Source organism: Argopecten irradians, chromosome 3 (assembly GCF_041381155.1).
Source record: "Argopecten irradians isolate NY chromosome 3, Ai_NY, whole genome shotgun sequence".
NCBI lineage: Eukaryota > Metazoa > Mollusca > Bivalvia > Pectinida > Pectinidae > Argopecten > Argopecten irradians.
Window position 1 is genome coordinate 21,194,855 of NC_091136.1, and position 288,358 is coordinate 21,483,212.

The following is a 288,358-nucleotide window of genomic DNA, read 5'->3' on the forward strand; positions in this document are numbered from 1 at the left end:
ATGTATCTCTATTTTGTAGTTATGTTCATTTGTTTTGTTTCAGCACCACAGAGGCCGACTCAACTTTTCCTGTCCAAAGACTAAGTTTCCTCATCCCCACCATTACTGTCGACAACCAATCCTAATCCCAGCGTTATTGTTGTCTAAATCACTGAACTTCTCCAACATATTTTTAAGAGTTATACCGGTTTTATACACAACATAACTGATGCCGTATTGTGACCTCCTTTAATCATTTTCTTTTGACATTACAATAATTGTTTACAACAATGCACAAATGTCCACATGCGTATAGTAGCGTATGGATGAAATATAATTCAATTAAAGAATAAAATCATAAAGAATATTGAATATTTGTGATGATTGTAAGAAACAAGCAAAGACGTGGAATCAACTAATTATATAATGTATATAGGGTTTTGACTCATTAAAATAATCGGAATCTGTAATAATAATAAAGTCAATAGACCGCACTATTCACAGGCCTCTAAATGAAACAATAGGAAGATCATTGGAGTCCTTGTACTTTTGCAGAATTAATTTGCGTAATTAATACTCGTGCTGATATGACAAAGGAAACATATCACTTTTATAATATAATTGAGGAGTTGAGTTGTATACAAAAAGATAATCATATTACCGACCGATAAGGATAAAATAAATGTATTTCCAGTAATGTATAAATTTTGCGGGTGTAACTATATGGCGATTTGGTGTTATGAAAATTCATTCGTTTTATAGAACTATGGGTAGGTAAGCACTGACGTGTTCAGATGACTAAATATAATGCACTTTTTCTATTTGAAGTTTTATCTCCTGATCTCAAATATCACTGATATATCACGTAATCCGGCTTATCAATGATTTTCCATGCGATATTTTAAAACACTAAACTGGTTCGTTCACAACATTACCGGCTAAAGTAGAAAACGGTTTATTTTTATTTAATTTCGCACATACATGTAGCGTTGTTAAGTGCTTACGCATTAGCACTCGGAACCAGGGGTCTCTATTTGATATATATATCACTGAGTTAATCCAAACGAAACTGCGTGTTGTTTCAGGCCTTTGTTTAATAATGAGAAGCTTGGGTAATTTGAGACATTAGCTTAGCAGACTGTTGACACTTTTAATACATTGTCGGATTATCAGATGCTTTTGTAGATCCAGCAGGTATAGCGACCCGACCAATGACCCATGACAAGGAGAATAATTAACATGATACACAATAACGTTCGTACAAGACTATTGTTTCTATTGGTGATGGAATGAAGTTAAAGATGATATCCTTCGCTAATGTTGATTCAACAGGAAGACTGCAAAGAGTCACGTTCCATCACCATTTGACTAGTCCCGCACAAACGTTATCGGGTATCTTTTGGTATATGGATTATTCTTAGTTCTATTGCTATGATAGCAAACACTGACTAAACTTAAGATCTTTTCACTTCTTCCTTTAAATGATTTCATGTTTTTGTTTTCCTCTCCTGACGACGATTGGTTTTTCTTACGCTGGGGAACGCCCTGGGCTTGTCCCTTGGTTAAAGCACACATCACATTTTCAAAAAGTACTGTAAACTTGTGTGCGATTTACTTTCGCGAATTTCGCGATTCAAGTAAAGTATTCCGCTAATTAATATTAATATCAGTTATGTTGATAGAAATTTCCGTTAAATGTTTAATTCCGAAAACGTTAATCTTTGCGAAATTGTATTGAAATGAAAATCGCGAAAATCTGTAGCCGCGTGTTGGTTTCCATTACTTTATGCTTCATTGAATTTGGGATCAAAAGGTCAATTACAAACGCCACTTTTAGTAAAAATAGATTGTTTCAAAAATTTTAATTTCCGGATGATAACTTGAGTAAAAATCAACGGAATTTCCTCAAACTTCATACAATGGTAACATAGGGGATAACATAGCTGGGGACTGAATTTGGGGTCAAAAGGTTTACTACGAAGGTAACTGTTATTAAAAGTAGATTGTTTCACAAATCCCTTTAGTTTCCAGATGATAAGTTGAGAATACATTAACGGAATTTGTTCAAACTTCATACAATGGTAACATAGGACAAACATACCTTGGGATTAAATTTGGGGTCAAAAAGTCACTGTTGCTAAAAAAAAATTGTTTCACAAATATTCGTTTCCGGGCGATAACATGGGACAGAATTTGTTCACACTCATACAGTGATAGCATAGCTAAGCAATAATAACTGGCCATAGATTAGAAAAATGTAATTGATGACAGAGAACGTATGTTGCATGCAACACTTACTGTAAGCCTGGTAATATTAAATCGATTTTCATTCTTACATAAGCATTAATCAGAACACGATTGTCTTAAAATACATCGGAAAACGTTGTTGGGATATAAGTAAAACTTCATTTGAGGGATTTATTAGAAACGAAGCAAAAACAATATGCATCCTAACTTTGTTTGTGGACTTAATAGAATTTGTTTGTCACTGTCTTTGTATCATCATAAAGTCATCGTTGTACCGTTGTCGTCAAATCATTTAATTAACTTTTATAAATAACATTTAAAAGTTAATATTCTGCAAACAGTTTTATAAAAGAGAAGAAATATTAACACATACCAAAATTTCTAGTTTGAGTTTCAACACCAAAGCCAATTAAACAGCCTGTTGGTCTAAACTACTACAAGGAGTTAATGATCAAACGAATATTTAACGTTGCTTCGAACATCTTGTCAATTCTAGACATGCCGTCCTAAAGTTGTGACAAAATAGCAGACATACAAATAAGTTACATAATGCTGATAGCGAGGTCACATTGTTGAGAACCATAGCTACTAGATCGTTGATCACGTCTTGACCCAAATCCAAATTATCTCCAAAGCAATAGTATACAAGAAATATTGTATTTGGTAGTTCAGCTATAATAAAGATGCAGGTATTAGCGAGCGATGTTTGTACAACTTGCATGAGGCTTCCGGAAGAAGGTGAGGATCGCCGTATGTTTTTTGTGTTGCGGATGTATCTAAGATATTTGCTTATAGAAGACAACTCAATCAGAGATAAAGCGAAAAGTGGCAAAAACTGAATGATGACTGTTCTGGTTTGGTATCCAAATTTATAAATAAGTTGTACCCATTGACTGCTTTCTGGTGCCGGGAATGGAAACATGGTTGTTATGAAGATCATGTCATCATACTTTGACTGTAGTTCTACCGCTGCCATATTACATACCAATAGAAACCCAGGAAAGTGTACCAACGTGATAACGCTACAACATAAAACCATATATAAGCGTGCATATTTCAATTTCAGATATGTGTTAAGTTTAAGCGGGTATGAAATAATCACAAATTTTTGACACGCTATACCAAGCATAGTAAACATCGACATAGTGTGAAAAAGTGACGGCAAGATATAAGTTGACAGATTCATCAAGACACAGATAGAATATGGAATAAAGTCGCCGTCACCTTGGTAAAAGCTGGCGTACAATGCAACGGGCAGCTGAACTAAAATCGCCATTGCATCAAATAGAGATTTCATTCGTAAAAAGAAAATGTTAAAGTTTGTTGACATATTTGCAGCAAGAACGAACAGTACGAATCCATTCAAGAGTACAGACATGCAACCAGTGATAGGTAGGAGGTACCTGTAGTTGATAAGTTTCCATGGATTATTCAAATACTGGGTTTCAGCGCTGAAAACATATTTCAATGTGAAAAAATACTCATCACAAAAGTCAGATATATATTCATCACGGCAAAGCAGTTTCATAAAAGTCCATTTCGTCAGGACGACACCAGGATTTTCAACTGCAGACTCTTTGACCATGCCAAAGCAGCTCCAAAAGCCGGAGGCGTTTTCTCCTTTAAAAACCATGTTACAATACCCAAACGCTTCTCCATGGATGTGGTTACACTCATCATATTTAGGTAGTGTATTGTTCAATATTTTAACTGAAGTTTCGTTCAATACATTGTTCAATGAGTTACTCGATGAATCGTTAAATGCCTCATTTAGTGACATCATGTCGCAAAACTCCACAAATCTTGACATCGATATCAAAATATCGCGCATGCTTTCCATTTGAACAGCCCCGAGAATAAGAAATACTTCAGTTATAAACTTAATACACCAGTCGTATCGTTCCTGTCCGGGATGTTGTTCAGCCCAGGTACTACACAGTGAAACAGTTGCGTTTTCCATTGTCAGTCTGAATGGATCAAGGTACACGTTCACAATATCCTAAGCAAACAGAAATTCACTTCTATATACTTCTCCTAACCGGAGGTGTATGAAATATCACATATAATTTGATATATATCAATGTATATATCCGTATCAGTTCCAATCATTGTATTATCTGGACTAGTTTTTTCATCGGCTTAGGGCCACGTCGTTAAAATAGATTAACCACGTTGGTATTAAGTATAGCACGCGTTTACTTTGACAACAATCGGTACACAAACGAGTCGCGTTTCATTCTAAAAACCATGGCAACAATAGCAACATTATACACGGTAATGTGTGGGAGTGATATAAGTCTTAATGTACGTATAGAAAGTCCTTCTCATCATGTAATATTTACATTGCCACTGCACAGTACCTATATATTGCTACTACGCTCATTGTATATTTGTCAGTATTAACATTGGCAGTTAGACTCCGGTGTACTAATACCACAATCAGAGTTCAAAAGGCCAAAAAATAACCGGGTTTTACGTCAAAACTAACAATTTACTGAAGAATATAGCATATTCTGAAATTAATCAATATGAAAATACATTCTTATGAAATATTTGAAATGGATTGAAATGTTGTACGTATCGTTGTATATCCCGTTTTATCGAGGGGACTATTTCATCTACTGTTATTGTTTATTCAGTTGTCCATGGAAACATACCGGAAGTTGCTAGAACTCATCTCTTTCCCGCCAAATTAATGGCTGTTATATCAAATGATTATTTTTTCATACTTTATTCGTCATCATTTTTTGTCATATTTTCAACATGCATTGGTGTTTAACATACGTTGGCTGTTCTAGCATACTTATCATAGTGCGCTAACGCACACCATTGGCTGTGCTAGAACATCTAATGTATTTTAAATACCAATGCATGTCAAAAATATGACAAACAATGCTTAAATAAAACTAGCTGACAATACATTTGTATTATTTTTTTATATAAGAGTTAAACAATATGGAGGTCAAAGCGTTATGTGCTGTGATAAAATGAACGTGACAATGAAAGTAAAGGAAAGGGGATGACACAATTTACTCCAAAATAAAAATCATTTCCTATCATTCTAATGCAATCAACATACTTGTGATGACTTCGATAGATAACTGAATATAGTATTGATCTATGATAAATGCGTGTTTAAAAACCAATACAGTGTATATATGTTCCGAATACTGTTTAATCCTTTATAGCGTTCTGTATTTTATCTAAAAAGCATATGTCCATCAATTGTATCAATAAAGTCAGCTTTCATTTTTCAACCCTTAAATGTATATAGTATACATGCATCAGATAACAACAGATATTGTCAATATCATTTGTTAATCAAGATGAAACGTGTCTTATATAAAATGTATAATTATAATGTTACTGAAAAAAAATTGAGGCGTCCATCTTTCTAATTTTGATCTTTCTCTTGAACATGACATTTGTAAGACCTTTTCCATGCGCTGACTGTTGATTAGTGTTTTCTGTAGGAACTCTAGATGTATAGCTATCGTACATCTGAATTCGAAACACATAATTATCTTCTTGTAAATCCTTGGATTACAGCTGTAGGATATGAAAGTCAATTAACTAAATTCCTGGTTCAATAGAAACACAAATGAACTTGATACTTTGATACCGGTTCTTTTTTTTGAGGGAGGGGGGCCTGGGGGTATTTAGCCTTTACATGTACATTTTTGTATGAATAGCAGCAAACATATAAATTTAATATTAATGAAAATAAATACATATAGTATTCAAAATAACTAGTGTATCCAAGTGTTATTTATTACAGATGAAAATTAGTGTAAAACGCAACCAATATTTAATGGTACAATACCTTAACCCGAAATGACTTCAATTTTTAAAATGTAACTGTATAATGAGAGACATATGTGATTTTTTTAGTTTTTTCAATTCCCAAAAGTTATTAGTTTTGTAAAATATTGTTTGTTCCGGAATTGACCGAGTGACCGAGAAATTTGGCTACTCAAACAATACTTTTAGACAAATTAGAGAACATTTTTTAGAATAATTTTTTTTACATAAAAAATCTATAAAATGTTTAGTTGGTCTCTGAAATGCTCAAAGCTGAAGAGGCTGTGAGTGTTTAACATTCCGTACATTCAAATTTTTAAAAAACTGTTGTAACTATGCCCCTCTCTCCCTAACTTAGGCCCTAAACTTACATTTATCAAGTTATCGTACCTTACGTCTCTTCATTTCATATGAAAACAACAATATACACGTAATGTTGCGTCAAAATTTAAGCAAAGCCATGTGTTTCTTTTTTTTAAAAGTAGCCCCTTTACGTTACATAGAACATTTTCATACGCAAGTTCAAAGTTCAATGATACCATGCAGTTATGGTAAACAAAATCGGTTAGTACTTGCGTATAGTAAACAAGCCTAGCAAGTGTAAATATAACTTTTATGAGTTCAAATATGAGCGCGTCGTAGCGCATATTCAATTTCACATAAAATGATTTCTACCAGAATATGTCGTGTTATTCCACTACCATGCTATCTTTTAAATATTTTGGGTGTTGGATAAATATATTGATATTTCAATAGAAGAATAACACCTTCCGATCTTTTGATTGGTTGAGAATTTCAACTTTGAACCAAACTACTTTTTTGTTACGTCACAAATTGTTAACGCTATCATTCATCGAATGGCGTTATGTTGCTGTACTCCGATCGCTGCCTACAGAACAAACCGCTGATGACACGGATGTGTGACGACGTCGGATTCTTCCATGTTCAAACGTTCATAGCATAAACTATCATATCGAAATTCATAATTGTCTTTTGTTTAGTGCTGTATCTTGCTTTACGAGGACGCTGGAGGTGATATCGGTAGAATTAACGCACTTAAGCCGGACTTTAATTTGGTAGCAATGGATTGATGATTACTTAGCGGGAAGTGGATGTCGCTTTGCTGTAAACATGTCCGAATATAGTTCGAATAGATCGATTAGTGCATTGTTTAAGTACCTATAGAAATCTAGATCAAAAAGACGCTCGGTGAGTAGAAAGGCATGGAACAATTGTTCATAATTAAAATGATTTGTTATTGATACGTTCTATAAGCAATCTCTTTTAATATTGATATATTTGCTTATGTTGTAATCACTACATCTTATTGGCATTTGTCGGCAAATGGCGTTATTTTATTTTGGCCTTCTTGATTTCATTATGGCAGAAACAGGTCACTCGGGACATCAAAATTCAATCGGTATATTGGGCAATCATTTGCATATTTGGAATAATTAAGTACTTGATAAAAGTGCAACCACTTGTAAATTTTAGTAGATACGTTTTCTATCACCAGTCAGTTAGAAATGTATGGGAAGCGGACATTTCATGCATTCGATTAATTAAGCATGAATTAAGATGAGATTTTTCATCTTTATAATTATAAAAGATCATATATATCTTTCTCAGTTAACATATTTTTAAGACGTTAAATTAAAGCTAGAATTATCATATGATAAAAAATGAATTCTAACGCAACAAATAGACTGTAGTCTGCTGTCTTTTGATTTCCACCATCGCCATAGTTTATTGTTGTAAATATAGTATACTTGTCCTGTAAGAACATAAACTTAATGTTATGAAATCACCAAGTAAATCCGATTGTGTCCCAATGTTTAGGTAAAGTACACATCTTTTACGCGCATGTTCATAATTCTGGAAATCATATTTTCCTAAAGATTTGCCTTGCATTAGCTTTATGTGGATACATTATTAATGTTGAATGGATCTAAACAGAGCACACAAGAAGATCATCTCATTGTCCTCAATGTGTACCCCTACCTCTGATAGATGTCGCCGTTATTTTGTGTATATAGATGCCTTGTAACTCAACTCCATCATATTGTGACATGAAAACAAGGTCACGATAAGAGATTTTTTTTGGTTTTAGGGAGGTGAAATAGAGGATGAAATTCAAAGGTTAATTTTTAAAGTCCTAATGATATACATGAATAATGAATATGCTTATCTCTATTCCTATACGACACAGCAGTGATTTCTAAAATAAACCGGAGTGGTTCACATCATAATGAATAGAACTGCACAAAACATCATCCAGAACGCCATCCATTCGGCACAATGAGACATGGCTGCTGACACTCCCCTGGGATACGATGTAGGTGCCACGCCTTGTGGACCTGGTACAGACAGTCTGTCTCCGTACATGGACAGTAGATCTAGTATGGCTCCATTGGTCCATCCAAACCCCTCCTAAAATTATAGCATTAATAGCTGACAGCTTTATTCTACACAAACGACATTTCAGCAACTTGAAGCATGCCAAGATACACATATAACTAAATAAAGATTAAAAAATTAATAAAACTGTGTGTTAATGAGGTTCAGAATAGTAATCGAATCTCGCTCGGATCTCCTCTGGGCAATAAGTGCATTCGGAACTGCACATGAAAACACAATTGTGACTAGGATTATGAAGAATAGCGATCTGTATGTTATCCACCAAACGATATCTTACCTTTTAACATTAAAATCAGTTCAGTTTGCCGAAAGTTTGATACCGGGTGAAAATCAAAGTTTACGGTAGGTGTAGCTTCAACAAACTTGACAAAATGTTGCTAGATCTTTGAATTTTGTCAGATTAATATAACATCAAGATACATATATCTTTTGCGAAGCAAATTACATAACTCATACAACGGACCAAATTGGAAGGCTACCCAAAATGGAAAATTTTCATATATGCGATACAGAAATTTTCGGTTTATAATCTAAACCAATAATAACTGTCATGAACAAAATTTAAGGTGCTGGATAGTAACTGATAATTTATAAATATTATTTTCTTTCCAGTTACTTCATATCTCTTTTTAAACATGGAAATAATGAAATTATGAAAAAATCCGGGAAATGACAACCCAAAAAGCATACATATTTTAAAACAAGAAAAACAATTGTTTCTGGGATATTTTTGACATGTGACCTAAACAATTGGAAATGTTTAAACTTTCCTTAAATGAATTCAAACATTTTTTAATGATGACTAGACATTTTTTATCAAACCATATTTAGGAGGTGCGAACCTGCTGATACACAGGGCTGGACTGGGCATGCTTCAAAACTCTCTGTTTATAAACATATGCACTGCTGACAAATCAACAAATCATGAAATTAAAACTGAAGGCATCTATTTGTGGAAAGTTAAGAGAAAATCCGGATTCAAGCACACATTAGAAAACATTTACATTTATTTTCACGAAGTGTTCCAATTTGGGTAGCGTCACGTTACATAATTTAATCGAGATAATCAATTTTGCTGAACAATCTTCTAGTATAAAACCAGCTACAGAAACAGAAATATTTTCTTCTCTCCATCGCCCCACCCCTACTTTTCGTTCCGTTTGTACAAGATTATTCCATGAATATTGCGTAAGTAGAATTCTACATGTATCATGTTAAGCAAATATGATCTTTAATAAGCACCAACACGTTCGGGAAACGTCCTATTTATAGACCTACATGTAAGATAACGTGACTTGCTAACGGTTAACGACCTACTGAATTTAGAATATATTTCCATCCAAATTTTTGCTTGAATATTTTCCCATAACGACTATTGAAACTAAGATATCTTGACGACGGAAAGACAGATTTTGATCCAGGATATCGATCCGATCATTCTATGCCATACACAACTTTAAGTTATAATGAATTTAGAAAAGGCAAAGGACTATGGAAGTTTAATAATTCCCTATTACATGATTTAGAATATCTTAATTTAATAATAAACACATAATAGATATTAAAACTCAGTATGCTTTACCTATTTATAATCTGGAAAATTTAACTCAAATTTCAGATGATAATAATCAATTATCAATAGATGATCAACTTTTTTAGAAACCCTTTTATTTGAGATCAGGGGGGAAACTATTTCACACGCATCTTTTAAGAAAAAGCAAAGAACAAACCGAGAATTGTCATTAAGGAAACCCATAAAGAATTGGAAGATCAGGAAAATGTTAATTTAGAAGAATTAGCAAAGCACAGAAAGAAAAAAACATAATTTTAAAGGAAGTATACTAAGGTCAAAAGTGAAATGGGTCGGAGAGGGGGAGAAACCATCTAAGTATTTTTTAAATTTGGAAAACAGGAACTTTGTCACTAAAATTATACCAGTAATTGAAAAAGATGATGGAGAGATTATAACAGATCAAGATGAAATTTTAACTGAAGTTAAGCAGTTCTATGAAAATCTATATTCAGAAGAATTAGAATTACATGATACTAACCTTAATGAATATCTTGATTATGATAGTATACCAAAACTGAATTTATCTGAATCCAACAGTTTAGAGGGCAATATAAGTTATGAAGAGGCAGGTGTTACTTTAAAAAATATGAAAAATAATTAAAGTCCCGGATCAGATGGCTTCACTGTAGAATTTTTAAAATGTTTTTGGAAACAACTTGGTCATTTTGTAGTCAGGTCGATTCAACATGGGTTTAATACTAACAAACTTTCAGTAACACAAAGGCAGGTAATTATAACTTGTTTACCTAAGGGAGATAAGCCAAAACAGTATATTAAAAATTGGAGACCAATTTCACTCTTGAATACCATATATAAAATTGCATAAGGCACTATTACTAATAGAATTAGAAAAGTTTAAGACACTATTATAAACACAGATCAGTCTGGATTTATTTCAGGAAGATATATTGGGGAGAACACAAGAATTATATATGATATTATGCATTATGCGGATGAAAATGATATTCCTGGTATGTTGTTAAATGTGGCTTTTGAAAAAAAGATTTGATTCGGTCAGTTGGAATTTTATTGATAAAGTACTTAACTTTTTTAACTTCGGAAATGACATACGAAAATGGGTGAATGTTTTTCAAAATGGTTCTAATTCAACTGTTAACCAGGGGGAAACTTGTCTCCATTTTTTCTTATCAATCGAGGATGTCGAAAACGTGATCCTGTCTCCCCATATTTGTTTATTCTTTGTGCTGAAGTTTTAGGAATTAGAATTAGAAATAATGTAAACATTAAGGGTATTAACATTGATGACACTCCTATATTACTATCCCAATATGCTGATGATACATCAGTTATATTAGATGGGTCAAGACAAGCATTAAGGGAATCATTGAAAGAATTGAAAAAATATGCAGAAATATCTGGCTTAAAAGTAAACAAGGGTAAGACTGAAGTAATTTGGATAGGGAATAAGAAATATAGTGATGAACAATTTTGTCCAGAATGGAACTTGCATTGGGGAAAAAGGAATTTTACAGTTATGGGTTTTTATTTTAACGTAGAATTACATAGAATGGTAAAAATGAATTATGACAAGAAACTTGTTACACTTAAATCAATTCTGAATACTTGGAATAAAAAAATTCTTACACCTATCGACAAAGTGCAAGTTATTAAATCACTACTAATTTCACAGCTTAATGACCTGTTCATAGCACTGTCAAATCCTGATATATATTTCATAAAAGCTCTTAACTCAGAAATATATAAATTCCTTTGGAACAGTAAAGTAGATAAGGTTAAGAGAGATATTATTATAAAGGAATACAGTGAAGGCGGTCTTAGAATGATAGACATATACTCTTTTATCAGGCGTCTTAAGTTAACATGGATCAAAAGATTATACAAAAGGTCAAGTAAATGGCAAGTGATTCTAGAAACCAATATAAACACAAACAGTATGGCTAATTGTGGGGTAGGATATATTGAAGAATGTGAATCTAAATGTAATAATCAATTTTGGAAAGATGTTTTTAATTCTTGGAATTGTCTTATTAAGAAACAAACACAGTTAAATGGTCATGATATATCGGGCATTTTGAAAACACCAATTTGGTACAATAGGGATATAATAATAAATAGAAAAATGGTATTTTATAAAAACTGGTACAAGAACAATGTTATTTTTTCTTAATGACCTTTTGAAATGTCCATACTCGTTAAGTTTTTACAATTTTCATGAATTTACAGAAAAATTTAATGTTAATACTAACTTTGTAACTTACCAGGGAATTATAAATTCATGTAGAGAGTACTTATCTCACAAAAAGTTTGATAATTTCGATCTGTCTTATCATTTATACCCAATAATTTAGAAATTTTTATTAAACATAAAAAGGGATCAAAAGAATCCAACCATATACTTTGTCAAAATAACACTAGGTCTTCTGGTAAAGGAAAATGGAACAATTTATTTGAAATTAATGAGGAAACTTGGAAGCAAATATACTTGACTCCTTTCCGAGTTACTTCAAGCTCAAAAGTTCAATGGCTACAATACAGAATAAATCAACATATCCTCACAACAAACTCATATGTATTTAAAATTGGCTTATCTGAAAATCCACATTGCTTTTTCTGTAAGACAGAAATAGAAACAATAACACATATATTTTGGGAATGCAGAGAAGTACAATTATTTTTTGAAAATTTTGAATTTTTGCTAGACTTATTATTTATTCCTTTTTCTTTCAATAAAAACACTATCATTTTTGGTATACCAAACAATAGAAACATATATTACAAAACTGATAACCTCATTTTACTCATTTTGAAACAATACATTTATAGATCTAGACGTCTACAACAAAACCTATCAATAGCATCATTAAAAACTATTATAAAGGAAAACTATGATATTCAGAAATACATTAGTATTGGCAAAGGAAAGAAATGTAAAGAAGAATTCAATCAAGATTGGAAAAAATGATTAAGCTTATAGAAATCACACCCAATCTCTGACAGCACGACTTGAAATACAATGAAATAATATATCTGATAATTTTAAAATAGTAACCAATAATTTTGCGGATCTGCAAACCTCCAGCGAATATATCCCTTACTATACTCTCTCTCTCTCTCTCCTTCTCTCTCTCCCCTGTCTTTCTTCCCCTATTGTACATGTATGTATATTTGTATAATTTGTAAGTGTGTGTGAATGTTTTGGCATGTGTTTATAGGATAAAAAAAGAATTGACCAAATTGAGTATGTATAAGTTTGTATATCCTGTAAGTGTGTGAGTGTGTGTGTAAGGGAAGGGTGTGATAGTGTGTGTGTTTGTGTGTGTAAGATAAAAAAGGAGAATAAGATTGAGTAGAATGCATGAGAAGGATGGTGTTGATGAGGAATAAGCTAAGAATAAGGATAATTGATAACTGTAATAATGCAAATAATTATTTATAGCTATGATAATTCAGATTGAAATAAGTATGGATGAGGAAATGTATTACTGTTGTATAAGAATATGTCTGGAAAAAATAAAAATAAAAAGTTGCAAAAAAAAAGACAGATTTTGATATTTTTCCGTTAAAACAATATCAATTATAGATTGTCAAAAGGGTAAATAAAATGGAATCCCTACGCAGAATTTTCCATAATCATCTTTCAAATATTATATCCTGGCAAAATGCTTATTGTGCCAATCGTTGGCTTTGTAGAGAGTCAAATCGGTGGCATCGTGATATAAAATAAACAATATATAACAATATATATTATAAGACCATTATACTTTAGAATGTTGAATATAAAAAATATCCTATTCACAAATATTTCCGCAGGAAATTGGTCTAATAATATAATTGTGAAAAAGTCAATTTTAGGGGGTAGGGGTATAGAAAGGCTAATTTATCAAAAATTCCGCAGTCAATTATTTTCATATTTATCATAACCCGCACAACTGTCTAATTATGTGGACAAAAAATCAAGAAAAATTAAACATCATTTTTTTTAGATTATGTATTTAAGTTGAAATTCAAACGGAAAATTTATTGTATTTCTAACAGTGGAAACGACAATAAGGTCACTGATAGCGATATACACTTACATATTAAAGATAAAAAATGTTGTTCTTTTTAATATTTTAGTCAATTGCCAAGCTTTGAACATATGTGGGTAAAATTGCATTTTGAGAAAAACAGACTGTAAAGTGGGGTTATTGAGAGTACAATATTTCCAAAACCGCATGGTCGAATTTCAAATCAAAGTCTTAATAAACAGTTTATCACCAATCTTTCAGTGGGCAAATTTAGAAAAAAATAAACAAAAGGAAATTTTTAGGCCTAACTGTATCGAACCACCCTAATATTATTCACTTATATAAATATGTACATTTGAATAAAGACATCATTTATAACAATGGTGTTAGTATGAATTCGATTCGGACGCATTGAACACTTATGATTCAAAGGACGATGTATAGTTTGGCAGATTTTTGGCCCTCAAATCCATCAAATTTTCAAACCTGTTATTTAGTAATTAAATAGTTGAATATCAAGGTATGATAGTTATTCATATTGTAGCTGTAGTTGCTATGGTTACCATCCGAAATATGCAAAATTTATGAAAATGTGGTAATTTTGTCAGTTTTGGCCATTTTTTGCTAGGTTTTTCATATGGGAACTATCGAGCGCATACTTGAACAAATTTTATATTTCTCCTAAAATGTGTCTGTGGTACCTACATATTCTGAATAAATGTTAAGTGTTCAAGATTGCGATCTATTGTTTAAAACAAGTCAAAAATGACAATATCCGTTAATTTATGCATATTTCGTATAGTTACCATGACAACTTAAAGCTGCAAAATTAGAAAACTTTTATTACAAATAAATCAAGGATGTTCATAATATTTTAAACGCAATGATTTTTATTTCTTAAAACTCGATGAAAAATCGATGGATTTGGGGACCAAAACCGTAATGAGCATTCCCATAAAGTCATTGTAACGTCATTTCTGATTGGATGACATTTAAAATTTTCTCTATCATCCCATAAAGTCATTGTAACGTCATTTCTGATTGGATGACATAACGGTGTGATGATTTAAAAGAAATAGTCCCAAAATGAATTTGGAATTATGAAGTAATTATCTACAGTAGACTGAATTTTAAGGATTTATTTAAATATGTTTTTATGTCATGAAGATATAACACAAAATTCTGAGTGTACTCACATCATATGCCAATTCGCAATTTGTTTAGTATACGCTTAGATGTTTGTGTTATATCTCCATAGAATATTATCTATTGAAGTTTATCCAATAATAAATTCACTTTGTGTTGTTAACTATTTTGGCGATGTCCATTTCTATCCGAGACAAGATTTTGTTTAACCATAATACAGAAGGTGTCGATATTATTCTATCGGAATGGAATCTGAGTAACTACTCACCTGAACGTCATACTCCCCTCCGGCGCCTCGACTTCCGGGATCCGTAGCACTGTACTACAAGAACAATCACACAACGGATGAATCTTTAAAATGAAATGATCTATACATCTTCCTCTTTTAGTATCAATGTTTTTTATGATTTTGCATTTATTCTATGAGGAAAATGTTGTTTAATAATAAGATTTATTTAATTCCGAATACGTTTCATTTTGCTATAAAATGTTGGCATTGTAAAGAAATTAACCTTTAAACCCATGATCTAGATGTCTCCAAATTTGCAAAACTACAAAGCAAACGAAACGGAAAGGCTGACAGGGAGGTTGATTTGGGACGCCTACTCCGACGGATAGTTACATTGTAATGAGTAGAACCGGTGCTCAGGAAGGATAATTCGTATCCTGTGTGTGCTCTTTTTGGGTTTTTTTCATTTTATTATCATTATTAGTTCTTTTAATTTTGCATGTTTTCGATACCACTTTCATTTATGTATACACTTTCATCATGACTCGCGTACAACCATTCACATGTTTGCACTAGTGAGTAATATCATACATTTATCATCCTGTTCATCACCGCCATCCTCACCACCCCGAATCAACTATCTACATCACATATGTTATCCAACTACCTGGTACTGCGTAGACAAGCATAATATGACATCCATGCAATGTCACTCGTTTTATTTCATTATACACATGCATCGTAACCACTTTGGAAATGAACAATCATGTACATGAAGGTCATTTCAGAAAATGTACAATGTATCTGGCTGATGAACTTGCATCACCTAAACTTGTTATATAGCAAGAGAGTAAATTTACCTTTTCAAAAATGACCCTAGTCCTATTCCAGCCAGAGTAGACACTGTGAACCCATGCCTGGACACTGGTCAAGGCGATATCCCTAAGGGACGGATGGTCAGTATTGGTCAGACCAACTATCCATGCGTGTTGTAGGGGAGGCCACACGTTAGGAAGGTCCCACTGTTGTCCGGTTGGGTAGAGGGAGGTTGGCAGTCCGCCGGACAATTCTATGTTGTTGTTCTGTACGACAAAGAATAACAGAAACATACAGAAGTAAGCAGCGTGGGTTAGAATCTTTCCTCTTCAAGTCAATTCTTGCTTTTACTAATAAAAGTATAATAGCTATTTGTTATCGATTTTAGAACAAATAAATGGAAGTTACAATAAATAACTGTCTAAATTGTGAAGAGTGAAAGAGACCTTGGCTTCATTCAATCTTGTACTTCAACATAAGGTAGTTCCTTCCAAGACTAGTCTCTTTGGTGTACACGGATCAGAGATTTCCTAAAATCTCGATGAAACGCCTAGTAAGCCTTGAACTATACACCGGGTGTGATAATATACCATATTTGAAATAACCCTTAGATTCCCTGCCGATCTAAATTAAATGCACAACAGCATATTAATTACATAAAATCACTCATTTTTCTACATAAACGTCTTTTTACTTGATAAATTACAGATTCCTAGGCTTGTATGAAAATTTCACATCGTGCATTACTCCCATAACATGAGAGTCGACTGGTCAGCCGTTTTTTTATCGGACGTTATTGTGCTGACTGTCGACTCTCATTTCCAAAGGCCTATTTCTTTGATGCAGCTTCCGACGTCAGATGAAGGCGGAAGGAAAAGTGCAATAATATCAATATTTCTTGCTCTAACAGTGATAACATTGATGTGTACTTACAGTCTAGGTATTAATTATTCCATTTATCTAGGAAACCCATAATTTCTGGCCTCATAAAATAGTATTTTAGCGGATTAGATATGATGAATCCCTTCCGTAACATTTTGACCTAGTTTTAAATATGGCGGCTGGTTACTACAAAAAACGGAACGTGAATTCAAGCGGACAGAATGCAGGTAAAAGTAAAGGCAGATCAAGCGTTTTGGGGACTTTGCAATTCGTTTTTTCTATTTACCGGGCGGATCGCTTTCATCATGAAGTTTTGTCTGGGTCATGAAAGTTTACGTTAGGAGATGTAAATTTTTGTTTTAGATGGATTTTACGGCTGATTTTGTCAAAAAAATTGTTGATTTATGAAAAAGAGGTAGGGTATTTGACATTGATGACGATTTAAATATGATTTTAAACGTTTTATATTGTCACAATCCAAACTTTGAAAATGTTACCCTCAGCATCGGGTAAATGGCCTATCGGAAGTTAGAGGTTAGACACGACGTAATGTTCCAAAAGCGTCTCGTCGTGCTATACCTCTAACATTGTTGGAGTAATCGTGCATATAAACTACCTTTATGTATGAATACACAGACGCCAACTGACGTTTGTACACAGCGGCGTCCTCGTGGCCACAGCCCGTAAATAGGGGGAACATGTTGGAGGCATAAAAGTTCTGTCTGGACTTATTTTGACTGATTGAGAAGTCGAACCAAATCCCAGCATCCTCGTCCCATAAAACATCATTGATAGCCGAGCGCCGCCTCCTGAACTGCTCAGTGTAGAAATCTGCCTTAGGTGTATCACCTAGAAGTATACATGGTAAAATATAAAAAGAATCATGTTTGTGGGTTTTTGGTGTACTTGTGTGTTTAAAATATCAGTCAGAAAAACAAGATGGCCCGATTGTTTTATTGGTCTTGAGTCATAGTTGATTGTATGAACCAACAAATACAAATATAAAAAATCAAAGCTTCCAAAGAACAAAAAAGAAAGGGGACTTTCAAAAGCCCTTTTAAGACGTAGCTTTTTGTTAAATGACAAGTGTACTGGTAGAATACCAGACCCGCACATACCATTCAGCGCGAAAAAGTCGGCAAGTATTCGTTCATTCCAGCAGAGGATAGAGTTCAGATCGACAGGAATGACGTCCTTAGTCTTAGTCCTCTTCAGTCCGTGGTCAGTCCGACACGTGTCTGAGGTCCCAGATGGGTCGGAATACCAGCGCGAGGAGAAGTCCCAGCCAGACTCGCAGGCCGACACAAGGTTCGAGTACAGCTCCAGTCGATCTTCTGTAAAATGTTAAAATAGTCATAAAATAAGTAACAAGAACAACCTTACAGTGAAACTTTAACTAAGGTCCATGACGGTATGTATTGCATATATATAACTATACAAATTAAAATATAAGGTTACTCTACACAAAACCTTACCGAGTGACAGGCCATCAGCAGTAGACATGTCCTCTCTGTAAGCCTCTGGTCTGTAGAAGTAAATATTGGGTCAATTTAAAGTCGCCTCAATATCACTCTCTTGAAAATGTCAATGGAACGGAAATCAAACTAAAATGAAATACTTAATGAATCTGGTCCAAATCCATCAATGTTGGTAATTTGTGATATTCTGCCCAATAAGACAGATATATATATATATATATTTACATGTGATCTTAAATCAACTCAAATAGTTCCCGCTCACAGTCTATGAATTTTAATTTCTTCAAGAATACTAGCCCTGGTTGGGACGAGTACCACACACCTGGGTGCTGCCATATCCACGGCATATCGTGACAGGATCCTCGTTGTGTTTCCTTTCCTTATACTAACTGACCTGTTCTCCACCCAGAAGCGGTATTCCTTCTCCATGCTGGCTAAATTGTTTTTGACAAAGTCTTTGTCTCCAGTTCTGTTATAGTACTCGAAAGCCATAGGGATGAATAACGGAGGCTGAGAGCGTCTTAGATAGTACACCCTGCCTCCGTTAGGGATGTGGCCGACTCTGAACAAAGACAACAATCACTCAAAATCAACGAGATATTAAATACGGATAGAGTGGAGGAGTACTGATCGTGGAGGACATTTCCCGTAGAAAACACAAAATTACGACCAGTACCTGGCAACTCTTTTCGATTGCACGAACCCCAACTCGAACCTAGGATGTGTGAAAAAAACAATAGAGAGCTGCACTACATTACGTTTCCTTGATTTTGAATTTGACTTTACCAATACAAAATATTTTTTTTTTAAATAAGATATTTGCACATAGGCTTCTGCACAAATGCAGAGTCATAACAAGACGGTCTCCCATGTATGTTGTGTTTTGCGTGTGCAAAGTGCGTGCTTTGGGAGACTGCGGTATAATCGGGTTGTGTCCTCTTGTCCTATTTATAATGCTATATCACTGAAGCATAACGCCCAAAACATCACCCCTTTACATTATACTAACAATTGACAAACCAGTCGTCCCACTCTTTTAATGCTGAGCGGAAACAACCACTTTTATATTAACTTTGGTGTGTCCTACCTCACAGGGACGTGCGCGCAACAGCTAGATATATATAATAGAAATATTCTAAATTTTGTCGCCTTTTACGCAATAGAGGCAGCCGATACAAGGCGAACTTTGATCAAGCTGGTATCGATTTCCTTCAACAATTTATTACAGACAATTCTTAACGTACATAAAACTTCAAATAAATAAATAAAAATACCATCGAAATGAAAACTTTAGAAAATTCTGATATTTTTGTTGTTGTCCATTGATGTGTAAATTCCATATCAGTGCTACTGAAAATAAACTTATAACACTGGTGAGAGCAATATTCAAATAATTAAAAAGGATGCCTTCTGTATTCCATGTCTACATTAATCATCGATCAATACTCACGTCTCAATCATATAAGAGAAATTCTCCAGCATTCCCCTGGCTGTCTGGTTCATCTGACAGACGAGCAGACCTTTTATTACCCAGTATGTATCCCTACACATATAAATACCATACTCATAACATGACCAGGAAAAATATTGCTTACAATTAATGCTACCATGTTAACAATGATGATCTTCAAAAATATCAACTCATCCCAAGTTTGAGTAATATCAATACATTGTACCTAGTGTTCGAACGTCTGTTGTTAAGAACTTGCACGTTTGAATTTGAACTTACAATTTGCCACTTTGAAAGTAATTGATAACCATTGTACGTTCCCGAAATGCTTTTGAATGCTTGAAGTTTAACACCTAAATGTTTACTATGAATAATTCCAAAGACAAGATCATCAGAACCTTAAGGTCAAGGTTATACTAATGACGTAATTGCGAGGTTTCGTTAAATTGTATACAGTGACCTGAGTAAGCAAGTTGGAAATCCAGTGCTAATATAATGCAGACACTATGAAATATTTACCAGTAGTATGTCTCTCTGAATCTGCCTCCAGGGACTATAAAAGGGTTGGGGAGATACAGTAGAGAGTATCTATCTGTCTGGTTCAGCAGATCAGACTTGATCTGGAACAAAAGGGTTTCATTATAACCCCGAGAAGTAAGAATATTTTATATCAAAATATAAGGGATTTCCCACCTGGTGTAACGTCTCATTTGTATATCACTTTTGCATGCATGGTTTTAATATGTATTACCTTTTTAATGAGATAAGATGTTTGATAAGTATTTTTTAAAAGCATGATATTTTGGTATGTAATGTAAATACTATAATTAGGCAAGATTTCAGTTGCAAAAGGACAAAGGTATTATGTCGCCGATAATCACATTTTCTGCACATTCAGTTGAACACAAACATTATATACTGCCGCAAGGATTTTGATATTTTAATGTGTATTTTTATTAGATATCCTGATCAATTATAAACGTCATTCAAACAGATAAAACATTTTGATTAGTAATATAATCTTTTAGAATCTGATGATTCATTTCCCACTCACCTTTCTCCCGAGATCCTTCCATATATTACACAGGTCCCAGCCAAAGTCGTACAGCCGTGGATCTTTCACTCCTTCCAGAAACGACGGTCTACAACATTAAACAATATTAACGACGGTCTACAACTTAAAAAAAAAAGATGTAAACCACGGTCTGCAACATCAAACAATATAAACCACGGTCTACAACATTAAACAATATAAACCACGGTCTACAACATCAAACAATATAAACGACGGTCTACAACATCAAACAATGTATACGACGGTCTACAACATCAAACAATGTATACGACGGTCTACAACATCAAACAATGTATACGACGGTCTACAACATCAAACAATGTAAACGACGGTCTACAACATTAAACAATATAAACCGTCTACAACATTAAACAATTAAACCACGTCTAAACTTAAACATAAACCACGGTCTACAACATTAAACAATATAAACCACGGTCTACAACATTAAACAATATAAACCACGGTCTACAACATTAAACAATATAAACCACGGTCTACAAATAAACAATATAAACCACGGTCTACAACATTAAACAATTATAAACCACGGTCTACAACATTAAACAATATAAACGACGGTCTACAACATTAAACAATATAAACCACGGTCTACAACATTAAACAATATAAACCACGGTCTACAACATTAAACAATATAAACCACGGTCTACAACATTCAAACAATATAAACCACGGTCTACAACATTAAACAATATAAACCACGGTCTACAACATTAAACAATATAAACCACGGTCTACAACATTAAACAATATAAACCACGGTCTACAACATTAAACAATATAAACCACGGTCTACAACATTAAACAATATAAACCACGGTCTACAACATTAAACAATGTAAACGACGGTCTACAACATTAAACAATATAAACCATGGTCTACAACATTAAACAATATAAACCACGGTCTACAACATTAAACAATATAAACCACGGTCTACAACATTAAACAATATAAACCACGGTCTACAACATTAAACAATATAAACCACGGTCTACAACATTAAACAATATAAACCACGGTCTACAACATTAAACAATATAAACCACGGCTACAACTAAACAACTCTAAATTAAACAATAAACCACGGTCTACAACATAAACATATAAACCGTTAACACAAAAAACAATATAAACCACGGTCTACAACATTAAACAATATAAACCACGGTCTACAACATCAAACAATATAAACCACGGTCTACAACATTAAACAATATAAACCAGGTCTACAACATTAAACAATATAAACCACGGTCTACAACATTAAACAATATAAACCACGGTCTACAACATTAAACAATATAAACCACGGTCTACAACATAAACAATATAAACCACGGTCTACAACATTAAACAATATAAACCACGGTCTACAACATTAAACAATATAAACACACGGTCTACAACATTAAACAATATAAACACGGTCTACAACATAAACAATTAAACCACGGTCTACAACATTAAACAATATAAACCACGGTCTACAACATTAAACAATATAAACCACGGTCTACAACATTAAACAATATAAACCACGGTCTACAACATTAAACAATATAAACCACGGTCTACAACATTAAACAATATAAACCACGGTCTACAACATTAAACAATATAAACCACGGTCTACAACATTAAACAAATATAAACCACGGTCTACAACACATTAAACAATATAAACCACGGTCTACAACATTAAACAATATAAACCACGGTCTACAACATTAAACAATATAAACCACGGTCTACAACATTAAACAATATAAACCACGGTCTACAACATTAAACAATATAAACCACGGTCTACAACATTAAACAATATAAACCACGGTCTACAACATTAAACAATATAAACACACGGTCTACAACATTAAACAATATAAACCACGGTCTACAACATTAAACAATATAAACCACGGTCTACAACATTAAACAATATAAACCACGGTCTACAACATTAAACAATATAAACCACGGTCTACAACATCAAACAATATAAACCACATGGTCTACAACATCAACAATATAAACCACAGTCTACAACATCAAACAATATAAACCACGGTCTACAACATCAAACAATATAAACAAGTTACAACATAACAATATAAATATGGCCTACAACATCAAACAATATAAACCACGGTCTACAACATCAAACAATATAAACCACGGTCTACAACATCAAACAATATAAACCACGGTCTACAACATCAAACAATATAAATCATGGCCTACAACATCAAACAATATAAACCACGATCTACAATATCAAACAATATAAACCATGGTCTACAACATTAAACAATGTAAACCATGGTCTACAACATTAAACAATATAAACCACGATCTATAACATCAAACAATTTAAACCATGGTCTACAACATCAAACAATATAAACCACGATCTACAACATCAAACAATATAAACCATGGCCTACAACATCAAACAATGTAAACCACGGTCTACAACATTAAACATGTCAACCACAGTCTACAACATCAAACAATATAAACCATGGTCTACAACATTAAACAATGTAAACCATGGTCTACAACATTAAACAATATAAACTACGATCTACAACATCAAACAATATAAACCACGATCTACAACATCAAACAATATAAGCCATGGCCTACAACATTAAACAATATAAACCACGATCTACAACATCAAAAAATATAAACCATGGCCTACAACATCAACAATATAAACCACAGTCTACAACATTAAACAATATAAACCACAGTCTACAACATTAAACAATATAAACCACAGTCTACAACATTAAACAATATAAAACCACAGTCTACAACATCAAACAATATAAAACCATGGTCTACAACATCAAACAATATAAACCACGGTCTACAACATCAAAATCAAAGTACTGAAAGTACTAAATGGCTCGGTCTCGATATTAGGAGGAATATATTTCTAAGGTCAATACAACTGTAGTTTTGTACAATAAGAAATAAATTTGGCTGGTGTTCCTTCCAGTTTGGACAGGTGTAAAATAAGAGACACATACTAAAATCTTGGAAGCCCATTCTAATATTTCCTATGATGTTATATGTCAAATGATTTTATGACACCTTTAGCGTTTTCCTTGTTAATTTGATGTTAATGAAAATATTCATTCTTAATGACTATTGTCATCAAGTTCCTGGGACCACAGTATCAGTTAACAAGTATTGTTTTGCAGCAGAGAAAGACAAGGGGCATACTTTTCTATGCCAAAATGTCTTAAATATATAATATATCTGTCCTCTAGAGGACTTATCAATATCACCATGTGATTTTTGAATAAATTGGTCAATTGGTATACTTTTAACAAGTTTTGTAATTATTCTTTTGTAAAACAGCAAGTTGATTGATATACATTGTATCCGAACTTCAATTCAAACCGGATAACTTGTTAGCTCACCATAGACCATGAAATTGTTTGTACACTTTCTTAACTTCATGATCGTTTCCCATACCTCTGATGAGTATAATAAAACTGTCATTACAAGTGAATCAAATATTTTCAGTTTAAGATGAACAGGAAGAGATACATTCCTTAATTTCTTATAAACAGCAAACACCGATTTAATTGTTTGTTCAGCAGGTTTTTTCCCTTTCTTTAAAAACGCTACCATTAACATTATTTTCTGTACCTAGATATGTAAACAATTCTTATAAATCTAAATTCTGTATTCCATAACATCAACTGGTGTTGTTGTACCGATTTACGTCTTGAGAAGATCACAATTTTTATCTTTCTGATATTAAGTTCTAATTTCCATGTTATGCAATATTGTTAAAATTCATGTAACACTTGTTGTAGACCATCAGATATTTCTGATATCATAACAGTGTTATTGGCAAATAATATGATAAAAAGTTTGGGATACATTCCAATATCATATACCGTAAAAACTGGTATAATTTTGCGCAGGTAATTTTTAGGGCTGAAAATGCTTAAAAAATCTACTATCAGTATATTTTGCGCATCAACAAAATGGGGAAAACAATGTCCAGGGAGTCCCAAAACCGATGTATGAAGGTGACAATTTCAATGCAAAATATTCCCCATAAATGCTTGACAACTTGAACAAAAAGTGTTGTATTTAGAAGAAATAACATATGAAAACCGCATTGCGTTTGTTTTCTTTTATTGGCCACCGTACTCCGTGCACATGTCAATGTTTTGAGATATTACACATGAATAGTAATCAGGAATATTTGAAAAGAGTAGAATATATTTACTTAACTTGGCACAATAAGTAATTAGTGTGTTTGAGATCATTAGCAATCAACAGCAATCAGCTAGCGGATACGTAGTTTAGCTTGCAACAATCACAGTGTGCATAATTTGTCAAGATTTGTAAGACAAAATATTCTTTTCCATCAGGTAAGATTCTAAGTCATAAAGGTAGATTGGAAATAGGAAGGGAGATAAAATAACCAGATAAATATTTGTAGCGGGATCAGACTGGATTGATTGTCGGCGATCAGGTAGCTCAGTCGGAAGAGCTACATTTTCTTCTCTCCTGTTACAGAATTGGCACCCACTAAATAACCAACGGTTGTGGTGTTTGAAAGGGTCTCGTATTTATTCAAAAAAGGAGGGAGGAGTGTAGCGGGACTGGACTGGGTCGATTATCGATGACCAGGTAGTTCAGTCGGTAGAGCACTCAGCTAGTGTTCGGAGAGTCCCGGGATCGAATCCGGTCTTGCCGCTACATTTTCTCCTCTCCTGTTACATATGGTACCATACTGTGCATGTAGATATTCAAGGTAAATCAACAATGTTCGCTGATCTTGCAGAATTGCCTTACAGTGTTGTAATGAATGCAGTAAATGTATGTCTCATTGGTGTGATTGATTTAAAGGCAGTTCATGTGGTGACCGAAAAAAAAAAGGTAAAATAAATACTTTCAGAGTGATCAGGGAACATTGATAGTCAAGGCGGGGAAAACATAAGACGACCTGTGTTATACAAATAATGTTTAATTGATTTTCATTAAATTGTCTCGAAGGTGATGATTAGTGAGTTTCGGAACGATATAGCCATACATTGGAACAAAATAATATAAACTGACTAATGTCATAGTGTTGAGTTTTAAATTTTAAAATAATATTTTATGTATTTCAATTTCAAATTTAATAGCATGTAGCCTAGGTCATTAGAATATAAACAATATATAAGTATATGAGTTGTTAAATTATTTACAGGTTATTTGCTACAATAATTTTAATGATAAATTATTTTCGGTAGGTATATGATTCATTACGGGAACTGATTTGATTGTTACATATAGGTATGATTCATAAGTTGAAATGTTACTTATTTGGTCATCAAAAAGTTTATTATCCTAGACTGTTTAGGGGGAATGTGGTTTACTTGTATGTATTCGACAGGTATGTAAAAACATAAGGAAAACAATTTGGTTTATATACAGAGTTTTTACTGTTTAAGGCTAATATCATATAATTAAACATTTTTCATAAATAGCAATACCAGCATAGAGGAAATATTATTGAATTTTAATTTCCGCTGTTCTTCAGTCCCTCCTGTTCTTACATGTAAGAGTTTTGTCCTTCATAAATTGATTGTAATATACAGTCTATAGCAGTTATGTTATATAATGTGCACAAAGAAGTAATAAATACACACGTATGCAATGGGTACAGATGGTAAATTAATAAGTTATACAGAAAATGATGGTACTTATCATGAAAAGCGTAAAGTCTATTTTGTTGAGTAAAAAAGTTAAAAAACTAACATTGTTCACACCAATAAGAGATGTAATCGCACTCAAAACAGTGATCATTGTGGGCTTTTTGTGCGATTGCATTTGTAAGACTGTGTGCCAGGTGGTAGAGATTAGTTTCCGCTCGAGGTGTTCAAACAATGCAAGTGAGAGTCGGGAATATGTTTATGTAAGTTTAAAATATGCTAATCTCTGATGCTTGTTGGTAAAAATATAACTCAGGATAATTGCTAAACAATTTAAAACAGTTTGTTCTCTACATTTGTTACAGATTGAAACAGCTTTTTTAAGTGTGCCGTTTTAACGCAAAGAGATTATGATGAAGAAATCGGCATTTTCGTCGATTTGTAGTAGTCCAAAAAAATATCACTTCGAGTTCTTATATGAACATTCCATATATGAATTTATCGTACATTCGTTCGGGTCCAAAGAATGTTATACTTCGTATTTACCTAGTTTAATGCATATGATCTGTTATGTATCATGTCAGAAACGTCAAGCTCGCTGTTGGTGAAAATAACTATTTATTTGTTTAAAAGTACATGTATGGTTTAGTGGTACATCTACTGAACCGTGCCTTTAGTATTAGATATAATCTGATTTTATACTTGTGCTTTATACAATTATCGATAATAATGGATGTGAGTAAATATCCATACCTTATTAACTGCCGTTTAGTTTTAAAGATTACGCCACCTTGGACATTTACAAAATGTTCACCGTCTGTCACGTGCTATTTTATCAGTAGTCCAAATTTGTCACAAAAATTTTGTTAGAGTTGTCTTTCTTCCATTGTGGATTTACACGTACAGTGGCATAAACGCAGCCGTGATAAACAAATCTCCATAAATTCGTGCCTGAAATATATTTGCTCCCAGAACTAATATGATTTCAACTAGTGCATAAAAATCAATTTTGTAACAATTTTTAATGTTTTGAGGGGTGAAATATAGATTTCATTTTTTCCGTTCGCGGGATAAATTGTCCACTAGTAGGGACTAAACGCGTGGGGCGAAGCGAAGCATTTTCGGACGAAAAACGTCTTCATGTATTGAAAACAACATTTTCGGGACGAAAAAAAGACCTAGATACATTGTACACAATTCAAGTGAAAATTTTCCAACCTAAGATCATTTGGATGATGTATATGGTAAGGATATGAAAGTAGTAATCTACTATTCCTATTTCAACATTACAGATACGCTTATTTCAGTAACTTTCATATTCAAAATTTGCTATTTAAAATTCCCGGTAAAATCAAAGTTGTTGAATACACTGCCGCTAGGAGCGCTAGTATCTGCGAGCAAGTTCTTAGCCAATCATATTGAGGATATTGACTGAAAGAGAATTTTGCAACCACGATCACAATGGCGAGGTAACCCTCGCCAAAAATGTAAACCACGGTCTACAACATTAAACAAAATAAACCACGGTCTACAACATTAAACAAAATAAACCACGGTCTACAACATTAATCAATGTAAACCACGGTCTACAACATTAAACAATATAAACCACGGTCTACAACATTAAACAATATAAACCACGGTCTACAACATTAAACAATATAAACCACGGTCTACAACATCAAACAATGTAAACCACGGTCTACAACATTAAACAATGTAAACCACGGTCTACAACATCAAACAATATAAACCACGGTCTACAACATTAAACAATATAAACCACGGTCTACAACATTAAACAATATAAACCACGGTCTACAACATTAAACAATATAAACCACGGTCTACAACATTAAACAATATAAACCACGGTCTACAACATCAAACAATATAAACCACAGTCTACAACATCAAACAATATAAACCACGGTCTACAACATTAAACAATATAAACCACGGTCTACAACATTAAACAATATAAACCACGGTCTACAACATTAAACAATATAAACCACGGTCTACAACATTAAACAATATAAACCACGGTCTACAACATCAAAAAAATATAAACCACGGTCTACAACATTAAACAATATAAACCACGGTCTACAACATTAAACAATATAAACCACGGTCTACAACATTAAACAATATAAACCACGGTCTACAACATTAAACAATATAAACCACGGTCTACAACATTAAACAATATAAACCACGGTCTACAACATTAAACAATATAAACCACGGTCTACAACATCAAACAATATAAACCACGGTCTACAACATCAAACAATATAAACCACGGTCTACAACATTAAACAATATAAACACGGTCTACAACATCAAACAATATAAACCACGGTCTACAACATCAAACAATATAAACCACGGTCTACAACATTAAACAATATAAACCACGGTCTACAACATTAAACAATATAAACCACGGTCTACAACATTAAACAATATAAACCACGGTCTACAACATTAAACAATATAAACACACGGTCAAACAATATAAACATCTAAACATAAATATATAAACCACGGTCTACAACATTAAACAATATAAACCACGGTCTACAACATTAAACAATATAAACCACGGTCTACAACATTAAACAATATAAACCACGGTCTACAACATTAAACAATATAAACCACGGTCTACAACATTAAACAATATAAACCACGGTCTACAACATTAAACAATATAAACCACGGTCTACAACATTAAACAATATAAACCACGGTCTACAACATCAAACAATATAAACCACGGTCTACAACATTAAACAATATAAACCACGGTCTACAACTAAACAGCTACAAATAAACAATATAAACCACGGTCTACAACATCAAACAATATAAACCACGGTCTACAACATTAAACAATATAAACCACGGTCTACAACATTAAACAATATAAACCACGGTCTACAACATTAAACAATATAAACCACGGTCTACAACATTAAACAATATAAACCACGGTCTACAACATCAAACAATATAAACCACGGTCTACAACATCAAACAATATAAACCACGGTCTACAACATTAAACAATATAAACCACGGTCTACAACATTAAACAATATAAACCACGGTCTACAACATTAAACAATATAAACCACGGTCTACAACATTAAACAATATAAACCACGGTCTACAACATTAAACAATATAAACCACGGTCTACAACATTAAACAATATAAACCAAAGTCTACAACATTAAACTGCTGTTGTTTTTTTATGGAGAAAATACCATTCGTTAGCAGTATATAACCATCAACAAAGATGTGACATTTTCGCTTTTTACATTGATCTTCGACCTCAGAGTTAATATCATTATTACTCTAGCTATAAGCATCTTGGTATTCTTTAAATGTCGTTCAGATATTGTTTTCTTTTTTCCTTTGTGATATACAAATATAAGTATTTTTATCGAGTTTTAATCTATGGACTAAAACTAATTTTCAGGGCCCTGCGTTGGGGACTTACATACGAGGTAGATCTGACGGAGTCCACGGTAAAAACTCATCGCCCGGCCCTGAGAAATACGTGTTCACAAACTCCGCGAGTGTGTCCTTGGGGATGACATCTGTGTACTGCTGCTGTAGTTTGCTGAATTCCGACAAAATTTTGTCTGGAACAAAATACATGGATAGGTATACTTCCCTTGAGTTGACAATGTATTCGGAATAATTACAAAAAATGGTGTTGAGTCAGTCCGTGAGAGTGAATGCGTGTTTTATAGGCTTCAACTTTCAAGTAAACTTCGTGTACCTGTGATTTTTAAGTTACCTGTTGCTGTCTCAGATATTACTGTCTGATTCTATGAAAGATAAGAGCCTTTTCAAAAGTCCATTTTAGAAGACATTTACGACCAGGATACATTTTATTGTCACCACAAAAACATATATACACAATACATTGAATATTAGGTATCTAGGTAAGGTTATTGTTGTCCTTCGATTGTCCATCTAACAGTCTCTATATATGGTTTACTTATACTGTCCAGTATTGTGATGGCGTACCTTGTGATGCCTTCAGACTCATGTCGACAAACGTCTTGGAATCTTTAAACAATCCTGACGTTTGTACAGCGTGTAGTAATGGCCCGGCACAGTAAATATTACTGAAAATTAAATATACCATGTGAATATGATATAGCAAACCGTTTAAACCAATAAGACATGTTTTAATAAACTATTGCATGTTTTTGTTTAATTTTAGGTTACGAACACTGTACTGAATTGTAAAGATATCAAGGAGACACAAACACCCGGGTACAATTAAGATGACAAATAAGGTCATAACAAAGTTAGAAGTTTACAAGGAAACATGATATGGTGTCACTGTGACTCCACAGGGAAAAGGTGATAAGAAGACACCAACAGTCAAGGGTCATATAAGGACGGTTTTCAAGGAGACACCAACAGCCAAAGATCATATAAGGACTGTTGTAAAGGAGACACCAACAGTCAAGGGTCATATAAGGACGGTTGTCAAGGGTCATATAAGGACGGTTGTCAGGGAGACACCAACAGTCAAGGGTCAAATACGGACGGTTGTCAAGGAGACACCAACAGTCAAGGGTCCTATAGGACGGTTGTCAATGAGATGCCAACAGTCGAGAGTCATATAAGGACGGTTTTCAAGGAGACACCAACAATCAAAGGTCATGTAAAGACGGCTGTCAAGGAGACACCAACAGTCAAGGGTCATATAGGACGGTTGTCAAGGTGACATCAACAGTCAAAGGTCATATAGGACGGTTGTCATGGAGACACCAACAATCAATAGTCCTATAGGAAAGTTGTCAAGGAGGCGCCAATAGTCAAGGGTCCTATCGGACGGTTGTCAATGAGACGCCAACAGTCAAGGGTTATATAGGACGGTTGTTAAGAAGACACCAACAGTCAAGGGTCATATAAGAACGGTTGTGGGAGACACCAACAGTCAAGGGTCATATAAGGACGGTTGTCAAGGTGACACCAACAGTCAAGGGTCATATAAGGACGGTTGTCAAGGTGACACCAACATTCAAAGGTCATATAAGGACGGTTGTCAGACAGACACCAACAGTCAAGGGTCATATAAGGACTGTTGTCAGGGAGACACCAACAGTCAAGGGTCAAATAAGGACGGTTGTCAAGGAGACGCAAACAGCCAATGGTCATATAAGGACGGTTGTTTACGTCCCTATTTTTGAACGAATTTTAAGCGCCTGTTCACTACTTAAAATGAATTCGGTATTCTATACATATGTATTTAGAATGAGGAAGTTAAAATACTTACCTATCACATGCCGGGACCGCGGTGTCATAGCCATATATATACTGTATACAGCAGCAAATGACCACAACAAACCACCCAGCGTCCATCCTCCTCACGTACAATAGTAGATCCTGGTCGGTTTGATCACAACTGTCGGATTAGGGTACATCTTATAATAAACTGTAGGAAATACCTGTAGTGTCATGGAATACCATACAAACATAAAATGACGGTTAGTACCTCTATAATATGTATCTATGTGTGTGTATATATATATAGTTCGCCTCAATGATTCAGGAAGCTTGTGCTGTATGTAATAAGTTATTACCTTAGATAGTCGAGTCGATACAGACGGCACTGTATGTATTTTAGGGTGGTTGAGTTTGTTTCCAAGCTTTTATCATTCTAAGTTTACTAACTGACTGGTACACTATTACCCTTTGTAAAGGAAAAATCAGACATATTTTGATTGTTATGATAATATAATTGACTTAACTGACTTTTGAACTTTGTTACTCTAGGCAAAGAAAAAAAAATCAGACATCTTTGATTTTTTGGGGAATTTTATTTATCGATCTCTTTGTATTTATTTATTTTAGGATTTTAGGGATAGTAATTTATTCCATATATCTACCATCCCATAATTCTTTTTTAATTAGGAGATGAACGAATGCGTACGGGTGTGAGGTCACTTGCGCGATTTTTTAAATTTTTCAATAATAATGATTTATAACACACTTTGTACGGCGACGTATTAGGGCCACTATATAATTTAATTTATCTTGTGCGTACAAGTTAGTATCTTGTACGTGCAAGTTATTATCTTGTACGTACAAGTTAGTATCTTGTACGTACAACTTAGTATCTTGTACGTACAAGTTAGTATCTTGTACGTAAAACATAGTATCTTGTACAACTTAGTATCTTGTACGTACAAGTTACTATCTTGTACGTACAAGTTATTATCTTGTACGTACAACTTAGTATCTTGTACGTACAACTTAGTATCTTGTACGAACAAGTTAGTATCTTGTACGAACAAGTTACTATCTTGTACGTACAACTTATAGTATCTTGTACATGCAAGATAGTATCTTGTACGTACAACTTAGTATCTTGTACATACAAGTTGAGTTGAACTGCTGTTCATTACCGCAGAATTGAGTCACCCGCCTGATTTTTTTTTTCGTTATTAAAGATAGTCTGTCTACTTTGCTTTGCTTCAAGCACGATCACAGGTTTATTAACTTATTTGACAATATTAAAAATATAAATATATATTAATGAGGACAATATCTTTTTCACAATTGCCGGATTATAAGTTGAAACTGTATAGTCACTTGCATTATTTTGAAACTGACACCGTATAGTTCCTTTCGAGGAAACTGTATAGTCGCTTGTTTTATAGATAAGATACATTTAGTGATAAAATGGATATGATACATCTCCGATGAATGATAAGTTTTATCTATTAAAAAGAGGAGAAAACAAATTCGTAATTTTCTTCAGTAATTAAAGTTAAATACTTCACACTGGTGCCATTATTGGAAATGTTGGAGCATTTATTTTACTTCAGAATAGTAGTATTGAAAATAATTAACTGCCTCCGAAAAAGATCCTAGGCATTATGCCCTAATTCGAACGAGTTACTGATTGCACTGACAACAAAAGCAAACAAATTATTTCATATGTGTTTTTGTGTTTATTAGACATATATACACACATCAATTATTGTCCAAATGATGATCATCAATAATACTCCGTTATAAACATTTACATGTATATGTTCGGAAACTTATCACAGCATCACAACTCCACAAAATGTCGCAAGGTATTCTTTTTTCCCCCATTTGGCTTAAACAAAGGGTACGTAATATACGTATAGCTTCACGCGATGCCATTGTGACAGTAAAGCAGTCACAGCCTTAAATACCGAGAGTTTCAACATTATACTATCTTGTACGTACAAGATAGTAACTTGTACGTACAGGATAGTAACTTGTACGTACAAGATACTAAGTTGTACGTACAAGATACTAACTTGTACGTACAAGATACTAAGTTGTACGTACAAGATATTAACTTGTACGTACAAGATACTATCTTGTTCGTACAAGATACTAAGTTGTACGTACAAGATACAATCTTGTACGTACAAGATACTAACTTGTACGTACAAGATATTAAGTTGTACGTACAAGATAGTAACTTGTAAGATACTATCTTGTACGTACAAGATACTAAGTTATACGTACAAGATACTAAGTTGTACGTACAAGATAGTAACTTGTACGTACAAGATACTAACTTGTACGTACAAGATACTAACTTGTACGTACAAGATAAATAACATTTTGTAGTGGCCCTAATACGCCGCTGCACTTTAGATGTATGTAATACATTTTACCTAATTATATAGTAATTAGGGTTTTTTATAATGACCTCTCGGTACAGGAACATGACGACAATAGATTAGGTAAGATGATGATGATGATGATATGATGATAATGATGTTGATCATGATGATGATGATATGAAGATGATTTTTATTTATTTTTTTTATTTTTGTCTGTTTGGTTTTCTTTTTCAAGATATCATAACTCGATAGATATTTCTGGTTTCCATTTATAATAAAACCAATCCAATAAAGTTTATCCTTCTATACCTAACATTAAAAATGGATTTAAAAAATTTCTATGTTTTAATAAATATTCAAACCACAAATTTCATTTTGATAATGTTGTTGGTATGATAATTGCTGACTGGACGAACCTGTCCATGCGAGTCGGACGTGTTCTCTGGTTAAACGTGTTATTGTCGCTCGAAATGCACGTGTTCTGCCTATGTCTCAGCCAATGAAATGAATGACGGTGTGTATAAAGTCAGGTCCACGTGTTCAATCAGTCACTAGTCCGATTTGTGGAAGGAGAGTTGAGTCCGGAAGTCTGTCCAGAAGAGGGGACCAGCACTATGAAGTATTTTACAAGCCTACTTGTTCTGTTAGGAGTGGCGGCACTCGGTGAGTTGATATTTATTAATGTGTATGTTTTATTTTATAGTAATTGACTGTTATAAAATATGTATAATCACGTGCACGTGCATTTTGTTTTGAGTTAAGAGTTTGTGATCACGGGGACCCGGCACGAACTTCAAACCAACATTATTTATATTTATATATATGAATGATAGTATCTATAAATAGTTCTGCTGGTTAGAAATTCGGGCCAGGTCCCCGTGGTCGTGCTACTTACCAACAGGTGTCCGATAATCTATTTATAATATATGTACTCGTGTGTAGAACGACGGAGTATAGAAGAGTTATGTCAGACCTACAATACTGTAAAGGAAGATTTTTTAATATAATGTAAATTCTGTATCGCAGGGGTCTGATAAAAATTGAGCTTTCCACTCTTCTAAGGTAGAATACTATGGAGAATATGATTTTCAACGATTTTTATATAACTATGCCCCTTAATGTTTTCCGCCAGTTTCAATCAATCGCACAGACAATATACTTAAATAATGGTGTACATGTATATATTTTCAACGAACAGAAAACGGAGAAGGTAAATTATACGGTAATTTGCGAAGGAATTTTCAGAAAATTTTGGTCGACCTGTCGTCAACATCAATGCGCCATAGAAAACTATTTTTTGTTTGTAAATTATCGTTAACAAAATCAAATTATTAAGATTGAAGGCAATAATATTAATTTACGTGGTTTAATCAAGAGTGCAATTTTTCCGGTCTATACATAGATAGACCGTTTATTATCGTGTTCAATATAGCAACATGTCGCGTGCCATAATCCAATAATAATTGTCTTTATTTCCTCCAAACATGTTTTTCATTAAGATTACATTTCTCAGCACTCTTGTGGGACATTCTTTTCGTTTGTATGACGGGAATGAGTCTCGTCTCGAATCCATTGAGAAGGTCCTCAGTATTTTCTAATACCCTTCACCCCCCCAGGAGGAGATTAATTCAACACGGCCATATATACTTTATTTACGTTTTTCATATTATAAAGTATAAACCTTATACACATAGACAGTGGCTTCGCTTACAGGAAATTAATGAATACTCAAAAACTATGTTTGCTTAAAGATGCCCCACCGCTGACAAACGGCATTTTTTTCTCTATGAAATACAGGAGCAGGCGATTAAGTATTTTTCTTCGGTTACAAAAGTTACTTACTTTACACCATTACCACCATTGAAAAGTTTGAGCTTCTCATTTCACTTCAAGATAAAAATATCAAATAATTTTTTGCATCCCTAAAAAAATCATTGGCAATATATTCTATATGGAATGATATACTGATTGCGCATGCACCAAAAGCAAAATAAATCATTTCATATTATTTTTGGTGTTAATTAGACATGTTTATACACGATTAAACACCAATTATAGTTCCCATGATGAGTATCGTTTATGGTCCGTCGGCAGTGAAGCATCTTTAACTAGACCCGGGTTCATGGTCCTAAAGACGTCTTAAGAAATCTGAGTTTTAAGTTTATACGTTGGTATAAGAAGCAGGTCGGAGCTTCTCTGGATCACGGGGACCTAGCACGAATTTTTTTAACCAACAGTATACATACATATATATTATAGTATCTTTAGTATATTATAGATACTATGATATGTATATGTATACTGTTGGTTAAAAAAATTTCGTGCCAGGTCCCTGTGCTCTGGATCATTCGGTGAGCCGTAGTTTTTTCACATTTGTTCAATTCCTGGGCGTGGCACTCATCAGAATTATGCATTTCCCCAATTTTATTTACACATTTTAGACAATTGTATGTATTTCCTTTTATTTTTCCCTTTGTTTCGACTTTTAAAGGTTCTACATTTTTGACAACTGTATTTTTATTGACATTATCCTGACATGTCCCGACCAAGTGGAATTATTTTTTCATGTCAATCGGATATCCATGATGGCTTTATTTCATTTAGACCCTCACAAATACATGCACATTACCTTGTTTGTCCAAAATCAGACATGGGCACCATCTTGGAAAACATGCATGTATTTAATTAGTATATTGTCATATGATCAAGGCCCTCTGGGCATCTTGTTAAAAGCCCTTGGTACTTTGTAGCCTTTAAATTCCAGTATTCCCGTATGAGTTCATGTATACGGAGTATAACTCGGTATACTGATGTTCCTAACGGCACTCGCAACCACAGGGATATGAGAATTAATTAATATTATAAAGTAAACTAACTACTTTTCATATCCCTGTGCTCCCAGCAAGCCACGAATTTATCGGCAAAAGAGTTTTAAAACTTGTGAATATTTTGCTGTTGGTAAAAGTTGGTGTTTTTCTATCCCCTAGCCTCTGGAACCAGAAGTAAGCGACAGGCCCTGTTTTCCAGGCTGTTTGGTACTTCACACAACCCAGCACGTCGGGTCGAACTGCAGTTTGGTTACAACGGCAAATTCCCACGCCCAGGCGGAATGCCTTCACCCACTGGTCAACCTTTTACTGGACAGCCCTCTATTACCGGTCAGCCCTTTACTGGCTGGCCATCTACCGGCCAACCATTTACTGGTCGGCCCTTTACCGGTCAACCCTTTACTGGTCAGCCCTTTACTGGTCAGCCGTACACCAACAGGCCTTTTACTGGAGCCAACTACCAAACAGGTAACCTTTATGACAGACAGCTCAAACAAATTTTACACGAGTTCCGATCCCTTACAACAGATCAGGTACAGCCAGCCACTACATCGCCCACAATCAACGACGACGTCGACATTGATAAAATGAAAACCCTGGTTGAGTGCTGGTTTAACGAGATCATGGGAGGAGTCTTCAATGGATTTCCCACAGGCCATATGAACGGTGAGTAAACGACAATTACTGTATAAGTTCTATTAAAATACCTCTGCTTTACAATTACTAAAGCAGTCTTGCTCTTATTTTGCTTTCCAAAATCATTTAACAGTAAAAATTGATGTGTTAATTCTAAGAAAAGGGGAATTTATCAATTTGATGAAGACCAGAGAGTATAGAGTAAGTATCTTTGGTCATAAGTTATTACCATTGTTGTGAACAGCTAACCTGACCATACACGGTAGTAAGGTTCACTACATCCTGTCCAGGGCGATCAGGCAGTACCAGCTGTCCAACGGCGATGTGGACGATGTGTTGAGGAATATGGTGAGAGGCCTGATTTGGACTGCCGTAGTACCACACCGAAGTTGTCCAGCTACAAAGTTCCACCAGGTCTCCATTTGTAAGTTTTGGAAATTTAAACAATTTGGTTCATGACTTCTTCGGTAGAAGCCTTGTGATATCGATTTCCCCGCTATCTGTTTAAGATGTTCCTTTTTCTCCGGGAACTACGGCTTTCATCTACCAACAATTCTGGCACATCATTTAATGACCCTGGCTGTTAGTAGGACATTAAACTTGTATAATGCAGTACAACCTCGCTATACATTGTACTAATATGTAAATTGAATTATTGATGGTAATGCTTTTTTGACTAAATTACATTTTGGAAGTTTTTGGCACGAATAGTCTTATTCGATTCATCAATCGCGTACCATGTGGCAAAATTATCGGGACTAAAATTGATTTAAAATGTTTTGTTTTAGGGGCTCTAAGATCATTGATGCAATATCACCTCTCCAACGACGCCGGAAGTTTAAGGGAGCAGTTCAAGGCCATTCTAACGTCCTTCAACTTTCACTCCAACAGTATCGATACATTAGCAGCTAACATGGTTTCCGAGATTCACGGTCATCTCATCGGTGGGCTCATCCAAAACATGAAATTTGAGGTGTTTAACGGTACGTTATCTATAAACTGTAGTATATTCAACAGCACTTAGTAGGCATACACTAGGTCAAGTAAAGGGGTTGTATCCAATCCTCGTTGCCGATTTATTGTTATCAATCTTATCATTACTTATAAAAATGTTTCTCTCGTTTTCAGATTTCTTTGAGCCTCTAGAGTACATTGTAGAAGAGATGGTGGCCATGTTTGGAGCCCCACGAAGTAGTTCCAAAATAGACGAACTGTTACGTGTTGTCGTGCAGACACATCCCTGGTTACTCCAGTGTATAACGCCTCAGAGACTAGTAGAAATGCACCTCGATATCGTCAACAATATTCTCGGGTATTTATATCGCATCACAGTGTGTGTTATCCTTTATTTATTAGATACACAGCAGACACTGGAAGCTAAAAGCTCTATTAACATTGAAAATATTTAGCACATTTGTATGTCGGATTTTAAACTTTTGGGGGGTATTGTATTAATTGTGTAATTGCTGGTTTCTTTAATGATATAAAACACAAGAACCATATCTTTTAAAGCAATGAATAATGATCTAGACTAATTGAGCTGCATATTTTTGATCACCGTTTATAGGTTTTTGAATGCTAAAGAACTAGGAGAATTCCTGGATAGGGTGCAAGGCACCCTCAAGGAAGAGTTCCTGTTGGCGACAGGGAATGAACAGATACCGTTGGTGCATACGCTTGCGGCTACCTTGGAGACCCACATCCAGGAGTTTGTAAATGGCTCTAGCGAGTACGCCACTATCCTCCTCACTGGGAACACCAACCAACTCATCAAAGTACTGTCACCACTCATGAGTAAGTTAAATACTGCTTAATCAACCAAATACTTCATGCAAAGATCGGTTCTTCTGAATAAAAGAGAAATCTTATAATTTATATATAATTGTTTTGAAAAAATATCCCAAAGCCATGTTGTACTTTGCACGTACTTGATGACAAATGGTAATTTAGCTGAAACGCTTGCATCATTAGAGACCCAGTTATCGATAACCATGGGTCAAGTGATGCGTACAGCGTAGTGACATCGACCATTGGTTGCTTGGCAAGTTTGTGGCCTTTATATCCCTTTTCAAGTCTCTTGTTTCTAACGGGGAAAATGTACCTGGTTGTTAAGGAACATAATCCATAAATATATGTGGTTCACATAATACACCGGTGATTTGTGTTAATGTTAACAGGTCAAACACAGCTGGAGTACTTCCAGAGGATCCTAACAAGTCTAGGATCATTAAACTACAGTACAACTCCTGGTATGTACCCCTATAAGTCATGTTCTACCCATGGCTTGGTGTCATCTCCATCCTCTAACAAGTTACATAACATCTATATAAACATCTAAATACCAATTCGCTTTTCTGGCGTTTTATTAGGACATTGTATAGCGTCTTTTCTAAAAGTGCCCTGGTCTTACAAATGACTTGCCCAAGCAATGTATTAAAGGAGAAAGAGGATACTGTGACATAACGGCCGACTTGATTCGTGTCACTCTGGTGTCCTCACAAATGTTGACCAGGACAAGTGTATAGAGGTTCATTTATTTCTCATAACTCTGTTTGATCACATTGTTTTCTTTTGACATTGGTTTTATGATGGCCTGTATTAAACCAATCATTCCTTCTATCTTTTCTCCTCAGCACCCGTGACAAACCCGTCCAATCCTAACGGCACACCATCGGGGCCAGCACGTAGAAAACTGGGTAAGCAAGTTTCTAATTTAGACATTTATAACTTATTTCCACTTATTTATTAAGCGTATTCTTTTACAAAATCAATGCAATAAGAACGAGATGTTTGGTTATTTCTTCTTAAACATTAGTTTAGCGTTTGGCATTTCTAAAGAATTATGTTCCACATTCTTCATTCACATTACTCTATGAAAATGGTTTCACATGTTGTCTTTCTGGATAGTAATATTTGAAATCTTGATCTTTACCATGTTCGTTTTCCAATGAAAATACGGAAGTCCCATTTCCATCAGTTCTATATAATCTAAGGACTTCTTGTCCATGTCATTATTTTTATCATGTATGCCCCAAACTGGTGTATTGTGATTTTTGACTGTAAAGATTTGTAAAACATATTTGTTTATTTTCAGAATGAGCCAGGTTAGAAAAGGTGCCAGCAACGCTGTTGATTGTTATCAAATTGTTGTGTTTAATTCATTATTGAATAAATTGTTATATTTTTTAAATCATGAATTTGGTTATATTTAATGAATTTGAGGACATCAACACCACGTTAGTTTTATGACAACTAATGTGGACACTGGAGGATCAACATTCCATTAGTGGTGGCGTTCTGATGACCAAACTAAGCAATTCACTAGACGATTACTTCAGCCAATACACAGGCAGTGTTTCTAATTTGAGAAATTCACGTGAACCATGTGAAATTCTCACGTGAAATTCACGTTACTTTTTGTTCATTCGAAATTCACATGAAGAAATATTGCCTGTGTAGGCGTGTGAACTATTTAACATTGCACAAGTCTGTGTCAAAACTAGATGTTACATACGCCCATTAAAGACATCATATCATAGAAAAATTACTACATGCAAATTAAGCTAATTGTGGTAATCAAGCGAAGAGTGGAATACAAAGGTTATCGAAACGTGACCAACTTAGTTACATAGTTCACTTTAAGTTACAATTAGGACATTTTAAAATGACGGTTGTGGTTGAGCTTACTAGACGGGGTTCTAAGGTCGAAGGAATTGAGCAACTTTGTCTCTTGGCAACAACGGCTGCACTTTCAAGAATGTTGAAATGAAAAACGCTTAATTCTGTAGAAGTTATTTTTTTAATAGACGACCTAGAAAACATCAATGAAATTGATAATCATGGGTTCGTAGTTTCAACAGTATGTACACGCTGTCTAGAATTGACAGTGATCAAACCAGTACACAACAGTAGTACTGTATATTCCTTTGCACACAACGAACCTTTTTTTTACCAACTAACTACACGTATCTTCGTTATTAGCATAGTTTATACAGGAGCATTGACGAAGAGCAGCAGTGATGTTATAATCATGAATTCGTTAAAATGTTCTTTATAAATGTGTTTTACAGTACACTGTCGTGTGACAATAACCAGCAAAAAGTATAATTTCGGAAAAGCCAATACGGATGTATTCCGTATCTAACACAGACGCCGAATGATGCGCCCCAAATTGCATCGAATTATGATAGACGATTTTAAGTGATGGGCTATTCTTCATTTTGTATCTATTTTTGTCCGGATATTTCACAGGTCCGCTAAACGTTGCTGTGCTATTTGTGGGCTAGGTGCAGTAACTTGCATTTAAACAATGGTTTCTAGAATTTCAATAGTTGCCAATTATGATTTAGTATTTAGTTTTTTCTCCATACATTTGTACTTCAGGACCGCTCAGCAAAACTCCCGACTATTCATGTGAAAAACCATACCAGGGTATTTCTGAATTTACAATTTGCTTTTATGGACTCTTAGCCCACGCAACCTTTTCAAATTAAAAACATGAATTTCACCTTATTTTGTATTTGGAGCCGATACGAAAACGAAGAGCAGTCTCTTCTGAACATGAAACAATTCTAGAATCTAATCCTTTTGATGATAAGATCATTTACTGACATTTTAGTGGGTCTTTATCAAAGTTCTACATCTGCATGTTATTTATCTAAAATGTGTGAACATAGCAAAGACCTCACTCCCGCTGAAGTACAAGAGAACCTAAGAAAGTCGAGCGGGGATTCGTTTTGCACAACTCACCAACGATACCTAATATAAGTCTGCTAAACCTGCCTATATAAGTTTTTTTATACACAGAAAAACTTAAAATATTGGCAAGTTTAATGGACTGGTACAGCTTACGTGACGCTACCCAAATTGGAACACTTTTTGAATAAAATTGTAAAAAAAAAAAAAAAAAAAAAAAAAAAAAAAAAACTAGCATATGCTTGAATCCAGATTTTTCTCTTGACATTCCACAAAAATATGCCTTCAGTTTTATTTTCATGATTTGTTCACTTGTCAGCAGTGCATATTTATTAATAGAGAGCTTAGAAGCATGTCCGGTCCAGCCCTGTATTTCAGCAGGTTTGAGTACCCAAAATGGATTATCCCCTAAATAAAGTTTGATTAATAAATGCCCAGACATGACAAAATTTCAAGAAAGTTCAACATTTTTTTTATTTATACAAGTGACATATCTGTCAAAAATATTCCATTCAGCAATTGTTTTCTTGTTTTAAATATAAGGTGTTTTTAGGGTTGTCGGACGGCGTCGTTTCCCGGAATTTTTCACAATTTCATTATTTTCATTTTTAGATTTAGATATGAAACTGGAAAGAAAATTACTTATGAAAATTGTCGGTTATTATTCCGCACCTTAATTTTTGTTCGGGGTAGGGTTTATTTAGTTTAGATTATATACTGAAAATTCTGTATCACATATTTCAAAAATGTTCCTATTTGGTTAGCGTCACGTTATGAAATGAGTTGATTTAATTAAACAATTTCCAGCTGTATTGTCAGGGCTATTAGTCTACCAGTATAATCCAGTCCAGTTGTCCATTGTTTACTAATGAAGAAAGTTATTTAGGCAGGTATAATACTTGGTCTGAAATGATTAGCAAAAATCTGGAGTTGAGTTCTCGAAAGACAAACAGCATCTAAAGTTATAAGCGAAAATTACTTTATTGTCACACTCTATTTTTTGTTATTGTACAAGTCCAGTCAAACAGCATTTGAACATGTATTATTTTTCTTTCAAAGTACGATAGCTTGATACAGGCTCCCAGATCTTTTTAGACGATTTTGCAGCATGCCGTACCTTTCTGATTTTTGAGCAAAGCGTTTTTGCTTTGATGTCTATGAGGACAGCAGATCGTCAGAAAAGATAGTATTCTCGAGCAACCGGATCCATTGCCCAAAACTTACAATAGGGAGGCCAAAGACAGCAAGAAGTTATGAACTGTGTTTTGAAACTGAGAGAGTGATAGAGATTTGTACGCATCGACGATCATCTTAGACGTCAATTCAGCTATTTTACTCATCTATGGTAAATACCATTATTTGCACACGTTTTATGATCTGTGCTGATTTAGAGCACATGGCAGGCTTCTCAATCATAATGAGAGATTGTGATTATAAAAAAACACAAAGCAAAATATATTTCCAGTAATGACTCACCCATTCTTTTTGGACTAGGAATGAAAATGCGGATAATGTTTTTTTGGATCCGAATGGCTCATTGATCAATTAGACGATTTCACTAGGATTTTCATCCTCCTACACGGAAATGTTCGATCATTCTATCATACAGGATAAAACTGCTTCAAGACAAAGAATTTATCTTGATTTCGTTCAGATAAATGGCAATGGGGGTTACAAAATATTTTCCATGATGGTCAATAGTTTTCCAATCATCCATAGTGTATCACCGAAAGACATGGGCTTGTGAGCACATCACACCAGCACAGAAAAAATACATACTGTTTATCCATGCTTGGTCAGGCTGTGACACTACATCTGCGTGCTATGGTCAAGGGAAAGTACAGTTTTTTAAGACCCTTTCAAAATCTTTGGAGAGGTACAAAACCTAGCTCAGATCATTAGCTCACGAACAAGTACAGAGAGTGAAATCGGAGACGCAGGTGGTGCGAGCTGTTGTTCTGCTTTTGTGTTTGATGGCGATGTCAACCAGGACTTGAGCTATCTTCGCTACAATACGTCTACAAAGAATGATCGCAACTTGTTCCAAGCTGGAGCCACAAAAGTTACCACCAACATGCCGCGCTGCACATTTCCATGCGCTTCGTGTACACCTGCAGATTTCTGCATGGTCTGAGCTGGCAGACGTGCTAAATCCACTGGAGTTTTGGCTGGCAAAAAATCAAAAACAGGTCTGCAACCCATCCAAACTGACCTTCCGCCAGCTCCACCGGAGATTCTGCAGTATGTTCGGTGCAAGTACAAAAGTGCAACGAACAGATGCAGAACTAATCTGTGTTCTTGCAAGAAAAATGGACTACGGTGTGTCGAGGCATGTGGTGGATGTCGTGGCGAGGATTCTAGTAAATACAACATTGGATCATATTTATAGTAATCTTCATTTTAAATTTGCTGTCACATGCAAGTCTTTAATTAACTTACATCTACAGTACAGTCATTGTAACACTTACAAGAACTTCAAAAACATCTAATTTAAAATTTATACATCTCTATGTACATCTATGATCAGTACCCTAAAGCAGAACATGTATTTTAATACATGAGCAATCTTTTTTATGAAATCATATAAACTTCATATGTTAAAGCCATATTTTTTACAGTTTTATACATATTTTCAATATGTATGTCAAAATGTTTTATATGTACATATATACATTTTTTCATTACTCTTTACGACAAAAATGAAAAGCATAATAAAACAGGACACTTCCAGCTATAATACATAATATATATACACCTTGATAAAACTTTAAAGAGTTCAGCTATGATTTAAAAATGCTAATTTGCATAATTCATAATGTATGCAAATATAATTTGTGGCTTATGTACAACAAGAAGGACAAATTGAAAATGTGTGTTGTGTTTCACAGGTATGTAATGAGATAGATTCTGGCTAGGGTTTACTGCCACTTTAAGTTAACACACACATTATAATTGATAGGAAAAGGATACATTTCAGAAGAAATATGAGAAAATCAGGCCATTTTAAAAGGAAACATAAGTTTTTGAGAGTTGATGAATTGTAAGGCAAACTTGTGTGATATATAGAGGCATTATAATAATAGGTAGTCAAGGGAGTATTTTGTAAATATATCATTAAACCTAAGACTGGTCAGAAGGTCTTATAGGTCCAACCTAACTCTAATACACGTAATAGATGATCTCAGGAACAAAGAACTAGCTAGTGTACCTCGGGGACTGCTAGCCAAACTCTGGCACTAAATTATTTGGATTTATTAGTTTAACGTCCTGTTAACAGCCAGGGTCATGCAAGGACCTAAGAAAAACCACTGACCAGAGGTCAGAACCTGGCAAGTGCCCCACATGGGATTTGAACCCACATCCAAGAGGTGGAGGGCTTGTGGTAATATGTTGGGACATCTTAAACACTCGGCACTGAATTAACAAATCTTTGTTTCTTTACTTTTATTAAATCAGACAATTAAAGATCCACATGGTCACAAAAATATTATTGGCCATTAACTTTGAAGCAAACACTAATGTGTACCATATTTATAAGCATACTCTTATACAAATGATTATTTTGAGGTCTAAATAGGTATCATAATGTTTGCTTTTGTCACAGGCCAGACATTAGATCAGAAATCTTCAGGTGTCTTTAAACCAACCGATCAACTATAACACGAAGGGCAGGTATAAAATGGATGTATACATGGTCATTCCTCTCGGTGAAAACCACATACAGTATGTACATCTCACATAGTCCTATATAAGGATAACAGTTATATTGAGAACCTTTTGTAACTTGAAAAGTAAAGTTGTGAACAACAGTTTGTTTTTGAAACATCATAAATTTTACAGTGAAAAAAAATTCAAGATATGTATGAAACTGTAATCTTCAATAAAAATTACCAAATGCCAATTCATAAAAATATTTTTTTCACTCAAATTAAATTAATATTATTAAATAAATGTACAAATTAATACGGAGATAAGGCAGCCTTTCTGTACAAACACTACACACAATCGTATAACACTATCAACATTTTAACAACTGAAACTGTTATGCATTTGTCTATATAAACACAGATTTCGAAAAAATACAAACTAAAACTAATAAATAAAATTGAGCATTTTGAAAATTTAAAACAGTCATTTACTACAATCTAAGACCCACATTATTTCTAACCAGTCTCAACTACAGTAAATGTACCTATTTTAGCAAAGTCCAATTTTAGCACAAAAGCAATCTTGAACAATTATAAATTAGCGCAATCTTCAAAATGGATATATATAAACAATATAGAAAATAAAATTAGTGAAACCATGATTTTAATGTAGCACTCCTGGCACGAAAAGAGCAAAAATAAGTTTACCGCTAAAATCTGTACTTTTACAGTATATCATGACAAGGCGAAAACTCCTATTCTGTGGAACACTGAAAGGACACTCTTCAGGATTCAAGTAAACAAAACTAAGACAACTTAGCGACAAACATATGCATTAACATGACAACCTACAGAAGAACAGATAACTTCAACCGGTACAACCTACGGCATTCATGTACAGATAAACTCCCACAGTAAAACCTACAGGATTCAAACTATGACCGGACAACCTACATGATCTACAACTCCAATCTTCCTAGTATCTAGAATTCAGCAGGATCTTAAACTTACAGAGTATTTACCATATAATCAGTTTAATATGGCACCAACCAATAAAATATGAAGAAAAAAAAATCCAATTAAAAGGTTTAACTGCATTTTTGTTTCTCTTAATTAACCACTGACACCAACAAGGAAGTCGACATTCTCAGTGGTTTAATCAACCAGAGTTACTTCCCTTCCTTTGACAGACTGGCTTCTATTGTGGTAGCTATGACAGTACAGGACATGTGTTAAAACCAAACAGTTATCTCGCTGACTTATACAACCCAAAGAAGGCAAAATAACAAAAGTATGTTTTAAAGTAAGCTCACCCTCATCAATTTAACATAATCATTGTTTGACATTCCTTTTTCTACTAGTAATGAATGATTACTGGCCTTTATTTTTACAGTGTAAAACACAAGCAGTTTGTCAATTAATGTATCAGCAAAAAAGAAACAAAAAATTATTGGACAACTTTTGACTCTTGGAGTTTACAACAATCAATCATGAATGAAAAGTGATTTGCTAATGTGTTACAACCTTATCTTTGGAGAAATTTGTCTTCAATTACAGATAAACCTCATTGATGTGAAGTCAATGAGACCATAGGGAAACACCCGTACTAGGTGTATTACAAAATAATTTTTTAAACATCTGTGATTTAGCAACCAACAAAGCATTACCAATAAATGTGAACATCAAATTTGTTGTCATGGATTACAGCCTGTCTGGCGATTTCAGCAGAAATAACAAATATAAATATAAATCAAACCATTTTAACATTTTATACTACATTTGTAACTAGAACTGTCGTCATTGTGGACAACCAAAACCCCCAGCGGCACAAATTTTGTAATAACTTCATTAATAGGGGACATTGCAGAACCCTATATAATTTACTTAACTCCCCTTTATGTCAGGATTCTGTGTATCAAATTTTATCAAAATCTGTCAAGTAGTTTAGGAGGAGTTCACCGGACAAAGTTGTGTCTACAGACAGACAGACAACCTGATTCCAGTATACTCCCCCTTAGCTTAGTTGAGGAGGGTAAAATTAAAGACTTCAAAGTGAATAATCGGGCAAAGAAAACCAGTCTAAATGCGTTCATTGACCTTCCAAAAGTTCTCACATATTAATACGACGGTAAAGTTCTGCTTAGTTTCCCAGTTCTGACCATTAAAGTAAAGAAAAGTTGAAAGCATCGAAAGCGAGGCTGGATGGAAATGTAACCACGGACATAGGGAGCTGGGAGGACGTTTTAGAATTTCCATACTTTAAATTAATTTCTTTGTACGCAGACAGATTTTGACGAGAGATTTTATTTTTCCATTTCATAAGAAATTATACTGGATACATTCACACCATTTTTACCAACTTTAGCCATCCTTGCCCGACTGTTCACTTTAAAATATTCCTTGATTGGTTTCAGTTTAAGGGAGATAACTTCCTATTTCTCATGAGGAATTATTGATTGCCAAATATACATGGACATGAACAGATGAGTTTATCAGACCAATTCAATATTATAACCGTGTTAGAAGCAGACCAGACTAATGTATTATTTACTGAACTTTTGACCCGGTAGTCCCATCTCTCGATCCACTTACTTTCTGGTAATATATCATCTTTTTTATATAAACGCTCAAAACATTGACAATAGCTAATTGAGTTGTACAAAGCAGTGTAAAAAGGCATCACATTAAAACAACCAGCTAAGAGATTCAACAGTTCACTCCACAAAAATACAGACAACACTTTGTGTATTGATGCATAAACTTGTTAAATTAAAACAATTACCGATAGTATAAACAAATCTCAAAGTTCACTAAAGAAAGCTAAGTAAGGAAAACATTTATCTAAAGGGAAATTTCACAATTTTGATAATTCTTATAACACTTGAGAGCAATTCTCCAATAACTTTACAAAAGTTTTTAAAAAATATATAATATATAATTTCTTTGATCAAAAGATATTAGATCTAAGAAGACAAAAGTAAAAGGGGAAAAAATAAGCATAAAGTAAACAAGAGGCCCATGGGCCTTAGCGGTCACCTAAATTCGGATACAGAATGAAACAAAGACACAAAAACACTATATATTGGCCCATCAGTGATTTTATAAGTGACTTTTCAATCTATGAAGAGAATCTGGTTCCATCAAATCTGTGAATTCAGAAGATTTTTTTTTCTTATTTTAGTCATTTGACCCCTTTTGGCTCCGCCCATCTACCCCTGGAGGTTGGCCAGGACCAATATGGATATGATGCTAAAATGCTATCACAGGGTAATAATTCTAACCAAGTTTGACCTATTGAAAATTAAGCACATAATGCTCATAAATGTGTTTTTCCAATATCAATTAAAATACATTTGACCCCTAATCGGGGAAAGTCTGAGATGCCAGGGCCATGAAATTGACAATTTTTATTAAGGGCCTTAAAAAGACCTTCCAATCTATGAAGAGTATTTGGTTCCATCAAATTTGTAAATTCAGAAAGAGACTTTTGAAATTTTATCCACTTTGACCAATTTTGGCCCCATCCTCTGGCCCCTGGGGGTCGGCCAGGGCCAATATGGATATGATGTTAAAATACTATCTCAGGCTAATAATTCTAACAAAGTTTGACTCATTTCCTATTACACACGACCAAATAATGCTCAAAAATGTCTTTTCCCTGTATAAACTATAGTAAACTTGACCCCCTCCCCAGGGGGGAACGTGAGACCCCAGGGTCATATAATTCACAAGAGAGTCTTGATTTCCTTCGTTCAGAGAATTGATTTAGATTGACCCTTTTGCTCGCGGCGAAAATATATAATTCACAATTTTTGTAAAAAGGACCTCAAGACCTTTTAATCTATGAAGAGTCTTTGATTCTACCATTTCTGGAATTTCAGAAGAAGATTTTTGAAGTTTTAGCCTATTTGACCCCTTTTGGCCCCACCCCTCAGGCCCCTGGGGGGCTGGGACCATATAATTCACAATTTTGGTTGACCTTTGGCTATGGAAGGTTTCTGCAAAATTTCAACAAATTTGGTTCAGTAGTTTTGGAGAAGTCGAAAAAGTAAATTGTTTATCGCCATACGACAGACGACGCACGACGACGGACAAAAGGCGATTAGAATAGGTCACTTGAGACTTTGTCTCAGGTGACCTAATAAATTTGAACAACTGAGTGTTTTAGACTTTTTCTGATAGAAACAACTGTAGTTTAGTCAAATTTATTTTTCAGGAAATTTCCAAAACATATCATCCATATATCCTATGTGTAAAATTAAATATTGATGCTCTTTTTTAATCATAATTTCTATGAAATTTGTACAAAATTATTTTCATTGTTTTTTTTGCTACTAATATGATTGAATTATCTAAAAAAATAATAAAAAAAGTATAACAGTTAAAGGTCTCACAATTAACACATTAATGGTGTACATTATATTGTTAGAAACCTTTACAACTTTGATATCTCTTACATAATACGTACTTTACTGTGAAATTCTCCAAAGAGATTTTTTTAAACTACTGTATATGACCTAATAAGGGCACATAACCAAATACAGGGACACTATCTCTTTTCTTTTTTGTCTTAGTTCAGAAAATGATGTTGAAAAGTAATCATCCTTATAAAGCGGTTTGTTGTTTCAACAAAATTGTGTAGTTTGAATTTTAATTGGTAACTTTTCCTTTTGATTAGTTTTTCTATGAAGAGCACCGTGTTATGTAAGGATTTTACATAAGTTTAATAGTTTGATCCAAAAGACTGTTTTCTCCTATGAACTGTTCTCTGCTTTAAGACTTGGTCTGTTTCATAAAAACTTCACCATAATGAACTTTACAATCAACATCCCTGGCAATCAATTACACAAAAACTGCCCCGACTAGATCATATACAATATGTAGTTATTCCCCGTTTATACAACATGACAAGGATAACTGTATTACTCCTATTCTGTCTTTGCATATTACAGTGTTAGCTCCCTTAAGGATACGTTTCCATTGTGACGTCATTATTTTGTTGGCACAATTCAAGTTGTTTTTTTCCAAAAATAAGACGTTTCGCTCCCAAATATATGGCGTCACAATCAATATCTACCAACAAGGGCAGATAACTCTGTGATATGCAAAGACATAATAATTTTTACAGCTAAACGATTAAAATAACCACATTGACTTGTTCTTTCAACAATATATATGCTAGCAATAACATTAAATTCTTCAAGGGTCATGCATAGAAAAGTTTAAAGGAGGCATAGCAAATGATGGCGGATGTCCTGGACCATGGAAGGGAGGTCCTGAAGCATTCATTCCTTGTGGCACACCCCTGGTCTCAAAGCTGTGATGATGTTGTCCTAGAATACTGTTGATACTCATGGCGTTGTGGAGCACTGGCGGGGGCGGATGTGACCTGTTATGGGGATGGTACAATGAACCTCCCTGGTGATGGGGGTGCTGTAGAGCATTTGGGTCCATTCCCTGATGTGGCATGATTGAATTTGAGTGAGGGAACTTAATGGGCGAAATGTTTAATGAATCATTCTGTGAAGAATTGTTCACATCTGAGAATATATTTGTAAGACTAAAGTTTGACATGTGTGGAGTAACAGTAACACTTCCTGAATGTGGCGTTATTGACGGTGCGTTTGACATTGCACCATGCACTGTGTTCATACCAAATCCAGGTTGGAAGTTCAAGCCAAGGCCATTCTGAGGACGGCCTGGGGGAAACAAGGGGTTATAGGAAGCACTTATTTCTGCATTCTTTGGAATTGATGCTGTAGCAGTATGTCTTGGTCCTGCACCAAATAAGTTTGGAGGGAAAAGTCCAGGTCCTTCGTTCTGCATATTCCGTGCAGGTGGAGAAAGATTTTGTGGAGGGATACCAAAAAACGGCGTCAGACTTCTATTTGCCTCAAACATAGCAGCATGAGGATATTGACTTTCGATTTCACTGTACAGTTGCTGTTGTTGCTGTTGTTTGCTCTTTTTCTGTGACTGTTTTGAGCGTGAAGCACTTGACTTTTGTTGTCGCGAGTGAGACACTTGTGACTGGTGGGGCGGGGGAGGCTGAGAACCGGCCTGGGGTGGTGTGGGGCGGTGAGATGATGGATTGTGATGAGGAGGAGTAGGTACAGTATGAGGGGGTGGCCCACTCATTGACCTCGGCTGTTGTTGCTGCTGTTGTTGTTGTTGCTGCTGCTGTTGAGCCACTGAATGTTGTGACTGTTGATTACTACTTTGTTTGTTAGATTTGGCACTTGAGCTTTGTGAATTTGCTGACTTTCGACCGTCGGTTTGTATTGGGGGCGTGTGACTGAGGGGCTGACTACCAACACCGACACTAGAATTTTCACGTTGGTGAGGAAACATAACATTTGAATCATAACGACTTCCACCAAATCCTTGTGACGCAGGATTAAAGCCCTGTGTATGAGGAGAGAATATTGGTTCATAAGCACGAGCACCGGGCAAACCCGTTCTTTCCTCAACAGAGTTCAAGGGCGGGTGTCGAAGAGGATGAGTGTTCATTGACTGTGAACCAGCATTAGAGAAGCTTGGAGGAGGAAAGAATGGCTGAACATTGTTTATGCTATACTGTTGCCTATCCATATTTCCAAGTTCACTTCCTCTATGATCGGGATTAGATGATTTCATGTTAAACTGTCTTTCCATTGCACTAAGATCATTTGTTCGAGGATCGGGGTTTGAGGACTTGATATTGAATTGTCTATCCATCATATCGTTGGTTCTATGGTCCTGTGTTGAGGACTTGAGGTTGAATTGCCTGTCTAAGGCATTCAGATCACTACCTCGCGGGTCTGGATTGGATGACTTTATATTAAACTGTCGATCCATAGCTCCAAGTTCACTCCCGCGATGGTCTGTGTTACTAGATTTGGCCGCTGGTGGCCCACTATGCACAGATCCCTGGCTCATCTCCTGCATACGTTTGTGAGTATTATGGATTTGTTCTGACTGTGATTTACTGATAGGGTTATGTGAACTGACTGTGATATTGGGGATCATCGGAGGTTGTTCCTGTGGCTCTCTCTGCTGGTTCTGGACCGAACAGCTCGGCCGGCTACCCCCGGACATACCATAAAACAGTGGAGACTGACTACTCTGTATGTGAGGAGTGGCTACTGGCTCATTGGATGTACGTTTCTGTGGATGTCCCAGATGAGATGGGACATTATTTCCAAGATCAAGATCAAAGTTTGGCATGGCTAATGAGGCCTGTTGTTGTTGCTGCTGTTGTTGCTGCTGTTGTTGTTGTTGTTGTTGTTGCTGCTGCTGTTGTTGTTGTTCCTGTTGTGGATTAGAATTATTCATAAGATTTGACACATTTGACGACGTTGGCAAATTGTGGCGAGACTGATGAGAATAAAATGGGTATGGATGAACCCCCTGGTGATTGTCATGTGAGGTCATGCCTGCACTGGACGTTGTAGATGTCGATGTGACAGATGACAATGTGAATGTGAAGGATGACGTTGTAACAGAAGAATTGGCTATAGTTGAGATGATTGGAGACAGACTATCCATGATGGAACTCGTTGATGTTGTAGGCGTTGCAATATTTAACCCTATACTTGCAAAATTAAATGCATCAGAACTATTTTCATTCCCTATTCGGCTTAACGAGCTCGATAATGGCGGACTTATCACATGAACTTGATTGGTTGACTTTTCTGTCCGTAACCCATCATCTTTGTTAGTCTGTACAAAATTATCAGCTGAATAAATGCCATTCCTAGCTTTAGAACCCATTGGGGATTTTTCAAACAGTCCCTGTGTAGATTTGTCTGTGTCCTGCCTGGATATTGCCAGTGAAGTAGGCTTGGTAGCTGTTGTAGATATTGAAGGTTTGTCAGCAGCAGGATTAAACAGTGACTCCGCTGAGTATGGTAAGTCACCTGGAGAGGAGAAATTAGTCATGGATGAGGTAACAGACGAGGCACGCGACACAAGAGGATTGGCCACAGACATTAACACAGAATGTGGCAGTGACTGCTGCTTGGGGGAGGTCATGGACACAGGCGAGCTGGATTTGGGGGTTTGGAGTTGTGGTGAGCTGACTCTTACGTTATGCTGTTGTTGGCCTGGTGATATAATATGAGGAGACAGAGCAGCTGCCGCTGTGAGGCCCAGAATGCTGTTCATTGTATTGTCTATGTCAGAGTTCTCGGAGGAGGCTAGAGAGTGGGTAGAAATATGGACGGGGTCGGTGAGCGATACAGGGTCACTCAGAGTGTTTGGCGGGGAAGTGCCTCTTTGTGGTTCATCTAGATCGCGATGTCTGGACACACTGGGCACTAAGTGTTCTTCGCCCATCATCACACTGTTCTGAACACACGACAACAAACCACTGTCACTAGCACTGGTCTCCAGACCTAAGCACTCATTTGGACCTTTCTTTAAAGGTGCTTCAGGGCTCTTTTCCAATAAATCAATATTCATCTTTTCAATATCACTTTGCTTCTTTTTAGAACTTGATTCAAATTCATCAAAGCCTGTCCGCTCAAATTGGGTGGAGGAATTCAATGACTCCACATTAGTCAGTGTTTTTTCTGACACTGTAGATGATTTTTGAGATTCAGTTAAAATATCTTTTTCAGACGAGTTCACTGTGGCATCTGATGCCGGTGATTTGTTTGCCTTTTTGGACTTTGAACGTTTTTTAGACTTCTTTTCCTTAGCAGGAGGGGGTGGTTGGGTATGGAAAAGAGGTTGGTTCAGCACTGAATCCTCCACAAATCCTGAAGACACATCATGAGGAGAACTTGTGAAATTTGTTTGATTGGGCAATGAAAATAATGGTCCTTCACTAACTCGTGATGAAAATGGTAGCTGTTCTCCCACACGCACTGGAGATGCACTAGGAACACTCATCGACACTGAAGTAGCACTTTTGGTTATTTGATCACTCATTGAAACATTGACAGAAGAATTTCGTTTAGTTTGTAGTGATCGAAGCGGTGATGAAAATTCCTCTTGTCCATCTTCATCAAAGTCATACACAGACATTGAAGGTTTACTGATACTTTCAGTTGTTGCTGATGACTTCTTTTCTCGGGATGATCCCTTTTTCTGCTTCTTGCTTGCAGGTTCACTGTCACTGAGAATAGTATCTGCTTTATTTTTCTTTGATTTTGCTTTCTTTGGGGGAGTCACTGTTTGCGATGTGTCGCTCAGAGACGAACCAAGGTTCTCCACTTGGTCCAAGACATCAGACAACTCTTTCTCAGAAAATATGATGGTATCAGGAAAGTTAATAACAGGGTCAGTATCCATAGACTCTGTTTCTTTGGCTGGTAAGGCTGTTGGCTTTTCAGCAGGTGGTGCTGCTTTCTTGGACGACTTTTTGTTTGATTTCTTGGTCTGTGGAGGGGGAGTGTTGTTTTTTACAGAGTTCATGATTTCTTTCACCGTGTTCTGGATCTCGTCCTCGGTTGCCTTAACTTTGGTTTTTTCGGGAGTATTATTTTTCTCTGATTTCTTTGATTTTTTACTTGCCTTCTTGGGTGTGTCACTACTCAGGGTAGGAGGAGAAATCAAGTCACTATTAGTGTCCATAGAGGATTTCTCTGTCCCAAGATTCCCAAGATCACTAGGGATGGACGACGCTGTTGTCACAATGTTAGACAAAATATCACCAGGCCCTCTACTAGTCATCATTAAATCAACGCCCAGAACATCGGTAACCTGTTGTTGAGATAAAGTTTGACTATTTGTTAGAATATCTGTGCCCTCGCCTCCAGCGTGAAGTTCTTTGACTTGTTGTGTTCTAACTGTGGCACTATTATCTGGTGCTGTTTTACTCTCCGTGTCCTTTCTCGGCGTCCTCCCTCCCTCTGGATCCTCCTCCCCCTCCCCAGCACTGGTGTCAATCTGTAGTGGGTTATCCTCATTGGCTGGATTATAAAACCCACCAATAGGAGGTGAGATGTCAGAGGAAAAGATTGATTCCGCTGCTTTTGCTAAAATATCTGTAGTATCTGTAGCACTTTCATCTGCTGTCACATTGTCCGAAGCTGTGGCAGTAGTAGCAGTGGCAGCAGCTGTGCTTGATACTTTTGTGGCTTTACTTTTCTTAGATTTGGACTTTTTCGCTGGCGGTGCAGGCTGTGTGGGCAGATCAGATGGATCCTCATCTTCGTTCCCGAACAGCTGCCCTTCTGTGTTGCGTCCGGATTTGTTTTTGGCTGAAGGTTTAGGACAAATAGCTCGCTGAGAGTTTTTCTTGCTTTTCTTACTGGATGCAGTGCTTCCTGGAGGTGTTACTTGCATTGATTGACCAGTGACTGTTTGACCTGTGACCTGTTGACCTGTGATTTGCTGACCTGTGATCTGCTGACCTGTGATCTGTGGACCTGTGATCTGCTGACCTGTGATCTGTTGACCTGTGACCTGTACTTGTTGGCCACTTACAGACTGTTGTTGAGCTTGTGGTAAGGACTGTTGGGGATTCTGAACAGTTCCCAACACCTGCATGGTGGTTGGATCAACTAAAACACTAGTTGGCTGACCATTGAGATTCATTGTTAGAAGTATTGGTCCATTAGCTCCAGCCCCCATTCCACCACTAGGTGGAGCTGGCACTCCTACTGGAATCCCAGAATTCCCTGGTGGTCCAGACATTGCCATGCTATCAGACACTGATGGGAAAACTCCTGTGTTTCCTGTTGATTTCATTATCATTTGAGATCCTCGCGACTGATCTGTGGCATCACTGTCTGAGAAGCGAATCTGACTTTGACCTTGTTTAGTTTCTGTGACTCCAACACTTGCACTTGATGATGTAGATGAAGCCTTGTTCTTGTTTGATGCCACAGTATCAATACCACTAGCTGTCTGTCCTGATTCCGGATGTGACACAGATGAGTTAGCTACAGCATTGGTGCCGGGTAGGTTGGAGGCAGTGGTCATCAGAAGGCCCATACTGGAGGACTGATGGGAGAACGCTACTTGGGGCTGTCCAACCTAAAATATTAAAACAAATTACTTCTGTTAACAACATTTCAACAATAATGCCTGAAATAAAAAATTACACTGTATTAAACTCATAATAACTGCATGGAAATTAAGCATTTAAAGTGAATATTAACTCTTATGTTTCTAATGAAATGTATCTCTACTGTAGTTATAAAAGCCATGAGACTTGAAAATCAGTAATAGAAAACTTCAGTTATAGAACACCACCTAGAGTAAGATCAATCTAATATCAGGAATCTAGACCTTTAAAAAATAATTGAAAATGTGAATTGTTTGCAATGGTTGACAACAGATCTAGACAACATAGAACAAAGGGCAACATCAAGAAAGCAATCCAAACTATCATAGATATCAAAATCTTTTAAGATGAGATTGCATTATAAAGTGTAACTTCCCGAAACCGAACCTTCTCAAAACTGATCACCTCTAGAAACCGAACCTTCTCAAAACCGATCACCTCTAGAAACCGAACATGGATGTAACGTACCTAATGAATTCCTCTTTATTAATAGAAAATAAAACTTCCCAAAACCAATCCCTCCCAATTCGGATTACCGGACCAATTTTGAGATCGGAATAGTCAAATGTAACTAAAATACACTTCTGAAAACCAGCCTTACCTGAAACACCGATAGTTTGCATTGAGGTCTGATCAACCGACTATGAAATACACACGTACCTGTATCCAATATATAGTTATCATGCCATGTCCTGGGGTATGTATACAGGTGTTGAATGCTATAGGTATATATGTACTCGGTAATTATAACAGAGATGGTGGTGTAATTATTTGATCATGTCTATTGTTTTGATATTTAACGAAGGTCTACCACGTGCACTGATGGTTTGTTTACTGTAAGAAAATGTTTTTTAACAAGCAGAGCTAGTAATAAACAGAAAGTTTTGTATTAAATTTTGAGAGTCTCACACAGGTTATTTATTTACAATGTAGTTGTAGGATAATGTTAATTATCTGTATGAAGAAGCCAAAGCCATGTATCTTTTTGTCATATAATGCCCGGCATCGACTGATCATTGTGTAATTAGACCATATTTAATTTGAATCTTGACGTAACCGGAAGCGATCAGCCGTATGTAGTTTAGTTCAGACGAGAACATCACCAAAAACATTCATGCAAATAACTACTTTTATAAGCGGTAACAAAGTCAAAATTGTTATAATCCATTCCTTTTAATTGTATGATTTTCTCTTTTGTGATAACATTTACAATTAATATCGGTCGGTTATAACGAACACTAGGCAGTACGGTTTAGTGTATAAAATGACTTCCAATCAATAAAATCAAAGTTGTAATGATTGATATTCAGTTCACTTCTCCAAACCAAACCCTCTCTAAACCGACCGAAATTCTATGCACCGACCACGATCGGTTTAGGGAAGTTCCACTGTAGTATATATTGTTACAGAAACTATACTTATTGATTACTGTTATTTACCTGTATCTGACCAGCAGTGGAAGCCATTGAGGCCTGGTTCTGTCCCCCTGGTATCAAAGTCCCATCTATTCCATTAGGCATCATACTGCCCTGAATGCCTGGAGGTATGGACATTCGAGGTGGAGCTCCAGAGGCTGTTATGCTCACTTGAGGTGCCCCTGATTGTTGTATACCGCCCCCTTGTAGGGCCCCTCCTTGCCATTGGGCATTTGTCTGCATCACTCCTCCTCCTCCATTCACACCCGTCTGTGGATTAGCAACCACAGGGATTATCTGTCCATTTGGAAGCAGCAGAGCCTGAGGGAGCTGGTTCCCAGATGGTCCTTGGTTCTGATTGGTTGGATTAATCAGCAGATTGCCACTCTGACTAACAGGCATTATGAGTCCCTGTTGCCCTTGGTTATTGATTCCACCCGTCAACTGATGCATCGGCTGCATCACCTGCTGCCCCAGGGGCATCTGAGGCTGGACCATACCAGGCGTTCCCATAGCAACTGCTCCCTGGGTCTGCTGGAAAGTCTGCTGACCTTGGAGATTCATGTTGGTAAGGAGCGTTTGATCAGACGGCATGCCTTGGTCCTTTTGAACCATCATATTTCCAAATCCTTGAAGTCCAATGTTTCCAGATTTGTCCACACCTACAACTGGTTTCTGAAAGTTTGGAATCCCAAGAGTGTTTGGGTCAATTCCAAGAGGCACATTGGCTATACAGGGAACACCCTGTTCATTGATGAACATGATCTGTTGTTGTGGGGGAGGGATACTGGTATTAAAGCCTCCTTGTTGTCCTTGTAGAAGTCCTTGTGGGAACTGCTGCTGGCCACCATTCACAAATGGAACATTCATCATGTTATTGTTTGGCTGCATTTGTCCAATGCCACTTTGTCCGGTAGCCATGATAGGCATGTTAGAGTTAATAGCCTGTGTCGTGGCTGTCATGGCTGACCCACTCTGAGATACAAGGGGAGATACAGTAGCTTGATTCAATGGTGCCGATGACCCAGCAGCTCCAGCAGACTGGGGAACGGTCGCTATGGAAGCCAGAGTTTCTAGTGCTGAACTATCACTTGATGAGGCTACAGTGTCAGAACCAGCTTGTGTTGTTGTTGTTGAAGTAGTGTTGTCTTCTGAGGACACACTGGTACTGGGAGTAATCCCTGCATCTTGCATGGCCAGCTGTATGAGACCAGCCCCGGCCATATCTGCAGGATTAGAATCGGTGTTTTGATTTCCAGTTGACATTCCCATCATTTGTTGTTGCATCATCATCTGGTTGCTACCAAACATCATCTGATTCATCACCATATTGTTCATGGCAACATTTCCAAAATTTCCAGCAGGGCCTTGAGCCATCATTTCCATAGATTGAGACTGTTGTTTCTTTAGTTCCAACTGAAGATTAATGGTATTTCGCTTTTTCTTGCTACTTTTTGATTTGTTTTCCACAGTTTCTGCTGTTGGGGCTGGGGACGAGGTCTGGGGCTCCGCCTCTTGTACGCCTAAGCCATTGAGAGGTGCCCCTACTCCTGTGTCAGTAGAATTAGGAACATCCAATTTCTGTCCACACTGGCCTGTTGTTTCAGCATATGCTGCACCTGAAGTAAAAAGAAAATTGGTCAGCATTAATTAAACATGAGCTGACTGTTAACAATATAAACTGTACAGAAATAATGCTTACCTATTTACTTTAAAGGCGATTGTAATATACGAAACATTCTGCAACTATTCATGTAAAACTTCCACTGTAACATTGGTGCACTTTTGTGATTGTGTATAGCTGTTACACAAGTCAAATATCCTACCTGTGTGTCGTAACTGTTCAGCATATCTGTCTCTCTCCCTTGTTACAGTTTCTATATCAGATTTCAGCTTCCTGGCCTCTGTTAAAATATTTAATAAATCTACCGTTACACATGTAAACACTGACTGTAACTGTTAATCAACACACCTACTACCTAGGTAAGCTCGCCTACCAACTCTGATTAAATACTTGTAGCCATTAGGGCTCACTAATTCAGGAAGGAGCCTTTTAATCTATGGAAAAAAATTGATAGATTGTGAGGTGATTACACTGAGTTATAGTGCATTTTTTGGGGAATTTGCCTAATATCTTAAATTATTCTGTAGGAATGGGGTTCTTAATCGACCCAAAGCACCCGAGTCCCTTGAAAAAGCCCTGATCCTAAATCTGGAGCTCTTCAGTGATGGCCGATATTTTACAGTACAAACAGTTATTCTACGGCCGTATACTTAGACATGCAAATCCATGTCCTAACTTTGCACATGACATTTCAGATAATTTTTTTCTGTTTTACCAAACTCTTCTAATGATAAAGACCAAAGCAAGTGACAACTCAAAACTACCTTAGCTAGTAAAAAGAAATAGCATTACATTTATCAAAAGCAGAATTCCTTAAATCATTTTGGACAGACATATATGGACACATGGCTTACTATAGGACTCTTGCCTTATAGATGCAGAACAATATGCCAAACAATCCATTTATGATCAGGTGGGTTTGAGATTCTTACATAGTTACCATTTATATTTATCTGGTCTGCATTATTCTTGGCTAACTGAATTCAAAACGATATACTGTACATACCTTGTACTTCATTCCTGCTTTCCTCCAGGAGTCTTCGTGTTGTAACTTGTAATTCCTGAATATACTCATAGGCTTTCTCCACAATGTCTAGAGTACTCTGTAAGGTAATAAAATCAGCCATATACAGTTACTGAGACAAATCTGATCACCTTCAATCAGAGATCAATCTAGAAAACTTAAGCTATTTATCATGGATCCTTTTTTATCTATATCATCACAAACAAAGGATCTAGAGTAACCCTTTCCCAGAAAATCTAGGAATACATAATTTCATAAGAGATCCCAGAGTGATCTTGGCACCCACCAAAGAAACATACTACACATAAAATTTGAGACAGATCGCTTCAGTAACTTTTGAGAAATAGCAGTAACAAACTTCAACTATCAAAATCCAAGATGGCTTCTTGGCGGCCATCTTGTTGATCAATCATCCCCAAATCGCAATATGCACAACAAGGGCCCTAGGGGAACCTACATGTGAAATTTGAGGAAGATCCATTCAATACTTTCTGAGAAATAGCGATATCAAAATTTTAACTAATACTTTCTGAGAAATAGCGATATCAAAATTTTAACTATCAAAATCCAAGATGGCTGCCTGGCTGCCACATTGTTTACCGATCAGTCCCAAAACGCAATATGCACAACTAGGTCCCTAGGTTTTTTGGTTTGTTTATTTTTACGTCCTATTAACAGCCAGGGTCATGTAAGGACGTGCCAGGTTTGTTGGTGGAGGAAAGCCGGAGTACCCGGAGAAAAACCAGCGACCAGCGGTCAGTACCTGGCAACTGCCCCACATGGGATTCGAACCCGCATCCCAGAGGTGGAGGGCTTGTGGTAATATGTTGAGACATCTTAACCACTCGGCCACCGGGGAACCTACAAATGAAATTTGAGACAGATCCTTACAGTACTTTCTGAGAAATAGCGATAACAAACTTTGAATATCAAAATCCAAGATGGCTGCCTGGCGGCCATCTTGTTGACCGATTGGTCCCAAAACGCAATGTGCACAACTAGGTCTCTAGGGGAACCTACATATGAATTTTGAGACAAATCCCTTTAGTACTTTCTGAGAAATAGCGATAACAAACTTTAAATATCAAAATCCAAGATGGCTGCCTGGCGGCCATATTGTGGACTGATTGGTCCCAAAACGCAATATGCACAACTAGGTCCCTAGGGGAACCTACAAATTAAATTTGAGACGGATCCTTATAGTACTTTCTGAGAAATAGCAATAACAAACTTTGAATATCAAAATCCAAGATAGCTGCCTAGGCAGCCATCTTGTTTTTCCGATCAGCCTCAAAATCTGTATGGCACAACTAGGGACCAAGGGTACCATCCATGTGAAATTTGAACAAAATCCCTTCAGTAGTTCTCAAGAAATATCGATAACAAACTTCAACTGCCAAATTCAAAGATGGCTGCCTGGTGGCCATCTTGTTTTACCGATCAGCCACAAAATCTGTATGGCAAAACTATGGACCAAGGGGACCCTCCATGTGAAGTTTGTTGGGGGTTTTTCACAGTTTTTTCATTAAATCATTATTAAATGCTACTTACCCTTCCAATCTTTTCTTTCTCCACATTATCAACAGGTGGTAACAGTTCTCCAATCTTGTTTATAAAGTATCGGATTTTTTCCTTTCTCTTTTTCTCCATGGAATTGTGTACACTTCTCTTTCTCTCTCTCTGCCTCAGAGGACTGTAACAACAAAATAAAGTTCATTACACACATGTCATGCAGTTTGAAGAAAAACACTAAATAATAATGTAGGATACATATATCAATATGGTTAAAGGGACAATTCAGTGAGGCTAATTCGTTACATAACCACGAAACAACATATCACATAAATGTATTGTTCTACATTCCTTATGAAACATATAGCAAGATATCTTGAAACATTTCACGACATTGTTGAGCATTTTGATTGATACCATTGAAATTCCAAATCCTTGATCAATACGTGTACAATTAAGCAGATACTGTACAACATGTACGTTGTACCTATACTCGAGCCAAAGTCACACACCTTAAACAAATGCAATACATAACCACTGACGAGTTGAAAAAATTATTTATAGACAACATACATCTAATAAGGTAAACACACTACTGTAAGAGCAATTTGAGTAGTCCAGGTTTCGGCATACAAGACATCCGACCACTATGTGAAACGGCGGACAGTAAGGCCAAAAAAAAATGTCTGTTTAGGGTCCTCCCACCCTACCGAGATTTTAACACCCCCACCCCCAAAACCCTAAACTTTTTATTGATAAAAGAGTTGAAAATCTTGTGATGCATCATTTTCGTTTTTTCGTTTGCGACCGTGGCGAAATCCCTCAACTTTTGGGACTTTGCAATCGAACGCACCCAAAAAATGGCGGCCATGACAGGTGAGCCAGCTGGCCAAACGCAGGCAAACTAACCCAGGTACAGACGCAAAACGCCAAACACCTCAGTTCCTGTCAGTGGGTATTTTTGGCATGTGGCCCACTTTCAGCATGGTATGGCTAGCGTGTTGTGTCAGTACTGCGGTGCCGGTGAGTGTTGAGGTTTATATTTTGTCTGGGTTAAATATCGCTTGTAAATTAAATATTTTGTTTCAATCCAAAGTTAGTGTACATATTTATTATATTTCAAACTTCTTTGACAATATGCAGTCTGCATGTAGATTATTCTGTATATCTACACGTCTATAAAGCGAAAATGAAAAAAGTTTTTCCATTATTAAAGATATAGAATCTAACATATATTGCAAAATTGAAACAAGACAATTATTTGTAAAAGAGAAAGAGACAACGTATAGCAGCATGTTATACTATACTCACTCTGTTTCATAGAGGATCTTAAAACACTCAAAACATCCCATTATGGGTCATGTTCTGGTGACCTTTCGTATTGACCAATCATATTAATATTACTTCCAAATTACTTTACAGGGACAAAATAGTTTACAAAAGCTGAATCTGCATGCTGGGATGAAATGTCATTTTCAGTTGATGCAACACCTGCCTGTCACCCTATACTTGAGATATCAATACTTTGCCCCCCTGCCTGTCACCCTTTACTTGAGATATCCATACTTTGACCCCCCTGCCTGTCATCCTTTACTTGAGATATCCATATGTTACCCCCTGCCTGTCACCCTTTACTCGAGATATCCATATGTTACCCCCCTGCCTGTCACCCTTTACTTGAGATATCCATACTTTGACACCCCTGCCTGTCACCCTTTACTTGAGATATCCATACTTTGACCCCCATGCCTGTCACCCTTTACTTGAGATATCCATATGTTGCCCCCCTGCCTGTCACCCTTTACTTGAGATATCCATACGTTGCCCCCCCTGCCTGTCACCCTTTACTTGAGATATCCTTACTTTGACCCCCTGCCTGTCACCCTATACTTGAGATATCCTTACTTTGACCCCCTGCCTGTCACCCTATACTTGAGATATCCTTACTTTGACCCCCTGCCTGTCACCCTATACTTGAGATATCCTTACTTTGACCCCCTGCCTGTCACCCTATACTTGAGATATCCTTACTTTGACCCCCATGCCCTTTACCCTATACTTGAGATATCCATACTTTGACCCCCTGCCTGTCACCCTATACTTGAGATATCCATACTTTCCCCCTCTGCCCTTTACCCTATATATAAGATATTCGTACTTCGCCCCCCCCCTGCTCTTTACATGTACACTATACTTGAGATATTCATACTTACCCCCTCTGTCCTTTACCCTATATTTGAGATATCCATACTTTGCCCCCCTGCCTGTCACTCTATACTTGAGATATCCATACTTTGATCCCCTGCCTGTCACTCTATACTTGAGATAGCCCACTGTCCTTTACCCTATACTTGAGATATCCATACTTTGCCCCCCTGCCTGTCACCCTATACTTGAGATATCCATACTTTCCCCCCTGCCTGTCACCCTATACTTGAGATATCCATACTTTGATCCCCTGCCCTTTACCCTATACTTGAGATATCCATACTTTGTTCCCTACCCACCCTTTATTTGAGATATCCATATTTGCCCCCTCTACCCTTTGTCCTATTTACTCAATAGATATCCATGCCCCCTGCCCTTTGCCCCATATACTTGAGATATCCATACTTTCCCCCTCCCCATTACCCTAAAAGCCTATACTCGAGACATCCATACTTTCCCCCTCTGCCTATTACCCTATACTCGAGATATCCATACTTTCCCCCTCTGCCTATTACCCTGTACTCGAGATATCCATACTTTCCCCCTCTGCCTATTACCCTATACTCAAAATATCCATACTTTGCCCTTTAATCTATACTTGAGATATCCATACTCCCCCCCCCCCTGCCCTTTACCCTATACTTGAGATATCTATACTATGCCCCCCCCCCCTGTTCTTTACCCTATACTTTAGATATCCATATTTTGACCCCCTATCTGTCACCCTATACTTGAGATATTCATACTTTGCCCCTTGCTCTTTACCCTATGCTTGAGATATCCATACCTTCCCCCCTCCCTTTGCCCTTTACCCTATACTTGAGATATCCATACTTTCCCCCTCTGCCCTTTACCCTATACTTGAGATATCCATACTTTGACCCCCTATCTGTCACCCTATACTTGAGATATCCATACTTTGCCCCCTGTTCTTTACCCTATACTTGAGATATCCATACCTTCCCCCTCCCTTTGCCCTTTACCCTATACTTGAGATATCCATACTTTGCCTCCTCTTCCTGATGACAGATGAACAGCTGCCCCTGGTTTCCGTCTTCCAGGTCTCCATTCATTGTCACAGCATTTTCACCAAAATCTTCTGTAATATCAAATATCACACAAAAATGTAATTTTTAATAATTAATTTATGATAGCATAAGCTGCTTGTGTAAATAGAAAATAAGTTTGATTGGAAGCATTTAGGCAAGCAGGACTTTAAATATTTCAGTAAATCTAATTTGTTAAATATATATATACCTAATTAGTAAAACTAATAATTTATTATCAAAGGGAAATCGAAGATAATTTATATAATTGTAAAATATGAAAGTAATTTGTGGCTTTCCCCTCAAAATCATTATGCAACTGAGGACATTTTCAATCTTTCCAATATTAAATCAAGTAACAAAATAACTTTATAATACCACTATTTCAACCTTTTAGAATTCATTTGGTGTATTTGAAAGCTAAAAGTTAAAAATATATAAATCCACAACAGCTGAAAATTTACAGCAAATTGTATTGGTATAGAGCAAGTCAACATTTCAATTATCTGAGTGTTTCCAAGAAACTGTAACCGAAGATAGATAGGAATAGGAATTAAGTTGATATGGGGCTATCAGAATCTTTCCCTTCTTAGAGGGTGTGACAACAAAACCACAACCGGAAGGGAAATTCATGAACAGCCAACTAGAGGCTTGCCAAGGAAGGGTTGTTAGAAGCATTTTCACTGGGACAGCAACAAGGTTCCATCGACTGTACAACAATATTGATGATGTCATTGACAATGCACATTATGGTTTTTTTACCGCAATCTGTCTTACCCTATAGAGGTTGACAGAGAAATCTCTCACAGATAAACCTGATGACAAATCAGTAAATGATGGGAGAATAATTCATATAGACATGTACCTTGTGATACCTGATAACATTTTATCTTCACAGGACTATCATCTCCAGTGGTGATGGAACGTAACTCTTTGTAATTATTTATATATATCATGATATCACCTTTTAGCCTCATTCCATCACCAATAGAAACAATAGTCATTAGTCATCCACTAATCAGGAATCACTCATTTACATCGTACATGAATTTACATGAAATTATACCAAAATCACAAACAAAAGATCCCAGAGGGATGTTGGCGCCTACCAAAGAATGATCTATGTCTGACAAAGGAAATATTGAGATATAGGGGTAACAATCTTCAATTATCAAAATCCAAGATGGTGGCCTGTCAGCCATTTTGTTAACCGATCTGTCTCAAAATGTAATATGCACAACTAAGGTACTAGGGTAATCTACATTTGAAATTTGAGACAGATCCCTTACGTACTATCTAAGAAATAGCGGTAACAAACTACAACTCTCACAATCCAAGACGATGGTCTGTCGGCCATCTTGTTTAGCAATCCATCCAAAATGCAATATGCACAACTAGAGCCCTAGAGAAACTTGCATATAAAATTTGGAGCAGATCCCTTTGTTACTTTTTGGGAAATAGCCGTAACAAACTTCAACCATCAAAATCCAAAATGGTGGCCTGTCAGTCAACTTGGTGTCCAATCGCTCCCAAAATGAAATATGCACAACTAGGGCCCTATATATGGGAACCTTTATATGAAATCCCTTCAGTACTTTCTGAGAAATAGCGGTAACAAGAATTGCTATCGGACAGAAGGACCATGGAGTAAAGGCTGTTTGAATAGCCCACAATCTGATGATGGTGGGTTAAAAATCAACATTTAAATAGTGTCTGCAGCATGAACCCCAGGTCTATTGTTGACGATGCTCTATTAATTAAAGATCAATTTCCTAACTGTATATATAATATATATAGTTGACAAATAGAGAGGGTAAAACTAGGACACCCAGAAAATAACTATACTAGGCTGTTTAATGGTTTAACCAAAAGGAAACTTAATCTGCTTCATTAAAATATTCTCAGAATTTATGTTCACTTTGCATTTATCGTTAGAGATACAACCCTTACATTAACTAAAATAATGTTGAAAAAGAAAAGTGTGTCACATTAAAGGGACAATCAAATGATTGAAGTTAAATCTGCCACAAAACAAATTTTGTGACAAGACATATTGGAGAAGAAATGTAGTACCAATCTAGTTGACAAGAGTTCCAACTAGGGAATCTTTTAACTCCATTTTCTGTATCACTTAATTAAAATATAAGCTAATTGGTTGACAGGAGTTCCAACTAGGGAATCTTTTCACTCCATTTTCTGTATCACTTAAGCTAATTGGTCACTGATGATCAACCAAGTTTAGTTACTATACACATAAAAATACTAATAGGTCATTCCAGGACAGCCTCACCTGTATGAAATGTGTGCACGATAATAGTGATGGGCCAATGATGATAAAAATATGCAAGTCAAGTGGAAAAAAATTAAAATGATCATCGATAAAGAAATTGTAAAACCAATTAATAGATTCCCATCACTATGTGATATTGAAAGTATTGTGAAGTAAAGAAGTGTAGTACACTGAAGCAGAACACAATTCACAAATGCATAGCCAGACAGATGCTCAGAACCTGGGAGTTGGACCCTCGTAGTAGAAGCATATTATAGACAAAAGCATTGCCAGACTGGTACTCAGAACCCAGTGTCGGGACCCTCCGAACACTAGGTGGATGCTTAATTAACAGAGCTTCACTTGCAATTGGTCACCAGCGATCCACAAGATCCAAAACAATCACAAAACAATTACAAGTATCTTTCTGTATTCGTTGCGATAATCACATGGTTACTAGGTTTTTGAGGTCACTTCCTAATGGTTTCTAATATTTATTATCAATGGTAAAATTCTTAATATAAACTTTGTGGTTGGTTCATACGCTGATGAACTCATTTTAAGTATGTATCAGCTAAAATAGGATCTGGTCTTCTAATTAACACTCTACATGCACATGTACATATAAGATTTTATATTCTAATGAATTGTAATTGAGCATCTGTCCTGGAATTTCAATTTTCAACTTTGTGTGTATGCATAACCTGATGCAAACGCATGTGTTTTTAAAAAGAATCTGAAATTTTATGAATTAGATAAAAAAAAATACTTCAAACTTGACCTCTCTAAAAGATTTTTAGTCTGATGTAGACGATGTTTTCTTGTAACACATCTCATTTTCCGATGTTATCATGCGAATACACATTACCTTCATCGTTTTAAATGACAGTTTGTGAGAATTAGGTTCCAATAGCACATTCGTATGCGAGAAATTACAGATTTGAAATATTGCTAAGAAGACAAAATTGTTGGTCTTTTGCAGTCTTTGAAGCAAGCATTTGTTTACAACTGACCGAGTTACCTGAGCGTAAAACCGGTAACACTATGATATTAAAATGACGTCTCACCCATTCTTTCTGGAATCGTATGTCCCTGTTGTAACGGAGCATCATTGCGGTGTATATCACTGGTGTTGTTCACAGACATAATCAACATTTACGAAGCTAAGACATAAAGGAGCCATTTCGACTTGGTAGCCGCCATTTTCTGTCATGACGTCACTAATATGCATAGAGCCTCGTTTTGATCAATGGAAAATACCTCTAAGGAATTCCCTTCCGGTGTACTGCTATGTCTTAGAACATGCGTGTGCGTTACAAAAAATCGGGAAAAATAGTATTTAAAATTATGCCAAACAAAGTTTTAAACAAATAATGTTAATGATGAAGCAGCGAGTTTTCAAACGAATTTGGATATGAAAATATGCATTTTACAGGCCTAGAGGTGCGGCATCGTTTCCGATCCGATGCTGCCAGTCAGTACAAAATGGGAGTGTCGCGATCGCAGTATAAATAAATGCCGACAAAGCCCCGACAGAAATCGGTGAGACGAAACTTAGCAATACGGATTCATGTAGGCGATTGATTTTATTAATAACTAGCGAATTGAATGTAGAGCAATCAGACAGCCGAGTTATTTACTGACAGTATTTAGTGGAACCGTCTGCTTGCCGTCGTTTACAAAAATGTAGTGATAACAATTTACGTGTACATAGATCTACAGTGTATGTATACATTATGTAATTAGACATGTCTGTGATTAGAGTATATTAACATTCAGGGTCATTCAGAGAAAAAACACCGATATTCGATCCGGATGTGTGGCCCGTAATTTTAATATATAGCAAGGACGTATAAATCCTTGTATATAGTAAGCTACATGTATATATGATGATGATGTCGGGACACCACTCGGCCACTGCAGCGTCACCAGCCATGTGCGAGTTCATGTCAATTTAAAACACTAAGCTTGTCAAAAATTGACATATGGTCAGATTAAGTATTTGGTGTCACTTTCTACATATAACCTGTGAAGGTAATGGAATAGAATGTCTGATTATCGAAAATGAATTACATTGTTACAAACACTTAAAATTGATTAGTTAACTCTGCTCGTAACCGCCTTCTAATATATTTAATCGTAAATGATTGTCACCGGTAACTAGAACACCAACCCATATAGAAAAATGTTTGGTAATATTTCATTCTTGAGTCTATTCGTTGTTCCAGTGATTTATAAGTGAGACAAAGGATCTATATACGTCCTTGAGTGGTCCTTGATTGTTCAAAGGTTAAAAAAAGAAAAAAAATGCTGCCGCCGCTAACTCTACTGTCTAAATGCAACAAACTTCTAACAGGAGTTTGGTGCTCTCAGTATAGTTTGAAAATTGATATTGTAAGTAGAGCTACATGTTTGTGCTATAATGAAAGAATAAAATACAGATACTTTAGTAGTGCACTTTCTTTTGACAAAATCTAAATGTCCCCTTTACAAAATCCGTCCAAATATTCTTGTCTACTGTAGGCAAGTTGATAGAAAGGTGTGTACATGCACGTACAAAGATGTGAACAATGTTGTGATTTACAAATCTCTTTTAACTCCTCATCAATCTGGTTTCAGATTAGATGATTCCACGATCACCCAACTTTCTCAATAAACCTTTCCTGCTCTCAATAACGAAATTAGGTTGGTGTTCTGTCTTTAAGCAAAACGTTTGACCGATTTTGAATTGGCATCGGATTTCTCATTAGTATCAATGTAAATATTTTCTCGGCTCTCAAATTATCTGCATAATCGTTGTCACGCGTGTACAATTAACGTTAGACAATTTTACGTAACGTATCTTATATTACTGCGGGTGTTCCTCAATGATCCAATCTAGGTCCAATGCTATTTTTTATTAACGATATTGTAAGGAGTATCAGCTGCCCCATCGACATATTTGCTGTCTATTATAATGGAATATCCGGATCTAAGAGTAAATCTAAAAATGACAGCCTCGGAAAAATGGTATAAGTAAATGGCTTGTAAAATTGGATCCAGCGAAAGCTGTAAAATGAACTAATGGTTTTTCTTATGCCTATATATCACTTCTTAGGTATACTTGAATATAATTTAGTTGCTAAAAAGTGTCTATGCGTCCGTCCTAAACTATAGCATCCTCGATACTCCAGGGGTTCCGATCACTTACGATCTTTACAAATCCTCGATACTCCAGGGGTTTCGATCACTTACGATCTCTACACCCTGGACTATCTCATAGTGAAATTGAATGCAACCGGACAGAACAGGTAATTTTAGTCCTTTGATGCACATCACGATACACTGTGGTTGACTGTGAGGCTTTGAAGCTGGACGTCGCTCACTCTGTAGTCTTCAAAGGATTTTTTCTGGCCTGTGATTGGTTCAGATTTTTTCCTCTGAGTTGCCTTCAATTTCCCTATGATATAGTCCAGGGGTGTAGAGATCGTAAGTGATCGGAACCCCTGGAGTATCGAGAATAAAATTATAGGTATTACTATTGGATTCGTAGATTGTTGTATTATTTGTAAACTTTGGTAAAATATGCAGAAATGTACATTTCAGTTGAGTAAATCCACATGGTTCAGTACATGTATATTTCTGTCACCAAATAACCATGTCATTGTATTTATTGGTTTTTATATCATTTAGTAAGGGCACTTGTTTATAACAATGGTTTAGGATGGACGCATAGGCACTTTTAGCAACTTAATTATGTTCAAGTATAACACATAAGAAGTGATATATAGATATATCAAAAAGCATTAGTATAAACATGGGTCTTAAACCGTAAGAAAAATACAAACCCATTCACCGGAAGTCACATGTCACTCTATTAGCTAACAGAACTTAGTCTGATCATCATCAACACATTATTAGTAAAATGTATACCTCTGTAACAAACGTGTCTTGTTTCACAGTAATTCGACGGTACTATTCCGGCGTTAAAGGACCATTTGTATGCATTATTCCTATACATCATTCGGCTAACTATTGGCAAAGGTCTGGTATACATGTAGAGTACTTATAATATCAATCTGTCTCTATACAGTATATATACCATTGAAGCAATTGACACTACACTTAAATGAATTATTGTTGTCTCTAAGTACTAGGCACAGCGCTTAGTTGTTAAAAACAACTATCTTACTTAACTTAGTTATTAGAAAGCGGAACGTCCGACTAGTCAATCAACAGAATACCAGAAAGTTACGGGAGGGGGTGAACGACAGAAATATAATTTTCAAACTATATAGACATAACAGAGTTTCGCCACTATTTTGTCTTCAACAATGTTTTTTTTTCCAACGGTTATTTCATAAAATAATTGCTATTATTACTACATGTACATTATCATCGATACACACATTTTGTTATTAGGATGCATTTAGTTGCATTATTTTTTTTTTGTGAATTGTGTATATTATACTGAAATATTTCTTCTTCTTGTATCACTTATAAAATGGTACTAAAATAATTATATACATGTGTATGTACTCAATTATTGTCACAATACTTGCATGTACATTATTCTCGTATAATTCATTATCCGCGTATTATGCCATGTTCAATATAATGTCAATATTATTATATAAATGTATGTAATCTTCATAATGGAGGAAATAAAGAGAATGATAATAGGACTCGTATTAATGATTAAGTGGATGGGAGGGAATCAACAGAATACCTGAAATGTATGAGGGGAGAGAAAGACAGATATAACTCTCAAATCATTAACTAGCATGTTTAAACATTATATATGACGGTCAGTCATATCGACATACAACATGTACGTATCAACATCCTCTATAATTGTAAGCAAGGACGTATATGAGACTTATAAATCCTTGTTGTAAGTGACCATCTGTCGCCGTATTACCGGCGGCAATTAGGACTATCTGCAGTTTATAATTATCGTGTTTTAAATTGAGAACTCGATACGCAACTTTGAAGCCATCGAATACGAAGTAAAATAATGATATTTAAATATGTCTAGTTGTAGATATGGCAGATATTAATGACTTAATTAATCTAATCATCAGATCACACTGGCTTTAAGCGTTTAAAGTGGGTATATATGATAATAGTTGATGCTGGGATTACAAGGAGCGAAGAGACAGGTTACAGATATACACACAGTTTACCGGGATCCCAACATTCGGTGAGTACAAACATATACATATATACATTTATATTATTCGTCGAAACCAGAAAATATAATGACACTAATTTTAAAACTTATTTTCACATGATATACTGTAGTTGTGTTTTTTCCTGTTGTGCGTCAACGTGCTGGAAGGTCTTATGTCCAAGAGTAAAAGAATCATCCTCTAGTATATAGAGTATAATCTTTAAAAACTATAGTCTTATTCAATGTAACATAAAACAGATGTAATTGCAACTACATGTTCAATAACGATTGCAAATTGTTTTGCAAGATTTGTTTTCTTTTATTCATGATTTAATTTTGCTTATGTCTTTATTTATATAAATATTATCATAAATTGATATTGTAATCTTTAGTTTGGAGGAAGTAAAGACTATTATTATTAGTATCAATAAAGGAATTCGTTATTTGGAAAAGCAGTGTAATCAACTTGTTCTAATTTGAATATCTAAAAATCTTTTGTTCTCCGGGAGAAGTTTTTGTTTGTTTTTCTCGTGTTTTATTTTCGACATACTGGCTGGTAAGTTTCGGAAAAACAGAAAACAAACATAACTATGGCCTTATGAAGCCGAACTTATTTCTTTACCAGTTGGTGTATTTGAGTAAAGTCCTTATAGACAGTCCTAGTCCTAGTCGGACGTCGTTGCTTATTCTATTACATTTTGTTGCTGTAGCTAAATTCCATGCAAACAAACAAGAGATGAGAAGTACTCTTCCTTCCCTTGACTATTTTCTAAGAAAGCTAAAATACCATTATAAAACTGCGATTTTTATGCAAAGAAAATATGACATTGCAAATAGCCATCAAAAACTTGATATCTTGTTTGTAAATTGGCTGTTTATTATACATAATTTCCATAAATACCATTAACTTATATAATACTAAAAACGGTAAGTAAATGTGGTGGAATTATGTACATGTGAGTTTTGAACTCCCCAGACACAGCAATATTTCCAAATTGATAAAATATTAACCGGTTATAAATTTAACTTTTAAATGCATGATGTTTTCATCACAGTTGACTTTCAAAAGATTTACAGTAGAAATGAACGTGATAGAACTAAATAAATGTCGCCGCAATGTAGATTTAATTAATGAAGTAAACAAGTGAAATATAGACTCTCTACAAAGCGTAAGAAGCACACATTTTCTTAAAATTCTTTAAAAAATAATCTATAAACAGCAGAAGTTTATTCTTACCTCGCTTTTCACAATAAGTTTTTGAAAATCACAAAGTCTCTTCGATCAAGGTTTACACAAGATGTCGAAGAGACTGAAACCTCATCAGAGGCCACAAAGATAACAGAAATAATGCAGTTCACAATAAAACATATTCAAATATAATTTAACGTGATGTTGTAACATTATCTCACCACACGATTGTCTTAGTATAACAAATTAAATATTATCTATAAAAGGTAAAAGTAAGTCATATATAAGCAGTAAAGATTAATTTCTCTCGGGTTAAAATTGACAGAACTGAAGTTAATTTGTTCTAGTGTCATTGTCGCATTAACGGGTAATAGAATGTATTGTCATTGTGGCATTTATGTCTTTTACATTTCAAAAAGAAATATTAATTGGGACATTATTTCTTTTCCTATCTCAAACTGTTGGAAAATTCATAACATATTTCTACAAACATTTAACTTGTAAACTCTTTTGAAGATGGAGAATATCTCAATAGATCTACCCTTGCAATTATATATTTGATATTTAGACATTTTTGATGAGAATAACTAATGTACACATATATATACATTATATTTTTCAGTATTTCCACAAGATGATTTCAAGACAGGCAATTGCAGTTTTAGCCCTTGTTTTAGTGGCCTACTGTTTGGCCGTCCCCATGGCAACACCAATGAAGGGTGCTGCAGATAAACCAATCAGCAGCGTTTTCCGTCGTCAGAGCCGCTGTAGAGATTGTTACTGGAAGGTGACTGATGAACAACACATGGTTCTTCTGGTGGACGAGTGTGTCTTTTTTAACTCCCAGAAGTGTTGCTGTATCCAGCACTCTCAGACTCAGTGCAGCGTGGAATGTTAGGTCCCTGGTGAGACGCTCAGTGTGCAGGAACATCGTGAAGATGCTTCAATCCGCTCTGTGCTTTCATTGGCATGTTAAGATAATTGATTATCTACGAACACTTTATTGACATTATGATAATTTTATCGCATCGAGTGTATTGGCTCCGAATTTATTGTTGATTTGAACAATATAATATTTGTCAACATTACATATTAAATAAAAATGTACAATAAAGCTACTGTGTAGTTAATTAATTTAACCGATTGTAAAAAACTGAATTAATAAAATTATATACCGTCTACAAAATACATGTCAAACAAATGATTTGCAATTCGTTGATTTTACGATGAAGTAAAAAGGTAAATTAGACACATTTATAAATGTGTGAATATCAATGAAGGACAACTGGTTATGTAAATAGTGTTAAGGTGGGATTCTCCCAATGAGCAACTATTTTGACAAGTTTAATGGTATTTACGATCATGCAATAGGAACAGCATGTACAAGTCTTACGCCTTACCTCCATAGAAAAGCATTACAGATTTAAGGAGGCTCCTTAACTTAAGGGGTTTTCCTTAACTTCCGTAATGCTTTCTTATGGTGAATTTTAAGTTAAGGAATTCCTTAGAGTTAAGGAATGTTCATAAAACTGGGCCCTGCTGATGGAATAACAATAACAATAGCATATAAAATACAATTATTTGGTTTTTATATAACAACAAAAATCATATTTTACAATAAAAGGTTATATAAATACATGAATATGTTACATAATGTCTTAACCCCCTTTTTGCGAACAGCTGGACAATATTGGATAACACTGACATCAATACACTCTCACACACTCAAACTCTCAACATCATCTTGAGTGTTTGTCACAACTAGAGCTTGATGTGATATCTCAAGCACTCCACATAATTATTTTAGATGCGCCACATCTCGAGCAGTCGAAAAACAATTTGAGCGCTCAACATAACATTTGGAGCGTTCACCACGTTTTCTTGAACACTCAATACATTATCTTGCTAGAACATTCGGCATATTAAATGATACTCTAAATCATGCTGAACGCTCGGAAATATATGTTGAATGCTGGTGATGTGATGTTGAATGCTTGAGATGTAATAGAGTTCGAATAGCACGCAAGGCGATATATGGAGTTCTCGACATATTATCAACATTTTCATTTCTTTCTAATGATTTAAGGTATTAAAATTGTATATAGCAATTTTTGTCGCACTTTGTGATACTGATGACAATCAACAACAAAAAATCAAACCTTTTGATAATAATTGCCTATGGTGGTTATGAAGAAAATACTTTATGGTAATTTATTACCAATTAATGATAGTAAAGATCATCAAACCACCTTCGAATGATTAGACGAATGACAGACTGCCTAAAGCCGAACTGTTCACATGTACAATGTATCTAGCAGGGGCTGTCTCGCCCTTTCGTAAGTAATAAGATTCAATAAGATAATTGATGGACGCAGGCATGTAACGTGCCGCTATATCCATATCTAAAACAAAACAATAGTAGATAATATACAAAACAATAATAACAACATAAATTAATTAGTTCTTCCGGGTTCCAGTATGTTTGTTTGTTTGATTAATTAACGTCCTATTAACAGCTATGGTCATGTAAGGACGGCCTCCCATGTATGCAGTGTGATGCGTGTATGTTGTGCGAGGTGCGTGTTTTGGGAGAGTGCGGTATATTCATGTTGTGTCTTCTTGTATAGTGGTACTGTTGCCCTTTTTATAGTGCTATATCACTGAAGCATGCCGCCGAAGACACCAAGCAACACACCCCACCTGGTCACATTATACTGACAACGGGCGAACCAGTCGTCCCACTCCCTGTGTGCTGAGCGCTAAGCAGAATCAGAAACTGCCACTTTTATGGACTTTGGTGTGTCTCGGCCAGGGGGCAGAACCCAGAGCCTTCCTCCAATATGTAGCTACCTAAATTGGTGTATTGACTAGGTAAGGGAACCTCTATTTCAGTGAGCCTCGATAATTTTAGCTAAGTAAACAATAAAGAGCAATGAAACAAACTAATGAATAAGAAAACAAACGTAACATCATTGGATCATCCTGAAATAACTGTAACCAACAATTCCAATCTTCTATAAACAATAGGTGGTGATTTCTATTGTTTTATAATGACAGTAAATATACCATATAGTTGAATACGATGATAGTGATAAAAAATGATCGAAACCAATAAAACATTAAAAATTTTACAGTTAAATGAGGTTTTAACTATTAAAACGAAGACTATTTTACTTACTTACACTGAAAATAATTCTTCGAGAGGAAGATTTCGTATTGACAACGGCCTCTGTATATGACAGTAGATTGTTTGTACAACGTGAAAACAATAAAATCGTACTTAGTATGTGTTTCAGCTTTCCAAACATGAACTGTTTCTGAAATATGGTAGGCCTAACCGTGAGACTCATGCAAAACATCGAAATTATTAAAAGAAATAGTTCAATCCTAAGTTGATAGTAAATTACTACTGAAATATTCTTTTAGAATGTTTTTGTTGTTTTTAGCGTAGTAAGCTGTTTCTCTGATTCACTTCTTAAATAAGTTTTCCCGAGCATTCTCAGCTTTAAATGACTAAGACTTTCGCTAGGGCAATATATTATTCGATACAAACAATCCTATCTACATGTATTGTTTATTTTCGTGATAAACTATAATTGATGTCACCGGAAATGATCAGACAATTTCCAAAAATAGCCTTTACTAACACACAAGGGATCGATAATCTCAAAAACATCATCTCACGAGTGTACTAGTAAACAGTGACATTCTTCAGCAGCCTACATCAGAGAAAATATTGTGTATAAAAGGGAAAATGATGTCATAAATTTGTAAAAAAAAAAAAGTGAATATTTTCATATAGAATATGCTGGAGATGTGATGTTGAATGCTTGAGATGTGATAGTGAGAGTTCGAATAGATTGATTTGTCCAGCACGCAAGGCGATATCTAGGGTTCTCGACATATTATCAACATTTCCATTTCTTCTCAAATGATTAAAGTTATTAAAATTGTATATCGTAATTTCTGTCGCACTATATGATATTGATGGCAATCGACATAGAAATCAATCTTTTTGATAATAACTGCTTATGGTGGTTATGAAGAAAATACTTTATGGAAATTTATTACCAATCAATGATAGTAAAGATCATCAAACCACCTTCAAATGATTAGACGAATAACAGACTGCCTTAAGCCGAACTGTTCACATGTACAATGTATCTAGCAGGGGCTATCTCGCCCTTTCGTAGGTAATAAGATTCAATAAGATAATTGATGGACGCAGGCATGTAATGTGTCTCTATATCCATATCTTAAACAAAATAATAATACATAAGATACAAAATGATAATTACAACATTAATTGATTAGTTCCTCCGGGTTACAGTGTGTAGCTACCCAATGGTTGTACTTTAGTTCCAGGTTTTAGTAAGGGAACCTCTAATTCAGTGAGCCTCGACAATCTTATCTGAATTTTAAAAAACAGCAATATGACAAACTAATGAATAAGTAAAACAAAAGTAAGATCATTGGATCATCTTGAAATAAATAAAGCAAACAGTTCCAATCTTTTATTTACATTAGTTGGTTATTTCTATTGTTTTATAATGAAAGTAAATACTGTATACCATATAGTTGAATACGATAAACTTGACGTAGAATTTGAGTTTTCAAGCGTACTTAACTGATAAAAATGGCCGAAACCAACAAAACATTTAAAATTAGACAGTAAAAGCAGTTTTGTAACTATTAAAACGAAAATTATTTTACATACTTAAACTGAAAATAACACTTTGAGAGGAAGATTTCGAACTGACAACGGCCTCTGTATATGACAGTAGATACAACGTGTAAACAATACAGTCGTATTTATTATGTGTTTCAGCTTTCCAGACATGAACTGTATCTGAAATATGGTAGGCCTAATCGTGAGACCCATGAAAAAATCGAAACTATTAAACAAATACTTCAATCCCAACTTGATAGTAAATTACCCCTGAGGTATTCTTTTCGAAATGAGTCTAAGAATCAAATCCAAATCCCAAACCGGGAATGTGAAAGCTCACTAATTCAGATGAAAATTAAATAAAATAATGGTAGATATACAATGAGATGTGTTATTCAAAGTGCACCAGGAGTTAGCTCGCTTATACCTATATTCAGCAACGTCTATCTCCCCACACTGACAACAGCGGTTAATGGAGACTTTTTTTCATCTCGTATTTGTAAAAAAAATTTCTTCAATTTCCTGCGATGAAAAAGGTCCTATCATTCAGTCATTACTTTTACCCTACTGTCTTATCGAATACCAGTAACTTTCCTCTTTAAAGAGAGCAGATATTTTAAAGCTGAAAATGCTTTATTTATGATACCTGTACGTTTCCTTTTCTTCTTTAAAACCTGACAGCGTAGTTTCCTCATTTTGATATCCCCTCTAGTGTTATCTTTCTGTATAGCGTTTATGACGGACTGTCCACTGCGTGGTCATGTATATCGAATTTTTATCGACAGTTCCCAGGTCTTGGTCTTGGCAAGGATTGGGTCCGGTTGATCTTCAGTGCATAACCGCATGCAATTCATAGTGAACAAAAACACTAATGTTAAAATACTTTTGAAAGTTTCATGTGGTTTATTATAGGTTTATTTTGAAAACCTTACCATTTTTAGCACTGAACAAATGTCAACTTATTCAAATCACACTTTGAAATGCGCTCAGGGAAAAAAATGAAATATAGCCTGTCAAAACCTTTTTATCATTATTTTTTATTTTAGTATATGTTCTTTGCTGCGTATTATGTTCAGTAAAACAATATTTGTTTCCTTTTTTGCTGTTTTTGTTGTTTTTATCGTTGCAAAGTGATTCTCTGATTCAAATCTTAAATGAAGTTTTCCCAAGCTTTCTCAGCTTTAAATGACTAAGACTTTAGATGGGACAATAAATTAAACAATAAAAACAATCCTATTGATCATTTTCGTGAGAAACTATAATTGGTGTCACCGGAAATGATCAGACAATTTCCAAAAATAGCCTTTACTAATTCACAAGGCATTGCTAATCATAAAAATTATCTCACCAGTGTACAATGTATTTAGTAAACAATAACTGTCTCCAGTAACATACAGCAGGAGAGATATTGCGTATAAAAGGTAAAATGATGTCATATATTTGTACAAAATAAAAAAAAAAGCTTTTTTTTCTCTCGGGTTAAAACTGACAAAACTGAAGTCAATTTGTTGTGGTCAATTGTACCAGTGTCGCAATAACGGTTAACAGAATGTATTGTTATTGTCGCATTCATGTCTATTACACTTCAAAGCTATATATTTTTTCATATTATTGTCATCTTGTTTTGACAACACGTTGTATATTACGGTAATCTCGGAGATATTTGTCTAGCGTCTATTGCGTTAAAAGCATACACTTTCAGTGTAAACCGATATGATTTTCAGATACAGCAGGTTAAACTCTTCCTTCGAAGAGCAATAGAAAACTTTCAACGTCATCATAAACCATCAAAATCAGCCAAAAAACCGATACTTACCGATTTCGCCGGCATCCATCTTTGATGACCGTAATATATATTACGGTCACCAGTGTATAAATAATTTTTCTTTGTTTTCATACCAAATCTGGCTTTCTGATTGGCCAATATTTTTTTTGCATACCACTATGAAAAAAAATCCGAGAATGGCGAGAAACCCCGACGTCATCGTGACGTCACAAGAGACATTGACGTTGCGTATTGATTCGGAAAAAATAATCCTTTGAAAAACCACTATAATGTTACATTTAAACAAGATTGTTTGCAAACTTTTGTGAGAATCCGCGCGGATTCACACAGTTTGCAAACAATTTTTTTTCATACCCCGATAAAATTTAAAAAATAGTGACATCAATGCTTAAGTGCATAGTGAAAAATACTGTAATACATACTATACAAAATAAATATTACAACATCAATTAATTAGTTCTTCCTGGTTCTAAGATGTAGCGTCCCAAATGGTTGTATCTTAGTTCCAGGCTTTAGTAAGGGAACCTCCAATTCATTGAGCTTTGACAATCTTTTCAAAGTCAAAAAAGCAATAAAACAAACAAATGAACAAGTAAACAAAAGTCACATGATTGTATCAACTTAAATAAATATAACAAACAGTTCCAATCTTCTATTTACATTAGTTGGCTATTTCTATTGTTTTATAATGAAAGTAAATATACCATATAGCTGAATACGATAACCTTGACGTAGAATTTGAGTTATCAAGCTTACTTGAATACGTTAGTGATAAAAATGATCGAAACCAATAAAACATTCAAAATTTTACAGTTAAATGAGGTTTTAACTATTAAAACGAAGATTATTTTACTTACTTACACTGAAAATAACACTTCGAGAGGAAGATTTCGCATTGACAACGGCCTCTGTATATGACAGTAGATACAACTTGTAAACAATAAAATCGTACTTAGTATGTGTTTCAGCTTTCCAGACATGAACGGTTTCTGAAGTATGGTAAGCTTCACATCAATGCAAAAATCGAAATTATTAAAACAAATAGTTCAATCTTAAATTGACAGCAAAATACTACTGAATTATTCTTTTCGAAATGAGTCTAATAATCCATTTTAAAACCCGGAATGTGAAAACTCATTAATGCAGTTTAAAGTTAGATAAAATCATAATGGTCTTGACAAAGGGGCAGACCGCCTCGAAAAATCATTTGTCCATCTTGTTAGAATTACGTCTTTGCCATATGTTTACTACTTTAAGTAATTCATATCCTACAGACATATGTCTATAAGGATCCAGTGATATATGGAAAATAACTGTTCATACTACTTCCTTGACCCAGAAAGTAATGGTAAATATACAATATGTGAGCCAGGAGTTAGCTCGCTTATACCTCAGCAACGCATATCTCCACACACTGACCACAGCGCTTGGTGGAGACATTTTCGTCTCGTCTTTGCAGATATTTTTTTTTCATTTTTTTTTTTTTGCGATTTTTCCAATCGATCATTGAGTCATCAATTTTAACTTACTGATGTACCGAATACCAATAGTTTTCCTCTTTAAAAAGGACAGATACATTAAAGCTGAAAGTTCCTTAAATGTGCTTCCTTTACGTTCCCCTTTCTTCTTTTAGAACCTGACAGCGTAATTTCCTCATTTCAATATCCCCTCTAGTGTTATCTTTCTGTATGGTGTTTGTTATATCGAATTTTCATCGTGGGTGTAAGATCGTGGTCAAGGATTGGGTCCGATTGATCTTCAGGGTCATAAGTACAATTCGTAATGAATGAAAAATTGATGTTAAAATGCATTTGAAAGTTTTATTTAGTTTTTGATAGGTTTATTTTGATAGGTTTATTTTTTTTTTATTTTTGGCCTATCAAAACCTTTTTATTATTATTATTTTTTTAAATTTTATTATATGTTCTTTGCTGTGTATTATATTCAGTAAAATAAGATTTTTTCCTCGTTTGATGTTTTTGTTGTTTTTATCGTTGTAAAGTGACTTTCGATGGGGCAATACATTACACCACAGGTGCTGACAGTATATATATATATATATGAGCCTATATGAGTACCTCTGATTACACAATACAAACAATCCGATTGATAATTTTCGTGAGAAACTATGAATGGTGTCACCGGAAAGGATCAGACAATATTCCAAAAATAGTCTTTTCTAATACACACGGGTGTGATAATATCAAAACAGGAATTGGACGGATATGTTATAAAATCATATATGTACGGAAGGAACAATTTAAATAAAATTCTATACTGTCACATTCTCATTATCGATCATTAATTTCCCAATATTACTAGATACGCAATATATGTGGGTTTTTTTTTCAGACCCCCCAACCCCCACCTCCACTAATTAAGATGCTAGTGCGAATACACGAACTTTTGAGTGACATGGAAATTTGTAGTGACATGAACAGTGTTTGAACTGTTTTAAATATTCAACACATTTTGGTGAAAAGTTGTGTCGGCAAGTTTCATTTGAAAATTACATACAGTTAAATATTATCAGTATTCAGATGTTTTTAGACACGACGAATGTCCATTCCTTGTCCTGACTTTTTCTAGTGACACGGTAACATGCCAATCTAATTGTCGGTGATTGTTACGTGCCAGATAAAGAATATCGAGAGGATTACCTCTGGGTATATATTCCTAGGTAACTAAAAGTGTGACGAACGGAAATACCGCCAGCCTGGCCCCGCCCACTCTCGACCCACACCCTTCATTAAACAAGCGTTATAAACACTGCGATTCAAATTAATTTATAGTACACTATAAACTAGATTACGAAGGCAGATGATCGAGTAAATCTAAATGGGGCCTGCTGCAGGGGGTTTCACTTACAATATTGGTATCATAAAAGGAATTCAATTACAGTTTATACAGATTATATCAAGCTGAATAGCTTTTAATTGTTTATCTTTTATAAAACTGATATTTCAGAGGGAACAAAATTAAGAATTTGTTTTTCGGTTATTTTGTTGTTTCAAGGTCATTACTAAGTAAATTTGAATCGGTGAACGGCCAATTTTCGCTAACAGTGGTAAACGTTTAATCAGAAAACAGATTGACTGATTTCAGATTGACTAAAGTTGAACTATTATACATTATGTACATTTTAATTTAAACGCATATGGTATATGATGCTGTTTAATTATTCTGAATACATCGATATAAAAGATTAACCCTTTTGGCGCCTCCTCATCTCGCTGCGTTGGTCATCTATATAAGATACAAGAATACCTGTATCCATTACAAAGTAAATGACCACAGCCCTCTCACCTGTGCTCCACCTGCTAAACATCCATTTCCTTAGACAAATACAGAGATGCTAATGTTTATCTTATTCGTTCTATTCCAAGTTCAGGCCGGTGGTAAGTATTTTTTATCTATTTCTGTTCATTTTTACTCTTTTTCATCATATTTATTTAATTTCGATTAATACATCTTATAATTTCATATTTCGATTTAAATCTGTCATTCTCGATCTAATAGCGAGAATTTCTTTCAATGAAATATAAATATTTATGTAACTACATAGATAATTATTTTAGTAATAAGCTTTTCATCCCCGATAAATTCTGAAACCAAGTTTTTTTCTTAATGTCATTACCATTTCGTGTACATGGATATATTTTGGTGTGGAATATTCAGCCAAATTTTACGAAATGTACCATGTTTCCAACTATTAAAGTTTCCTTTTGGTCTCTTGTCATAGCTGCTTAGTACGATCAATGTCAATCTGACAGATAGATCACTTTAACTAGCTAATGTCGTCTTGGCGTTAACTGTGAACCCCACACCAGACTTCAACTTACGAATATCTGGTAAAGGAATGACCTTACGTATACGAGTCGCATATCAGTGGAAGACCAGGTTAAAAGGAAATAATTACGAAGATATTATCAGGAAGATAACCATTTTATCAAAGGCCAAAAAAAATGCCCTACGCCCTAACACTAAGTAATTTAATTTTCGACATAATAAATTTGTATTGTTTTTAATCATAACAATTCCACCCCTACAGTTTTAAGCAAAACTTCCACATTCTAGTTCTCTATTAAATACATCGCTTTTTCAGTTGATAATTTTTGATAAAGATGCTTGATTGTCTTCCGAAATGATTTCTTTACCTGCCTATTTTTGATGTATTAAAGAAAGATGTTTGGTTAATTGCCAATAGAGATGATAAGGTATTGTTTGTTACTGCTATTATTCAATGATGTATCGATATATCTATATTATTCGTCCAGAGGTACACGAGGAGCCGCAGTGGTTCGTTTGTCCTTCTTTATGATACTTTGTGAAATCCTTTGAAGCCTATATTACTGTGATACTCCAAATTACAACTGCTCATTGTTTAGTGTCTTTGGCGGTGTTTGGTTTAGGTCTGTCTGTCCAATGTTACATGATAGCCAAATTGCGAATAGCCGTATTTTGTTTTATTTATTAGCCTATTATTAAGAAGAGCTTTTGATAATTTATTCCTCATCAAAAGTTTCATCAACATTTTGGGAATTTCGATATTTACAGTGCATAGGTTTTAATTTCATAGTACAAATAAGACCTAAAAATGATTTTTAGTAGTACTGCCAAAAATCACTATATTCAATCCGGTCATACTATGAAGCCAAGTTGTGGTCTACAATTTCAATTAACATATTTACAGAGTTATTGGTAACTGTAAAATGAATTATGACGGTTATGTCTTCATCTAAGCGTACATAAGGCATAAAACAGGATTTTTACATTGCATACATTCTGTCTCGTAACTCATATTTATAAGGCATTATACATGTTTGTCCGTTCTTTTGAATGATTTTCACAGCTTAATTGTCATCAAACCTGATGATTTTTAAATAGATTATTGAAGAAAATATAATTTTTCATTATAGAAAAAAGGTATCTAGACACAGTGTTTTCAGTGTTTAATATCCGTTTAATAGTAATTTCATCAACAATCTATCTTTCTGTCTGTGACCTTTCATCGTTGCACATCACCAAAGAAGAATGCCCGAGACACGACAATGGCTGATACAGCCGATGTGGACATGCTAATACAGGTCACGAACTTCCAGTTCGAATTTATATTACACTTAATTTATTGTGTCTCTGATTCAGTGACCACACTATGGGGGTGGGTGGGATGTTTAACTAGACACAGCTATTACAGACATCACACAATCGTTATACAGAGTTCATGGCCTTGTCTGAATGACATCACCCCTACTTATTTACATACCACTTCAGGTAATAGTGGATATTCACTGAAGCGTCTGTTATATTATAAAATCATCAATGTGAATTTGCAATATCTTTCCCGAATTGAAACAAAGCAAAACAAATTTTAACAGAACATCTATTCTATGAACATTAAGTCTGCGAAAAGGAAGTATAACTGTTATTTACATGTTATATTTAAGAAATCTTTTTATTTTTATTTTGTTTTCCTTTTTTTGGAAAAAAATCAAACTATTTTGAGGTACTCCACAATTGTCATCCAACGCATGTGATAGTTAAGGACATTACATACTTTCGAAGTTTGGATGGCTATACATTGCTTTATTCGATACTTTTATACGGCCTAGAAATAATAGTCATGTCAAGGTGGCCCTGCAGGTAGCGCATTAATATTTGTATCTGCTACCCCTATTGCATGATCTTAAAAGGCGACTAAATTTAGGATATTATTTTTTCTCTTCCTAACTGACTATCTTTCCTAATGCCTCCCTTGGCACCGCCTCACTTTTGGCCTTAAGTTGAGCGTTCGCCCTTGCGAGGATGGCTCTAGGTTCTGTCCCCTGACCGAGACACACCAAAGTTTATAATAGTTGTAGTTTCTGCTCCGGCTTAGCGCTTAGCAAACAGGGAGTTGGACGACTGGTTCGCCTGTTGTCAGTATAATGTGACCTGTGGGTTGTGTTGCTCGGTGTCTTCGGCGGCATGCTTCTGTGATATAGCACTATAAAAATGCAACAGTTCCACTATACAAGAAGACACAACACGAACATACCGCAGTCTCCCAAAACACGCACCTAGCACTTCATACACACTACACACTGCATACATGGGAGGCCGTCCTTACATGACCCTTACTATTAATAGGACGAAAAAATAATTAAACAAACAAACAAACAAGTCATGTAAAGGAAAGCCATTAATTGTCCATCGTTAAACTGCAACATACATCTGAAGTTCACCGCAGGAAAATGCACAGTGATCTGAGTTACAGTTTACCCAATTGGAACCGAAGTGTCCAAAGACCCGTTTTAGAGGTCTAGATTCAAAAACAAATATGTAATATCATTTCTCTGCATGGTACCTATATATTACTTAATGTACCCCAGGATGTAATATAGGAATTTTACCATTTTGTTTTATTTAGACCTCTAAAATAGTCTAAGGGCTCTCTGGTTGGCCAAATATAAACTGTAACTAATTATCATGTCACTGTGGGAAACTGACACCGTACATGTGTATCGATTTGACTTCTAACGCTATAGCTATAGTAACCAAATTAGTCCATATATGTCAGTATCATGTTGTCCATGATTTGATGGCGGTTATAAAACGCTGGACATCGTAAACCGCCCCAGTACATGTTGACGGACACGATTTTATAGTTGTTTGTGTATCAATAAGTATTTAGTTGTTTATATAAGTCGCACGAATTTTATGTCTGTTGCAAATTTAGTGACACTGGTTTGATAAACAAATTAGCATGTGTTCAAACATGTAGATGGCGATGATTCTCATAGGCCAGAAACAGTTGATTTTTCTCCTGATTTTTCAAAGTTTGAAGCAAATTAGTGTATTGTCAACAAATTTCAAAATGTATTTTCATTTATTAAAAACAATTCTAATAACATATTGATAAAATGAATTTTAGGCGGACCACTATTTTAATTGCAAATTGCACCTTTTCGTCGCTACTTCCAGAGGAATCACGTTTTAGTATATTGCAAAATTGGCGTCATATGATTTTTTTTATCATTTAGTTTGACTGTGAAGTTTCTAAATTGCTAACTAGATGGTGTGTTCTGTGTACCATCCAGAAGATGGTATACATTAATGGTAGATTGTGTAGTTATCGAGGCTTCCCGTGTTCTTATCTACTATTGTTTATTCCCGTGTTCTTATCTACTATTGTTTATTTATGATGGTCAATGTTCTGGTAAGCCTATTAGAGAGTTCTATCTAAAAGACAATAGATTATATACCATAACGTATACATACTTAACGATAGTCTTTGTGAAAATAACTAAATATTTCTCCTGGTCAGGTGATGCGCGTTGTAACTTAATAAAGACAACATAAATAGATTAAGTAAATATTGCGATGACACGAGAAAGACATATTTTGATAATGGTGTTTGTAGATATATCAGGATTGAAGGTTTTATTGGGGGTCTGTTGATAGAAGTTCTGGGTAACACTTTAACGGTGCCGCCTTAATATTTATGATGATTCGACAATCTCCGTCCGGACATGTCCACATGTAGTCTCCATACCTTTCAGGCCAGGCCACTTTAGCTGGTAACAACAAACATGAATACATCAATTTTTACTTCTAAATTTCAAAAATAAATAGTTTGGCCTAATTGCTCAAATTGTGTTTAGCCTATTCATCTTTCGAGCAACATTGCGCTGATTAGTGAAATTTCCATATCTCCTTTGCTGAAAAACCTGTGATTATATCTTTTCAAAAATCAGCAAATAGGAAAAGTTCTTAAAACCATTACAAAATTGAAAAATTTAGTATCAATAAAACAATTTCATCTTGCATTGAAAATTGTCGTTTAATTGTGATTAGCATAATCACCTATTGAACAACCGGGCACTTATCTTTGGTATTATTGTAAAAACATGAACAAGATAAATACTTGTGTTTTACTCTTTATTTTTTTTCGCCTGATCATCTCACTGTCAACATATTTGATATATGTACACAATCCAAATTGAGCATAAAAAATAACTGTTTCTTGATTCCAAACGTGTTTATTACGTTTCATAACTTCAAGTCATAATGCCAATTTTAAACTTCTTATGTTCATAATGTTGTCTGAAATCATAATCTTCCTTTTCAGTTTCTGTACCTGCTAACGTTGTTTTGAGTTTTCTCCATGTGTCTGTTTTCAGTTTTCGGGCAGACGGTGTCTCTGTCGGCGCCAATCAGTTTTGCGATTGGAGCGGACTTTTCTATGAGGTGTGAGCTCTCAGATACGACGGGAATATCGGACATAAATAGCTTTATGGTATGATAATATCAGAAATTATAAGGCTACTGACAGTGGTCTAGTCGAAATTGTAAGTTTTCAGGTTTAGTACGTGATATGTCGATTTGAATATTTAGGTTACAAGTTGCTCCTTATAGACTTCATTTTTGTATAAGGACCTTTTTCAAATTTCGATATTTGAATATCCGAAATTTCAAAGTATAGATTACTATTAATTTTTAAGTTTCTGATGGTACCATTAAAGGAAAAGCAAACTTCAAATATACGTTGTGATTCTCTCACAAATAGTAATAGGAATGTATCTTTATCGCGTAGAAAGTGCTTGTTTATAAGATAAGTATGATGTTTCAAAATCAAGTTTTGTTGTGTTACTATCTATGTCTATCATGTTACCATCTATGTTCTTCCTATAACCATCTATGTTCATCCAGTAACCATCCATGTCCTTCCTGTTACCATCCATGTCCTTCCTGTTACCATCTATGTCCTTCCTGTTACTATCTATGTCTTTCCTGTTACCATCTATGTCCTTCCTGTTACCATCTATGTCCTTCCTGTTACCATCCATGTCCTTCCTGTTACCATCCATGTCCTTCCTGTTACCATCCATGTCCTTCCTGTTACCATCCATGTCCTTCCTGTTACCATCCATGTCCTTCCTGTTACCAATCTATGTCTTTCCTGTTACAATCAATGTCCTTCCTGTTACCATCCATGTCCTTATTGTTACCATCTATGTCTTTCCTGTTAAATCAATGTCCTTCCTGTTACCATCCATGTCCTTATTGTTACCATTTATGTCCTTCCTGTTACCATCCATGTCCTTCCTATTACCATCCATGTCCTTCCTATTACCATCCATGTCCTTCCTATTACCATCCATGTCCTTATTGTTACCATCTATGTCCTTCCTGTTACCATCCATGTCATTCCTGTTACCATATATGTCCTTCCTGTTACCATCCATGTCCTTCCTGTTACCATCCTATGTCCTTCCTGTTACCATCCATGTCCTTCCTGTTACCATCCATGTCCTTCCTGTTACCATCCATGTCCTTCCTGTTACCATCCATGTCCTTCCAGTTACCATATATGTCCTTCCTGTTACCATCTATGTCCTTCCTGTTACCATCCATGTCCTTCCTGTTACCATATATGTCCTTCCAGTTACCACAGTCTTGTCCTTCCTTTACCACCATGTCCTTATTTACCATCTATGTCCTTCCTATTACCATCCATGTCCTTCCTATTACCATCTATGTCCTTCCTGTTACCATCCATGTCCTTCTATTCTTGTTACCATCCATGTCCTTCCTGTTACCATCTATGTCCTTCCTGTTACCATCCATGTCCTTCCTGTTACCATCTATGTCCTTCCTGTTACCATCCATGTCCTTCCTGTTACCATCTATGTCCTTCCTGTTACCATCCATGTCCTTCCTGTTACCATCTATGTCCTTCCTGTTACCATCCATGTCCTTCCTGTTACCATCTATGTCCTTCCTGTTACCATCCATGTCCTTCCTGTTACCATCTATGTCCTTCCTGTTACCATCCATGTCCTTCCTGTTACCATCCATGTCCTTCCTGTTACCATCCATGTCCTTCCTGTTACCATCTATGTCCTTCCTGTTACCATCCATGTCCTTCCTGTTACCATCATGTCCTTCTGTTACCACCATGTCCTTCCTGTTACCATCCATGTCCTTCCTGTTACCATCCATGTCCTTCCTGTTACCATCATGTCCATCATGTCCTTCCTGTTACCATCCATGTCCTTCCTGTTACCATCCATGTCCTTCCTGTTACCATCCATGTCCTTCCTGTTACCATCCATGTCCTTCCTGTTACCACCATGTCCTTCTGTTACCATCATGTCCTTCCTGTTACCATCCATGTCCTTCCTGTTACCATCCATGTCCTTCCTGTTACCACCATGTCCTATTCCTGTTACCATCCATGTCCTTCCTGTTCCATCCATGTCCTTCCTGTTACCATCCATGTCCTTCCTGTTACCATCTGTCCTTCCTGTTACCATCCATGTCCTTCCTGTTTCCATCATGTCCTTCCTGTTACCACCATGTCCTTCCTGTTTCCATCTATGTCCTTCCTGTACACCAGTCCACCATGTCCTTCCTGTTACCATCCATGTCCTTCCTGTTACCATCCATGTCCTTCCTGTTACCATGTTTCCTTCCATGTCCTTCCTGTTACCATCCATGTCCTTCCTGTTACCATCATGTCCTTCCTGTTACCATCCATGTCCTTCCTGTTACCATCCATGTCCTTCCTGTTACCATCTATGTCCTTCCTGTTACCATCCATGTCCTTCCTGTTACCATCCATGTCCTTCCTGTTACCATCCATGTCCTTCCTGTTACCATCCATGTCCTTCCTGTTACCATCCATGTCCTTCCTGTTACCATCTATGTCTTTCCTGTTACCATCCATGTCCTTCCTGTTACCATCCATGTCCTTCCTGTTACCATCTATGTCCTTCCTGTTACCATCCATGTCCTTCCTGTTACCATCCATGTCCTTCCTGTTTACCATCTATGTCCTTCCTGTTACCATCCATGTCCTTCTGTTTCCATCTATGTCCTTCTGTTACCATCCATGTCCTTCCTGTTACCATCTATGTCCTTCCTGTTACCATCCATGTCCTTCCTGTTACCATCTATGTCCTTCCTGTTACCATCCATGTCCTTCCTGTTACCATCTATGTCCTTCCTGTTGTTACCATCCATGTCCTTCCTGTTACCATCCATGTCCTTCCTGTTACCATCCATGTCCTTCCTGTTCCATGTCCTTTGTTACCATCTATGTCCTTCCTGTTAACCATGTCCTTCCTGTTACCATCCATGTCCTTCCTGTTACCATCCATGTCCTTCCTGTTACCATCCATGTCCTTCCTGTTACCATCCATGTCCTTCCTGTTACCATCCATGTCCTTCCTGTTACCATCCATGTCCTTCCTGTTACCATCTATGTCCTTCCTGTTACCATCCATGTCCTTCCTATTACCATCCATGTCCTTCCTATTACCATCCATGTCCTTCCTGTTACCATCCATGTCCTTCCTGTTACCATCCATGTCCTTCCTGTTACCATCCATGTCCTTCCTGTTACCATCCATGTCCTTCCTGTTACCCTTCCATGTACCTTCCTATCTTCCTGTTACCATCCATGTCCTTCCTATTACCATCCATGTCCTTCCTATTACCATCCATGTCCTTCCTATTACCATCCATGTCCTTCCTGTTACCATCTATGTCCTTCCTGTTACCATTTCCATCCTTATTACCATCCATGTTCTTCCTATTACCATCCATGTCCTTCCTATTACCATCCATGTCCTTCTTGTTACCATATATGTCCTTCCTGTTACCATCCATGTTCTTCCTATTACCATCCATGTTCTTCCTATTACCATCCATGTCCTTCCTATTACCATCCATGTCCTTCCTGTTACCATCCATGTCCTTCCTGTTACCATCCATGTCCTTCCTATTACCATCCATGTTCTTCCTATTACCATCCATGTCCTTCCTATTACCATCCATGTCCTTCCTGTTACCATCTATGTCCTTCCTGTTACCATCCATGTTCTTCCTATTACCATCCATGTCCTTCCTATTACCATCCATGTTCTTCCTATTACCATCCATGTCCTTCCTATTACCATCCATGTCCTTCCTGTTACCATATATGTCCTTCCTGTTACCATCCATGTTCTTCCTATTACCATCCATGTTCTTCCTATTACCATCCATGTCCTTCCTATTACCATCCATGTCCTTCCTGTTACCATCCATGTCCTTCCTGTTACCATCCATGTCCTTCCTATTACCATCCATGTCTTCCTTTACCATCCATGTCCTTCCTGTTACCATCCATGTTACCATCATGTCCTTTACGCTTTTTACCATCCATGTCTTCTTCCTGTCCTTACCATCCATGTCCTTCCTATTACCATCCATGTCCTTCCTGTCCTCTTACCAATGTCCTTCCTGTTACCATCCATGTCCTTCCTGTTACCATCCATGTCCTTCCTGTTACCATCCATGTCCTTCCTGTTACCATCCATGTCCTTCCTATTACCATCCATGTCCTTCCTATTACCATCCATGTCCTTCCTATTACCATCCATGTCCTTCCTGTTACCATCCATGTTACCATCCATGTTCTTCCTATTACCATCCATGTTCTTCCTATTACCATCCATGTCCTTCCTATTACCATCCATGTCCTTCCTGTTACCATCTATGTCCTTCCTGTTACCATCCATGTTCTTCCTATTACATGTCCTTCTTGTTACCATATATGTCCTTCCTGTTACCATCCATGTTCTTCCTATTACCATCCATGTCCTTCCTATTACCATCCATGTCCTTCCTGTTACCATATATGTCCTTCCTGTTACCATCCATGTCCTTCCTATTACCATCCATGTCCTTCCTGTTACCATCCATGTCCTTCCTGTTACCATCCATGTCCTTCCTATTACCATCCATGTTCTTCCTATTACCATCCATGTCCTTCCTATTACCATCCATGTCCTTCTTGTTACCATATATGTCCTTCCTGTTACCATCCATGTCCTTCCTATTACCATCCATGTCCTTCCTATTACCATCCATGTCCTTCCTATTACCATCCATGTCCTTCTTGTTACCATATATGTCCTTCCTGTTACCATCCATGTCCTTCCTATTACCATCCATGTCCTTCCTGTTACCATCTATGTCCTTCCTGTTACCATTTATGTTCTTCCTGTTACCATCTATATACCTTCCTGTTACCAATATGTCTCCTGTTACCATCCATGTCCTTCCTGTTACCATCTATGTCCTTCCTGTTACCATCCATGTCCTTCCTGTTACCATTTATGTTCTTCCTGTTACCATCTATATATATAATGTTACTATCCATATCTATCCTGCTACTAGCTATGTCTATCCTACTTACAGATCTACAGGGATGCTGACGCCGCCCTAGGTACCGATGAGTCTAAAATCGTCTCCGTAGACTACAATCGTTCGATAAGTGGCAGTGTTGTCCAATGGCAGAACTCTATGTTAGAATTGCGAGGAGCAGCTTCCGGTAATGTCGACGCCGTAGATTCCGCTTTTATCGAATTAAACCTGACTCAGAGCGTGTGTAACGACAGCGCTACCTATCGCTGCACTGCCTTCGTCACGACGGGAGGTGTAACTATAATTAGCGACGACCAATCCATCGGTGCCATAGGTAAAAAATATATATTATTCTTATTGATATTTCATAGTCAAAGACCATACACTCAACAAAAGTGTACATATCTCAATCCGTCCATTGTAATAGATACATCTTGTTTTCATTGCAAGTGTGGATATCTGTACTTATGCGGAGATATTGAGATATATCACCTTTGTTGGAAGTGTGTAATCGCGGTGCGCGGGACGAGGAACAGAATAGCTTTCCCAACCGGAAATTTGGATATATCTGTCCAACATAAGGGAAAGAAATACTTTATGTTTCCTGGAGGTGTGGATATTTTGGTTTTCTATAGAGAAAGAGATGTGTCAATTTTAAAATGCAGCGATGTAACTTGACGTCACTGATTTGATTCTTAAATATATTAAATATGACGTCATTTAATTGTTTGTAAATGCATATGTTCCTTTGATATAAAGGAAAAAGTAATAAAACATACTATGTCTGGTTTCCTTCTTTCAATCAGCATCCCCAGGTGAAATGAATGCAATAACGGCAACAGCGATAGAAGGGACAATAGATCAAAATGGGGTAGTAACTAATGAAACCATGCTGAATATCTCGTGCAGTGGCTCTGTAGGAAATCCTGCTGGAAACATCCGGTGGTGTTGGAAATTAGAGGGAGCAACTTACCAGGAAGTGACGTCAGGGATTACAGAATCTGTTGCAGTGGCTGCCGGAAATTGTCAGCTAGAGAGAACCTCCACGTTAGAATATAACGTGACAGACGCCGATACTATGACAATGTTCCTTTGTGAAGTTAACGGCACCTATGCTTGTGGTAGCGCCCCCTACAAAAGTGAATTCTCCATAACAACAGGTATTTATTTATTTTTTTGGGTGTGTGTCTTTTTTTCAGTTTTTAAATTTTCAAGGACTTCTTTTGCCAACAAGCAATTAAGTCAAGAACCATATTGGAATTTCAAGTTTAGGACTGTTATTCTATGCAAAATGTTCGTACAGTTTACCTATGTTTATCAAAAGTTTTCTTTCCAAGGAAGAGAGAGAAAGTAATCAGAGAACATCTTCCTTTTCTTTGTTCAATGGTCAGTGCTATGGTCCCTCCGTACTATTTACACCTTTCGCCTTTTGTCTTCAACAAATTGTTTATTTCAGTGCAAACAACAACGGATAACGGCGGGGCCAATGGATCTAGCAAGCTAAGTAAGTGTAACAACTGTCCATGTTTAGTTTTAAGGAGAATAACGTACGTATCATATAAGTATCGTTTCTGGGTACGTGTACATACAATTGTCCATCGTTCAGTAGACTTGATAACATACCTCGGTTCTATTCAGGCACTGTGTCTCGGGTGTTTAACTTGTGCATCAATTCAATCAATTTATTCCGTGGAAATGCGACAACATTGGAAATATACACAATGATATATATTACAAAAGAGATGGGGAGTGATTCATACCATAGATATTAGAAATTTTCAGACAAATAGCTCTCAACTCTTCATCATTTCTTAAAAGTACAATGAATAACGACACCAGTATTGTAATTCAAGTTTTGTTTACGCTTACCAATCTTAAAACGCTTGGTCTACTGTAATAATATTTTTTTCATAATGTAGCATTGTATTAAAGCTTTGAAAAATTACATCAAACCCTGTTGGTACGACACTTACATCAATTGCGTTGTGAGTATTCGTTTCTAGAATATAATATATACGATCTTTTTATATCAATAAATAATGTAACTAATTCAAATGCATAATTCCGAGATCTAGTTAAGGTTTATATCAGTTCAGTTAGCTTCAAAAGTGAAATGTTCTAATTTTTATTTTTCCTTCAGATTTTTGTGGATCAGCCATTTTGCTGGCAGTTTTAAGTATCGCCTGGTTATTTTGAACATGTAAGTATTTTTGTATTACCAGTGCATATGCATCTATAAGATTTAATGTAGATATATAAATGTTAATTTCGTTTATTCAGTGTAACAAAAAATATCAATGACTAGTATGGTTGAGACCGTCAGAAGATAATGGTGCACAAGGCTAGTAGTCATCAAACCATCTATTGGTTACTGCAAAATCTTAAAACATGTATCAAGCAACTTGAATTTCAAGCATTTCAGATGTTGTTGGTTTTTTTTTTTTTTTTTTTTTTTTTACTTTAAAATTCAAGATACATAATATTTGATTTTTTTTTTCATGATTCAGATATTTTTGAAAAGTTTGGTCGATGATAAAGCAAACATGACATCTGTGAACTGTTCCTGATATTTATTAATGATAGTAAAACGTGTTACCAACGTTCGTTAATGTGTTCGGCGTTTTATCAACAGCTATGATAATATAGTAATATATTTCCCGGGAAAAAAATCTCCGATTTACAGACAGAAGACAAAATTATACATTTTACGTTTTTCTGTGTTTCAGGAGAGGACATCAATGACGATGGCGTTTGCTGTAATAAACCTGATATATATCAAATGAATGACGGTTGTTTACAATAATACGTCACCAAACCAGCGGAGGTTACTGTGAAAGCAAATGTGATTCCCTTTTGTTATACCTCATCATTAAACAATATATGATATCCATTGTGACCCAGAAAGTCCAGTCCGGGTACGGATTGGTTAAACCATGACCTTTTAGAGATGATAGATAAGGTTAATTGCTGTTTCTATATACAAATCACTATAAAAAGTTATATATTTGTAAGTAAGTGTGCCTCGAAATTGATCAAGACAACTAGTATCGATGGATAACTAAGTGCTGAATACTCCTCCCCGGGACGATGATGGTATCACATTCTGAGCCATGACCAATGACCTGTCAGTACACTGTTGCGATTTTAACCGAGTTTTTTCGGGTTGTTCATTCTGATTTTTTCCATTATTCCTATAAACAAAACAAGTTTTATTTAAAGACGGCACAGTCAACATGATGTTAAGTTTAACTATACTAATCAATAGAGCCAAGGGAAGTTCGAACATTGATGAGGATTGATATCAGCATTCCGAATGCTTATCACGAAATAATCCGTGACTCTTGAAAGTTATCACGAAATTATTTTGACATTTCGAGTGGTTGTCATGAACATTATGGTTACTGTGGTGCGGTTTGATTCTTTAACTACTGTACATTTGTAAATGTTCAGTAACGCTGATGAGCACTACTCTTGTATCTTTATTGTCAGTGATATATGCTTCATGTTTGATGAATCATTTCAATTTATCACATAAATCTATTCATGAAATAGAAATAAAACAAACTTTTTACTATAGTAAAATTGTTTTATATTATGTCTAAAGAAATTATTATGCAGGTAAGTAATATGTTTATTTTATTTATTACATATCTTGACAAAGTTTGTTTATTATTTTTGTATTGAAATATATTTAATGTATGGTATATGTGCCTCGGTAGACCGACATATAAACACTTTGTCGAACTATTGCAATTTTGGACAATCTTTTACAATGGAAGTCCTTCGTTTATACGGCTGTCAATAACTTAGAAGAAATGACTATGTTTAACAGAATGCAAAACGATACAGATTCTAAAGATTTATGCTCTTTCATAACGTAATCACTCCACATGTTTTATGGTCAATAAGTCTAAAGTTTCCTTGAAATCTTAGAATGATAAACAATATGGTTCAGTTATATTTATGAGTTATGTCATTTTTGTGGTATCTCTGATAATGACCGTATAACACATGTAGCATTACACTGCTCCAAAACTTCAAGTTTTATAGATGATTTATATTATTATTTGTATGAATTTTGGTTCAGAATTCAGCATTTTCCTCCACTCTTTATCAGACTATAACCTTATCCATATACTTCCAGGAGGAATCCTACACTTTCAGTTAAATTCCGTTGATGGAATGAAATTCAATCTGTGTCCTTTATTTTTCACAAATAAGATGATACTATCTTACGAACGACGATATATATACATTAGATGCAGTTACACATGTAATACGAAGAACGTTTAATTTCACGGATGAAAACAATTCATTTCGATCTACAAAAGTATAGAACACAACTAGATTACGCAAGACACCGACAGACTAAAGCGGTGCAGCGTAGTGCAACTAAAAATCTTTCGGGAATGAACAGTTTAAATTATACAGAAAGACTAAAAAATCGCTGTCGTATAGAAGAATAAAAGGGGGACATGATTGAGTTATACAAAATAACAAATGGCATATATGATAAAGATGCATGTACTTTCTTAAAACTATGGGAAATTGTCGCTGCAACTAGGCATAGTAGCAGATCTAGAGGTAATACAATAGTGATCTTCCCACAGCAATCCAGGACACTATTACGTAGTAACAATTTCACAATAAGAACAGTGAAACTGTGGAACAGTCAACCCGATAATGTTGTTTCAGCACCCAACATAAACTGCTTTAAAAATAGACTGGATAACAATTGGAATAATCAGGAGATACTATTTAACTAGAAGGTTACCATACCCGGAATCTGAACTTAACCACTTTTACTATTTCATAGGTGTAGAATAACTAAATAGTTCCTGAACTGGAAATTTTCTGTATTCTATATTTTATATTCTATTCTATACTCTAGAGACATGTATCTCAACCTGGTACGTTTTTCAAATCGGTGGTGTTAGTCGTTCTCTCTGCTTTTCATATAACTTTAACTGACCGTTCTCTTCACTTTTCATATATAATGGTATTGTGAGAGGTATCATGGCTTTATTGTTCTGAAGTTTTATGTGCCATAACTGGGCGAATTTTGACATGTGATCAGGTTTGATGAATGAAGCTGTGAAAAGCAATCATATGGACAAACAAATATGCATGATGCCTTATAAACCTTAGTTACAGAACAGAATTTATGCACGGTGACTGAATAATGACTCATAACACTGTAAAAATAGGATGAAATGAAGACCACAGTTTTGTGGTAACTTTTAGTGGTAAATGACATCAAAAATTACGGCACATAGGGCACAAGTCAAAAAGAGCTTTTTATGTGTTATTTATCACCACAAGTTACTAACATTTTGAGAATTACAACACTTAATACTATGCATAGGTTTTAATTTTACATGGAAAAAATAAGAGCTGAAAACGCTTTTTGGGAGTACTACCAAAAATTATCATATTTACATCTACAGTGCAGTAAAATTAATATGGTCAGTCCATGAATCCTAATTGTCGTCTTCAATTTTATTTTACATTTTTACAGTTAATAGTAATTGCAAATTTTTATTATACAAGAATATTTCCATCTGAATATACATAAGGCATAAGTTTACAATGCATAAATAATGTGTTTTAATTGTTTATAAGGCATCATATGTGTTTGTCTGTCCATTGGAATGATTTTCCAATGAATTTATCAAACCAGATGGTTTTCAATAGATTAGCAAAGCATTAAGGGAGTGGGACGACTGGTTCGCCGTTGTCAGTATAATATGACCGGATGGAGTGTGATGCTTGGTGTCGTCGGTGGCATGCTTCAGTGATATAGCACTATAAAAAGGGCAACAGTTCCACTATACCAGAAGACATCATATAAATATATCGCAGTCTCCTAAACCACATACCACGCATTTCATACACAGTACACTACACATCGTATGCATGGGAGGCCGTCTTTACGTAAAAGGCGACTAAATTTATGATCTTATCTTTCCTCTTCTTCCTATAACTAGCTTAAATGTCCCATGTCAGGGAAATAGGAGGGGACTATAGTGTTTGTTCCCGTCTGTCTGTTCGGATTTGATTTCCAGATGATAACTTGAGAACTGATGGGTGGATTTTGATCACACTTCGCACAATGGTAGCATGTAGGAAAATACAGCTTGTGATTGAACTTGGGGTAAAAAGGTATACTACAAAGGTCATTGTTACTAAAAATAGATTGTTTCAACAAAATATTAGTTTCCAGACAATAACTTGAGAACTCATCAAGGGCATTTGTTTAAACTTCATACAATGATAACATAGGAGATAATATAGCTTGGGATTGAATTTGGGGTCAAAAGATCAACTACAAAGGTCACTGTTACTAAAAATAATCTGTTTAAATTTTTTTGTTTCCAGAAGATAACTTTAGAACACATCAATAGAATTTGTCAAACTTCATACAATGATAGCATACTAAGCAATAATAGCTTGTCATAGATTAGAAAATGCAATTGACGGCAGGGGAAGTGTGTTGCTTGCAACACTTACTGTAAGTTTGTTCAAAAGGTAATTAGGCTAATCACAGTTTTCAAATAGAGATAAGATAATTTCTGATGATAATTTTTTACAAAATTTTATATGATTCTTCAGAACTTTACTAACTTGATGATGTATTCTCTAATTTTACAGCCAATGAGAAATGAAAATTCCACTAATCATATGATTAAGCTAATAATGCTTTGAACAACCGGGCCCAGAACCAATCTAAATAACTTGCCATAGATTAGAAAATATGCAATTGACGGCAAAGGACGTGTGTTGCTTGCAAAACTTACTGTAAGCTTGTTCTTCATAATGTCTCGCTTGACACCGCCTCACTTTTGGCCTTCTGTTGATGAAAAATGTCACAGGGGAAAATTTGGCTACAGAAAGCGGTGATGTATTAATTTCAATGGAAGGGATTTTTCAATCATAGAGGGAAATTGTAGTACAGAGTGGAATTCATATCTTGAGGGGAAACTACCCATAAACGGTAATAGTCTAAATCAGAGTTAGATTGATCTCGGACAACACACCCACCCGGTCATAACGGGCAACTCTCTTTCCGTGATCAGAAACTACCACTTTTATATACTTTGGTGTGTCTCGGCCTGAGGACACTGCAGAACCCAGAGCCTAGGCCTACCTCACAGGGGCGAGCGCACAACAAATGGCCAAAAGTTATCTCAAGGTGGTGTCAAGGGAGTCATTAGGAAGCGAAAAGATAAGGTCCCAAATTTAGTCGTCTTTTACAACAATAAGACTTTCTGTTTACGTGTCGTGCGAATGCTTGTACATGTATACATGAAGTCCGACGTTGAGTTTTATTTTCTGGAAGCAACTACTGTATGAAGATTTGAACTCAATAAGACGTTAAATGGGTAATTAAGAAGAATTTGATATCAATGGATTCTTTATCAAACGACGACATTTGAATGCTAATTGGTGTCTTTTTGCTCATGAAAATATTACTGCACCTTATTTGAATATTTCAGTAAATACACATTACCCTGCCGTATTTCTATCGGATAAAATCGGATATGATTGTGGTAGAAACGGGTAACATTACTCGTGGTTGAATATTGAGTTTATTCCTAACTCGTAAGTTATTTTTTTAAACTTACAAAGACACTCGCTTAAGCTCGTGTCTTTTGTGACTTTTAAAAAATAACTCACTGGAATAAATTCAATATTCAACAAACACTCGTTGTGTAACTAACCTCTATTTAAATCTCTGTTACACCATGATCATATTAAAAATAAATCACTTGGATGACATGGCCGCATTTGGAAGGAGAATACGAATATGTCTAAATGCGATAGGGAATATTTTTGTAGATATGTCTACGGTGTACACTGTAGTCTATTGTACACAGTAAGAAAAATGCCAAACATGAGAGATAAGCGATCGTAAATTTCCGGATATGTTCGACGTTGTCGACCGTATATACCGTCTCTTTAGTATTTCCGGTAAGTTTCTAATTATCTCCCCTTGTATTTCCTGTGTTTTGGTCGTAGAAACGTGCTCAAAACGTTGAATGCTGTACATGTAAGTTGGCTCCAAATAATTATTTGCATGGTGCATGACCAGAGGTCTTATGTACCAAAAAGAAAACCAATAGTATTAAATCTATATATTCAACACGTGGCGGTCATTACGTAAAATTATCGTCTTTTAAGTTTGTGTAGTTTTGTAAGTTAGCTGAGAATTTGGGATAACTTCTATCAGAAAATGTTATGACAAATATGTTGTGGACGGTAGGAACGTTAACACATGTGTCTGAAAATTAGTCACAATTTATATATATTTAAACCTGTTCTAGTGTTTATCATGTACTTGTGTGATTTTGAAAGATGAAGGCGGTCATTTTATAGATGAACTACAGATGTTTCTAACTTTCTTTACAGACATGATATAGATTGAAGTGCAGATGAAAAAAAAAAAAAAAAAAAAAAACAAGAAAAAAAACCCACTCAAGTTTTAATGAAATGACTAACATAAAAAATAAAGAAATTGTCTAATTTTCATGGTAGAGGTTGTAACACCATTGACATCATCATCAATTTTTCCATTATTTAACAGTAAGTGTTAGCCCGAGAGACTCTGACCCTGACACCAGACTTAGACGTTATGATAGATAGATGTCTGGCGTAGACAGAGATCTATCTGTCATAATGTCTATAAGTCTTGTGTCAGGGCCAGAGTCTCTCGGGTAGCTGTGATGACGTAGCTCTGAACGATGGAGGGAACGGAGTGGAGGCAGGATATGATTATTGGTTCTATCTCTTGGGCTACGTAAATGTCATCTAATGCCTACTGATACATTTTGTTTCTTTGTTACTCCAACAATGTTAGAGGTATAGCATGATGAGATGTTTTTTATCATTACGTTGTGTCTAATTGGATTACTGGCTACGGCTATAGGCTACCAGCTATATATTTAGGGGAGCTCACACTCAACTCGTTACCTCTGAGGAATTTTCACAGGAAAGCAAAACTGGTCAGGTCTTTTAAACATAATACAATGTACATCATTATGTCAAGTAACTCACAGTTACCCAGTGGATAGTAGCGCAACTAGTCACTTCATATAATAGTGAGAATAACATCTTTTAGTATCTCCTAAGAAATTCACTACAAACTAAAACTACTATACTTACATTAAAGATCAAGTCAACATGGATCAAGAAAAAGCCAAGGTTCTGTTCCGGGAGGGAGCCATATTGTTGTTTCTGGATGTTCCAGAAGGTACAGAGTTTGGAATTGATTACACTTCCTGGAAAGTTGGACCTCAGTTTCGTGGTGTTAAAATGATACCACCCGGAGTCCACTTTGTTTACTACAGGTAATTCTCACGTTTAACTGATTTCATCACCTTTTTAGTCAAAAGATTTGGCCATGCTTGTGAATAGCTCTGACACATACAGATTGTATAGCAATAACTGGGGCCTGTCTCTTAAAACAAACAATTACATTCAAGTGGTTTCTGCATATTAATTTGAACACAAAAAAAAATTAATGCAGACTTACCTGGTGAATCCAACCTTCATCTCCAGGGGTTACTATCACTATAATCCTCCCTCATGCGTTATATACAGGCCATCAAAATTGATTTCTATAAGTTATATAGTTTAAAAAATTATATATTACATATACCCACAAGGGAAGATAACTCTTAATATATGCAAAGAGGTACAATATAAAGCACAACTATTAAGTCTGTATCAGGTTGACCCACATTATAATCAGCAAATAAAACACAAAATATAACTCTGTATCCCCAAAAATACCTATCACAAAAAGTAAATGTTGTATAAATATATTACCCTAATAACTTACTGTTAATTACCAAGGGTAAACACAGAAAAATTAAATCATAGCACAAAAGTGTGTAAAATGTAAATTTGCAATCTACAGTGCATGCAACAAAGATGGAGAAACAAGTCCCAGAACTGGATTCTTTTACAACTTTAAGCAGAGAGAAATTGTTGTTCGGAAATGGGACAGCAGATTGGAGGGTAGGTCAAGTGTTTATACTATCTACATGTCTTGTATATATACTGTACAAATGTTAGATGCTATATGTGTTTCCCTATCCTTTGGTATATTCTAAGACATAGCATAAGATCCTCACCTCCTAGCATTTTATTTTTAGTTTAGAGTTGAAGCAAATATTTCTTCCCAGAATTATGTTCTCTTATTCAAAGTTTGATAATTTCAGTCCATTATAATAATTAGGTCAATAAACTAAACATATCAGCTTGTGGTTTTAAATTTAATTTGCATTACCATGTTCATTTGGTGTTAAGACTACTGTAATTACAAGTAAATGTCTAATACATGTATGTGATGTTAGTGACATAAACATATCTCAAGGTAAATTGGTGATAAGACTTCCGTCAAATTTCTATATATAGACATATTATCCTTCTCAGTGATGTATTGGTACATTCTTTAGAGCAAAATATTTGGACTGTAAAGAAAACTTCATTTACTGGCAAAGTTCAAAGTCATACAGTATACACATATGAGCTAACAGCTTTTTCCTTCAATTCAGAATTCTTTAACCTAATGAGACTATATTTATAGATAACCTTAAAACCAAAACATTACATTTCTTCTCTATAGATATTGGAGAAAGTGATGTCAGTGAAGAAGATATGCAGCGTTACCATGACAACACACAAGAAATGGATAAATTTCTTGGACCATACCCTTACAATAGGTTAGTACCCGGTAATCAAAATGTCTGAGGTTGTTTATTTAGAGGCAAACTTAATTGATAATTTTTCAGAAATACAAGTTTTTTTAATTCAGTTTGAAGACCACAGGTCACATATATATTTTGCTTAATTGTGTGTTTAATTTTAAAGCAAAAAACATTAACCTCTGAAACTTATACAATTGCAGTCATGTTATTGTACATCAATTTTGTATCTTCCATTATTTATGATATTGCAGAATTTGAAGATAAATTGAAGATACATGTACCTATTTATTTTTCAGTTATAAGACCTGGGTGTCCCTGTCCAGCCATATGAGTGCTGACCTAGCCTCCCGACTTTCTCCAGAGAAAGGAAAGATTGTGTCGGTATCACAGTTTGTCTCCGACAGCAGCACTAGTCAATCCAGAAAAGAAAACAACGAAAATAATGGAAGTTTAAACAGGTCTGGAACCTTCACATCCGACGGCCCAGCGTCTTTCCAAGAAGCAGAAGATAGACTTCCAAACATGACAACAACTCCAGGAACATCACTGAGGTTTTCTGTGATCCCAAAAAATAAATATCCTCCAGGAAGTTCTCCCGCTGAGATCACGAAACATAGCATGGACTCCAGTTACACATTAGAATATACCATACTTACTTATTACCCTGACAACTCTAATGATATTTTGGGAGAAATCCAGTTTTCATTCATCTGTTTTCTGATTGGTCAGGTGTATGATGCATTTGACCAATGGAAAAAGCTGGTTCATTTACTATGTAGCAGTGAGGAAGCATTAGAAAAACACACTGATCTGTATTTGAACTTGATAACTGTACTTCATTTCCAGGTGAAGGAAATTCCAGAAGATTTCTTTGTTGACATTGTCTCTCAGGACAATTTTCTCACCTCCACTTTAAGAGAGTTCTTTACAAATATTGAATCTGGATCTGGAACTAGTGAAGTCCTGCGCAAAAAAGGGCTAAAATTTCGCGATCACCTCACGCTTAAGTTTAAATGGGACTTCACATCAGATCTGGAAGATGAAGGACCAGTGATTGTTGCCTTGGATGACTAGATATTATGATATGATGAATTCCTGTTAAAAGTTTATACATCATTGATATCAATGATATCAATGACACGACTCAAATCATTGATACTACACTGACATTGGCTAAGTTCCATCAGAATGAACCTTGGCTTTAACATAAATTATCAGAGTAACAAAGAACTCCTCTCATCTGATGACCAATGTATTTCCCTGCAGATAGCATTAAAATAAAATAACTCACATGAAAAATTCATATAACAGTTTTTATTCATTAATTGGGAATCCATATCTGCGGGCCTTATACAGTATTTTAAATGTTGAATGTATTTATATTAATATTATATGTCACTTGTTCTGTACAAAGTATACATGCTTTGAGCTCAGTTTGTACAGGTGTTCAAAGGACGCTGTGAAACAAAAATAAAATGACTACGTCCACAGTGTGAAAAATTATAAACAAATAAAAAAATAATATAACATATTGTAAACAGATTCTGTGAGCACTGAAAGAGCAACTTTTTTTTACCACACAATATACATGTAATCTTAAATACAGAAAAATGATTTAATTCTGAATGTGATTGGTCAATTGTAACCAGTCCATATAACATCAAATTTGATTGGTCAATTATAACCAGCCCCTTTAACATCAAATTTGATTGGTCAATTGATAAATAGTAAGAAATTAGAAGTCTTGTCAAATGAGTAGTACACATCATAAATAACCACAGCACTGTTTACTGTCCAACAGGAGACATGCTAATTAGTTATAATTACCCGTCAGTTTGTACTATAATTAATAATTTGGTTTTCATTTCAAACAAATTAATGTCTTAATATGAACCTTTTGAAAATATTTGGAGCACTGTATCTATAGCTATGTTGAATTAAAAATTGAATGTGATCCAGATTAATTGCAGATCATTAATTAACTTTAAAACAGGAAGTACAGGTAGAGTTGTGGCATTTCAGCACTTTTCAATATGAATCAGAATTTTTGAAAAAAGATCCTAACTTTTAAAATGTACCCAAACTTTATATTGAAAAAAAGAAAGAAAGAATTTTTTGTTTGTTGAAAACGCCTAACACTTTAGTGAAGTTTTCTATGGTTTTGAAGTTGAATTATAGAACCAATACAGAGCATCTTTGAATCCCTTTTGGTTTCAACACATTTACACTACAGAAGAAATTTAAATATGCCCTAAAATAGCTTTTTCATCATTTAAACATCAAACACTTTCTGTGAACTCTTGGAATATTTATAAAACAGTTTTCGAATTTCACCTTGCCTTATGACCAACAAATTTTTATTAAATCAGGTTTAGCTCTAGGATGTTATATACTGAACGTTGAATGAGAATTGTCATGTGGTTTAAATTGTACAAGGATGAAAACGTTGACGAAACAGAATGATGGAGTACCACTTTACCAACGAGAGAGGTACTAAATACAATACATATTGGGATAATAAGCAGTATGATAACGCATGTAACTATACAGAATCTGTCAAACTACAAGTTTGTTTGAGGGACTTCAGTAAAGGGCAACAACTCTTCGTGAATGCTCACTTCTGACAAAACAACCATGTCTACATAATATTTATTGGAACAAAGATTTTCTGGTAACACATGTACATGTGCAAAAAATTCAGTAGGCAAGCAGCTAGAAAATGCCATATTGTAATCACAAATTCAAAGGGCCATGCAAACATTTCTGAATATTGCAGACAACCCTGTATAATATTGGGAATATATTGTGGTAAGTTACGCAGGGTCTTTAATGTACACACACTGTACATCATACTTGGAAATATATCAAAGTTGGACCTTATTACTTCTAAATCATCGTTTAAATACATTAAAATTACTGTTTGAAAACAAAGCATTTCTATTATATAATTATATAATACAGTTTAACAATGAGAACTGTGGGGTAGTATACGATATATGAACAAGGCATAAAAACACAGAATATTATACAAAAACAAAAAATATCACATCTGGGCAAAATAAATGTTTATATAAACAGTTTTCAATATAACAGAATCTATTTAGTGTTTTATATGGATATACATTTATATCTGCTAGCTATATTAGAAGCTTTAGTAAACCTGTCAAGTCTGGACAACACCATTCCCAGATGGACATTCTAGCAGGGGTCAGCAAAAATGCCCAGCTGTCTGCCTTAGCTTCAGAATGAGAGGCCTTGTGCACATAATTACCAGTTAGTTTAAAAATAGAATTCTCATGATATATATATATATATATATATATATATATATATATATATATATAGACCATTAACCCTTCTAACTCATGTCACATGTTTTCTTAAATTGTATAAAAAAAAGAAGAGTTTTTCTATGGAAGAAAGGCAGCTAAAAATAAATCAAATACTGGTCCAATTCTGTCTTAACATATTCCGGTTGTCTGTCATTAGTATTGATTGTCACATCCTCATTTTATGAGCGAAAATTAAGCAGTCTTCCCCTGAAAATGTTGTTACTCACAAAAGCATGATGTAATAATCAATACCTACCCCCAAGAGCAGGTAATCTGAATAAATGTGGGATAGAATGAACTTATTTATCTGTGTTATTTTGATAGTCGTGAACTTGTCCAGCCTTAAAAATTCAGGAGCTCACATTTATCAGTGTTGGTACATACCTAGTCTGATGCTTTCTTACACTAAGCGTACAGTCATATCTTCATTATTTGACATATATACGAGATTCAGATTATCTAGAATTTATTTAGGATGATAGTGTTGTCCTCACCGACAGATATTCACTTCAATAACAATAATACTTTATATAACACCCTCAGCTCAGCTGAGTATTTGTGTAGTATCCATATGTACAAATTAATCACAATAAAAACAATCTAGCTCCAAGATCACGATTCGGTCCTCAGTTTGGACTTAGCCAACCACATACAGTGTTACAAAAACGTATGTTATTTTTGATTGGCTATGAAAAAACTTTATTCTAAGACTGTTTCATAATCTTGAAACTTGAAATCTTAAAACTACTAGTGTCCAATATACTGCCAAAATATTTTAGTAGTAACATTAAACCACTATTAATGATCACCTATACATGCACACAATGTCTAGTGAATATGATCTGCATACTTCCAAGTCATGATTGAACCCGTTATAATCTAGCTAGTCATGCACAAAAGTTTCAAGTAAGACATTAAAGTTATTACTAATTACAGTTTGTGGTGATCTGGTATATTGTATCATGATCTGTTAGTGTTATCTATTGACAATAAGACTATAACAAAAAAGTTTTAAGAGGAGGGGTCTTATCGCTGAGTTCAGGCCGAAGTTTTTTCTCCTGAGTTGTAATTTATCACTGATGGTTCTTGGTGGTGTTCCTATGATCTGACGTATAAGGTAGTTCAGTTGTAATTTTATAAAATAATACTCACGGTAAAAATCCTTGATATTTCTTTAGACTCTTAACTTGAAGATGAATATAACAAAGTGGCATACAAACTACATAGAGAACACAGCGGCTATTTATATTCTACGGGCTACCTGAAAGATGTATATATGTGAAGGACATCGGTGTGCACAATGTCATGTTATGCTGAAAAAAAAAATCAATGAGGATTAAAGAAACTTCCCTGTTGTCTGCAATATATAAAATTCACTGAGTAATCAAGACAAAAGTTTATACTGGTAAAGTGAAGTTTACAAATTTAAGTGAAATTACGGAAAGACATAACAAAACTCATAAGCTGAGCATCATGACATTTTGAGGATGTTTTAGAGACCCAGAAATACAGCAGAATCATAATCACAGATTGATCCACAGTTCTAATGGTTGGTACATCACACCTAGCTATCTCTGTTATATATATAATTAAATACAATCTGATTAAAATACAGATCCTTATTATCACTTCGTTTGATATAAAGAGGATCTGACAACATCCCATAAAGGGTCACGTCAAGATGACCTTTGGAAATGGCCAATCAAATTGGCACTGCCAGAATCTTGACTGGAGACTAAATATTTTGAAAAAGCTGTCCGAACCATTTTCCTGTACGTATTCATCTGGCCCAAAGTGTAAACAAAACTAAATGTATATGTGTAGTGGGACGAAATGACGTTATCAATTGACGTAGCAATGTGTAGAAAATGTCTTTGATCTGGAGTACATGTGGTAAAAGGTCATCCGAACATGACCCTTTATGGGATGTTGTTGGATCCTAGATAGAACGGAGTGGTTATAAGGGTCTGTATTTTAATCAGATTGAATTAAATACAAATTGTTTGTATTCATGATTTCTTTTAACAAAAGTATTAATAAAACAAGCAGTGTTGTAACTAACTTATTTCCTGGGCCGATATTACAAAAGTTTGTGCAGTAATGTAAAAACTAAACCAATTAGTACACATGGACACTTAGCATTAAGTAGTCACTACAAAAATGTATGGCTTAAGGAATTGTCATATCATATTTTAATAGTGCACCATGTATGTGTTATAAAATATGTAGTGTTTTTACACACTATTGTGTGCGAGAGAGAAATAAATATACCTTAAAACAAAGAACACCAAGGTACATGAAATAATCTGGAGACTAAAAGTCTCTATTCCATGGAGTTTTAAATGAATAACAGAACAGCTGCACCAATGCATACCGGTAGCACTACAACCTCTTCATATTAAACTCTTACAAATGTGTTGGTTATTTATTCTCATAAAAAAATTATATTTAAGAGATGGTTATAAAATGATTAAACCTGGAGATCAGGCCTGTGTAATCCTAAACAAAGCCTGGAGCCCTGATGCTCTAAAGTAATGGCCCTGGGGTAGGGTATTTTGATGTCTCTGAGTGCGATAGATGTTTAATCTTGACATACAGCCACATCATGATTAATTTCTGTGGTATTCTTTCAGAATAATGGCCATAAAATGTATGTTTTATTGCACACATGTAAGCAGTACAAGGCGCTACACTGCCAAGGAATCCATATATTTACCAATTGAAAATATAAAAATAAATCTATATATTTCTTCTATTTACCATCTTTACTTGTAATGGTTTCAATACGATACTCTCTGAGTAGGAAAATTCTGTAACCCAATGTTCTATCCCATGTGATTTATTCTCATGAATTACGCGATCAAGGTAAATTTGCAAAAGTTTATCCATGTGAATTGATATCTTCCAAGTTTTTCCAAGATAAATTATCTTCCAAGTTTTTCCAAGATAAATTCAAAGATATCTCCATTTAATTTTAAATTCACGAAACTTGATTTTTGCGAAAATGTTTTGAAACGGAAATTGCGAAAATTGAGTATTTGTGAAAGAAAGCTTTTTTACAGTTCTAGAACATAACTCTTTGTAAACTCAATTACAAAAGTTATACACTTTACCACTCTTTAAAAGTTTTGAAAGTTATCAATTTATCTTTGAGATAAAAAATATGAAATAATATCCTGAAAAAATCCCTACATCTTCATCTGACCTCAGACTGCTTGTGTAAGTATACGTACCAAAAGCAAACTAAATGACTTGTATTATTTGTAGGTGTTAATATGTAGGTAAACACTTATCTGATAATAATACACCTAATAATCAATTATTGTCCAAATAATAACAACTGAATTTGCTCTGCTGGCAGTGTAGCGTCTTAGAATCAGTATATTAGTATGTTAATAATAGGTAATTAAATTGAAAGTCACATTTTTCAGGATAATATGTAAATTCCAACTTCTACATTCCTACATTAACAATTATTGATTAATTTGAAGAAATGGTAAAGTTTATGAGGAAAATTCATCTAGTAAGTTATAAAAATCCTCCATGAACTGTGGGTGAACTCTCAAATTCAGCACTTTTTAGAATTAGTTAGATATATACATACATTGTAATACATAATAACAATGAAATACTGTACAGTTTAGATATTATAAGATGAGGAAGCAGCAGACCAATTGATTGATCTGTGATCATGAGCTTGTTGTATGAAGTATAAACATTACTTGGTAATGAACACCAACAGAAAACTGTTATACTTATAAACACCTTCACAATATCATAATGGACCCATCTGTGCTGCTAAAACCCCCTAATTTTATCTTGATTGGAATCTCCCAAGTAGTTCTGAAAGAACACATATACACCATTTATGGTTTGGTTTATTTAATATCTTATTCAAAGTCAGGGTGATATAAGGATATGCCTGGTTCCAAAAGAGGAACGCTGAATCACTCAGAGAAAAGCTGTCAACCTAGGATCAGAGGTCCCGGTGACAAGGTCACATGGGTTTTGAACCCAGCGGTGAATGCCTGGTGGTCAGGAAACCTCATCCACAGAGTCAATACATTCAATGATTGCACAATGAATTCATTCTAAATTGAAACTGATGTTAGTGCCAAACCCAAGGTTCTACCTAAAGGATTACGACACATATTCAGTTTTCCAATATCCAAACCCGAGAATCTAGCTCCAGGACCATGGAACTCTTTCAGTATCCCAAGTACCAAGAATCTAGTTTCAAGATAATGAAGCTTCTGGTTCTGTTGACCAATCATGTTTGACATCACATGATATATGATTGACTTTGTCAAAGGGACCGAAGAAAATTTCAGGCTTTCCGTAAAAAACAGCAGAGTTCCACAATAATCCATTATGAAATAGTGAAAGAGTAATTTAAAAGATAATTTAAAAATTTACATATTAAAATGAGGAATTGAACCTCCAAAAACACTGCTCTCTAATAAGTTAGAATTCTACATCTCAAAATAATAATAAAAAAAAATCTCTCATTACATAGAGTTCTGGGCCTACATCTCTGTCCACACCTCTTGCATCACAAATCTCCATTAGACGTTTCTGAAGTCATTTACTCTATTGTCGACCATTTTTGTTACTCTGTAGTTCTCACATCACAGTATCTATATCTCTGTAAATAGTTTACACCTACTACATCTACAGAGATATTTTTCTCCAAGCTGAAATTTCTCACAGAGCAGGCCTATCGTTCTGCAGACACTCAACACTCACATCGTGATCCCTACATCAATGTAAACACTCCCTATTGAAGTTTGCAGTCTTACATAGCCATCGACACTCCCTATTGAAGTTTGCAGTTTTACATAGCCATCGACACTCCCTACTGAAGTTTGCGGTCCTACATAGCCATCTATCTCCTGACTTCACTTCAATACGGGTCTTTTATGACTGTTTTATGTATGTCACCTGGGAGATGTATGTGTCGGTAGACTGTTTGGGAGATCTACATCTCCGTACTGACATTTCTCACAAACGTTTGAAGAATTTCCTCCGCCATCTGAATGTCATTTCTAGCAACACGAAGAGCATCTACTACTTGTAGTCTGTCATAACCTTTAGAGATGAGAATGTCCACTCGCACCTCATCAACACTGTTTTCATTGATACTGTCCGACAAATCGTTGGCTTTTTCCCGGTTACGTACTGGCAGTGGTATATCACCACGAATTGAAGCACCACTGTCTAACTTCCTGCAACGCAAAAACACAACCATTTACAATCGAAACAGAGATGGAGACTCTTAAAGGTTTGACTTTGATGACAGTACTAGATGACCTTTATGAACTTAAGAAAACAAAATCTGATTTATAATGTAGGAGACAGAACAAGCTGTTCCTTATAGATTTATCCTTGATACTCCAGGGGTTGCTATCACTGATGTTATATCCAACCCAGGAATATGTAATAACAAAACTGGGACAGCTATATTGTTCCTTTGATCAAAGAATTGAATAATAGTAAACTGTATGGAAAGAATAATTGCCTTTAATTTTGCTATGACATAATCCGGGGTTGGGTATAACATGGTTTACACATATAAAGGAGGATGCTGGGAACTTACCAGTTATATCTGTGTCACCATTATAAGGTTACCGATGGTTACACATATAAAGGAGGATGCTGGGAACTTACCAGTTATATCTGTGTCACCATTATAAGGTTACCGATGGTTACACATATAAAGGTGGATGCTGGGAACTTACCAGTTATATCTGTGTCACCATTATAAGGTTACCGATGGTTACACATATAAAGGTTGTTGCTGGGAACTTACCAGTTATATCTGTGTCACCATTATAAGGTTACCGATGGTTACACATATAAAGGAGGATGCTGGGAACTTTCCAGTTATATCTGTGTCACCATTATAAGGTTACCGATGGTTACACATATAAAGGAGGATGCTGGGAACTTACCAGTTATATCTGTGTCACCATTATAAGGTTACCGATGGTTACACATATAAAGGTGGATGCTGGGAACTTACCAGTTATATCTGTGTCACCATTATAAGGTTACCGATGGTTACACATATAAAGGTGGATGCTGGGAACTTACCAGTTATATCTGTGTCACCATTATAAGGTTACCCATGGTTACACATATAAAGGAGGATGCTGGGAACTTACCAGTTATATCTGTGTCACCATTATAAGGTTACCCATGGTTACACCTATAAAGGAGGATGCTGGGAACTTACCTATTGTTTTCTGGAGGTTTCCTCGGAGCAGGTAATGGAGGAAGGTCATAATCTGTGGGGACGCGTCTACATGGGGCACCAGAACCTGTTAGGGAGAAAATAGTCCCTGTAAAAATAAAGATCAGGACAAAAGGTGAGGTAAGCAAAGCATAAGCAAGCATGGAGTAAAGCATTAAATAGGAGAAATGGTGTAAAATATTGATCAGTCCAGGGTCAAGTTTTAGGGATATCAGACATGTGACAGTGGAATACCGATCACATCAGTTGTGGGAGGGTCATTATGTGTCAGGGAAGGGCAACCAATCATATTGTGTACATATTGTGTATCAGGAAAGGGCAACCAATCACATCAGTTGTGGGAGGGTTATCAGGTCTCAGGAAAGGGCAACCAATCATATCAGTTGTGGGAGGGTCATCATGTGTCAGGGAAGGGCAAAGTGCTTTACATTATTTAATCATGTGCAGTATAATAGAATGATTCAAACAAAAGCTTCCAGCACCAGCAGCAAGGCAGATTTTGTGGCCTGGCGGGCAAAATTATGGTGATCAAGCACGATTAAAGTACATTGTAAATGACATTATAACCAGTAATAAAGGAGTCAAACATGTAATATTGTTACCCGACTCTCTACATAAATGTAAATGAAGTAATTTTGCCTATTGACCGGTCAATAGTTTGACTGTTGACCGGGGCGGAACGTTTGCATGCTTTTATTGTTGACGTCATAATTAATTGTTGACGTAATAAACACTGGTGCGCAGGATCGACCCAAATACCAGTATTCTTTCGGCAAAATTCTATTTCACTAGAAGCTCAGTGATAAGTTTAAGTTGTGGTTCAGGTAACAAAACAGTTGTTTTATGCCTATTCATTCAACAATCAAAACTCTTTCCCTCGGTGTTAGAACCGATCCTATAAACTGTTTCCTTCGGCCTCCGGTCTCAGGAAACAGTTCATCGGGTTGGTCCCAACACCTAGGGAAAGAGTTTTGACTGTTGTCTGAAAAGGCATGAAACAACTGTATAATAGAACATGGAGTGGCAGAACAGTGAGATAGCAGATTTGGTATCAAAGATTTGAATGAGAGCTCAACATTTCTACAGACGTTGATGAATAAAAGTTAATACAATTGCTTTAGTATACATTTCATTTTTGGACTACTTTCGCATTGTCCGAGCTTATAACATCAAAACAGCTTTTATCATATATAAAACTACCTAGACACATAATAAGACCACATCAATCATCAAATCCAATCTTTAGTTATGTCTGATTATATATGATATATAGACCATAATTATGTATAAAATAGCATCATGTAAAACTGGTATACACAACATGTATTTATTTACCAGTGTGCTCAGTTTTAGGTGCAAATCGCATTGTTAATTTACTCCAGGGTAAAATTGGGCACATTTTCAGTCATATCATGAAAAATTCATCTATTATTTTAATGGTTCTGCCATGAGATGTGGCGAAATCTTGACCAATTACATGTAGTTATATCAGTATCATAACCTGCATATGTTTTGATACAGAATCAAATATGCTTTATGGTTTTGCTAATCTAATTGATCTACATGCAGTGTACATTGACCAGCGAACTTATGAACATTTAGAAGAAAACAGCAGAAAATGTGGCTTATGAATCAAGGGGTACATAACAGTGCGCTTTATCACAAACTGATGACTTATAGTAAAGCTACACATAAACTGATGACATATAGAAAAGCTACACATAAACTGGTGACATATAGAAAAGCTACACATAAACTGGTGACATCATACCTCCTTTGTGGCCAGACAACTCATTGTGGTTTTGTGTGGTATCTGAACTACTTTGGGATGAGTTTGCTGTGTGATGTAAATCAAAAGCTGAAATGGTGTCGGGAGGAAATGAGGATAGGGGAGGATGTCCACTGTAATTCTCGCTCACTGGAATAGCATTTGTTGGAACATCATAGCGAAGCTCAGCATAAGAAATACCTACAGGAAGAGAGTGCAAGGAACAAAGTGACATTACAGGAAAGGTATAAATCTCCCGTCATCTGCATAGAGTATATACACATTATAGATACATTATAGGTATAAATCTTCTATCAATAGCACAGAAAATATTATAGAGACAGTATAGTGCTCCCATCATTTACAACATCTCAGATACATGCAGTGAAAACAGGGAGATTTAATATATAGATAAACAAATCAGATATGTAAGCATTTAGAATATGTAAAAAGAAATGGTAGACTAAAATATTGAAGAATCCTCTGTTCAATGATATGAAGCATTTAGAACATGTAAAAGGAAATGGTAGACTAAAATATTGAAGAATCCTCTGTTCAATGATATGAAGCATTTAGAACATGTAAAAGGAAATGGTAGACTAAAATATTGAAGAATCCTCTGTTCAATAAGACATATTACATAAAATATTATACCTAATGTTTATTAAAATGACTTTGATTAATTGAACACATCAAATGTATTTTCCTCGGGGGAAATAATACATCATATTAAACTGTACCTCTTGTAACCGCTGATCTCTCATGCAGTTATCTCCCTTTGCGATTGTGCGTAATTGACAGACAAAAGAGACTTGTTTTCTTTTCTATTTTTCTTGCTTTTTTACACAAAGTAGATTTATGTACAGGTTTTCTTTTATGCATTTAAACTGGAAAATTAAAAAGAACACTCCCTTGGATATCTTAAAAAAATTGTTGCTGCCATATATATACATCAAGGAGTATTGTTATTTTGTTATGGAATACTAACAAAAACAAGCGGCCCATAGGAACTGTATCACTCACCAGGTTATTGTAATGCCAAGTAATGTTGTGGGAGTCAGAGCAAAAATGTATACAAAATATGTTCCCCTTCCCCCAAGGATGTTTCTGGCTAAATTTGGTTACATTCCATCCAGAACTCATGATTAGGAGCGATTTAAAGGATTTACCTTTATTTCCCTTATTGGGCCTTCCCCTCTTGCCCTAGGGATCAGAGCCAAAATGTTTACAAACCCTGTTCCCCTTCCCCCAAGGATGTTTATGGCCAAATATCCAGAACTCTATGACTAGTAGCGATTTAAAGGAAATGTTGACGGCCGGACTTCGGGCCAGGTGAGCTAAAAACCTGATGTCAGAACATTTGAATATATTGTGTCTTTATCATTTTTGTCAACTTAATTTTTTTTATCATCCTGCCACCAGCCCTTAATGCATAAAATCCCAAATGATTTAAACCTGGAAACTTGCACCCACAAGGAAATACTAGTGAAGTAGAGTGAAGAGTATAGAGATATCAGAGTAACAAGCAGAGGCAGCACACAGGTATGGAGGGCATGAAACACAGGAATATGATGTTCTATGGTGGGTCATGTAAAGGAGGATATATAAATAGGACATTCTCATGAGTTTAAGGGGGACATGGATTTGGTGTTGAAGGGAGGAGATATAATTTGTGAATTTCATGTTTTAGGAAAAGACATACATGTACATATAATTTGGTATGGGGGGGGGGGGGTTAATAGGAGGGTAATAGGAAATGTGTACATTCATGAAATAGGAATAGAGCGTGTAAGGGAAGCTAACTATATTTTTGGGACGGGATACCAAATTGGTGTTTTGTATAAGGCTACACAAATTGGGTGTTATAGGGAGGAGGAATCACTGGAAGTTTTAAGGAAGTTTTAGTGATCACGTACAATGTGCTTTTGGGTGAGGATTAACTTTTCTAGAGGGATTGGTATGAATAAGTGTAATGGGAGGAAAATCATTATTATAATCAGAAACAGAATGTATTATTAAAATGAAATTAAATGTAACAAGGCAACAAACCTGTTCCATCACTGGCCTCGGTACACACATTTTTTGGCACGGGTTGAGGAATAAGATGTTTGTCTTGTGAATTTCCCTCGACTGGTGGTGTCGGGGGTAACTGTCGGCGACTGAAACAAAATAAAGCTCCATGTTTCAAAATACCACAGAACTCTTCACTATGTTTTGTTTATGCAATTTGGTCTTCTTGTGTTGAAAGTTACTATAAAATATAGCTGACGATTCTATCATGAATCCTTTAAGATTAGAGTAGATAGCAAAGCCATCTGGACACCCTGAAGGGCCTACATGCTGTAAACCAATCAATTTTGAAACATGATGAATTTTTGGTTACTTTGTTGGCAAATACAATCCCTCCCTCCCACCTCAACAAAAAAAAACAACACTACAAAAGTCTGTTTAAAGATTGATTATGTAGGTGATGGAGTTTTAGAGACGTGTATGTAGTAAGTGTCTTTGGCTGTATGCCTTATTGCCATGATAACACTATACAATAGATCCATTACATTCATGACACGAGATCATACTGAAATGGCTAATAGAAGGACGTTTATCAAACCAATGACTAACCCATGGGATACATACTGAGGAGGTTTTGGTGATGATGTGGGCGATACGTTAGGAGATGGTGCTGGAGAGGCCCTCCGAGGGGGGACTGGTGGCGGTAGATCTCGTTTTGGAACACTTGGTGACTCGAACGGCGATCGGTTGTCCCGACACTGAAATGCATACAAAAGTTTTTAGTTTGAATTCCTTAACTCATGATTTATTTTAATGAATTAATATGCATTTTCATCAAACTAGAAATGTCTATAAGATATGCTTCATGAATACCACATTGACACAGGATGCTACATGAAAGAAATAAGTAACATGTATGGCCTGTTTCATGACTGTAACAATATTGTACAGTACTGAAGTCTTGGACTTCAGTTGGCAGTATGTCTATAATGAAAACTCCTTAGTGTTTACCGACTTTATAGGGTCCAGTATACAGCCCTTCTCCCCAGTGGGAATAATTCATGTACCATATCATACCAAACAACGTTTGTGCAGGACTATTGTTTCTATTTGTGATGGGTTGACGTCGAAAGATAATATCCCACAATAACATCATTTCAGCTGGAAGATAACAAAGAAATATATTCCATTACCACTGGAGATACTAGTCCCGCACAAATGTTATCGAGTATCACATGGTTCGTGAATTACACTGTAGTCCCATTCATAAAGCCTTTTTTTAGGCTGCACTACATGTGTTATAAATAGGAGAAGTAGTGCTAATGATACTTACTCTGTTGACAGCACTAAGTGCCTGAAGGCTGTTATTGGACATCCACTGACCAGAGTCCTGTACAATGGAGAAACAGCAATAACAACAAAACATGTACCAACTTATGATGAGAGAATCGAGTATCAATAAAGATCTTAATAAATCATGTACCAACATATGATCAGAGAATCGAATATCGTTAAGGATCTTAATAAATCATGTACCAACATATGATGAGAGAATTGAGTATCGATAAGGATCTTAATAAATCATGTACCAACATATGTTCAGAGAATCGAGTATAGATAAAGATCTCAATAAATCAAACATCAATCAAAACGTCACTTAATTCTATGAAAATTGTATCAGAAAGATAAGCAAGGTGTATTATATCATTACTGTTATTGTAAATAAGACCTAATATCTTACCAGTACATCTGGATCATCGTCATCCTCTAGGTTGCTGTGTGTGTTTGTGGTTCGGTACACATCGTTGCCTCTACAGTGGCCGTGTGGTGTGAAAGGATCAACTACAACCTGCTCCGTCCCTTTGATCTCACACCGACAAAAGGGACAGCCTTGACCATCAGAGTCCTGAGGAATAAATGGAAACTAAGTAACAAGGTGTGGATGTCTATCTGTATGTCAGCTGAAGTTTGGCGTAAATAAGGCTATATTCCTGGTCAACATGTACTAGTAAAACAATAAATATCTAGGATCTCGGTCAACATTCAAGTACTAAATCAAGGTCAACATATACCAGTCGAGTACTAAATACAAGGATCTAGGTCAACATGTACCAGTCGGGTCCTAATATATAATTATCTATGTCAACATGTACCAGTCCAATACTAAATCTAAAGATCTAGGTCAATATGTACCAGTCTAGTACTAAATATAAAGATCTAGGTCAACATGTGCCAATGAAGTACTTAATACAAGAATCTAGGTCAACAACATGTACAAAACAGGTACTGAATATGGGAAACTAGGTCAACAAATACCAGTCAGGTACAAATGAAAGGATCTAGGTCAAAATGTACCAGTTGGGTACTAAATTTGGGAATCTAGGTCAACATGTACCAGTCGAGTACTATATATACGAATCCATGTCAGCATGCACCAGTCGAATACTGAAAATAAGATTCTATGACAACATGTACCAGTCGAGTACTAAATACAAGATATATAAGAATCTATGTCAACATGTACCAGTCAAGTACTAAATATGAGTATCAATCAAGTATTAAATATTAGGATCTATGTCAACATGTTCCAGTCGAGTACTAAATACAAGGATCTATGTCAACATGTACCAGTCGAGTACTAAATATATAATCATCTATGTCAACATGTACCAGTCGAGTACTAAATTTAAGAATCTATGTCAACATGTACCAGTCGAGTACTAAATACAAGGATCTATGTCAACATGTACCAGTCGAGGACTAAATACAAGGATCTTTGTCGACATGCACTAGTCGAGTACTAAATTTAAGAATTAAATATACATATACCAGTCGAGTACTAAATACAAGGATCTAGGTCAACATGTACCAGTCGGGTCCTAATATATAATTATCTATGTCAACATGTACCAGTCCAATACTAAATCTAAAGATCTAGGTCAATATGTACCAGTCTAGTACTAAATATAAAGATCTAGGTCAACATGTGCCAATGAAGTACTTAATACAAGAATCTAGGTCAACAACATGTACAAAACAGGTACTGAATATGGGAAACTAGGTCAACAAATACCAGTCAGGTACAAATGAAAGGATCTAGGTCAAAATGCACCAGTTGGGTACTAAATTTGGGAATCTAGGTCAACATGTACCAGTCGAGTACTATATATACGAATCCATGTCAGCATGCACCAGTCGAATACTGAAAATAAGATTCTATGACAACATGTACCAGTCGAGTACTAAATACAAGATATATAAGAATCTATGTCAACATGTACCAGTCAAGTACTAAATATGAGTATCAATCAAGTATTAAATATTAGGATCTATGTCAACATGTTCCAGTCGAGTACTAAATACAAGGATCTATGTCAACATGTACCAGTCGAGTACTAAATATATAATCATCTATGTCAACATGTACCAGTCGAGTACTAAATTTAAGAATCTATGTCAACATGTACCAGTCGAGTACTAAATACAAGGATCTATGTCAACATGTACCAGTCGAGGACTAAATACAAGGATCTTTGTCGACATGCACTAGTCGAGTACTAAATTTAAGAATTAAATATACATATACCAGTCGAGTACTAAATACAAGGATCTAGGTCAACATGTACCAGTCGGGTCCTAATATATAATTATCTATGTCAACATGTACCAGTCCAATACTAAATCTAAAGATCTAGGTCAATATGTACCAGTCTAGTACTAAATATAAAGATCTAGGTCAACATGTGCCAATGAAGTACTTAATACAAGAATCTAGGTCAACAACATGTACAAAACAGGTACTGAATATGGGAAACTAGGTCAACAAATACCAGTCAGGTACAAATGAAAGGATCTAGGTCAAAATGCACCAGTTGGGTACTAAATTTGGGAATCTAGGTCAACATGTACCAGTCGAGTACTATATATACGAATCCATGTCAGCATGCACCAGTCGAATACTGAAAATAAGATTCTATGACAACATGTACCAGTCGAGTACTAAATACAAGATATATAAGAATCTATGTCAACATGTACCAGTCAAGTACTAAATATGAGTATCAATCAAGTATTAAATATTAGGATCTATGTCAACATGTTCCAGTCGAGTACTAAATACAAGGATCTATGTCAACATGTACCAGTCGAGTACTAAATATATAATCATCTATGTCAACATGTACCAGTCGAGTACTAAATTTAAGAATCTATGTCAACATGTACCAGTCGAGTACTAAATACAAGGATCTATGTCAACATGTACCAGTCGAGGACTAAATACAAGGATCTTTGTCGACATGCACTAGTCGAGTACTAAATTTAAGAATCAGTGTCAACATGTACCAGTCGAGTACTAAATACAAGATATATAAGAATCTATGTCAACATGTACCAGTCGAGTACTAAATACAAGGATCAATGTCGACATGCACCAGTCGAGTACTAAATTTAAGAATCTATGTCAACATGTACCAATCGAGTACTTAATATAAGAATCTATGTCAACATGTACTAGTTAAGTGCTGTTTCCTTGTGTGTAGTGAGTAGGTCACCCTACACCCACATCACTTGGTCTGGTAGAGTTACCAGCAGACAACATCCTATCACGTAGCCTTTAGGGACTGGTCGAGCTGTCGACAGCAGTAATAAGATTGTCACACACCATCATTACACATAACCATACTAATGATGTATGTTAAGTCTCATTGTGTTTAGATTAAAAACCAGAACACACTCAGCACTAATCACTCGTAACGGTAGACCAATTTTCCTCCAAGTTAACTTATTTATCATAATATAAAAACTATTGAAAAGCCTTTTGGTTGAACTCAATTAACCTTTTGGGATAGTTTTATTTTCTTCAAGGTTAGGTATAAATGTTTATGCAGATTCAGTGGAACCTGGTTATATTGAAGCCCTTCAGGAATGGGAAAATGTCTTCAAAATGTCTTCAAGAATTCTGTATAACCATGAAGAAAGACTATAGAAATGTGTGAGCAGGGATTAATTCATTTCAAATTAAGCTGTATATATTACCAATTTCAATTACCGTCTGCAAATTCTGCAAAAATTTATACACAATAATTTTTTTAACTGATGTGGAACAATACAATTGATAATAACTAGATTAAGTTAAGCATGCTGATATATTGACATTTCGGCTTAATCTCCGTTCACACAACACCCAGGATTGTCACTAAGTCTTACCTGCCACTGCGTCAGACATGGCGTACACAAAAGATGGCCGCATGGCTCTATTTTGATATCTTTGTCATTCTCTGCACAGATTTTACACAGCTGAAATGTGGACCCCATCTCACAATAGAGTTCGTACTGCTCTTCTGTCACTTGAATGTGATCCTCCTGGCAATCCTGAACCAGGAAACTTAAGTCTGGATTGATACTCCGGCCATCGGGATTCTTAAAACTGATCAAATAAACAATAAATGGAAACTTAGGTCTCCAGCCTTCCTGCTAGACAACACATTCAAAACTCAGATCTTCATTTCATCCTGACTCAGTAGAGTGAGTGCACAAACCACGTTAAAACCTATTTATTGAATCAAAATGATCTAATTCAAAAAGACAAATTAAGCTTTCTATCTTAAAATGCTATACTGCCGACAGAGTATAATATTTATTATTTGGACAAAAATTTGAATTAAATCAACATGTAAGTACAATGTATATGTGTCTTATTAACAAATATCAAAATAAGGATGAGACCAAACAGCAGTGTAGTAGGTACAACCATTGAGGACATGAGACATACCACTTCATCCATCATATCAAGGATGGTCCATGATGTTCAGTGACCTATGAACTTGGCTGATGACTCAAGCATAACATTACAGGTGTGTGTGGGTTATTTACTTTCACTTTAGCTTAATACTTACAAGCCTTCCCTCTGTCCATCAAGGAGAGCTTGGCACAAGGATTTGTTTTGTGGTATAGTCTGTAGTATCTGTCCCTCAGCAGTCACATAACCAATTGCCCATTGTCCTAATTTGGTACAACTCGATCGAAACACATAACTGAAAATAAAGCCATGAAGCACTTATCGGTACATTACTGAAACAAATAACCTCAATGTCTTTGGCATCCATAAATCTTCAACTTTTGTTAACACCTATAAACAATTACAAGAGGCATATTTTCATTACAATTAAAATTGCTCAATCTTCTCATGCATTTAATGTCAGAATGAACAATACAAAATTCAAAGTCTGATGTATAATCAAAGTAGTTTGATTGACAACTTAGAAACCATCAATTTGGATAAATATGTTTTCATTGCTTTGCCAACATCTGAATTATAATATTGTTATCAATCATTTATTACAGCAATTAATTTAAGGTTGGCTGGTCAGATAATGAAACATCCACATAAAATTTACCAAGACCATATACAGAAGGTCAGAGACAGATTGTATAATTACATTTGTTTAATTACATTTCTAAAACCCCGGACTTTGTCTTGGAATTTTATAGACAACCTTTAGGCTTTAACTGATGGCAATACTTGCATTATTACTGCAATATTTCTTTAACAATTTGGAAGTTGTAGATGTATTTCTGATCCAGCATTGCTAGATGAACCACGAGAATCACAACTTATTCAATATGATCTCAGTCCAATCTGATACAGGCACTTTATACATGTAGCAATATCTACTGGCCTGTAACTGATAGCACACCTATCTATATGTACAATGCCAATAGATGCGTATACAGTGTAGGTTTGTGTAATGATAACAGATAAATTCTTCCTTAAACTTTTAAATAATTATCCATAATATTTTCTTTGTACAAAAAGAGTACAGGAAATAGATATCTAGTTTTGTTCATATAGTAACAAGATTTTATAATTTTACACCCAAAACAAACACATTAAATGATATCAAAATTAGAACTGAATGAATTTATAAATCCAAGCTAAATGGTGGATAGTCACAATATATTGACCTTAAGCATTACTGACTCTAATTATAACACTACTGCTTTCAGCTACTTGTTTCCCTAACAATGACATCCTCATATACCTATCAGGCTAGGTGCTTAGTTTTGTAATTGGTACATGACCTAAAATACATATCCGCCAGACTGATGACAAATATTTGACTGTCCAATGTATATACATAAATGACCTAATTTAAATTTTTGACCATTCTATTTCTATTGAATATCTCCATGAGATTACCGTTACCTTATTACATGGTTCTGTAAATTGATCTTGCATGATCTCTATATTTCTACCTAACCTGATGACATATTCCTGTAGAATGACCTTGACCTTTACAAATCTGCCAGTAACCTTGAACTTTACAAATCAGCCAGACTAAAGGAAATAATCTTGTAGAATGACCTTCAGCTTTAAAATCCTGTCAGGCTTGGTTACATACATAATCCTACTGATTGACCTTGACCTTTACATATACCTGCCATATTTGGTGACATATTTCTGTAGATTGACCTTGACCTATATACATACCTGCCAGGCTTGGTGACATATTTCTGTAGTCTGGCTTTCACCTCATCATAAGTGAGGAAGGCAACATAGCCAGGATGTGTTACAGCTAGTACATTCCAATTCCGCAGCAAATTTATCCAAGGCTGGAATAACCTACAGAAAAAAAGTTTAAATTCTACTTTTGGTTGAAAATTTGATAGCCTATATATATGACCATTATTCTTCTTTATATCATCACATATATCTGTATCAATATAGAACATTTGAATAATTACTTGAGCACTCTATAAAACTAATCAATATAAATCAACATTAATTAGTGATTACCATTTTGAAAAATTCAATTTGCATCTTTTATCAAAAAGAAATCCATATTAAATGTCCCAATTAAGGTTTTAGCTTCACTTGGCCAAAAACTAAATAAATCCCAAAATTCAAAGATGCTTTCCAACAAGACTTTCCACAGAGGCTTGCTTTCCAACAAGACTTTCCACAGAGGCTTTTTTAAAGTAGAAAACTAAGCAGACATAAGGACTGACAACCAAGAAATGACCATAACAAAGTTTTCTGCTACAAGAGACTGGTGAAAAGGAGACAACTCTTAAGACAGGGAAGATAATTACAATTGTAAAATTATTGTAATCTCATATGATTCTCTTTTTTCTCCATTTTTAAATCCTTACCTTGTGAATACATCAAAGTCAAAGACTGATATATAGTCGTTACACGTCAGATCTATAGTAGATTTTAGAGCCATAGCCTCTAGGGCCGAGCTGATGGGGTGTGCCTCGTGTAGTGTCTGCCGGAAAATCTTCCATGGTACTATTGTTCTGGAAAAATACAAACACATTTGTAAAAATCAAAATGAAACACTGCAATATCTGGGGACAAAACTTTCAAACTGGCTTGTTAACTGTTAAAGTCAATGGATTTAAACAGGCCATATAACACTTCAACAGTGAATATGTCTATTTTACCTCAAACTTTACTTATATAAATTTTACCTATCATCTGTACATGTACTGACAATATATATATTTATCTAGAATTTGTACTTCAATGGACTCTATTTTATTTATATATAAATCATAATTAGAACAGATATTAATGTTTATGGAAAACATTATAGGTAGCATTTTTTTTAAATCGACGTGTTTGAATGATCAAAGATTGGAATATAACCAGGTAAACATTTTAGTACAGTATAATGTTCATGAATACATTTGTAACTATTTCAGCTTTACTTCCAGGTAGTGCTACTTAATGGCTCACATCAAATACAACTAACTCATATACAGAGTTATTCCTAAAAAAAACTACCATGGAAATTTTTATTCATGTAATATATATATTTCTAACTTATGATTCATAACTTGTAAAAAAATCCCAGCCTTCATATTAATATTCTCCTAATATATATATGTAACATCAATGATGCATGACAGTAAACCTGTTTTGTTGTTTATTGGTATGTAAATGTGACTGTTAGAGGTTGTGTCAATGTACTGTATATATCGATATCACTGATCCACACGTACACATATCCACACGTACAGTAGTGCACATCACTCGTGTAAACAAGTACATGTAAAGTACATGTGTAACAATATACTCACATCTATAACTACAAATTGTGTGCTATTTAAAATTAAAATGGTAGCCCGAGATCTTTCTTTAGGACTTTAGGACAATAAAACATTGACTATATATATTTTCAGACTATACATGAATATTGATACATGTACTCACAATACCAAACCTACAGAATATCCTGACACAATCCCAACACATGTACATACAATCACCACGCTTTATATCAACCTTACAGAGATCTAGACTGATCATGACTAAGCTATAAAATTCAGTAAAATATGATTTTTAAATTTTTTTTTCAAAAAATGTATACACTGTATATATATACATAAGTACACCATATGAACAATAGGTCTCTTTACAAGAAAACCTTTCAAGGATTTAAAATTCAGTACTTTAATGTTGAATTCTACAGGAGCAGTATATATTCTGGCTATGGGACTAATACTGTATGGGCTAAAAGAGATGTTTTGATTATAAGTTATTAATAAAAGAGATGTTTTGATTATAAGTTATTAATCTATTATTTATATATATACAATTTATTAAAGGTCAAAGAAGTAATATCAACAGGATTTTCCAGATGACACGGGATCCAATCAAACGTATAAGTCTGTTGGGTACAAATTACTTCAAATAGTAAATATGGGACAAGGAAGTAATTCCAACCGTGTGGACAAAACAAAATTGTCAAATTTTCGAGGCGATCTGCCCCTTTATCAAGACATACAAAACAAACACAATTACATAATAGGATACGAATAGTAATGCGGGACAAAGTAGACAAATATCAAACTATATAGCACAATGGAGCGCAATATACCCTTCGGCAAGTGGAAGCCGAAGGCCGGATCTACAGAAATGTATTCATGCTGTTCGGCAGAAAGCTAAAATATGAGCAATAAACGGTTATATAATTAAGTTCTGTATTGTGTACATGTGTTACACATAAATTTTGTAAATTAATTATATAACTTGAACAGTAACTATAAATAATATGATTTTTCTGCACTTCTTGAAATTATCCATTAAATTTTAATAGTCATATTTATAAACAAAGGCTACAAAATTAAGACTTTGCATTAATTATTTATGCATTGATATTTTATTGATTCCCAAGTTGGTCACAGTCAGTATTTCAGTTATTGATAAAAACCAGTAAGCCTTGAATTGGTAATAATTTTATCATCTTATATAATTCTCCATCATTATTTATAATTAAACAAGATATATTAATATTGATTTTTGAAACAAAAAACCACGTACAGCAATAGATTTCATTTCAAAACATGTACATGTGCCAACAGAAAGGTAATATGATATATGGAAATATGAAGTTTGAATATAATCTGATCCTGTACCAGATGGAAAGTATTTTATTACACAAAACCTACACTATTTGGTACTTGTGTCATAAATCAGCAAAACGTCAGAGACAACCATGATCTAGGAGACAAATTATATAATTTAGTAAGCTACCCATGTTCCTGTGTAGTACCACATTATGTTTGTAAGCACATTCATTGAAATTGAATAAGTGCTGCGCATGCCACACCGTGGAATACACCAACGTTTTGAACAGCGGGCCATTGGGCCTGGGAATGATGTATATCCCTTAGGTTAAATCTTACCCGTACACCACACATATATATATATATACACATAAGTGGTTGAGGGGTTGTCAGATTAAGCCATGACTAACTTCCGGTTACAGAAGTATGTATTTAAATGTATTATACCAAGATCAAAATCATTATTACAGTTACTAATTGATAATCAAATGATCCTACAATGATACCACCAGGCTCAGATTCATTCCTCTGGATGCCAGTCTAGCTATAGATTTATGGGATCTTCATCAATATATATATATAAAAAAAAAACATATATATTATATATATATAGTTGTAGAACAGCCGTTTGCCCTGTTATCACATTGTCCTTTATTGCTATCTAATTAAAATAGACCAATGAAATCAATTAAAAGGAATAAAAGGAAAGCTGTGGTTTTAATTGTGACATTATACATTCAAGTGAAAGTTTGGGCATTGGCAGGGCATCATAAAAGTAGCCTAATATATTTCTTCGTCCCTCTTATAATAACTAGCTGGATCAGACTCAAACTAACTTGCCTTTATCAACACTGAAATGTTTCTTTGAGATTGCCAATGTCAACTATGTGTATAATTACTTTTAAAAATTTTGAATTATCTACTGTACCACATATATATTGCAATTTGCAATGATCATATTGTCACTATTGCAACATAACACAGTGATTTTTAAAAGTGAATTCTGTATTTTGGTAATACAATTTTGGATCTACAACTCTAGAGGTAGATTGTGACACACTGACCACTGGGCCATCACATCCCAGATCTACAACTCTAGAGGTAGAATGTGACACAATGACCACTGGACCATCACATCCCAGATCTACAACCCTGGAGGTTTGTTTGATTAATTAACGTCCTATTAACAGCTATGGTCATGTAAGGATGGCCTCCCATGTATGCATTGTGTTGCTTGTATATTGTGCGAGGTGCATGTTTTGGGAGGCTGCGGTATGTTCGTGTTGTGTCTTCTTGTATAGTGGAACTGTTGCACTTTTTACAGTGCTATATCACTGAAGCATGCCGCCGAAGACACCAAGCAACAAATGCCACCCGGTCACATTATACTGACAACGGGCGAACCAGTTATCCCAATCCTTGGATATGCTGAGCGCTAAGCAGGAGTAGAAACTACTACTTTTAAAGACTTTGGTGTGTCTCGGCCAGGGGACAGAACCCAGAGCCTTCCTCACAGGGGCGAACGCTCATCTCAAGGCAAAAAGTGAGGCGGTGCCAAGGGAGGCATTAGGAAAGATAAAGTCAGTTAGGAAGAATAGAAAAGATAAGATCCTAGTCGTCTTTTACGATTATGCAAAAGGGGCAGCAGGTACAATTCTTCTGCCCTACCTGCAGGGAAGACTAGAATGTTCATGACACAGTGACCACTGGAACATCACATCCCAGATCTACAACTCTAGAGGTAGAATGTGACACAGTGACCACTGGACCATCACATCCCAGATCTACAACTCTAGAGGTAGAATGTGACACATTGACTACTGGACCATCACATCCCAGATCTACAACTCTAGAGGTAGAATGTGACACGTACAGTGACCACTGGACCATCACATCCCAGATCTACAACTCTAGAGGTAGAATGTGACACAGTGACTACTGGACCATCACATCCCAGATCTACAACTCTAGAGGTAGAGGGTATAATGTGACACAATGAATACTAGCAGACCAAACCATCACATCCCAGATCTACAACTCTAGAGGTAGAATGTGACACAGTGACTATATATAGCTACTGGACCATCACATCCCAGATCTACAACTCTAGAGGTAGAATGTGACACAGTGACTACTGGACCATCACATCTCAGATCTACAACTCTAGAGGTAGAATGTGACAGTGACTACTGGACCATCACATCCCAGATCTACAACTCTAGAGGTAGAATGTGACACAGTGACTACTGGACCATCACATCCCAGATCTACAACTCTAGAGGTAGAGGTATAAAGTGACACAATGAATACTAGCAGACCAAACCATCACATCCCAGATCTACAACTCTACTCACTCTAGAGGTATAAAGTGACACAGTGACCAATGACTATCAATAAGCCATTAAGTCATGGAGCTAGGTTAATGCATGTGTTAGAACATAATACAAAAGAAAATGCAAACATGTCAAAAAAGACCATCCAAGCGACAGTCAATCTTGTCTCTAAAGACTACCCAAGGGACAGTCAAACTTGTCTATAAAGACCACCCATGGCCAATTATTGCAAGGGACAGTCAAACTTGTCTATAAAGATCTAGATCACCCAAGAGAGAGTCAAACCTGTCTATAAAGACCACCCAAGGGACAGTCAAGCTTGCCAATAAAGACCACCAAGGGACAGTCAAACTTGCCTATAAAGACCACCCAAGGGACAGTTAAATTGTTTATAAAGACCACCCAAGGGACAGTCAAACTTGTCTATAAAGACCACCCAAGGGAAAAGTGATCTCTATAACCAAACCGTCTTTATAGACAGGTCAAACTGTGTGATAAAAAGCTATGGCTATTTTGAGACCTACGACCGTGTTTTTTACAATGACACCAGTCTTTATACAGAGTTGTCACTGACTTGATTGCTAACAAAGGCAGGTTTTACTGTATATAGGAATAACAGTACATTTGATTCTCCCAAATAACAAAAATTTTAAAAAAGTAGGTCAACCTGACTTAGATTTCCAGAAACTGAACAGTTAATATATATACGGCCTTGGTAGGTAGGATTCCAACCACTCAAACCTCCAATTAAATACATGAAGCCAAGAGGGCCTGTATCGATCACCTGGTTAATCTAATGATGCCACTACTACTTAGTTTCAGAGAAAAAGTTGTTTATATGCAAATAATTAATAAGACTCATTTTGGTCCCTGTCCTTCAGGCTCCTGAAGGGGTCAACTCAACTTTTTATGAATTTTTTAATCCCTATGGCCACCCTTGAATGCTGCCCTATAGCCAAATTGGCCTCTTTAGCCCCTGCTTCAATCAGACGTTTTGTGGGTCAACCTAACTATTAATTTACTTTGTATAATTTTGAGCCCCCATCCTATAGGGATGCTACCATTGCAATGAGTGCTATCCTATAGCTTAGTTTCTGAGAAGTTATTTATATAACAAGAGGCAATTAAATTGACCCCTTTATGCAGCACCTCTTGCCCTAGGGGTCAGCCTGATCATTTGTACAATTTTCAGTCCCAATCTATTTCATAAGGATGCCACCAGCCAAATTTGGTTGAATTCCGAGCAGCGGTTATGAAGAAGTTGATTGTTTTCGGCTGGACAGACAGACGGTGATTGACTCTGAATATAATCTATCTAGAAAGGGTACAATGTGTTATTGATTGATTAGAGTCAACCACTGGTAGCTCAATGATAATTAGAAGAGCATCTGGCTAGCGTGCGGTAGTCATGGGTTCAAACTATAGTCCGACTATGCATTTTTCTGCTCCTCTTACATTTGGTGCTAGCTATCCTGGTTTCAAGCATTAGGAATATGGTACACTTAGTAGGGGTACCAGAACCTGGGTTGTATGTCAAGTGTGGAGTCTATGTATGTCTATGAGTCTAAGACGCAAATCCAGGATGCATTTTCATAGTTATTTTTCTGGACCAGGTCAATCCCTGGCAAGTGGCTTGTTACTCCAACAATGTTAGAGGTATAGCACAACGAGACACTTTTGATCATTACGTCGTGTCTAACCTCTAACAATCGAGGCAGGATTCACACGGCGCAGAAATGGGCTCGATGTCAATTCAAAATTTCAAGTTGTGTTTACACTAACCTTTTATACCCTGAAAGAATTATCCCAAATCATGTTAAACCCAAAATTCAAAACGTCACTATTGCACTGTTATACCGAATTTAGACATTTCTATATCCCCACCACTATTTGTAAGTCTACCCGGTCGCCATTTTTACTCTGTTGTTACAAATTACGGAATGGTGACGGAAAGTAAAAGTATCATTATCTATGAAATATTTTGCAGTATTTCGACTAAAATGCATTAATTTATTTAAATATTTCCAGAATCAATCAGAACTAATAAAAAATACTTGTTTCCGTGCATATAAACAACCTTGGTTACCACTATTAATATTAACTTTCCATTTGATACACCGTACTATAATTTGATAAACCGGAAGTGACGAACATTTGAATAGGAATTAACCTAGATTCTACAGCGATGCTATGAGTCAGCTCTTAAATGTGTGATTATTCCGTGGATTAATGTTATGTCATACCTATTCTTATACCAGGATGTGTTCATGGATAACTACTGATTCACGCTATACATGTTTTTTGACATTCTGGTAAGTTTTTCACTTGGTAATAAAGCGCCAAAGTTCCGCTCTAATTCGAGGGCGGAACTTGCGAAGACTCGTATAGGGTTCGGGCATTAGATCTCGATATTGCACATCAGAAGTTTCTCAATATCGAGATCTAATATTATTGGATTAGTGGCTTGTATGTACGAAGCTCATGATCAATGGGTAGAGCATCTGGCTATTATATGTTTGAAGGGTATAGCCTTGAACACCGGTATTTCTGTGCATTTTTCAGCTCTTCTTACAACTTAAACCAGCACTACTATAGTACATTTCACAATCTGTATGCCCTGTCAAATGTCACATCAAAGAAATCATCTTCATATATGTCAATCATTTCTTTGCAACTACGTTGCCACATATACTATAGCCTACAAGGCTTGTGGTATAACTGAACACAGGTACATATAATATATAATACGACATGTACTATCTTCGTAGGGAAGATAGCAATTATCAAGGATGTACACGTATATTATGATATATTCCCTGTCACTACATGGAGACAAGCAAGCAGTCGATGGGGTACTTATACTTACTTATCCCCAAAAGATTTTTTCCACCAATCTGATGCATCACTTTTAGTAATCCTGAAGTTCTCACCGGTAAAAACTCCACTTGGATAAAGAGCTTTAAGCTCTGCCAACATGTGAGAAAATACCAAAGAAAGTTTTGTCAAATTTCTCCTGTAATGCGAATTTTCATCGAACATCTTTTCTTTACCTTCTTTAAATAATTTAATCGTGTTTTTGCACTTGTTCATTAGATTTTCGATAAAAATCCTAAAGTACTCGCACTCATTCAGTGTCTGTAAACGATCGTCGTGTTTACTGCAAATAAGACGCAAGTGTTGATACGTATCAGGCAAAATGTCGAGGATGAACGGAGGGCTATTTCTCAAATTCATTCGAGGATGCTGGCACAATTTGACGACTTTGTCCATGAGTTTCCATGATTTTTCGATCGTTTTTTTATCAACGACCAGTTTCGGAGGAGCCAGCACTCCCTGAAGCAGACCTATAACGCCCCCAAAATTTTTGGTCGGGGCGTTCTTCCCTCTGTTCGCCATTTTGGCTTCCTGGTTAAATTTACCTTGTTTTTAGTAGTCCGATCGGGGAATCCCGTCATAATCTGTTGGGAGTAAGGTAACATGCATTATGAATGAAAATAAGCAAAAGGGTAAATATGAGGAGAATAAACAGTCATAATATAGGAATATAAAGTTTGAATATAATTTCTTAAAAGAAAAGATCAAAAGACTTAATTGACAATCATGAATTAAAATAATGTAATTTTTGTGAATGACTTCTAATTTCACGACATCGATTTCCGCTTTATGTTATACACGTCAAACTTTCCAAGATGGCGGACACTGTTGACGATACGAGCTGGTAAATTTAATGTTTTCTGTTTAATATAAGACTTATTTGCATCACTTTACTTTGTTTTAATGCATTCATACTCATAACTATCATGCTTTACAAATTAGCCCATAATGTTATTGGAATATGATGCATAATGTTTATATTGGATGAAATGTTTACATAGTCACAGGGACGTGACAGCTTTCGCCTCGATAAATAAAAATCTGATGGTCAGTAAGATTATTCAGCTACCTGAATACCAGTGTCAAAACAGAACCAATGCCAAACCCACAGCCTTTTTAAAAATTTTCAAAATTACATTAATTATTAGTTTGTCTTTCGTAGATTCGATAGATTCCAACCCAGAAAAATTATGGGGTACGACATAACTAGGTAATGGTACCACGTTTGGAACGAGTTAGCTTTGTTAACACTTAACCATCTCGAACCCGACGTGGTATCATGATCTAGTCATCTCGCACCCCAACAAATTATTTGATAGAATAGTCATATTATCCAATGTCTACAAGTGGAAACACAAAAGTGTGAAAAATTGGTATTTATTACCAATATGACCGAAGACAAGGCCTAAAAGGGCACAGCCAAATGTTTCAGTAAGGCCAACCATTAATTATGTAATGTTAAAAAGTGCAATTTATGGAAATAAGAGAGCCGAATTTTTTGTTTATTTTTCATTCATAAAATCCCTCTCTATCTTGTCCAAAAACTCCTATTTGAGAAGGAAACCCACATTAGAGAAGGTAGACATTTTATTGCATATTACATTTTGAACCAATAGGTTAACAAGATGGCTGACTGGTGGCTATCTTAGATTGAAGGGATCCTTTTCAAATTTCTTGGGTTGGTTCCCCAAGGGCCCTAGTTGTGCTTATTGCATTTTGGGACCAATCAGTAAATAAGATGACTGATTGACCGCCATCTTGGATTTGGAGAGTTGAAGGTTGTTACCTCTAAATTTCTGAAAGTACTAAAAGAGTTTGTCTTATATTTCACCAATAGGTGTCCCTGTAGTCCTTTTTTGTGTTTTTTGCATTTTCAGGACAGATCGGTCAACAAGATGGCCAAACGGCTGCCATCTTGGATTTCAATGATTGAAATTTGTTACTGCTATTTCTCACATAGGACCAAGATTCGCTTAATGCATTTTGGGACTGATCGGCCATTATCTTGGATACTGATAGTAAAAGTTTGCAATGCAGAGAAAAGAATCCTCTTTCAAATGTCAGACGTAGATCATTTTTTGGTGAGCGCCAAGATCCTAGGGGCCCGAGGGATGTGGTCAAAATTGGTCAAATAGGTGAAAACTTCAAAAATCTTCTTCTGAAATTCCAGAAATGGTAGAATCAAATACTCTTTAATCATAGATGGAAAGGTCTTAGGTCTTTTACAAAAATTGTGAATTATATAACCCTAGGATCTCAGATTTTCTCCTGGGGAGGGGTTCAAATTTTCTATTATTTCATATAGGAAAAACACTTTTATTAGCATTATTTGCTCAATTTTCATTGGAAATGAGTCAAACTTGGTTTGAATTATTACTCTGAGATATAGCATTTTAAGATATCCATATACGACCTCGCTGACCCCAGGAACCAAATGCTGTCAAATTGACCAAGATTTCAAAAAAATATTCTTTTGAATTCACGGATTTGATGGAACCAAATACTCTTCATAGATTAAAAAGTCAGATTTATAAATTAATGACTGATTTCAAGGGCCTGATGAGCCAATATTAGTGTTTATATGTCGATGGGAAAATAAACATATATCAAAGAAATATTTGGACAGGAAAAATGTCAATTTCTGGACAGGAAAAATGTCAATTTCTGATAAGGACTCATTTATACATTATGTTTATCCTTCTAATCTATATCTTTTGTTTTTTGTTTTGTTCAGGGTGACAGATTTGGAAACGGCACTTATAGAGGAGTGTGATTTTGGTACACTAAGAAACATCTGTAAATGTCGACCAGTGCCTGACCATCTCAGGGCGGAGGTGTGGCAGGTCAGTATTGTGTTAGATTTATCATTGTGCATCATACTAGTCATAATGTTCACCTTATTATTCAACATCTTGTGTGTTCATTTGGTATATAGAATGTAGTAACAGTATTACATAAAATCAGTGAATTGAGTTGTAGTGGTCCTCTACCAAACCATTCCTCATAAAATGCTTAGTAAATACTCGCTGCTGTCATGCCTTATATGTGGTCATTTTGCATTGGAACAGATTTGCCTAAATGTACAGAACAAAGGTGACAGTATGGGCACGTTTGATGGTCTGTATGACATGGAGGAGCAAGGCTTGGTCAGGGAGGACTGTCGTGCACTTGTAGGTAGGTATCAATCTCACATGGGCAATCAACTAGGTAGCTAGTACCACTGAATTTTGGGTTGTGGTGGCCAAGTAGTAAAGGTGTTCAAACATAATTATCACTAGCCCCCTCTTCCCCCAACCTCTGGGTTGTGAACTCGTTTTAATCTCAAGTGGGCCAATTGGCCAGGCAGTGCCTGCGGTTTGTTGTTTTTCCCCTAAATCTGGCACATCCCTGGCATATACCCTGACTGTTAAAGAGACATAAATACAAGACATGTAAACGTAAACCCACATGACATGAATTATTTTCAGATAAACTTGGCAATGAAGAGGAAGACAAAGTGTCTATTGTGAGTGATCTTGAGTCCATAGCGACATTCTTCTCCAAGTCGCGTAACGAGAGGTACACTTCAGACAATGGCTGGCTTGATATATTACAACCATTACTTTCTCAGAAACTAGGCCGTGGCGAGGTCTACAACTGTTTCTACTCTCTCACCAACAAATACATTCCCAGGTAGGTGGCCCATGTGTAGTACTGATTAGGGCAAGTCTGAGTTTTAGATTTTATTTGTCAGTCTGGGATCTCTTGTAATAAATGAGAATCTTTGTTTTGGGATGACAAATTAATCTACTTCTGGTTAAGATGTTGAAAATCACATGTGATTTTAATTTACCTTGTGTCATAAATTTCAGGGAGTGTAAGAAGAATGGAAAACCTTTCCACTTGTTCCGTCTGCTCTTACAATACCATGATCCTGAACTCTGCTCCTTCCTGGATACAAAGAAAATCACCCCAGACACTTACGCACAGACCTGGGTAAGGCCATATTGATACTGTTTAGAAAAAAGGATATGGTTAATTCTGGTATAAACATTTTCATAAATCCATCAAAACCTGCTTGTTTACATACCTTTCGTAATTTGTTTCTTACTTTCAATGTGTTTCAGTTCCGCAGTTTATTTGCTGCAACATGTGACTTACAGGTCATTAAGTACATGTGGGATGTGTACTTCCAGCATGGTGACCCCTTCCTTGTCTTCTTCATGGCCCTAGTCATCCTCGTCAATGCAAGGTAATTTATAACCTCTCACCAATGTCTAGTTCTACTATAATAATCTGTTTGGATTTGGAAGGATTTGTGTCATTTGAGCCCTATGAAACATTCATACAAGATAGGTTAATATTTAGTTAAGTTATATCTCTGTATTGGAAATAAAACTTGTTACAGAATTTTATAATGCAGGTGTGTAATGTATTTATTTTGTTTCCTAGGGATCAGCTGATGTCAAGTGAAGGGGAAAGTAAACAGACTCTAATTGGTAAGTGAGACTTTCAATGTTTAGATCACCTGTGTCTGAGTGACATATTCTAATGCTTTGTTTGTCCAAAAACAGTTTACATTTTTGACTTCTTCTCCGAAATCCCTGAAACAAATATTATGCAATATTAAGGTAGACCGTCCCTTCTGGTTTCCTCTCAGGGATTTCGTCGTTGATTTTTTGATATTTTGATTTTAGGTATATCCTGATAACAAAAACCACATAAAAATGATATGTCACCGAGTTAATTTTTCTTCCAGGGTTGCTTAAAGATATGTATTAACGACTTAATATTCCGGATTTTAAGGATTTTAAAATAAATGATATTTCCTCCTTGTAAGATCACTTAACATATAAAGAATATGCTCATAACATCTTCATATCTTCAGTAGGTGATATATAATTCATAAATATATCAAATGAGCTGGATTTTCCACAATAAACCGAAATATTGTTATTTTAAAAGTAATTCCGGACCCAGTTTTAGTGAAAAATTGCATCCAAATAGTCACGTTTTCTTTTTTTCTGAAAAAATGATCTCAAGAAAAATCGATTTTTTAGAATTTCCATGAAGATTGACCTATTTGCAATAAGAAAAGCCAATAAAAACTATACCTCACCGCATTATTTTTCAAAATATGACCGATTTGCTTTCTAATACCCTTACATTTTGGCCTGAAAACGTTAAAAATAGGTGAATCCGTAGCATTTTCAACGTGTTATGTTATTCATTTAACTTTGTTAGTTTTCTATATTTATTATATTATTGGAGCATACAAGATAACATGATAATTACATACCTTCATGATTTTATTCATCTATTATATAAAATATAACAAACCAGTTTGCAAGCTACATGTACCGTAGGCCTGACCTCAAACTTAGCAGGAATTATATAAGCTTTTTCTGAGACAAATATTTTGCTCTGTGTGGTACTGTATTAAAATGGAATATTTTCCGTTATAGCATCTTTCAAATCGTAAGTAAAGATTTTAACAAAAAAAAAAGAAAATATGTTCCAGTAATTTTAATTCCGTATATTATTTATCCATTTCCGGACGAAAATTAGTATACCGGTATGTTGCGATTCGTATCTATCGTAGCTCAAAACTTGAATGTTTGCATTCAAAACACCGCTAACTTCCTTCAGCATTGATATACTGTGGGAATTAAGTTCTATCCTGCAAAAACATAGGTACATAGCATGACGGTCATTCTGATGTTCAGTTACTAGGCCTACAGTAACTGATGCGAAGTTTTTCGTTTTGGGTCCCCGTCAATCCATGTGTATTCATGTTATTGTTCAGCGACCATTTTGATTCTTGGAATTTACTTCATGCATGAATCTTCAAAATTATACTATATTTACCGATTAGCACACAGTTCACACCTTTAGATTGGTACACGTCAAGTAAACACTCGGAAAGCTGGCAGACGAAATATTTACAGATATCTGAAGCGAGTTATAATAGGTGGGTACGGAGAAATAAAAAATGTTTGCCGGGAACGGAAAGCGACGTTACAATCGTATGACGTCACAGAAGGGACGGTCTACGTTAAGAAACCTTCTATAGGCTAAGGCCAGTCAATATTGTGAATTATATAGTCCCTACAATGGGGGCTGTTGGAGGTGCCAAAAGGCATCAAACTGATTTAATTTTTTAAAATTTTACCTCCCAGATGTGGTAGAATCAAATATTCATGTACACCCTTAGATGAAAGGATCTAATTAAAGGGACAAAATTGTGAATCTCATGCCCAATGGTCTCAGGTTTTTCCCACATAATTATGTACATGTATAGAGATCATACCTTTTTGAGTACCTTTTGTTAAAATCTAACTAAGTAGAAAATCTGATTTGGTCACAACTATCAATATGAGATGGTTATTTAAAAAAAAATGTATTCAAATTGTCTCTGACTGACCCATCCATTGATGATACATGTACATTGTAGTATCTTAAGAGTTTTTAGTTTTAAATTTTAAATCTTGGAATGGGATCATTATATAATTACAATGAAATACTCATGCACATAGTGCTGACTGACATTCAGAGTCTGGTTGGTCACATTATATATCTTTGGGATATTGGGTATCAGAACTAGTGATGGTGGAGGACACTGGGCCTCTGGTATTTAGTGAGTAGTAACTAAAATGGGAGGACACTACATACAGAGAAACAAGACAATGCTGGAAGTCTGGACAACTATGTTTGGAATTAAAGTATCATTGTTTCTCCTCATTCTGATATAGTATTTGTCGCTATTTTCCAGAAATGCTGACAACATTTCCTGGTGGATTGGAGGCCGAGGACATTGAAGATTTCTGTTCACTTGCCCAGTATTACGCCTCCAAAACTCCTCAGTCTTTCAGACGGGTATGTCTTAAAAAACTTGCAAGCAAAACAAGCAAACAATTCCAATGATAAGGAAAACATAAGCCAAATACAGAAACAATTTTTATATACGATGTTTATTCCTACACTTGAAAAGTATTGGTTAATAAAAATTTAGGTCCAGTCTTGTTAAAGTAATGATCTCAAATAATGGTAAGAAGATGGTGTTATTCTTAAATAACAAATTCCATTAAACTTGGGTTCAGGATTACTAGTTGTATCTAAAATATTTTATCAATGCTTTATCAACAAGGACTACCAAGGACCACTTTTTGGCACAAGTATGATCCCAGTCAGTGAAGCGTTTGGAGTCCAGGTCTCTCAGGCTCTTTGCTTGCCAGTTTCTGTTGCAGAACTGCTACAGGCAAATAAATCTTCAGTAGTAAGTACAGTACTTTTATTAGTCTGACATTGGTAGGGTATCACTCCTCAGCCAGGGTGCAATGTCTGTTCACTTGTCACATCATCTTTTACCAGTGGTTGTAGTCCATCATAGTCCAATATTTTTAATTTTGGGAAATGACAAACAAAGGTATTTGGGTAATTTTGATTTGCTTCTTAAATGAGAAAACATGAGGGTGTAACTAACCATTTTGGTCCAATTTTCATTTACATTTTGCAATTTTGATTTGTCCCGGCTTCAGTGTAAGATGAGGAGGGCAAGACTAAGGTATTTATACAAAAGTTTAATGGTAGACGTCAAGATCTTTCTGGTTTATTTTGTATGCAAATTCTTACCCATTGTTGGATGTATTACAGAGTGGAGATGGGGTCCGGTACTTTATCGTGGACTGTCGACCAGCAGAACAATACAACCGAGGACACCTACCCACTGCCTTCCATTTAGATGCAGACCTGGTACGTTTAACCACTGCAAAAAACTGACTGTTTTAGTAGGCTGTGTAAAGCAACAGTTAAAAAATGGACTGTTTTAGTAGACTGCCATTTGATACAATTTATATTTACATTTTAATTGTTAGAGTGTGGGTCAGTTTACTTTTACAAAAGATTCCAGCACATCACTTAAAAATACAAATTTGGAATTTTTTGTAAAAATTCTACGAAAATTGATAATTCATGTACAATTTTTAATCATTTACAACAAATTACCTTTACTCCCTCTCACATAAGAGTACAGTATTTTCCAAATTACAGCCAAAAAAATCAAATTTGTCAAGAAAATTGTCCAATTTCCTAAAAGCATACATTGGTAAAGATACCAGTCCTAAGCATATTAGATGACTATTACAAATAGACACCAATTTTATGCCAACACCATTCTTGTGGGCCATCTTAACTTACAGTCTGTATTTAATATCTGTTTTATTCAATTGAGCAAGCCTTTGAAATAGTATATATATGAACACATGACTCATTGTAAAGCGTCTTCCATATATTATGGTATGTACATGTATTGTGTTTGTGACAGATATCAAACATTTAGGAAAATGTAGCTCAAGTATTGTAATCTTTCTTTCAGATGTTACAAAACCCAACAGAGTTCAACACAGCAGTGCAAGCTCTCCTGGCCGCCCAGCAACAAGCTATATTATCAAGTAGGTCTCACTGCTCTCTCATTGTTTGTTAATTCTGTTAATTAAGTTTGAGTGATAGGAGTGTGTGAGTTTCACAAGTTTGGTTGTTGAGGTGGTTCTGGATGATGCCGTACTTGTCAGCTGGAGTTGATTTTTACTTCTGTACAGATGTTAGATCACAAAATTCCTTGACTCAGTTGGTACCAGGGACCAATGTGGTATAGTTGCTGTATAATGCTTTGAACATTGAAGGCATGATAGATCAATTAAGACTGACAGTAGCATTGTCCCCCTTTGACTAAAGAGTTGTCTCCCCTGGAGCATCTTAAATTTAAATGCAATATTATGCCTTTTGATGAATTATTAAGGTTTGGCCAGGTTGTGATTTTACAATTAGTTGGCGGATACATTTTTATTGGTAAGAAACACATGAATGAGAAGGGATTGAATGACTGAGCCTTTCATCACCACTTGTTTTATTACAGAGTCTGTGGCGGGAGGAGAACACCTGTGTTTTATCGGGAGTGGTCGTGAGGAAGAGGACCAGTATGTACACATGGTGGTGGCCAACTTCTTACAGAAACACTACCAGTTCATCAGCATCGCACGTGGCGGGTATGGAGGTATGCACACTTCAAAGCACTTCATGTGTTTCACCATCATCAAAAAATGGACTTGTCTGTTTCACTGTTATCAGAAGGTTGACTTGTCTGTTTCACCATCATCAAAAGGTGGACTTGTCTGTTTCACCATAATGAAAAGGTGAACTTATCTGTTTCACCATCATCAAAAGGTGGACTTGTCTGTTTCACCATCATCAAAAGGTGGACTTGTCTGTTTCACCATCATCAAAAGGTGGACTTGTCTGTTTTACCATCATCAAAAGATGGACTTGTCTGTTTCACCATCAGTAGAAGGTGGACTTGGTGAACTTTCCATATTGTCTTGTATTTATTGCTTGTTGACTGTCTAATCCATGTACAGATTGCTTATTTCCCGCAGTTTATATAGACACTCATCGTCTGAAGGCCTATATAAAAAGACAATAGAATGGCAGAATAATTTGGCCTACTGTAGTACATGTGATATGTTAGAATGTGATAATAAATTATTTTATTGGTGTCTTTATCTAGCTGTAGTACATGTGATATGTTAGAATGTGATAATAAATTATTTTATTGGTGTCTTTATCTAGCTGTAGTACATGTGATACATAAGAATGTGATAATAAATTATTTTATTGGTATCTTCATCTAGCCGTTGTACATGTGATACGTGAGAATGTGATAGCAGACCTCGGCGAGGAGTACACGCGCCTACTTGATGTCTGTAGTATGGAGCCGTGTGGTAGTGCCAGTGACATCGAAAATGGGGATGACTTCACCAGCAATGTAAAGGTAACCATATTATCACCAATGTCAGGGTCATGAAATCTTCAGCAATGTCATGGTATTCACAAAATCTTTAGCATTGTCAAGATTATCATATAACCAGCAACATCGAGGTCACCAAAATCACCAGCAATGTCAAGGTCACTAAACCCTGTGGTTGTTTCTAAATAAATGGTGATGCAGAACACAAGTTCTTCTGATTTTCCTCACAGAATAATGACATAACAATGGATACCATTCTGTAAGGAAGATCACTTTGTAATATACACAGTTGAAATATCCATTGTGCTTGTCTATTGTCATCTGTGTACCAACATCTTGTCAATACTTCAGAAGTCTAGAGAGCTGATATAAAGTCTGTAACATGCTGGTATGAAGGGTTACCAAGTTTGTTCAAAAGAAGTGTTCTATCAAGTGATGAAATTCTGATATCCTTTATAGCTATTAGTATTAATTTCAACATTCATACAGGAAGACCAATGTTTTGGATATGAGGAATACTGTAAGTTTAAGGGAGAAATTGTATAATATTAGGAATTTCACGAGGTCCCACAGTCAAAACATTTAATGTACTTGACTAAGCTCTTCTCGGAAATAATTACCAGAGAGGAGCTTTGTTGTTTTCATCTAGCTTTATTAATCAGTTTTTAATTTGGACTACATTATTGCTCAGTTTGGTTTTTTTTGCACTTTGAGAAATTGATTCTTGAAAAACCAATCTATTTTAATTGCAGGGTGAATCTGGTGAGGGGTTATTTGGAAAGATCTCCAGTGTAGTGAAGAACAAAGGAGCAGTGATGAAACAAAAACTCACAGACTACATCAAAAATGAACACCAACTTCCAGAGAGGTAAGATAGCAGAGATATATCAACATGGAGATAAATCTGTGTACATGAGAAATTTCCTAACCCTTGATCAGTTTAATTGTTTTCGTACACAAGTCTTAGCCTGTGTACATAGAACCACACCATAACAGATTTGAGGTAGTCAGAAAACCAAAAAAAACATAACAGATTTGAGGTAGTCAGAAAACCAAAAGAACATAACAGATTTGAGGTAGTCAGAAAATCAAAGGAGTTTTTAGACATGAACCCACATAAAGCTGAGATCAATCCAACCCACAGGGATTTGAGATCATCCAGAAAGATACAGGGATTTGAAAGCTAAATCTTAAGATACAGGAAGTTGAGGAACTTGACAGCATCTATAACCCATAGGTATTAAGAGAGAACACCAAATTTACAGGTGGTAATACAAAATTACTGTTAGATATAAAAAAAGTATAGATAATGAGTTAACATTAATAATGCCGTTTATAATTCTGAGCTCACTTGTTCCGAAGAACTAAGGTGAGCTTATGTGATACCGCAGCGTCCAGCGTCCGCTGTCCGTCCGTCAACAATCAACACAAAATTGAGAAATGGTGGGGCTGAACCCCTGAGGGGCGGGGCCAAAGTGTCAATTTGGCTATTTCCATATAACTGACTTCTTCTCTGAATCTAAGCATTTGATAGCACTCATATTGCAATGGTAGCACCTTAGCTTATTGGAAGGGAATTCAGCATTGTATGAATTGTAGGACTGACCCCCTGGGGGCCTGAGAGGCGGGGCCAAAAGTGTTAATTATGATATTTCCATCTTAACGACTTCTCTGAATCTAAGCATTCGATAACACATATATTGCATTGGTAGCATTCTTTTTTGGTAGGGATTCAGCTTTGTAAAAATTGTGGGGCTGATCCCCGTGGGACCTGAGAGGCGTGGCCAAAAATGTCAATTTGGCTATTTCTATCTCAAAAACTAAGCATTGGATAGCACTCATATTGCATTGGTAGCATCCTTATGGAGTGAGGATTCAAAATTGTACAAATGGTGGGACCATTTTTCAATTTTGCTATGTCAAATTGTAAAGATTTTTTATGATAATTACTAAATAAACCAGGTGAGCGATACAGGCCCTCTGGACCTCTTGTATTAAATACTGACATGTTGTAATCTTTTTACTAGACATGTAAGTAACACAGACAGAGTAGGGAAGAGATACCGGAACATGGAGAATGTCTTCTCTATTGGTGATGATGATGACGGTAAGTTTCTTGTAAAGACAATGTTCCTTAATTCACATAATATACTGTAACATTTACTCTGTAAACCTTTAAGCATGACATGTTATTAAAAGTGTCTGGCACTTCCAGTATTGATTGATACACAGTTCCAGCTTGTATTAAGAGCTAATGAAGTTAACTTTGTGGTGTTTGTACACCTTACATAGACATGTTGGCATTGAAGACATCTGAAGGGTAGGTATAGAAGACAGCAGTTACAGATATTAATATGTCTGAATGATGTTTGTAGCTGAAGACCAGATGGTGAGCTCATCGGACGATGAGAGGAAGGAAACAATCAGTCTGGAGACATGGCTGAAGAAACCTGACATTGTGTACACATGTAAATGTCAGGAAGTTGTACCCAACGGTTACATGTATCCGACGTAAGTATCCAACCTTTACATGTATCCTACGTAAGTATCCAACCTTTACATGTATCCTACGTAAATATCCAACCGCCACATGTATCCTATGTAAGTATCCAATGGTTACATGTATCCGACGTAAGTATCCAACCTTTACATGTATTCTACATAAGTATCCAACCTTTACATGTATCCTATGTAAGTATCCAACGGTTACATGTTTTTTACGTAAGTATCCAGCCCTTACATGTATCCTACGTAAGTATCTTATGGTTACATGTATCTTAGGCATTATGTACAATGGTTACATGTATCTTAGACATTATGTACAATGATTACATGTATCTTAGGCATTATGTACAATGGTTACATGTATCTTAGACATTATGTACATAGGTGTTACATGTATCTTAGGCATTATGTACAATGGTTACATATATCTTAGGCATTATGTACAATGGTTACATGTATCTTAGACATTATGTACAATGGTTACATGTATCATAGAGATTATGTACAGTGGTTACATGTATCTTAGGCATTATGTACAATGGTTACATATATCTTAGACATTATGTACAATGGTTACATATATCTTAGGCATTATGTACAATGGTTACATATATCTTAGGCATTATGTACAATGGTTACATGTATCATAGGCATTATGTACAATGGTTACATGTATCTTATGACATTATGTATCTAGGCATTATGTACATAGGGTTACATGTATCTTAGGCATTATGTACAATGGTTACATATATCTTAGGCATTATGTACAATGGTTACATGTATCTTAGACATTATGTACAATGGTTACATGTATCATAGGCATTATGTACAATGGTTACATGTATCTTAGACATTATGTACAAAGTGTTACATGTATCTTAGGCATTATGTACAATGGTTACATATATCTTAGGCATTATGTACAATGGTTACATGTATCTTAGGCATTATGTACAATGGTTACATGTATCTAGGATTATGTACATGGTTATGTATCTAGGCATTATGTACAATGGTTACATATCTTAGGCATTATGTACAATGGTTACATATTCTAGGCATTATGTTATGGGCATTATGTACAATGGTTACATGTATCTTAGGCATTATGTACAATGGTTACATGTATCATAGGCATTATGTACAATGGTTACATGTATCTTAGGCATTATGTACAATGGTTACATGTATCATAGGCATTATGTACAATGGTTACATGTATCTTAGGCATTATGTACAATGGTTACATGTATCATAGGCATTATGTACAATGGTTACATGTATCTTAGCATTATGTACAATGGTTACATGTATCATAGGCATTATGTACAATGGTTACATGTATCTTAGGCATTATGTACAATGGTTACATGTATCTTAGGCATTATGTACAATGGTTACATGTATCATAGGCATTATGTACAATGGTTACATGTATCATAGGCATTATGTACAATGGTTACATGTATCTTAGGCATTATGTACAATGGTTACATGTATCTTAGGCATTATGTACAATGGTTACATGTATCTTAGGCATTATGTACAATGGTTACATGTATCATAGGCATTATGTACAATGGTTACATGTATCTTAGGCATTATGTATGTACAATGGTTACATGTATCTTAGGCATTATGTACAATGGTTACATGTATCTTAGGCATTATGTACAATGGTTACATGTATCTTAGGCATTATGTACAATGTATCTTAGGCATTATGTACAATGGTTACATGTATCTTAGGCATTATGTACAATGGTTACATGTATCTTAGGCATTATGTACAATGGTTACATGTATCTTAGGCATTATGTACAATGGTTACATGTATCTTAGACATTATGTACAATGGTTACATGTATCATAGGCATTATGTACAATGGTTACATGTATCTTAGGCATTATGTACAATGGTTACATGTATCATAGGCATTATGTACAATGGTTACATGTATCTTAGGCATTATGTACAATGGTTACATGTATCTTAGGCATATGTACAATGGTTACATGTATCATAGGCATTATGTACAATGGTTACATGTATCATAGGCATTATGTACAATGGTTACATGTATCTTAGGCATTATGTACAATGGTTACATGTATCTTAGGCATTATGTACAATGGTTACATGTATCTTAGGCATTATGTACAATGGGTAGATGTATCTTAGACATTATGTACAATGGTTACATGTATCTTAGGCATTATGTACAATGGGTAGATGTATCTTAGACATTATGTACAATGGTTACATGTATCTTAGGCATTATGTACAATGGTTACATGTATCTTAGGCATTATGTACAATGGTTACATGTATCTTAGGCATTATGTACAATGGTTACATGTATCTTAGGCATTATGTACAATGGTTACATGTATCTTAGGCATTATGTACAATGGTTACATGTATCTTAGGCATTATGTACAATGGTTACATGTATCATAGGCATTATGTACAATGGTTACATGTATCTTAGGCATTATGTACAATGGTTACATGTATCATAGGCATTATGTACAATGGTTACATGTATCTTAGGCATTATGTACAATGGTTACATGTATCATAGGCATTATGTACAATGGTTACATGTATCTTAGGCATTATGTACAATGGTTACATATATCATAGGCATTGTACAATGGTATGTATCTTAGCATTATGTACAATGGTTACATGTATCTTAGGCATTATGTACAATGGTTACATGTATCTTAGGCATTATGTACAATGGTTACATGTATCTTAGGCATTATGTACAATGGTTACATGTATCTTAGGCATTATGTACAATGGTTACATGTATCATAGGCATTATGTACAATGGTTACATGTATCTTAGGCATTATGTACAATGGTTACATGTATCTTAGGCATTATGTACAATGGTTACATGTATCATAGGCATTATGTACAATGGTTACATGTATCATAGGCATTATGTACAATGGTTACATGTATCATAGGCATTATGTACAATGGTTACATGTATCATAGGCATTATGTACAATGGTTACATGTATCTTAGGCATTATGTACAATGGTTACATGTATCATAGGCATTATGTACAATGTTACATGTAATAGGCATTATGTACAATTTATGTATCATAGGCATTAGTACAAGGTTAATGTATCTTAGACATTATGTACAATGGTTACATGTATCATAGGCATTATGTACAATGGTTACATGTATCTTAGGCATTATGTACAATGGTTACATGTATCTTAGGCATTATGTACAATGGTTACATGTATCTTAGGCATTATGTACAATGGTTACATATATCTTAGGCATTATGTACAATGGTTACATGTATCTTAGACATTATATACAATGGTTACATGTATCATAGGCATTATGTACAATGGTTACATGTTTCTTAGGCATTATGTACAATGGTTACATATATCCTAAGTATGTATTCAATCGTTGTACTTATACTAACCAAAGTTTTCAACTGTTCCATTGATCATACATAAGTTTATATTTTTCTTACATATTTGATGTTTCGTGGTAACCCTGTACTACAAGTTACAAGTGCTGTGCAAAGTGTCCCAATATTTTCATGTATCTTATGGAACCACTCTTAACACTGGTGATGTACATCGAAGTTTATGGTTTCTTTTTTCAGATATTTATTTGTGACGGATTCTCATCTCTACGTTCTTCGAGAGATTCCCTCACGTAAGGGCATGGCACACATCCAAGCACGGCGGGCACTTGGCAGCATTGTCAAAATCACATCCAAAAAGAGACATCCAGAACTGATTACTTTTAAATATGGGTGTACAGAGGACGATAACTCAATAACTGTGTCCGATTTGGAGAGATTCTTAATTCCCAAGGCGGGGGAGGCAACCAAGGTCATCAAGACACAGATAATGAAAGTGCTGGACGCACTCGAGCGGTGATCAACTTTGTTACTGTTTGGGAGACATGTTGTGTGTATGAACTCGAGGGAAGATTGTTTTTGTTCGTATATAGTAATTTTATTTTATAAATGTGATAATTTTTTAAACCCCAATTGTTGGGTTTATAGGTATGAGAGTGAAAATCCTAATTGAAAATTGAAGGTTGTAGAATTTTGTGAATATTTCCAGTGTTCTCAGCCAAACTGATGTTTCATGAATGAAGTTCGGGATTTACTACTGTAGTGTGATGTTGATGGTGTTGTATCTGGTGCTGTAGAGTTGCTGATGTTGGGAACACTGGGACAACCTACATATATGCAATATCACGTTTTTGAGAGTTGAACTGAGAAATGGAGTTTGTAACATAATTTTGTTGTTGAAATTCCAGAGCCGGGTTTTTCAATTACTTGAAATTTTTCTGATGAAAGCTTTTGCGATTTGCATGATTAAGATATTATTATATCAGATTTTATCTTCATATCTCAATGCTCCTATGGAAAGTTTTAGATTGAGAGACTAAAACCACATATCAGTTTGGTTTGATGAAACCAGAGCCTGGGTTTCGCATATAGCTTGCCAAATTCTGCATCATAGAAATTGTTACAAATAAAAGAACACTTTGTATTATACCTGCTGATAGGAATTAATTCCCAAAAGTAAATTCTACGTTTGTATTATAATGGATGTAGCTGAAATGGATGCTTTAGCTACTATTAAGTTTTTTGCGTATTACAGAATGATCTGCCCTATATGTGTAGATACTGATTGTGACGCCATTAGTTTCCAAGACATCATCAATTGTGTAAGTTTGACTCACAAAATAAAGGTATCACATTCAACTCCATATGCAAGGGCAGATAACCCTGTGACATGCGGGGATGGCATACATGTATATAGGATAGTGTTAACTGAGGTATGAACAATATGTATATACAGATGTTTCTGACAGCTATCAGGTGATCAAGCTGCTACTGAGTGTTATGACAGTATTTCCTCTTCATTTCCGTGGAAATCTATTTTTCTTGGTTCCTCTGTTGTCTTTTGAAACCAGATTAAGCTCTGTGATAACTTTAGTTGAAATTCTTCATCCTCTTGAAGGTGAAACAAGGAAATCTCAATCCGAGGGTAAGATTCTTAATTAGTCAAATACAAGACTCACTTCACTGATACTTCGCTGATTCTTCGCTGATACTTCGCTGATAGCAGCCTCGTTGAAAGTGTAAACAGTTGTGGGGAGGCATTGATGATGTAATGAATTATTGTGGCATTTAGGGGTCCTCCCCCCCAAGACTTGTAGAGTTTCATACAGCTGAAGAATTTTACCCCGAGGGTTTAATTTCCCCTTGTATCACTCCCAAGAGGAGGTGAATGATTATTTTTCTTGTCCTGTGCACGTTTTGGGTATATACTGATGGAGTTATGCAATGCATGATAACACAGTTATTGACATGATACATTGGTAAACTATTGTTGTGACATCAGTATTTTTTGTGTGTGTGTAAGCTATTTTACCCTGGGTAAAATATCTGTCCTGGGTAAGAGATATCTTCTCGTCACTGGAAGTGTGAATATCTCTGAGCTATCCTGATATTGTAGATTTGGTGTCAATTGTAAACTAAACCACCGAATTTTTATTGAAGAAATGTAAAGTGCTGCTTTAGTAAAATGGGTTTTAATTGATTTTAATTGGTATTTTATGCATTGGGTGTTGAAAATATGTTAATAATTATATACTGGTCTTGACTGTGAAGGTCAGTGATTTAATTTATTGTATTTATTATAATTTAAATTCATTACTGAAATATTGAATGGAACAAAACATAATTGCATTGCTCATCTTAATATTTCAGAGCCTATTTCAAAAACGCTTGGTTTTATAGAACTCTAAAAATAGTATTAAGTTGGGTGAACTTCTATCTGTTTGAATTAAACTTAAGGAGTTATTGATGGGAAATATAACAGGTGTTACAAAGTTATGTTAGAATTCTTATCATATTGTTCTGTTATTCCTATTTTCATGAAAATTAAAATTGCCTACTGTCTTTATTTCCACATCGTAAATAAAAATTCAAAGTGTCGGCCATGATGATACAGTATTGGTAATAATTTACGTACCGCGTGATACCTGATAAAGTTTGTGTGGGACTTGTATCTCAAGTGGTGATGGATTGTAACTATTTGTAATCTTCCCTCTGAAATGACATTAGCGTGGGATATCATCTTTTGACGTCATTCCATCACCTATAAAAACAACTGTCTTACACAAATTTTATCAGGTATCACTTGGTACGTGAAATAGTCCAATGGAATATAAAGTAAAAGGACAGTAACCTTGTGATCAGATGGTTTGTGAATTGTTTTAATCCACAGCCAGCTAATTGGGTTTTATCAAGTGTATGTTTTATGTATAAGTTTTTTCCGTTTTTTTTCTCTCTCATTCGTGTTATGATTAGTCCCATCAGTTCTAAGTGATCTAAACTACTATGATTTCCTGTGTATTAACTGCACCAGTATAGCCAATTGCCCGCAGACTATTCGTTGATCATAGAAACCTTGGATGTGGTAGTGCACTCTAATACTATGTCTTTTAGGATATAATGATTTCATTATCCAATGACATGTTTTCCAAAGTTAGTTTGTATAGATAGACCACATCGACAGATAACCACATTAGACAACTTGTATAGCCTGCGGACAATACACAAGAAATTACAGTAGATAACTTTTTAAATATTTCATAGAAACCTTTACTGAGAGGTAAATTTACTGCTAATAAGTATGCATTGTTGTTGTATATTTGCATTGTTTATTTATTTGTGCTAGATAATTTTGTGGCTTTGATGGATAAAAAGAGCTTTTTAACACAGAAATAGATGAACAAATGTCAAAAAGTATTAATGTATTGGAAAGTTAAAAAAAAAAACCGCAATATATATTATGGTATTTCGTTTTAATGAAAAAGCATATGGAAGGTGTAATGATATCTTGTGTGTTGGTGGTAGTGAAATTCCTTCTCTAAACCCAACTATCTGAACACATCTGAGTAATTAGTCAAGCTAGTGTTAGTGATAGTTGAGTAACCTTTCAGTCTCTATACACTTCTTGTGTACAGGTTTGTTATCTCAATCATTTGTGACACACTCTTATAATTACTCTGACTTCCAACAATTTTAAAACATTTCTGTGGAAAAAAACCATGTTGGTAAAGGGCTGGACAAAGTTGTGTATGAACATTAACAATGCTACAAAATATTATGATTTTAATGACTGAAATATTACAAAGATTGCTGAGGTACCAGCTAAAACAAAACTATTTATTGTTGCACTAGTTACTTTCAGTTACCCCTGAAATTTCATAATGAACTGTTCCAGCTTTTGAAATAGGGGAGCTCAAATGTGTTTTTAGGGGTAAATGAGTTAATCTGGTGTCAGGGTTAATTGTTCATGTATTTTTTCACCTATAGTTCATAAAGAGGAAGGCCACTAATCATTATGAATATGGTACAAACTTTAACTGGTATTCCTAAACTATTTAATACTCATATCGTTCTTAATTATCACTCTGGAGTACTATATGTATTTTAATGTTCAGCATTCCATCCTTCCTGTTATGTACATATTACCTGTAGAACTGACTTTTGTCAGTATAAGATTAGTGACTTTCACCTACAGTCTGTATCTGTGTGGAGATTTAAGATATTCAGGTAATTTATTCATCGGTAAATTATCTACCATTCCACCATTCCAGGTATTACTAAAAGGTACCAACAACAGCATCGTTGAAAGTCCACGAATGACATCACTTATGAGCCTAACTCGATTTGCCCTCTTCTACTTCCAGAATATAACTTCCGTTCACTCGATTGTAGCTCTTCTACTTCTGGAAGCTCTTCCGTCTATAGACTGGAAGATCTTCTGAGAAGACTTCTCTTCTTAGAAGAGCGCAAGTCGAGTTGAGCTGTGGACTGTCTAGCTGATAGGATAGGAATGATTCATTTTCAAGTTCTTGGGTCAGGAAGATCATTCATTATATGATAATTATCTATAGCCTATTTACCTTTTGTATGTGCTATTTTAGGTTGCTGTTTCCATCACCAATGATTACATGTATTACATTGCATGTATTACCTGTGTACACATGGATTGCCTGTGTGCTCGCTCTGTACACAATATTATCCCGATTGCTCTGCTATTTATTGGAATGTATTGATAAGTTGACATACTTATTCCTGGTAGTTCCAGTTGTCTTTCAAATTGTTTAATTTTGTGCAACTTCACCAGCTAAGTATTGTACTTTACTTGCAAAAGTGAATTGTGTGACATGTTTTTGTTTGCTTGTGCAAAGTTTTTATTTAAGTCTAAGATATAGTGCAATATAATTATGTTATGTTATGAAAATATGACTTCTATATACTAAAGACTAACGGTTGGAGGTGGAGGAAGGGAGATTTCGGACATTTAACACTCTGCTAGTTGTAGGATTGTTGTGCTTGTAGACATCAACTTACAATCATGGCTCCATGTGATACACTGCTTTTCTCTCATCAATCAGACAGGATTCTGCCTGCCTGGTTTAGATATCCGTTACTTCCATATGATGTACAGTGAATAATTAGTAACCAAGATAATATTTCCATATAATTATTTCAGCAGGGCCTTCATCATTGATATATAGCTGAACCGTATGACCATGAATTTGCATAACTTACAAACATTACTTAATTTGAAGTATTTAGTTGGCCACAATTAAATTCCAAGATGGAAGATCAAGAGTGTATTTAAGATGAGTAGGTCTGCTCATTAACTATGCTAATTAATGTTTTGTTTAGACTGGCTGAACGAGCTGTAATTCTATTGCAGCATTTATTGTATGGCATATTATCGTAAGTGACTCATCAGCTGTGATCTTTCATCAGATATACTCGTACAGCTAGTACACACAATATTATCTTGTGAAATAGCAACCACTATTTAATCTTTGTTTTATCCTAAAATAGTTGTTTGATGTTAAAATACTTTGAAGCATACTCTTTGTTTTATTGTATAAATCTACCATGTGTCTGGTCATTATCCGACTTACTTTCCTCCATCTCAATCCATCTGGCTATATTAGTTATATTAGGCAATGGGAGCCATTCACCATTTTAAAATGTATATCATAGGGTCAGTGGTGTGTATACTCCTATCCACAGAGAAAATTAGACAAAATCTAACCACCTCTATCATTTTTTTTTTTAATTGAAGTTTGATCATAAAATGGACAAGTATTCTAGGTTAATTTGAAATTAAAATCAATAAAATGATCCGTTTAAAGAGTCTTTCACCACCATCTATACCTTATCATAATGTGTACTGACTGATGGAATAAAGTGGACCTAACAATTGTATAAGTCTTTAGAGTTGTTATTTTTACTTCATCTCAAGTAAAATGCAGACCTCCATTAGGCAAGGGCAGATAACTTTGTAATATGCAAATACAGAATATTGAATTTACAATTTTCCAATGTCAGTCTGATAGTCAAGGTGATTAGCCTCTGTATAAAGACAAAAAGACTGTTTAAAGACAAAAGGATTTAATGTATAAATTTGTAACATGATAGGTTTATAACATTTCATGGCATGAAAGCATGATTAAATGTACAAATAATATGGTATTTGTCATGGTACGGTCTTCAGCTAACACCACGATTTATATACTTAATACTGAATAGTGAACAATATATATATATTAAAGTGAGCAATGAATTCTCCAGAACTATTTGTGTAATACTAGGTAATCTCTAGGAAATAATACTGATGTAGAAATACAATCTATATCAACATAACAGTTTATTACATGTGCATCTTATACATGAATACACAGGCCACTTCGATACATTCTTTTGAGCCATTCTGAAACATACTTAATCATTCCTATTAAAAATAGCAGTCAATAAGATAAAGTTTTGGGGATGTATGATCATTTAAACATTTTTTTTTTCTGTTAACAGGTATTATTTAATATTGTAATACAGGAAGAAAATTTTGCACGACAATGTAGAAAGTCATGCATTTGACCTTATGAAATCTTTGTCAATGCTATTATAGCAATGATTAGAATTTCTATCATTAAGTAATGTACATAGCTGTTATTAAAACTGTAATTTCTTATAGCGGCACATGCACTCTCTTTTATAAAACAAAATGAATCATTATAACTATCCCTCGGGGGGGAAAAAGAAAAAACCTGTGGAAACAGGCACAATGTACATTATTGGTTAGAATTTGAAAAAAGCTCATATATCAATATAAATAAAAAGTGAATTGTACACTCATAGAAATATTGAGTGATACACTTGATCACTGTAAGACTTATAGAAAGTTTATATGAAATCTATAAAAAAGAAATATCACAGTAATGCAATCACAAAATTGTATAAATATACATTAAATGATAATCACAATGACTAAACTATGTAATATATACCATTTTTTTTTCTTGTGACTTTTTAAAATCTCTTAATCTGTTTTTAACCATTATCATAAAAAAATGAGACCCTTGTATACATACCAAGAATTATTGGACACATCTCACTCAACTTCTTCATAATATTAAACAAAAACATTTTTAAAAGGTTTTCATCTAATTTATAACAAAAACTACTTTAAAAAAAGATCAATTGAGAAACACATTGAAATAAAACATCTTCTATTACATTAACTTCTGTTTGCAGGGTTCTTAAATGTTGTGAATAATCAAAGTAAAAAAAAATTTAAGGCTACTGGGATTCTTTCGAACTCTCCTGTGTAGGAGGTTGAAGAGGCTGAACACGGATTCTAGGGTCAACATAGGATGAGCGGGTTGTAGTCTCCCAGCTATTGTATACTGCTTTAGAAGATTTGCTATCAATCTCTGGCTGGTGTCCGGGAAAGGCATGACTGTGACGAGCTGTAAACAGGAAGTTGTAGAATTCAAGTCTCTTCCAAATACAGATGTAAATATTTAAAACTGAAATTGTGTGGATGAAAGGAACAAAACGTTATTGTGACAAAATGAAACATTTTGTAAAATATTATATACATATAGGAACAAAATAATAAGACCTCTTCGTGCTGTGTTTGAAAATGTTGTATGGAAAGGAAATATATAATGTACATTATTGCATGGACGATCGGTAAAGAAAATCGTATGGCCTATTTTGATTAAATCAAACGGTGCATGATTTAATATATCATATCAACAGAACATCTCTTGTGTTGGTAACTTGGTTTACTGTAAAACAACTTATTTTTGTATTGTTATTTCTATAATTAATTTCACAATTTAGAAGTATTAAACAAACAAGTTGGTTAACAGCATCCACAGCATTTGATACATGAAAACTAAGTTAATTAAAATTTACCTTTCAAGTGTTTCAATTCTTCGGGTACTTTGTAAGGTTGTCTGTTATAATTTGTACCGTATGTTGATTCAAAGTAGTGGTCATACTATAGTGAAAAAAAAAAACATTGGAATAAGTTTCAATTGATCAATCATAGCATTATCACCATCGCATATTTATAATTTTTATACATATACTGCATACAAATTTTAACACTATTTTTTGTGGAAATCTGCATGATAGTGTCTTCTCGATCACTATTCACAGAAATGCATCCTAAAATCTGAACAAATGTCACATGCGATGTTGAGAATTGGCATGTGGCGAGATTATTGGTTGCTGGCCTATAATGGTCAGAGGGAAATAGTCATAACTGTGATGTAAGGGAGACAACTCATGTTTTTAAACTTTTTATCATGCAGACGCTTTAATTGATACAGATCATCTAGATGTTCAAGCTTTTAAATGATCATGACTTAAGTAACTACATTATGCTGAGCAGTGTGTCTCCTTAAACGCTATTTAATATTCCGTCTTTGCATATTAGAGAGTTACCTCCCTTGTGGGTAGAAATTCACATTGTTTTCTCTAAATAATGCGACATTGCACTCGCAATCACATAACGTCACAATCAATACCTACCTGCAAGGGCAGATAACTCTGTAATATGCAAATACAGAATAAATTAATATAGGCCTAGGTAGCTGCAATATTGTAGCTCAAAAGACTTTTAGACAGAAAATGGTGTCGTCTTTAGAGCTACAATTGGTGCCTATTAGTAATGATTATGCAAACCATTATAAAACGTTTGTTTGTATTTTATCGTACTTGTTTCATATCGCTTACCTACTAGGCAATAAAACTTATTATACTTATTACTAAAATAAATACGGCAAGTCCACAAATTGTGAATTTGACATCTTGTGAGCGGTACGGTAGATAATAAGAATGGTAGTTATGTTTGTTTTCGACAAAAATAATGTAAATGCATGTATACTCATAAAATAATTAGAAACCTACAAAAACGTATATAAAAAATGTGCCTGAGTGATTTTTGGAGGCAGTGCTCCACTACGACACATAGGGACCAATTCGTACCCGGCCGAAAGTAATTGTAAGCCGGGTACGCACATTCGTTCTAAGGCCTTATTTATTTTAAATACATCGTCGGTGACCCGCGGTTGATTGCACTACGCTACGTTGCACTTATCATCCAGTAATAAGTGTAGTGTAGTGTAATCAACTGTGGGTCACCGAAAATGTTTTAAATATGACAACCCTATGATCTAATTGCGCATATTTTATGTCGCATATAAAAATAATGTTCGATCATTGTTATTTTCTTTTAAAACAAAGATATTGACATCTGGTTACATAATAACCACAAAAACATGTAATGAAGTTGCAAAATATTGGGACACAACTCCCTATTCATAAGTTAGTTATGATGTTAAAATGCAACTGTAATATTCTGTATATTAAGCCCTACATGCTTGATAAAATTTGGTTCACGTTTCAGTAATGGTAAAAATCCCTCAATATTTGCAAGAGTTACGTGACTTTAAAATCGTCAAAACAGATAATTCCATATGGTTTCCGTTCGACAACTTCAATATTTATTGTCCAATTTCAACTAAATTTGGTATATTGCTTTATATCAATGAGATCTTGGAGTGGTCAAAATCCATCAATATTTGCAAGAGTTACGGGACCTGATAACTTCACCTAATTATTAACAATATCAAATGCTGTACTGAATAACGTTAACTATTTTTTGTGATGATGTGCAGGCGACACATCCACTTCCGTGGAATTCTTGTCTGAAATATTTAATAAACATGATCAACTAATCCTACCTGAGATGGAAGTGCTTTTGCCTCTTTGACTTTATCTACATCGAATCTTTCCTCATTCCAGTTTCCTACAAGCGTGCTGTTTGCAAATGAGTTTTCCTTATTCGTGCATCGCCATCCAAATTGGTCAAACTTTTCAATATCGTGAGTGTGCGTCCATACTTCGCCCAACCCACTCGCTCTAACCATTGCTCGGAAAGGGGGTTCTTGTTCCATGGACATTTTGATATGTCAGTATCACTTCACTTAGGCCTAGTTCTCTACGACTGCGAAAGTAAACAGTGCAGTTCCGGATGTGTGATAAAGCGTGGTGTTGCTGTAGTGATAGAGTTCATAGTCTCGATCCACCAGACGCTTACCTGATACTAAGCATTGTGAGGCTTAGTCAACAAGTGTCTGGTTGAACGAGACTAAAGGTCGTGGTCTCTTTGTAAATCGGTGTCGAATAGACATAAGTCCCCACTTTCACCACGTATCCAAAAACCTATCAAAGTCAACCCTCCCCAAAATTTCCATATCTCTAATTCCTTTGAGTCTGTCTTAGACTAGAAAGAAGAAGAAATCCAAGGATATGACAGGCATGCTAAATAATTTTTAGCTCACCATTTCGTCCGTAGTCCGTCCGTCCTTCCGTCCGTCAACATTTCTTGTTACCGCTAAAAAAATTCTCAGAAAGGGCGGGATCTTTCTCAAATTTCATGTAGGTTCTCCTAGGGCCCTAGTTGTTCATATTGCATTTTGGGACCAATCGGTTAACAAGATGGCCGACAGGCCGCCATATTGGATTTTTACAAATGAAGTTACCGCTATTTCTCAGTGAGTACTGAAGGGACCTTTCTCAAATTTCACGTGCAAGTTCCCCTAGGGACCGATCGTGAACAAGATGGTCGACAGGCTGCCATCTTGGATTTTGATAATTGAAGTTTGTTACCGCTATTTCTCAGGAAGTACTGAAGCAATCAGTCTCAAATTGTATTATGGGTTCCCCTAGGGTCCTATAGTTGTGCATATTAGGCCTTCATTTTGGGACTGATCGGTCAACAAGATGGCCAACAGGCCACCATCTTTGATTTTGAAGTTTGTTACCGCTACTTCTCAAAAAGTACTGAAGGGATCTGTTTCAAATGTCATGTGCTTGTTCCCCTAGGGCCCTATATATAGTTGTGCATAATTGCATTTTGGGACCGATCTGTCGACAAGATGGCCGACAGCCCACCATCTTGGATTTTGACGTCATTCCATCATCAATAGAAACAATAGTCCTGCACAAACGTTATCGGGTATCACGTGGTAGGTGAATAAGTCCCATTGAAGTTTGTTACTGCTATTTCTCAGAAAATACTGAAACGATTCAAATTTTATATGAAGGTTCCCCTAGGAGTCTGGACCTTAGTTGTGCACAATGCATTTTAGACCGATTGGTCGACAAGATGGCCGACAGGTAGCCATGTAGTAATATATAATATATGTAGTAAAAGTTTGAAAAGCAGAGAAAAGATCCCTCTTTCCATTGTCAGACGTAGACCGTTCTTTGGTGGGCGCCAAGATCCCTCTGTGATATCTTGTTATGTGTCATCTTGACCCTTCGGTCATATGATGGTCATGATGAAGCGGACTCTACCAGTGCATTGACCTTCACGGGAACAAAGAAAGGCTTTGAACATCTTTAAACAACTTATCGTTTGTTCAAATGAATGATGAGCTTGGCCTTCATTTAAGGTCACAGGTGTCAAATAGGCTAAAATCTTTAAACGACTTGTGAATAACTTTAATTTAAGAGGCCTACAGTCCTGAATTTGGGGATGTAGCATGCTGGGATGAAGGGCCACAACGTTTGTTCAATTGAACGTCATTGGTCAAGGTCACCGCGGTCAAAAATGCACAAATATTTAAAGATGTCTTGTGAAAAACAGAGAAGCCTTACTTGTTCGATTTTCTGGCTGATGAATTAAAGTATTAGATTTCTTATTACTAATTTGATTCTCTGATTACTAAATTCGATTCTCCGACTTCTGGTTTATTCCCGATGATTTCCAACTAGCCTACTTATTAACAGAATGAATAGTTAAAAAGAATAATAAACATTTTGAAGACCTATTTAACCTTAATAATCCAAATTAAGTGATCATTTCTATTATCAATTCCCTGACTATTTATTCGATTACCAATTATTTATTTACGCGATAAATTTTTCACAATGTATTATTAAGCATGTTGATGAACTATTTAACCTTTATAAAGTTTTGTGTCGTAATGTTCATATTCAAGAATCAAGAAAAGCTTTTAATTCATATTTTATTCACCTTCAAAGTAACAATTATTAGAATAACAATACTTACAACGTACAGGTTTTAATTTTACAAATTCAAATAAAGCTCGAAGTGAATTTTTGCAGTACTTTTAAAAATCATGTTATTTACGTCTACAGTACACTGAAATGAATCACATGGTCAAATCCAGAAGCCAAAATTGAGGTCTACAATTTCATTTCACATTTTTTACAGCAGTGATAAACAAGAACTAAAGCAATGCATAAATGTGCATGTGTAGTGCCAAATGATTATAAAGCATCTTACATGTTTGTATATGCCTTTGAATGAATCAAGACTGATGTTTTTCAATAGAGCACCCAAGAAAAAGTTTATGTCAAAATTTCGCGCTGTTACATTAAGTGGTCATTACGTACATCCCTGAATACTCATATTTAATATTCGATTCCCCGACTACTTTGATTTCCAACTACATAATGAATGGTCCAAATTGTATTGCATTTAATGATCTAGTTAACCTTTAGAAATTTAATGAAGTATCTGATAGCTTATTCGATTCCCAATTACACATTGTACACGATGAATTGTTCAAAATGTATTATTTAGCATATTAATGATGATTTAACCTTTAAACTTCCAACTCCGTGATTATAAATTACAAAATACCCTGATTATTTATTCGATTACCAATTACATTAGCATAATGGTCAATGGATGGGTTCAATAATTATGTAATACCTTTAACTTATAGTTCATTACTTATTCTTTTCTCTTACTGCTTATTCGATTACCTGACTACTTATTCGATTCCCTGACTGCTTATTCGATTACCTGACTACTTATTCGATTCCTTGACTACTTATTCGATTCCTTGACTACTTATTCGATTCCTTGACTACTTATTTGATTCCTTGACTACTTATTTAATCCTGTGATTACTTATTTGATTCTGTGATTACTTATTCGGTTCCCTGACTACTTATTCGATTCCCTGATTACTTATTCGATTCCCTGACTACTTATTCGATTACCTGACTACTTATTCGATTCCTTGACTACTTATTCGATTCCCTGACTACTTATTCGATTCCCTGACTACTTATTCGATTCCTTGACTACTTATTCGATTATCTGACTACTTATTCGATTACCTGACTACTTATTCGATTACTTGACTACTTATTCGATTCCTTGACTACTTATTCGATTCCCTGACTACTTATTCGATTCCTTGACTACTTATTCGATTCCTTGACTACTTATTCGATTCCTTGGCTACTTATTCGATTCCTTGACTATCTATTCGATTCCTTGACTACTTATTCGATTCCCTGACTACTTATTCTATTCCCTGACAACTTATTCGATTCCCAATATCTTAATTATTTATAACATACCAACGTAAGAAACAATACGAAAAGGCGAAATCTTGAAAAGGTATATTTGAATTAAATTAAAATTTTATTTTGTTAGAGAAGGTCCTCTTTAGGTGTTAAATGCTGTGTTTGGTGGCGTGGTAGCTGCAATATTGTAACTCAAAAGACTTTAAGACAGATAATGGTGTCGTTTTTAGAGCTACAATTGGTGCCTATTACTGCTAGTAGAGCAAAGTGTTGATTATGCAAACCATAATGAAACCGTTTGTATGCATTTTATGGCACTTGTTTTATATCTCTGATCAACTCGGCAATGAATCTAAACCTTATCAAATATGAAATTCACAATGAGATCATTATCATTTTTATATATAAATATGAAGATCTTTTCATAGGAAAATTATACGGAAAATAGACCTACAAATTGTGAACTTGGCGACTTTTGAGTGGAACGGTAGATATTCAGAATGGTATAATATTGTGATAATAAATGCAGTATACGTAAAAAAAATCGGAAACCTACAAAAACAAGTATTGCAAATTGTGCTTGATTGATTTCCTGAGGCAGTGCTCCACTAGGACCAAGTATTTACACATGCCTTGACTAGGACATATCTAGCCACCATTACGTACCCAGCCGAAATTAAGTAGGCCGTGTACGCATGGATAAGTAAACAACAGTGTACGCATGGATAAGTAAACAACAGTGCACATACCAAACTTTTTATATGAGAATTCATGTTTTACACCGATATCACTACACTCTGCTGGTTTTTGTTTTATCCCCCCCCCCCCCCCATATATATTTTATGTATTAATGCATCGTTGCATATTCTCACAAATTTGCAAACAACACATTTATTTTTGTATCATGACAGGTATATAAATAGTCACATACCAGTTTACTTCTAGTTTGGTTTGCTCTGAAGAATAAGAACAATGAAAAATAGAGCATATCAATACATGTAATACGTTTAGATTCTCATGTTTTAACTTGTCGGCGCAAGCGCGTGACAATTTATAACGTGTTTAAAGTCTTTTCTTTGAAAGTGAATATAATATATTAATTAAGATGAAAAGATCTTAAAATCTTAATATATTTATTTTTCAAATTAAAATATCAGACACCCGGAAGATGGCCGTACACGTCGACGACGAGACCTTTATGAATAGATTTAAATACTTATATTAACAATGAACCTAAAAATAGTAATATAACGTTAGACATCTAATTAGAATATTTAAAATATTCACTTCAGAAGATTACTCAAGTCTCGGTATTCGAGAAGTTGTCTTAGATTCAAAGGTCATTGTTACAGTTAATTGTATAGTACTATATTGAAGATCGGAGGTTTGTATCTATATAAATTTCTCAGGTATTACAGTAAATTGAAAATAATGTCGTGACGTCAAAATATTGATTTTTAGAAAATACAATCAGTATCATCTATCAGTTACAAGCAGGATAAATATTTGATAAACATCACTAAAACAACACAGGGTGTACTCACAAAAACTTTGTATTACTCATTCATTATATAGAGGATGCTACATTAGGAATTATGTAATATGGAATTTATCAAACGAGTTCAATAATTTGATATGCCACGAGCCTTTAGGCTTTAGTTACTCATGTAACGAGTTTGATAAATTTCATATCGCATAGTCACGAGTGTAAGATTCTATTTACCACATAAATTTTATTAATAGAATTATAAGCAAAACTTTAAATTTCGTCTCTATAAAACAGTAAATCCGGCTCGGATGTGACGTTTCCGTCTACTGAAACAATCATGCGACGTCAAACAGATTATAACGTCAAATCTAGAAGTGACGTCACAATAGTGTTATTAATATGTGTCTTACGATATTTATGACATGGGGCTAGACGGGCCACAGGGGGCCAACTCAATGAAAATGGATGTTGTAATACATTGTTTGTATTTGGTGGATGGACTGATGAGTATATGACAGTCATGTGATTTTTTTTTATATACGAGATTTGAAAAATTATTAAAAAATCGGGATATTTACTAATCACATGACTGTCATATATATACTCATCAGTTCATCCACCAAATACAAAAAATGTATGACAACATTCATTTTCATTGTGTTGGCCCCTGTGGGACGGGCCAGTTATGTGATAAAAACATATGATATACAATACACAATTGAGTTGGATTGGGAAACAAGTGTTAACACTTATGTTAATCCGTGTCCATTTTAGACTCATCAATTTTGCACATTATAATAAAGTGGGAGAATGAATATGAAATTCAATATATAAATAAGTCTATATTGGAAAATAACAGGAAGTAGGAAATGATGAGATGAACAGGGGAAGAGAAGAAGGGTATTGATAATGCTATTGTTCACTTTAAAAGCGAAAGTAGAACTGTATGCTGGTACATGTGTACAATTGTGAAACGATAAATACAGAATTGAATGAGGAGTTGATAATGCATTGTTGGACACATGTAAAAAATGGTCAAAGGTTACATTATTGTTGCCAAAGAGTAATCGTTCTGTCGAAATAGGATGATTTAGGGCATCAATGGAACGGTACGAAGATCGGGAAAAAGTCTACAATGTAAAAAATGTTCGTTATTTCCATCAACTTGACAGTAGGAACAAAGCGGACTGTTTGGGGTTTAAAAACATTGGCAAAAAATAGGGTCGGTAGGTCGGGAGGTTAAAAAAAATTGTGTCTTTCACTGTAAAATAATGGCCGGAACCGAACTCTGAGATCGATCCCGACTTTTATTTATTTTTTTTTTTGTGTAGAAAAGAGGGGAAAAAATGAGGGTCGTGGGTAACAAATTATGTAACCCTAAACAGACATATTATTTTTTTTACCGTGGATTCCAACGAAACAACATGCATGTCTTTTAAGTGAACTGTAGCCGCTAAACCTGCCTATATTGGTCATGTTAATTAAACTTAACAGTCATTAATTTTCTTATATTTATGCAAATGCATATGAATGATCTTGCATAAGCATTATTCTTGTATATAATATATTATGGTTATATTTAGAAACTTAGGCAAGATACTCACGAATGTACCCGATAGCTCTCGGAAATGGACGAACATCGTTTGCGCATCAATTTGGTACACAATGGAGCTGCCGTCATCCAAATAACGGCCCCGATTATGTATACTCCATTCGTATAGTAACGTTTGCTGGTCTTGACTCTGACGGGAATATGACACATTTAGGCAGACTCTGATTGGTTGATCGGGCAAAATGACGTGATATGGGCGGTGGCTTATTCCCTGTAAATGGAACGTAGCCTCATTGAATAGAAAGCTGAAATTCTGCAGATAAGAAATTGCATTTTATTTTTCAACCCTTTTCTTCGATTTTTGGTAGTTTGATTAATGTGTTGCATCAGAGAAACTAGTACAAGTTGAATTAGTGTAAATTTTAACAAGAAAATATGGTGGGGAGAATTTAACACTGGGTGACGGTTGTGTGACAAAAATATAATTTTATTTCATAATTATTCTACGTCGACCAATCAAGTTGTTTCACGCCCGACTCGTGAGTCACGTGAGTTAATCCTGGCCAATGAGCGTCGAGATCAGTAGAGGCCATATGCTCATTCACCTTTTTTAGATGCGGGCATAGAAAATCTGAACGATGGACGAAATACATTTTACGACGTTCATAGTAAGATATTAAGGTAAGTTTATCAGTAAATTTCATTGAAATTATTATAATTGCATACAAAGATGTTATAAAATATCTGATATTGGCTTCAAATACCCAAGCAGCTGTACATTTATCATGAGTAGTTCGCCTGACGACATTCCTCGTAAAACTGGTGTGGAGGCCCCGAACCTAGATCAGCTGTGTTGAGCGTATACTAGGGAATGCAGTCTACACAGTGTTTACTACGGGGCTACGGTATCGCATACTACATGGCCTGGATATCGCCGCCATTCCTCGAAATGTCGATGAATGAACAGGGAAATATTTGACAAATTGGTAGGTTTTGTTGTGTATTTTAACGCATTTTCAACGTTTTTACTAGGTTCATGCTATTATGTTCCAAACAGACGAGATTCTGATCGATTTCTTCGCCGTTTAAGCTGTGAAATCGCGGGCCCAACCTTGGTTATTTTTTTGTCATGTTGGCGTGAACGCTGAAGAATGCGGTCGAATTTTGGGTCATGCGCTACATTGTGTGACATTTTAAATTCGTCAGATTGTATTTTAAGTATTATAATGATGTCATATATTCTGTATAACAAATAAATGTCATGTATAATAAACCAATAAACGCACTGGCGTGAAATTAATTTCCTCCTTTCTGCATGTTGGTTGTGTCAGCAGTATAGCCTACAGTATAGAACAGAGATGATGCATTCGAGGCGTTAGGCTTGTTACACGATAAGTTACCGAGGACGACCTGTCTCGTTGACAATATATAGTGAATGCGTGTTTAATTTCGATTATATAAGGCTACTGTAGGCATAGCCTGGGTTGTTACCATTATGTACAGTATGGTGTGTTGTGACATATATATACTAAATATTGTTGAACTTGCCTTTAAAGCACTGAAATAATTATCAATTAATTGAAATAATAATAAAGCAACATTTCTCGTTTTTCTCTTGCTTCTTAGATATTTCAGATAGGCTAATATCAACATTGCTGGATTTCTCTATTATAATATACCTGGTAACGGTCTGTTCAGTCATGTCATTTCAAGTTGTACAAACCCTTGTAGTTCAGAACTCAGGGGGAAAAACCGCAGAAACCCTGCAGGACAACCATCTAATGGACAAAATGTATCATAATTCCTGATTTAAAAAAAAACCTCCTATTGTACTTTACCATTAGATTGACAACATACAATCTGTTTAATATGTCTTGTAATATGGATAATAGAGATTATAATCAGCTAACATCCATAATTTTTCAATTAAAATTAGTCCCACCTTCCGATGATTATGATGCCACGAAACAAATGATATGATGACATCATAATCTCCGGATGGTGGGAATTTTTATGAAAAAATTGCACTTTAAAATACCCACATCATTTTGAGATCTCGAAACCCATGAAAGACATATGACCATGTCCGAAATATGATAATTTATATAAAACACATATGTAACATCTACGATATTCCAGGAGTTATTGTTATAATACAAGCATAGAAAATTAAGCGACCAATGACCAGATCTGATGACAGATCCAGTCCAGAGCCACTATACTATTACTATGGTGTTATGTTCACATCACAAAGTAATGGTGTATTGTGCATATTAGATAATGACACCATAGTTCTGTCTGATGTCGTTATAGATCGAGACTGTCTCAGCACAGGTACATTAAAAAGTCACATCTGAGCCAGAAACTTGCTGATAATAACCGTAAAGCTCCTGTACCAGGTACCCAACAGTGCTGGATTGTTTGAGATCTGTCTTTTTATCACAAAGTTTGGGGGGTTAAATCATTTAGAATGGTTCCATGGAGCATATCTATTTAATAGGTAAGAGCTGATGTTGTCATTATTGATTGATTAATTGATGGGGCTTAACGTCCTTGTTCCGGTTATAACCGAGCTTAGAACACATGTTGTTATGATTTTTATGACTAAGTCTATGTTATAATTATTTTCTTTATAATTTTCGGTAACCACTGGCAAAAAAAAGTACAAAAAACAAAAATAATTCTTTCATCTGTCCGGTTTTGACAAAATTGATAATAAAACTGGAAATAAAAATGGAATGTTAACCACAACACAAACTTATCACTTCTTTCCATGTGATGATGAAAATAATGATTTTAAGCTAATTATTCAAGGGAGATAAATTATAAGTATTCAAGGGAGATAATTTAGATGTATATTATATATGTAAGGGTAGGAATAAATGATAAACCCAAGGAAGAAGTTTGGTAATTATGTAAAATCTGCACTTTGTCTTGTTAGAATTAGCTCCATTATCCCTCGCCCCTATCTTGGTTTTCAAATTTAACCCAATGAAGTCGATGTTAACTTTTAAAACTGAGAAAAACTCTCATATTCTGTAGTTGATTTTTATCACCTTGGTGATGAGCCATAGATTTCTACTACTACTTACTTCAAGAGGACAATCTTTCCATATATTTGTCTTTGCAATGTGTGTTGTCATTTACAAAGTCCATTCAGTCTCGCATCAAGTAACATTTACCAAATTAAGTATTTATTAAATTGCCACAATTTGTCTTTAAGTGATCATGTGTTTACCATTTTGTTTCAGAATTTAGTTCTATCCATGAGCTTGAATGGATTTTTACAGAATGAAACGAGAAGAAACAAAATTCTTTTAATTAAATTAAATTTATAAACAGAGTAAATGTGGAAACCCAATGTATCCACATATACAGCTCCATGTAATCATCACCATGCACTTAGTAGACAATACCTTACACATCTCTCAGACATTAAGTTATCAATTAAAACAAAATCACTCACTTTCATCCATGATATCAAAGAAGTTAATAAATTAAAATTAAAAAAATATATATCTATATATATAAATTGTAACAAAGTTTCATGTCCAAATTAAGTAGTTGACAACAATTGTAATTGACTTCAAAGAGTTCTTTGATAAAAGTATGTGTATATATAACCTAGGAAATGTGTCACACATAAACGAAATCACCGACACAATAAAATAAGGCTGGTTGTGAGGTGTTCATAAATCATAAGTGAAGCTAGCGCTGGACATCAGGAGTACTAGTCCTCAGCATCAGATTTTTCATCTATGGAGTAGAAGGAAGCTCTACAAATTAAAAAGAAAACAAAAATATTAAACAATTGGACCATTATTCAAGTTTTATTCTCAATGTTAATTATTTGAAATTGCATGTCTCTGACGCGAAATAACGTTTAAGATAGGCCTACTGGTCATGAAATAATATATTTTTATACGCACAATGACACGAAAAATACAGCTTTATGGTAATACTTTTTGTTCAAATTAAGTTTGAATAAATGATTAATTGAGGAGGAACTCGATGAGCCTGAAATAACTCCAGTGTATTTTGATGATTTGTGTCTCCTGGATTTAACGAAGCCATGCCCCCCCTAACGGCTCGCACTACCAGAAAATGTATAAATTACACAATAAAAGTACGCATGATATCAATTCCAAAGTGTTAGGTAACGGTGGCATAGAATAATAATTGCCATTCAAACATCTCGCTTCGTTGATCGATAAAGCTTTTTATTTTGTGAATTTATTTACTTTTTGCACATCAAGACAAAGCCCGATACGCGAAAATGCTTACGCCAATTTTGAAGCAATCGAGGCAATAAATGGTATTCAAAATACAATGACGAAAATTGCATATAACTACATACCTGAAACATACCTCAAAAGATCGTGACATTCTTTGCCGATTTTGTTGAGTTCTTGGCGAGATAAAAACATTGTAAATTTGTTTATTGTGAGTCGGAAGTTGAAGACATCAATGATGTGCGCGAGCAAACAGGAAGCAGGAAGTTGTGTTAGCTAGACTTGCTAAGTCCCGAATTTGAGCCGACGATATCGGGACAGTATGGGGAAATCGAAAAGGGACAGGGCGATGGGGAAAAGGGGCAGGGCGTTAGGAAAAAGGGCAGGGCGCTGGAATTAAGGGCAGGGCGCCGCGCCCTGCTAACCCGACCTAGCTGGAACACTGTACTAGGATACATTTCATCAGCTATTGTTTACATTGTGCTGCTGATGGGTAAACAACTCTTCAATGTAGAATTATTTGTAATGAAAATGATTTTCAGAAAACTCTTTGCCCTGTGGCAATAAAAGATTTTATAAATGATTGATTTTCTGTAGTTTATGATACCAACATTTGTTACCAAACTAAGGTCTATATAATGCTTTGATATCATAGTCAATATTTTCCTTAAGATTGTGTTCCTTCTTTTGAGGAATCTGTTTATGTTGTTAATGACGTGGCTATGGACCTGGACATGAGGCAAAGAGAAATTATATTCTGTACAGAAAAACACAATATGTTTTTATATAGCACCCATGAAATGAATGATGGTGTCTGAAAAAGTTAAATAATCAATTATTGATTGTATGTTTTAAGTAATCCGTATCACTCTCATGGTTAAACTTTACTTTTTAGAGTTTTGCTCTGTTTTCATCTTCCCTTCTGTGTTACAGACCATAAATTTCATTGCATTTTTCCACCTTTCAAACTGGTATTGCAAACCTGTTGAAGTTGGCTTTCTGTTATGAAAAAGCATGTTCCTGATTTCAAAACAGAATCACTTTGATGATTTCAAACTTTGTCAGACTCAAGAGCTGATTTTCACATTTCTGCCCAGAAAATGTAGTCCCGTAACTCCCAGATAACTCCCATTTATGACCACAAGGTCTCTCTCGTTGTTGCTTTCAGTTTGTGGAGAGTAAAGTGATTTGTTTTCAAGGTTTATTGAGTGAGTAATATGTTGATTTTCCTTTTAGTAATTGGCGTTTATATCAATTTCAGATGGTCAATAATTCACCATGAGCAGTAGAAGAGGAGAATCGAGATCAAAGCGTGGCAAATCGAACAATTCTCCCCCTCCATCATCAAATCGAAATACTGGTAAGATAGTTGATCACACTCATCCAGGGTTTCTACCTTATTCTAAATAACAAGAGGGTTAGTCCTCTTCTTGGACTATATTTTTTACAGTTAATGAATTATCCTCTAATTACAACACAATTTCAGAACCTAAGAAATCTTCAAAATACTTTGAAAAATCTGATGGCTTATTCTGCCAGAATGACTTGCACTGCTTCATGAGTATGATTTTAAGAATTGTAAACTTGTTTAAGTGTTTTCATGAAAATTACTTGCATGATGTTGATTCTTACATATTAGGTATGCAGGAGTAGCACTTTCCCTATTTGAAACTCTGTTCAATCATATTGATACAGATTAAGATTTTTTTTTAATAAATCATTTGATTCATAACTTCATGGGTACTTCAGAAACAGTGCAATCATTGATCCTCGGTAGCAGGGTAGCAGTAGGGAACTGTTGCACACAGATGTCCGCCTCGTTCATCAGTGTCCTGGATCTTCCCTGCTACGGAGGGTCAAAGATTTGACTGTTTCCTTAGTACCAATAGAAAAAATAATATACTGCTGTCAGACCGTCTTCAAACGACCAAATATTTTATTTATTTACAGGAAACAAATCCAAGCGTAGATTGGCAACAGCGTCTGAGGATACCCCTCCTGAGGTATCGGAGGGGAAAGATGAATCTCCAGGAGACTCGGAAGTATCGGAGGGATCTGTTACCACAGGAACAAAAAAATCAGGAAACAAGAATGGTCAAGATGGGAAAAAGTCCACAACAGGTACACGAGGTAAGCAAAGGGTGGTGGAACTTTTTAGCAACCAGCAAATAAATCACATTGAACATTTGCCAAAGGCTAGCGTAGAGTATAGTGGATAGTAGAAACGTCTATTTGTTGATGCTATAAGATATCTGATTGAACACATAATCTGCCTGATGTCCAGTGAATTCGGCCATGTAAAATATATCACTAGTGTAATATGACCTGCAGCTATTTTCATTGGCTGGAAATTGATGATAAAAGTGGGGGCCCTGGATTTTGATCAAATTAAATATTGATATTTTTAATTCTTCTAGAATAATCATATATTGATGAATGAAGTAATTTCTTCCTTTTCGGAGATGTTTTTCCTTTGAACCAATTTAGATTCAGTAGGTTTAATAAAAGAAAATCACACAAAAATTGATCGTTGATTGTTCATATTTATTTTCAATTTTCCATTAAAAGTTTAAACGCTTTCCTTTGTAACTGCAACAAGTCTTGTTTGCATATATTATCGAATTCATCATCATCATCAGATTCTTCATTTTTTCATATATTTGATTACTTTGTTGTATTTCCTGAGAGGTTTTTGTTTTTTTCGCTGGTGGAGGAGTTAATTCCAACCATCTACTCAAAAACGACATCTTGGAATGTAATCAAAGTCTTTCCGACGCTTATGATAGGAAGGGATTGGATTGTATTTATAACAAGCGTTTCTGTGATGCCGCTAACATCAAAGATTCACGTACCTTATTCGTTCGTTACACGTTTGCGAGAGTGCGACTGAATTATTAGTGCTCGTAGTTAGATCGGTAGACACTCGACATAATGCAAATTCAGTGGATTACCTGTTCTTAATATTATTTTTCTTGTAAAATAGTCAGGGGCCCGCTGGGCCACAAACGGCAGACAATCAGGGGGCCCGTAGCAAATTTAAGGGGCCTCGGGCCCCCGGTCTTACGTTAGTGTCGATGGCTGTTGGAAATTAATTGTAACGCCAAGACAAAAGTAATAAAATCATGTCAGGATTTCAAGCACGGTGGTACAAAATGACGGCCTCTGTTGGATGTTTGCAGTTTGAGTCGCGTTTCATAAAATCAATTAGGAAATGGACACTCATCTACGATTCTATATTTCATGTTAAAATATTTATTGGTTGCAAATTAAAGATTTTTTCACTGTTTTAGGGCGAAATGGGAGAAATAGAAAGAGTTCCACAGATAAAGATAAAAGTCCTCCTTTAGAGACGAAAGACAACAGCTCTCCTGCTGACACGTCAGTGCTGTCTCCTGCTTCAAAGTTACCTCCCCCTGGAACACCGATGGAGTTGTCTCCCCCTGAGACATCCACACATTTACCTCCCCCGGGAACACTGGTACAGTTACCTCCCCCTGTAACATCAACACAATTTTCTCCTGTATTTTCTACACAATTACAAATGCCTGGACCTTCTGCACATCCACCAGTAACATCCATGCAGTTACCTCCCCCTGTTACATCTATGCAGTTACCTCCCCCACACATCAGAGAGAGCCCAGTTTTCCAGCAGCATACAGAACCCCTTAGTGAGCAGATGATGGAACCAGCCCCTGGTCACCACTCTGAAAGGACAATATCAGATAGACCCTCCTTAAATTGTACTCCCACGGGTGAAGAAAAGCGGTCCAGAGCAATACCGCCCAAAAAGAGAAAAGGGAATGAGTTTGAGAGTGAATCCTCTCCGGTTGGTCCACCAACAAAGAGGCCAATGATAGACTTGATCAACTGGATTAATCAGCGAGTGCTTGCACGTCGTGATGGTCTGTATCAGCCTGGAGAAATCCGCGATGTAAAACATAACCGCCATATTGGTATCTTGTTTGACAGTGATAAGAACACAGTGTATTTTAATGATGTTCTGGATCAGAAAAATAACCATGACATTATCAGTGATCATAGCCCTATGGCTGTGATGGTGGCAGTTGGTTCTCGTGTTTGTGTGCGTATCAACCCGGAAGTGAATTACTACTATGAAGGACGGGTAGTGGATAAAAAGTCTCAGCCAATCAGTTATCGTGTAAGAATTCATGGCCTTCAGGAAGAAAAGTATGAATGGGTGTCTCGGGCAGTGCTCAGACTTCTACACCCTCCCTGGCATGAGGAGTTTGAAGAAGGAATACCAGAACAAGAGACGCCACCTCCCCAGTCGATGATTCCTTCCCATTTTCAGTTACAGGTGCAGACTCATCAGCATGGACAGCTACCCCATCACCCCCACATGACCCCAGCAGTGCAAATCAGTCCCCCGTTAAGTCGCCTCGCTCGGTCGCCATCACTTCCTCAGAGTACCAGTAATGAACGTGGTGATTCTTCTGATGATGATATTCAAAGTGAAGAGTTCTACTTTGATTCGTCAGGACTTAGCACACCACGGTCAGGTAGTGCTACCCCAGGGTCAGGGTCAAGGTCGCAAAGTGATCGTAAAAATCAGCCCCCGAAGAAACGCGATTCTGCTAGAAGTCGAAGTGCTCAGTCATGTGAGAGTGGTAGTAGATCAAGTACTCCAAGGTCTCCTTTGACCACGAAGTATAAAAAGGGAGATGTTGTGTCCACGCCGAATGGAATACGCAAGAAATTTAATGGAAAGCAGTGGAGGAGACTGTGTTCCAAAGAAGGCTGTACAAAGGAATCTCAAAGACGCGGATTTTGTTCAAGGCATCTCTCTATGAAAGGACAAAAAACCATGAGGAACGCTCCTCCATTTCCTGGTTGTCGCACAGGGGAACTAAAAGAGGGACAGATTGATTGGAGTGATGGTCGAGGTGAAGGGGAATTTGATCCAGAACATGGACATGTCCACAACAGGTTTGATGAAACTGAAGCTGCTAATATGTTGGTTTCTCTTGGTAATTCACGTTCAACTACACCAGCATTTTCACCCACACCTTCCCAGAATCCTCTTTCTCCACAATTAAGTGTACAATCTCCTACAAGTGGACATGGGTCGAGAAACTCTGTTTCCTTCACCCCAATCTCTCCACATCCACAGACACAGGGATTTATTACTTCTCCAACACGAAGTTGGAGTTCCTGTGCATCAAAATCTGGTAGTTCATCTTCAGAACATGTCTCTCCTATAACTCCAAGATTCCCATCAAACTCCAGCTCCATTCCAATATTCCATTCTCCTGGTCAAGTGAATGAACATTTCCTTCAGAAAATGTCGGCAGTTCAGATGGTTAAACAGGACCCCAAAAAATGTGATGATTCAGAAACTGCAACATCCAAAACTTCACAGATACAGATGCCATATATGGCAGGCATGTTGTCTCCGAAACATGTGCAGCTAACTGGAATTGTGAGAGAGACTAGTGGTAGTGTGTCCTCAATTGCACCATATAACCCGGAGGTTCAGAATCGCAGACTCGTGCAAAGTCTATCTGTTAGTTCTCTTCCTTCTCACCACAGTTTATCAGAGAACATTGTGGAGCCGTTACACAGAGTGTCACTTAATTCTGTTACCATGGCAGCAACTGTTGCCCAACAACCAGCAACCATGGCGACGTTGAAGTCTTTGATCAATAGCAACACAAGACAGATGTCTGTGGCACCAGTCTCCTATCAGGTTCAAGAAATGGGGGCACCACAGGCAAACATTCTGAAGAATCAGATGACATCATCTGTGATACAGCAGCAATTACAACATGTTTCCCAAGTAACCAGTACAGCCAATGAGATTGGAGCAGCCTCTCTATTACCCATAATGCCAGTTGGGGAGGTCACCAAACTTCAGCAGACGGTCACTACTACAGGTAAGAAACACATACCTGGTACAAATCTTAAAAAATATGGAAATTGCTGTTTATTTATTTCTAGCTATGATAAGATATGTGTTTATTTGTTACATTTATTGTATAACTCTTCAACTGAGAAATTCAAAGGAGCCTCTTAATAAGATCTCATGACATGATTTGAATGTGTTCTATATATATTTAATAGCAAATGATACCTACTATCATCATTGATGGAAAAATTTGTTCATGCTATTCAATTGCTGAAAAATGTGTTACAGAAACTGAATCTAAGAAGCCTGTTCCGGTGTTTCCATGGCATTCACTTGTGCCATTTCTGACCAACACACGAGGAGAGCAAGCAGGTCAAGGCCGTCAGCAGCCTCAGGAGCCTTCCCCTACGCCTACAGCTCAGACTACCCCAGCCCAGCTGCCTGCTGCCAACAGTACACCCGAGGGGGCGCATCAGAGTGTATCCGATGCTGGTGGGGACGGTATGTAGACATAAACCTTCGTTTGGATAAAAGATTATCTCACTGACTAACTATAGTATAGCATACCCAGTACCTGATTTTTCTGTCAAGTTCGTCAAAAGTGCTGCAATTACAGTTATGTACATATGTATAACAATCAAGGCTGTTGGAAACTGTCATTATGGGAAAATAGAATATATAACTATCCTTTAAATATCTCGAAGGGATCTAGATTCTGATTTTGGATTTTTGATCTTAAAATATTTGAAAAGGTAGCTTTATCTGGTGTACAATAAATGTAGGATTGATCAGTTGATTGATAATTACTGCTCTTCCTTTTATCAGTGGCAGACGATGATAATGAGGACTATGATGATGATATGTTTGATGAGAAAGAACCTGGACCAGTGGAAACGGCTCCAAAAAAGGAACCAAAATCACCAACAAAGCGTCGCACCCAGTTAATAAGTGCTATTAAAGATGAAAAGGAGCCAAAGAGTCCTCGCAAGGTAAAACATGGATTATTTACATCATGTAATGGAAATAAATAAATATCAGCTATTTAACATAGAAATAAGATATGAAAAATGAAAATGTTATTGTCACTTGTTAGTCTCCAACTGCTCTATCGACCTTGGTTTAATGACATTGGATTCTTAAATCCAATTACCTGTACCAGTTTAACCATATTATTTTGGGAGTAGGCTGTTCACATGAACAGTGTGATGTACAATGACATTTATTTCTTTTGACAATCAAATAAGATACTTAATAGTTCATTAGTTCATATTTGTTAGTGTTACTGTTCAACAGGCAACAATTGCAACTTCTACAATAATAGCTACTAGTTCAATATATCAACAAGATCATTCCAGACAATGCAGTTCAGTGAGTTCAAAAGGGTGACTTTCTTTTGTTAATCATTTCAGTCGAAGGACAAGGACCATGTGAGACGACCTATGAATGCGTTTATGATCTTCAGTAAACGTCATCGTCACCTGGTCCACCAACGACATCCTAACCGGGACAACCGAACAGTCAGTAAAATTCTGGGAGAATGGTGGTATGCATTGGGCCCCAAGGAAAAACAAAAGTACCACGATTTAGCATACCAGGTTTGTATTCTGATTATTTTGTAACAAATATGGTGTGACATATGTATCATGACAAGGAATTTCAGGAGATTTATTTCATGCATGACATGAAAACATCAGAAGTAAACTTATGACTTTGTATATACAACGTATCAGAATTGTATTTTTGAGGATGTAAAAATGAAGTATAATCTAATTATTCAAACAGATTATTCAAACCTGATTTTGAAATCAATTCCTCATCAAAATAAATTACATTGTAATCTTATGAATGAATTGAATCCTGGACAGATCTGAGATCTTTGGAGGTCTGAGGTCGTGCAGCTAGTTACTGAAGTAGTATTGAGACACTGAATTTTACAAAAAAAACAACTTGTTTACATCTATTTATAATGTTAAAATATATACTGTTGAACAGGTGAAGGAAGCTCATTTCAAGGCTTATCCAGACTGGAAATGGTGCTCCAAAGAGAGAAAGAAATCCAGTACAATTGCTAATCAGCTGAAGCAGAGGGGCAGTACTGGGCGCAGACTGAGTTCAACTGATGACATGGAGGACCTAGGTGAATATCTACATTTTACATCATCAGCTTAACATTACTGCTGTTTATGTGTAAATTCATATCATCTTTATGTCTTTATATTTGACTTGTTTGATAGTGATTTATTCCAACAACGGATTTAAAGTGAAAAATAAGGGCTATTTTTTTTTAATTTGTAAAATGCCTGCCAATTACCAGGAAGTAGCTATAGCACTTGTTTAGGATGAACACTCATAGAAAGTCTTAAATCATGGATTTATCTAATAATAGAAAAAAAGGAATGAAGACAAAGGATTTATTTTTGAGAGGGAGAATTAATAATATGCATGCAAATTTTATTTGTTTAAAACAAAATTTCTTTCAGTGACGTGAAAAATGAGTTTGAATTAGAAATGCATTTTCTAGCCCATACAATAATTAATGTATACATCATGGACAAAAAGAGAATCATAAAATGCTTAAAAATGTAACACAAAAACAATATCCTTATATGCATAGCTTAAATACTTGTCAACTCTGACCTTTTAGAAAAACCGTTACTAGAGGACTTGGAGGAAGAAATCAAGGTTCCAGATGACTTGGATGTTTTTAAGCTTCAAGATGATGTTATGGAGCGCACAGAACAGGAAAAGAGGTCGTTATTTGAGATCTCAAAAGTGAGATCCCAGAGCCTCTCCGCTGTTCCAAGAGATGGCAGTTCCGCCTTTCTCCCTCCAAAAAAAGAAGAGGATAAACAAAGGTTTGCTGAGGTAAACACAAAACTTATTATTCTATTGTTGTGTCATTAACAGTAGGAAGGACTCAAAACATGTTAGTAACGAACACGATTACAACAACTTCATGGTTATAAGGTACCTGCTGATGGTTTTCATTTTTCATCAATGCTCCAATAATCTGCTTAAATTATATGTATATAACAAACTGTAATTATAAGTATTTTTGTTGGTCCTTACAAGTTTGTTATTACAGTGTTGTACTGTACAGATGATATTTTCTTTCTGAGGTATGGGGCAGAGTTTTTAGGTCATCTGACCCGAAGGGTCAGGATGACCTATAGTCGTCATGTTTCTTCCGTCGTCGTCCGCCGTCCGCCGTACGTTAACTTTTCACATTTTGAACTTCTTCTCAAGTTCTACCAGTGCGATTTGGCTGAAACTTGCATGAAATGATCCTGCCATGGTCCCGACAAAGTGTTGTTTTTTTTTCGGGTCAATCCGAAATCCAAGATGGCCGCCACAGCCGCCATCTTGAAAACACATTTTGAACTTCTTCTCAAGTTCTACCGTTGCGATTAGGCTGAAACTTGCATGAAATGATCCTGACATGGTCCCGACAAAGTGTTGTTATTTTTCCGGTCGATCCGAAATCCAAGATGGCCGCCACAGCCGCCATCTTGAAAATACATTTTGAACTTCTTCTCAAGTTCTAACGGTGCAATTAGGCTGAAACTTGCATGAAATGATCCTGACTTTGTCCCGACAAAGTGTTGTTACTTTTCGGGTCGATCCAAAATCCAAGATGGCCGCCACAGCCGCCATCTTGAAAACACATTTTGAACTTCTTCTAAAGTTTTACACCGGTGCGATTTGGCTGAATTGCATGAAATGATCCTGACATGGTCCCGACAAAGTGTTGTTACTTTTCGGGTCAATCCGAAATCCAAGATGGCCGCCAAAGCCGCCATCTTGAAAACACATTTTGAACTTCTTCTCAAGTTCTACCGGTGCGATTTGGCTGAAACTTGCATGAAATGATCCTGACATGGTCCCGACAAAGTGTTGAAAGTACAATTGCTAATCAGCTGAAGCAGAGGGGCAGTACTGGGCGCAGACTGAGTTCAACTGATGACATGGAGGACCTAGGTGAATATCTACATTTTACATCATCAGCTTAACATTACTGCTGTTTATGTGTAAATTCATATCATCTTTATGTCTTTATATTTGACTTGTTTGATAGTGATTTATTCCAACAACGGATTTAAAGTGAAAAATAAGGGCTATTTTTTTTTAATTTGTAAAATGCCTGCCAATTACCAGGAAGTAGCTATAGCATTTGTTTAGGATGAACACTCATAGAAAGTCTTAAATCATGGATTAATCTAATAATAGAAAAAAAGGAATGAAGACAAAGGATTTATTTTTGAGAGGGAGAATTAATAATATGCATGCAAATTTTATTTGTTTAAAACAAAATTTCTTTCAGTGACGTGAAAAATGAGTTTGAATTAGAAATGCATTTTCTAGCCCATACAATAATTAATGTATACATCATGGACAAAAAGAGAATCATAAAATGCTTTAAAATGTAACACAAAAACAATATCCTTATATGCATAGCTTAAATACTTGTCAACTCTGACCTTTTAGAAAAACCGTTACTAGAGGACTTGGAGGAAGAAATAAAGGTTCCAGATGACTTGGATGTTTTTAAGCTTCAAGATGATGTTATGGAGCACACAGAACAGGAAAAAAGGTCATTATTTGAGATCTCAAGAGTGAGATCCCAGAGCCTCTCCGCTGTTCCAAGAGATGGCAGTTCCGCCTTTCTCCCTCCAAAAAAAGAAGAGGATAAACAAAGGTTTGCTGAGGTAAACACAAAACTTATTATTCTATTGTTGTGTCATTAACAGTAGGAAGGACTCGAAACATATTAGTAACGAACACGATTACAACAACTTCATGGTTATAAGGTACCTGCTGATGGTTTTCATTTTTCATCAATGCTCCAATAATATGCTTAAATTATATGTGTATGACAAACTGTAATTATAAGTATTTTTGTTGGTCCTTACAAGTTTGTTATCACAGTGTTGTACTGTACAGATGATATTTTCTTTCTGAGGTATGGGGCAGAGTTTTTAGGGTTTTGGGTTTATTAATGACAGTTTATCTAATCACAAATGCTCATATTTTGCCTCTGATTTTCTAAAGGATCTGAAACGACAGTTCATGCCAAACCAACAGGGCTTCTCCTCAGCTACAAATGTTTCTATAGCAACTGGAAGTCAGCAGAAGCAACAAGTGAGTCAATCCCAGCATCCACAGTTTTGTGCTATGGTTTCCAGGGAGACAGATGGTGACGATGCCTACAGTGATGAAGAGAGAATGGTGATAGACGAGGATAAAAAAGATGGTGAGGAATTGTTTTGATAGCAGTAAAAAGTTGTCGAGAAATTGTTTCGTAATAGCAAGCTATTCATCTGAAATGGGGAGGAAGTGCTTTTGTTGCCTGATCCAGCCCATCTTCTGTAAAGTACGTCAGACTTATCTCTAGAATTAAGAATTAATGTGACTCTCTCCTAATTCATAAATCATTAAATGTCTTGCTGTGCATCTTTCTCTTAGTATCTATGATGGATATTTATTTACATATTGAAGTATAAAGTATTTACATCAGTGTGTAGTGTGTACATTTTCCCCTTTCTCTATAAAACTATTATGTAAGCACCCTACCCCTTTAGTTTTCCCTATACAGACCATTATATAAGAAGCCTCTGACTGTTCCAGGTCCTGACGATGTTGGTGACACCAGTGAAACAGAGACAAGAAAACTTGAATGTAATGAGAATGTGTATGATAGTGAGACAGACAGTCAGACAGAGGAGGATATTCTTATTGAAAACAAAGCTTTTCCTCAACAACGATTCTCTCCAGTAATGAAACACATAAGTCCATCAGAGATTCCATACCGTCCAACTCCAATACGGAAACTTCCGGAATCTTCTGGACAATCGACAGCCTCCACTATGGGAACTTCAGAAGGTGATAGTCCCCGACCTTCAAGTGCTGGAGGATTTAGACCAAAGGGGGCTGTATTCCGATCAAAGTCCAATAAACAATCCAGAGTAATGTCAACAGGAAGTGCTTTTGGAAATGAGGCTCCTTCATCACAGCATTTTAATGTCAATCGCCACGAGTCACCATCACGGACTCCAGTGACCCAACAGCACACAGTCAAGGTCGGGCAGATGAAACTACACAATATCACCATGACAACACAGGAAAATCAGCAGATTCTTGTGTCTTCAAACACAGAGACATTTCTCGGAAAGCAGAATGGGCGAGGACCGGTAATGAACAAAGTAACACAAAAACTGCGTGGGAAACCACAACAGTTACAGCAGGTCCATATACAGCCAAGTGTGTCACCCCACGGAGGGATACAGGTGGGCAAACCTGTCACGTCCAGTACAGTTCAGCTAGTGCCATTTACTCAGACTGTAGCTACTAGTGCTAATTATGGATCAAATATGGTAGTACCCACATACTCCACCATGGGCAAACCCATCACCACACCAGTACCAATAGCCTCTAAACCGTTTGTGTCTATGCAGCAGGCACAGATCGGCACACCAACACTACTTAAACAGGCTGTGACAGGCAATGGGCTGCACCAGCAGCAGCAGACTTTACTACAGGCTTCATCTAATGGAAATGTGAAAAATGTGGGTACTATCTTGGTACAGAATATTCCTTCAAGTCAATATGGCATGTTGTTGAATACAACATCAATTACTTCCTCAGTTAATAATAAGACGACAGCTGTACCTGCTGTTCCGTCAAATATGTCGAATGCCTTCATCACGACAATCCGCAATGTGGTGCCGTCCCAGTCAGCACCTGTGTCTCAGGCTAACCCTCCAAACCAGGCTCTCCCTCAGGCTACCCTGCTCAACACTCTGGTCCTCAAACAGAACCAGGTGGCACATCCTCAGCAGGCACCGTCACCACAGCAACAGCCAGTACAGCAAACCATCAACCTATCACAGGCAGGAATACAGCCCACACATGTCCAGTACATACTTCCTTCAGTCAGGGTAGCCACACCAAATGGAGGAAAAGTACAAAATGTAGTCCAGATGGCACTACCAGCAACTCCTGTACAACAGAACAACATCCAGCTGGCTTTTGCAGGCCAACATTCACAACTTAATTCTCCTTTACCACAACAACAAATCTCCCAGCATTCCCAGCAACATCCTCCATTACAGCCGTCTCCCCAGCCGGTCCAGACAGGAAAGGTCCAGTTAGCTCCAGTAGCAGGAAATGGGTTAAAGGTCACAGCAATGACAAGTCAGGGCAAGGTTTTACAGCACCAGCAAGGAGGGCTCCTCAGTACACACGCCAATCTGGCATCACCTATTGTTCTTAATCAGACCAAGCCGAATCAGTCGGTCCCCATGGTGACACAGTTTGTAGCCATGAGTCAGAGCCAACAGGTACAGATGCCAAGTGCATCCCAAGGTCAAGGTTACATGTCAATACAAGGCGGACCGCACACACCTACCCAGCTACAGATTCACCCGCAGGCACACACTCAACTCATACAGCAACAAGGGGGACAACTCCAGGTTCATGGCACGCAACTTCAAGTACAGCAAGTCCAACAGGGAGGGCAACTCCAGGTGCAGCAAATGCAAACAGCAACCCAACAACAAGCAAAATTATTGCTGCCATCTACACAAAAGTATGTACAATTAATTTATCTTTTGTCTGTATCCGGTATATTTTTCCTAGATCCTATTAATTGGCTGTGTTCAGCTGTTCTTCATAATTATGTTTAGAATCTTTGTGTTTTATCTAATATCACATAAATTCCAAACAAATTAATCACTTAAGGTAACACTGAAAATGTGATGTATATTAATGCATAAAAAATAGCTGTGTTTTAACCAATTTTTTTGCTTTATAAGTCTTAGAAATGTTTTTATTTATATAGGATGTATGTACAACCCAGTTCTATCAACACAGTACCCATGGCTGCCTCCCCTCTCCCTAAACTGGACGGAGTTCAAGGGGTCAACTCTCCTACATTCATCAACTATGTTCAACAAAGTAGGCTCTAATGTCTTTATTACAATGTTGATTTGATATGAATAATGATATACAAAATAACTGTTTTTGTACACTTGATATTTATCTACATCATTTGATATAGCCGTTAAAGTGTTACATATGACATTAAAAAAACATGGCTGGATAAAATGTTTTTATTCTTACACATGTATTTGGATGTTTGGATTTCAAATTCAGTATTACGGTACTTTAAAACCAATTTTGATGTGATATTTATATCAACAGATCCCCAGGGAGCTGTACAGCAGGTGATGATACAACCGCCTCATCAGACCCAAACACGCTCGCCCGCCCCTAGCCCAGGGGCTCCCTCTGCACCACAGGGCCCAGTGACCTACTCTTCACAGGCTACACTGGCTCCCAAAACAGTTGTAACCACTCCTAAAGCTGCCAGCCCGCCCCAGATACAAACCAGTGCTGCATACCAAGGTAGGCAGTCTATTGATAATTAGATTAGCTAATAATCCAAACTTTCCTGAACTTTTTAAAAATAATGTTAACCAAAATCTCATTTCAAGATCAGTTCAATAAACCCTAGCATTCATTTTAGTAAAGGTAAATTGCTGTTGTCCTTTGGTCGAAGCAGAATGCTGATCTCATGGCAGTTTTTTCAAATAGACAGATGACTTTAATAAAGTTTAGATTGATGCATAAACTGGGGCCTGAACTTATAGGATATAATCTTTCTGGCCTTATTCTAGTGTCAATACTAACATTTGGCTTGTTATTTGATAGGACTGTATAAGCAGCAGCCTCCAGCATCCACCAGTGTGCCGGTCAGCACCTCTGGAGTGGACATCGGCTACATCACAGGGGCCAACCTACAGTCCAAGTCCTACAGGGTCAAGGCCACTATCGCCAATATCCCCGTGGCAACAGAGAGCCTCCAGGTCACATCAGCATTGCAAGGTTAGCTAGTCCCCAGGACTATAGAGCATTAACAGAGGATTATCTATGCCAGAATAACTGAGTCTTATCATTGAAATAATTAATTATAGCAATAGTTTAAATTCATGAAAAAAATCAGTGTTTTCGTTGATTTATTTGCCCTCCAAAACGTTCTTTTAACACAGAGTAAGAGGAAACTCAGCAGGGACATGCAAAATAGTTCATATTAAACCAAGTTGTCATATAAACAACGGATTATATTAAGTATTCCATGTTTTGTTAAGACTATTGCAGTCGCCTGTAATAGTGATTACTTATAATCACCAGATTGGGATTTGTAAGTTTTATAACTTTTTTACCAGGTCAAAGGCCCCTGACATCCCCAGTTCAAAGTCCTCATTCTGTAAGTCTCTACCGCAATCACCACCATGGTAGCCCTCCTCAACCAATCAGCAGTGAACACAAGCCCAAGAAACCCTCCCCATTGGTCCTCTCGTATGAACCAATCAGACAGTCCCCTGAATCAGAAGAGGAACAGGAAGAAGACGATGATGATTTTGAAGATCAGAGTAAAGAACAAAGGGTGAAGAAACAGCAAGAACTACAAGGGGACAGAAAGAGGGAAAAGAAGGAAGGCCTGAAAGTGATGGTGAGTGTAAGATTTACTCATCAAAAGGACCAAACTACCTGTCTTATCTGTTGTCATTCACAGAGCTAACAGTTTGGTTATGACAGGGGTGGATATGATGACAGTGATATGAACCCCTGGAATATTAAGGATGGTGTTTGATAAGCAGAATAGAACTGAATATCTGCATCAGTGACACCATATGATTGATAAGACACTGTGAGTTAGTGATCTGATAATATTACAGAGTAGAAATGTTGCTCTTTCATCGTGTTTATAATGGATTTATAAGTAAAGTTTTATTCTACAGAGTTCATCTGACAAATCATCATCAGAAGTGGAGCCATCTAGTGCTGATGATTCCATGCCAGCTCCCCAGACCCCCTCAGTAGACTCGTCTGTTAACAGTCCGCGCCCGGTACGTACACCACAAACACCAAAATCAATGTTACATTTTAAGTTTTAATTACATTAAAATTAATATCAAAAGTATTGAATATTTTGGATAACTGATTTTACTGCTGTACCACAAACTTTGACTCTATATGTTGTTGGATTACAGAAGCCCAAGCACAAGCCCCCTCCCATACCTGTACCACAGTCACCCCTTGCTGGAGGGGACTCGGCCTTTGCCTCGCCAGGTCCTGGGACTAACAGCCCTAGACGTGCGGTCTCTTTCAAAAACAAAATGCAGGATGGAATGGAAAAGTAAGTGATTTCACTATAACTCAATAATATTTGTTTAACAAATGATTTTGATTGGTGATTTGCTTTTTCCCCACCATTCACTGATTTGTCACCTGATTTATATATGAGAGATTCCTCTTGTCAACTCCTAGGGCGTAGGTATGACAGATAGCATGGGCTAACCTTTTGAATAGGAATTACTTGCAAAACAATTTCTAGTATCATTTGTGACGTCATGAATATATGCCACATAACTGGCATACATTGATCAAGTTTAATGTGCAATCATTTATGTCCATGTAGACAGTGCTGAGGATCTTAACCAAATCTCATGAATTGGTGGGAACACAACTAGCCTTGGGTTGGACATTCATTAGTTATCCCTCAGGTTTTCTTTTCATTTCAACCCTAAGGCAGGGGAAGATTCTTTTAATCCATTGGTATATTCACTTGAAACACATTTTTTCACAGTATACAAAGACAAATACAAAAGAAACATTTGACCCTGTACCTTGTATGTATGTTACATTTTAATAATTACGATGGAAGCCGTAGTGATCAGACTTTAACTATGTCTGGATTATTACAGAGTGCTTCAGGAAGTCAACTTTGACAAGAGGTTTGAGGCCCTGCCACAGTTTGTCCCTGAACAAACCAATATGGATTCACCTGTTCCTCAGAGCCCACGGGCAATCATCAGCTGCTACAAGAGGCGACGTAAAGTGTCAACACTAGGTACAGGGCACTTCTATAAATTTCTTTCCTTATAGGCTATTATATGTATGATATTATAATCAGAAATAGTCAAGATGTTGAAAAAGTATAGTATAGGAATATAGCGGAATTTTTCTATATTGAAAAAAGTATTGCTATATGTTCTATATTCATGTGATCAATTTTAAGTGATAAAAGTTTAAGAGAACAACACATTAAATATTGTCAGAAATAAACATTCTTCTCAACAGTTATTTTTGTAGTCAGGATGACTGAGAGCAACATTATAAAACACAATTTTTGCATTTTATTTCAAAAAGTGCTTCAGATAGACCCACCCTCAGAAGTAATTTTATTGGAATGCCACCCTGGCACAGAAGGGATTTTATTTTGAACCCACCATGGCACATACTATTTTTTAAAGTGCCTTCCCTGGGTGCCATATATGTTTTGCTGGAACAGCCCTAATCAATTTTGATATGAACAGCTACAAAATATTGACATGAAACAAGCTTTAAACAAAGCTCACTTAAAACAAACAAAGCTCACTTAAAACAAACAAAGTGTATATTTTGAACAATTGGCTGTTGCATTGATGACCTCTCTAGAAATGAAAGAGAAAAACAAATGGATGCTTCAAAACTCTTTATCTAAAATAGAACTGAACTAAGATGACCTATTTTAGTTAGTGCATATTACCTAAATAGAACTTAACTAAGATGATCTATTTCAGCTACTGGTGAGTCGACTCCCAATGAGACATTCGACCCGGTATCTCCGAGCTACAAGAAGTTTTCCAGTGAATCTGAGACGGGAACCCCACAAACACCTCGCAGTGCCAGGTTTGAGGACAATATGTTCTTTGGTCGTAACTTCAGTTTGGAAACCTTGGCTGATGCCGCAGTCTCATCAAAGCCAGGTATGTCGTCTTAGCTACATAGGATCTTAGACATACTAGGTTCATTTCATATACATGTATATAAGATTTCCTTAAATAGTCACATGTTTTAAAAGATGATTTTCAATAATATATTTCTTGCATATAATGTATCTGTTTCAGTAGAAGATTTCTTAGAGAGTGGACTGAGCTCACCGATGACACCTAGAACTCCGAACTCACCGGGGCAATTCTCATCTCTCCGAAGGATTCTTGATCAAAGAAGGCAACTTGTCATGCAGTTGTTTCAGGAACATGGCCTCTTCCCTTCAGGTGAGTGAATAAATCAATTATAGTATCAGGGAATGAAGATGCAATGAAAAACTTGATATAGAGATTTTATGACAACTTTTGACAATTTTATGTTGCTTGTTTACTGTTAGAAAGAACTGAAAATTTAAGTGCAGACAGGATTTTTTTCCACTTTTTTTTCAAGTTTAAGAAAAAAAGAAGTATACATATAAAATCTAAACATGTACTATTTCAGCCCAAGCCACAGCCAATTTCCAGGCAGAGCATGCGTCAGTTTTCCCGTCGAAAGTCTGTCTTCAGCTGAAGATTCGAGAGGTACGACAAAAGATGATGGCCCAGTCAGCAGCTGTGGAGAAAGCAGCATCTGGTGAGGTTTCTAGTGGCAGCATGCCATCAACTCCTGTACCCTCCTTACCGGCCCCTGGGGACTCAGACAGCAGTACTGGGGGTCAGGAGTCTCATCCAGGGGAAGACAACTCAGCGGCTATGGAAGAAGATAAATAGTTCTTTGAAGTATGGAGTCTTAAGATTTGGTCAGAAGTAGTTTTGTTGATTAGAAATGTTGAGAAGTGTGGTATTACCCTGATAAGTACACTGCCTCCATGGGGTTACAGAGTTATCTGTCCTTGGAAGTTGCTATTACTTTTTGCATCAATAATTTTATCAGTATCGTAGTACATTTCTAAGAAAACAATTTAATTTTCACCAAAGCATAAATTTGAAATGCAGCTGCAAGGCCAGATAACTCTTGAATACTTAATAGCCAATATATAGAGTATTTGAGGATTATTGGCATTTTATAATTTGGTGTAAAGTATGAACATAAATGTTCAACAAAAACAGCTGTGCCATAATAAACTCTTTTTAGTTTATATGTTTAAAATTGCATTTATGAATGTAATATTGTGATATTTTACAGTATACAAAGATGATTATTTACAACTGATGTTATGTAAATTTATAGTGAAGGTTAAGACTGGCACCATGTAAGCTTTTGTTCAAGGTTTTGACACATGTATGTGATTGAAAATATATTTTAAAAGTTCTGACTGAAATGTTATGGGTTAAATGGATGCTGTTGACTGATTTTGTGTTAGTGTTAAAGATTTTAATTGACAACTAGTAATTTATTTTGCTAATGAACACTACATACATAAATATATGCAGGTAATTACATTTCCGCTCATTCAGATTCATTTTGTTCCCGAAGAGATTAGCATTATTGTTAAGAGATAATTGTATAAATTTCATTTGTTCTCGTTGATAATATTTTAATGGTTCAGCTTGTTTTCATCTTTGAAATTTGATTTTCTACTGGTACATAGTATATAAAACAATGAACATGATGTCCAATGGATTGCCTAGAAAGGGATTGCTTAGTAAAGGTGACTGTGTGGTTAAAATGTCCTCTACCACTAACACATAATTACTAGGCCACAGTTAAACACCCACAAAATGCCAGGTACTGATAATGGGCCAGTGCCATGTTTTTTTCTCAGTAATCTTTTCTCACTTTTGAAATTTTGTCTATGAATGTCAGGATCAACTGGTAGATTGAAATTTTGTCAATGAATGTCAGGATCAACTGATAGATTTTCATCAGAATAATTTGATTGAGATATATAACAGATAGCCATGCTTGTCAACTTTTTGTGGCTGTAGTTGACAAAAGTTCATTGTTTCATTATGATACCATGTATTATTGTATATAAATGTAATGATAAGTAACTGTCATTTCATGTTGACTCCTGATATGCTTCCAAGACCCAAAATGGAACAAATGAAGCAGAAAAAAGAAGGTCAATATTATGCAGTCCTACCTTAGATCTGTTATGTGCTATGGAATTAAGTCAAATGGGCTAGATCTACTATGTATATCTGTATATGTTTCTTTCTTTATTTGTTTTATTTTGGGGTGTGAGCGCATCAGGTTCCTGTGGTAAATATTCATGAATATTCACGAGTTCTGAACAAGAGAAGGCTGGTCCTTCTGGCTCGTAGAAGTATAGTAGCTTTTAGTTTATAACTTAGACACAATTATTGTATCCTCATACATATAGTTTAATAATGACAGTGTGCACTTCAAAACTGTATGTAGATTAATTGCACTTATGAAAATTTCCTTTTCTTTCATAGATAAATCAATTGTGATATTCTTTGCTGTTGGTTTGACCAGAAATAATAATTTTCTGGCATCTCTAACATCAATAGTATCACTTGATAAATGATAGTGAAGCAACTGGGAAGAATTATACAGAAATGTGGTATGCATAGTTTTCAGATGCTAGCTTTTTGTCATCAATTTATTCCCATTACATGCATTCAAAGCTGTAAATGTGTTGATGGTTTTTTGACAGCAGTTCTGTCTGTATGTAAATAGTTTATATTTGTAAAGAGTAGTTATATGTAAATAGGTGATGATTCAATATGAATATTGATGAGTAAACATGAACATTAATGAGAAAGCATGGTAATATTAACATGGATATTATGAGTAAACATGAATGATAATAGACAATTTGATGATGTTAAATTTAATATGTTATTGTAAAATTAGTTTTTAATTGGTATAACTGGTTATAAATTAACATTATTTAGTACAAGTGACAGTGAATGTATAGATTCTCACTATTGATGTAGCACAGTGAATTTTGTGAGCTGTGGCAGATTATTTGCTGTAAATTTGGTGATAGTGAAACCTTTGAATGCTTGTTCATTTCAAAATTTGTATAGAGGCTTCAGAAATTTCTACTGCTGTTGCATAATACTGACATTACTATAAAAAGAATAATGTTGAGGACCATGTTTTAGATGTGCTTAGAAAGCTTTTATTTTCCAAAATTTATTGTTGTCATGGCAACCAGATGACTATTCACAAGCTTTGTAAATTGGTTAATGATTCATTAATTGATTTCGATTAATTGATCAAATTTGATCACTTGATGTAACACATAGATGTCTATAATTTAAATTATTACATGTTTCGGTAATGGTTACCATAAAAACATAACAGATGCTTTTATCTGGTTAAAATTTAGACGTTTAATTTAGCTGAAAATTGTGAAAAACAGGTTTTGTAGGATGGCAAACACACAATCGATCCTCTGTCATTTAGTTGCCATGGTTATCAAATAATATGTCAAATGAACATATTAAACAAAATCTATACATGGATCATTGGTGAGCATATTTGGTCCTATTTCAAACATGTCATTTTTTTGTTGTGGTCTCATATGAAGGGTAGTGGGGTCATTAGTCAGCCATTGACTCGTACAGTTTTAGTTTGGATTAATCAGCATTATGATTTTAATTTTGTTGATATGTTACGTTTGATAGTAGTGTAAATAATATGTTACAGTTAGGGTAGTCCTATATCTATTGAGTTTGAGGCTTACAAAATTTGCTTTTAAACACTTTGAGGACTGTTTGCAATATTATTTCATCCGAAGTGCATCATTATTTGGAAATTCCTTGTGATTAATTCATTTTTACCCCATTTGAATAATCCACTAGTACTTTCATTATTTGAAAATATTTTTTATCAATGCTTGAAGCAAGAACATGATGCTACTTTCAATGAAAATTTTTTGCATCTTTTTTTTTTAATATAAAAAAAGTTGTTTCAGCTATTCCAGTGAACTGTGGACTGCTATATCTGAGGGGGGAATTCTATATTGTCCATTTTTTATTAGAAAAAGACAATTTGTGGCTTATGTTCTGAAACAGGTATTATTACAGACTGGAAGAGGAGGTAGCTTCATATGACAAAAAGAGTGACACAATAAGTAGTCCAGTTGTTTAATGTTATGCTTTTGTGCTATGAGTAGTTCAGTAGTTCTATCATATTGTTTATCAATATCATATTTGATACCTTTCTCCTTAACAACAAAGCAGCATTTAACAGTCGAAAGTAAAATGAATGTTTCCATCATGTTAGTGTATAACTCGGAACAAGTGCGTGTTTCGTGGTGATGCATTGATGGACCAAATTCTGGAAAATGGCTCTTCCATGTGCTTTGTCAGAACAGAACATTAATGGTTAGCAGTCCTGTTGGAAGTTTTAACTTTATCATGTGTCGGTGATCAGAACTTGACAAAGCGCTCTCGCCACACATAAACAAGGGAAACAGTTGTTAAAGCTGACAATACAGATTAAAATGCTTTCATTTTGAGGTTAAAATACTAAGGGCTGTTACAGAATAATCCATGTATGAGGAGTGGGAAGCTTTTACTAGTATATCAAAATTTGATGGGTGGCAGGGGTAAATCCCAATTTTCCAGTATTCATTATACTAAAAATGTTTTAATATTTCATCAGTGGTAGGGCCTCAGAAAGGAGCCTCCTGTCCCTCCAATGTGGATAATTTTGGAGCAGCCCTTAACTGCTTTGTCTGACTTCTGCCATACAGAGTCCACTTCTCACACTCACTTCTGTTAGAGACTATATGCTTTGTTTGAGGGAGAAAAATAACTGTCCCATCATTCCATTTTGTGGTTGTTTTAAATGAATGTGGTACTCTGGTTAAAGGTGACCTCAGATATTGTATTGTTTTTGAGCAATGTGTAAGAGACCTTTTTAATTGTGTTTATGTCGTGAGATTTTATGGAATTTGTCTTCAATCTCATTAAGTTTCACAAAACTTGTTTCCTAAAATTGTATATAACAAAAACACTTGCATGAAATATCTATGTATGTGTATAGATATGTAATGAATTCCAACAAGAGGAGTTGATTGATATTCTGGATGAAGTGCTTTTTCTGATAAAGAAAGATTTTATAATTGAAAACAAGTTTTATCAATTACATGCGTTTGCATGAATCTTTTGAATACTTGTTGTGATCTAGGGCATGTATGTTAATAGAAACATATTTTCACATTTTGCCTAAGATTCTTTTTAAGAATTCTGATAAGAAAATGTTTCTATAAATGTCTCTCTTCCTTTGCACTCAAAAGTTATGTCGATTTATTAACACATATTAAATAGCATCTGTTCGTTAGGATAATGGTATGTGGTATTATACAAGTTTTAGACAACTGTAATTATCTCTTAATTATAATTTATGAAATATGGATTGAAGATGTGTTTGTTGTCGTGCAATAGTGCTGATGTCGCCTTGGTAGTAAGTTGTCTATATCTAGTGACACTTTGAGGATGTTGCGATCTAATTTTGTAAAAAGAAATCACATTACCTGATTATATATATATATATATGCAAGTCCCAGATCTAATGAAAAATAATACTGCAGTTGGAAAGTCATTTAGCTTATTCAAGATTTAAGTCTATTCAAGATTTTTAAAAAATTTATTGTAGCTAGGATTTATGACAAACATATTTTTCAATAGATATCAAACCAGTACAATTGTTAATCTTGGATTTACTTTTTTGCTGAATATATAAACCATTTTGAGAATTTGTCAATCCAGGGGAGATCACTCTACATACAAACATCATTTTTGCTTTGTTGTCTTTAAGGGATAAATCTTGTACAAAATTCGGTTTTGATAATTTCATGCATTTTTGAAAGAAAACTATTCATGCAAAACTTCCTTAATTGGAGAAATTTTCACATAACATTTTCCTTTAAAATTGATAGCGATATTACAGACAAGATTTTTCAAAAGAACTGTATGTACCAACCTTCAATCAAAAATTGATGGGATTTGTTTGTTTAATTACAATCGTGGACTACTTGTTAATTTACAAAAGTCATTGCTGAAAAATTGTTATTGAAACTTTTCATTATCTCAAATACTCGTGAAACCATTCATTGGCTTTGACATCCATCTTTATATTTTGTGAATTATTTTTGTAATATCAAATATTTTATCAAAACAAGACAATTATAATGTAAACATTAAATTTCAAAACATAATTTACTCCATAGTATACCAGAGTTGATTAAGTTTTCTGTAGATCCCTAGAGAATATACAGTAAAAATAATTTGGTATCTGAAAAACAGGGACTAAACATAATTCCCATAATCTAGAATATTACAATATCCCTGGCATCTAGCATTATTGTTTGGGACCATTAGTAAAAGCAATTCTTTGAAAAGAACAAATTAATTTTCTTGCATGGATTGTTTTAAGAAATAAGTGTAATGCAGAATAGGTTTGGATGACCTTGTATTGCATGTATGTGTGTTTTCACACTGTAGAGGTCTAGAGGAGAAAAAATGGCAACTTTAACTTAAAATTGTATTTTTATTGGATACAAAGCTTCACACATTTAGGAGGGAGAGGTTTAAAGGCCACTGTGCAGTGCTTTACCTTTGTGTGGTGCAGGAGCTTTGTGGTGTAAATATTTGTAAATATTGCATATGTATATGTGTATAGATGATACAAATGGTTTTCAGAATGCGTCTGTGATAATTTCGTGTAGTTGGTTATATTGTGCCCATTGTTGTTTGTTATTATGCTATATACATATTAGTAGATATAAATGTGTCATTATCTTGGATGGTATGTATTGAAAGACTACTAGTGTTGTCTACCTTGACTTTGAGAACCTTCAACCCAAGGAACGATAAAACTGGATAGAGATTTATTCATATCATGATCATTCAAGTGTGTCGTCTGTGTACTAATTCAGGTATAGTGCACATCGTTTTATTCTACAAACTATTTTCATGATTAGTAATAAATAAGAAGTTCTATTTGGGAGGTGTGTGCTATTGTTTAGACTGAATGTCTAACTTGATAATTGTTTGTTGAATACTATGTTCAATGTCATTATAGTTACAGTGTTAAAGTCTTTTCCAGAGAATAATATTTGAATAAATATTATCTGTTGTTACAACTTCAACCTGATTTTTATTTGTTTATAAACGTTTGATGCTAACATAGACAAGCTCAAGTTGATCTGTGCTATTTATTGATAATATGTAAATTGAAAGAAATAATGAAACAATCAGATCTAGACTTTGACTACATGTTCAAGTTTTTCACACCAACCTGGCTTCTGACTTATAGCCCAGTTTTTAACCCAGTTCTATTCCACAGACATGAACATTCTAGCTCTCTAACCATGGGGGGTACTTGGTCCCTGACATAATGACCCAGTTCAGTTTTATGACACATGAACCTCATAACTCTGACCATGGGAGGTACTTGGTCCCTGACATAATGACCCAGTTCAGTTCTATGACACATGAACCTCATAACTCTGACCATGGGAGGTACTAGGTCCCTGACATAATGACCCAGTTCAGTTCTATGACACATGAACCTCATAACTCTGACCATGGGATGTACTAGGTCCCTGACATAATGACCCAGTTCAGTTCTATGACACATGAACCTCATAACTCTGACCATGGGATGTACTTGGTCCCTGACATAATGACCCAGTTTAGTTCCCTGAGACATGAACCTCCTAGCTCTCTAACCATGGGAGGCACTAGGACATAATGACCCAGTTCAGTTCTATGACACATGAACCTCATAACTCTGACCATTGGAGGTACTTGGTCCCCAACATAATGACCCAGTTCAGTTCTATGACACATGAACCTCATAACTCTGACCATTGGAGGTACTTGGTCCCCAACATAATGCCCAAGTTCAGTTTCCCGAGACATGAACCTCCTATATTAGCTACAGCTAAGCCTATCTTACTATTTGAGAAACTTGCATAGTCCGACATTTAATCCTGTTTAATTCCCCACACCAGATAAGGTTCAGTATTAGAATTATATCTGCTGTCCCCTTTGCATGGTCGTAAAAGGTGACTAAATTTGAAACTTGTTTTTTCTCTTCTTTAATATCTTTTTCAACTAACCAAGTTCTCACATACTACTCATGTTTTTAAAACACTCAGCATAAAGGGAAAGGGACAAATGGTTTGTCAGATATAGCCACCAGACAAGAAACAAATCAATTTGATCCACAGATCTCAATATAGTGTGTAGAATGAAAATCATTTTATAAGTACATAGTATATGGAACCGTAAAAATGATTTTTGAGTTTAAAATGCTGTTAAATTACTACTTCATGTCATAATGCTTTCTAAGTTAAAAAGTAGATAATATACAGTACTACAGACTAGTAGTACTAGCTTTAGGATAATTTGGTGATCATTAATTTCTAATGTAACAAAAGTATTACAGCGATTGGCATTTAAACATTAATTTTGAAGACTCATAAATAACCAGAGGAAGAAGCACGATATCATTGATATCCAAACTTCCTATAACTAACACTTACAAGTATAACTTATAAATATACGGCATGACTGAATGTAAACAAAAACACGTGGTTGTAATCCCGCCATGTGACGTATACTTAGCAACAACTGTCAAATCTGTGATTTGATTGGTGCTACTATATAATGACGTCATTGAAAGTGCTCTACAGTCAAATTAATGAAATTCATAAATGCACAAGCTTAAGGTACTGTAACTTATTGAATTAAAACATATATATAGCCTTATTATACACAGCATAATCTAAGATTTAATTAACAATTTTAATCAAAGTTCTGAGTGTTCAGACCACATCAGGGAGGTCACGTCGTACAAAAAAATCATCTAAGCTATTTATGACCGAGAGAAAACTTCAAGAGATGTTCTATTTTAAATGAGAGTATATCATATCATGGCCCTAAGATTATACCTTAATCATAACGTGTGTGAGAATATGTAAAATTTATAAGGATATTTCGCCAGTCACCATATCATTCATTCATGACAAGGCGCGCGAGCTTTAACACACTCCTACGTGAAAAATAACAAAATCCATAACGAGGCTGCGTGTGTCAACAAGCAGAGCAAATGTGTGAGAAACCAAGTGTGATGGTGTTAGGTCTATTTCGATGAACTTAGAGGTGTGGATTGAACTTAATGACTTGAGGCATGCGAGAGGAAATAGCTGCAGCAGTCGTGTTTGTGACACGACTTATCAGACAAAATGGTAGCCTTTCGAAGGGCAAGGTAGACGAGTTTTCCAATTGTTTATCCGCCATTTTGGTAGAAAAATTTCAGAATCATTGGTATTCAGACAGACCGGCTAAGGGACAAGGATTCAGATGTATCCGAATAAATCCCTCAGAACCTATTGACCCAGTCCTTGAAAAAGCTGCAAGTGATGCTGGATTACAATGTGCCGAATTGCTATTACCAGTAGAAATGACACTATGGGTCGACCCTCAAGACGTGTGTTGCAGGTAAATCACTTCATCACTTCTGTATGTGGTATGATGTGATGACATATTTATTATTCCAAGAAAATTTAAAAAAGGTGTAAGATTTCGAAGTATGACACTAGATCTACCTGAACCGTAATTGGTAGCCTCATCTAATGGGGTAAATAATGAAATCATTCCCACATTAGGCCTACTGTAACGTTATACAATTAGGGGATGTACGTAGTAGACCTACTATACTCTTCCCATGTCCATTTATCTACAAGATCTGAATGAAGAATATTTCTTTGGAACTTGTATCAGTTATAAATTATGACCAGATGAAGGCCAATTGTGTAGGGATATGTCCAGAATAATATTCCCAGTGAGAGCATATTGTTTTCATACTGTATAGCTGAGGGTGAAAATATCAATTTGGATTCTGCATATCACGAATGTTCACTATTATAGACAGGTACTGGGACCCAACCAGTAATCTTCTACTGTGTGACCAGATTTCCGAATGTCTGGAGCTGCTGACGAATACTTCATGGTGGTGTTGTTTTGTTTTAACAGACATCCCGAAATTTGCCAGTCCGATGGACATATCGGGCAAAATTTGACTTGGACCGCCTATTTTAAAAAGCGGTCCGAACCGACCGTCCGGCAATTATTGAGTATCAGAAGTTAGTAGAAATGGCGTCTCTGAAGTATTATGCAGGTGCCGAACCGGGCAAAAATGTAAACTGCATAAGATAATCATGAAAATAGCTGTCTGGATACTAATAGCAGGAAGTTATGTTTACTTCAAAAATCCACATTGATGTTCGGTCCAGCGAAATCTGGTTTGGTCCGGCTTACTCACTGTCCTTGTAGGTCCGAATGTCCGTCCATTTTTTTCAACTTTCTCGATGTCTGTTTATAAGAGGAAATAATGTGTTTCATGAGATGCAAACAATTAAATGTTTCCCAAATCACGACTAACACTAAATCACGGGTCCCAGTACAGTACTGTAACAGTTATATATAATTTGGAAGGGCCTTGGAAGGTACATTCAAAGTAACGAGAGAGCAGAAAATGTAGATATAGCGGCCAGATGGGGCTCAAATCCAGGATATTTGAATATCAGATGCTTGACCTATTGATCACCACTACATTAATATTATGTACATGAATATGGTGGCTGATAATTGACCAGTTTAGTCCTGCTACACTCCTCACATGGGAGAACCAGATTATGGTAACTGCAGTTACCCTGATCCAACATGGCTACTGTGTGAAAATATGAGGAAATTGTACTGTCACAGAGGATATTTTTTCTGGCATAACAGCCATAGATCATGTCTTCTAACAATTTAGCAAAATTTGAAGCGTAACTCGACATATGCACAGAGATCCACAGACGTTGGAATCAAGCATTTAAGTTAAAATACTCGCCTTTTTGTCAACAGACAGTACTATTTCATCATATTTTTGTACTCTCCCCATGTTGTTTCAGGGTAACTGCAGTTACCCTCATCCAGTTCCCCTTGACTCCTCCCTTCTTTGTCAAATCCTTTCATTTTGACAGACAAGTTCATTATAATTTAGATCCTTATTAATAATGGGAGATCTATATTACATATATCTGTAACTGAGATTTCAGACTAGAGTTTGAGTCTAGGACCTCAGAACACTAGCTGAATCAATAGCTCTCAACATTTGAGCTACTTGTTTCAGAGGGCATGATCACCCCAGTCCAGTCCTGTCCTGCTGCATGAAAAAGTGTCAAATCAGACATAATGTATTTGCTGTAATTAACGCGTCTCCGCTGATGATCATCAGTAATCAGGATGCAGTAAAAATACTACAGACCATAATAATCAAACAGATATATATATTAGATTTAACAACTAATTAAAAAAAAAAATCTTTTGGATAGCTTTTCCCATCCTCGATACTCCAGGGGTTCAGATCACCTACGATCTCTACACCCCTGGCCTATCTCATAGTAAAATTGAAGCTCGGCGAAAAACATTTGACCAATTACAGACCAGCAAAGATTTCCTTTGAACACTACAGAGAGATCTAGAGTGACGCCTAACATCAAAGTCACACAGTCAACCACAGTGTACTGTTATACGGCTCTTTTGATGTACATCAAAGGACTAAATTACCTGTTATGTTTTGTTACCATCAGTTTTACTATTAGATAGTCCACGGGGTGTAGAGATCATAAGTGATTGGAACCCATGGAGTATCGAGGGTGAGCTTTTCCATGGTCTCTAGCTAGTATTTAGTGTGCTACATTTGGGACTGATCAAAATTTTGAGGATTTTTCTGCACTTTCTCAGAAATATTTGTATCAAATTAAAACTAATTTACATTGCCAAAATCCAAGATTAATGGATGTTTAAATCAATGGAAAAATCATCAAATTGATACTGCTATTTCTCAGAAATTGCTGAAGGGATTTTTCTCAAATATTGTTTGTATATACAGTATAACTTGTCAAAACCGGATGTTAACAGGATCAGTCAATTTGTTCAGTTTATACAGGTGTCTAGTTTATAAATAGAGGAAAGAACCTTATATGGTTAGCTGCGATGTCGTTGTTCTGAACAACGGAAGGCAGATTTCAGAGCTATGACTTTGTCCTGCCATACATAGTGTTGCTAAACATTCAGCATTATAAAATTGACATGTGTCAAGTAAATTAAATTCAGCAATATCTTAACATTTTGAACATAAACTGATCTTTATTTACCAACCTCCATGTCTAAATTGTTTGTAAACACATTTAAATGGCTCACATCTCCAATACGGCTCACTTTAATTACAATTGGCCGCCATGATATACGGTACTTCTCATTAGAAAGTTTCGCACTCCAAACTAATGACTTACGATGCTTTACTATGACAGAAATTTAATGTCACAGACCAGTCAGACCTTGACGGGGACAGAATCAGGCAGAGTATGATTATTCGTTCTACGTGAAAATTATTCACAAATGCATGCACAAGTTAGTGAACAGTTCACTGTTGCCCAACAATGTACCAGTATAGGTAGCTTGATATCTAGGCACATTATGATCGAAAGGCATCATTAAAATCAAATCAAAGACGTGAATAGATTATTTTTGTTCTGATTGCTACATGTTGTGAAAATATTGTCACTGGTTTGCCCAAGTTAAATTTGCAGAGAAAAGTAGAGCAAGATTACCGAGATAAGTTCGGTTTTCAGAATAGACAGGTTCCAGATAATATGTAGCACAGGTTTTACTTACAATTAGGTACTATAATTTATTAGATGTATTGTGACCACACAAATCAATAGGTATGGATAGGTTTCCGGTTTGCTCATAGTCTGGTTTAGACAAGTTACACTTGTATATGTATTAGCTTGGAAATATTGCATTTTGGGATAATTGGGGAAAATATAAGCAACAGTGCAGTGATCATTTGACTTTTATGTCATCTCACCCAAAGGGTCAGGATGACCTTCTATCATCATCATGCATCATCCTTTGTCGTGCGTCGTAGGCCGAGCATAAACTTTTCATTCAAACAACTTATTTTCAATAACCGAAAGACCCATTAATTGTTACTGATAGCATGCTGGAATGAAGGGCTACCACAAGTTTGTTCAAATGAATGGCCTTGACCTTTATTCCAATTCACAGTACATGGTCAAATAGCTACAAGCTAAAATCTATAAATCTTCTTTTGAATAACTAAGAGGCATTGGCCTAGAGACTTGATAATGGGCCTGTGGCATGCTGGGATGGAGGGCTACCAAGTTTGTTCAAGTGAATGACCTTGACCACCATTCAAATTCACAGTGGTTAAATAGGCTTAAATCTTCAAACAACCAGTCAATACCAAAAGCTAGGCCTAGACACCTGATATTACCTGGGTCATACAGAAATTCTTATTGACTCTAGTTCGATCTATTATGTTTTAAATATATGCACCATGATTACCAGATACTAGGTGAGCGATTTAGGCCCATTGGGCTCTTGTCTTGTTTACCTCATAGAGTTAGACTTATATTAAAAAAAAACAAATTAAATAAAATACAAAATTTTAAACATATTGTGTACATCATATTTTTTAGGTTTGGCGAGATGCATGGGTCTTCAGTGTCGATGTATACTCTTGTAACAACCAAAGATGGAAATTTAGAGAACCGGGCACATGTCATCAACATCGATGAAATCATGGAGAAGGAGCGAGAGAGACATAACCAAATGGTAAGGCAAGAAGGAAAAGCTTCTCCTACTTTATATTGATGTTTTAATTTTCAAATAAATAGCATTAACAAAGACAGTTAAGGAAAAAATTTAGGAGATCCATATGTTCTATGTATTACATGCATAATTTAATATATATTCAGAAATAGAAAATAAACAGCTGATTAGTGATTATTTTCTATTTGAATTTTGAAAAAATTGTATATCAGAAACTGACATATTTTATTGGATGGCCGGCAGGACCATGGCCACCAGATATTGATTTCAATGGTTTGATTGATCAACTTGAGAAGGAAAGGAACTCTTTGTGTGTGTTGATTTTCTCTCATACACTAGTTTTTAGCCCACCATCATCAGATGGTGGGCTATTCAAATCACATTTTGTCCGTGGTCAGTCGTCCGTCCCTCCGTCCGTCTGTTAACAATTCTTGTTATCGCTATTTCTCAGAAAGTACTGAAGGAATCTTTCTCAAATTTCATATGTAGGTTCCCCTAGGGCCCTAGCTGTGCATATTGCATTTTGGGACCAATCAGTTAACAAGATGGCAGTCAGGCAGCCATCTTGGATTTTGATTCTTAAAGTTTGCTATCGCTATTTCTCAGAAAGTACTGAAGGGATCTTTCTCAAATTTCATATGTAGGTTTCCCTAGGGCCCTAGTTGTGCATAATGTGTGTTTTTGGATCGATCGGTCAACAAAATGGCCGCCAGGCAGCCATCTTGGATTTTGATAGTAAAAGATTGTTATTGCTATTTCTCACAAAGTACTGAAGGAATCTTTCTCATATTTCATATGTAGGTTCCCTTAGGGGTCTTGTTGTGCATATTGCATTTTGGGACCAATCGGTTAACAAGATGGCCGCCAGGCAGCCATCTTGGATTTTGATAGTTAAAGATTGGTATCACTATTTCTCACAAAGCACTGAAGGGATCTTTCTCATATTTCATATGTAGGTTCCCCAAGGGCCCTAGTTGTGCATATTTCGATTTGGGACCGATCGATCAACAAGATGGCCACCAAGGAGCCATCTTGGATTTCGATAGTTGAAGTTTGTTACTGCTATTTCTCAGAAAGTACTGAAGCGATCTGTCTCAAATTTTATATGTAGTATGTTTGCAAAAGTTTGAAAAACAGAAAAGATCCCTCTTTCAATTGTCAGACATAGATCATTCTTTGGTGGGCGCCAAGATCCCTCTGGGATCTCTTGTTATAATAGAAAAACCTCTTCTATGGATGATGCAACCCAGGCTACCAAGTAAAGATAATGAAGTAAAATGAATCGAGTTATATACATTACATTGTGTATAAATTTTGCCTTTTTTGCTGTAGGTGAACATAGTGACAACTCGAAGTACGTCTCAGTGTCGTCCTCAACATTTCTCCCGAGGACTTTACTATGGAAAGTCAGCCAACTTCTACAGCAAACACCAGCACAACTTCTACAACAACCAGTCCTTCAGCTCAAAGTTCGGCCAGCGTCCAGCAACAGCGGAGGAACCACAAGTCAACGGGAAACGTGTCTCTCCTGATCATGTCAATGAAGTACGACAGCAGTTCATGGACCAGGTTAACAATGCTGCTGGGAAGTCAGCCAATTCTTCACCTGGAAAACAGCCACCCACAAAGAATAAGGAGAATAAGAATAATGTTAAAGATAGTCAGAACAGTAGTGATGTGAAAGCCGGTGAGAACAAGGCGACGAAAACTCAAGGGGCAGCCACTAAAACCAACGAGGACAAGAAAAAGGTCAATGGTCAACCAGCGACCAGCAAACCAAAAACCTCCGAAGTTACCTCATCAGTCACAGCAACAACTGCATCATCCTCATCTAGCTCATCAACATCATCAACGTCAACCTCTGTGTCTTCATTGACATCAGCTCCAGGAAGCTACAATCAGGGACAGAAACGCAATACCGATAACAAACCACGAAGTAATGGCGCATATCCTGGTAGTATTGCGTCGACGACGACCGCCACGACCCACAGCAAAGGCAGCTATCAGAGCAACGGAAATTACCAAAAATCTTACCATAGCAAGGGAGATAACTCTCATTGGAATAAAGGTAGCTCAAATGGAAGTAATGGTTCAAAACACCCACCTAAGTTCCGCTGAAAGTTTTTTTATGATGGTCTAAATGTTAACCAGAGTTGTTATAATAACCTATTTATATATAAAAGAAGATTAAGATGTGATAAAAGATTGTGCTTCTTTTTGTGTCTAATTATTAGTTGTGTCTTAAGTAATTTTCTTTGATGTATTTTTGCAAATAATGTTATGATGGTGATTAAGATGTTTTAAATTTGAAGTTGAGTATAGCTATATAACATGGTCATTTGGTCCAGTTCAAGATTATAAGTGATGTTTGTTCAAATGTGAAGATACTAAAAGTTACCTTTCTTTTGCTTAAAAGTGCAAAATTTTTGAAATTTTAAATAAATTTTGATTTCAAATATTAAATCTGATAGTTTCCATGAAGAATATGATAAACAATTATGAATGTAATTCAGTATCTTTTTGACCGTCTGTTTGCATTTCTTGTTAAAGACATACGTTTGAAGAAATAAGTTTCCATGAAGAATATGATAAACAATTATGAATGTAATTCAGTATCTTTTTGACCGTTTGTTTGCATTTCTTGTTAAAACATATTTGAAGAAATAAGGATTTAGCAAGATTCGCAGCACTTCTAAATGTTCTAACAAAAAATTCAGAGACATCAATGTTATTAAGTTATTTTTTTCTATGTATCAATTTTTTGGGAGGCATATTATTTTGATTGTTTATGTCAATCATATTTGTTGTTTATTTCTTTCTCATTTCTTGAATCTGAAAGAGGAATTTGATCTGCAACATTTATTTGCTTATTATTTTATATTCATATTTCAAAGCATTAATTTCAATTCATGAGTAGTTTGAGTACTTTCATTTGATCTGTTGCATAGCATTATTTTAGTCTTCTGTGGTGAGTTGGCTGTGTACAAATTATCATAGAGGTATCAAAGCAGAGGAATGTGTGGATCTGAATCATCATCAGATTGTCAGAGAATTGTTTACAATGATGGGATGAAAATATCAAAATATCAGGAGATGTTTACATCATATCTGCTCCTCAGGGAACATCAGGGACTAATAAGTGTTGACTTTGTACATTGGACCAGTTGGTGCATTTTGGTGCTCTGTGAATTAAAGAAGGAAATATCATTATTGTATTTTTTAAATCAAAGTATATTCACAATTCTTAACCTGGTGGTAATTTTTGCTCCTGAAACAATGATGGAACAAAGAATACCATTCAGTTTTATAATGTCATGACTATTTTTGGTATCCATGAGCAGAGAGAGCTCATTTTCATTTATTGCATAATTTCTAATTTCCATATTATATCTTTAATATCATTACCTGGCACAAAATGTGTTCAGCTTGAACAAAAGTCAAGATTTAGTTTTTGCAGATCTAAGATTTCATTTTCAATAGCAAGCTAATTTTGGTACTATCATTGTGTTTGAAGGATATTGTGAAAGATTTATTGCTGTCGCTACTTTGAAATTTTGTATTTTTTGTTCTGACTGGTTTGAATACATTAGTGTGTAGTTTGCCAAGAATTTATATGTAATTTTCACTGAACGTTTACAATTTGAACAATGAAATTTCTTTTGTCTCATTGACAGAAGATGACACACAGTGACTTCCACAGGACCAATCTCGCTATTCAACTTTAACATGACTATTGGTTAAAATAGGGGGACCATATTTGCTTATTTTTGGAAAAATTTGGAATAATCGGTGATGCTTCCTCATGATCCTTCATAAAGTCTTTCAAAGACTGTGCTTATATAGACCATTGTAGCTCATCCTGGACTATGCCTTTAATGCTATATGCAAGAATTGTTGAATTCTTTGACCTCATAATGACCATATCTTAGGTTTTAAACCCCTTATAATGATAAATATCTTATTTGGTATTAACTTTAATACTATATTATTAATGATTGTTTTGAACCATCAAGTCTGTTTTCACCTTGAAAGATCTGATATTATTCACAATTAAATATCGACTGATTGCAGTATATCTGCTGCCAGATCTGACAATAAGGTTTTCGTTTGTGCCTTAAAAAGAAACAAATGAAATTTTTGTTGATATCATCAGTCACAATTTCTGTTTCATTCTATGATGGTTATGCTAGCTTCAGATTACGGATATTGACACCAGATTGGTAATCATTTGCTAGTGTGACTGTATAAACCTCAAAGTCAGTCATCTTCACCAGATTTTATCCACATAAACTTGCTTACCATTAATTGATAACAATGGCAGAAATTTTTAACCAAATGGGACATGGATTTACTGAATGGATTTGTTACAAACTGTACATTGTTGTTATAGCAACTAATGAATTATCATTTCTTTATATCAAAATTAAGAAATTCCCTTCATGCATTGCAAGGAATTAAAAAAGTTTTTGATTTGATTTGGATTTGTCCAATGATGTTTTGATAGATTTTTTTTCTATCATATGTACAGAATACGGTAAATATCTGGACAGAGTTCTACATGTATGAGAACATTTGTGACCACCTTAGCTTGTTATTGTCAAGTGATGCTACAAGGACCCTCAATGCATGGAAACCATTGTGATAGCCATTAACTACCGGTATTTGTTTTACCTCAGTGAATCAGGGTGTACAAGTGTGTAGATATCTTATAAAAAATTGGACTATATGTGGTAGGGCTGAAACGATTAGTCGAATAATCGGAGGCGATTAGATTAATGAAGCTAATTGCTGATAATCGATTACAGATTTTATTAATCGTTAATCGTAACATGCATAGCCAGTGCATTGTAAGCTGACTAAACACGTTGACAGATCATGGATTTGTGAGTAAGCCATTCCGACTGGAGTTTCATCTCTTTTTGTACATGTTTTGAACTCAACAAAGCATATATGATGTGAGAAATACTTGTTAAATTACGTCTCTGTGGAAGTTAAAGTCATCAAATAATCAATGAAAAAAGTGGATGTCATGAGAAAGCTTGCAACACGCTGTTCGCCAAATTTTCACTAGCGATCGACTCCATGTTGTTACGTCACGGAGGCCTAATCGCCGCCGGGACGCTCGGGAGCGGAAGGAGCAGTAATCTTGAACATTTAAATTTTACTATTGCATGTGTTTATCATATAAAAAGAATGTTTTTGTTCATATTCTAATTGAATATAAGAGTTGTTGATTTATTTTGTTTTTTTGATCACGGAAATAAAAAAAGTTCATTGACGAAAATTTGGTCATGTTGCTCCGTGGCGATCCAGATTTGGTTGATTAGTCGTACGTGTGAAGGTCACGTCAAAACAGCGGGTTAGCAGACTTGATTTAAACGATGTTACGGAAGACAATACAGGAACGGAATTCAGAGCTTATTTGGGATAAAATACGTTTGTTTTGTCAATAAATCTATTCTTATTTGTTGGTAGGCTTATATTATATAAGGCATGTCCTCTGTCATATTATACGGTAGGTGTTATTATTAGTTGATAACAAAACATGGCGGACGTTTTCAGTAGTCAGTAGTGAAACAATATAGTTGCCTTCAATTCAAACGATTAATCGATTAGTAATCGATTACATGTGACCGAATAATCGAATACAAAAATTACTAATCGTTTCAGCCCTAATATGTGGTATTACTTGTAGATTGGATATTGTTCTGATTCCGGGAAGATACCTTCATGATCAGTTGGATAAGCATTAATATTGTGCTAGATTTTGTGTATTTTAATTTGATTGTATATCCGTTAGCAATACTTATTGATTTTCTGCTGTACAGGAATGGTGTATTTAGAGGTTTGTATCTCTGTATTTAATGTTTGGGCACTATGCCACGGTTTACCGTCATTTGAGGGTCATTATTCCTGGAATGTCAATGAATTGTTCAGATGGAAAGGCTTTTTTAATCTGCTGATGAGTTTCTATTATTAATTTAATTATTATCTTTGTAAAACAAGAAAAATGTGTTTTTGTGATGTATGATTGATATGTGCTTCAGTTGTAGAAATAATTATGAAAATGCAATTTTAAATTCAAATGTGATAAATTTGATTCTTAATTCAGGAAAACTAGTTATAATTCTTTCAATATAACTTATTTTCATGGTTTAGAATGTTTATTGAATGGTTTGGTAAAACATGATTTGGTCATCATTTATACTTATTACATAATAATATGATATACAGAAAAAAGTCCTTGACAAGGTGTTTACGATCATAGGTCACTTGCAACAAGATAATGGTGGAAGTTTAAACACAAGATTGTTTCATTTTATAATATATTAAGTATATTTTGTAATGTTTTCAATTATGCTTTAAAATCACCAAACTATTACATGATTAATAAATTTGTTCTTATATCTCTAATTATTTTTCCATTGTGCTATTTTTGCCATAGAGATGTGCTGTAGCTTTGTTCAATGTTTTTGCTTATTACAAATAAGAGATGCATTTAGATATATCATCATCTAAGATGTTGATGTATTCAGACAAGACTTCTATTATTTTAAAATCATGACCAAGTGCAGCTTGCTACCAATCTGTCTTATTGTATTTTTGAGGAGATTATGTATTAAACATTTGCATTCCCTAATATAATCTATTGGAATTGTGCCAGTCTAAGGAAATATAAATATATAAGTCGTAAATCATTTTGAGAAATAATTCAGATATAGTTTTAAAATCATATCTCCATTCGATATATCCATTACTGAGACACTTTGTTTATACCCAATGTATATACATATATAACATTATTAGATACACTATGATTTTCCACTATACTTGTTGGTTAATACATGTTTACAATAAGGTTGATATGTTGAATATTGACCCTGTGTTTCCAATTTTTGAAACGCTAAATAAATATAATTAATGTGACGATATAGTGGTGTCAATATTAAACTCAGTACATTGTGTTCTTGAAGGTAGCTTTAATGAGCCATTGATCTTAACATCATGTAATATGAAATGATGTCATCAAATTTATAATACCATATGAAAATTAAGGACCTTTAATTCAGTTATTATCTATGATATAACAATCTAATATCAAATGCCGACCAAATTGCAAAAACCACCTACTTTGTGTATTATCATATGCGTTTTTATTATAATATAATAGTGCTTTTCATAATAAATGCTTACATGTATTCAAAATTCATATGAATGATGTTAACAGAAATATTTTGTTACTGGGAAATGAAGTAAAAAAAAATAATAGGGTAAAATATGGTAACATTTCGATTTAAAGTGAGATTAGGCTTTGATTGATTTAAAAGTAAAAATCCCATATGTCAGTTGATGTGTTAACATTTCGATTTAAAGTGAGATTAGGCTTTGATTGATTTAAAAGTAAAAATCCCATATGTCAGTTGATGTGTTAACATTTCGATTTAAAGTGAGATTAGGCTTTGATTGATTTAAAAGTAAAAATCCCATATGTCAGTTGATGTGTTAACATTTCGATTTAAAGTGAGATAAGGCTTTGATTGATTTAAAAGTAAAAATCCCATATGTCAGTTGATGTACAAGTGTATTTGATAATAAAATGGTCATGTGAAATGTAATTATGTGAGAACACTAGTCTTTTAGTTTGTGTGACATGGCCTTCTGGATGGAAGTCAGATTGCCAAGATTTTCTTTATTGGATAAAGTACACATTTATGTTAATTTATTTGTATTTTGTTTGAATTTACACTACATTAATCTTAATGATATGTTCTTTTCCTATAAATCATGGTTTTAATTTGTTTAAATTGTTTGTGCAATTAAGATTGATTTTATTATCATAAAGATAGAGATGTGATCAGATTGTCAAAGCTTACCTTCCTTTGTTGATTAATATTAAAATAATTGTTTAAGTTATACAAATGACATATACGATAACATAAGTAGAAAATTAAAAAATACAGTTACAAGAAAGCAAAATCAAATCAAATCACAATAATTACTTATAGATATACTGTATTTTATTAGTGTTACCTGATAGATATATTGGAGATTTTTGTTAAAATGATCAACTTAAATTGGATTATAAGGTGTAAATGGTATACATTGTATTAAAGTTTGATAAGTGGCATTCAGCCATGTTTATATGGACATTGTTAGAAATATTAGAAATCTTTTCAAATTATTTAAATCATCGTGTATTTACTTTTAAAATTGATGATGGAGACTGACGGATGGTCAATGTATTAGTTTTGTATGTTTTGAAGATTGTATTGGCAATAATGCAGGGTATACCTTACTGTATTGTAGTGTAATTCATTGTACTTAGAATCCTTTATATTTGTGTTTAATTACATCATTATTTACCTAGAGAACTGATTGACTGGAAACAGAGTTATACGGTTGAGATATACCGTTATTGTAAAATAGCTGTGTGGAGGTTGTATATTTTTTTGAAAAGATGCATTTATGAAAAATAAGATACATTAAATGTAAAACAGAGGCAACTATGTAATTGTAAATCATTTGACATATCAGGAAAGGGTGGAAGGTTTCCAATAACAGAGTTATCTGCCCTTTTGTACAGGCTATTGACAGAGTTATCTGTCCTTGTTTATAGAATTTTCTGCTCCTGTGCACAGGGTATTGACAGAGTTATCTGGCCCTGTGTACAGGGTATTGACAGAGTTATCTGGCCTTGTGTACAGGGTATTGACAGAGTTATCTGGCCTTGTGTACAGGGTATTGACAGAGTTATCTGGCCTTGTGTACAGGGTATTGACAGAGTTATCTGGCCTTGTGTACAGGGTATTGACAGAGTTATCTGGCCTTGTGTACAGGGTACAGTTGTGCACAGGGTATTGACAGAGTTATCTGCTCCTGTGCACAGGGTATTGACAGAGTTATCTGGCCTTGTGTACAGGGTATTGACAGAGTTATCTGGCCTTGTGTACAGGGTATTGACAGAGTTATCTGGCCTTGTGTACAGGGTATTGACAGAGTTATCTGGCCTTGTGTACAGGGTATTGACAGAGTTATCTGGCCTTGTGTACAGGGTATTGACAGAGTTATCTGGCCTTGTGTACAGGGTATTGACAGAGTTATCTGGCCTTGTGTACAGGGTATTGACAGAGTTATCTGGCCTTGTTTACAGGGTAGTGTTTATTGTATTGTTTATTATACAGTTAACACCAAACATTTTCACTTGGTCATTATTATGGTCATTATAGTATTTCCCAGAAACACTAAATAATGAAGTAACCATTAAATTAAAGATGTGATTGTCTCCCTTTCCACGTTTGCTCCATACACAATTAGATAATGTACCTCCTATGTGGAGTCAAAATTGATTGCACAAATTGACTGAATAATTTGACAAACATCCATATTCAGATTCTTTGACATTTTCATTGAAATTTATATAGCATTATTTCTTTATATTCTGTGGTAATGAAGATCTCTGTTGATCCGTTGATGTTCGGTTTTCCACTTCAGGGAGTTCTAGCCATAGAATATTTAGTATCATTACATTACAGATAACTTGTGTCACATCTACAGAATAATTGATATAGTAAAATGGTTTAATGTATGGCATTTAAGTTTTATTTAAAGATGCTCCACTTCTGACAAATGGTATTTTCTCACTATTAAACACAGGATCAGACGATTTGGAATTTTTCTTCAGTTACAAAAGTTACTGACTTTACACCATTAACACCATTGGAAAGTTTGAGCTTCTAATTTTACTTCAAGATAAAAATATTAGAAATAATTAATTGCATCCAGAAAAAATTCTGTGGCACTATGCTCTATATAGAATGAAGTTCTGACTGTGCATGCACCAAAAGCAAAATAAATGATTTCATATTATTTTTTGTGTTAATTAGACATATATATACACGATTAAACACCAATTGTTGTTCAAATAATGAGTATCGTTTATGGTCTGTCGGCGATGGAGCATCTTTAAACTTTTGTCAGTTACCTGGATTTCTATTGTGTATTAATGATGAATTCAACCATCCGAATTAGTTGTACACATAGAATGGTCGACTAACAAAAATATATCCTTGTTCAGGAATAGGTATTAAACTCTTCTGACAATATATGTCAATATAGTAGATGTAGTATAAGTACTACAAGTGGTTGATATGTGTAGTGTTGATGGCGGTTAGTTTACGTTTGAATTCAACTGGACAACAGCATTTATTTAGGAAACAAGTTTGAATGTACAAGTTCATGTGTATGTTACAGGACATGCCTTGGTATACATGGGTATAATCTGATATACAGTCAGGAACTCCCAGAGCTTTTAAACTATCAAAGTAATTTATCTCTTATGTGTAAAGTCTCTCATTCAAGAAGTGGCCTTCATAAATATGTATTATGTTCATTAACTTGATAAGACTCAGTTTAAGGAGATCAAAAGTGCTGTATGATATTTTATGATGATATATACCTATAGAATTAAATGCAGCTAAAGTTTTTATATTATCTAATAGTAAATTTTGGATTATTTAGTCAGTAGGATTTATATCTGTTTATGTTTTAATTAAGATCATGGAGAATTGGTATTATTCAGGTCATGTGGAATTCAATCTGTGCATTTCTTTATAAAGTCACATGTCTGTGGGGGTGTCAATGAATGTGAATTCTGAACAAATGATTTACAATACTAATGTACTAAATATAGACCATTGGATGTTAATTCATGCCTTAGCACATTAGTTGTTTGATGTGTTTGACTATCCTTTTAGACAGGAAGTCTGTGCACCATTCATATTATAGTGACTTGATGTACTAAAAACAAACCATAAATGATAGTATCAAAAGAAAATGAATTTTGTTTGGCTCTGTGTGTAGAGCGGACATTTTCAAGTCTAAAGAACACAGACCGTTTAGTCCTCCTTCACTTGTGTAACTCTGTATCTAAACCATGCATGTGTTTGCCTATTGTGATATTTTGAGGATTATGTCAAAATGTTACAAAGATTTTGTTCTAATTGAGATAAATTCTTTTTAAGGTAAATTGTGTTTCTCTTATTTCTACATGAAAGCAAAAGCCCACACTTGCATTTTGTTGATATGTGTCAGAGCCTAACTCGATTTACCCACTTCTGAATTCTATCACCGATCAGTGAACAAGATGGCCGCCAGGACGCCATCTTGGATTTTGATAAATTAATTGATCAGTTTATTACTGCTATACATGTACATCACAGAAAATACTGAAAGGATCTTCCTCACATTTCATATATAGTATGTAGTAAAAGTTTAAAAAGCAGAGAAAAGATCCCTATTTCTGTTGTTAGACATAGATCATTCTTTGGTGGGCACCAATATCCCTCTGGGATCTCTTATTATAGAAAGTTTTGATCTGTCAGTGTGTTTTATCCATTATCCATTTGTCAACCTGATTCTAGACAAACAGCCTCAACTAGTACAGTGTTTGTATTGTTTGAAGATCCACCCTGTGTAGGAACACGCAAGGGCCAAGTCTCATCAACGCTCATTAGCTTATAGACTTCCATTACTTCTAATTTCTAAGACGAACATCAACAAGCTACAAAAGTTTTCTTAACTTATGAAATTCTTATTATTGTATAGAAAAATAATAGAGTTTTGGGACGTTAGGGAATATGGATGAAACTAGGCGGGGCTAGGTTGTCACCGTGTAAAAGCTCTCAAACAGAGGATGCCACAGAGCTTTGTCAGTTGAGCAAGGGTAGAGGAGATATTCTGACACATGGAGATCTGGACGGACATTCTGTTCACAGGTCGTAGCTGCAGGTAGGGTGTTAGGATCTTATATTTTCTTTCTTCCTGACTTACATTTTCTTCCTAACGTCTGTTTGACACCGGCTCACTCTTGGCCTTCTGTTGCGCTTGCCCCTGTGAGGAAGGCTCTGTACACTGGCCAAGACACACCATGGTAGTTTCTGCTCATGCTCGGCATTAAGTAATTGGAAGTCTGGTTTACCCGTTGTCAGTAAAATGTAACCGGGTGTGTGTGTTGCATGGTGTCTACAGCGGCATGCTCAGTGATATAGCACTATAAAAAGGGCAACAGTTCCACTAGAGAAGAAACAACACTGATATACCGCAGTCTTCCAAAACACAAAGCCGCAGTCCACACACGTAACACATCGCATACATGAGAGGTCGTCCTTACCTGGCTGTTAATAGGACGTTGATTTAATCAAATAAACAGATATAGTTGGTACCTAGTCAACTTGTTGAAGTTTCTGTTATCAACATAATAATTGTACAGCTACCTAGTGCTAAGTACTCTTTCCTGGGACCAGTTTCACGAACATTCCTTTTAGCTTCAAGGAAAGAATCATAGATTTTTTTTTTCAAAAGGCTCATTAACTTCTGTAATGCTTTCCTATGGAGAATGTTTAAGATAAGGAATAGCAGAAGTTAAGGCATGTTCGTGAATCTGGACCAAGGACTCGTGGATGGATTTGGTCTATCAGTTTATAGGAGGATTTCTTACGAAAGAGAACACGGGTGGTATCAATATCAAGACATTGTGTGTACACATGCAATTGGAAATATTGCTATTCACCAAAGTGTCTGGATGGACAGGAAACGATCTACAGGGGAAAGAGGAGGATGGAAACTGTGTAGGGTTACCCGTGTGAAGGTGATCTACTGTATATTGATAGTGTTCAGTAGCTGCTGGTACAATGAATTCTTGCATTCAACTTTACTATTCAATAAATGCCAGTGAAATTCCAGTTTAGACTGGGTTGGTTGATTAAAACGACGTCCTATTAACAGCCAGGGTAATGTAAGGACGGCCTCCCATATGTATGCGCTGTGTTGCGTGTATGAAGTGCATGGTATGTGTTTTGGGAGACTGTGATATATTCGTGTAGTGTCTTCTTTTATAGTGGAATTCTTGCCGTTTTATATTGCTATATCACTGAAGCATACCGCCGAACACCCCAAGCAACACACACCACCCGGTCACAGTCGTACCACTCGCTTTTTGCTGAGCGTTAAGCAGAAGCAGAAACTACCACTTTTTTTAGATTATATTGTATTTAGGCCAGGGGACAGAACCCATAGCCTACCACACAAGGGCAAACGCTCAACTGAAGGCCAAAAGTGAGCCGGTGTCAGGGGAGACGTTAGGAAGAAAAAATAGCAAGGAAGAAAATATCCTAAATCTAGTCGCCGTTTACGATATCATGCAATAGGCACAATAGATACAATACTTACGCCCTACCCCCAATGCTAAAATACCAGAATTTCAAAATAATTTCCATTCATGGTTAGTGTTCAGAAATTATATTGCTCGTTGCTACATTGTAACTACATATTATATGCTCTAGTTGTGTTCTTTCAAACTATGCTGCTCATTCTCCGTGTTCCAAAAAACCTGAAGTCATGTAGCTACATGGTAACTACATATGTTATTCAGATTATGAAGAATGCATACATGTATGATATTGCTATAAAATGTTACTTCAAAGTTGTTTAAAATCACGTGATTATTGCTATGTTTACTGCGGCAAACAACAGATTATTTTAATCAGTATGAGCAGGCATCGCCTAGGAACGTCTTACAAGAGTAGACAACGGCAAAATTGATGGCAACGCAGATAATGGTAAGTATGTTCTAAAATTTCAGGTTCGTTAAAATAGATATAGTGTGGCTCCATATGGTTTTCCTCGAATTTTTTTTCCTCTATTCCATTAGAATATCGTTGCATAACAAAAAGCGTTAGACTGAAAAATAAGTAAAAACCACAAGGGCACCATATACCAGTACAAGACATTTTCCAAATGCAACCGGAACCATATATTATCTAGATCCAACCAACATGTACAGACGTAATACAAATCAAAAGTCCAGTATAATCTATTTTAATCAATATTCATGAAAAGGTAAAATCATCCATTAACATCTTCCGTGTACATGCGATGTGTGTGTGTATTTTGGGAGTATTTTTACTACCTCACTGACGCATGCAGCGAAAGGACACCGAACAGCACAATTCACTCTTCCATATTATACTGAGAACGGGTAAACCCGTTATTCCACTCCCTTTATGCTAAGTGCTAAGCGTGAGCATTAACATTTTATAGACTATATCATACACTTAGGTTTTGAACTAGAACCCAGACCTTTTTCAAAAGGGAGAGCGCTCAACTCCAGGCCAAAGGTCAAAGGTCATGGAGATGTTAGCAAGAAGAAATTAGGTTAGGAAGAAGAGAAAAGATAATATTTTAGAAGTTGACCAGGCACAATTCTAACGTCCTACCTGCAGGGCAAAGATTCGAATGATATTAGTCCGACTCGGAGACGTAACCAAGTGTCTTCCTCATAGAGGCAAACATAAGGCCAAACCAAACGAGGCTATGTCAAAGGAGACATGAGGAAGTAGAAAGTTAGTTATTAATTGGTTTGATTTTGAGTTAACGCCCTATCAACAGCCAGTACAATTTAAGGACAGCCTGTCATGTGTGCAATGTGTTGCCGTTAGAAGGTGTAAGCAATCACAATGGTAACTTCTACCTGCAATGTAAAAGAGTGAAAGCTGTTTATGTCATCTTTGTTCCGCATTCACGTCTCATGCATGCGACGGAAATTATTGTCATAAATGCGAGTGGATATGTTTTATTTGGCAACGGAAGTTGTGTTTAAGTTATAGTGTTATCTCACTAACAGCTTTTAATCAATAACACTTACTTGTAGAAACCACCCATTACCTGGATGGTCACAGTAGCAGAGACTAAACACATGCGTGTCATGGTCATGGGAAAACCCAAATCGTCGTCAAAGGGTTAGACACCAAATGTGTTTTGTTTTCAATGTAGCAGGAAAAGATAAAGTATACAGTTCCAGTCAACTCTTACGAACAGGTGAGCGAGACCGCGGATACATTATTTTCTCCAACATTCAGTGCAGCAATGAATGTCGTCAACTGTGTGTAAAGGAGCCGTTTGAATTGTACTTGCTGCTCCCATCGCATGATCGTAAAAGGCAACTAAATTATGAATATTATCTTTCTCTTCTTCCTTACTGATGTTTTTCTTCCCAACGTCTCCTTTGGCATAGCCTCACTTTTGAGTAGATCGCCCGTCCCTTTAGGAAGTCTCTGGGTTCTGTCCCAAGACACACCATATTCTGTAAAAGTGCTAGTTTCAAATGAGTTGGCACGTTGTCAGTATAATGTGACCGGTTGGATTGTGTTTTCTTTGCTGTCTTTGACGGCATGCTACAGGGATATAACACTTTAAAAAAGGGAAGCATTCCAATATCACACGGAGATACAAAGCAAATTATAGTAACCTCTGCCACCCACAACATACAAACATTCGGACATACAACACAATTTCAAACGACATATCTAAGCAGAATATGTCACTGAGCGTTGATGAGAAAACACAATGTAATAGGTAAGTAATTGTCTACTGAACACACAACAGTAACATAGCCTAGCCTCCAAAACACACGTGCACTTTGTAACGATAAAACGTTTTGGTGTATCAAGGAATTAATTACTGTATACTAGTGTTTCTTTTATTGTGTATGGATAAAACATCGCGATTTTTCCTTTGATACGAATTCATACAGGAAAAATGTATTTGCCAATATCTAACAATATAACACGCTATATAGTTTGTTACCTTACTTGTCATTCCTTCAATCTCATTCGCAGGTATTTTAGTGCGCGGAAATGACCTTGACTGCAAGTATAGCGACTTTTATAATCCACCACCAATAGAAGTTATCGTATCTACCTTATTATTGATAACTCTCCCTACTCGTGCTTCCTTCATCATTTTTATAATTCCCCAAAACATTGAGAGCACTGGCGTACGCATTTTGTTTTTGATAAAAATATAATAAGAGATGTCTTGGTAGCATTCTCTGAAGTTCCTAAAATTTATTATTACCAAGACACGCCGAGAGTGCCGTCAAATATGTCTTACATGAAAGGAGTTTTATAGCAAAATAACTTATGTATTATATAAACATGGTAATTGGCGTATAAGTTTTTTTAAAGATATATTTTGTGATAAACGATATGAAGGTTATGTGAATAGTCAATATTGGTTAGTCTAGGTGACCTTCTAGATATAGTCACATTGCAAGAAGAAAGTTTATTTCAGAGAGCATATATACCCTTCTGTACACATTGGGAACCCCCGATGATGCAGTATTCTCACTCATCATAATCGATTTCCATGAATATCAATGTTCTGTTTTAAACGCTTCAAGTTTAATTCTTAGATGAGTTGGACCAATGTGCGAATGGATCCCCCTGGATGTTAATTGGACGTAAATAAACAAACCAACCAACCAGTGGATGGATACAGTTGTATCGCCTCAGCAGTACACTGTGCTCACATGTACAATACCATCCATTGAAATACAAATGTTCTGCCACGTTTTAGCAAAAACCTGTCATTGCCTCGAACAAAATATCACTGATAATCGAACAAGTTCGAGGAAAAACGAGTGTACTTGGAGTATATTATCCATATTCTTGATGGAGCTGGCCTTACACAATTTGTTCTCTCCAGACAAACACAGTAATAACCAGGCTGCATTCTAACGAAAGTAGCTTTATTTTGTCGATTCTGGAACGGGTTTTTATTTGTGCATATTTACTTTTCATATTTCCATTGACTGGTAACGTATTAAATAAAAAGAGTTTGCTACCTTGTAACCTAATGACAGGTATATTCTTGCGCGCAAAATTAATATTCACAGTATGCTGTTTGCAAAAGACCAACCAATCTTCTTTGGAAACAATGCGTAAAGTGCGAAAGTGTAAACGTTTCTAATTGGCAGACATTTGACATATCGCACAGCGAAGGTTTCGATTTCAACTTGACACTGTCTCCACACAGGTCCACCCTCGTACGTATAATTAGCTTCTCATTCCCAGCTGTATTAGGTGATTAAGCGCTACCGGAACCTTACAGACAAGAGTAGCCGATAAGTTGTCGAAACCGCAATAGAATGAACACAAGCCTTACCTCTTCATAAGGATAATTATCGACTAATTAGTCCTCACGGGACCGTCTGGGGTAGACTGCCATATGGTATCCATGCCTCTAGTTGCAATACCGGAAGACGGAGGGTGTCTAAAACATAAAACCGTTATTGGCTTGGATATTGATATACGGCTAACAAGGCCGTAGGGAAGGCGGGCAATGTTGCCATGGTACCGGCGTCCAACGATGGCAATGACTGATGCTTTGATGAAATGTGTTTCTTTCCAAAATCTTACAGTTTAATTGATATTAATACAATTATCACATGGATTTTAGCATGAGATTAATCACTATTTTCTTAATAAAGCCATTAAAGTTATATGTGCCGTATTTTCATACGCATGGATCATGATAAGCTTTTACTATGTTATTCATAACCAAAAGTTACAAATATTTTGAAAATTACAGTACTTTAAATGCATCAGTTTTTATTTTACAAATACAAATACGAGCAGAAAATGATATTCAGCAGTACTGCCAAAAAGCATAATATGAACATCTATAGTGAAGCGAAATCAGTACTCACGACAGGCCATGAAGCCAAATCGTGGTCTACAATTCATTTCTTTTTACATACAGTGTTAATAGTAATTGTAAAGTGATTTCTGCAGGAAAGTTCCCATCTAAACACACATAAGGCATTAAAAGCAACAATTTTACAGAACATAATTTCTGTGTTGTAATTAACATTTATAAGGCATCTGATACCATTTAAATAATTTTCATGGCGTAATTCATCAAACCTTATGGTTTCAATAGACTAATGAAGAAAAATTAGCATGCCAAAGTTTTTCGCCCAGTTACGGCACATATAACTTTAAATGAAACAAAATTAACACATATTTACATACCTTATATAAATGAAAAAAAAAAAAAAAAAAAAACAGTATAAGAAAAAAAAAATCAATACGCTAAAGTATCTATGGTTAAATCAAAGCCGTAATACCTACAAAGAACTAGTACGAGAAAAATGTTTTTAATACACTTAAATGTTTGTGTTAAAAAACAGTAGAAGAAAAAATGTTTTCAATACACTAAATCATTTATGGTTAAATCAAAGGCGAAATTACCTACAAAGAAATAGTATGAGAAATAATTAAAGAAAAAGGAAAGAAAAAACAAACAAACAAATTCCTAATAATAACCTACTCATAAATTATTGTTTTCTTAGAATCATTGCGTAATTGGATGAACTAATCGAAAACGCTATAGCAAAAGGTGACTGCATTTGTAGTTACATTCTGGTTAATTAATTTAACGATTGATATATGCATCAGTAGCTGTATGAGTGTACTGATAATAAAGAAAAGATAGAAATCGCGATAATGATAGAATAATGTTTTAAATATGCCTGCACTCTTAGTGTGAAAGGATATAAGTGCACTCTAAAATGAACATTAGATAACAGTCATCAGGTGTTTCTTTACATCCCAGAGGAGGAAATCTGGCTTATTTGAGGAACTGAAATAACACTGCGCGCGTTTGATATGTCCGAAAATCTAAATTAATAGTGAACACTGTAACATGTATATCTCTGCCAGAGGAAATAAATGAATGTCGCCTAAGTTTGGTGGACTCAGGTGTGATCAAAGCACTGTCCATAGAGTGTTAGGGCAGTCCTTGGTTTGTGGCACCTGTGACCATCTACCGTACGACAGTTTTATCCGCTTTACGGCACTACTCTACGCTTAACAACTTTCTGCTCCGCTTTACGACCATAAACCACATAAAAACTATGATGACTGGACGTGAGCGCTTCTACACAGATCGTCTGATACTCATTAATTCGGACAGGGCTATGTTTGGTATTTGAAATAAAAAAAAATCCAGTTGCGGCGCAAGGTTATGTAACAAAAGTAATATCAAAATAATAAAAACACAATTATGGTATAGATAAAATATTTTGATCTTAAAATTGAGCATTAAGAAATTTTGATTTATTCAAATACTATAACGGATAAAATAATTTTAATGACATTTTGATTGAAATTTTATACTATTACACACAGATGTTAATATTTTATTTTATATAGAATTATAAAGTTAAACTGGGACAAAGTCGTTCAGCTAATCATAAATTCATTGTAGATATAGCATAGCCATATACAATGTTCCCTTGCATAATATATGTTTATGCACTTAGTCATAACCATAACGTCAAACTCATGTGATTGGGATATTTACCTCGTCCTGGAGATGTACCGAGATGAACAAATGCCGTCCTCACATTTCACTCCGGTCGGGTTTATGTGGTCACTTTTGAGGAAACAACTTTTCAGTTTTTATCTACACTCACATGTTTCCCAATAGTCTTTAAGTAACTAGGTGTTTATCACACCCGAGCGAAGCTGCGTCCTTCTTAATCTCGGAACAAAATAACAGGTTGAGTAAACATGTTCCTCCTTTCGTAATGCATACGCCAATCTTTCATTTTAAATACACTTCACCTGTAGGTATAACGTGATCCATCGTAATAAGTCCCATGTGTTGTTTTAAAATTGTTGAAGGAGCTAAGGTTTTGTCTACTACAGATGCTACTTTTGCTTTACAGACATTAATTAGAAGAACATTGAGAAAAAATCAAACACTTTATTGTTGCTTTATAGACTATAAAAAGGTGTTTCGTTAACAGAAAAAATATGATATAGGCTTATCAATGAAGGCGTGGAAGGGAAATGTTGAAAATTTTACGAGCTTTATATGATGATGTGAAATGTTATGTGAAATTCAACAATTCAATGTCTGATATCTTCTCATGTGATATTGGTTTGTTTCAAGGCGAAATCACTTCCCCGATTTTATTTTCACTCTATGTAAACGATTGTGAAAAACATTTTTAACTGATAATTGTCCTTCAGTAGAGCTGCAAATGTAAATTTATTTCTATAAATGTATGCAGACAATACAGTATTACTAGCTGAATCTGCAGAAGGCTTACAGAAAAAATGGTAAATTCTTTATTACTTTATACTAACAAAAGGAAGTTAACAGTAAATGTTGGAAAAACTAAAGTTATGGTTTTCAGAAATGGGGGTAAACTGAAAGACTCTGAGAAATGGTATTTCAATGGTTCCTCAATAGATAATGTTGATAGCTTTAAAGATGCTCCACCGCTGACAAATGGTATTTTTTTCACTATCAAAAACAGGAGCAGACGATTTAGTATTTTTCTTCAGTTACAAAAGTTACTTACTTTACACCATTACCACCATTGAAAAGTTTGAGCTTCTAATTTTACTTCAAGTTAAAAATATGCAAAATAATTAATTGCATCCAAAAAAAAATCCGTGGCACTATATTCTATATTGAATTAAGTACTGATTGCGCATGCACCAAAGGCAAAATAAATTAGTTCATTTTATTTTTTGTGTTAATACGACACATATATATACACGATTAAACGCTAATTATTGTTCAAATGATTAATATCATTTATGCTCTGTCGGCGGTGGAGCATTTTAATTACTTAGGAATTTTGATGAAATATAATGGAAAATTCTTTATAACACAAGAAAAAATAGCTGAGCAGGGGAGAAAGGCTATGTTTTCAATATTGAATGTATGTAATAGACAATATTTTAACATTGAAATACATATGTTGGCAGTATTTTGAATTTTGGATAGGAAGTATGTGGATTCCATAAAACGCCTAGAGTTGAAAAATTACATTTAAGTTTTTGTAAGAGAATAGACTTCCTCTACATATAGTTAGAAAATTTAGAATTTTTTAATACTGGTTGAAAGTCAAGTGTACAGATAACTGTGTTTTAAAAGAATGTTACACGGATATGATAAGGGGGGGGGGAGAGTACTGAGAGTAGAGTAGAGTACTGAATATAATTAAATTTCCAATGATTGATAATTTTCAACAATATTGTTTTGAATTCATCAATACGTCACCTACGTGTTCTTTATACAAATAAATTGGTGTTGAATTTGGTTTGAAACAGTATCTAACTATACCTATTGCTCGATAACATGTCAAAGAAATTGCAAAAATAAGATTATCTTCTCATAAATTAAATGTAGAAACCGGTAGATCTATATAGAAATATAGAAAGACACAGTCGAAAATGTCTATGTTGAGATAATGATGATATTGAAGACGAGTACCTTTTCATAATAAAATGCAATAATTACTCAGGTATTGCAAACCTTTTTATTAAAAAAAATGTGATCATAATAAAGAATTATATAATTTAGGAAAATTTATAGTTTTGGCCATGAAAAAAGACTAAATACTGTTTGAAAAAACCCCCGTAGAAACCCCCTCTACACTAGCGTAGCGGTCGTGCACGTGTTGGCTGTATCTGTACTATGTATGTGTGTCTGTGTGTTAAATATCTATGTTATTGTATATGAAGTTTTGTTGCACTGTATATATCAATGCACTTTTTCTGAAGAACCGTAAGGTTCGAGGAAATAAAAGAATTGAATTGAATTGCTTCCTGAAAGAATGCTAACCCAAACAAAACAATTGGATCACTATAAAGCTACAGTGTTTGGAAAAGTAAATATCTGTTAATGAATGGAGGAAAATACAAGAAAAGATTTTTTTTTTGATTCTACACGATCGTATGCATTCCATAGTTTCCCTTTGTGTATAAATGTAACACATAGTATATTCATTTTAAAGCGCCGTTTGTATACAAGAAGGGTTTCCTTGCAAGGCTTATTCTGTCGTGTGATTGTGAACTACAGAAAATGATTGGAGTTTATATGCTAAGCCAACGAGATAACATTACAACATTATCAAAAGTATGAAGCATCACTTCTTTTGACGCGTATTTTGTTTAGCTGTTTGTAAATTCTGACAAAATATACGAAAAAAATATACGATTTAAGAAAAGCCCTTTTCCCCCATTTTTAACTTGATGGGTTATCTACTACAGTAACAGTGAGTCCCATTATTCAAAGCAAGTTCTAAAATATGTAAATATCAGTCACTTCCTATCCACTGTAATGAGACTTGGTTTTAAATCTATAGCAAAGTGACTTTGTTGTTATATGTCCTTCCTGTCATCAAAGCAATAGAGCTAAAACACATCCATTTTTTTGTATGTATAAGTTAAATAATGCCAAATTCTTGATTCGTATAAATATATACCACGAAAATATGTAAAACGAAAACGAATGATTACATGTTTTTTTCTCAAAAACACTTCAAGTAAATGTGTCTACTCTTCAAAACGTCTGAACGTGGTAATATTACTGTTGAAACGTGCGAAATCAATATGTAAAAAATATCATTTATTGTGTGTACGTTTAATGAAATACAATTAAATACTGAGCTACGCCTCTTAAAGATGCTCCACCGCTGACAAATGGTATTTTTCCCTATCAAAAACAGGAGCAGACGATTTAGTATATTTCTTCAGTAAGAAATGTTATTTAATTGAATTTCATCCCGAAAAAAAATCCATGGCATTATATACTATATTTTATATGGAATGAAGTACTGATTTTGCATGCAACAAAGGCATAATATTATACAAATATAGCATTTTGGTGAGGTCGATACATGGTTATATCGACCAAAGAAAAAATATTGACCGAGGACGTAGTCCGAGGTCGATATTTTTTCTGTGGTCGATATAACCATGTATTGACCGAAATCAAAATGCTATAATTGTTTTATTATTTTTTCTGAAATTGTTACATTTTGAAATGAGTGTGAAACTAAATGAGCATCGCATTTTAAATTCTGCTTCGTGATGACAGTTACAATCCTATGACTTTGTAACAAGTATAATTCAAAAACAACATATTAAAACAGTATCAATTGATGCACTTCAAGCTTTTATTACATGAACCCGGTGCATGCGTGTTTGTAAATTGCATACATGTACATGTACTCCATTATACATCCAGACGCTTAATGTATGTTATTCGATTGTTTCCTACTCTCCTATACCGTGTTTATATTGAAACTTTAAAAGTTTAAACTGTAGTCATCAGCTGGAAGTCGTCATCATCTTTGTTAGAAACCTAAACAATCAACGTCGTCTGTCACATTTTGTGGTTACGCTTCAAACTAAGGTCATCAAAGCGTTTGTTTCAAAGCGCCAGGAACACTAAGCGTTTTGGTAACGTCGACGATAACGTTATCTAAAAATAACCGTGCAATATACTTTTTCTATAAACTACTTCCGGAAAAATCGTGCAATATAGTTTTTTTATCGGTGATCACGTGGCGTGTTTTTGACCAATGAGAAGTGACAAAAAATCCAGAAAAATAATAAATTATTTTATTATATTTTTTTGTGCTAATTAGACATATATATATATATTTACGATTAAACACCAATTATTGTTCAAGGGATGAATATCATTTATATCAAATACGCATCTTTAATGTACGTATAAAAAATAACGCCACTTTTAGTAATTGTTACAGACATGTGTAATGAGTATGTAGAACAATAATTTTCTTCAGAATAAAAATATATCAACACAATTAATTCCATCAGCGACATGATAAATATATAGCAGCGAAGTAAAATAATTAGTCTACGGTATTCTTATAAAGCTAACAATTTTAGAGATGGAGACAAATACGCAAACTGATGAAGGTAAAAAATACGCAGAACCTATCAAGGTGAAAAATACGCAGAACTTATCAGGGTAGAAAATACGCATAACTGATCTACAGAAACCAAGATGCATGCTACTGTGACTAAATGTACTGTGTCTTCTTTCCAGGTTATCAACATAGTGGGCACATTGTCGCATAATTATAAGAGTATAAATTGAAATTTCTCTTAAAAGTGTTATAGGTCGGGAAAAATGTATTTTCTTAATAACTTCTGAAACCGAAATTTAAATATGTGTTTTTTGTTTTCAAATCTTACTTTCTTAATTTCACTTTCTATTCGTTCCCGTTAATCTTTTCATAACCTGAAACGCTTTCTTACATTTCCGCCATTGTTTTTTTTATAACTAACCTATTGACAATCAAACATGATTATAATTTCTGCCTTTGGTTAATGAAGCAGACAATGCAGAAGAGAAAGTTTCGCCGTCTGTCATCCTTCAGGGACACGCCTTCTATGGATTGTAGCTATAAATAGATGGGACTCCTTTTGTTCAGTGGGACAACGGGCATAGCTATTACACTATAATAGAAAGGGGTTGTCCAAAGGCGAAAACCCTTAATTACGGAGTAAAGGGCATGCTAACACGTTACAGCGGCGAATACAGACAGTAATTTTAATTAGCTAGCTTAGGCACGACATTGTATATGTTTCAGATGTTTATTTTGTCATCAGAACCATGTACAACTGATTTTCATATTTAGCTTAGTATGCCTTCTGATATATCAATCAATATTTTTATTTTAGTGTCACGCATCGTAAAAATATAAATAATGAAGAAAAGTACAAATATTTAAAAAAAAACTAAAGCCTTTCCCCCATGATTACGATGTTAAAATTTGGTTATCATAATGTTCACTGTAGCATCCAGTAAGAGATGTGAACGGGATAGGATCATGAACTATATATTATAGCTATTCTCATCCACTGAAACATCCTTTACTACTGAAAGGACACGGCACACATATTTGATTCGTCCTCACTCAACACCAGTGATAGTAACAGATAATTACAACCACTTTTATAAAAGTAATCTATTGTTCTGATTATTTTGACTATCCGACCGTTTCAGTATTGAGAGCGAGTGTAAAGGAAGAAAGATGGAATCATGAAAAGGTTTAAGACTTGGTAGTGGTCACATGTCTCGTAAAACAATGAGAAAATAATTTCAATTTATTCATGATGATCATTTTGGCGTGAATAGCTTGAGTCTACCTCAAATCATCTTGACTTTAAATTTATCCACTTCTGTTGTCTTAGTGTGTCACAATGGAAAATATTGATTAATCAGTTCAATTAGAGAAGGTCTTTATATCTAACTCTGAATGAAATAAATAGTAAGGATGACGTTACCAATGGCATCCTCACCCACCAAGGAAATACATACAAGGATGATATAGGCGAGTGATTTAGTTTCATATACTAGGCGCTAGCATTATGGTGGCGACTACTTTGAAGAGCACAGTGCTATTTAATGACGTTTCTATGGAATGAATGATGAAAAGTGTCCTAAACAGAATAATAAATGGTCAAACACAGGAAAACAAAGTAAACATAGATTAAAAACATTGTAATTTCAAACATAATTCATAGATTAAAGCACACGAATAAAAAGTACTACATTTTTTTGCCGTTCGGATATCACATATACCCACCAGGTAAAACTTATTTGATTCCTCATTACTATTGAATTATACACTTGTGTCGTGGGTTGATTATGAACACACAATATCTTTCACATAAGCGCAAAAAAAGATAGTGAAGACCTCATTGGTATTTTGAAAGCACATCTCCATTACACTGATGCGGTGCGTTATAGAAACTGCTAGTTAATCACAAATCCGAATAAAGATTATTTAATATATAATTGAGTGATGTTTTTACGATGCGTCTTATTCAACATTATTACAGCAAAAAAAAAAAAAAAAAAAAAAAAAAAAAAAAAAAAAAAAAAACAACAACAACAACACATTTTTTTAGGTGTAAACTGGAAGTTTATCGTTTTTGGAATTTTTTTTATTTGACAGTTGATGAATTTGAGGTAATTATGATTATTACTGACGTCTGATAAGAAAAAATGCTATAAAAAACCCCAATAAGATATACAATCTTAAAAAAAGATATAAATACCTCAAACTGCTGTACAACGTTTCCTCCTGTTAGAACTCGTCATTGATACCAAACACATCTTATTATAGAAATCGTCATTGATACCAAACACATATTATTATAGAACTCGTCAGTTATACACACATCACCAAAAATACAGAACTCGTCAATGTACGGATAAAGAAAAGCGAAAACCAAAAAATGAAATACATCAAGTAAAATGTCATGATAATTTGGTCAAGAATACCAACTATTAAAGAATTTTGGAAAATTTCAATATTTCCTAAAAGTTTTATTTCAAATTTGCATTATTCCCCTACAGGTTTTGTGCATACATCTTATAAATTCATTTTTCTGCTACGATATTCTATAAAATATTATGAACTGAAAATTGTCTCTGTTAATGCCATTTCCCTTAAACAACAACAAAGCATGCTCTTGATAAATGATAAAGAAAACAAAACAAATAGCTAAAGTAAACATTAACCAATTACTGAAGAAATAGGAAGGCTTCGACATTTATGTTAGAGATGCTGGTCGTTGACATTTCCACGCAATACATACACAGCCCTAAATTGTAACGTCTAAAGGGATACCAATCGATAGCATCGCTGCTAAGACGTGGCGTCTTGAAGAGTGGCATCGCCCTGCCAATGAGAGCTAGGGAGGGTGGACCCATTAATTACCATAAAACCAAAGATTAAGATATCTGGGGAGGGGTTAGTGTGATTGGGGACATTTAGGTGTCTGGTACGTCTAAACACGGCTATTCCTGTCTCTATCACCAAACACCAAAATCTCGACGTGTATTCCTTACCAGAGAGATATGAATAGGTTCTGGAAACACCCGTGACATTTTGTAATGACAGTGGGTACTTTAAGGTTTAAAGTTTGTGAAGGAAGACACTAGTTTGCCAGAGTTTTAATGATTCCAGTGGCTGGCTATAGACGTATTCACCAAGTATTTCAGGTATGTATAAATCATTTTTCTCACGAATTTTCAATTTATTCGCGTACAGTTTTTATCCTTATCATATTGCTTATGAAAGATAACAAGCTAAAGTGATTTAAGATTAATTTCTAGGAATGCAGTACACAATCACCTTAAGCGTATCATGATTGTGGAGGTATAGGATAGTAAATTATCGCGTTACTTTGTCTAAATATGTTCATACTGATGATACTAGAATCAGCTGAAACTTTTTAACAGCATATGCAATACTTCATTTTAAACTCAAAGGTAAGCTAAGTTCTGTGCGTTAACTTCCTTTCAAATGGTATTTCTAAGTATAGAGCGAGTGATGGTTTGGTCGACTCTGGCGAGTCGTATATGGAGGCAACCACAAGAAGTTTAATAAAATCTTGCCATGAACGGGGACTCTATTGTACTCACAATCCTTATTTTTATATAATTATTGTTATCGGTGTCAAGTGTCACGGATTATTCTAAATTAAGAAAAGCCATCTGGTCATCTTTCTAGTATTACATATTTGTATTCATGCTAAATTTTAGCTCATTATAATTTTAAGTCATCAATCTAACGTTAACCTATATTTCATTAAAAAATTAGATTGATTGGAATTTCAAGCAAGACGAAAAGTGAAATTACTCAAAGGAAACCCATAGTGACTTTCAATCAAATATCAAATGACGTGCATGCTTTGTCTTCACGTTTTGTCTGATACTGACTTTTTGTTAAAAACTCGTTTTAATATGAAATATCAATAGTGAATGATAAGTAGAACATAATCAATGTAAAACTGTGTAATAAAGCAAGGTGAAAAGTTATATAGATATACGAGAAAAAACCCCATTATGCTGCATCTACTTCTCTTAAGCACTTCGATGCTCATATTTTGGATGGCCACAACAAAAAGTCTAAATATTTATGTTCCCAAGTTGTTTGTAATCCGTGGTTGTTTGGACCACATAGTACTATTTTCGTTTGTATGATTTCTGGACTGTTTGGACACTTGTAGTCCAAGCTTGTTACACATTGTTGATTGACAGCATGGATAACCAGACTGCGGCGTTATGCTTAACGTGCTGGAGTGTACCAGGGTATTATTTTTAAAAAAGCTGAAGTCAAAATAGGTGTGCACGGAACTGCTTAAATACTTCATCATTATTTCATAATCTTAACAAATTTATACGAATATTACGTTCATTATTCGTTATTATTAATCATAATTGATTTATTTACAAACAAATCATAAATAATAAATCGAGATTATATAATTTGCACATTTTACAAACAAATAATAAAGAATAAATGGAGATAGCCTAGTGAGCAAAATGATGAGGTGTGTTGTGTAAAATCTTATTTCTCGGATTCTGATTTAAAGACATCGGCGTTGTAAAAGACATCAATGAAGAAACTGTGCATTTCATTACATTACTTAAGTTTTGTTTATATTAATTTCTTTAGGAACATTCTTTAAATATAGTATAATCCTTGATATGTAATGAATTAATACGATCTAAATGAATATGCTTTTTAAATGAATGTTTTTCGCTGTTCATATGAAATAAGTTTACTTCTGAAATCAATATGTGAGCACAGTAACTTAATCTGCCACGTGTTTTTTAACCCAATAGAATTACAAAGAGATATTAATGTATCAGCGACACCAACAAGTATATGATCAAAAAACAGATTGGATTCAACTAATTCCCAAGTTGACCTTTACAATTTGATAAACAGAAATGACATGTTATATTTAGGAAAATATAGCTTAATTATCATGTACCTACCATTGGCACTACAGTAAATGTCTCTGACGTCATCGACACAGTGGGGAAGCGATTGTGTTTAAAAAGTTTTGCACGTGCTTTAAAATTATATTCGCCTGGGATTTTTTTGACATTTATTTTAAGATTGTGTGTATTTGTAATACCCTATCTACTGATGATCTTTGGTAATATTTCTTTAAGGGGGTATGTTATGTAGAATGGAATATATCGATAGGTCATTCAACACTTCATCAATGTGGATCTGTTTGCTATTTTTTGTAATTAAAAAATCAGAACTTTAATGATTAAAATGGATAATTGTGATGAACGAATCATGTTGTGGAAAAATCTGTAAGAGGTATTTTATTGAACCATACACGTTTATGTAATTATGATAATTACAATTAAATAAAACACGTTGATATATGGCATGCTGTTTATCAAAATTTACCATTAATATCGAAATAATAAAATCGAAACGTACATGCAATGGAAGATATTGAATGGTAGAAAAATTGCAAAAAGTTCAAGAAACATATTGTTTATAAACTGCTTTGATTAACAAATAGAAAAAAATATCAATTTAAAATCACGTTTGTAGGTCAGGATGAAAATGCATGAAATGATTTAATGTAGAAAAAAAAACCCATCATTAGTTGCAATACGTAATACATTTGCCAGAGGTCTTTTTGAATCATGTGTTAAAGATTATTAGTTAGATAAAATAGAATATTTTTACAGCAGCAACAATGACTTTGTAACAGACAGCTGTTCATCACATAATTGTTGATTAAGGTGAAACACCTAATAATAAAATTGAACATAAGGTTTTTGTAGAAAAAAACCCATTTAGCAATAAAACGAAACACAACCAATAGTAGACTTACAATCAATATCACTAAAATATAGCGCTTAAGTGGTTTAATATATTTAAAAGCATTTTCCCAGGAAAAAAACATAATCAATGAACGTTTACTGTCAAAATACCCTAATCACCATTTATTAGTTTTAAATTTTCAAATCACTTGAAACTTTTTCATGAATATCATATTGTGTTTTTTGATAAAATATTCAAAACTTAAACAATGCCTATAGGTAATCGGTATTCCAACGTTTCGTTAAGCTGTCAATTTTTTCTGTTGTGCTGTCGAAACATTGACCTACTAGATAAGAGAAGATCATTTTACTTCATCACTCGTCACTAGCAAATTGAAACATAGAAAGTTAGATGATGGACAGGTAACTATCAGCAGTAATATTCACACATTTATTATGATATGGAAGTTATATATCTATTCACTCAATGTTTTACATCTACTCTATTGACACAACACAGTTCCTTCATAACCCTGTATGTAAAGTATGCATGTAAAATTAGAATCTGGAAACAAAAATAATTACATTTTCATTTTTATTAAATTAGTTTGTGAAATAATAATCAAATAATGTTAGTTTATATTACAATGAGATTATGCATCAAATTGTAAATGTTAACTTACACATATGACTACGTGATTGATTGTCTTTGTAAATACCGATGTAAATTTGGGGACGTTCTGTTATTAATGTTGCAGTTATAAAAATTACTTAAAATAAATGTATTTGATATTTATTTCATTTAAAGTGAACAGTCGGGCAAGGATGGCTAAAGTCGGTAAAAATGGTGTGAATGTATCCAGTATAATTTCTTATGAAATAAAAAAATAAAATCTCTCGCCAAAATATGTCTGCGTACGAAGAAATTAATTACAATTATAGGAATCCTAAAACGTCCTCCCGGCTGACTATGTCCGTGGTTACAATTACACGTAGCCTCGCTTTCAATGCTTTTAACTTTCCTTTACTTTAATGGTCAGAACTGGGAAACGTAAGCAGAACTTGGCCGTCGTATTGATATGTGAGAACTTTTGGAAGGCCAATGAACGCATTTAGACAGGTTTTCTTTGCCCGACTATTCACTTTAATCATTTTCTATCGCGAACACATTATGCGTAAAATAATGTGATTATGATCATGCCAATAGCTCTTCCATACCTCGATTATTCTTTACATATGCATTTCTCGTTTTTATGTCTTAGTTTTTTTTATACTGGCACATGACATTATGCAGGTTTTGATAAATAAGACTACAAGTCAGACAAGTTTGCTGTATGATTGGATATCACTTCTCAATTGAAACGTAAAGGATGTGAAAGCGTCTTAATATAATATAGTTAATCTCAACATATTAAAAAGGGAGTTATAAATAACTGTAATTTATCATTTTGATATATTGAGTTCCCTTATTAATAAAGGATAGGTTCTATAAAACGATCTGATATCCAAATCGATATTTATATTGAATATTTAATTATAAGAAAAAACTAAAGCGTCTCTAAATAATAAATTAAGCATAGACACGATTTTAAGCAATGCATTTAGCAGTATGTTATATTGTCCTCGATTGACGGCTTAAACGTTATTCTGATTGAGGTTTAAAGTCAACGTTTTCACATCTAGTGTTAAAAACATACTGTAGGCGAAAATGAATGAATCACTCCTTACATTTTGAGGAATATTTAGATCAAACCTACAAATTTTGTATTATTCATACAAGCGAGGGTTGGTATGCTCAGCCATAGGTTCTGTATGGAAGATGTTCCGCTACCTCACTAGTAGCCTACCTGGGCCTTAATGCAAACAAACTTTATCTGTACTCAGGTATGCATCTTTGTTAATCATAATTAGATAGATGGATTTAATGGATATAATGCGAAATACATTCCGTGGAGAAAACCTTTATCAGTATGATATACTCCGCATGGTCACAAAATTACTGGCAAGCTTAATTGAATGTAATGTAATTACGCTTGATTAATAACAAAGAAAACCACTCAGCGAATTCTAGGATTTTAAAAATTGTTAACTCATTTTCAGTCTCATCATCATGCCTAACCTAAAAAGCTTATAGATAATCCACTTTCCATTAGCAAGACTATATATATATGGACATGGAACGTTTTGATAGCGGGTGAACGCCAAAGTTTCCGAAGAATTGCATCGACTTATGTGATCAACCAACCCACGTGAGCCTCAGTTTTTTAACAAAGACTTGGTGGTCTCTACACCTGCAGCCAACACTTTTTGATATAAAGGCGCAGGATATTATATAATTTTTGATTTTTGTTTTTTTTTGCTATTTTAATATAAGGAATTATCGGTCAGAATACGACAAAAATCACATAATATTAGGTTTACGCTCTAACAATACCCAGAGTTATCCAAAGGATGGTCTGCCATGTCTAAATGTCGCTGAAGACACGTACCTAACAAGCACTCTTCACCCAATCACATTATACTGTAAACTGGTAAACCAGTCGTCCCGCTCCCTTTATGCCGAACGCTAAGTAGTAGCAGAAACTACCACGTTGTGTCTCGGCCAAGATACAGAGCCCAGAGCCCAAAAACTGCAGAAACAATTCAATGAAATTTTGCAAAAACTTTCTAAGGCATAAGTTCAATCAAAATTGTGAATTATATGGCCCCCAACTCAAAGAGCTGTGGGATGGGGCCCATATAGATAAGGTTAACTATTTTTTTTTTGAAAAAAAATCTCCTCCATGATGTGGTAGAATCAAATACTCCTCATAGATTGAAAGGTCTCAAGACCCTCTACAAAAATGGTAATTTCATGCAATGGGGTTTCGGATTTTCCCCTGGGATATGGGTCAACTTTACTATAGTTTATATAGGAAAAACATATTCATGAGCATTATTTGCTTAATTCCATAGAAATGGGTCAAACTTGGTTAGAATTATTATCCAAAGATAGTAATTTAACAGCATATTCATACCGGTTCTGGCTGCCATCCAGGTCCCTGACTCTCCGGGGCCAAAAGTGGTAAAATGGCTTAAACTTCAAAAATCTTCTTCTGGATTCACAGATTTGATGGAATCAAATACTCTTCATATATTAAAAGGTCAAATTGATAAAATCACTGACTGAATTCAAGAGCCTGATGAGCCAATATATAGTGTTTATATATCTTAAGTTTGTTTCATTCTGTATCCGAACCCAGGTGACGGTAAGGCCTATGGGTCTCTTGTTTCATTCTGGTTCCGAACCCAGGTGACCGGTAAGGCCTATGGGTCTCTTGTTTCATTCTGTATCCGAACCCAGGTGACCGGTAAGGCCTATGGGTCTCTTGTTTCATTCTGTATCCGAACCCAGGTGACCGGTAAGGCCTATGGGTCTCTTGTTTCATTCTGTATCCGAACCCAGGTGACCGGTAAGGCCTATGGGTCTCTTGTTTCATTCTGTATCCGAACCCAGGTGACCGGTAAGGCCTATGGGTCTCTTGTTTCATTCTGTATCCGAACCCAGGTGACCGGTAAGGCCTATGGGTCTCTTGTTTCATTCTGGTTCCGAACCCAGGTGACCGGTAAGGCCTATGGGTCTCTTGTTTCATTCTGGTTCCGAACCCAGGTGACCGGTAAGGCCTATGGGTCTCTTGTTTTCATTCTGGTTCCGAACCCAGGTGACCGGTAAGGCCTATGGGTCTCTTGTTTCATTCTGGTTCCGAACCCAGGTGACCGGTAAGGCCTATGGGTCTCTTGTTTCATTCTGTATCCGAACCCAGGTGACCGGTAAGGCCTATGGGTCTCTTGTTTCATTCTGGTTCCGAACCCAGGTGACCGGTAAGGCCTATGGGTCTCTTGTTTCATTCTGTATCCGAACCCAGGTGACCGGTAAGGCCTATGGGTCTCTTGTTTCATTCTGGTTCCGAACCCAGGTGACCGGTAAGGCCTATGGGTCTCTTGTTTCATTCTGGTTCCGAACCCAGGTGACCGGTAAGGCCTATGGGTCTCTTGTTTCATTCTGGTTCCGAACCCAGGTGACCGGTAAGGCCTATGGGTCTCTTGTTTCATTCTGTATCCGAACCCAGGTGACCGGTAAGGCCTATGGGTCTCTTGTTTCATTCTGTATCCGAACCCAGGTGACGGTAAGGCCTATGGGTCTCTTGTTTCATTCTTGTAATTGATTAAAACTTTTCTATTATAATATCTGTTCTAGAATTAAGAGAGAACAGTCCACACGATCGGTCCATTAGATAAGGCTGATCAGTGGATAAGTGATGCGGTCAGAAAGGCATAAGACAGATAATTAAAATGAATCATACAACCGTTTCTACCTCACTTTTTTCCTAGGACATTCGTCCCATGGTTAAGGTCTGAAATTGATAAATGAACAAATCAAAGTTATAAATAGAGAAAAAGTATTTACAAATACCAGCTAGGAAGACTGTCCTTACAGCAGTGATGCTAATACAAAACATTAAAGTTAATTATACGTATACGTTAATGCATATCTATATTGTAAGATACGAGGAAAACAAATAAGAAATGGGAAAATAGAAAATAAAAATGAAACACAACACACATTGAAACGCTACCCAAAATGGAACACTTTTATGATATGTGATACAACATAACAAGAACTGTTTTAAACAAAACTCAAGGTGCTAAATAGAAAGGGTGGCAATATATGTTGTTTTTTTCTTTCCGATTGCTTGTTATTTCTATTTCTATCTAATAATGAAAATAATGATATTGCAAAAAGAAAAAAAAGAAAAGAACAAAAAAAAAACAAACAAAAAAAAAAACGAGAAAAGCAATTCCTGAATGAGATATTTTTGACAGATATGTGGCTTGAATAAATTATTTTCAAGTGTCTAAACTTTTCTTTCTGAAATACAAACTTTTTATCATGTCCTAGATATTTATGTAAACAAACTATATTTAGACGGTGTTTCATATAAGGTATTCGAACCCGTGAAACAATGAGCTGGACCAACAATTCTGCAAAGCTCTCCATTTACAAATGTGCACAAATCATGAATTAAAACTAAAGGTATCTATTTTTAAAATGTAATCTTGATTTAACACTTGGTAGGAATTTTTACAACTAAAAGTGTTTCAATTTGGGTAGTGTCATGTCATTTAACAATCATCAGTCAGTAAATATCTTGATATTATCCATATAAATGCATCTACATTGTATATTATAATGAGAAGTGCCATAAGAAATGAATAATTTTACTATAGAGTGACACAAGAACACCGATATTTAACTTGATTAAGACTGCGAGTCACCCATAGTCCTAACTCCACAACAGATTGAAACTGATGGCGTCGCTCATTGTTATAGCGACCATCTGGCTACTTAGTCTGGAAATAGAAGTGCCGAGATTTCGTTGCAATTTCTTCTCTTATGAAAATATTTCACTGGTAAATATTAACAGCGATTTGGAAGTGGTGAAATTAATACACAATAAACTGTAAAGCCGTGTTATTGAATAGAGAACCCACGATGATATCTAGTATAACCATAGTATGGGACCTAATCAATAACGGCTACTGATTGACGTAATGTAAAATATTAGCTTAAGATGCTACTGATTGACATGATGCAAAATATTAGCTTGAGATGTACTGGAGATATGACGGGGAAGCGTATTTGGATTTTTCAGTTGATTGTGCTGACTAATTTTACCTTCTCTATGGTTATAATATTCTTTGAACCAATACAAACCACGTGGGTAAGCCGTCTTACTTTATACCGACCGTTTTAAAGCTAATATTTTAGGCGATATCCATGTGTGTTTGAAGTAAATGCTTATTAATTTAAATCGGGTGATCACCCTTGAAAAAATGGATGAAAGGGTCAAAACAAGGGTCATGTGCGGAACAACATTTTAGTGTAATTTTTAACCCCTTTTGAAGCCAAAAATATGCATGTATTTATTATTTTTATATTGCTATTCAATAATAAACTACCCGCGTTATTGCGCTAATGTTAGTTCATGTTTAGCTTACCTTGCTAAATTTGGTCGGTCTGAAATATACATAGGAGAAGGGGATGGGGATGGCAATTTTGTATAAATCATGACCATGGTCTCTCATATAGAATTATCTTGACGGGGCGCAATGAGGGGAAATTACAATTCTTCTGATGCTTCCAGGAATTAATGGAATTGGCGCATAGTTGGTCCCTTTTGGTCTGCACTGAAAGGGAATCGATTTTGTATTAACCACAGGTGCCAGGTGAGCGATACAGTCACTCTTGGGTATTTGTTTTGTATCTTCCTGGGTTAAATAAGTTAAGAGCTTTGAATACATACCAAATCTGGACAAAACTTACCAGCATAATAATTACAAATTTTATATATTTAGCTGTGACAGGTAATGAGAGTATCCATGTACCATTATACAACATGAACTATTCGTGGGTACCTTTATTGTGGCTTTCAAGCTTCATTGTATTTAGTGGGTAGATATATGTGTAGTTGATATTTGTAACAGTATAACTTCACATATTGTATTTATCAAATTTCTGTATTTTAGATGTTTGATTCCGTTGGTTAGGTTTAAGTGACCTTTACACGTCTTAGGTAACTCTACGTGACATGTACCTACAATCAATCCCGGCGTCTTATGTTGAAGAGACAGACCATAAAACCTTAATAGAATACATAAAAACTATAACATAATGATAGAGCAACAGGTTACAGATATAACCTCACGTAATCGTTGGAAAAAGTGACGACTCTGTTTCCATAGAAACATGACACACCAGGTAACAGGCGGAATTATAGACTTTATGCTGCCCCTCGCCGGCACCTTGTCTAAATTAGCAGTAACATTATAGTTTAATTGGTTTAAATCGGATAAAGGTTCATCACACAGTCTTTAAATGTGAGAGTTTTCAGTGCTAATTAGACACATATACATTCCGTGGATAGTGCTCTATAAATGTAGTTGTCTTCTTCATTAGATACAAAGGTCTGGACATTGCACGGGTCATCACATTAGCTTACTTTGTTTTACTTTGTAGATAATATGTTCTATAAATAGTACCATGCCAGAGTGGCTATATAACTTATCTAATTAGTTAATTCATCTAATAACATTGTCTCAACCTTAAACACAAATTTAATGCCTACAAATTTTTAATTCTGTTTCTATTTTGTAAGCCAGCATCTGGCTCAAACTAAGAAAATAAATAATGTATCTATTTCGATATAACGTTGAGGTATTATAATAGCACGTGAATGCTACGGTATTTATGGCGTTTCAAGTTTTTATAATAATTTTGTGATTTTGTTATCATTTTTTTGTACACGGGAACTCAAAATTCTGGCGTGATAGACAAGGTATCTTTACCCCCTTGTAATTTTTACAATAGAGACATAGAGACGGTTTTTGTATGGAGTGCAGTTTAGTGGGTAGCACTTTTGAACTTTGAATTTTGAACTTGGAAGGATCATTTAAGGGACGGAAGATCATAATGAAAAAACAATACCTAATAGGATGATATAGAATTACTCTGTGGAGCTAGTGGAACTAGTGGGGTTCAACTGGATCGAGCTAGTGGAGCTAGCTAACAGAAAGCCTCGACAACGCTTTTCATCCTTGTTAACCGTATTATTAACAAATCAAGCTTTATATAAAGGTTAGGTGTTAATCAAACACTAACGACGTACATTAGGTCCATTAACATTCAAAGTTGTTATCAATACATATCAGGGGATGTACAGTTTACTCTCCTTTCATCACAATGACGACTTTAATAGCGACACCGAAACATTTTTTATCATTTCCCTTTAATCAAATGATCACCAGATTCACATCGTGAAATAGTTAGTTTCCGATCAATGTTTTCTAGATAAAAAATGCTGCAATCTAACTAAAGCATAAATCCTTATTATCACTCCATTTGATAAAAACAATCTGGTATTGGCCACTCAAGTTGCTGCTTCCAGAATCTTGGAAGTGCATTTCAGGGGACGAAATTGTTTAAAAGAGCTTCCATACCTATATTCCTATAGGCTACCCAATTTATGATTGTGATTACATTCTGATATGGGTGTTACAGGTGTGACACTTATTTCGGCCAACTGTCAAGGGCTTTCAGATAGAGTTAAACGCAGAGATGTTTTTATGTACCTAAAGGAAAAACAGTATAGTATTTATTGTCTGCAAGACACACATTTTATTCAGGAAAATGAGGAATTAATTAGAAATGAGTGGGGGTATGAATGCTATTTTAGTTCTTTCAGATCAAATGCTAGAGGGGTAGCTATCCTTCTCAATAACAATTTTGAATTCAAAACATATAGGGAAAAGAAAGATTCAGCAGGTAATTTTTTAGCTTTGGATATTGAGATAGAGGGTTCTCGGATTACATTGATTAATATATATGGACCAAATCAAGATAAACCATCTTTTTACAATCAGGTGTCTGAAGTCATTGATTATTTCAAAAATGCTAGTACTATTATGTGTGGTGATTTCAACCTGGTATTAAATCCCGATATTGATTATGATGAAAATTATAAAAACATCAACAACCCCCAGGCTAGAAATAAAGTGTTGGAGTTAATTGAAAATTATAATTTTATTGACATCTACAGAGAACACAATGAAGAAACTAGAAGATATACATGGAGAAAAAGTAACCCAGTAAGGCAAGCTCGCCTTGATTTTTTTCTTATTACAGAAAATCTGTTGTCTAGTGTAAATCTCTCCTGTATAGATCCAGGTTATCGATCGGACCATTCTTTGCCTAAAATAGTTTTGAAACTAAATGAATTTAAAAAGGGTAAGGGATTATGGAAATTGAATAATTCATTACTTTGTGATATTGAATATCTTAATATTATTAATAACTGTATTGATTGTGTTAGAAAGCAGTACTGTATTCCAGTCTATAACATTGAAAACTTAGAAAATATACCAGACATTGACTTACAACTTACTATAAATGATCAGCTATTTTTAGAAACTATGCTTATGGAAATAAGAGGGAAAACCATTTCTTATTCTTCTTATAAAAAAAAGCAGCAAAATATTACAGAGAGTAACATTAAGAAAGTTATAGAAGAGATGGAGGAAGATGATTCGGTTAATATAGAAGATTTGAATAATAAGAAAAAAGAATTGGAGACTATAAGGTTGGCAAAAGTGAAAGGTAGCTTGGTTCGATCTAGAGCAAGATGGGTAGAGGAAGGGGAAAAACCTACAAATTATTTTTTTAGTTTGGAAAATCGGAATTTTACATCTAAAATTATTCCAAAACTTTATACTGATAATGGTGTTTTGACTAAACAAGAAGATATTTTGAAAGAAGTAGGTAATTTTTACAGAAAACTTTATGATTTGCCTGGTCATTTACCAATAGATTTAAATTTAACAACCTTTCTTGGTGATTGTGAGTTTCCACAACTGTCCCTACCAGAGTCAAATAATTTAGAAGGGGAAATAACTTTTGAAGAGGCGAGTAAAACATTAAAGCATATGAAGAATAAAAAAAGTCCAGGATCTGATGGTTTCACTACTGAATTTTTTAAATGTTTCTGGAAGCAAATAGGTCATTTTGTAGTTAGATCAATTAATTATGGTTATCAAAATGGTGAATTATCTATAACTCAAAGACAAGGGATTATAACTTGTATTCCAAAAGCGGACAAACCAAAGCATTTTATGAAAAATTGGAGGCCTATATCATTGTTAAATATTGTTTACAAAATTGCATCAGGAACTATAGCATACAGGATAAGAACTGTATTGAATAAGTTAATAGATAGGGATCAAACAGGTTTTCTCTCAGGTAGGTATATCGGGGTTAATACAAGACTAGTATATGATATTATGCAATATGCAGAGGAAAAAAATATCTCTGGGATGTTATTGATGATAGATTTTGAAAAAGCATTTGACTCTGTATCATGGGATTTTATCAATGAAGTTTTAAATGTTTTCGGTTTTGGTAGAAGTATTTTATCTTGGGTGAAAACTCTGCATAGAAATGCTTTCTCTTTGGTTAATCAGGGTGGTAATTTATCTTCTTCTATTGATATTAAACGAGGGTGTCGTCAAGGTGACCCAATTGCTCCCTATTTGTTCATACTTTGTGCAGAAATTTTAGCTATTAAATTAAGACATAATGATAATGTTAAAGGATTAGATGTCAATGATTGTCCAATTTTAGTATCTCAGTACGCAGATGATACATCGCTTATATTAGATGGATCTGAGAAATCTCTGACAGAGTCAATTAGGGAATTGGGTGATTTTAATAAAATTTCAGGGTTAAAAATAAATGTGGACAAAACACAAGTAATTTGGATAGGTCATAAAAAGTTTAGTCAGGATTCTTTTCTACCTAATATGGGCTTACAGTGGGGAAGAAGCAGATTCAAACTTTTAGGAATTGATTTTAGCGTAAATCTTCATGAAATTCCAAAGCTGAATTTTGACAAGAAATTGATTAAGCTGAAATCTCTGATAAAAACTTGGAGTAGGAGGTCTTTAACTCCTATTGGTAGGATTCATATTATTAAATCATTACTAGTATCACAGTTTAATCATCTTTTTATTGCTCTTCCCAATCCAAATGAAAATTTTATAAAGAAGTTGAATACAATTTTATTTCAATATTTATGGAATGGTGGGTGTGACAAAATTAAGAGAGATGTTGTAGTTCAAGATTATCTGAATGGAGGCTTGAAGATGCTTAATATTGATGCTTTTATTTCCTCCTTAAAGCTTAACTGGATAAGAAGGTTATTCCAAACTACAGAGAAATGGCAAGCCATCTTAAAAACTTACATTAACATTGACTTACTGGCAAATTGTGGTAGTGAATATATACTTGTATGTATGAATAAATGTAAAAATCAGTTCTGGAAGGATGTTTTCAGATCTTGGTATAAATATAATTTGAATCAAGAAAAGTTGGGAAATATTGAGTCTGTCTTGAAATCACCTCTTTGGTATAATAAACAGATATGTGTCGGAGGGAAATCAATTTTTTATAGAAATTGGTATAATAAAGGAGTTGTTCACATATGTGATGTTATGAAAAATATTTCCACAGGCTCCTTCTTTTCTCTGAATGAGTTCTCACAGAAATACGGGATAACTACAAATTTTTTGCAATATCATGGTTTCACACATGCAATCAGAAAGGTAATTACAGGTGTAAATTTAAGTATGGATAATGTTGTTACTCCATTTATACCATTGAATTTAATTCCTTTTTTTGAGCATACAAAACTGAAAGGCTCCAAGATTTTTTACAATAGATTGGTAAATAATAACTTATCACCTTCTGGGAAACTGAAATGGAACAGGTTATTTGATGATTTAGATGATATGGATTGGATGAATATTTACAAAATTCCTTTTCACGTCACCAATAACACTAAGCTTCAGTGGTTTCAGTTCAGAGTAGTTCATCATATTTTGACAACTAATTCTTTTTTATTTAAAATTGGCCTGGTTACCTCCCCTATGTGTATCTTGTGTAACTCTGAAAGGGAGACCATCACACATATTTTATGGGAATGTAATGAAGTCCAAACACTGTTACAAAGTTTTGAAGCACTATTACAAGCATTACTTATACCTTTTGCAGTGAATAAGAAGTCCTTTCTTTTTGGACTGATTTCTGATAATTTTCCATACATTAATAAGGTTGATAATGAAATAATTATTGTTATTAAACAGTATATTTACAAAATGCGATGTTTTCACAGCTCATTACATGTTAATTCCTTAATTAAAACAATACAAGATCATTATCATGTTCAAAAATATATTGCTACTGGTAAAGGTGTTTCAATGAAGGAAAGAGTTTCCATACCTATATTCCTATACGTAATCATCTCATCGAAAGAGCACGATAGAGCTAAATTACATAAACGTATACTGGGACGATTTGTCTTTGTCAATAGATGAAGCTAGGTGTAGAAAACTCTATTGTCGTTGAAATAAATAAAAGCTACATTTGTATGTATTTGCACTAGAACACCTTTCCTCCTAACGCCTCCATACATAATATTTGTTTGTCATATATATGTATGTCTAGATATATACCTTTATTTGATTAAAATACTAATCGTCATCCATAAAAGTCGAATGGCACACTCTCTTCATTCATTTCTTGGTGAATTAGATCACACCTATGAGATATTAGTTGGTATTATATCGTGGTAGTAAATGGTATCTATATGTAAAGATAATTAAAACAGACACAAAAAGTCAGAGCCTCGTGCACTAGTTGATGTTTTTTTGTGTTCATTAGTTTGAGTCATAGATGTTGTTAAACTCTAATATTAAAACACTAATCACGCTGGCATAACATAATTTAATATTTCTTGTCTGTTAAGACGCCGACTGGTGTGTTTACTTCTATGTCCCATTAACGCCATTATTAGGTAGACTTACGTACGTTAGGTTATTGGAAGACAAAAGATGCCAGCTTTCTCCTGCACACTGATTTTTTTAATTAGTAACCCTGTTAAAACTGTTTAACTCTGGCAAACACTAGATACAATGAACCGCTCGGCTACATATATGTATCTTTTACAGTACATTTGTTTTTGACGACTCAAATTTTAGCGCAATTATGAATTCGCGCAATTGCCTTAATAGATATATATGATTATACAAGAATGGCTGGATATATACAATTATAATCCAATGAACGCATTCATGCTATTACGCAGTATTCCTGGTGCAAAAAGAATAAAGGCTAAAATAATGAATGTTTACAGAATTTAAGTTTTTATAATAGTACATATATTGTTTTATAGGTGGATAGAAATATCATGTAGGTATTCGTTCAACTGGAACTTTCAGTTCTATTTACAGAATACTAAGATACGTAACTTAAGTATACAGGCATTCTCGACATATCGTGTAATCTGCGCACTTGTAGCGTTTGTCAGGCCATGACACGAGCCCAGTGAGAAGGTGTTTGATTTACACTGACGGCTAGTGTTATCGCGGGTATAGTTACTTTTAACAGGAAATACGTTTTTACGACAAGTTAATTGTATCCTTGTTTCTTGGTGATGGTTATTACACTAAAATTTAATGTAAAAAATTCATTAATATGGCCATGACATTCTGCGTTCTTAGTTCAAAGTAGACAACTTAATCCCGCGGGTAATTGAAAAACAGCACGTGAATTGATAGAGTGGATTCGGTATCGTTTATTGTAGAAAATGAAACATAATTGGAAGAAATTAATAAAATTATTTTCCATCGCGATGTCGCAGTAGGTTAAAATATGCAAAGGATGGAATAATTTGGTAAGTTGGTTACGTTGAATCTCATATATGATCCTCAATATCATTGACAGCTAAGGTATCATTCCGTGTGTACGTTAGTGATATTTTGCTGACTATAAATCGTGGGTGTAGGTGAACATCACTATGTTTGTCAAAAGTTGTTTGTTTTTATTTAACGGCCCAACAACAACTAAAGTGATGTAGAGCGTTGATACAGCTTTTTAAACTGTAAAAGATACTTTAAGGTAAAAACAAGAGCTGTTGGAGAACAGCAAAGCTCGCCTATTCAGAAGAAGTTGATGTTCAAGTATTTACTATTTAAACATGGAAATATGACAAATAAACAGACTCAAAAACACCTAAAGGGCCCCAAATTGGTTGTATTATCACGTTCAGCATCAATACACATTAGGAAAATAAAATCATAAATATTTATGATGACTTAAGCTTAATCAATAGACAAAATAGAAACTTGCTCAAAAACTTTAACATGGAAATATGACAAATTTACAGACTCAAAAACCCCCTAAAGGGCCCCAAATTGGTTGTATTATCACGTTCAGCATCCATACACATTAGGAAAATAAAATCATAAACATTTATGATGACTTAAGCTTAACCAATTGACGAAACAGAAACTTGCTCAAAAACTTAAACGTGAAATGGGACGCCAACGCTGACGCCGACGCCGACGCCGGGGTGACAACATTAGCTCACCCTATTCTTCGAATAGGCGAGCTAATTAGTGCGTCCTAAAATAAATGCCATGTTTTAAGAAGTGTTTATTAGGTTTTTAATGATAAAATGTTTTCCAGTTAAAACACAACAATCATATGAAAAAGTAGATAAAAATGATAAAAAAGGGAAAAAATGAAAAAAGCGATAAAAGTGATAGCGTCACGTATGATTACATCATAGCTAACCTAAGTTACAACTGCGTATCACTATGTTTGGTAACACATACTATAATTTCCGAACTTTGTGGACTCATTTTTTTAAATGTGCATTTTTCGCATATTTTACCAAAATTAACAATTTACTCAATAAGTTACGAGTCAACAGTAATACCCAAGGATAGCCAGGAAGCATACATACATGGTTCTATTCAAGTGCACCACGTGATTCATACGAGAGGAAAATATCATTTGTTTAAATAGGGGATCATGTTAAGGCGGTTTCAGGTTGTGAAAGTACCTGTAGGTCTGCATTGTAAAAGTGTAGTACAGCGGTTAGGTCGCGTTATAGTGTCAGATTGTACATGTTCAGTTTACAAAACCTCTCTTTTAGTTGATAATAGTAATGTGTCGATTATTGCTACAGCCATCTTAAGGTACTGTAACTTACTCCAATCATATTATCACAGCCATTTATGGTCAATAGAGCTCATCCACCGTTACTCAGTGTAAAGGGTATGTCGGGGTCAGGGGTTAATGCATATCATGTAGCGTGTCTGTAAACATCAGACTGTAGGCTGAAGTCTGAGAAAGCTGGTATATGAGAAAAGCAGAGTGAGAGGGAGAGGTATAGATCATCCGATAGAGGCGATCAAGGATCTGTTTTAGGATTTTGAGTTTGCTTTCATTTCCTTTTTCTATAATATCTTCTCCGCTGTTTTAGCCATTTAGTGACAGACTCCTGTCAGCTGTACGTATTTCGAGCAGACGTCTTATTTGAAAGGAAACTTTTGGGGTCATATTTTCTTCTTCCTCCTCGCCTCTTTTACGGTACACGTTTGATGTTGAGTTGAGGGCACAGAGCTTTATCCTCTAACCGAGGCACTAGTTTTGTCCTACAGATAAGGCGTTTGATTGTTCTTGCTGTCCATTGCTAGCCATATATAGGTAGGGCGTTAGAATTATAAATGCTGCCCCTATTACATTGTCGTAAAAGGCGACTAAATTTAGGATATTATCTTTTCTCTTCTTCCTAAGTAACTTTGTTCTTCCTACCATCTCCCTTGACACCGACTCACGTTTGGCCTTCTGTTGAGCCCCCCCCCCCCCCCCCTTGTGAGGTAGGCTCGGGGTTATGTCCCCTGGCCGAGACACACCATAGCCTATAAATGCTCCTGTTTAGAGCTTAGCATAACGGGAGTGGGACAACTGGTTCGCCCGCTGCCAGTATAATGTGACCGGTCGGGATGTGTTACTTGGTGTCTTCTGTGGCATGCTTCAGTGATATAGCAATATGAAAAAGGCAAGTCTCAAAACACGTAGCCTGCACTTCACACACGCAAGACACAACATAGGCCTACATGGGAGGCTGTTAAATATAATAAACAATTGCAGTCGAAAAGGAGACTAAATTTAAGATATGATTATTTACCCCTAATATCTCACTTTATATGACATCGCTTGATTTTCTCATTGAATTCTACGCCCTTATAGAAATGTTCTGGGTTCTGTATAATAGATGTCAACCGATTATGTTGTAATACTGCGTGAAAAAGGAAACTGTACGAAAATAATGGTGTCTTTTGTCTGTATTATGTGACAGGGTACAGTGTGCTACTTGGTGTCGGAATGTTGAAGCTGTTTGCACATACGGTGTTAACCAATAAAAAAACAAACTTGGTGTCGGAATGTTGAAGCTGTTTGCACATACGGTGTTAACCAATAAAAAAACAAACTTGGTGTCAGAATGTTGAAGCTGTTTGCACATACGGTGTTAACCAATAAAAACAAACTTGGTGTCAGAATGTTGAAGCTGTTTGCACATACGGTGTTAACCAATAAAAAAACAAACTTGGTGTCAGAATGTTGAAGCTGTTTGCACATACGGTGTTAACCAATAAAAAAACAAACTTGGTGTCAGAATGTTGAAGCTGTTTGCACATACGGTGTTAACCAATAAAAACAAACTTGGTGTCAGAATGTTGAAGCTGTTTGCACATACGGTGTTAACCAATAAAAAAACAAACTTGGTGTCAGAATGTTGAAGCTGTTTGCACATACGGTGTTAACCAATAAAAACCAAGCTAAACACAGAACATTTATAGAAGGTCAAACAATGTGTGATATGGGAGACTGCTTTATCTTGCTTTATCCTGCTGAAAGGGCATTAGATTGGCACCGTCATGACTGTAAAAGGTGACGTTATAACTAAAGAATTACAGAGAATAATTTTAAATGTAACTTGTTTATTATCAGCGGCATTTCTTGAGATGGTGTTTCCATAGTTACAAAATATATATATGAGAAGAAATGACAAGAAATATATGACGAAACGTAAATACATATCCTATAAATAATATTGCGCTCCATTGTGATGTATAGTAAAATGTTTGTCTACTTTGTCCCGCATTACTGTTCGTATCCTATTATGTAATTGTGTTAGTTTTTTATGTCTTGATAAAGGGGCAGATCGCCTCGAAAATTTAACATTTTTTTGTCCACACGGTTGGAATTACTTCCTTGTCCCATATCCTAAAAATAAGGAGATAAAAAAGAACAACACCAGACGTGTTAACTATCTATGACAGCGATAAAACTAGCGTCACAATGACAATGATGAAGATAGAAGAAAAGCGAGGCAGACACCCGATGGGAGAACGAAATACAGTAATTTACGTTCTTTTCTGAACTAGATAAAGCTTACGACATACCTGTGATCGTTTAGTGTAGAGTTTGTTAATGCTGTTACAAAATAGAAACGAAGATATCGTCTCCCTTACAATAATAGAGAAAAAAGCCCCATCCATTAGCGGAGTAACGAGTTTATACGTGAACAAGGCTTTATCGATTCTAGTCCTCCCTATTTACTGACGATGTAGTTTCCCAAATTCCTTTAAAACGTGCATTGCACTCTATCGTATGGAGCATTGTCAGCTTCGTATAATATCTTAAAAAATCTTAATCAAATCTGTCATTACAATAAGATAAAGTAATTGGATTCTTGTATAAAATGGAAACAATAACTACTCGAAGTTTAACCTGTTGGTAATATTTCAAAATGTTTGGGTAGGTTTTATTTAACATAGATATAAGCATAAAACCGTTTGAACGACAGCACGGTGTTAAAATATCATTCTTCATCACTGCCAGTGAAATGATGAACAATGACTTTGGCGTGCAATAATTTAGTTGTGGTTCAATTTTAGTAAACTTTACGAAAACCCTTATAAAATGTCGAAAGAATGAAATCAAGCTAACTGTTACAGCAATTTCTTATAGAAAACTATTTTTGTGGCGGTCACACCAAATCAAACAGATATCGCTTGATTAAGAAACACAATTTGAACCGGAAACTCGCGAATTCTTTAAATATTGTTTACGAATCAGTAGGTCACGCGCTCACGCGATAGACTCGAGTCCAACCCGGCAATTATTCAAATTATCCCAACACATCGGGACATTTCATTAGGAGCAGGAAATCCGATTTGCTCTCACTAATTTTTGAATAAGATTTTCAAAGGTCCGTCTGTCAGACGGCACATGGAAGAGATATGCGAGAGCGGCGTATGCATCCAAGCATTATAGTAGACACATGTTCTGCGGCGTATGACAGTCGTAAGGGGATTCACAAGTCACCGTGACCTGTAATACACAGATTTTAAATAGTCATACTATTGACTAGAGCATTCAGGATAACTCCGGGAAATCATTTTAAGTGTTGGGAGTATATAAACATTAAAGATACCTCCCCACCGACAGAGCATAATTAATACTTACCACTTGGATAATTATTCATTATTTATCGCGTATATATATATGTCTAATTAACCCATAAATGCATATATCAAAGAATTTCTTTAGCTTTTGTTGTCTGCGCAATCAGTACCTCATTCCATATATGGCATAATGTCATGGATTTACATTTTCGGGATGTAATTAATTATTTAAATACTTTTATACTGAAGTCAAACAAAAAAACTCATTTGTTCTATAGTGTCTTAGTTCTAATGTTAATCAGAATGGAGTTGGGGACAGCAGGCTACATTGAATATTGAAATGATGGTAATATCAATAGTCAATGTCCATTCTATAATACATGCAATCCCCAAACTAGACGCACTATTTATCTCAAAGAGTTGCTTCGTTTCTCACTTAAATTCTGAACAACTGGCACATCAAAGGGTGGTGGCCTCTGGCACTAGTGTTTCTCAATCTTGTTTGTTTGGGCCCGAACTATTCCAGTAATCAATACGGCAGTAATTGAAATCCTTTATATTTAGGTTTCTAAAAGGGGACAATTATACATCTTTATGCCTAGTTTATTAGCTTCGACAAAGGTACCCTCTAGCGAAAACTGGTCTAAACAAAACTAATATTACAATCATGTCTATTGGCGCACCCGAATGGCCTATTTCTCAATGTCTTCATGTTTTGAATACCATCCATATCATTATGATGCGCGTTTTAAACTCGTTTGCGGCATCAATTTAGGATAGTTTGATGTTTAATGAACATTTCTACATTAAATTGATTAATCCGTATAGTGAAATCAATGCGCAAAATTCTCGACAATTCATCACTGCACAGACACTAACTTTTGATGTAAGCCGAAATATATTGTACAGGTTTATCAGATTAAAGTCTCCACTTTACTCCTCTGTCAATATTAACTGATGATCGAGGAGATATATTACTACAGAAATGTCCTCGCTTTCCCTATCCGAAACACATAGCAGTAAATCTTAATGTAAATTAAAATTCGATCTAGGTTTGAACATATGTCACCACAGGTCCGCCACCGGGGAGGTGTTTAATGTATTTATAACGAGAAGCAGTAATCCAGAGGTTAACAGTGATGCCGTTATTGATTATGTTCCGGTCATTAACTGGCCACTGTCCACCTCTCTGGTGTGACAATGCCGTTTGTAATTTACATACCATGCCCCTAATCACTTTTATTGGATCATGGCTGATTCATCAGTTTATCTGTGACGTGACGAAAATGTCATAGTTCTATCATTAGACCTCTGGATTTCGAGTTCGAATCTACATTAGGCCATGCTAACTCTATACCAATGATATATCTGTTGAATAGTCGGCTTTCCTCTATCACTAAAGTCATTCATAGAGACACTTATTAACAATAGATGTTAAAGTACGGAACAGTGCCTTACATTTACAGTAGCTAACAGTAAATGCCAAAAACGGCACCTTCGACTCGCTTTTACACAAACTAACAATATATGTTAGCATAAACTAAACATTGGTGTTAAAACGCTGTTAGAATCTTGTATTCTCTCAATAACACGATGTGTTCTTATATAAAAAAAGGTAAACATACAGTCTACATACTATGCTTAGGCTATGGTAAAGTAATCCAGAAACGACAGAGACATCCAAGCTTAAAAATATGATAACTCTACTTTTGATACCACTCGATGTCTTATTCTGCTACTTAGTTTTGTTTATTGATTAAGAACTCTCTTAAACCCACAAAAACACGTGCTGATCATATCTGAAAATAAACACCGCATAGTAACGCCTGACAGTAGCACGTGCCCCTTACCGTTTCTGCACGTGCATGTACGGAGGGGGCGTTCTAACGCTTTGTTTACCCCAGGATACTGCCGGTCGACTTATTGACTACAGACTAATCGTCTTATTAGTTATTAAGTTGGTATTGTGATAAAATCCCAAAGCCAATGCAAGGTGTTAAGTGTTTCAGGAGGATGAATCCAGACAGTTTAAAACTCAGTCGGTTGGTATGATTTTGTATATGGGCAAACTCCGGTTTACTTTAATGACTTCAAAGTAGCGAAGTTTTTTGAAAGTGAAGTTGTAAATGTGAAAGGAAAGCTATATAAAACAACACCGTTTAGATATTTTTCAACATATCATTTTAATCAAATTTTGTTATCAATCCACCATATCTGTTTCCTAAAACAAGACTTACGACCATTTCACCCATTCAACAGAACGTCGGACGTGTATCGTGTTTTATGTCAAAGACATATTTCCGAACCCGTTTTAAGATATATCGTGTCAAAGGATTTGTCATGGGCTTAACCTAAATGCACTAGATTTGCAAAGAGCTCCCGTATAACGTTAGGTTATATAAGTGAATTAAAGATAAAGTAAAAATTAAAAAACATCTTTCCTTCAAATGATTTAAATATTCTCTGGAGGGCGCTTAAGACATTGGTCCCTACATTTATATGTATGGTTTTCCTTTTCTCGAGGCACAATCATTCTAGACATATTCTAGATAAATCAGTGCAATGGTAAAGAGTGTGAAGGCCGACAACACCCGAGGTGTACAATAAAACGGACAAGGTGAATGACCTGGAATATCGCTGATAGGCTGTGCGCATGCTCAGCAACACAGGCATACACCCTGATATGATTAAGGTATCAAACTAAGACGATTTCAACTGGGTTTATCACTGCACGTCGCCTCTGAAGATGTTCATGGTTATAGAGCTTGAAGAAGTTGATCTGATCATCTGCACATAAATACAAGGAATCTGCTTGTTCCCGTGGCGCCGGGCCATCTGGCGAGAAAATAATGATTGTTTCAAGAGAATGTGTACGAAATATTGAAAAAATGAACTTTTTAACTGAAAGATGTACACATGAATTCAGTAATGATATACTTTTATGTCAGTTTGTTAGGTTATTTCCTCGAGAATCCTAGAAGGAGGACATGTATGTGACTGCATGTTGTCTCTTACATCATTGACAATGGTATATTTGATTGGATGTTGTCCCCAACATCATTGACAATGATATTTTGTCATGAACCCTGAGAGAGAGTCATAGAAGGAGTATATATTTGACTGCATATTGTCCCTTACATCATTGACAATGATATATTGGACTGCATATTGTCCCTTACATCATTGACAATGATATTTTGTCGATTCAACACATGTCTAATTATTCAGATGTCCCCAGTCTATCTCTTTGGGACCTGAATACATCTAACGGATATTTCTTTTACAAGTTCGTACAGTACGCAAACTTTATCCTTCTTTCTTTTCTCAGTAATTAAACATAAATTCATTGTTATTTCCGGAATCATTTTCGTCCATCAAAAACTTAAATATGCAACTCAGAGAAATTGTACCATATCATTTCGTTTTAAATCTTCTGTTTCCTTATTTTCAAGGAATCTGTATTCGTTGAAGAACAGGTACATTTTGAGGTCGTCATATTACTTAGGTAATTAATTAAATGCGAACACCATCAATTGTTCTTCCATCTTAGTTGTTGATAACTGCAACATTATAGGTCTTGTTGACAGTTAAAACAACCTTCTAATCTAAGTGACGTAAATTTTGGAAAGATATGATAAAACCAAATTTTCATAGAAATATTGCGTAATAATTGAACATTTTGAATATGAAGCATTGCTGTTGTATATTGTAGCTTTAGTGACTTGAGAAGAGGGGGGTTAGTCGTACCGCTATCTATTGCACCAATAAGTCAACATGGCGATTTATGTCTCCCGAAAGACAGTCGTATAATGAAATCTGGCACCGCCATCTCGCTCCTACCGCTATGGCGGTAAAACGGAGCTATCATTAGCCCCCTCTCTCTCACAGTAATTTATACTGTGTCATTTTCGGCCGTTAAATCATCTCAAGACTCCAGATCTTATTTGACTTGACTTAATGTGAGTTATGAACGGAGGATAATTAGTGTTTCACGACGCCGGGGCTGACGTCAGCGTCTCCTTGGCACGTGGGGCTAATTATAATTAGGAAATACATGATCAATTGCATAGATATTTAGCATGTTTAATACGTGTGTTAATGTGAGAATATCCAGTTTCTTCCTCAAAATGACTACGTTCTACAGCACAGTTGATATACAACTGCAGTCTTACCTCAGTCACGTGCTGCAGACTGAGGTGACATGCAGATAAGACAGTAATATTTAAAAATGGTTCGTATTACATAGCCATCATTCTTAGTAACCAATCAAAGTGACAATCGTGGTAGAATATCTACATGGAAACGTGTTCATATATATCTCTTGTCATCAGGTGACGTAATTGTGGCGGATTTCTGTTGGCGCATCCTCTTAAATCCTTCGTGATGAATCACAAATATAAAATTTTAATTAAGTTATATGTCACCATGACTTTATCTCTTTTTGAATTGACCATAGAAATAGGACTGTGTTTGATACACAGCTTAAAATTCATCTATTAAAGGAGTTTTCCACTACTACTTGAAGAATATCATTTTGCGCTTTTACATGAAATTGCTTTGTTCTCCTGTCAATGCCTCCTCCTCTTTGATGAAGGAATTCAATTCCCGAATAGATGTTTATTCGATATCCTTAAAAAACGTCAAAATTGAATACACTATACAGTATACATTTTCACAAAAGAAGTGTCTCGTGTATTAAAGTTGGATATATCTACATACCACTGTCAAGTAACCTTAAATATTATTCATAATTGTTCATATATGTTGCGTATGTTCCTTGCTGTATGTACAGATAAATAATATGTTTTATTTACGGTCTGTAGTATTCAGATTAAGGAATTCTAATTAATGTCCTTTGTCACATATGATATAACTGTTAAAATCGGAATTATTATGCAGTTTAGTTTATTTCTGACATTTTCATCAGATCCCTGTTTATATGTATATATAAACACTTATACTAGAACTGTGCCATGGTCACTAAGATTGAGTGACCTCTTTGTCCTGTTATTGCCTCCGTTCGTCGATATGTCCATTTTGTCTGCCTGTATGCCGACTGACGTAGCCTGTAAACGGGCCCTAAAAGCAGGTGGACTCTGTATTTGTTCTGTCCAATTTTCCATAGCCTTCCAATTTACATTATAGTGACGGGCACCGGCGGAGTAATGTCATGGAAGGTGTGATACGGTCGAGACTAATCACATTAGTACGCTTTGTCATTCTTCCGTCGTCACTTTGCAGCGCCCCCTGGATCACGACTCGTGACCTGATGTCCATATTTGATGGGTCCCTAATACGATTGCGGTGTAAATAATCGCCTAACAAGGGTCCGTGTGTCGTATTAAACTATTTAGGAGATGTTAGACCCTAACTGGGGCTCTAATGTACCAATTCGGTGTCGGATTCCATTACCATTCCTAGAGACTTTAGGCTCTGCTTAATCAACGATGTCTGCCAATAAATATCAATTCTGCGCATGCGCGACAGAATCCAATTTACGGATTCTTTGATCAATGATGTGTTTTTTCAATTAGGAAAACGTGTATATTCTTAGTCCCCAAAGACATTCCTTTAAACTGCGGGTTGGTGTATAAGAGGCAAAGAGCAGGTCATGACTGTTAGAGATCCGCCAGCTATCATTGATGAAATGTTATTGAATCCCACTGTTATACCAGCTTCTTTTATTCCATGAGATAAAGTGGTGGTTTTTTTTGCGGATTTGGCTTTAGTGAAAAATATATGCCTTAATGTTGTGTGGCGATAGTCTCTCGTCCCTTATCGGGTTGGTTATATATTCAGACTACTTATATCAATAATTATAGTCTTTAGTCACCAGATTAACTTTCATTTAGTCACAAACCATCTTATCGAGATGTCTAACACCAGACTTCTGTGAATACATGGCATAATTCATTTCGTTGATATTAATTACTGGCTGCATATGTTCGATAATACACTGTTATTATTTTGTTGTAGAGGTACCATGAAAGACTACAAAGAGGAGCTACAGGATCAACATCAACACCATCTAAATCTACTTCCGTTTTCAAGCATGGAAAACGGCAAAATAAGTGACTGTGATTCAGCTGACGAGTGTTTCTACCCTAATAATGAATTATGTGGAGGGAAAATACGAAAATCCGGAAACCAAGAAAACAGCTCCCTCTCACGGGAAGAACGAAGAAGACGACGAAGGGCAACACAAAAATACCGCACTGCGCATGCCACCAGAGAACGAATACGTGTGGAAGCATTCAATGTTTCGTTTGCCGAACTTCGTAAACTGTTGCCAACGTTACCTCCTGATAAAAAATTATCGAAAATCGAGATATTGAGGTTAGCTATATGCTACATCTCATATCTCAATCACGTACTCGACTTAAGTTGATTGCAGATGGAAGTTATTCAATATCTATGTTATGGAGTGATATTACTGTATTTTCATTGTCGGAAAATCTGACGGGGAATCACAATATTGTGTTTGTTCATCGAAGCGCCAAATGAAATTTGAGGAATGACTTTTATGACTTTTGAGGAATGACTTTATAATGAAAATATACAAGATATTTACCATTATCTCCTCAACAATGTCTAACTTAGTGACCTTAAGTGAAAACTGATACACGATTAATAATACAGTTTTATCGATATATCATATTGCATGGTTTCTTTCTGGTAACAGAAAGCAATCTTCTATGACGTTGGATGGCTGATATCAATTTGACTTTTTATGGAAGTATAAATATATAGATGTAGATATATAGTAACTGTTAACCGATGCTTACGGACATTCTAACATTTTCGTATCATAACAGACAGGCGTTGCAAAGGTTGGTCGTGTGAACGGGGGTTTAAAGGAGCACTAATATACTGACCAACACATTAGTACTAATCGATCACCTTGGAACACTTGTACAAATTATCACGTTGTACCACCTATGGAGGAGATCTAGTACTTCGAATCTGATTTGTTAACATGTCTATATAAAGGATAATCTACAAAAAAACCAGTCGTCTTATTTTGTGTCTTTCAGGTTGTTTGAGAAATTTTGAGCACAATTTTTTAAAACCATAAAAATAATGAATGCGATAAATTGTTAATGAAAAATCGACATCCAATAATACAAACAGCCACCACGCGATGGAATGGCGGCAAACTGTCAATTGATCATTTCACATCAAAAATAAATATATGTAAAATAGTACATACAGAACAACGACAAAAATGTTATTTATCGTACACAAAGTGGAAGATATACAATAACAATACATTGTCCAAAAGAACCACACAAGAACCTATGCTTTTGGTTGTATGCGATTTTGATTTCGCCTCGAGTGACAGTGTCATCTTCATGACAACACTATAGGCACTGTCGGCTGTAACTCATACAGTGTTATAATAATAATATACCATTTGATGAGAGAGAAAAAACACAATTTTAGGTCAAATCTAGATTTAGAGAGATAGTCTACCTTCACAACTCACTTTTAGGTCAAATATAGATTTAGGAGATAGTCTACCTTGATAGTTGACTTTTAAGTCAAATCTAGATTTAGAGAGTTAGTATTCCTTCACAAATATCTTTTAGGTCAAATCTAGATTTAGAGAGATAGTCTACCTTCACAACTAACTTTTAGTTCTAATCTAGATTTAGAGAGATAGTCTACCTTCACAACTAACTTTTAGTTCTAATCTAGATTTAGAGAGATAGTCTACCTTCACAACTAACTTTTAGGTCAAATATAGATTTAGGGAGATAGTCTACCTTCATAACGAACTTTTAGGTCAAATCTAGATTTAGGGAGATAGTCTACCTTCATACCGAACGTTTAGGTCAAATCTAGATTTAGAGAGATAGTCTACCTTCATACCGAACGTTTAGGTCAAATCTAGATTTAGGGAGATAGTCTACCTTCATAACGAACTTTTAGGTCAAATCTAGATTTAGGGAGATAGTCTACATTCATACCGAACGTTTAGGTCAAATCTAGATTTAGAGAGTAAGTCTTTCTTCATGACTAACTTTTAGGTGAAATCTAGATTTAGAGAGTTAGTCTTCCTTCACGACTAACTTTAAGGTCAAATCTCGATTTTCCAGGATTATCCAGCGGTGACAATTACTCCATCAGGTATCATGCGGAGCACAGTCATGACATATGGTATACCTGAACACACACAGTGGTTTCGTTCGATAATGGAGTCCAGTGTCACTCATTTGCCATCATTGTCTATGTTAGAAAATCACATCGCCATGTAGCCACTACATAAAGATAGGTCCACGGAAACAAACAGTCAATTTTCGTTCTCCACAGACATTTTTGTATTTGTGGATGTTAAAGTTTTGAGCGTTGTGTTAATACCATTATTTATTTTGCATCTATTTGTTTGTTTAAAATAATTCTGAAAAATAACAAAACACATATCGTATAGTTAAAGTTCATATTTACAGAAGAATGGAACGTTGGTCTTCGTCATTAGAAATAATGACTTGACCGTCACCATTAGAAATAATGGCTTGACCTTTATCATAAGAAATAATGGCTTGACCTTCATAATTAAAAATGATGGCTTGACCTTCATCATTAGAAATAATGGCTTCACCTTCATAATTAGAAATAATGGCTTCACCTTCATATTTACAAATAATGGCTTGACCTTCATCATTTGGAATAATGGCTTGACCTTCATAATTAGAAATAATGGCTTGACCTTCATAACTAGAAATAATGACTTGACCTTCATCATTAGAAATAATGGCTTGACCTTCATCATTTGGAATAATGGCTTGACCTTCATAATTAGAAATAATGGCTTGACCTTCATAACTAGAAATAATGACTTGACCTTCCTCATTAGAAATAATGGCTTGTTCTTCATCATTGGAAATAATGGCTTGACCTTCATAATTAGAAATAATGGCTTGACCTCCATCATTAGAAATAATGGCTTGACCTTCATCATTAGAAATAATGACTTGACATACATAATTGAAAAAAATAGCTTGACCTTCATAATTAGAAATAATGACTTGACCTTCATGATTAGAAATAATGACTTGACATCATCATTAGAAATAATGGCTTGACCTCCATCATTAGAAATAATGACTTGACATCATCTTTAGAAATAATGGCTTGACCTTGATCATTAGAAATAATGGCTTAACCTTCATCATTAGAAATAATGGTTTGACCTTCATCATTAGAAATAATGGCTTGACCTTCATCATAGGGAATAATAGCCTGACCTTCACCATTAGAAATAATGGCTTGACCTTCATCATAAGAAAAAATGGCTTGACATTCATCATTAGAAATAATGGCTTGACCTTCATCATTAGAAATAATGACTTGACATACATAATTGAAAAAAATAGCTTGACCTTCATAATTAGAAATAATGACTTGACCTTCATCATTAGAAATAATGACTTGACCTTCATCATTAGAAATAATACATTTATTATCATTAGGGTTTACTAATGTACGTATAGCCTGCCAGTAAGATTTAGGTTCAGATTCTGAAAACAAATATCAACCAAATCATATACTTTTTTGTAAAACGATAAACGGACATGTACATCTCCAGTGAAAATACAGAAATATTACGAAGAACAAAAGCGAGTAAGATCTCAGATGACAATAATTCGAGGATTTGATTCACATCAAGACGATGATTTTGAAATAAACTTCAAATATATTTTTAACGTAGCGCTGTAAGTTAATGCATGTTGATGGTTTTATTTCGAGGACATGTTTACTACAATTTTCGGTGAATGTCAATAGTTACGATTTTGCAGTAACAGAGATTGTGATTTGGGAACATTAAGTCTCGCATCTGCTCACGTAAACATGCACAGGAGGAGTTGGCATATTTCAAATTGAATTTCGTTTTCATCCCTGGCTGGTGCAACATGTACTTAATACTAGGAAAAAGAAAGTAAGATTACACAAGGGAAGCATTGTTTAAAAACAGCCCACTAAACCCAATTACGACTGTACTATTAAGGTTATTACGCATTTATAACTCAACCCAAAGGATTCGCGGCACATATCAAACTGTCATGACCAGTTACTGGGTAACGTAACAAATCGGCCTTTCCTGTGAACCAATGTATTCTGACATTTTCCCGTCAAATAGTAATTTTTATGTTTCACATTGCAGTTTCCTTACAATTCACCAAGTTAGAGTCTTTGCACAGTATATAATTACGGAGTAAATGTAATGATCTGTGATGTTTAAAAGATTTACCAGTTTTACCATCACATAAACTCAATGGTATATAGAGTGTATACCAATTTAACTCTTTTCATTGAATCATTGTAATATAATTTTAATAATCACGACATAAAATTTGAGAAACTGTCATCAGTAGAGGGCTTTCAAATTGTAACAGCTCTCCATTGCATGATCGTAAAACGTGACTAAACTTGTGAGATTGTAATTTCTATACTTCATAACATTTCTCCTGCTTGTTCTGTTTCTATGTCAGCAATATCAGTATAAAAAACCACGAATATACCACAGCCTCCCAAACCATTCACGCACTCCACATACACACAGAATACACGGGCGACACACGGAATACACGGAAGACACACGGAAAACACGGGAGACACACGGAATGCACGGGAGACCGTCTTTAAATGATTTTGTTTGTTTGATTTATTAACGTCCTATCAACAGCTATGGTCATGTAAGGACGGCTTCCCATGTATGCGATATGTTGCGTGTATGTTGTGCGAGGTGCGTGTTTTGGGACACTGCGGTATATTCATGTTGTGTCTTCTTGTGTAGTGGAACTGTTGTCCATTTTATAGTGCTATATCGCTGAAGCATGCCGCCAAAGACACCAAGCAACACACCCCACCCGGTCACATTATACTGACAACGGGCGTTAAATGACCAAAGATGTTGTAACAAAACAACTAAACCAACACTGATAAAATAACATGTTGAAGAAAGGTTTGTTTAGTTTCGTTGTATCGTTAACAATTTAGTATGATAAATAAATAGATAGTGTGGTATTTTTATAGGATTTTTTTAATCATGGCCATTTCAGAAGAATCCAATAAACCTCTGAGACAGAACATTGTCTATCGTTCTGATAACTTGAACAATGAAATAAGGTATTTTATTTGTCTTATAGAGTATAATAAAAAAAATGGTTTAGTATCAGAATATCTCGATGCCCTTAGAGTTAAAATGCATAGAAACATGTCACACATGACAATACCAATACTCTTAGTGATGGAAACGATGATCCATACAAATAGCTGACAAGTGAGAGACACACAATAAATATATAGATACGATACATTAAACAATAGCCAGTTTACAAAATTATGTTAAGGTCGTTAATTGATTTTTCTGGCATGATAGTCATGGTAGTTTTAGATTCTTTAATATCTTTAGGAGGGTTCACGTGGGGAATGTCTGTCTCCCGTGTACTCTGTGCGTTTTGTGTGTGAAGTGCGTGCATGGTTTGGACATTTGTATTTATCCACAAATAGAAACATTCCCTTGAGACACATATATTTAGCTTTTTTTTATATTTTCCAATATGAGTTCCGATAAGAAGATAAAATTCCTTTTTATCGGCTAGATTTCGCCATGTTGTTCAAATGGTTCGAACCAGTCCTATTGAATTGATACGGCGCCATTTAATGAATTCGTTTGATTTTCCAAGTTGTCTTTGGCGGCATACTTCAGTGATATAGCACTATAAAAAGGGCAAACACCCCCAGAACACTTATGTTACCCAGGTTGCCATGGTATAAAATGTCATATATACATACAAACACCCCTTAACACTATCGAACTTTCAGGGATCCCGTGGTATATTTGTATAATGTAACTGATGTGTTGTGTTGCTTGGTGTTTTCGGCGGTATGCTTCAGTGATATAACACTGTAAAAAGGGCAAGCACCTCTAGAAAACTTATCTTACACGGATCTCCGTTGTATAAAATGTCATTTATATGGACAAATACCCCTAGACTACTTCTCTTACCCGGGACTCCGTCATATCAACTTGTTCCTTTATATGGTCATAAATCTCCACTATCCTTAATATGACTGTGCATACGTTTTATTGCTCCGTTTGTACTGTATCGTTTATATTAAGCTCTGCCTATCGCCAGATCCAACCTAATTAAAAACCTATATCTAAATCCCTAGCTCATTTTCTGCTGAAGTCGTGCGGTCTTAACCGCTGTTTACTGCAAATTTATAGCCAATATTTTCTGATTTCCCCAGGCGAGCAAATCTTTTGTTCGCCATGAAAATCTTTGTGTCTGATATCGTACCATCATTGAAGATGGATCCAAGCTCCTTTTTACCTGCATATCCATCATTAAACAATAAATCCAAGCAGACAACGGGAGTATCCGTCACTTGATACTGGCAAACACCTCTCCTGTTTCCGGAGATACAAAATGTGGCACGGCGCGCGACGGAACTTCTTGATCAAACCAGAGTTTGTCACTAATTAGCAGTTTGCAAGAGAACTTGTCGACAGCTGCGCTTATTCCATGTGACGCATCTTAAATATGTATTGTCAACTTTCTTGTTGCAAGGTATTGTTTATTCTTCCTGAACTTCAATCATCATTATGTAGTTATATACTTTCTGTTAGTTTAAAAATAAATTTATTTTATCTTAATTTATTGATGGCTATAATAAATCGTATATAAAGCACCAAAATGGTGTAAATATTCGTGAAATTGTGATGCAGGAACAGATAAGGACATTCTAATTAGCAGTCTACTATTTCAATGGCGGCGTCTTGGAGAACATCAGAATTGAACATTTCGTGGAAAATTGAGAATGTTGAAAAACCGCAGTCAACGCCTTCCACAAATTGGTGTAAAATTTGGGTTGTTGGGGAGCAAACAAGAATTTCATATTTGTCTATTGTTAGCATTAACAGACCGATGCATCATACTTGGTATATTCTGGCCAACATCTGGGGTTTTATAATCGACTTTCATGGAAGGATCTTTCTAAACATATGAAGGAAGATAAGTACAATGTAATATTTAATCTTCACAACAAATAAGGCTTTTTCTTTCTTTCTTTTCTTTCTTTTTTAATCATTTAATCAACCTCTAAGAATTTGTCTCTAGTATTTTCAACTATTATGTTGGTGACTGTGGTAAGTTAATTGTATAACAAAATACACAAGTATCTGTTTCCCCCCTCTCTACCAAATTATTGTTGTATCTATAATGTACTTTTTTGTTGAGATGATTGAACGTGAACGTTTAATAGGTTATTGGAATTTATAATGAACCGACAAATATTACTAGGATATTTGCCATGATAATGACGGTCATATTTTCATAAAACTGATTGAAAAAAAAAATGAAATTATAAAAAAATTCCTGGGATTTTGTTGAAATTTCATCAGATGTCGTTGATGCAGTCGTCCATGTTTGTTGAAGTCATTGCTGTTATCTGCTGTTGCCTTTTAAAAACAACTATACATTTTCCTTTTTTACATACGTTTTTGCTAAAATAGATTTTCTATTTTTTGTTCGCTCATAAATGTCTTTTTTGTTCTTGTTTTATATGCCCTAGATTCAATAATATATATTATTATATATCATTATTATTTCATTCACGGGTTTTATCTTTTTTTATGTATACCTGCACGTATTATCATTAATATATTTTTGAAAATCTATTTTTATGTATACAAATGTTTATATTGCTTCAAATAAAATAATGTTTTTACTTGTTTTACGTGGCTTTAACCTTTTCTCATTATCTTTTTCTATGCATATTGTATACATTATCATTAAATCATTTAAAACACAAACAAACATAATTTCTTCTATATATCGCTATAAATGTAAACATTTATTTCTTTTTATAATTGTGTATGCATAAATGTATTTTGTTAGTTGATATGCATACACGCATATTCATTTTATACGTGTGTACATATTTTCTTTTAAAATATTTTATAGCTATGCACACATTGTTTCTTTTTTTATAATTGTTTTATTTTTGCAAATATCTTAATGTATAATAAACATAAAAAGACAATACATGATCACATTCCCATTATACAGTAATTAAACTTGCATTTCAGATTTGAACTCTAGTACCACGTCATTCAACATTACTTTACTCAAGAAAACATGTAAGTAATATATCATCATTCATCATCACTTATAAACATGTACACTTATTGTTCATTACTTATAACTGTAATTTTTTATTACTTGTGTGTAACATCATTCACTCATCATAGTTATTGTTTCTTAAATATTCAATTGTTATGCACACAATGTCTTTTAATTATTGTATTGTTATGCACACATTGTCTTTTAATTATTGTATAGTTATGCACACAATGCCTTTTTATTATTGTATAGTTATGCACACAATGCCTTTTTATTATTGTATAGTTATGCACACCTTGTCTTTTTATTATTGTATAGTTATGCACACATTGTCTTTTTATTATTGTATAGTTATGCACACATTGCCTTTTAATTATTTTAGTTATGCACACATTGTCTTTTTATTATTGTATAGTTATGCACACATTGTCTTTTTATTATTGTATAGTTATGCACACATTGTCTTTTAATTATTTTATATTGATGCAAACATTGCCTTGAATTCTTTTATTTTTATGCACACATTGTCTTAATTATTTTGTAGTTATGCACACAATGTCTTTTTAATATTTTATAGTAATGCACACATTTTCTTTTAATTATTGTACAGTCATGCACACATTGTCTTTTAATAATTTTATAGTTATGCACACATCGTCCTTTCATTATTTTATATTGATGCACACATTGTCTTTTAATTCTTTTATTTTTATACACATATTATCTTTTAATCTTTTATTTTATAGCCATGCACATATTGTCTTTTTTATGATTTGAGCGTTATGCATACATTGTCTTTTAATTATTTTATAACTATACATACATTGTCTTTTAATTATTTTAAAACTATACATACATTGTCTTTTAATCATGTTATAACTATACATACACTGTCTTATAATCATTTAATGAACATGTAAACACATTGTTTCATAATTTTATTTGATGTATCATTGTACATACATCCATATTCTATCACTACTTTTCATATAACTTTTCTTTTGATTTTCATATACTTTCATATATTATCATTTTCTTGCCTTGGGTGGATGTATAGGTTTTTAGTGTACATACAGGCAGTTCTTTTCTGTTCGATACTATCACGTTTTGATTAGATTTCTTTTCCACGAGTTATCTCCCTTCTGACTCTTACGTTGTATGCTGATGTCGAAATCCAATATCCTCGATTTCTGTCAAAAATAACACTTTAATAGCAATTTCTATTTTACAATTTTAATTAACACAGCTGAGCTTACAACACATACATTTTACTCTGGATTTCTTTCATACAAATGATAAATATTTATCCTGGATGTGTCATTCAGGGGATATGTCGCACAATTAGGTTAAATCAGAATCCAAAAAGAGGAAAAGAAAAAAAAAACCATTTTGTTATATTAAGCCTTATCTTGTGCTATACATGACTTTTTGTTCTAAATTTTGAAAAAAAAATCTCTTTAAGTTCGGATATACCAAATTATACCAGTATCTATGATAGAATTTATCAGTTATATTCACAACTAAGATTCATGTTTCCATTCAATCGTTTTTGTTTAATGTTTATTCAATCTGGAACTGGGAAATTAACAAAATTATTGGATTTGCATGTAACTGTTATATTAATGGGGTAGGTTTTGTGTAGTATCAAACTGAAAAAATATCCGAAATACCGTGTTACGAGGAATAAACATCGGATACCATTTCAGTATCAAGATACTTTTAATCCTAAATTCAAAATATACAATACATGTGATACAATTAACAGAACATTAGTCGGTAAGTCGATATATACATTGTTCAATGTGGCTGACATTGTATAAGGAAAAGAAATTTAAAGTAATCACAGAATATCTGTAACTATATAAATATTCAAAACAAATTTTATTGGTCATTTACAATTGATACTAAAACATTTCCAAATATATATCAAAGTCTGCATTATCCTTTGAGTCATGATATCTTTGTTTGATTCTATATACACAATGTACAAACAAATGAAATGCTGAGATGATAATTATAAAAGATGAAACAGTCTATATGGAAACGTTTAAGATATAGAAACAATTGGGTTCAGTGACCAGCCAGGGTCAACCGTTCTGTAGTAAACATTGGCCTAACCATACCCTGGGTGATCTTACAGAGTTATCTACCTTTGTGGGTAGGTAATTATTGTGACGTTATGCGTTTGCGAGCATAACGTCATACATTTTGAAGAAAACGATGCGAATTTCGCTCACAAAATAATGACATCAAAATAAACCTACCTCTAAGGGAGGTAACTCTGTATCATGCAAAAACAGAATAATTATACAGGGATTAAGCTATCATTTAGAACTAAATAATGTGTACGATATGATGAGGTAAAGGCACGAATGAATATTTTCTTTCACGGGACATCACTTGTGAAAACGCCAAATCCTTACCTCTCGTGGAGGTCGTAGTTTCTCCTACCAAAGGGAAATAAAATTGAAAACCATAGTGCCTCAATAAGATGCAAAATGGTATATATCTTACTTTAGGTAGACTATAATAATTCATTTCACCACATCAGTGTGTTTACAGCATTCGAGATAACAAAATCGAAAAAAGATCCGTGTTCACCACATTGTTCGGCCGTTTTATTCTTTATATTCTCATATCAAAAATCATGAAATGTAAACAAAAGTGTTATGATTGAGCGAAAGATATAACAATATACACACGAAATGAGCCATAACAGGATATGAAAACTGACAACAATAGATATGTTTCTGTCCTTTTTTGATACCGGACGACAACAGTAGTTATGAAATAATGGTAAGTTATTTACAGCTCAAGCCTCTACAGACGATGGACAGCGCTGGGTGTTACGCGCATTTGATAAACACAGCTTAAAGAAAACAGGGACAAACACAACAAATGTTTTTGTCATATTTGTGCTATCTGTACGTCTATACTATTGTTAATATCCCAGCATGATTACAGCTACAAGGCCTAAATATAATAACTTTCCATTTTGGTTTAAGATACAAGCTGATTGAGAGATTTACATTAGCGGGTAGAATGCTAGGATTTGAAACGCTAAAATAAGTACATGTAAATTTAGGAAAACATTACTGTTTAAGGTAAAATTAAACATCAAATACGTTTACAGAAATAACATAGTTTCCCCAAGCCTCGAAGGCACGGGGAAATCCCTTATGTATTAAAGGTAACAACTGGATCATACATTAAAAACTCAAAGAAATCGCTGTTGGGTATAGTGTCTTTATCCCCTTCTGTCTATTTTCACAAGAACATACAACATCAGAGTCTGGAATCTTCAATAATATACAATAAACCATTTTCGGTATGTTTTGATTTGTCGATCGAACAGGCTATATAATTTGATTTGAAGCTAGTATTGATAGATCCACTCTGACGGATGTAATATTATTGATATTAATTGTAAACCGGCTGCAAGCTTTGTCTCTCTCACTCAATGTAACTGGTAGGTTTATAGCATCCTCCGACTGGTCAGTGATTACACAGCTCCTTCACGACTGATAGCCGTACACAGACAGAAGCTGAAGATCACACACAGCAGCTAAACAGAAACAATGAAGTTATATAGTATTATTAAATTTAAAATGATGGTGATCCATCAAAAACAGTGGCTTCAGCAACAACAAAACATACTTATACTATTACTATCATTGAAAACTTCAAGCCTCTTATTTAACTTCAAAATAAATAATTTATTGTATCCCGCACACCATTCGTGGCACTATGCCCTATGTAGAATGAGATACTGATTGCAAAGACAGTAAAATCAAAATAAATGATTTTATATGCATTTAATTAGACATACAGTTTCGAGTATACATCAATTATTGTCCAAATCTTAAATATAGTGTATGCTTTGTTGGCGAGGGAGCATGTGACATTGTGGACTAAAATCTAGTCCATTAACTCCCATATTAACGTTGACAGGTCTACGTTTTATTTAAACGTTATTGGTACAGCTGTGTATATACCAAACTTTGTTGGGAAAGATATTAAAAAGTAAAAGATATGTAATAATAACAACAAATAATATGTTTCATATCTTACTTGAAATATTCTATTTATAAGCATCAAAAATGTTTTTCCAAGAGAGACCTTTAATATTTTAGCTGAGGAGTGACTTTCCAAATAGTAATTCTTCAGTACTCTTGTACTTAAATGATGTGAAATACATTGCAGATTAGTAGGAAGAAGGTGAAATTATCAATGACATTTTATATATCAATCGCAATCTATTTCTCATGTACGTGGAAAAGTATATATAATCTGGGAAGGCCTTTTCGAACAAATACAATTTGAAATATGAAAATAGTCTCTTTTGTTTTGTAATATATTAGTTAGGTTGGTTGGACATTTACATTTTTCCTCAATAGATATTGATATATTGTCTTAAATCATACCTGAAATACGAGAATACAAACACCAACAGCGATGAAAATGGTTGTATACTTTGAAAACAAGTTATCCAGCTTCGTGAAGCACCCCTGTGAATAAAAGAATGATGACATCGATTTTAAATAGAAAGATTGGAAACAAGGAAGATCAAAACATGATTTATGTTTTATGAGCATTATCATTTGATAAAATATTACAGTATGTAAAGATAAATTACTTTGGCAGCTAATTACGATCATGAAACTGCGCGTGCTTTTAAAATTAAATATCATGTAATTGCAATAGTTTTTATGTTTGTATTGTTTATTTTACTTCAATCATTTTGTATTGATTTGTAAAGGTTTAGTTGCATAGACAACATATATACCTCGTTTGCAAGAGAAGCGCTGCACGTCGTTGCTGGAGTCGCCGCTGTGGAAGGGCAACACTGTGATGGTAAGAAGGTGGCGGAGGATTTGGGGACGATGTCTGTACTGTTATAGATACCGCAACACTGGAACTGTAAAATAGTCAAACATGTTAGAATACAAAATGTATATACCGTGACATTGGAACTGTAAAATAGTCAAAAATGTTAACATATCTACCGTGACATTGGAACTGTAAAATAGTCAAACATGTTCACATATCTACCGTGACATTGGAACTGTAAAATAGTCAAATATGTTCACATATCTACCGTGACATTGTAACTGTAGAATAGTGAAACGTGTTCACATATCTACCGTGACATTGGAACCGTGACATCGGAACTGTAAAATAGTCAAACATGTTCACATATCTACCGCGACATTGGAACTGTAAAATAGTCAAAAATGTTAACATATCTACCGTGACATTGGAACTGTAAAATAGTCAATCATGTTCACATATCTACCGCGACATTGGAACTGTAAAATAGTCAAATATGTTCACATATCTACCGTGACATCGGAACTGTAAAATAGTCAAACATGTTCACATATCTACCGCGACATTGGAACTGTAAAATAGTCAAAAATGTTAACATATCTACCGTGACATTGGAACTGTAAAATAGTCAATCATGTTCACATATCTACCGCGACATTGGAACTGTAAAATAGTCAAATATGTTCACATATCTACCGTGACATTGGAACTGTAAAATAGTCAAACGTGTTAGCATATCTACCGTGACATTGGAACTGTAAAATAGTCAAACGTGTTAGCATATCTACCGTGACATCGGAACTTAAAATATTCGACCGTGTTAACATATCTATATGGAACTGTAAAATAGCCAAATATAGTACAAGTAGCTTAACGCGTTAGCGTATTTTATGTATGCTGTGTATTGCTAGATACTGAAAAGTAAAACTGGTTTTTTTATTTTGTTTGTCGCTTTTTTATTGATAATTTAGAAGGTTGCTGCATCATAACGTACAAACCCTTCGTAGTTTTTTCAATACACAAACATTCCAACCATCGAATCAATTAATAGTTTCTTTTTACAGGGTGATCGTGCAAATATGAATGACATAACGCTATTATAACGAATAAAGCCATTGTTGTGACAAAACGATTTTGATGTTCTTGAATACATACCTCTGTAACGTAATAACGATACATTCTTCAAATGCAGAAAAATGCGTTTCTGTGTTTCTTGACGGTATATATTGTCATCCATTAAGATATTTATTAGAAATATTTGGTATGGAATGAAAACGTGAAATTGAAACATTACGTTTTTTATCACTTTAGCATAAAAACATGTCCAGATAAAGCGAAATGATTAATCGTCATAATAATTCAGTGTCTGATATGTCGAGTTGAGTTGTTCTTCTTGCATCACGTTCTTCAGATATTTTGCTATCTTTATAACTCATGTTGATCAAATACTTGGTCTGAAATCTTAATCTTGGTCACGTTTATAATTTGTTGAATGTCGTATTATGTACTACCGTGTTGTTTTACCTACCGTGTTAAACAAGTTGTTGAAAGCTTTGGTGATCTTTTCATGATCATCACCGGCTTTACCGTAATTGTCTGTAATTAGTTTAGTTGCCTCGTCCGAAAAAGAACTGTTGATCTGAAAAGATAAATGACAATTGAAATAGAAATAGATACATTACATTCACAAATCTACATGTCGAGTAATTTTGATTTTCAAGTTTTTGTTTGATAGTGATACATGGGTCTAGTACACTTAATTAGATATTAGGTTATGTGATTAATGATAAGTCTATAGGCTGTTGATAAGTCACAAGTGGACACAACTATCAAGTCTACATGCAGACTTGACGAATGGCAAAACAATTGGTACTGAATATATTTTACTTTACAACTAAATGACAATAACTTATCAAAATGTAAAATTACTAACCTCGCCCTTGAAAGACGCAAACAGAGCTATTCCGGCGATCTGTACGATCATCAATAGAATAACAATAATGGCATACTGAAACAAAAATAATACTACATTGTTATCAAAATTACAGTAGAGCGATGTCATATCAACATTGACCATTATGTAACATTTACAGTAACATTGATACTTAAATAAACAATGACTGATTCATTCATTACAAGGATCGAAAGACCACGAAAACGAAGGGAGGAGACAGATGTTAAACGATTAAAGGGTTGGAGAACCAGGGCGATAGGTGGAGGTAAAGTATGGAAAGGAAAGGTAAGATCGAAGGAGGGAAGTATATAGAAAAGAGAAAAGAGATCACTTTGGTTACTTACGATTACAAGCATCCATCGCCATTGACAACATGCTCCACAACATCCGAAGAAGCCTATGGCGAAGATGATGAAGCCGACGACAATGAAGATGTTGGACATCCGATCAAGCATTGTGTATATGTCAACCCCACCAACCATATCAAGGTTAATATTATCCAGTACATCTTTGATGTCATCCTGAAGGAAATCTTCACCAAATTTGAAGTAGAGTCCTGCTACCGCTATACCTAAACCAAGCAACTGTAACAGAACAAATTTTTTTTTTATATGTGACATGGCTTTAGTGACTAATTACTTGATAAAGCGCATTATGATAAAACGTTAATTTTAAGGTTTGGTAATCAATATATTTTATAAACTAAGCCATATTTATAAGACCTTTTATTAAACAAATTCGTGAGTATAGTGGTGACAATTGTTAACCCATCGCACATTGCAACAAGACCAGAATGTCTACAAAGATTAGTCAGAATATAAGCGGGAAATAATACCATCGTGTGGACAAGCACGGATATCTATACATACATTTTTTTAATATTGAAGAAAATAGCTTTTACAGCAGAGGAGAGATACAAATAATGTACTTGTATGTTGGTATGAAGTATAAAATAAGAAATATACAGGTATTACTGAAATTCGTAGTAGATCTACAAGTACATTGTTTTCCATAATGAGTAAATGTTTGGTAAGGTTTAAAATCTTGTAAAATAGTAATTTTTACGTTAATTTATCATATCGTAGGTGTAGGTAAATGGTTATGCATCTGTCCTAACATTAGATATTACTGTTGACTCGTAGATTGTTGTGTTGTATGTGTATTTTTGGAAAATATGCAAAAAACATTTAAATTTCACAGGGTGCAGTACCTATTACTGTTGCTAAATAACCATGTCATTATGTTTACTAGTGTTTATAGCATGTAGCAGGAGACATGGTTTGACCGGATTCGACTTTACAAAGGCATACTTTAATATGGGAATTTCGAAAAGAGAAAGACACGCAAATAACTGCTTTATATACGGAAATATTTTGCATAAATATTCTGAAATCAAATAAATACATAAATATGATATTAACGTCGATAATTTCGCTATAATTTGTCAAACTCAGTACACGACGATCTATATCTGTCTAGTAGACAGGGTTGGTTCGTTATTTGATTAACATCCTATTAACAACCAGGTCATATAATGACGGCCACCCCCTCCTCCCCCCATGTGTAAAAAGTGTTGCGGTGTGTGGATGTCTGTATGATTTGGAAGACTGCGGTATCTTTAGGTTGTGGCTCCTTGGAACTCTTGCTATCTTTATGATGCTACATGTATCTTACTGATGTTAACAGGGATATATAGCGAATTAAAATGCTGGTCAGGGCGATGCTTTCCGAACGCTGACTACTTTGCAAGGAATCCAGTGTTTGATGTCCGTCATTTAAAAATGATAAAATATTTATTATCTAAACACTTTTTCATAGCACCGGACTCAAACATTGGGTGGTTAAGTGTTCGAAGGAGGTTAATAAGTATCCGTTCAAGGTAGGAATAATATAACGACATCACAATATATCCTAAAGTGCATTAATCATGCGATCAACAATTGAAACAAGTCAACTATTATTCAAACACATTTTGAGTGCGAAATACAAACAACAGCACGTGTATCAATAACGGATGTATAATCATGTGACAATTGATGACACGTGATTAGTTTCTATTATTAGGCCAAAAAATCTCGGGTCGGGAGGATTTTTAAAAAATGTCTTTCACTCTTAAATAATGGCCGGAATCGGAGTCTGAGATCGAAATCCCGACTTTTATTTTTTTGTAGAAAAATGGAAAAAAAAATTAGGGTCGGGGTAAAAAAAATAGGGTTGGTCTGGTTACCTTTAACAGACATATTATTTGTATTGGCCTTATATATTACTAACATACCGATGTCTAATAAAATGTTAGACATGTTTTTGTTTCTAAATATTATCTTGTTAAAAATCTATTTTCCACACTCTCGAGTTTTACAGTGCGACATTGATAATTACCATGACAACACGGAGCTTATGTAAACACCTAACGCTGGCGACCATACCAACTTACCGGACGAGTATTGATTTTCCACGGCTTTATATCAGATTTAATATTCTAATCATCGACCTCAGTGTTGTGAAACAATTTAGCGACATATGTCGAACTGAACTGGTGATGTTCATAATGATAATATCATCTTTATATAGTATATAAATGTTTATTCTAATAATGTATTTGAAAACATAAGAAAATTGTTTTTTTTATCATAAATATCCGTTGAAGACGTTGTTAGGGGAAAATAGGAGGAAAGGTTTGTATGTTGTGTAATGATCCACACGTATAACTGTAAAAAAATGCGTCCTGCCATAAAAGCCCACATACTAACTAAAACTTATCTCAATTTTATTCCCTTTATGTACGAACAACAAATTAGAATCAATGTATCCTCCAAGGTTTTCACTTAATCAAGGCAAATAAAGCATTTAGTAAAAGATCAAATTGCCTTGTTATTCTTTAAAATTTTTCGGGTTGCTGGTTTCATATAGACAACAGACATAAGATTCCTGGAAATTTAACGAAATTTTCCTGGAAATTTTTTAACGAAATTTCCAGATAAGAGTTTACACATACAAGTGGTATTTATAATTTCATGTTAAAGTATTTAACTGGAATTACCAAGTTAGGTGCTTTAAGCGAAGTAAAAGGTGAATGGTAAAACGTTTTCAGAAATATGAACAATTAAAGAGTTTCATCACAATTATTTCACATTACAGTTTGTGATTTTGACTTAAACTACATCAGTCTAGGATAGAAAACTGGCTGTGAAGGAAGTTAGATATGCGTTAGATTTCAAACTCTACAGGTGAGGTCTGGGGTTATCACTGTACAGTAGCGCGGGCTATCAGCACACTAAATGCGTTCATTGTCTCTCTACACGAACTGTAAGTGCTGTAACGTGTGTTTATACCTGGTAGGATCGACTACTCCCTATTTATACAATCGCTATCTGAACACATATGGCGGCCATACATGTCCGTTAGGTGTCGAAACACATCTATTTTTTCTTAATGTGGAAAAATCATTTCAGAAAACGCAAATTAAGTTTTGATAAATAGATTCATAAAGTCCTTTCGAAGGCATGTAATACTTTTATTAAAATATTCAATATCGAAACAGTTTTACAGTCATATACAATGAAATTGAGTTGGCTTGAGTATGTGGTATGCCCTATTAAACACTGATCATTTAAGGGCATGTCAAAATAAGGTAAAAGAGATAGCACATACGTATATATAGCATGTCCTACATTATCTTGATACTCGCAATCTCAATTTAGAAAAAAAATGAAAAAAGTAGAATCCCCAGTACCTTAACAGCTAGCTTGGGTACTGTGACTATCTAATGTTTCTGATACCCATGACGCAAGGAAGTAGGAGATGTATTGTCATTGTAATCGAATTCATTACAACAATGAATGACAAGACGACTACAAAGATATTGGCGATTGCTACACCGCAGATCACCGTCATTCTAAGCCATTTCCCATCACACATGTACCGTTGTCATCTTACATCACAGATCAAAATCTGTCTATAACAGCTGGACAATCTAAGTGTTCACACATGTGATGCAAATTTAGATGAAATCGATAACCCCCACCATATCAATCTAGGTTTAATCACGTCAATGTATTTCGCCATTTTAGGTCTAAGTCCAAACCAAATAGATTTGAAGACGAACGCCGTAGGTGACATCTCAATCGGGTAGCGGTGGCTAAAACCCAAGCCGGAATATATTGTATCGAAACTATTCCTAAAAACAGCAAATAAACTTTTGGACATTCGGATTTTGATACCTCAGTTTTCATACACAGAAGGGAAAAACACTTCAAGTGAAGATGGTATTGACGACATTGAAACACTAGATGTGTCCTTATGAACAAAGAAGCTCTCTAAATTCTATATTGCATTTTCGATATAAATTGAGGAGTTAGAAACATTGCATTTCATATAAAGAATAGTTAAAGTCCGACTGATAAGGGCGTTGAAATTGGTCTTCAGAATTAATGTTTTCATGGTAGACAAAAAAATTTCATTCAGTATACTTTAGGTAAGAATATGTACACATCGTAGCATGTATCATGTCTATTCACCGTACAATTTTAACATATAATGGATAGACTCAGCACTTGAACATGGTCGTTTGTTAGCTATTTAATTGGAATGCTTGCAACGGTGCTTTGCCCCCCTTTTACTGTAAACGTATGTATTTTAGCAGTAATTATATTGCAGCGGTTTTTTGTACAAGTCATTTTGCGCTAAAATATTATTATCTTTCCTGAATCTTATTTCTAAAAAAAACAATTAATACGAATGCATGAATTCATCACTGCACTAATATGTTCAAAATCAATTTTACGTTAATGATTGCGCCAAAATAGGTGTTTGTAGTACATCCTCGTGGAGATAATTCTTAACGTCAGTCATGATAGTGATCTAAACGTGAGGTTGACTTTGTATATTACATACTTCCAATTTTAATTACAGGTAAGGCTAGAACCATTTAATTAATATAGACTGTTCGGACGGACCTAATCGCATTAATAACTTGATTAAGGATGGCGATAAGACAGTGTATTTCCATGGAAACGGACCTGTCATCGTGGATGATATCCTTTCGTATTCACGTCTGGTTCACGAACAGAATATCCTCATGGCCAAATATAGACCTTACAACGGTAGGTTAGAACAAAACTGCAAGATATAATTAAGCTTCCTAAAGCTCTATAACATATGTGTGATAATTATATTTGATAATATACGAGATAAGGGACATTTTAGTTGATTAGTAGCCATCGCCATGAACATGCCAATAAACATATCCACATGGAATCGAAAATCTCATTCTTTCTTTTAAAATTTCTCACCGTTTCTGATAATTTTTTTTGAATATACAAGAAATGTAACTCTTAAGACTTATAATTAATTTCAAAATAGTGTTGCTGTAATTCTTACACTTCAAAACATAGTTGATTTTTTACCTTGAAATGTGTTGTTGGGTATGCATTGTTTCTAATGCAATTGATGAACTGGACTATGACATTAAAAAAAACACATCACATATTGTTTTTTTCAGATACATGAAGAAAACGTGTTACTGAATTTACATATTGTTAGAATACAATATGAATTATCTTTTGTAGTTTTTGACACATTCAGACTTGACACTAAGCTTTACGTAATTTTGGGATAGAGGGATGATGTTGTCAATGTTGACCTGAACCCACGCATGATCAGCCGACTGACCACTGATACATTTTGGCCTGATTTATGGTCGTACTCGCCCTCATTCCTGATCGATAGTTGTCATCGTTGGCCATTTGTTTACAGTAACAATTTATCTCAGCCGTTTTTTTCTGAAGGCAAATAAGTGTAACAGCTGCGGTTTACGATCAACATTTCTGGTTTTTCTTGCACACTATATACATTCGGACACTGTGTATACCACAACTTATATAAAATAACCAGTGATCAGCATAATAACCGCCTACATCACCTCGCCCGCTCCGGTATTAGCATACATCCACAATTAACCATAGGACCTATACCGATAGTAAGTATAGTGCATATGTATGAATGAATACATAAAACGCTTGCCACCAAAGACACTTTGCTAGATGACCGATACTTTTATTTATCAAAGGGCGACTCTCCCTAGATATGCCATGCATCATCTTAGAAGGATGCAATGTTTATAGTAAATGATTTTATACTTTCAATAATGCATATCGTTAGGAAATAGGAAATAGTAGATGGGAAAGTAAAAAAATAATAGAGTGAAGTGAATTGTTCGGAAACAGTTACAATCCATGTATGCATTACATTATATATGTTAGGCTGTGAATTCATTCTAAATTATTCTACCTCCGTATGTTTTTATTTTTTTATCGCCGCAGTGAAGGAAAAACAGACAAGGTAGGCAGTGTATTTAGTATTAAAGGAGAGCGTTACATGGTGTCTAATAAAATCACATATAGAAGATCAAAATATTTAAACCATCTCTCTTCTCGAATTACTTATGAAAGTGATAAAGGAATCAATTCGTTTGCTTCCTTTAATTACATTTGCATTTTGACATTGTCAATAACATCGCATATATTAATGTTCTGATGCATGAAAGACTATTCCAATATATCCAAATGCGAACTATAGTTCTAGAAATGATTCCAGACGTAGGCTAGAGGTCATGATATATTTCTATTTGAATTTATTATAGGGTATGGTAATTTCATAACTCTTTTTGTCTTAATTATAGGGGATGATGCTAAATAAGCATTGTAACTTATCAAATCATAAACGTCAACCATACCATCCATAAATTAATAGATTAATCATTTCTGTGGCAAAGTTGAGAAATATATTAAAATATTAAAATATGGCTGCAATAGGTTGCTCTATATACAATAAAAGTACATTAACTAGACAACTCACCAGGAATATTATATTGACGACTACTAACACCACTTTGGCCAAGTTCGCTCCACATCCAGCCACCATTTTGTCTGTTTGTGTGTAAATTAAATACGATCTCGTCACTCAATCACGTGTCCTCTTAATCTGCGTCCAGTTGCTACTATGACGTCACACCTGAAATTAAAGGACACCTGTCATCACCAAACAAATGGTATAGATCAATAATGTATCGGAAACGTTGAAAGCTACATCGTCACAGTCAGTCAGCACTGTGTATACTATACCGATTGGATACTGTAGTTCATACTGTAATATTCACTGTAAGGTGTGAAACGTAAAATGCGCCAATTGTCGTTTAAACATCAATTGGTGTCACCAGGTCTTGGCTTTTTATGCAGGATTCTGTTTTGTTCGTAGATTACTGCACGAGTGTAGATTAGTTCTCTATGGTCGACAGTTTCAGTTATCTGCTAAAACTCCTTAGTAAACACCAGGTATAGTATGTAATGATTAAAAAAAAAGATAATTGACCACGACCAAGCGCTCAGGATAAAGCAAAACCAAATTCTACATAAATTCAATGTCAGAGGTTCAGATTTGTTATTAATTTGCTTTTTTATTAATAATGCTACCAGCTATTCATAGGTGACCTATTTATTCACAATCATCAGACCTTCCCATTGATCTGATGGCGGTACGTGACAGTAACAACTCTCTATAATGCAAACAAGCTATGCTTCCCAATACATTTCCATGGAACTTTCGTCAACACTTCAAACTTTTGAAAGGCCAATGCCGATTTTCTTGATGAATGTAAGTTTTAAAATTCTAGTATAGCATTGTGTTTAAGATATGCTAACTAGTCTGGAAAACATTAACTGTACATGTAGGGTTCAGTTCTGGGCTGAGGAAACGTTTAGAGTTATCTGAACTTTAATGGTACACCTACATGTATATGTTGTATGGTAGATATAACTCATTAACTATGGTAATGATACACGTGAATTACATGTCGTTATATAAGCATACACAACTGACATTAACATATATACGTGTACTACTGTAACTACATAAATTATTGTAATAATTCACTGGTTTGGTTATAGCATCCTAACTTTACTTTTACGTCTGTATCCTTTTGGCTCGCTTTTGTTTATTTCAAACATATCTTATACTAATGAAACAATAGAACTCCGATGTCATTATCTCGTAAGCAACATGTACTACACCAAGCCCTATCAGTAATCGGCGTAGAAACCTGGCAAGTAATACCAAGTTGTTATCGAGGTATATACAGTCAGCGATAAAAAATCTTGTTAAATGGTTTAGTGGTTAAGGTGTCTGAAATTATAAAACCAGTTATATGTCTGGGCCAGATTAAGAAATGTGAAAACAATACGTAGTTTTAACGTGTAGGAAATTGTATTTTCCTTTTTGGTTTCCAACATAACAATTACAATTTTAGTTTCCCTACACATGTCAAAGGTCAAAACACAGGAAAAGGACTTTGTGATAGTTTCCAGCTATAGATAACTAGTACAACACTAACATTGCTCCCAAGCGTAAGAAATGAAACTCTACCGCCACAAGCACAAGAATGTCTGGTATCATTATATCTTACTCCCTGCTAAATGGCTTTGTTGATTTGCCTGGTACACATCTCATAAGAATGGCGAATGACAATGAGTTTAATTAGAACTTATCTAATATATGTTGGGCTCTAATATATGTTGGCCCATTAAAAATGCAGATTTGACGCTGTAAGCATGGCTGTGTTTGTAAACAAGTCACGGATGAACGTGCAGTTACATACAGGTAGGGTAAATAGTGACCAAATTTACATATATCTGTCCATAGGCAGTGTACAGTAGGTTTAAAATAGAGTATGGGTCTAATACAACTAAATAACTACTAACAGACACACCTATAAGTAAACAGGATGTTGTTCATTAACATTTCGGAATGTTAGAATCTACTCTAATAACAACAGACAATATTCATATATTAATGACCATAGATTATATGAAATTAATATTAATACAAACGGATCACCCGCCGGGGTATGGACTATCATTCCTACAGAATCTCTAATTCTTACCACACAATGTTATAGACAAAGACCACGTTTCATCGAATCTCTTAACACAAAGACAATCATTCAAAATCATAAATCTCTAAAATACTTCAGTGATGCTGATGTCTGGTAACTTAAAAGAGAAGAAATCTCTGTTACCATCGTAACATGCGACGCTAGTCTGAGATAGAATAATACATACCCGGACACAAAACAGTGCTGCCCAAGGTGTGTGTGTATGTGGAAATCCTAATACGTGCTAGTGATTATCACACAAAGTGAACACTGTTATATACCAGACAGTGTGTACATTTCACTGTAATAGACACCTGTCTATATTATGCGTGTGTATGGCTGCCGGACGTCCGCGCATTGTTAGCTTGAACTACGGAAATTGTCATCGTAATCATAGGATCGCGTATTCATTTTAGCCGGATTTTCCAGCAATGACATCTTGACCCATAGTATAAACGCTCTGGTGGCCGTACCCTGTAATATTGTCAGCATGACATACGATGTAGCTACGAATGGCTTGGTCATCTAAATCCTTAACATTTAGTTAATACTATGTCACGATGTCGGTCTATCACAGAGAGTTATCAGCGAGTGTAAGTATTTTTCATGATTGCGTAACCATTGCAGTATTGTTAGCATGATATGCAATGTAGCTTCGATTCTCTGTAATAGACCGACATCATGACATAATGATATTAAAATTTTAAGGGTTTAGACGAGTGTAAGTATTTTACAGGATTTCACAACTACTGTAGTATTGTCACCTAATGTATTAGTACCGGAGCAAAGCATGGTCTACGTGTTACCACCCACATCCTAACAAACTAATGTTTTTACTGGACCTTTATGATCCACTTATTACGAAATCAACAATAACTGGGATGAGCTTTGATAACGTGTCCATGTATTGATCAAATGTAAGAAATGAGATCATAAAAATGACTGGATATACGCTAATGATGTAAGAAAAGAATTGAAAATAAAAGAACCAATAAAATCCAAGATGGTCACCTATCGTAGTCAATAAAATATGATTACTACTATAATTCATTGCAAAACAAACCCTGTCAAGCAATTTGGTTGCAATATACTGTCTCAAATGAAATAAAAGAAATCAATCGGTCAAAAATATCTCTGGTATACAAGTACGTCCGGTCATGATGTCATCCATGACGCCTTATTGAAACATGAAAAAATGGAGAATGAGTATCATAATGAAAAAGCTGCTAATAACTCAATTCAAACATCCTTTTTTGGGGCTCTGTACAATGTTTTAAAAACTTAACTTGAAGTAAAGTTGTCTTCTATTCTATGACGCTTTATGTTGTTTGCCTACCAGGGTATGTAAAAGGTTGAGGCGAAACTAAACTGTATGAAAGGCATAATATAATAATCTTTTCTTCTTCTTCTATTTTTCGTAATGGAACAATATCGTAACTTACGTAGTTCCTATTCCCTTTTCAAGTTAATTCAGTTTCTTGGGATTGCTTACAGAAACTTCCAATGGATAATATTTACAAAGATCGGAGGAGTACACCTGTGTAAATTTTATTGAAAATTTCAGTGGAAAATTTCTTTAATTCATTACACTGTCAACTATTACACTGATTTTTGACTTTAGCTTCGTGACTGTACGCTGAAAACCCCTTCCCTGATGTTCTCTGTGACCTGACCCATATCTGACGCGGTATGTCCCTAACATGCGAATGTGACCTAACCCAAATTCGAATCTTGATGTACAGAGAGCATGTATAGGCGGCGATGAAATTTTTTTACTCTCTAAGAACAACAAAATAAAAGAATTAAGCTAATTTATTTAATTGCAACATGTGCATGGTTCTTATATTCTAGATTACAATCCAAAACAAAACTACTAATTAAGAGACAAAGGATGATGTAGAAACCTACCAGGCGATCATTCTGAAAGTCTACGACAAAGAACTTTTAATTTATAATATTGAATTATTTTTATTTTTAGAACCCATTTTTTCAGATGTCACGAAAACTTCCTTATATTTCACAACCCTGAACAATAGCACTGCTCCTCGCGACACGTTTTCTGAAATACGGCAGTGATGTTTAAATAGATATGGGTAGTAGTCAGAGCAAACCCCCACTTATCCCTAGCTCATATCTGTAATTCTACCCAGTCACGATTACAAAATGCAAATATGTCTGTCACTTTAACCTGTGGTGGAGAGCAGTGGGTATAGTCAGACTTAGGGTGGCAAACACTATAATGTATTATTCAGTGGTTAACAGGAGGAAATGCGAATGTTTTTGTTCCCTCAGACATTGAATATTACCTTCGCTATACAAGTATTTTATACTTAAAAGTGAAAATTTTCTAAAATTAAGAAAACGTTTTATTTCAGAATAAGTTTTAGCACAGGGTCAGAAACTTGATGGTTAGTGTATAATATTGACACCCTCTACACTATGAACCAGGTAACGAGTGGATGGGTGAGGAAGTTTGTATTTGTTGTCTAACTGAGAACTTGCACCTTCAGTTGTATTGTTAGGTTATGATAACTATTTTTCTTCCATTTATCACCACACTAGTCATATCCCAACTGACGAGTTCAGGACAGAAATGAGTCTGAATAATGTAGTGAAAAAACATTAAAAGTAATGAATACCGTGGCTTTGTAAAATAACATACAGAGCATTATATCACTTCTTTATCTTCAAAACAAGAATTGAAATCTGTAATGGTTATAACGCAATAGTTGCTGAATTGGTCTTGCTAATTTGATCTATTGTATTACCTGTCATGTACACGAGGGATTGATAAATGATTGCTGAGGAAGATTCATTTGTTTACATTAATGTAGATAGATAGACAAATATTCATTGCATTGTGTAAACTCTGTGTAATCTATAACGGGTAACTGTGCGATATCGCAACAGGAAGTAAGACAGGTGAACTTATTAATTTATCAATTACTTACGTATTGGGCAACGTATTATTGATGAAAGCATTTATTGAATGTTTTTATTGGGTTCATATTTCAATCAGGTCTATGGAATTACTTAGTAATCTATAGTCTGACATTGATTGGTAACTTTACAAGAATGCACCATTATTCAGTTGTACATGTGATTTATGATATTAACTAGAATATTTATATACCACGGGAGCTCTACTACAGTGGGACTATAAACAATATTTAGACACACGTTTTTACTACAGTGGGGATATAAACAATATTTAGACACACGTTTCTGTTACAGCACCATTTAAGGTGAATTTCTATTTGATGTTGTGACGTTATCGTGTACGGTAACAATAGCAACGATTGTGTTTGATAACAGATGTACAGTAAAGAGTATATATATATATCCATTATGATTTCTCTGAGTTTATAGAGAAATCCAGGAAGTACTTGAGATTAAATGTCATGAGCAAGTGAAATACGTTTTAAAAAACGAACCACTTGTGTGAAACAGATACCTATACAAACAAGGCCAACAGGTTTGTCACGATATCTTGTTAAAGTCGTGTGATCACATAAATCAAAAACCCATGGAGTTTAATAGATAGAGAATTCAAAGATAAATTTTGAAAACTGATAGAGTAAAAGAAATAACAAGATACAACAGTCTCGCATGACTTAAGGATATTCTTTGGTCAGATACACTCTCGTCCGAGTCTAGGTTCAACCTTCGACAAAGAGTTTTTGTCATTTTCAAAAAAGTAATTATCTCTGTTTGTAGCAAGATGCCATATTAAAAATGTGTCAAAAACACCTATATTGAGAATAATATGTACAAGATTTTAAAGAAATGACCCATTTAGCGGTCGTATTAAAAAAAATGTACTTTCGCTTCGTAGAAAGTCGCAATTGCAACTTTTAAGTTATCACTTTAATCGGAAGCGCCACAACGTTTTTAGCTGGATGGAGTTAATTTTTTTTTTGTAATTTGAGGACAGTTCGCGGTGATTAATCGATTAATCTACTAAATATCCACGTATGAAATCATAACATGTCTACTTTGTTTGTTTAACGAAAATGAGAAAATATAATTTAGTGTGTAACTGATATATTCTCATAAAAAATATCGTCTTTGTCAATTCTGCAAACATTCATACATATCAAACACACCAGCACATTTTTCTTTCATTCTCAGCTAAAGTATGAACGTCCATTTCCAAAAAAAGTTGGTCATGAATCTAATATCAGAGAATCAATGGAATCAGAGGAGATCCTTAATAAGAGTTTCACCAGTATTTTTCCTCTATTGGAGAAGAAGTTGAATAATTAATTTGTTATAGATTCAGCTAAATCCATAAAATGTGCCTGTATCACATTTATGATAACTTAATATAATCCCATGTCGAATTGTACATCCTTGGAAGGATGTAAATCAGAATCTGCTCTGGTGATTCCAACATTAATCAAAGTGTTTTTGTAACTCCAATATTGTAGCTAGTTGCTATATAAAAAATATGTAACAAAAAATAATAAAAAAAAAAAATAAAAAAAAATTGACTTCTATTGCTTGTAGAATTTTTAAATCATGAAAATAAACAACTCTGTCGAGAAAAGAAAACTCGACTTTACGGATACTCTTTAAAATTAGCACCTATAAAACATTTGTTGAAGAACACAATTGATACAGTCACCACAGAAACACGTGAGATAACATTGTACCACGCTGGATAATATATTGCCCGATTCTGAGATAAGTTGACTCTTAAATGTGTATTGCAAACCAATAACGCTTCTAGAAACTTTACGGACAAGGGTGTTTCCCTATAAATTACCAATTGTTCGATGTAATATCTGGGAAGTTAAGTACCGTTCAATTATAGCTTAACTTATTGTATATCGTCTTGCCTTCCTGGGTACCCATATCATGTAGGTATCGCCTACACGTAAAGATTAAGTGTTTGTTTGTCCTACGATAACACTGGCTTAACCAATAATCTACAGACGTATATTATGTAACTAGTTGATAACGAGGGGAGTGTGTGGGTAACGTAACAGGGAATACAGGGGATTTTGTGGTCGAGTCCAATTTATCGTCGATTAGTCCCATTTCCTTGTGATGGTGACGTCACATTTTGACGTGACTTTTGTGACATCATAATCACCGGAATGAGACAGAAATGGTGGGCTAATAGAGCGATCTGGAAAGAGGTAGAAGTCGGAGGAGGATGACACAAGAAGACCTAAACGAGACTAAGTTACAATCTTATGATCGTTGTCTGGGTGACAATATTTTTTCTATAACAGACGAATCTACACGTATTGTTTCATTTTTGTTATAAATCTTTTTATAATCAGACGTGTCCGAGTGCGCCAGTGAGCAGAGCGCATCTTGGCGGAGAGTACTGTACAGTACTGGATAACTAAGGGAGGGAATCAGTCTGTAGGCCTGGCGCTTTTTTTACTGTCCTAGGAAATATAAAAGCGCCAAAGCAAAACAGCCTGATATTTCTATTTCAATATTCAGAGGGTAATACCGCACTAACAAATAGAAATAATTTCCAGTTAACAATCGTTTACAATACATACCTTTGCAGTGAATCAAGAAAAAGACGATAGGGAGAGTTTCGAGATCGTGAAAATGACGTCGTTCCGGTGAATGTGACGTCATGTTTTGGCGGGACTTATTGGCGTTACAATCACCGGAAGGTTCTATCGACGTCACTACCTAGGAACTGCTATTTAGGCCTAGTTTGTTTTGTGAGATTACTGACGATGTGCATTTTGGTAAAAAAAAAATGGAGTTAAAAGTAGTTGTATAATAAAGAGCACGCAGTAGTTATCTGTCAGTAAGTGCGGCCAACAGCTGCAGTTAAAATATATATTCTTAATGTAGATCTATGCTCCGGAAGAACAAGTGTTTTCTGTACCTACAGAATCCTCTTGGATATCGGTTAGAAATCCAAATTAGGTTATAAAAGAAGCAATAACAACATATATCCGTTATAAGATGGGTTGTACACAGTAGACTATTATAGTCTATAGTTTCTGCCCAGCGGTCATTTAAAATGTAGCCTGGGTCATACTGTCGACAGGACCTCGACATATCAACATGATGGGAGTCGTATTTAGCGACACTGAGGAATGAGCGGTCATTGAAAAGCCCTGCCGGCTTAATTCTACAATGTCAAGAATGAAAACTATGTGGTATGCATTTGTAAATGTTCTCGTGTCTATGGTAGGACCAAGTTGTACTTGCGATGTTTTTCACACCGTCATTGAAAATTCAAGAAAAAGGATCATATATTCTGATATATTATAAGAGCGAAATGTCGAGTGTAACAGAACGCTAATATATGCTACCCGATGGTAGAGTCTTTAGAAAAATCGACCCTATTATCAACTCCATTACCTGTATGAGTGTGTCGTTATACGTACATTAAAAATCTTGAGTTTTAAAGCCGGTAATTATTACGCGGATAATGTTTATTCTTTTATTCGTTAAGTATTATTAATGACTTTTTGACACGCACCAAATTCTATTTAGAAGGCTGTAACAGTCTCAGGTCTAGATGTATATAGACGAAATCTTCGTTATCGAATGAGATATGTTTGGTAGTCAACTATTGTCATTCTTAGCACTTACCGATCAGAACGGCAGCTCCAGAGAAAAGCCGTCGATTACCTTCTGTTTCCTTGTATATACTCTCAAGGCGTGGTCACTTATAGCGTAAGTTCTACCTTCAAAACTAAATGATTCACCCACTCGTGCTCAACGGAGCCAATTTCGAAACCTCAAATGAATAAGAGTCTCACGTCAGATTATGAAAAATCAGCGCTTGCGCAGAATGTAAGCTGATAATTCTGGCCTCCTAACAACGAAGTCACGTCCTTAATCGTGAATGAGGAATGATAAACAATCGGCTACACAGGTAAAATCTCTCAGATTGACACGGACAATGGATGGTTAGGTTCAATTTACACTGACATCAATTTATAATGCTCGTTATTAAATCTACTGATGAAATGTTTAAATTTGATATAAACATTTTCCACGTGTGTGTCTTCATATGAACAGACAGCACTTTATACAGGTGCAATAACTTGTGAACTAAAAATTCACTTTATGTAATTATAAGATCAATACAAAGGGAGGTAACTTAATGCGATACTAATAGTTTATACAAACCAAACAACGTCAAATTCGGAGTCTGATAACCTGTTGACAACGGGGGCGTATGCTGATGTCGGTTTGTGTGTTACTCTAAACTTCAGTGAATTTCATAATGTCTTACAGAAAAATATTATTTTTGTCATCTTTAAGGGGAAAAAACCAACAACAATATGTGTAGAGATAATGCTATTTGTAGATGTACTATGAACGCTTAGAGTACAGACTAGCTTTGAGTATAGCGTATTTTGTTTCACACGGGTATGATCGGTATTTACTGTTGACCTACATACTACGCTTCACCTTTTGTCAAATCTCTGAAATCTTACCTCTACCCGGATCCGACATTCACCCACTCTTTTTTTTTAATCTCCGACATATACGTATACATATCAGTGGCGTAGGAAGATAAAACGTAAGGAGTGAAAGGAGGGAGGGGTGGAGTTGTTTCTTACTCGCCCCGCATACCCCTCCTTCCTCCCCAATCTGCAATCTTTAATTTTCGATTTGTCTTCTAGGTTCCCATTTTTTATTCAAAGAATCTAAATATTACATGCTATTAAGAGTCCTTACACAGGAGGAGAGTGATTCAATATACAACCTATAGACTTTTTCACATTACTTTTTTTTTAATATATCATTACATATAATCCTTGTACACATCTATAGACATTGGCGCCGCTAACAGGAAATTTATGAGTGTATAATTCAGCAGTACCGAATTCGCCTTCGAACATCAATCTTCGACTTTCATTTCGATTTCGATTACACTTTTTACACCTTTGCTACCTTGTCATATGTCTGAAGAAGTTAATGATCATATTGTTGTAGTTCTACATTGTTATTTGTCATCAGTATCAATGTCCCTCCCTTCTGTTCGATGAAACTGAAAAATTGTCCTCCACCATTTTATGTTTGTCAATGTGGAAAAGGTTGTAATGTTCCCTATATGCTTGTTATGCATTTGGATGAAATAAAAAAATATAAAACTAGTCATCAAATCGTCCTACATAAATACCCACTGGTTGTGTAACAGATATCATAAATTATACTGTCCATCCTGAAAAAATGTTAATAAATGTGTTATTAAAACACTTCAATGTCAAATATTATCCATAACTCAGTATTCTGAAGTAATGTACCTTGGTCAGTACATGCACTCAGTATTCTGTAGTAATGTGTCCGGGCCACTTACATGCACTCAGTATTCTGTAGTAATGTGCCTGGGTCAGTACATGCACTCAGTATTATGTAGTAACTTGCCTGGGTCAGTACATGCACTCAGTATTCTGTAGTAATGTGCCTGGGTCAGTACATGCACTCAGTATTATCTAGTAATGTGCCTGGGTCAGTACATGCACTCAGTATTATGTAGTAACGTGCCTGGGTCAGTACATGCAATCAATATTCTGTAGTTACGTGCCTGGGTCAGTACATGCACTCAGTATTCTGTAGTAATGTGCCTGGGCTAGTACATGCACTCAGTATTCTGTAGTAATGTGCCTGGGTCAGTACATGCACTCAGTATTATCTAGTAATGTGCCGGGATCAGTACATGCACTCAGTATTCTGTAGTAATGTGCCGGGATCAGTACATGCACTCAGTATTATCTAGTAATGTGCCTGGGTCAGTACATGCACTCAGTATTATGTAGTAACGTGCCTGGGTCAGTACATGCAATCAATATTCTGTAGTTACGTGCCTGGGTCAGTACATGCACTCAGTATTCTGTAGTAATGTGCCTGGGCTAGTACATGCACTCAGTATTATCTAGTAATGTGCCGGGATCAGTACATGCACTCAGTATTCTGTAGTAATGTGCCGGGATCAGTACATGCACTCAGTATTATCTAGTAATGTGCCTGGGTCAGTACATGCACTCAGTATTATGTAGTAACGTGCCTGGGTCAGTACATGCAATCAATATTCTGTAGTTACGTGCCTGGGTCAGTACATGCACTCAGTATTCTGTAGTAATGTGCCTGGGCTAGTACATGCACTCAGTATTCTGTAGTAATGTGCCTTGGTCAGTACATGCACTCGGTATTCCGTAGTAATGTGCCTGGGTCGGTACATGCACTCAGTATTCTGTAGTAATGTGCCGGGATCAGTACATGCACTCAGTGTTCTGTAGTAATGTGCCTGGGTCAATACATGCACGCAGTATTCTGTAGTTATGTGCCTGGGTCAGTACATGCACTCAGTATTCTGTAGTAATGTGCCTGGGTCAGTACATGCACTCAGTATTCTTTAGTAATGTGCCGGGATCAGTACATGCACTCAGTATTCTGTAGTAATGTGCCTGGGTCAGTACATGCACTCAGTATTATGTAGTAATGTGCCTGGGTCAGTACATGCACTCAGTATTCTGTAGTAATGTGCCTGGGTCAGTACATGCACTCAGTATTCTTTAGTAATGTGCCTGGGTCAGTACATGCACTCAGTATTATCTAGTAATGTGCGCGGGTCACTTGTATGCACTCAGTATTATCTAGTAATGTGCGCGGGTCACTTACATGCACTCAGTATTCTGTAGTAATGTACCCGGGTCACTTACATGCACTCAGTATTCTGTAGTAATGTACCCGGGTCACTTACATGCACTCAGTATTATCTAGTAATGTGCGCGGGTCACTTGTATGCACTCATAAGAAAGACAATAT

At 35.2% G+C, this 288,358-nt stretch overlaps 12 protein-coding genes and 1 long non-coding RNA gene across 21 annotated transcripts; 8 read left to right on the forward strand and 5 right to left on the reverse strand.

Moving 5' to 3' along the window:
• Window positions 1-214: 214 nt before the first annotated feature.
• LOC138317828 (trehalase-like) lies at window positions 215-32,340 on the reverse strand. 2 transcript variants are annotated; one of them, XM_069259747.1, is made up of 13 exons: window positions 32,098-32,340; window positions 30,834-30,934; window positions 30,298-30,442; window positions 21,063-21,150; window positions 20,528-20,628; window positions 20,009-20,101; window positions 18,953-19,120; window positions 18,556-18,605; window positions 18,199-18,414; window positions 17,697-17,929; window positions 16,243-16,464; window positions 15,422-15,475; window positions 215-8,457 (listed from the first exon to the last, which is right to left on the reverse strand). In XM_069259747.1, the coding sequence occupies exons 1-13, from the start codon at window positions 32,181-32,183 to the stop codon at window positions 8,266-8,268; spliced, it is 1,749 nt and encodes a 582-aa protein (XP_069115848.1). In that variant the 5' UTR covers window positions 32,184-32,340; the 3' UTR covers window positions 215-8,265. The 2 variants fall into 2 exon arrangements, with proteins under 2 accessions (XP_069115848.1, XP_069115847.1); XM_069259746.1 differs by having other exon boundaries at window positions 18,881-19,120; window positions 32,098-32,339.
• Window positions 32,341-34,940: 2,600 nt separating this feature from the next.
• Window positions 34,941-41,086, forward strand: LOC138317830 (uncharacterized). Its single transcript, XM_069259748.1, has 9 exons — window positions 34,941-35,095; window positions 37,420-37,926; window positions 38,141-38,320; window positions 38,685-38,879; window positions 39,025-39,208; window positions 39,464-39,690; window positions 40,074-40,145; window positions 40,530-40,592; window positions 40,991-41,086. The coding sequence occupies exons 1-9, from the start codon at window positions 35,047-35,049 to the stop codon at window positions 40,993-40,995; spliced, it is 1,482 nt and encodes a 493-aa protein (XP_069115849.1). The 5' UTR covers window positions 34,941-35,046; the 3' UTR covers window positions 40,996-41,086.
• Window positions 41,087-50,065: 8,979 nt separating this feature from the next.
• Window positions 50,066-69,537, reverse strand: LOC138317831 (streptococcal hemagglutinin-like). The gene is made up of 7 exons (XM_069259749.1): window positions 69,400-69,537; window positions 66,023-66,116; window positions 62,849-62,990; window positions 61,280-61,376; window positions 60,476-60,553; window positions 58,674-60,268; window positions 50,066-57,203 (listed from the first exon to the last, which is right to left on the reverse strand). Exons 1-7 carry the CDS (start codon window positions 69,485-69,487, stop codon window positions 51,438-51,440), a joined length of 7,860 nt encoding a protein of 2,619 aa, XP_069115850.1. The 5' UTR covers window positions 69,488-69,537; the 3' UTR covers window positions 50,066-51,437.
• A 3,754-nt stretch (window positions 69,538-73,291) lies between these two features.
• Window positions 73,292-75,787, forward strand: LOC138319964 (uncharacterized). Its single transcript, XR_011208057.1, has 2 exons — window positions 73,292-73,514; window positions 75,296-75,787. It is a non-coding gene; the product is annotated as an uncharacterized lncRNA (long non-coding RNA).
• An 8,637-nt stretch (window positions 75,788-84,424) lies between these two features.
• LOC138317832 (uncharacterized) lies at window positions 84,425-98,264 on the forward strand. The gene is made up of 7 exons (XM_069259750.1): window positions 84,425-84,526; window positions 89,291-89,406; window positions 94,359-94,638; window positions 95,111-95,464; window positions 95,761-95,808; window positions 96,445-96,504; window positions 97,031-98,264. The coding sequence occupies exons 1-6, from the start codon at window positions 84,481-84,483 to the stop codon at window positions 96,498-96,500; spliced, it is 900 nt and encodes a 299-aa protein (XP_069115851.1). The 5' UTR covers window positions 84,425-84,480; the 3' UTR covers window positions 96,501-96,504; window positions 97,031-98,264.
• Window positions 98,265-102,272: 4,008 nt separating this feature from the next.
• Window positions 102,273-106,315, forward strand: LOC138317835 (protein AAR2 homolog). Its single transcript, XM_069259759.1, has 5 exons — window positions 102,273-102,354; window positions 103,474-103,651; window positions 104,224-104,324; window positions 104,935-105,031; window positions 105,313-106,315. Exons 2-5 carry the CDS (start codon window positions 103,485-103,487, stop codon window positions 106,088-106,090), a joined length of 1,143 nt encoding a protein of 380 aa, XP_069115860.1. The 5' UTR covers window positions 102,273-102,354; window positions 103,474-103,484; the 3' UTR covers window positions 106,091-106,315.
• On the reverse strand, window positions 106,311-134,476 carry LOC138317833 (E3 ubiquitin-protein ligase CBL-B-like). Of its 4 annotated transcripts, none has more exons than XM_069259753.1 (12): window positions 133,935-134,476; window positions 126,534-126,680; window positions 125,872-126,003; window positions 124,277-124,414; window positions 123,588-123,807; window positions 120,121-120,285; window positions 119,713-119,769; window positions 119,004-119,137; window positions 118,419-118,528; window positions 116,373-116,570; window positions 114,584-114,668; window positions 106,311-113,573 (listed from the first exon to the last, which is right to left on the reverse strand). In XM_069259753.1, exons 1-12 carry the CDS (start codon window positions 134,462-134,464, stop codon window positions 113,327-113,329), a joined length of 2,163 nt encoding a protein of 720 aa, XP_069115854.1. In that variant the 5' UTR covers window positions 134,465-134,476; the 3' UTR covers window positions 106,311-113,326. The 4 variants fall into 4 exon arrangements, with proteins under 4 accessions (XP_069115854.1, XP_069115853.1, XP_069115856.1 ...); XM_069259752.1 differs by having other exon boundaries at window positions 114,584-114,689; XM_069259755.1 differs by lacking the exon at window positions 116,373-116,570.
• Window positions 133,278-156,373, forward strand: LOC138317834 (TBC1 domain family member 23-like). Of its 3 annotated transcripts, none has more exons than XM_069259756.1 (17): window positions 133,278-133,380; window positions 136,677-136,785; window positions 137,011-137,116; window positions 137,410-137,614; window positions 137,794-137,917; window positions 138,049-138,173; window positions 138,374-138,420; window positions 140,694-140,797; window positions 141,069-141,197; window positions 141,575-141,673; window positions 142,296-142,371; window positions 142,836-142,973; window positions 143,608-143,747; window positions 144,476-144,591; window positions 145,751-145,830; window positions 146,099-146,234; window positions 149,886-156,373. In XM_069259756.1, exons 1-17 carry the CDS (start codon window positions 133,298-133,300, stop codon window positions 150,163-150,165), a joined length of 2,097 nt encoding a protein of 698 aa, XP_069115857.1. In that variant the 5' UTR covers window positions 133,278-133,297; the 3' UTR covers window positions 150,166-156,373. The 3 variants fall into 3 exon arrangements, with proteins under 3 accessions (XP_069115857.1, XP_069115859.1, XP_069115858.1); XM_069259758.1 differs by lacking the exon at window positions 133,278-133,380 and adding an exon at window positions 134,556-134,574; XM_069259757.1 differs by lacking the exon at window positions 133,278-133,380 and adding an exon at window positions 134,751-134,786.
• Window positions 155,722-159,713, reverse strand: LOC138317837 (cilia- and flagella-associated protein 68-like). Its single transcript, XM_069259760.1, has 3 exons — window positions 159,383-159,713; window positions 157,548-157,632; window positions 155,722-157,093 (listed from the first exon to the last, which is right to left on the reverse strand). The coding sequence occupies exons 1-3, from the start codon at window positions 159,599-159,601 to the stop codon at window positions 156,924-156,926; spliced, it is 474 nt and encodes a 157-aa protein (XP_069115861.1). The 5' UTR covers window positions 159,602-159,713; the 3' UTR covers window positions 155,722-156,923.
• Window positions 159,714-166,846: 7,133 nt separating this feature from the next.
• Window positions 166,847-195,020, forward strand: LOC138319549 (protein capicua homolog). The gene is made up of 24 exons (XM_069262701.1): window positions 166,847-167,019; window positions 171,527-171,625; window positions 172,216-172,395; window positions 173,556-176,159; window positions 176,420-176,632; window positions 176,957-177,120; window positions 177,541-177,726; window positions 178,124-178,268; window positions 178,776-178,996; window positions 179,204-179,250; window positions 180,024-180,109; window positions 180,617-180,837; window positions 181,181-181,382; window positions 181,757-183,716; window positions 183,969-184,084; window positions 184,331-184,534; window positions 184,841-185,014; window positions 185,356-185,642; window positions 185,932-186,039; window positions 186,184-186,329; window positions 186,898-187,043; window positions 187,756-187,941; window positions 188,083-188,232; window positions 188,447-195,020. The coding sequence occupies exons 2-24, from the start codon at window positions 171,544-171,546 to the stop codon at window positions 188,713-188,715; spliced, it is 8,097 nt and encodes a 2,698-aa protein (XP_069118802.1). The 5' UTR covers window positions 166,847-167,019; window positions 171,527-171,543; the 3' UTR covers window positions 188,716-195,020.
• Window positions 195,021-196,793: 1,773 nt separating this feature from the next.
• Window positions 196,794-210,074, forward strand: LOC138317838 (uncharacterized). The gene is made up of 3 exons (XM_069259761.1): window positions 196,794-197,379; window positions 201,435-201,570; window positions 202,900-210,074. The coding sequence occupies exons 1-3, from the start codon at window positions 197,069-197,071 to the stop codon at window positions 203,683-203,685; spliced, it is 1,233 nt and encodes a 410-aa protein (XP_069115862.1). The 5' UTR covers window positions 196,794-197,068; the 3' UTR covers window positions 203,686-210,074.
• A 29,872-nt stretch (window positions 210,075-239,946) lies between these two features.
• On the forward strand, window positions 239,947-255,136 carry LOC138319550 (helix-loop-helix protein 1-like). Its single transcript, XM_069262702.1, has 2 exons — window positions 239,947-240,014; window positions 254,725-255,136. The coding sequence occupies exons 1-2, from the start codon at window positions 239,947-239,949 to the stop codon at window positions 255,134-255,136; spliced, it is 480 nt and encodes a 159-aa protein (XP_069118803.1).
• An 8,961-nt stretch (window positions 255,137-264,097) lies between these two features.
• On the reverse strand, window positions 264,098-285,498 carry LOC138317839 (tetraspanin-8-like). 3 transcript variants are annotated; one of them, XM_069259762.1, is made up of 8 exons: window positions 285,170-285,498; window positions 276,520-276,675; window positions 270,009-270,248; window positions 269,644-269,718; window positions 269,239-269,349; window positions 267,667-267,798; window positions 267,305-267,388; window positions 264,098-266,445 (listed from the first exon to the last, which is right to left on the reverse strand). In XM_069259762.1, the coding sequence occupies exons 2-8, from the start codon at window positions 276,583-276,585 to the stop codon at window positions 266,383-266,385; spliced, it is 771 nt and encodes a 256-aa protein (XP_069115863.1). In that variant the 5' UTR covers window positions 276,586-276,675; window positions 285,170-285,498; the 3' UTR covers window positions 264,098-266,382. The 3 variants fall into 3 exon arrangements, with proteins under 3 accessions (XP_069115863.1, XP_069115867.1, XP_069115864.1); XM_069259766.1 differs by lacking the exon at window positions 285,170-285,498 and adding an exon at window positions 284,113-284,134; XM_069259763.1 differs by lacking the exon at window positions 285,170-285,498 and adding an exon at window positions 278,778-278,933.
• Window positions 285,499-288,358: the final 2,860 nt, after the last annotated feature.

Excerpts from the sequence above, each read along its gene's own strand:
- LOC138317835 (XM_069259759.1), top strand. The coding sequence starts at position 103,485 with ATGGATCAAGAAAAAGCCAAGGTTCTGTTCCGGGAGGGAGCCATATTG. Across the intron at positions 103,652-104,223 it reads GTCCACTTTGTTTACTACAG|TGCATGCAACAAAGATGGAG; the intron begins GTAATTCTCACG and ends TGCAATCTACAG. Across the intron at positions 104,325-104,934 it reads ATGGGACAGCAGATTGGAGG|ATATTGGAGAAAGTGATGTC; the intron begins GTAGGTCAAGTG and ends TCTTCTCTATAG.
- LOC138317834 (XM_069259756.1), top strand. The coding sequence starts at position 133,298 with ATGTTATGTCATACCTATTCTTATACCAGGATGTGTTCATGGATAACT. Across the intron at positions 141,198-141,574 it reads AGGCAAATAAATCTTCAGTA|AGTGGAGATGGGGTCCGGTA; the intron begins GTAAGTACAGTA and ends GATGTATTACAG. Across the intron at positions 145,831-146,098 it reads TATTGGTGATGATGATGACG|CTGAAGACCAGATGGTGAGC; the intron begins GTAAGTTTCTTG and ends TGATGTTTGTAG.
- LOC138317828 (XM_069259746.1), bottom strand. The coding sequence starts at position 32,183 with ATGGACGCTGGGTGGTTTGTTGTGGTCATTTGCTGCTGTATACAGTAT. Across the intron at positions 20,629-21,062 it reads GGAAGGATCTCGGGAGAAAG|ATCAAGTCTGATCTGCTGAA; the intron begins GTGAGTGGGAAA and ends CTTTTGTTCCAG. Across the intron at positions 20,102-20,527 it reads TTCAGAGAGACATACTACTG|GGATACATACTGGGTAATAA; the intron begins GTAAATATTTCA and ends TTATATGTGTAG.
- LOC138319550 (XM_069262702.1), top strand. The coding sequence starts at position 239,947 with ATGGAGGAAGATGATTCGGTTAATATAGAAGATTTGAATAATAAGAAA. Across the intron at positions 240,015-254,724 it reads AAAGAATTGGAGACTATAAG|AGGTACCATGAAAGACTACA; the intron begins GTTGGCAAAAGT and ends ATTTTGTTGTAG.
- LOC138317837 (XM_069259760.1), bottom strand. The coding sequence starts at position 159,601 with ATGTCCATGGAACAAGAACCCCCTTTCCGAGCAATGGTTAGAGCGAGT. Across the intron at positions 157,633-159,382 it reads CAAAAGCACTTCCATCTCAG|TATGACCACTACTTTGAATC; the intron begins GTAGGATTAGTT and ends TTTTCACTATAG. Across the intron at positions 157,094-157,547 it reads AGAATTGAAACACTTGAAAG|CTCGTCACAGTCATGCCTTT; the intron begins GTAAATTTTAAT and ends TCCTGTTTACAG.
- LOC138317830 (XM_069259748.1), top strand. The coding sequence starts at position 35,047 with ATGAAGTATTTTACAAGCCTACTTGTTCTGTTAGGAGTGGCGGCACTC. Across the intron at positions 37,927-38,140 it reads TCCCACAGGCCATATGAACG|CTAACCTGACCATACACGGT; the intron begins GTGAGTAAACGA and ends TGTTGTGAACAG. Across the intron at positions 39,691-40,073 it reads AGTACTGTCACCACTCATGA|GTCAAACACAGCTGGAGTAC; the intron begins GTAAGTTAAATA and ends TAATGTTAACAG.
- LOC138317832 (XM_069259750.1), top strand. The coding sequence starts at position 84,481 with ATGCTAATGTTTATCTTATTCGTTCTATTCCAAGTTCAGGCCGGTG. Across the intron at positions 84,527-89,290 it reads ATTCCAAGTTCAGGCCGGTG|TTTTCGGGCAGACGGTGTCT; the intron begins GTAAGTATTTTT and ends GTCTGTTTTCAG. Across the intron at positions 95,809-96,444 it reads CAATGGATCTAGCAAGCTAA|ATTTTTGTGGATCAGCCATT; the intron begins GTAAGTGTAACA and ends TTTTTCCTTCAG.
- LOC138317839 (XM_069259762.1), bottom strand. The coding sequence starts at position 276,585 with ATGGTGGCTGGATGTGGAGCGAACTTGGCCAAAGTGGTGTTAGTAGTC. Across the intron at positions 270,249-276,519 it reads TCGTCAATATAATATTCCTG|TTGCTTGGTTTAGGTATAGC; the intron begins GTGAGTTGTCTA and ends GTTCTGTTACAG. Across the intron at positions 269,350-269,643 it reads TTGCGTCTTTCAAGGGCGAG|ATCAACAGTTCTTTTTCGGA; the intron begins GTTAGTAATTTT and ends TTATCTTTTCAG.
- LOC138317833 (XM_069259752.1), bottom strand. The coding sequence starts at position 134,464 with ATGGCGAACAGAGGGAAGAACGCCCCGACCAAAAATTTTGGGGGCGTT. Across the intron at positions 126,681-133,934 it reads AAAAAATCTTTTGGGGATAA|AACAATAGTACCATGGAAGA; the intron begins GTAAGTATAAGT and ends GTATTTTTCCAG. Across the intron at positions 126,004-126,533 it reads GACTTTGATGTATTCACAAG|GTTATTCCAGCCTTGGATAA; the intron begins GTAAGGATTTAA and ends TTTTTTCTGTAG.
- LOC138317831 (XM_069259749.1), bottom strand. The coding sequence starts at position 69,487 with ATGTTGATTATGTCTGTGAACAACACCAGTGATATACACCGCAATGAT. Across the intron at positions 66,117-69,399 it reads TACGATTCCAGAAAGAATGG|AAGATTTTGGTGAAAATGCT; the intron begins GTGAGACGTCAT and ends TTGATATTACAG. Across the intron at positions 57,204-58,673 it reads CCACTGCTGGTCAGATACAG|GTTGGACAGCCCCAAGTAGC; the intron begins GTAAATAACAGT and ends TTAATATTTTAG.
- LOC138319549 (XM_069262701.1), top strand. The coding sequence starts at position 171,544 with ATGAGCAGTAGAAGAGGAGAATCGAGATCAAAGCGTGGCAAATCGAAC. Across the intron at positions 176,633-176,956 it reads ATCCGATGCTGGTGGGGACG|TGGCAGACGATGATAATGAG; the intron begins GTATGTAGACAT and ends TCCTTTTATCAG. Across the intron at positions 180,838-181,180 it reads ATAAACAAAGGTTTGCTGAG|GATCTGAAACGACAGTTCAT; the intron begins GTAAACACAAAA and ends GATTTTCTAAAG.
- LOC138317838 (XM_069259761.1), top strand. The coding sequence starts at position 197,069 with ATGCGAGAGGAAATAGCTGCAGCAGTCGTGTTTGTGACACGACTTATC. Across the intron at positions 197,380-201,434 it reads CCTCAAGACGTGTGTTGCAG|GTTTGGCGAGATGCATGGGT; the intron begins GTAAATCACTTC and ends CATATTTTTTAG. Across the intron at positions 201,571-202,899 it reads GAGAGAGACATAACCAAATG|GTGAACATAGTGACAACTCG; the intron begins GTAAGGCAAGAA and ends TTTTTGCTGTAG.